The 259,603-nt window shown below is 40.1% G+C and overlaps 2 protein-coding genes across 2 annotated transcripts; one reads left to right on the forward strand and one right to left on the reverse strand.

The window, feature by feature from the left end:
- The first annotated feature begins 262 nt into the window (after positions 1-262).
- Positions 263-52,410, forward strand: LOC126466552 (uncharacterized). The gene is made up of 5 exons (XM_050096397.1): positions 263-355; positions 437-551; positions 14,196-14,379; positions 19,455-19,638; positions 52,248-52,410. Exons 1-5 carry the CDS (start codon positions 270-272, stop codon positions 52,408-52,410), a joined length of 732 nt encoding a protein of 243 aa, XP_049952354.1. The 5' UTR covers positions 263-269.
- A 1,909-nt stretch (positions 52,411-54,319) lies between these two features.
- On the reverse strand, positions 54,320-210,925 carry LOC126468348 (kinesin-like protein KIF23). Its single transcript, XM_050096543.1, has 15 exons — positions 210,824-210,925; positions 210,005-210,562; positions 182,670-182,834; positions 179,488-179,686; positions 175,273-175,411; positions 155,513-155,712; positions 151,742-151,846; positions 151,419-151,504; positions 142,737-142,867; positions 141,213-141,316; positions 128,128-128,232; positions 99,961-100,107; positions 92,064-92,246; positions 90,320-90,583; positions 54,320-54,866 (listed from the first exon to the last, which is right to left on the reverse strand). The coding sequence occupies exons 1-15, from the start codon at positions 210,832-210,834 to the stop codon at positions 54,678-54,680; spliced, it is 2,586 nt and encodes an 861-aa protein (XP_049952500.1). The 5' UTR covers positions 210,835-210,925; the 3' UTR covers positions 54,320-54,677.
- Between the last annotated feature and the right edge of the window lie 48,678 nt (positions 210,926-259,603).

Consider the following 259,603-nt stretch of genomic DNA (forward strand, 5'->3'; position numbering starts at 1 on the left):
GTGTCAAAAACTAAAACATAGTACTGAAAATCATCGCTGTTCGTTGCTTAAAAAGCAGACCAAATTTTTGTTACACAATCCATGATGACCATACAAAGGAAATGGGAGTGTGGAAATACAGTACTATTGTGGTTACATTTTGATATGTCTTGTACAATAATAATTTTGTACACTTTATTTTTCATTGATGTTCGAGCAAAACATTTTATTTTCTTTCTTAGTTTTATAATTTTGTTTTTTTTCTTATTTTTTTTTAGCTGAAAGACACTATGCATGTTTACTTAATAAAAATTGGAGCCCTTTTGACTACAGTGCTTGTCTCATCCGCAGCATATGAATCCCATCAAACACCAAGGTAATAAAAGGTAGCTACCATTATCTTTTAACAGTATCCCATGACTGAAATATGTGAATAAAAATATATATTGTTTTACAGTATACAAGATTCTAACCACGATAACTTCCAATGGTCTGAACTTGGGGCATTTGAAGCAAACAGAAGTCGACATGGTCGAATATTTCACTTCACAAAAGAACCAATAAATATCAGGGTATGTGTAAAAATTCAGTTATTGGTAGTTCATAGATGAAGAATAGTTACAGAGATAGTACACTTAAACCAGTATTTCTGGAATATTTATAGAATGTGAGTGGAACTGGAGAAACTCATATTTTGTGATTTCCTTCTCTTATATAAAAATTCATTTGATTGGTAGCAGATGTGTTCTCTCATTGTTTCTCAGCAGAAGTTTTACTCTATCAGATACAGTCATGTAATGTTCTGAAAATTCAAGTCAATTTTACTACTTCATGCCACTTCTTTCATATGTCATTAATTATTAGCCTTGTTGTTGTTGTTGTTGTTGTCCTCAGTCCAAAGTGTGGTGTGATGCATTTCTCCATGCTACTCTACGCTGTGCAAGCCTCTTCATCTCCAAATAACTAGTGCAACCAACATACTTTTGAACCTGCTTACTGTATTCATCTCTTGGTCTCCCTCTACAGTCATTGTCCCCGCCCGCCCTACACGCACACGCACTTTCCTCTGTTACTAAATTGATGACTCCATGATATCTCCGAATGTGACCTATCAACTGATCCCTCCTTCTAGTCAAGTTATGCCACAAATTTCTTTTCTCTCCAATTCTATTCAGTGCCTAATCATGGGTTACATGATATACCATCTAATCTTCAGTATTCTTCTGATGCACCACATTTCAAAGGGTTCTATTCTCTTCTTGCCTGGACTGTTTATCATCCACTTATCACTTCCATACAAGGCTACACTCCACAAAAATACCTCCACAAAAGGCTTTGTAGCGCTTAACCTACATTTTATGTCAATAAAGTTCTCTTTTTCAGAAAAGCTTTTCTTGCCACTGCCAGTCAACATTTTACATTCTGTAGGTTTTGGCTGTCATTTGCTTTATTTTACTGCCCAAATAGCAAAGCTAACCAGCTACTTTTATTATCTCATTTTCTATTTTAATTTTCTCGGCATCACCTGATTTAATTGACCTATATTTCATTTCCTTTGATTTGGCTTTATAGATGTTCATCTTATATTCTTCTTTCAAGGCTATGTCCCTTCCATTCAACTACTTTTCCAAGTCCTTTGCTGTCTCTGACAGAATTACAGTGTCTTTGGCAAACCTCAAAGTTCTTTATTCCTCTTTCAAATTTTTGTTTGGCTTCCTATACTAATTGCTCAACATACAAACAGAGTAACATTAGAGATAAGCTACAATACTGTCTCACTTGATTCTCAACCACTGCTTCCTTTTGTGCCTCTCGATTCTTACAACTTAAACTAAGTTTGACATGGACTAGGAAGGGGAAAGTACTTTACGATACTTAGGATAGGACCACACTAACATGGAGTCTATCTACAGTGCAATTTAAGAGCATGCACAACGAATATTTAAAATAAAACAAGTCTTTGATTTAATAATATAGGGTGAACCTTTTTATAATTATAACAGACATATATGTATCTATTTTGCATGTACTTTTCAGCTGTTTCAGTAGACAGCTGATGCCAATTAAGTCAACATTCACCTCTCAGACCGTATGGCATTCAATTGGCAAAACCACTAGGAAATTTAAAAGAATGGTTAGTGTAATTCTGGCAGTTTGAAGCGAATTCAGTTTTGCAGAAAGCATATTTGTTCCATGGTTCATTTCATCCAAACCAGGATCCATGTATTTTTTCAACTTCCTGTTCAATTCTTGAACTCCTGAAACTGGTAAAAATCATTTTCAGATAACTTTATTCATCAACAAGTTATTCTGGAAAATGTACAAGGTGTCTTAAAGATGTGTAAGACCCGACAAACAGCTCATTGGCTCATCATACCAAGATCACACAGCCACTGTGAGTGTTTTAGTGGGCAATCAAAGATCACACAAACAAATGTATTTTTTAAATAAAGATTAATTTTTATAAAAATATTTTTGGGTCTGTTAGTAGTGCTACCATTAGTTGGAGACAATTCAAAAAATTTGTCAACATCCCTATTACAACATTATGCTGCCTGTAGCCATCACTGAGTGATAATCTAGAAACAAAGCAGAATTATTACTGTAAAACAGTTTTAAAACAGGTTAGTCATTTCAGTTATCTGAGATGTGATCTGAGATGTGATACAAGTATGACAAAAATATAGACAGAAAAGTAGCAAAATTTGGAAATAAATGTGGAACAATAAACAGGAACTTCCAAAAAAAGACACAATAAATAACACAAATGAATTTTTATGAAGTAGTAGCCATAACCACACTAGTCTATGGAAGTGAATCATAGATCATTAACAATCCACAAGAAAGTAACATCCAAGCAGCTGAAATGAGATGTCTTAGGGCTGTCAAAATGCTGTACTAGAGCTCACACATTAAGGAACAGAGACGTTTGCAAGGAACTAAACATAATTATTTCAGAAAAGAAAACTGAAGACAACAGAAGACAAAAGGAGTTAAAATCTTGACAGAATGAACTGTGGAAGGGTAGTCTGAAATTATAATCCAGTAAGTCAAAGAAATCTGGAAGTGCCGAAGAAGAGATGAGTGCCATAACAGGCAGAGGCCTAATACTTGAAGTGCAGACAGAGAAGAAATAGAATTTTATGGAAATAATGAGAAATATGTAAATTCTCACTTAGGCAGACACAGCAGAACAAATAAATTTCCTCAAGCTCATACATTCAAATCACATCTGTCATAATGCGACTAAAAGGTAATCTTGGTTGGTGTGGCATGTCTGCTAAATAACTGAAAATTAGAATATGGAATAAAGAAGTTGGGATAAAGATTTTGCCTCATATTATCAATAGAATTTGACCTAATTTGTTTATTCATAGACAAGACCAATTTTAGGAAGTCAATAGTTTTTATTTATAAAAAATTTATAAATGTAAAATATTAATATGAGTTGTTTCCTTTCCTTCACATCACATTTTTCACACACACACACACACACACACACACACACACACACACACACATGTGCACATCACATGTTCATCCATGTTCCATAGACTCCCAATAAAAGAAAAGAGGACCATCACTGATGTGAACCTACTCAAAGAATACCATACTGCAGTTGATTAAAACAGGCACTACAAACTCATTTTATATTATACCAACTATTGAAGAGTGTTGAGGTGGATCTGCTTATGATATATCAGAGAACTGAAATCAATCTACCTTTTTTACAGTTAAAAGAGCTAGAAGTGAATATCTTATTCTAAACATAGTAAATATTCTAACCACAAGTACGCATGGACTATGACAGATGCAACACTTTATTTCATCTAGAAACTACTTGGTACAAGAAGAAACTTTCCACAGGGTGGCTACACTACTAGTCTAATAACACTAGTCAGAAAGTCAACAAATAACTGAGAGCAAGGCTGTCTGAGCCTGACTCCATTGCTGTTGGCTGACCAGTAGAGTGCATTGTGGACAGGCTGTGCATGCACCCATGAGTGGTGGCCTCTGACAGTTCTAGCATCCACCAACTTCTGTGTTGTACCTTACAACTGCATGCCCATATCTCACGTGTGGAAGCTATGTGGGTCACTACACCCCTCCCTGCTCGAGGGTGGGGCTTTCCTGATACTCTGGGCAAGGCATGTGCAGATGCAATGTGGAGACCGTGTCCACATCCGTGGAAATCTTGGAGGTTAGAGAGGAGAGAAATTCCCAGTCACTAGACACCTTAGCATACAAGTGAAAGGCCCCCAACAACCTTCCATCAGAGCATGAGACAACAGGACCAGTGAGGGGCAGCCAAAACAGGGGTCGCTGGCGACAGTTGGTGGCAGTGTGGAAGGCAGAGGTTACTCCACTGCAGATTGAGGTCATGCAGGAGATACTGAAATAGTGAGATTTATGTGTAGTGGCTGGAGGGCCACCAAAACTGCTACCAGAGGTTGTGAAGTCGTAGCATTATTGGGCGGAGGCGCTGATGTGGATAGGCAGCACCCTGTGACCGCAGCACCAGAAAAGTGGTGGTGTGGTTGGGACAGGGAGGGAGCATCTACCCAGACACACACCTGATGTCAGTGGTGCCAGGCCTCCCAGTCTCCAGTCTGGAAGATGTAAACATGGCTGCCATTCTCATGCACAATGACTGCCAGTAGCCAGCAGGGGTGCCAACCAAAACCACACACCCAGACTGCTGTTCCTGGTGGAAAACTCAGTACAGTAGAACGTAGAACATAACAGTGGGCAAGATTGCGGATGGATGAAGTGGAGCAGCATCCGTGACTGACACCCGTGGGGAATCTCGGCAGTTCTACGGTAACCAATATGAGTCATCCAATAGGCTGTCAGAAAGAATTGTAATGCCTTCTTGATGGGGAAGTCCTGCACATAGTTTTTCATCTGAGGCTTAAGGGTGTGAACCATGAGCTCGGCTTCCCCATTAGACTGGGAGTGAAAGGGAGAGGAGCAAACATGGGGAATTTCTAACTGCACACAGAAGTTACAAAATGCCTTAGGCAGAAACTGGAAGAGTTTCCACAAAAAAAAATTTTGGGAGAGCCTGAATAGTGACTCTGGGAATGCTAGAGGAGCACCGGACCGCATATGAAAAACACTCAATGACAATCAGCCAAAAAATGTTCAGAAATAGACCTACAAGATCCACATGGATGCATTAGCAGAGCTGGGTTGCTGGAGGCCACAAGGAGAATGAAGCCTTGTTGACTAGCACACTGGAGACACACAGCAACCAAATGCTCCAGCATCCAGTCAATGTTGGGCCAGTACACATGTCTGCGAACCAAGGCTTTCCTGCAGGTAACACCCTCAAGACCCTCATGTAATAGCTGTAAAACCTCCTGCTAAAAACTTCCAGGAATAACTACCCTGGGAGCTGTGTCATCCATGGAGAGGAGGAGGACCCCATCTAAGACTGAGAGATGATGGCACATTACATAGCAGTTATGAAGCAGATCAGAAGTGCAGCCCAAAAGACAATGGGACCAACAATACTACAGACAAGGTTAAGTACCTGATTGAGGATAGGGCTGGGCACTGTTGCCTCGACAATTTGGGCACTAGTGATCAGAAACCCATTTACCACTCAGCAGGAGGTGATTGCCAAATGAAAACCCATGAGCTCCTCTCAATCAGACTTGGCGTCTGGGCCAGAGGGTAGCCGGGGTAAGGCATCTGCATTAGCATGGCACCTAGTGGGGTGAAAATAAAATGAATGTCATAGTAGTACTTGGAGAGGAAAAGGGTCCATCACTGCAACATGTGGGTCACATTAATGGGGACCCAGGCTGATGAACTAAATAATGAAATCAATGACTTGTGGTCAGTAATAAGTTGGAATTTGGTGCCATGCACAAACTTGTGAAATTAGGTGACTGCATACACAATGGCAAGAGTCTTCTTTTCAATCTGAGGGTAGTGGACCTGTGCTGAACTGAGAGTTTTGATGCAAATGCCAGTGGCTGCTCCAAGCTGTAATAGCCAAATCCAATGGTTTGTCAGGATCAACAGTAGCTAGACATGACACCAACCTCAGGCATCCCTTCAGCATGCTGAAGGCCTGGCTGCTTGACAGAGACCAAATAAAGGAAGCAATCTTGTAGAGATGGAGGTGGAGAGGATATGCAATGGTGGATGCCCTGGGAATGAACTAGTGGTAATAGGCGATTTTACCCAGAAAGGTCTGCAGTTCCTGCAGTGACGAAGAATGCAGCAGATCTGTAATGGCCTGATGAGACTCTCCATGGACCTGATACTCTGCTGTGAGATGATGTGGCTCAGATACAGAAGAAATAGTTTGAAAAATCTGGACTTCAACAGATCATGATGCAGATCCACATCCTGGATTTTTTGAAAAGGGTCCCTGAGACTGTACAAGTGGTCACTTGCAGTATACACAGTAATGAAAATGTCATCTAGGTAGTTGAAACAGTGCACAATAATGGACATGACATGTTCCAGATATGGGAGGAAGAGGAGGGAGCACATGCCACACAAAAAATCAACCATTGTTACTGATATAGGCCAAAGGGCTTATGGAGCTCATGATACACCTGGACTCCTAATACAGAGATAGCTGGTGATACACTTTAGAAAGATCAAGTCAGGAGGAGAATTAACCCCCTGCAGTGCAAAGTTGCAATTTACCACAGGGGCTCTTCACAATGACAAGGGGTGTGACCCATTCTCTAGAGGAAAAGGGAACCACAATCCTGAGAGAGATGACCCAGTCCAGCTCTACCTTGACTTGAGAGAGTAGGGCTATCGAAATCTGCCTAGCATGAAAAAATCTAGGATGAGTTGACTGATTCAAGGGTGTGTGGTCTTGAAAATCTGTGGTGCACCCTAGGCCTTCCGCAAAGATATCCTGAAATTCTGAACACAGAGAGTCCAATGATTGATAGGGGACTTTGGCAGACACCAAGTGAATGGAGTCCATGACTGAAAAGCCAAATGCCTGAAAGGTATTGAATCAGAAAAGGTTTGCTGAATAGCAGTAAAGGTGATAGGCTGAATCACTGATCTATAGGTAATTTTAGCCATGAATTGGACAAGCAAGGGGATTTGCTGTTTACCACATTCCCAGAGGCACCTGTTTACTGATGACAGCAGTGGAGAGCTGAGGCCTGAATATGTTTGGGCATTAAACAGGGAAACTGGCATGCTGGTATCTACTTCCAGGTGCAGCTGTTGCAAGAGTGCCGAAACCTTGACAAAAAGCTTGTTGGAATCCTAATAGGGAAATGGCCTTGACGATTCTTCCTGGATATGCATATCCATGTTCTCTGAGGCTGCATTCTGTGCAGTTGAGTGGCAGACTACTGCAGTGTGGCCTTTTTATCAACTCCTATGACAGATGGCCCAATGTTGTGGACACTTTGATCTTTTATGTTGGGAATAAAAAGATGAGGCAGCTGGCACACATTTGATGCGCTGTGTGGAAGCCATTGCATTGGCCATCTTGCACCACCATGGTGTTGTCCTCCCCAGATGTAGTGGATGCAGCCAGGCCATCCTGTATGACCATTTCAACTGCTGACCAACAGTGTGTGAGACCTCATACAACTGGGCAATTGACAAAACCTCTTTGAGTGAGGGTTTCTATAATTGGAGGGCCATTGACAGACTTCCTTATCGTGAACAGGCCAGGCACAAAAATACTGATGGGGCTGCTTCTTGCTTTAGTAGAATTCAACCCTAGCTGCCACAAGAGCATGTGGCAGTGATAACAGAAAAACTACAATGAACATAAATTGTCAAATGACAACGATGAAGGTTCCTGAAATGGGGCCAACTGCTACAATGCCTGATAAAAGGCATGAGAAATCCATGACAAAAACAGTGCATGACATACCTCTGCATCTGTAACATGGGAGGTGTGTTACCGTAGGTGGTGTTCATATGCTTCCCAATCTTCCACTGCCTTGTCAAAAGGCGGGAACATAGGAGGAAACAGAGTCAGAGCCAAATGTCTAGAGAGCAACTCCAGCTAAGCCTGTTGCATGACTGTGATGAGATTCTTCTGTTTTGGAACAAATATTCATAGCAGAGACTCCATGTCACAACAAGATGTGAAAAGCAACTACACAATGGAAAACACATGAAAATATGATCATATTCATTGCCAGTGTATTCTAACCACAATAACATGCAGAAAATTATGGACCCAATGCTTTATTTTGTCTAGAAACAATCTGAACAGAGTGGAGGCACTTTGCCACAGAGTGTCTACACTACTAGTGTGATAATACTAATCAGAACGTAAACGTGTAGCCGAGAGCAAGACTGGCTGGGCACAACTCTATAAGCTGTAGGCTGGCCAGTTGAGTAGCGTAAGACGTAACATCCCCTTTATTCCGGGGGTGATTGCATGTATCGGCATGCGGTTTTCAACTTAAAAGAGGGCGGATGAGGATTTACCTACATAGCGTAGGCCGTGCAAGCTGCTTAGAGCTTGGCAACTCAGCCCACGGGACGTGCGAGGCGTGTTTAAAGTCTGCAGCCACTTCCGACCGCCTCGACCTTCAATCGTACAATACTTCCCAGTGTCTTTTAAGCAAAGTTTGAATCACAATGGCAACATGCATTACATCACTATACCCATCTTTTCCAGAGCGTTCGAATGATGGTAAAAAAAGTATAGCGTCCCGTTTAAAAAACATGTACTTGCCTCATTATCTCGGTCAATATAAATGTTGTGATTATTGTGCATGTTCCAAAGTATGTGCCCCATAGTCGGCTATGATTCTCTGAACACCACTTGTCAATACATGTAATCGCCCCTCTCACCCTGTATATAAATGATCTAGTAGAAAGTGTCGGACACTCTTTAAGGCTATTTGTAGATGATGCAATTGTCTATACCAAAGTAGCAATGCCAGAAGATAGTAAGAATTTGCAGAATGACCTGCAGAGAATTGATGAATGGCAGTTGACCAAGAACATAAATAAATGTAACATATTGACATAAGTAGGAAAAGAAATCCACTACTGTACAGCTACACTATTGATGACAAACAGCTGGAGACAGCATCTACTGTAAAATATCCAGGTGTAACTATCCAGAGTGACCTTAAGTGGAATGACCACATAAAACAGATAGTGGGAAGAGCAGACACCAGACTCAGATTCATTGGAAGAATCTTAAGGAAATGTAACTCATCCATGAAAGAAGTGGCTTATAATGCACTTGTTCGCCCAATTCTTGATTATTGTTCATCTATCTGGGATCCCTATCAGGCAGGACCGCTAGAGGAGATAGAGAAGATCCAACAAAGAACAGCATATAGAGAAGATCCAACAAAGAGCAGCACCTTTTGTCACGGGATTTTTTAGCTGGTGAGAGAGCATTATGGAGGTGCCAAACGAGCTCCATTGGCAGATGTTGCAAGAAAGGTGTTGTGCATCGTGGAGAGATGTACTATCAAAATTTTGGGACAGCACTTTTCAGGAGGAGTCAGACAACATATTTCTTCCCCCCACATACATCTCGCATATTGACCACGAGGAGAAAATTTGAGAAATTAAAGCCAATACAGAGGCTTACCGACAATCATTCCTACCACACACTATTTGTGAGTGTAACAAGGTTGGAGGGATCAGATAGAGGTACCGAAAGTACGCCACACACCATTATGTGGCTTGCAGAGTATGATTTAGATGTAGATAGACTGAGAGAAAAATGACTGTCTATATGCCCCTGTACAAGTCCCAGTTTCTCATATCTTATTTTGTGGTCCTTCCTGTTTGAGTTTCCAAAGTATTTTCATAATACTTGTCTGTTGTTTGAACCTACCAGTAACAAATAATCTAGCAGCCTATTCCTATATGACTATCTGCAGATACCTGTACATCTACATATATACTTCACAAGTCATCATATGGCGTATGGTGGAGGATACCCTGTACTACTACTAGTTGTTTCCTTTCTTGTTCCACTTGGAGATATAACAAGGGGAAAACGACTGTCTATATACTTCTATACTGTCTATATACTTTACATAACCCCTACTTTCTCATATCTCATCTCCGGCATTCTTACGCAAAATGTATGTTGGCAGCAGTAGAAGCATTTTGCAGACAGCTTCAAATGCCAGTTCCCTAAATTTTCTCAGTAGTGTTCTGTTCAGTAATATCCATTTGAGGTCCTGAGGCATCTCCGTGCTACTTGTGTGTTGTTCAGACCTACTAGTAACAAATCTAGCAGTCTGCCTCTGAGTTACTTCAAAGTCTTCCTTTAACCTGACCTGATGTACATCCTACACCCTCGAGCAGTACTCAAGAATATGTCACAGACTACGTCACCCTAGCAAGCTATATACGATTTCCTTTACAGATGAACTACACTTTTCTGAAATTCTCCCAATAAACTGAAGTTGATCACTCACCTTCCCTACCACAATCCTCACATGCTCATTCCATTTCATTTCACTTTACTGTGTTATGACCAGATATTTAAATGAAATGACTGTGTCAAGCAGGACAGTACAATGCTATACCTGAACATTAATGATTTGTTTTTCCTACTCATCTGCATTAATTTACAATTTTTTTATATTTAGAGGCAGCTGTCATTCATCATAACAATTAGAAATTTTATCTAAGTCATCTTGTGTCATCCTACACTCACTGACCTTTGACACCTTCCCATGCACCACAGCTTCATAAGCAAATAACTGCAGATTGCTGCCCACCCTATCGGCCATTTATGTACATAGAAAACAATAGTGGTCCTATCACATTGCCCTGCGACACTCCTGTCGATACCCTTGTCTCTGATGAACACTCGCCATTGAGGACAATATACTGGGTCCTATTTTAGTTAAGAAGTCTTTGAGCCATTCACATATCTGGGAACCTATCCAAATGTTCATACCTTTACTAACACAGTGGGGCACAATGTCAAATACTTTTCAGAAACTCAGGAATATAGAACCTACATTTTGCCCTTTATCCATAATTCACAAGTTATCAAGTGAGAGAAGGGCAAGCTAAGTTTTGCACAAGCAATGGTCTCTAAAACCATGATAGGCAGCACATTTGTGTAACTGTCTTCATTTGTTTGTTGTTTAATAGCATGTCAAACAATGTTTTGATAACCTACCAGCTTATGGCACTATTAATAATTATGGTTAATGTATTCACACATTATTTTCCATAAACCCCATTAAGAAGAAGAGCATTCAGGGGCAATGTATCATTCAAATTGCACATTAACAGGCAGAATCAGTCATGCACACAACTCCTATGAAGTATACTAACAACAAATTGTGACACAAGGTCCAAAAGTTCTGATAAATTATAGGGGGATTGGCTTTGTTTACCAGGATTTGGCAATCTCCAGTTTCCTGGCTGATATCATCTACTGTTATAGATTACACTAAAAAAATAAAACTCTACACTGAATTCGCAGCAGGGATGCATAGACTATATGGAAACTATTTTTACTTCTAGTATTGTGGTTTTAAATTCCATAGTTCATCTTATATTCACTCTTGTTATTGACTATAATTTCCATCAGGCAGAAAATGTGTTGACACTCAAGTGCAAGAATGTCAAGCTCTCTGAGGAGACTTCTGAGAGATATTTGATTATCAATTACATAGAATATTTTTACTACATGTTTCTGCAGAATAAATCCTTTTTTTGCTTTAAGTACATGGCCCCAGAAGATTGTGGTATATGACAGTAATGAGTAAAAGTGTGCAAAAGAAAAATCTTTTCAATTATTTTGTCAGTAAGTTTAATTAACATAAATCAGTCCACGGTCTGTTACACTCTAACTCTTCATTCTGCAGCACAGTTTTGATTAAAACTGGACTGTTCATTGAGAACACAATAAAAATTTAGACAGTAAAATGTCTCTAACCCAAAAAAGCATCTTGTTGTGTCAGTCATGACATTCTACTGAAGACATTATGCTTTTGTGAAATACATGGTTCAGTCCGTTCTAGGGTCACCGCCTACTTAAGAAAGAGGTTCGAGAAAGTTAAGCTGTTCAAATATTCCACATACTGATGTAGTATGTTTTACATTCAGAGATTACAGTGGGCACTTTGTAAGGTTAATGTTTTTGCTCTATGTTAAATTTAGTAGTAGCAGCAACAGTAGTAGTAGTAGTAGTAGTAGTAGTAGTAGCAGCAGCAGCAGAAGCAGCAGCAGCAGCAGCTCATCCATGGAACATTTTTGCAAGAATATTGGACATGTCCTTGCACTTCTGGTTATGAAGGGAAAAAACAGAACTGATTTACATAATACACCATGGAAAAATTATCTGCACAGTAGAGACAAACAAATGATTACAATTTCAAAAAAATGTTTAACTTATTCTAGAGGAAGAGCTACACAAACTGTGATCTGGCAACCTTTCTGGCCAAAGTATGGTTTGGCAAGCATGAACACAAGCAGTAGAAACTCTCACCATGTGTGGGTGGGCATTATCTTGCTGAAATGTAAGCCCAGGATGGCTTGCCATTAAGGGCAACAAAATGGGGCACAGAATGTCATTGACATATTGCTGTGCTATAAGGATGCTGTGGATGACAACCAAAGGGGTGCTGCTGTGAAAAGAAATGGCGAAAAGGCACCTAAGACCATCATTCTTGGTTGTCTGGCCATATGGTGGATGACAGTTTGGTATTACACCATGTTTCCAGACACTTCTTTGATCATGAGGGCTCAGTTTGAAGCGGGACTCATCACTAAAGACAATTCTACTGGATTAGGTGAACCTCCAGGCTGAAGATAAAAAAAAATGGCTCTGAGCACTATGGGACTTAACTGCTGTGGTCATCAGTCCCCTAGAACTTAGAACTACTTAAACCTAACTAACCTAAGGACATCACACACATCCATGCCCGAGGCAGGATTTGAACCTGCGACTGTAGCAGTCGCGTGGTTCCAGACTGTAGTGCCTAGAACTGCTCGGCCACCCCGGCCGGCACTGAAGATAAGTCAGGAGATGCCCCAGACATTAGTGTGATACCAACCTGACTCACCCACTGTACGGGTGGACAACAAGGAGTGATGGGCTAGCCAGAAGGTCACAAGATGTCTCCACAGTTGAGAACATTTGGAGCATTATAGGCAGGGCCCTCCAACCAGCTTGGTATCTTGATGATGTAACACACCAATTAGACAGAATCTGGCAAGATATCCCCAAGGAAGACACCCAACAACTCTGTCAACCAATGTCAAACCGAACAACTGCTTGCATGAGGGCCTGAGGTGGACCAATGCAGTATTGACTTGCTTAATTTGTGAAGCTCTTTCTCTTGAATAATTCATCCAGTTTTAGTGAAACTGTAATCATTTATTTGTCTGCACATGTACATCGCATCTATCAATTTCTGTTCCATTCGAACAATTCATTCACGGTGCATCTTTTCTTTTTTCTTTTTTATTCTTAGGGTGTATTTACAGATCTAATTTGACAAGAACAGGACAAGTAGTTGACTGGGAACTTAGGGTAGAAACCATCTTGGCATATTTTAGGGAAACTATAATAACGTAAAGCAGGATGGCCAGTTGGGATTAAATCCCTCCAAATATAGGACCTATGTATCAAAAACAGTGCAATCTTGTCTGTTTTACCCCTAGTGTACAACACAGTTTTGTTCATACATTTTTAGAAGAAGTTGTTTCATAATGTAGAAAGCTAGTGTTACTCTGTTCATTTATTTCCCAACATCAGTCTGCACTGTTTCCACAAATTACTTCGTAATGCGAAAGAGTACTGCTGTGCTATTTACTTCTTTCCACACATAACTACACACATTACACACTATTTCATTAAGTACAAGGCTAGTGCTAACTCGTTCATTCATTTCTCAGCACACCAGTCACAGCGCACACTATCAGCTGACACCATGAGGCATACTCAACAGTTGTTACCAGATGGTACAAGCAAAGTCGCTAGGCCAAGCACAAAGGCATCAACAAAGGAAAAAAATTAAAGTGTGTTGTTACAAGTGTTATTAAACACTTTTGCACAAGGAAGCTAAGTTTAAAAGTCTTAAAACTATAGCTAAATATAAAGTCTTTAAACTATAGCTCAGTAATATTTTGTAACATGTAAAACACTCCATCTTTTATTAATGTAGTAGACCAAAAAATATGTATTTTACCTTAAAAGTATGATGTAATACCTTACAAAATTTACTGGTGTGGTGATTTAATAACTGTTTGCCTCACAGGTGGAACTTGGGTTTGCTATACCATTTCTCTCAATACCTGTGGGAGGTCACCAACAACCAGGTTTGGGCCAAGTTGATGTCAATCTAGGAGCATTGACAGCAGGTGGCATACTTACAGCAGCATCACTTATCTTCATTCCCAAACTGTTCAAAGGACTTTCACCTGAAATCACATTTGGTCGCAGTAAGTGATATGGAAGATTTTATTCAAAATTAAAACAGTGAAAAATCTAGCATTACATAGCTTACATTAATTTAAACCAACAAAAATAATCAATTTTTGTTCTTTGCAAATGACCCATGACACATTTCTGTAGATAAATAGAACAAAAATCTGCTTCAGTTGCCAATAATTTCTTATATATTACATTCCCTTGTCAGCTGTTGAGACAGGTGCCCTGATTGCCGGCCTATGAATCCAAGTGTGCGTTTGGCATGAGTGTGATCGCTCATGGCTGACTGGCACAACTGACACTCATTTATGTTTACATAATTATTTAGTGGCACCTGAAGATGATGCTTTAAGTTTGAAACTGGTTGTGTAAAAAATAAGGAATTACTGGCGACTGAAGTAGATTTTTATTCTATTATTATCTTCCTCAGCTGCAGGAGTTCAGCTGATGAAACATTTGCACTTCTGTAGAGTAATGTAGGAACAGTTGTTACTTTATATACTTCAAATAATTTATTTACAAAAAGTTACAGGTAATTTTATTTTTGGTTCCCCAAATCAAAAATTTCCTTCTTAACTGAATAACTGTCTCTCATTTGCTGCAGATGTACTTCCCTAAGCCATATGGTCCCCTCACTCCCTCCAAGTACTAAGGCCAAGTGGCAGAGGAGTGAAGACCTGTTCTCACCTGCCTGGATACCCAAGCACATTAAACATTAAAGCACCCTCTTCCAGGACACAAGAATGCGTACCAGCTCCAAATTGAATCCACATAATGGCTTAACACTGGAGACCAGTGTGCCAGCCAGCCTGAATGTGGTTTTCCACATTCCTGTACCTAAAAAGGAGAACATTCAAATTTCTCTCTAACATCAGAGAGAGACTAAAAATGAGCTTTCTTCAGCTGTCAAGTGAACTGATACACTACCTGACCGATAAAGGCCTGTATGCTGTTTCTGTGCAAAATCAAAAGACAGATCAATGACATTTGTGCTTGCAACAGTGTGGGCACTCCAGAACACAAATTGTGGGACTGTGCACTCTACAAAGACACAGCAGGTAATGCCAAGGAAAATTTCACAGAACATTCAATCCACTTGATGGTATGCTGCCATCCTGGCTAGATAAGATATTTTACAGATGGCAACCTCTGAATGAAATGATTTTTCTAAAATTTATGTTGGGTTGGTGCAACTGATCATGGATGTGTGGATTGTAAGATGTTACAGGGATTCATGGCATTGCTAGTCACAATGGAAACACTGATAACATATGCCCAAGCAATGCCACAGATAATGGCTGTTGACTGGGATAGCATGAGGGCAAATCCAGCAATGGGAACAAACATCAACAACATAGATGCACTGTAATAAATGAACATAAACAAAACAAAAGGTTATTCAAATGAGTAATTAATTCATACATATATTACTATCCACAAAAATGTAAATGTACGGCCTATGTTAGCTTCCTAAATAATAGGCTGTAATTGTGAAGAAAAAATAAATAAATAAATAAACTTTACGAGAAGATGATGACTGTGACACTCTTCAAAATATCATGATATCTCAACATTTCCATCTGACTGGAAACCCAAGAACTTTTCATTAGTAGCATCTGCTGCAAAAGCCAACATTTGATGTTCCTCTTCACTCAATTACTTCTCTCCGATCATTTAGACTTCCATACACCCTCTGTCGTTCTCTATGGTAGTGCTACTTTATTATGCTGTTCTTTCTATTTTCTGCCTCTCCTCAAAATTTCTTTTTCTGTAATTTATCATGTGTGGACTTTACGTTACACTTCACACGAGCCCATCTTTATAAAACTGAGCAAGCTTTGTATGTAATAACAAATTACTGAAATGCCAATAATTATGCTAGGGTCTAAAAATGATAAAAAAAAAGACACAGTGACATGGTTTGTAACATCATGTAATGAACCCAGGTATTAAGAGCTTCACCATTTCAAATGAAGCTGAACATCCAATAAGTTACTGAGGTAATATAGCTAGAATGTTCCTGATGGTACAGCTATTGGCCTAACTAGCAAACTGTGCTGAATAATACTTGAAAAGCAAACATATTCCATTAAAACACAGCAGAACATGATCCACAAGCTCTGCAGGAATGTCACAACTTGCAGAAACTCCAACTCTGTGTCTTGAGATGAGTTTGCTTTGTTTAAAGATGTGAATTCCTGAGATACTTAATACACACTGTGGATGTTCCATTAAGCTGACAAGGGAAACTCCCCATCACTTTCCCCTCAGCTTTAGTGGTAAGAAGGCCCAGTGGATAGCCCATCAAAAACTGAACTCATGTCAAACACAGAAACAGGAAGAAGGTGTACTGAACGGTGAAAAAAGAAGCAAAATAGTAACAGTGAACAGCCCAAGCTCAAGCTGTGCAACATAAAGCAAATTGCAAGAACCATGGTACTGCAGTTTTGTGGCCACAATGTTGGACTGCAAAGAGGAAGATCTGTATTCAAATATCCCTTGTGCCTCTTTTTTTTTTAGAATTATGAAATGTCCATCTGGTCATTCACATGTCCATTAACTATATTCAAATTTGTATCTGTGTTATGGTGTAAAGTCTGTTTGCAACAGCAAGGCATAAGGAAGAGACCTCAAGACGTAAGTACCTCCTGTTTGTTCTACACAAGTACCACATGTTATGACTCTTGTATTCTGTTTAGGATGTTTTGACTCTTGGATTCCTTTCTTGAGATGCAGTTTGCACCTGTTTATTTGTTGTTTTCATTTCTTTGAGAGGTGTATGTGGCATCTCACCTGCTCTCATTATTCATCACATTCTCTTGCGATGGTAATACATTCTTACCACATGATTCATATTTTACAACCAGTATACAGTATGACAATTACCAAGACTACTGAAGAAGAACAGACATGCCAATGAGCAGACAGACAGTTCAAAATTTTGTGAAAAAAAATTACGGGGCACAATGGAGATCTGAATACGGATCTCTTGCTTTACAGTTCAATACCATGACCACACAACCACAATTCCATAGTTCTCACAGTTCACTTGATGTTGCACATCTTGAGCTTGGATTATTCACTGTTTCTGTTTTGCATTTTTTTTTTCACAGTTCAGTGCACCTTCTTCCTGTTTTCATGCTTTGTCTGTGTTCTGTTTTTGATGAACTATTCACCGGGCCATTTCATCACTAAATCTCAGGGGGTTGTGATAGGGAGTTTCCCTTGTCAATAGCCATCAGGAACAGATATTCACTTCTTGGTTTCCTTTACGGAGCCTCATACTAAGCCAACGTTGGGTTGGAACTGGTATGGCATATTCTAGTGTTCATGGTGAACCAACCATACCTTTATATAGGCTATTATTACGAAGAGGTCACTACTTCCAAAGGCATTTTGACACTACATCTACATATACATCATACTGTGCAAGCCATCTAATGGTGTATAGCAGAGGGTACATTTTGTACCAATAACTGAGCCCTCCAACCCTGTTCCATTCGTGAATAGTGCCTGGGAAGAATGATTGTTGGTAAGCCCCTGTATTGGCTCAAATTTTCTCCTCATGGTCATGATGCGAGACATATATAGGGGGAAGTAACATGTGGGCCTACTCTTCCCAGAAAGTGCTCTTTCGAAATTTTGATAGTAAATCTCTCTGTCATGCACAACACATCTCTTTTAATGTCTGCCAATGGACTTTGTTGAGCATTTCCGTAATGCTCCTGTGCCAACTAAATGATCCTGTGATGAAACATGCCACTCTTCACTGGATCTTCTCTCTCTCTTCTATCAGTCCTATCTGGCAGGGATCCCAGATAGATGAACTTTACTCAAGAATGGGTTGAACAAGCGCCCTGTAAGCTACTTTCTTCATGGATGAATTACATTTCCTTAAGATTCTTCCTATGAATCTGAGTCTGGCGTCTGCTTTTGTACCTAAAAAGTCCAACACAATTTTCCACAGCTGTAACATGTGATCTTGTATTAACTTTCTCGTGTTGGCCTCAGTTCCAAGTATCTTCCAGACTTCCATTTAACTGCCTTTCTTTAACCAATAAAGTTCTCTCCTATTCCTGATTTCTAAGCCCAGTGGGCATATTTCTAGAATTACTAACAATGCATCATTTAGGGTAGTGTATAGGCATCCTTAATCTCTGCCAGTGCTGATTTCTCTGTGTTCCAGATGTAGACACACAATTTATTTCTCACAGGGTTTCCCTGGCCCTTGAAGCTTTAGCGGGTCCTTTGCAGAGCCAATACTGTCTTGTGTCTTTGGCGACAGCTCGAAGATGGTTCTGATATCACATTTTCTATGTGGCCTCAATATTTTTCATGAGAGTGATCCCCTAGAGGGTAGAAAAGTGATTCTCTTGTCTCCTTCCTGGATTGATGCATTGGTTCTTTCCTTGGAGGCTAAACAGGACCCTAGTGCCCACACCAAGTGGAGGGGACAATCACCCTTCAAATATAAATATAGGGACACCTGCAGTATCTCGACACATTGCCAGAATATTATGAATACGACATTCTTTGAAATGTCACAGTACATCATCACTGCCACCTGACTGGAAACAGCTTTTCATCAACGATGGAAAATTTTCCATAGAGCCGTGTCTATAGTTATTACTCTTCTATTACTATTAATTTTGCCACTATCAACCATTTTCTGATAAGCATATTACCTTTTTGTAAGTAAATTTGAAGTAACAAAAAATAACAAAGGAGCTTTCAGAACATATTTTATGCCTGAATTCGTGATCACAAAGAAAGTACATAGTTTTATAATTGGAAACAAAATTGTGAATATGAAATTATAAGAGAATTTTTATATTAATTGTATCATAGACAACAAATTTTTTCGTGCATAGTTGAAGAAGGGTACAAACATCTGAAAAATATTTCATTCAAAATTTCTGCCATTCTTGGCACTGTTACATTTTTATACTGGAAACTGTTATAATTGAATATGTTATAATTATCTACTAAATATTTTTCTGTCACATATTTTTTGCACTTTTTTAAAGCTAGTATTTTGTTGAAGCAAGAATAATTATGATGCGTATCCCTTCTACACAAATTGCAGGTGAAGAAGAAGCTGCTTACGAGACCAACGCATTTTCTCGTATAGACGATGTACTGCAACAGCACAATATAAGTTCAGCTGTCTGCACACAGAGAGTGACATGTTGGATCATTGATAATGCACTATCTAAAATCAAGGAAGGAAATGCTGGTAGCTTTGAAAAAATTATTGATGGAATTGTGAGGTACGATAGTAAAGCTAAGTTTGCTTAGTCATAAACATCAGTGTACATCCATTTACTGAAATATCTCATTCTACAAAGTTCATAATTTTTAACCATCTTCATTCAAAAGCAGTGACATATTTTCCATGTGAGTTTAAAGTTAAATTGCACACTTCAACATGCTTTCTGTGCACTTTATCTGTCATATCTCTATTTGCATTACTTTCATTATTCAGTGTTATGCTTGTGTGTATTGTCCCTTCCAGTCATTAAAAAGGGTTCATCTGATACTTATAATAAACAAGAGATGGAATTTCTGGTCAGTACTTATCTTCTAGCGGCCATAAACAATAATCATATCATATCACATCGGTATTTACCTTCAGATTGCAGAATACTTAGTATTGACAACAGACACATACAAAAGTAAAAGTGATGAGATTGTCCTTTCTTTTGGAGCAGAGAGGTGGTAGAGTGGGGAAGGTTAAATAATGAAAGGCAGGTCACTCAGACCCCATGGTAAGAGGAATCCACCTCCAGTAAGGATAAGGGCTGGCAAAGACGAAGGGGAAGGAATCAGAGACAGTGGAGGGTGAGAGGTGGTAAATTGGTAAGACTGCCTCATCCTCACTGCAGATGGGTTCCTCTCAACCTAGAGTCTGCATGACCTGCCACTTTCATTCCAGGGCACAGTCATTGGTAAAGACAGACTACGGGGAAGAAAAATGAATAGTGGAATTAACAAGTACGTGCATGACCCACCACCTTCATTCCATAAATGATAAGGGCACAGTCATTGGTAAAGACAGATTAGGGAGAAGAAAAATGAATAGTGAAATTAACAAGTACAGGGTAGCACAGCATAAAAAAAAAAAAAAAAAACAGGAAGTGGGAAGGGAGAGGAATGAAGATGGAAAGGGGAGGGGAGGGGGGAGGGTTGTGTAGTGAGAAAGAGAGAGGGGGTATGTGTTAATGAAGACTAAGTCCAGGAGGATGTTGGGATGAGAGGATTTTTTGGAGGGCAAGTTAAAGTCTCTGGAATTCAGGGAATCTAGCCTTGAGTGGGAGGATCCAAATGGCCCATGTCTCTTTGGTCAGGCTGTAGAGCATGTTTGACAATGGGGCCACTTCTTCTATACTCATTCATACTTTGCATGTCACTGGTTATACAGGGTGTGTGGTTGTTATAGGTACATATGTGAGGGATGAGTAGCTGACAATGAAACAAGCAAAAAACCATAATAAACATAGGTTCATATCCTAATGGTTTCCTTGATGAAATGAAATGATTGTATGGCATTATTAGACAGGAGACCCCATCTGGAGTTGTTTGGCCGCCCAGTACGAGGCTTTTTATTTGACTTGTGTGTCGATGATGATGAAATGATAATGAGGACAATTCAACCTCTAGTCCTTGAGTGGATAAAATCTCTGACCCAACTGGGAATTGAACCTGGACTTTTTGTGTGGCGGTCTGCTGCACTGACCACTCAGCTACAGAGGTGGCCGGTTTCCCGATAATAGAGTATTATGACTGAGTACATCAGTACCTTATAACAGAGTCCCCAAACACATTATACACTCCTGGAAATTGAAATAAGAACACCGTGAATTCATTGTCCCAGGAAGGGGAAACTTTATTGACACATTCCTGGGGTCAGATACATTACATGATCACACTGACAGAACCACAGGCACATAGACACAGGCAACAGAGCATGCACAATGTCGGCACTAGTACAGTGTATATCCACCTTTCGCAGCAATGCAGGCTGCTATTCTCCCATGGAGACAATCGTAGAGATGCTGGATGTAGTCCTGTGGAACGGCTTGCCATGCCATTTCCACCTGGCGCCTCAGTTGGACCAGCGTTCGTGCTGGACGTGCAGACCGCGTGAGACGACGCTTCATCCAGTCCCAAACATGCTCAATGGGGGACAGATCCGGAGATCTTGCTGGCCAGGGTAGTTGACTTACACCTTCTAGAGCACGTTGGGTGGCACGGGATACATGCGGACATGCATTGTCCTGTTGGAACAGCAAGTTCCCTTGCCGGTCTAGGAATGGTAGAACGATGGGTTCGACGACGGTTTGGATGTACCGTGCACTATTCAGTGTCCCCTCGACGATCACCAGTGGTGTACGGCCAGTGTAGGAGATCGCTCCCCACACCATGATGCGGGTGTTGGCCCTGTGTGCCTCGGTCGTATGCAGTCCTGATTGTGGCGCTCACCTGCACGGCGCCAAACACGCATACGACCATCATTGGCACCAAGGCAGAAGCGACTCTCATCGCTGAAGACGACACGTCTCCATTCGTCCCTCCATTCACGCCTGTTGCGACACCACTGGAGGCGGGCTGCACGATGTTGGGGCGTGAGCGGAAGACGGCCTAACGGTGTGTGGGACCGTAGCCCAGCTTCATGGAGACGGTTGCGAATGGTCCTCGCCGATACCCCAGCAGCAACAGTGTCCCTAATTTGCTGGGAAGTGGCGGTGTGGTCCCCTACGGCACTGCGTAGGATCCTACGGTCTTGGCGTGCATCCGTGCGTCGCTGCGGTCCGGTCCCAGGTCGACGGGCACATGCACCTTCCGCCGACCACTGGCGACAACATCGATGTACTGTGGAGACCTCACGCCCCACGTGTTGAGCAATTCAGCGGTACGTCCACCCGGCCTCCCGCATGCCCACTATACGCCCTCGCCCAAAGTCCGTCAACTGCACATACGGTTCATGTCCACGCTGTCGTGGCATGCTACCAGTGTTAAAGAGTGCGATGGAGCTCCGTATGCCACAGCAAACTGGCTGACACTGACGGCGGCGGTGCACAAATGCTGCGCAGCTAGCGCCATTCGACGGCCAACACCGCGGTTCCTGGTGTGTCCGCTGTGCCGTGCGTGTGATCATTGCTTGTACAGCCCTCTCGCAGTGTCCGGAGCAAGTATGGTGGGTCTGACACACCGGTGTCAATGTGTTCTTTTTTCCATTTCCAGGAGTGTAATAAGTATTCCACACGGCCAGAGTTCATGTGATAGCAGGCTCCAGTACGTCCCCTTGTTGATGCTCGTAATTGTTCAAAAGTCCCAGGCTGGTTCTAAATGCACTGACAACAATGCATGATGTGATTCCAGAGTTCATTGACACTAGCAGCATAGCTGGAATACACAAAAGCTTTTAAATATCCCCATATAAAAAACAGGTTCAACTTGGCAGGCAATAGTAGAGCTGGACCATGGCCGATATACTTATTGACAAAGATTTGTGCCATGCATTCTCAAACAGTCACATGAAAGTGTGCTGGTTCACCATCATGCATATTTCATGTGTGCAGACTTTCACCATAAGGAACATCATCCAAATTGTGATTAGCTTGTGTGGCAGGAAATTAAAGGTACGCATGACCAGTAAGTTGGCCAGGTAGAAAATGTTACCCTGTTAACAGAACACTAATGACACCTGCTCAAACATTAATTGAAAATATCCACTAATGAGCATTGCCTACGATAGTAGATGGATTCTCATTAGACCAAATGCGTACATTCTGAATGTTCATAATATTGTTTCAGGTAAAACATGCTCCATCTGTAAATACACATGGGTGAGGAACGTTGAGTGAATCCTTCTCACATGGTGTAAGGATCCATTGGCAGAAGACAACCTGGGCTCAAAAATCAGGGGTGGCCAGGGCTTGCACACTTCATACGTGATATGGTACAACTGTCCCTCATATAATACTCATCATAACGTGGACAACAAACAACATTCTGCTCCGCAATCCTGCTGGTACTTGTATCCAGCACTGCACCCACTTGTAATACAAACTCCTCCATTCACGGTGCCAGTACTGCATGTTGGGTTTAAATGAACTAGTCTTGCACAAGTTCTGAGGGTCCTAGTGAACACTGTTTTCTGGCTGCCTTATATGAGGATATGCTTCGTGACACATTTGTAATGTCTCCCACGCATTGCTATTGGTAGACCTGTACAACAAGATGGATGTCCACCATTTCTTCATTTCAAAAAGTGTGTGTAGCCATGAAAACTGCCTCAAATGCTACATGTGAATATCGCGTTTGCTGTTCATGTGGGAACTGGCATGTGGAACATAAGATTGTGTTTATGCTACAACCTGCATGGCCCAAAACTTAAACTGTAATTGATTGCTTTGAGGTCACTCTTTGCTTCATACCAATAAAAGTAACATACTCAACTACCAACAGTAATGTGCAAGGAGCGAAGGTGCAACAAAGACATACCAGGTGTAGAAGTATGAAACCGAAATTTGGTTGCAGTAACTAAATGTCTGTTGTTTGAAACTAATAAACAATATTTCATTAAAAATAATCTCCATTGCTATTCATACACTTCTCCCACCTCCCCAGCAGGCTATAAATGCCACATCAAAAAAAGAAAAAACCGTTCTTCCTTTGCAGTGAAGCAGTCAGCGAGTCATTTTCATACAAATTTAAGCATTGTTCAGTGAGAGCATGTCCCAGTGATGCAAATAGATGGTAATTGGACAGAGCCAAGTCTGGAGAATAAGCCGCATGTCCTAGTATTTCCCAAATGAATGCCTCGATTGTTTCCCTGACCTGTTTTGCTGTGTGTGATGAGGCATTATCATGGAGCAAAATGACTTTGTGTTGCCTTTTACCATATTCCAATCATTTTTCACATAAAGCTCGATTTAATTAGATCATTTGTTGTTGGTAGTGATCAGTATTAATGGTTTCACTACGTTTTAGCAGCTCATAATAGATGTCACCCTTCTGATACCACCAAACACAGAGCATTGTCTTCTTTCCAAAGTGATTTGGTCTTGCAGTGGATATCGATGTTTTGCCTGGATTCACCCATGATTTATGACACTTCAGATTCTGAAAATATATCCATTTTTCATCACCTGTCACTATTCAATGGAGAAACGACTTTCTTTTGTATCTGGTGAGCAACATTTCACAAGTGGTCTTTCGATTTGCTTGCTGTCTTTCATTGAGTTCATGCGAAACCTATTCTCCCATTTTGTGCAGCTTTCCCACAGCTTTCAACTGAAGACAGCTTTCTGCATCAAATTCAGTTGTTCTGTGAGTTCTTGTTGAGTTTGAGTATCATATTCATCCAATAAGGCCTGCAATTCATTGTCTTTGAACTTTTTTGGTGGTTTCCTGTGCTCATCATTTCTCATGTCAAAATCACCACTTTTGAATTTTTTGAGCCATTTGAAACACTGTGTTTTCCCAAGAGCATGTTTGCCAAAAGCTTCAACAAACATTCTTCGTGATTCTGCAGCAGTTTTCTTCAAATGATAACAGAAAACCAATACTGTCTACAAATCGTAGTTCATAGGCAGAAAACTTGGATACCGATGTAAGGAACTTGTGCTATTGCATGTTGACATTTCTCGTCAGCAGTTACAGGAAGAAGATGATGCTGCAGGCATGGTCTCACAGACCCTACACTGATGGCTAGTGCCATCTATAGGGAAATCCTGGTTTCTTACTTCTACACCAGGTAGCATTAGACATTAACAGTGTTGTAACGCTGTGTGTATGTCATATCAGGAAAACCATTTGTTTCTGGACCTATCTTTATTAGAATTATTTGCTTATTTCATTATACTCTATTTACCTCTTTTGTTTGAACCCATAATAGGCAAACATCCTGTATAAATCTTAAGAATGTGGACTTTGCTAGAAGGTGAGGGAATAGGATTTGCTCCCAGACCATAGAAAAATGTGTTCAGTATCACATATATTCAAGTTAAAAACTCATGTAAACTTATTTCAGTTTACAATGACTGAATGTGATGTAAACTGAAAAGAAATGTAAACTGAAAAGAAATGGAGCTTGAGGCCATGGAGGGAGGTGCTAGGATATGTTCTCATTTGTGCTATTAAAAAAACCGGTGTTGGGGAGAGGAAGGGGTGTTCAGATAAGCTTTTCCGTTTTCACAGATGGTATTTCTCCCTGCAGCATATCCTTTGTACCTGTGATCACCCTGGTTTCAATCTTTGCTAGTCCCCGTACTCTGCCAATCTATTCTATCCTCCTGCCCAACTTCAGATGTTTTGTATACTACTTCAAACACAACAGAAAGGAGAGATGGGCCACAGAGTAGAGCAGCAGCTGTTATTGTAAGGAAGCTGGGCAGCAGTAGAAATGATTAGCGAATGCGTAAATACAGTAAAGAGAAGTTTTACTTGATTTATAGCTTTCTCCAACTGTTGTAAAGAAACTTTATGAAAGAACAAACAGGAATAAAGTCCAGCTATTAATGAGCATTGTGCAGTGTGAAACTGCCGCTACTAATGCACAAGTGAACTGTTGAAGATTGCGACTGAGACTGCACCGTGTAGCTACCACCGGCCATCCTGTATTACAGAGCCAGATGGTGTATGTAATTGGAGCCACTGAAGGTGTGGCTCAACAGGCATGCACCATTGGATCCACTAGAATACGTGTGATCACTGTCAGTATCTGTCAGAAATGTGCATTTCCATTGCCAACAGTGAGATGCCAGTGAGGGTGGTATTGATCTATGATACCACAAGATTCACATTTTGTCAGTTACTTTTCTACTCCAAAGTAGCTTTTGCATTGTAATCCTTCATTATCTCTTTCTTCTATTCCACCCACCACATCCTCAACTTTGTCTGGTACTTCGTCCCCAAATTTCTCCTGCCCCCCCCCCCCCCCCCCCCCCGTCCTCCACCCCTCCTTCCGCTTGCTTTCCAATGTAAGCACCTGAAATTCCTCATGCATACATCTGCACTGCTCACCAATAAAACTGCAACACCAGTAATATCAGCAAATAACAAAATTTTTGGTTATTGTGCATACACTGACAAGCCAAAGAAACTGGTACACCAGCCTGTGTAGGGCCCCCGCTAGCAAGCAGAAGTGTCGTACCATGACATAGCATGGACTCGACTAATATCTGAAGTAGTGCTGGAAAGAACTGACATCATGAATGTGCAGGGCTGTCCATAAATCTGTAAGAGTACAAGGGGGTGCGGGGTGGCGATCTCTTCTGAACAACACATTGCAAGGCATCTCAAATATCTCAATAATGTTCACATCTGTGGAGTTTGGTGGCCAGCGAAAGTGTCTAAACTCAGAAGAGTGTTCCTAGAGCCACTCTGTAACAATTCTGGACATGTGGGGTGTCACATTGTCCTGTTGGAATTGCCCAAGTCTGTCATAATGCACAATGCACATGAATGGATAAAGGTGATCAGACAGGATGCTTATATACGTGTCACCTGTCAGAGTCATGTCTAGATGTACCAGGGGTCCCATATCACTCCAACTGCACATGCTCCACACCATCACAGAGTGTCCATCAGGTAGAACAGTCCCCTGCTGACATGCAGGGTCCATGGATTCATGAGGTTGTCTCCATACCCATACACGTCCATCTGATCGATACAATTTGAAACGAGATTCATCCACCAGGCAATATGTTTCCAGTCAGTATTAGTCCAATGTCAGTGTTAAGGGGCCAAGGCAAGGTGTAAAGCTTTGTGTCATGCAGTCATCAAGTCATGAGTGGGCCTTCGGCTCCGAAAGCCCATATCAATTATGTTTTTTTAATGGCTTGCATGCTGACATTTGTTGATGGCCCAGCTCTGAAATCTTCAGCAGTTTGCAGAAAGATTGCACTTCTGTCACATTGAATGATTCTCTTCATTCGTTGTTGATCCCATTCTTGCAGGGTCTTTTTCCAGCCACAGCGATGTTTTACCGGATTCCTGATATTCACGGTACACTCGTGAAATGTTCATATGGGAAAATCCCTATTCACTGCTACCTCAAAGATGCTGTGTCCCATTGCTCGTGCGCCAACTATAACATCATGTTGAAACTCACTTAAATCTTGATAACCTGCCATTTTAGCAGCAGTAACCAGACTAACATCTGTGACAGACACTTGTTGTCTGATATAAGTGTTGCTGACCACAGTGCCGTCTTCTGCCTGTGTACATAAGTTTTATTTGAATATGCATGCCTCAATGTATACACTATAGCAGGAAGAATATATAACTAAATTTGCAGATACAGAATGTAGAATTTAGTACACAGATCTTGCACCTCTGGCAGCAGCAATTGCTCAAGGCTAGCCCAGCACAGAGTTATACTGAGCTTGAATAACAGATATGAGTATGTTATTCCATGCTGCTTCAACTTTACATAAGATTTCATCAATCGTAGTGGCTGGCAAATACTGGCATGCCGTTTTTTCAGCAACCTCTGACCACTTGTTTCTGGGGAGTAAGAGATCTGGAGGATGCACTGGTCAGAGCAACAGTTGACCACCCTCTGATTTGAAGTAGGTCAGGACAATAAAAAAAATATGTAGTTGTGCATTATCTTGTTGAAAGATAGTGTCATAGAATCCTTGAAGATAAGGCACACTCATTGGTATTACCAGGTCAATAATATAATGGTTGCAGACCACTTTAGTCATTATGGAAACCACAGGTGATGGTGTTGTGTACCTGATGGCATGTTATACAATCATGCCCTGTGTTAGGTCCATATGACCATGAAAGCAATCTATCAACATCTGTTCTCCTTGGAGCCACCACACATGGATTCATCCATGGTGATACTGTGGAACTGGTACCTAGCTGAAAAAATGAAGAAGGTGTCACTCCTGTGCCAGTGCTGTGATTGCACACATCACTGTTGGTGCGTCTCTCTGTGCTACAACATTGGTCTCTGTGCTGACAGTCCGTGGTGCTCCAGACATCATCACATTGTCTATATGGGTACTTGTCTTACTGAAGATAAGCCTGTTTACTGGTTCAAAGTGACGTGGCTGTTAGTTCGTGCATGGTTGAGCAACAATATTTCTGTCGTCTCAGGTGCTAGTCGTGTGAGAGTGTTAAGATCATGCTTGGTGTTGAGTATGGCCTTCTTGAACCTATCAGTTCCATATCTGCCTGGCAGGTGTGGGATCCCAACCAACATGAGCAGAAATATCATGGGATGATAAACTACAGTCTCACTTGGCGAGAACCCATCACTGTTGAATCTTGACATGAGATGGTAGCTGTTTTTTCATTGTGCACGAAGCATAAAACAATCTTCCAACTGACAAACAACATTGCTGAATGAGAAACATGCTGCATAATATTTTGTTATGCATGCAATATAAATAGTCTTACTCCTATCTGCTCTCTGCTGTTGCTCTCAACTGCTAATGATTTGCATAACAAAGCTGCTGTACACTGCATGCCAATTTGACATTCAATTCAAAATTTATTCACTGACTGCAACTTCTTTGAGCTCAGCTGTATTAGGTATACATGTAATACCTATTAGTGACATATAAAGATCGGTGCATGACTAGAACACTGACATTTGTTGCAATTTCAATAGCCAGATGTGAATGTGTTCCACAGTAGGAACAACATTTCCTGACTTCCTCCTATCATTTTTCCCCTGCATCCAATTCCATACATCTCCACTTTCTACAGCATCCCACCCTTGCCATGACTGTTAACTGTCCTTGTCTGGTTGGACAGAGAGAGAGAGAGAGAGAGAGAGAGAGAGAGAGAGAGAGAGAGAGAGAGAGAGAGGTTGGGGTGGGCTATAGAAGGGGTCACTTTTGATCCTCTTAACAGCACTATGTGAATCATACATCTTACTGTGACTTGCTGGTGTAAAGCAGATTTCCACAACATCAGACACTAGATTTACACCCACACATCACATGTCCAGAAGTCTGACACAACCAGTATCAGTACACAGATGCAGGATTCTGTTCTCAATTAAGAATGAGACTTGCTGCACTGGAGATGGAGGCAACATGTTTGTGACATCTAATACTACTATGGTTATTGTCAGCGGAATGCTATGCTGTCAGGTACAAAGAGTGTATAGGTAAGATCCAACAATATAAAGTATGGATAAAACATTCAAGAAAACTAAGAAAAAATATGTAAAAATCTTTTATTTGATTGTGGTATCAAATATGACTTTACATATAATTACACTGAAGTAGCTGGTAGTTATAACTGGATTATTGTAGATGTTATTCAATGTAATGTAGCTCTGTTGAATACTATAAGGACTTTGGGAAGGATATTTCCTCAAGACATTAAGGCAAACAAAACTATTTTCAGAATGCCATGATGTTGGAACTTCAATAGTGGCAACTGTTTATTCACAACTGATACAAAAGAGTTACATGTTTGCACCTGTTACTTTCCTTCAAAGTAGTCACCAGTGTTGTTTAGAATCCGCTGCCAGCAATGTGGAAGGCGTAGTATATCGTTATCAGAGCCTGTTCTGTTGATGGTGCAAATGGAGCGATCTTCTGCCTGTCAAATCTCTGGAACAGTTCTGAAGCGAATGCCACAAAGTGGTTCCTTCATCTTCGGAATCAAATCAAAGCCACAAGAACTTAAGTCCGGGGAGTATGGTGGATGGTACACTACTTCCCAGTCCCATCAACCAAACAGAGCAGCCACAGCTTGCACTGTATGTGCCCATGCATTGCCATGCAAAATGATGGGTGGATTGTGCAGAAAGTGTCACTGCTTCTTTCGCAAAGCTGGTTGCAAGTGATGCTCCAAAAATGAACAGCAATACTGTTTGGTCTGTTGATGGTCTGTTGGTCTGCCATGGAGGAACATAATGCATTGGGATAATACCGTCACAGTCGTACATGAGAATCACCATAGCTTTCACCATACTGGGGCTCTGACGCAATTTCAACTTTCGCAGCGACCCATAATAATACCATTCATTGGATTGGCGTTTCAGTTTTGGCTCATATGATGTGGCCGACGTCTCATCCAGTGTTATGATACGGCATAAGAAAGCCTCTCCTTCGAACTCATAGTGCTCCAAGTACATCTGAGCAGTGTTGTAACGCATCCATTTCAGCATTTCCGTCAAGTCATGCAGAACCCATTGTGATTCAGTTTTTTGCACGTCCAGGCATTCCTTCAGGATGCAACACACAGTTGTATGCACTAATCCAGTTTCATGGGCGAGCTCACGAATCATATGGGATCGATCATTCTCCACTAATACGACAGCAGCATGCACTTCTTCTTCAGAGTCGCTAGGACAACCTGCCCGATGCATGTCTACCACAGTTTGCTGACCTTCATTGAAGGCTTTTACCCAGTGTGCCACTGTATGGAAATGCCGATTCCCCACACGTCTCTTGAAGACCTTGATGACACTCTTGTGCTGTATGACCTCTGGCACATTCAATCTTGATCCAACTCCATTGTTGCTGTTTCGAAAACATAGTGACACCGTTACGTTAGACCGCTTGCTCACAATTGTGCACACACCGGTGACGGGGGATGGGCGAGTCCATTTGTTCGGAAGTAAGTTAGGTGTGTCAACAACGTGTGCTATCAGCAACAATAGTAGATTCCATTATTTTTCCCTGTAGGCTTTGCTTTCCATCTATTTCCATAAATGAAAGTCAAATGGAGGTCCAACGATTTTGAAGCCAAACAATATGAGGAGTGCAATGAGAGTATGAGGCTGATACTGAAGGTTGTGAGCAATCCTTTGTAACAACTGCAGTTCCACAATGTAATAAAAATAATTGCATTTTTGTAATCTAGAGACCTTACATTATGTGTTTTCATATTGTGAAGTCATTTTCTGTCAATATGACCACAAAGACTGACTATGATGTTTCATTTCAACAGTGTGCTGGTGTTGAACTCCTTGTTAAAGAGGAAAATCTGCTGCTGAGATTCATATGTGCATGGGTGCCAGCAATATTAGGAGATGGGAGAAACTCTTCAAAAATGAGATCATGAGTGTCCAAGATGAGCCTCACAGCAATTCCCCTTGATTGCCTCCACAGTTTGTGAAAACGAAAACAGCTGATGAGTTTATTAAAAAAGACAGACATATCACTATAAAAGGAATTGCAACAAAACTCGAAACACTCAACACTGTGTTGCCAATGAAATTACTGAAAGCCTCAGTTATCAAAACTTTTGTGCCTGTTAATGAATATTAGACCAAAGACAATAATACAATAATGTTCAAAGATACAGAGCCCGGCAATAAAATCTCCCTCATTTTAATAGATTGTCACAGAAAAACTAAATATGATAGAGAAAAATTACTTTTATTTATGAAAAATACATACTTTGGCATATTCGATTATTTGGTTTTAAAAATTATATTTGCTAAAGACATCCTCCATTGTTGACACATTGACAAAGTCTATCCCGAAAGTTCTCCATACATGTTCATCTCATTTCTCTTGGAATGGCTGCCACTTCTTGAGTAATGGCCTCTTTAAGTGCTTGCATTGTTGTGGAATGATGTTTGTACACCAGAGCCTTTAAGTCTCCCCAAAGAAGAAAATCACAAGGTGATAAATCAGGCAACTTTGAGGGCCACGTGATGTCTCCTTGCAAAGAGACAAGATGACCAGGAACCAGCTCACACAACATTTCCATAGAATGCTGAGAGGTGTGGGATGTTGCTCCATATTGCAGGAATCACATTTCTTGATCTTCATGATCTGCAATAAACTGATTTAGCATAGGCTGGAGGAAGATCTCTAGCATGTGACAGTAACAGTTTGAATTAACTGTTACCACGTGGCCACCTTCTTTGAAAAAATACTGTTCCCACACAAAAAATTCACCAACAGAGCACCAAACTGTCACATGAGGGCTGTGTAGTGGTTTCAGATGAATTTCATGAGGGTTTTTCTGTGGCCCCGAAACAGAGATTCTGTTGTTTACAGTTCCTGATAAGAGGAAATGGGCCTCACTCGAAGAAATAAACAAAGTGCCATGTGGAATGTTTTGAAGAATTTCCTCATACACAACTCTGAGAGTTTCAAAATCTCTTTCACTTAATTCCTGGTTACCATCATTTTGTAGGGGTGCATATGAAGTTCTCAGTGAAGAATTCTTCTTACACTCCTATCAGATAATCCCAGGGCAGCTGCATGTTTAAGTGCTGAATGTATTGGTGATTGTTGCATAGACATTATTACATGCGCCAAATTTTCTGATGTTGTTGCAGTATGAGGATGGCCAGTAGGTTTTCTTCTCAGTTCTGAACCTGTCTTTCTAAAGTTTGACAACCACAGTTGGATAGTTTTCTATCCGGGACATGATCATGTCGGCCAAGTTTGAATCGTCTCCGAAACACTTGCTAAGAACCAGCGTTACGCATAAATTCCTCCAAAAAGAAATGCATGATGCTCACCAAGCCAAGCCATGGAGCACACTGGAAATGGCATGTACACTGCTTTCAAACAAAACACACTCCATCTCAGTATCCTCACTACAACTCACACACTGGCTATGTCAAATGCGGGAGGTTTTATTGCCGGACCCTGAATCTTCAGATATTTTGAAATTGAGACAATATTTTGTTCAGTAATCTGACAGGCCCCTCCCCCCATGAAACATGGACCTTGCCATTGGTGGGGAGGATTGCATGCCTCAGCGAAACAGACAGCCGTACCGTAGGTGCAATCTCAACGGAGGGGTATCTGTTGAGAGGCCAGACAAATGTATGGTTCCTGAAGAGGAGCAGCAGTCTTTTCAGTAGTTGCAGGGGCAACAGTCTGGTTGATTGACTGATCTGGCCTTGTAACATTAACCAAAATAGGCTTGCTGTGCTGGTACTGAGAATGGCTGAAAGCAAGGGGAAACTACAGCTGTAACTTCTCCCGATGGCATGCAGCTTTACTGTATGGTTAAATGATGATGGTGTCCTGTTGGGTAAAATATTCTGAAGGTAAAATAGTCCCCCATTCAGATCTCTGGGCAGGGACTACTCAGGAGGATGTCATTATCAGGAGAAAGAAAACTGGCATTCTATGGATCGGAGCATGGAATGTCAGATCTCTTAATCGGGCAGGTAGATTAGAAAATTTATAAAGGGAAAGGGATAGGCTGCAGTTAGATATATTGGGAATTAGTGAAGTTTGGTCGCAGGAGGAACAAGACTTCTAATCAGGTGAATACAGGGTTATAAATACAAAATCAAATGTGGGTAATGCAGCAGTTGGTTTAATAATGAATAAAAAAATAGGAAAGCGGATAAGCTACTATGAACAGCATAGTGAATGCATAATTGTAGCCAAAATACACATGAAGCCCATGCCTACCACAGTAGTACAAGTTTATATGCCAACTAGCTCCGCAGATGACCAGAGATTGAAGAAATGTATGATGTGATAAAAGAAATTATTCAGATAGTGAAGGGAGACGAAAATTTAAGTCATGGGGGACTAGAATTCGATAGTAGGAAAAGGAAGAGCAGGGAAAGTAGTATGTGAATATGGACTGGGGGTAAGGAATGAAAGAGGAAGCTGCCTGCTAGAATTTTGCACAGAGCGTAACCTAATCATAGCTAACACTTGGTTTAAGAATCATGAAAGGAGGTTGTATACATGGAAGAGGCCTGGTGACACTGGGAGATTTCAGATAGATTATATAATGGTAAGACAGAGCTTTAGGAACCAGATTTTAAATTGTAAGACATTTTGAGGGGCAGTTGTCAACTCTGACCTTAATTTATTGGTAAGGATCTGTAGACTTAAACTGAAGAAACTGCAAAAAGGTAGGAATTCAAGGAGATAAGACCTGGATAAACTGTAAGGAACAGAGGCTATAAAGAGTTTCAGTGAGAGCACTAGGGAATGACTGACAATAACAGGTGAAAGAAATACAGTAGAAGAATAATGGGTAGCTTTGAGAGATGAAATAGTGAAAGCAGCAGAGGATCAAGTATGTAAAAAGATGAGGGCTAGTAGAAATCCTTGGGTAACAGAAGAGATTTTGAATTTAATTGATGAAAAGAGAAAATATAAAAATGCAGTAAATGAAACAGGCAAAAAGGAGTACTAACATCCCAAAAATTAGATCGACAGAAAGTGCAAAATGGCTGAGCAAGGATGACTAGAGGACAAATGTAAGTGTGTAGAAACATGTATCCCCAGGGGTAAGATAGATACTGTCTGGAGGAAAATTAAAGAGACCTTTAGAGAAAAGAGAATCACTTGTACGAATATCAAGAGCTCAGATGGAAAACCACTTCTAAGCAAAGAAGGGAAAGCAGAAAGGTGGAAGGAGTGTATTTAGGGTTTATACAAGGGCTTGTACTTGAGGGCAATATTATGGGAATGGAAGAGGATGTAGATGAAGATGAAATGGGAGATATGATATTGTGTGAAGAATTTGACAGAGCACTGAAAGACCTAAGTCGAAACAAGGCTCTGGGAATAGACAACATTCCATTAGAGCTACTGATAGCCTTGGGAGAGCCAGCCATGACAAAACTCTTCCATCTGGTGAGCAAGATGTATGAGGCAGGCAAAATACCTTCAGACTTCAAGAAGAATATATCAGTACCAAGCCCAAAGAAAGCAGGTGCTGACAGGTGTGAAAATGAACAAACTATCAGTTTTAATAAGTCATGGCTACAAAATGCTAATGCGAATTCTTTATAGATGAATAGAAAAACTGGTACAAGCCGACCTTGGGGGAGATCAGTTTGGATTTAGTAGAAATGTTGGAACACATGAGGCAGTAATGACCATACGACTTACCTTAGAAGTTAGATTAAGGAAAGACAAACCTACGTTTCTAGCATTTGTATACTTAGATAAAGCTTTTGACAATGCTGACTGGAATACTCTCTTTCAAATTCTGAAGGTGGCAGAAGTGAAATACAGGGAGCAAAAGGCTATTTACAATTTGTACAGAAACCAGATGGCAGTTATAAGAGTCGAGGGGCATGAAAGGGAAGCAGTGGTTGGGAAGGGAGTGAAACAGGGCTGTAGCCTATCCCCAATGTGATTCAGTCTGTATATTGAGCAAGCAGTAAAGGAAACAAAAGAAAGATTTGGACTAGGAATTAAAATCCATAGAGAAGAAATAAAAACTGTGAGGTTTGCTGATGACATTGTAATTCTGTCGGAGACAGCAAAGGATCTGGAAGAGCAGCTGAACAGAATGGACAGTGTCTTAAAAGGTGGATATAAGATGAACATCAACAAAAGCAAAACAAGGATAATGGAATGAAGTCGGGTGATGCTGAGGGAATTAGATTAGGAAATGAGACACTTAAAGTAGTAAATGAGTTTTGCTATTTGGGGAGCAAAATAACTGATGATGATCGAAGTAGAGAGGATATAAAATGTAGACTGGCAATGGCAAGGAAAGCGTTCCTGAAGAAGAGAAATTTGTTAACATCGAGTATAGATTTAAGTGCTTGGAAGTCTTTTGTGAAAGTACTTGTACGGAGTGTGGCCATGTATGGCAGTGAAACATGGACGATAAATAGCTTAGACAAGAAGACAATAGAAGCTTTCAAAATATGGTGCTACAGTAGAATGCTGAAGATTAGATGGGTAGATTTCATAACTAATGAGGAGGTGGGTGAATAGAATTGGGGAGAAGAGGAATTTGTGGCACAACTTGACTAAAAGAAGGGTTTGGTTGGTAGGACATGTTATGAGGCATCAAGGGATCACCAATTTAGCATTGGAGGGAAGTGTGGAGGGTAAAAATCATAGAGGGAGACCAAGAGATGAATACACTTAGTAGATTCAGAAGGATGTAGGTTGCAGTAGTTACTCAGAGATGAAGAAGCTTGCATAGGATAGAGTAGCAAGGAGAGCTGCATCAAACCAGTCTCTGGACTGAAGACCACTACAACAACTATGAAGTTTTGCATCCAGTAATGTAAAGCATAAAAACTGTGCTGACGTAATGTTTGCCACATCTTTTAATGAGGAACAGTGGTGACTGTTGACATTCTTTGCCTGTTTATCATGTTATTATGTACTAACAGAGAAAGGCTTCTACTTCATTCATACACTGATGAGCCAAAACATCACGGCCACTGCCTACTGCAAGGTGGAATGCCTCCTGGTAGTGTTGTGGGCGTGTGACACAGTAAGGAAAGAATGTAAGCAGAAGAGAGACGAATGGGCAGACATTACAGCAAAGATACAAGCTGCAAATGCATAAATCCTCTGATATAAGGGATATTGACGAAGTGCACGTTGTTGTGGTGCTGTGGATGGAAATGAGAATTTCTGAAATAGCAAAGCTCTTCACCTGTTGGTGTAATACTGTCATGAACACCTATTGAAAGTGGTTGAGGAATGTTGAAATAACGAGTAGGCCATGTGGTACTGGTTGATCATGTCTCATCACAAAATGCAGAGGTCAGAGGATCACTCACTGTGTAATCCCCAATAGGCAATGATCTGTGGCTGATCTGACAGAGTACAGTGCCAATGCAGGCACAAGTGTTTCAGAGCACAGTGTTCAAATGTCACTGTTGAGCATGGAGCTCCATATCACATGACCCCTATGTGTTATTCTGTTGACCCAATGACTTCATCAGTTATGATTGGATTGGGCACAGTATTACTGAGTTCTCACCATGGATCAATAGAAATGTGTTGCCTGTCAAATGAATCACATTTCTTGTTACCCCAGGTCAATGGTTGGGCCCTTAAATGTTGTCATCCAGGCAAATGGCTGCAAGAAACATGCATCACGCCACAGATGCAGGCAAGTGAGGGCAGAATTATACTATGAGGTATACTGAGTGTAGCTTCCATGGGATCTACATGATAGTTAAAGCATCATGGCAGCAGTGAACTATGTGAACATTATTGCAGACCACCTGCATTGCTTCATAATTGAAGTCTCCCTATGGCGATTACAACTTCCAGCAGGATAACTGTCATTTTACATCGTCAGAATCATGCTACAGCGGTTTGAGGGGCATTAACTGATATTGATGTCTTGGCCAGCAAATGTTCCTGACCCGTATCCATTGGAAGACATATTGGGGGGTGCCACCTTCATGCCTGTAAACAATCACCCTGTAATTTGTGGGAATTGCTTGACCTGTGCATAGACATCTGGTGCTACATACTTCTGGAATCCTGTAAAGGACTTGTAGAATCCATGCAAAGCAGAATCCCCATTGTACTGTGTGTGAAAATTGGAATAACACACTATTAAAAAGGTGGTCATAATGTTTTGCTCATTGGTGTATTTTGTTCAGCTTCACGTTCGTAAGAAATTTTTGTACAGGAAACTATGTCTCATGATGTTCACTGTTAAAAAATGAAAAAACACTCTGGAGTCTGTACATACAATTGTCACTCCGTAATAGGCAACGACAGACTAGAAGAGATCAAGAAAGAGCTTACAAAAATCAGTTGGAGTATTGTTGGTTTAAGCGAAGTACGCTAAAAAGGGGAAGACTGTCTCCATTTGGACTCTGGCAACTTGTTCTACTTTTGTGGCGACCCAGAACGAAAACTCAATGGAGTTGGTTTCTTAATTAACAAGAATATCACTGAGAGAGTGTATGTCTTAGAAAGAAATTCCAGCAGGATAGCTCGAATGGTCCTTAAGATATCAAATAGGTGTAAAATACAGATTGTTCAGGTGTACGCTCCCACCTCAAGCCACCGTGGCTAAGAAATGGAATCTTTTTATGAAAGCCTGGATAGCATCTGTAAAAAAGGTAGCGATTGTCACTTCCAGTTGGTTATTGGCGATTTTAATGCAAAAGTTGGCACCAAGAAACAATGTGACACAGAGATGGGCAACTGTGGGATTGATGATGGAGAGATTAGTCCAGTTCGCTGAGTACACCAATATGTCCATCAAGAACATGTTCTTTAAGAAGCACCCTGATCGAAAATGGACTTGGAGGAGCCCAAATTTTAGTGTTAAAATGAGACAGACTTTATTCTGTCAAACATTCCACAGATTGTAAAAGGCGTATTGGTGCTAAATCAGTTCAGCATTGGCAGTGATCACCATCTGGTGAGAGCAAGGGTCGAATTCAGTGTAAGAGATGAGAAGAATAAACTTATGAAAGGGGAGAGAAGTGTAATCAACCTCAAAAACCTAGAAGAACATTTGTCAAAATTCCAAGAAGTTCTCCAAAGTAAAGATGAAGATTTGGCGAAAATGATTGTTTCAAGTGCACAAGAAGTTGGTGGCCTATGCCAAAAGAATAAATAACCAAAGAAATTCGGTGCCAAAACTGAAAAACTTTTAAAACAGAGGAGAGAAATGAAAATCCAAACCGATCGTGATGTGGTAGCGTGTTCCGAACTATGTAAGGTAGTGCAAAGAGAATTGAAAACGGACATACAGAAATTCAGTGAAGTCACCTTACGAGCAGGCTTAGTCAACAAGACAAGTTTAAAGTCAGTCAAATGCAAACTCACAATCGGTAAAAATCAGATTATCGCACTTGATGGAAATGACAGACGAATCACTGAAAATGAGGAGGTTTTGTAGTTCACCAGAGACTTTTATAGCAATTTGTATAGCAAACCAAGGGAAAATTTGAGTGTATCTAAATTAAATGATGTACCTAGTGTTCCAGATATACTCCCATCGGAAGTTAAGTGTGCTCTAGATAGCGTGAAAGAGGAACAGTGCCGGGTGACGATGAGCTCAGTGTTGACATCCTGAAACTGGCAGGAGAGGTAACAATAAATCACTTGGCAAAAGAATTTACTTCCTGCCTGCACTATGCTCAATCCCACTATCGTGGAACAAGGCAAAGATTATATTGATACACAAGAAAGGAGGTATCCACAACATCAAAAACTATCATCGTATCAGCTTGCTTTCAATTTTGTACAAAATTTTCACAAAGATCCTGTTAAATCGAATTAGTTCCACCCTACACTCAGCCCACCCTATAGAACAAGCAGGATTCTAAAGCAATTTTAGCACCACTGAACACATTCTGACCATTAGTGAAGCGATAAGCAGAGCAAATGAATACCAACTGCCTCTCTGCATTGCCTTTGTTGATATTGAAAAGTCGTTTGACTCCATTAGCCATATAGCTGTCCTCCAAGCTTTGAGTGAGCAAGGAGTGGGAGCAGCATACATTGAAGTGCTCAGCAATATCTACAAAACTTCTTCGGCTTATGTTAATATTGGTGAATCAATTCAAGAATTCCGTATCATGAGAGGTGTCAAGCAAGGCGACTCCATCTCCCCAAAACTGTTCTTGGCTGTACTGGAAATAGCAATGTCAAAGCTGAGCTGGGAAGGTAAGGGAATTAGAATTAATGGAAGAAGACCTATCAATCTGAGATTTGCTGATGATATTGCCTTACTGACCAACAACTTCGCAGAGCTCCAAAATTTAGTTACAGATCTTGCATCGGAATGTCAGTTGGTTGGCCTGAACATGAACCTTTCCAAAACAAAAGTAATGTCCAACAAATGGGTCCCAGCTGGAGATGTGAAAGTCAAATACAGTCTATTAGGAGAGGTCAGTGAATATGTCTACCTTGGCCAGATTATAAATATGAAGGGAGACATAAGGCCAGAAATCTATCGAAGCATCAAGCTTGGCTGGCAAGCATCTGGGAAGAATTCAAAAGTATTCAGATCAAAAATGCCAGTAAATTTGAAGAAAGCAGTATTTGATCAATGCATTCTTCCTGTGATGACGTATGGCTGCGAGACATGGACACTGAACTCATTTACAAAAGGACAGCACAGAGAGCCATGGAGAGATCAATGCTGGGCTATACAAGAAAGGAAAGGAAAAGGGCAGATGACATCCGGTCTTTGATGAAGGTTAATGACATCTTAGAGAGAGTAGGTTCCTTGAAATGGCAGTGGGCTGGCCACGTCGCAAGAAGAAAAGACAACAGATGGACGAAGCTAGTACTGGAGTGGAGTCCGAGAGAGCACCGGAGGCCTAGAGGAAGACCACCAGACAGATGGGACAAAGACATCAAGAAGATCGCTGGTAACAGCTGGCAGAGAACCGCCCAAGACCGTTCCACTTGGAGAGGACTGCTGAAAGCCTACTTGACTCCACGACTTGAAGAGGCCACATCATTTAATGATTGAATTGGATGATGATGATAATTACCAGGATAAGAAAACACTTGGAACAAAGATTTAAATACTTTTATCATCACTCATGATCATCAATAAAATATAGTTTGTTTGATTCAGATAGAAGAGTAGCAAATGTTAGACATCTGTTAGTTGCTCTTATTTATATGCATTTTTAACTTAAAATTGTTCATAACATTATCTCTTGATATGTTTATTATTCTTCATTAAATGCACTGTATTTGCTAATGAGAAACTGACTTATGTGTCTCCTAGTAGTTTGTAGCAACTTCACTTGTCCAACTGGGTATGTCATCTTGATATTGACTTGACAAGGCCCTGAAAGCATTAGTTATGCCAGATCACAACAGTTTCCAACTCCTCACAGTTGTTTCTTAAAATGGGGTCCAAGGCACACACCTCTGTACAATACATAACTTAAAATAGTGCATCTGTATTACAGTCCTCACACCAATGCAGAACTGCTGCAATGAGTTTTTCCACACTGTTACGACACATAGACAAATGGATTCTTGTAGTTGTGTTCCAACATTCAAGAAAACATGGTCCTTAAGGAAATGCAGCAAATGTATCTGCTGCCTTTTGCTGATCCTGTGGCCCAATGTCATTTTATGACAAAAACAGATGATTTCCATCAACGTCTTATGCACACACTGTTTTATCAGTGCTATATTCACTGTGAGCTGAAATTTCATTTTTATGATACACGAAACCACATTCACAAAAACCAGTAGTTCCTTTCATTCTAAATTTGTATCTTAGTCACCCTCTTTTGCTGACTATACAGTCATCTCCCATGGAATGTTTATCACTAGCATACAATCTTCACTGTTCCTGGTAGCCCCTTTACACATACACATCTGACACAGCCCTTCAGATGGTGTTCAGCCCATGCATACATGCTATCGTGTAATTCTGATCCTTTAATACCATACCCAACTGTCTGTTTCAAATTATTTCTTAGAAACAGTGGTTATCAGTATATATATATATTTAATTGAGTCAGAAGCAAATACAATAAATAGTAATTACTGTTAAAAACAAAAGAGAAAAAGAATTATGAAACTACACTACTGTTGCCCAAAATCTCGCGTCAACTGCACTTGGAGCTGTGAGCAGATCTTCTTCTGTGACAGATTCAGGGCATAGTTGTTCCATGGTGTGTTCTTCTCTGCAATCAGGATTGGTGGTATCCATTGGAAAAGTGTCATTTCTGGAAGTTATTCCTGGATCTTTTAACTCCAGACTGAAGGCACTCGAGTGACCTTCACATGATACAGTTCTGTTCGTGGCGAGGTGAGAGGGTTTCCAAAAGTGGTGGGTAGGACAAATTATTCTCAAGTTGTGAAATTCACAGTTGTTTCCTTGCTGTGTGTAGTTTTGTTCACAACACTCAAGAGGTTTTGGTGAAACTTCCTTCTGAGCCTCAACCTTGGGGCTATTGGAATGTGCCCATGGGATGTATGGTTTTCCTGATAAGCCTGTAATGTAACTTCAAGTTATAACATTTACTTCTAACTGTTAATACACCAGTACTTCTCACTTTATTCCATGTACCTGCAGGTTCACTTTCATGCTGAGGCTATGACACTTGATAAATGAGCAACTGAATTAACTGAAATAATGCTTCCTTGCATTTCTCATAATGCTGCAAAATTTTACCTTTTGCACTTTTCTGTCTCTCAAACAAAAGTGCATCAAGAGGTTTCTTGTCAGCCACAGTAATTTTTCATTCTACTTTGTACACAGTAAGAAGGGAGGAGACACAAAGAAATAACTAAAAACTCAAAGACTGAAGGAAAGGGGATAGAGAGAAATTAAAATTGAAACTTGCTTGAGCAGCGAAACCTCAACAATTACCTGCTAACAGCCCCAAAAACTTGCATCTCAATTGTAATTTACATATTGTTTCTTCCTCTTCCATTTTGTTTCAATAAATGATGATAAAAATGGGAGAAAAGTAAATAGCCTAAAGTACTGCTTTATCCCAACAAGTACAGTACATCTGTCTATACTATTTACTGCTGCTTACTTTTAATTTAAATAAAACAGTGGAAAAACCATGCTGGAATAACAATAATCTGGAAAAGATAGATGGCTACTTATCTTACAGAGGTGGCACTGAGTCACCTTTCTGTTGTTATCTTTAGTGTATGTATTTTCTGGTAGTATATCATTATGCATCCAACGTCCACTATTAGATAAAGGCCTTTTCGGCACATCTAGGTGTTAGCTGTCTGAACAACTATAACTGCTCGTTTGAGATAATCAGCCAATTGTATGAAATATGAACTCCAGCATGTCAAGAATGAATAACAGTTTCCACCAATAAACACAGTAGAAGATATCTGATAATACTTTAGAGTAGTTAGTGCTGGAGAAGAGTCTGCCAAGACACTATTGCCCTGTGTAACATTCATGGAATGTGACACTGCACACAGAAAACAAACCAAACCCCAGCCTTTCTAGCAGTTGGTGCGCAATCTCTTTGAAGAAAGGAAGATTGGGTTTAACATCCTGTCAACATTGAGGTCATTACAGACAGAGCACAAGCTCAGATTGTGTCAATGGTGGGCAAGGAAATTGACCATGCCATTTCAAAGGAACCATCCCAGCATTTGCCTGGAGCGATTTAGGGAAATCACGTAAAACCTAAATCTGGATGGCTGGATGCAGGTTTGAAACATCGTCCTCCCAAAGTCCAGTGTGCTAACCACTGTGTCACCTTGTCTGGTCTGGTCTTTGAAGGCTTACCATAACTGACAATCTTGTTTGCTCCCTCGAGGTAAGTGGAGCGTCATCCAAAAATCCTACGTTCAGGTAAAGGGTCTGCTTTGGATGGGTGCGGTTGTGCTTGAGGATGAGGTTGGGGCTGTTTCTGTGTGATGCATGTGTTGACAGTACTTCTTGGGACATGTGAACTGGTTTCACTCATCAGTTGAGACTGTGGTTGTTTTTCCATTCATTAGAATGTCCAGTTTGCTCTCCTGTTTTGCCTACACAATGCGAGTCTTGACAGGTGGTTGTAGTGCTGGTTTGACAGCAACTGTGCGTAGCATGATGTATGCAATGTTTTTAAATCACAATGCACATAGTTTGGTCTTGTGCTGTGTCTGGATTGTCACTGAGGACTAATTTGAGCAATATTTTTCTTCAGGTGACAAATTAAGTCTGTTTGGTCGTGGTCTGCAAGCTGCACAGAACTTGGGTTGATGTATTTGCCAGGGAGTCAGTGTTTCACCATAAATGAACTCCACTGACAAAGAATCCAAGTCCGGTTTATAAGTGTTTCGAGACCAAGCAGGACCAGGGGTAAGGCTGTTGTCCAACTAGTGTCATGACACATCACTGCAGCTTTCAAACAAAGGTGCAACCATTCGCACTGTTGCTTGTTGTCCTATGATGAATAGTGTTGCAGATAATGCTAAGATGAGTAAATAGTTCTCATTCAAACTGTCAGCAGCAGCTGGTGGTGATGTGCAGTAGATAACCGAAGTGTGAAATCCCGTTGGACACAAAAGCGAAGGCTAGAACTTCTGCTGAAATGTTGTCAGCAGGTTTTGTGTTTGGCTAATGAGTGGAATGATCGATTGCAGTTAACAAATAGCACTAACCATTTGGTGGCAGTGGCTGACCTATGATTTTGATGTGCACATACACAAATTGTGTTGTAGTATCTGGAAAAACTTCCACTTGTTTATGCACGTGGCGGGGTATCTTGCTGCGCTGACACTGGATGTACGTGAGTGTACTCGTGACCATCCCTTTGCATGCCAGGCCATATAAGATGTTTTGAAACACGGTGAGCTCAAGGTCTAACACCAGGATGGCACAGATTGTGCAGTCTTTCAAAAGTACATCTGCGAAATATGAGTGGCAGAAAAGGATGAAGCCTACCACTAGATATATCACTGTACTGCACGAGGGAAGTCGACCACTTATAGCTGTAGGGTGGACAATGCACCTTTCAATGGATTCTAGAGTTCCTGGCCAGGTTCCTGTGCCTTTGCAAGTTATGCAAAATCAAAAGAATTTGTTATGCAGATAACTTGAGACAGTCAGCTATCACATTGTAAATGTCTGAAATATGAATGATGTCAGTGCTGAATAGGACAATGAGCTCTAAATGATTGTACTGATATGGTGAGCATTTGTTGTTCTGTCGAAAAGTGTAGACAAGCAGCTTGTGCTCGGTAAAAATTGTGAACTCTCTGGCTTCCGACTGGGAGGTGAAAGTACGTGATTGATTCATAAACAGCAACAAGTTTGTGATCGTAAGTGCTCCATTTTTGCTGGAAAGGTGAGAACTTGTGTGAAAAGGAGGCGAGTAGTTGCAAGAACCATCGATTAGTTGTTGATTCTGCACCAATAGCATTCTGGCTAGCATCTACCACCAATGCAAGCAGTGTGTCCAATGTGGTGTATGCCTGAGGTGCAGCATTTGCCGTGCTTTGCACTGCTTCTTCAAAGGCATGGCTTATTGTGTCTGTCCTTTGGATAGGAAAATTCCCCGTAATTTTAGGTCTGGAAAATGCTGCAGTCAGTGGTTCTTGGAATTCAACAGTGGAGCAGATGACACCGATATAACTACAGCATTCCTAGAAAACAAGTAATTCCCCTTTAGTTTTCAGGCCGTGAAATCTTCATTATGGCTTCTGCTTTCTCAGGAAATGGTAATGACCCTGCTGACGAAATCAGATGGCCCCAAGAGATAATCTGTGGTTGGCCAAATACGTAATTGGCAGCATTCAGTACCACAACATGCTGCTCTGTGTGTTTAAAGACTTCCACAAAATGTTGCTGGTGCTGTTCTACAGTGACAGAAAAGACAAGGTTGTCATCTAGATAGGCAAAACATAATGGCAATTCTTGCAGCATATAGTCAATAAAACTCTGTCGAGACTGTGCAGCACTGCATAGTCCAAATGGCATGCTTCTTGTATACCGACTGGGTAGAGAGGTGATGACCGTGGACTGCTAGAAGGATGAATGATACCTTCCTTCAGCATAGAATTGAATTCTGCCTTTGTGATAACCAGATGGTGAGGAGTTAATTGTCTAGACCTCCACGAAACTGGTGGGCCATTACTCATTTTAAGGTAATGAATGGTATTGCGATGTACTTCTCTTGGAACACTTGGAGGTCATGTTATAGCTGGAAACTGCTGAGGTAACTTGGCATATTTATAGCCTGCCATCTGGATGAGTTTGGCATTATGTGTCCGCCCCCGTTAGCTGAGTGGTCAGTGCGGCGGAATGCCATGTCAAGGGGCCTGGGTTCAATTCCCGGCTGGGGTTGGAGATTTTCTCCACTCAGGGACTGGATGTTGTGTTGTCCTCATCATCATTTCATCCCCATCTATGATGCACAAATCGCCCAATGTGGTTGAATACAATAAGTACTTGTCCTCAGCGGCCAAACTTCCCCGAATGGGGGACTCCCAGCCCACAATGCTGTATGATAATTTCCATTTTGGCACTAAGTATCACTGCACTGCATTGGATTCTGGCAGTTGTGATGCTGCCGATGAATCCTGCATTTGCCACATCCAGTGGGAATGATAATGGAGCAAGAAGTCTGGTCTAATTGTGGGTTCTGTGATGTCAGCGATGGTAAAATTTCAGGGGAACGCATGGCGCAGTCCCAAGTCCAGCTCAATACAGTGAGTGCCATAAGTTGGTATGGAAGAATTGTTTGCTGCAGAGATGCAGGAGGAAGTTAAGGAACATGGATAAATACACAGTGTGTCCCAGTTCTGTTAGGATTGTAACTATCAAAAATAAAAGTAATGAATTATATTCACAGAATCGCTGCATTTATTCAAAATAGTTTCCCCCTGAATAAATACACAGCTGAAGTCATTTTAAAAGTGTTTTCAAACTGTCACTACTTTTTTTTGGAATTACATTGAGTACTGCACTACAATTTTTTTGGATGCCTTTGTGTTGTAACAGTGTCCTTCCATTGCCAACTTCAATTTGGGGGACAAACAGAAGTCAGGTGGGGACAAATCCGCCAAGTGATCCAGGACTGTGATATTTTTGCTGCCAAAACGATCTTGGCTTTGTGGCTGGGGCATTGTCAAGGAGCAATCAGGAACCTGCCTCTTGATGTTCAGATCGACTTCGACAAATTCTTGCCCAAAAATGATGGAGGACTTGTAAAACCTGTTGTTGCCTCACTGCTCCACCATCATTTTCCAGTGAGTGTCATACACGTACTGTTACATTAATGACGAGGACACCTGGTGCAGCGATGCTAGCACTTTGACCCTCTACATGGCTGTTGTTGAAGCTTCAAGGGTCGTAATGCCACAGTTCGCCACGAGAGACCACTGCAGTTTGGAATTTCACACAACCCATCCTAACAGAACAGGGACACATGGTGTACACAAATCTGAACCAGCGTCCAAAAGAAACTTTTGTCCCATCCTCTAATCCCTGATGAGGAGATGCTGAGGTTGTTATCAGCAAACGGATGCTCCTACGTCCAACAGCCAGTTGGGTGAGCACAAAGTGAGGTGCACGTGCGTGTACGATCTCCCAACTTCCTTCAATACTAGCAAAGAGAAGGTGGCTGCTCTGCACCACTCAGGGCCAAGTTCATAGAGGAATGACTACACAATCTCTAACAACAGTATCCGCTGTTGTTGCTAGAGCTCAGCGATGTAACGACTCACTAATCTGTTTAGTCACAGCGTTAACCTTAACTGTGAGGCCATTGTAATTTGCCCAGGTTACCACTGATGACAAAGCAATGTTATGCAGTACTGCAACTGCATTCATTGAAGTTGGCATTGTTGCAATAGCTTCTAAAGTCATTTCTGTCTGACACACTATTACAGCTTTCACCTGGGTGGGAAGACGGCTACTCCACAGTGTAGTTAGTAAGGTATCAGGCAAAGTATCTGGATTAACTTCCCTGCATAAGTGCCTAAGTTACTGTGACATTTTTCTGTCACTGATAAATGCTTGCTATAGTGCTTCGGTGCACACTTTTCGCGTGAGGTGGAAACCCTGCGAATTAATTTGGTCTTGAATTTGTCGTATACCTCTCTTTCAGAGGCACAGTTATTTCATCTTTGACTTCAGCCATGTAAAAACAATCCAGCTGGCTAAGCACCAAGGCAAATTTAGTCGATTCAGTTGTAATGAAAGCTTGCTTCTACTTATGCAAAGCATAATGCAGGATGATGAGGTTGGAATGAAGGCAATCTCTCAGTGAGCCGCAATACTGAGGGCACTTCAGCGGCCAGTGTGTCTTGCATTTCGTGAAGATTCTTCCATTGCACCTGAAAGTTAGTCTGTTTCTTCTCCTAATATAGACTAAACACACAGACTGAGAACATGTCACGGTCACTCCAATATAGATGCAGCTAGGAGTTAGCCATCTGAACAACTGTAACTGCACATTCGAGATACTCTACCAACTGTATGGAATATGAATTTCAGTGTATCAAGGAAGAATGGAAATTATTCACCAATAAATACAGAAGACTATATAAGATAAGAACTATTAGGTTAGCATCAACGTGTTTGTTGGGTTTCCTTCCATGCAAATCATCATCATGATATTACTGTGCCCAATTCCGTCATCCATGATGACAGTAGGCATGTTCACAGGGCTGCATGCACTTGTTCCTTTTCGTAGTGGGGCACCGCATGAGGTAGCTTTAGTGTGAATTTGTGGCAGTGGATTGCAGCCGTACCTGTAAGTCAGGTGTGAGCTTATTGATAAGAACTTTGTGCAACATAAAGTACCAAGTATGTTGGACTGACATGGGCACAGGACTTACTGAAACGGTGTCCTCAGTGGGACTGAGAGTAACTCTTCATGAAAACTGCCACCGAAACTAACACTCTGGCACTAACCTAATGTTGGTAAGAACTATCTATCATTGCCAAGAAAGTAATGTTCTCTGTAACATTCATTCATGGAACATCGTACTGCACATAACCCCACATCTCTGACAGCTGTGGTGCTAACTCTTTGATGGCTAATGTAAACAAAGCAACTGACAATCATGCCTGCTATAGCTTCTTCCGTGTGTCACAGTATTTAGCTACACTTATACAAGTTGCTCCTGCAAACTTGTTCTTATCCTTTAAAAAACTAGCAAAGGAATTCCTTGGTACATTTATCTGGCTTCATGCTCTGCCCACCCATATTTCATTTTCAGTTAGGTTGCACGTCAGTTGTCTGATCAATTTGTGGTTTTCCCCCCTCTCTTCCTGAAATTTTCAATAGCACCTCTCCATTTCTCATTGAAAAACCCTCAGTTCTCAAACAGTTTTCAGGCTAAAAATTCATGTTTTATTGCTGTGTCAAAACTGGTAATTCTACACACTGATTGTAATTTTCCATTTGTTTGAAAACACTAATTTTCCCAAGAGTGCTATGTATGCTTTCTCTCTTTATTTCTACTGATTTCCTATGTGAGGATTACATGTTACTTTAATGGTTATTCAGAGTTACTTTCAAACTGCTGTGTTCAGTTCTTCCCTCCACCATAAAAGTTTATTTGCACTAGAGGCAAGGCTATACATCATCATCAGTAAAACAAAGGTGATTCAGGTGTATTCCATTTACAACTTATTCCTTCTTCTTTTTACGAGTTTAGGAATCTAAAGACTTTCTCCAGGAATGCTGAGAATCATTTTGTTGATATTGAATTACTCACTATCCTTATGAAGTCTAACTGAAGCTGAAATTATATATCCTTCAGTACACTAACATTGGTTGAATTATTGTCTTGTTTCTCATTTTGTTGAAATTGAGTCAACAGTTTTTTCAAATTACATGAATACTAGGTAAAGTCGTAATTCATACTCATTTTAGTGAATATCTTGTGCATTGTGGAAATGGCTGAAATGTCTGTAGAGTATTTATTGTCTGTCCACTTTCTTGTGAAGCGAAATAATTACAGCACCATTTGTCTTTGAGAATTGCTTTCCTCTGCAGTTTTTCTATACGCAATGAAGTTAGTTTCTCTTGTATTGCTACACTGTCAGCTTCACTATTTTCTTTCTGTTATTGCTTCTGAAGCCATCTTGTTTAACAAAATAGATATCTACCTAACACAATTTCCATTATGTTTTCTTTTATCACTTTCATTACTTCGGCTATTAAACTTTTAATTATAACTTCTCACACGCTCTTGAAGATTTTGTGAATAGTTCTGTTTATCATATTATCTTATGTTCCAGTTGCTGTGTTCTTCCTACTATTTGCCTATTTCCATTGCAGATTTCTTTCCTTTTGTCATATTCATAGCTGCAGCTTCTTTGACGGCCAAACAACTTTTTTTTTAATTCCCCTTTTCACTATGTCCATGTTATCTACCTTTTCCTAGATGCTCTACTTGTTGCTTGCTTTAAACTGATACACCCACCAACCAATTATTAAATTATTTATTATAATCTACATTTATGCCAAATGAATTGTTTCATTCCCACATAGTATCTAATTTCTCACAATATCTTATGCTTTAAGAGATCACTTTCAATTTGAAAATTGGTACAACTGTCACAACCTGTGCAGTCTTCTGTTGTTTGACAGAATAATCAGTTTCAAAAAATCAATTTTCTATTTGTTTTCCACTGGAAGAATGTGGTAAGGACAAACCATTTTTCTTGACAAATTCTACTACAATTCATTAAAATTTTCCATTGAATATGTTTTGTTTATTTTTAAAACAAACCTTTCTATTCTGTTTGAAATCCCTTAACAAACTAACATTATTTCATTTTTGCAATAAAAGTCTGCACTTGAATTTCCTCTCTGATCTGCTCCTCTGTGACAAAACATATGTCCTGATTTTAATTATAATTGTTCCAACTTTTCTGTTGCAATTTTGATAGCCCTAATGTAATCAATTTGATGTTATTTAACTCCTATTTAAAGTCCCTACCATATCCACATGCAGCGATGCTCTGGTTTATTGTTCTTGAATATAAAGGGAGTTGTGTTTCTAATTTTTTTGGTGGTGTAGTTTTCCAAAATCTTTATATATAAAAATTCAGCCCGTGTATATATGCACTATGTAAAGGGAAAATGTTGTTACCAAAAATCTCAAAACGTTCTTGACCAATTTTTTCAAATATTAAATGATTCACAAGGACACAGACAATATATTTTTATAAATAACAGTGTATAGGTTTTCTGTTAAAACCAACTGGGGGAAAGAAAATGTTCTACTGTAAGAACATGTTATTTTGATTCCTTTGTCACAGGCAGTTTTAACTAGGATAGCCAGACACTTACACCGTTAAATGAATTGTTTTGCTCATATATATTCACTCTCATTATATTAAACAATGGACAATTCAGGATGGAATGTCACAGTATTGTGAAAAGAATAGAAAAGGAGAGAAGTAAAAAGACTGAGGATGCATTGGTGGAACAGAGGGCTGTGTAGTGCTGGAATGGGAACATGGAAGAGGCTGCATGGGTGAGTAAAATGACTAAAGGCTGAGGCCAGGAGGGTTACGGGAGTGTAAGATATATTGCTGGGAGAGTTCTCACCTGCACAGTTCATAAAAGCCGGAGTTGGTGGGAAGAATCCAGATGGTACAGGCTATGAAGCATCTGTATCCTTCCCACCAACACCACTTTTCTGAACTGTGCAGGTGAGAACTCAGCCTGGAATATATTCTATGTTCCCACAACCCTCCTGGCCTCAACAATCATTAGTCATTGTCATTAACCTTCTAGCCCCTTTCCTGTTCCCATTCCAGCACTACACAGCCCCCTATTCTACTAACACACCCCCAATCCCCCCCCCCCCCCCCCCATTTCCATCTAATCTCCTGACTTCACCTAGATGTCCTACCCTCTCTCCACCTCATTCCTGTATGCTCCCAAATCACCATCCGCCACTCCTACCCTGCTATCCCTCTCCCTTCCCGCCTCATTACCCCGGGTTTAACAAAAACAGGAAAGAAGTTGTATTTCTGACTTACAATTAGAATGCTACTACAGAATCTGAATTTGCAATAACAATAACCGTGGCTCAAGGTGAAAGAGATAGGCATAGGGGATAGAGAAGACGTACAAGAGAGGATGGAAGAGGTGATAGGCACAGAAAGGGAGAAAGAGGAGGGGATGGACAAAGAGATTGTGAGGAACAGATAGACAGAGACAGGAGGAAGTTAGAGATTAGGACGTATGCCTAATTCTCATACATCAAACAATGGAAAATCCCGGATGGAATGTGTGTGAGAGTTGCATCTGTGTGAGTGTGTATGTTGCCTAATTTTGGCGAAGGTCTTACTCACCAAAAGCTATATTTGTGACAGTCTTTTTACTGTGTCTATCTGCGACTCAGCATCTCCACTACATGGTGAGTGGCAACATTCCTTTTCATAATACTGTTAATTCCCATACATATTATAAATGTGTGCTTTCTCTTTTCATTTAACCTGACTGAGCCACAGCAATGCGTGACAGCGCACAGCTGACGTCTACTTCTCTCATCTGTGACAATTGAGTCAGTAGACTTCAGCTGTATTTGTGTTTTAAGAACACTGGACATTGTTCAATTTTTCAGTAATATAACCAGTAACTACTGTCCAACAATAAAGTATATGTTCTTTGTGTACTACATGGTTCAATCTTTAATAATAATCATATTTTTTTCTACCCTACTTGAATTTATTCTCCCTATGCAACCTATGAACTATTGAAAGGGAAAACTATATTAATAATGTCTTATTTAAAATTTATTTTCAGTAACAAGTGGCTGGAAGGCTTTGTGGAAGGCACTCCATTTCAAGAAGCAATAAATAATGCTAAGACTGGAAAAGATTGTATAAATATGTATTCAAAGTGCCCTTTAACAAAGGAAAAGCTGAAGTCTATGGCAAAATCTTTTGTTGCAACTTTAAATCTGTAAAGTTTGTAGGGAGAATGCTTTGTTTTGCGTGTTTTCATTGTTATTTTTTGTACCTGATGTTATGATAAAAAGATCACGAATAAAGCTAACTGTATAAAAATGTTTTATTTCATTTGTATTTCTTAGGACTGCCTGAAATATAAGGTCATGCAAGGACTCTTGAAATGTTCAAATACAAATTACCAACATTACTAAGTATGGAAATTAACTCATTCCCCATCAGCAATGATTCACCCTCACAATCTTACTTACGGAAAACAATGTTTGAATGTGTAAGGAACGAACTGTCAGTCTATTTATTGCCCTGCCCTGCTCTGCTCTGTAGTTCTTATACCTCTCGCCACTCCAGTTCACACTGCTGCTTTAAAAAAAGAGCAGAATAACATTTCTTATTCTCCTTCAAATATCGAAACTACACGATAACATCTGACTTCTTGTAACTTCTGGCATCACATGAAAGCTACTACAATTGTGCCCACAAAAATGTAACAAAGGTAATTGAAATGGAAGCAAGTTTTAAATTATGCTTTCTATGTGAAGTTGATATCTAGCATGACAGTCACAAACTATTATTACCACCACATGTAAATGCAATGTCTTATGTTAAAAGACAAAAAGAAACTATTATGTCGAAACTGAGTTTCATTATCTTATAATTACAGTGATAGCAATCCTGAAAAACTACACATATACATTAGTAATTTGTGTTAATGTATTAAAAACTGAACATCTGATTCTTAATTCTGGCAAATGTTAGTTTATTCGCAATACTGTGTTTACTAGCCTGAAACTACATGTTCTTCACAAACACAGAGTGGAGCAGAAATTATGACCATACATGATTCTTCACTTTTGGAAAGAGAAATAAAATTACTTGGATTAGAACTGGGCAATGGTTATGGAAATATCTTGATTCAGGGATTCCTAAGATATGTTGCATTTGGACGTCTAGTGAGCAGGCACAATCTGTGGTGCACATTGTAACATTCTAAAGTTTTCCCCCGTCAATTGCACGAGCTTTCACTACTGTCTACTAAAATAATTTTCAGTCAGCCAAAGCTATACTATACCTGCAGTAACATCATGTGACTCAATGAATTACTGAACATAGTAAGACAATACTGTATACAGATCTCTCCTGTTAAGTAATGCCTCTTTTCCAAAATACGTTGTTCAGTACTTCAAACATGGTTGCTGCTGTGTTTGTTGAATGGAGTGTTTACACAGTGTGTGTTATCAACATGCATCTCTGTTCACACAATGTTACTCTCTCAATAAAAAATGGAACAAGACTGACAGAGGTACTAAACAACTCTTTGCTGTGCATATCAGTCCATACTGTTTTTAAACCTTCAACTGTCTCATTATCCAACAAGTTCATCAAAACTGATCAATAACTACAGTAGATGAGCAGCTTATGACAAACTGGATCACTTTTGTGCAATGCTTTATTATCTTCACCAACTGCTTTGACATATCAATCCCATTACTTGCAGTCTGCTTCTTTTGCGTGGCTTATCTAACAATTAACTCTTCTGTCAGCTTTGCATACTTTTTCCTTTGTCCTATGGAGAATAAACACTTCTCACTCTCTCTCTAACCTTAAAAGATTTATCGTTAATTCTTTTCACAATAATCATGTATATTTTTTCCAGTATTCTGTAACTTTTAACAGTCAAGCTGCAGACAATTTGTAAGGATTGGCCCTCTTCTGACATAGCAGCCAAACCACTTTACAGAAAGTGGACACAGATAAAAAAATTTTGGCATGTACAATATCACTATGGATATAGGTATTGCATAAAATGTATGTATTACAACTTCTGAATGTCAGTTGGAACATCATCATTTAATTACAAAAAAATAATTAAGTTAATAATATAAAAAATCATATAAGCACCCACAGAAAAATAACAACCATTACAAAAATTAGTAAAGTACAAAATTGTCATGTAGCAGATGTCACGTGTCAAATTTACGAAAGTTAGTAAGGTACAAAATTGTCATGTATCACATATCATATATAAAATTTACAAAAGTATCATGTTTCACATCTGATAATTAAAAATATATTTATATAATACTATATGGTACAATACTGGAATGTATATTCAAATCAGCATGATTTCAGCTCAGGTAAAACAGGTATTAGAAAGAGAGATCAAGATTCTCCAAACGCCTTACTAAGGCACATCCAGGTGTTATTAGCATTTGAAATTTGTCAATATAAAGTTAAAAGTTTACATTCCCAACTTGTATCCATACTTTCAGAGTCTTGGTTTCTTTGCATGTCCTTCAACTGACATAGCACAAACAGTTGCCAGATCTTGAGGGTGTGCTTCTGCTTCAAGATTCCTTTTTCTGACTGGAGATGACGACGGTGACTCCTGGCGAAGAGTTTCAACATCATTGAAGATAACCTGAGCACCACCACTGACAGTTGGAACAACATCTCCCTGGAAAATCACAAGGTTCAAAACTCATTCCAATTTTAGTATACAAACTGAGCGAACAACAGAAAATAACCTTACATTTTTGACTTCTAAAGTGCTAAAAATGACTAGATAAGTTAGAAACAGCTGTAGAATGCCCAGGGTGAGGGGATTTAATGCTGTTATACTTTCCTCACCAGCAACCAGTCTTCGATAAGGAATAACCTAAATACAGGGTTATTACAAATGATTGAAGCGATTTCACAGCTCTACAATAACTTTATTATTTGAGATATTTTCACAATGCTTTGCACACACATACAAAAACTCAAAAAGTTTTTTTAGGCAGTCACAAATGTTCGATATGTGCCCCTTTAGTGATTCGGCAGACATCAAGCTGATAATCAAGTTCCTCCCACACTCGGCGCAGCATGTCCCCATCAATGAGTTCGAAAGCATCGTTGATGCGAGCTCGCAGTTCTGGCACGTTTCTTGGTACAGGAGGTTTAAACACTGAATCTTTCACATAACCCCACAGAAAGAAATCGCATGGGGTTAAGTCGGGAGAGTGTGGAGGCCATGACATGAATTGCTGATCATGATCTCCACCACGACCAATCCATCGGTTTTCCAATCTCCTGATTAAGAAATGCCGAACATCATGATGGAAGTGCGGTGGAGCACCATCCTGTTTAAAGATGAAGTCGGTGCTGTCGGTCTCCAGTTGTGACATGAGCCAATTTTCCAGCATGTCCAGATACACGTGTCCTGTAATGTTTTTTTCGCAGAAGAAAAAGGGGTCGTGAACTTTAAACCGTGAGATTGCACAAAACACGTTAACTTTTGGTGAATTGCGAATTTGCTGCACGAATGCGTGAGGATTCTCTACCGCCCAGATTCGCACATTGTGTCTGTTCACTTCACCACTAAGAAAAAATGTTGCTTCATCACTGAAAACAAGTTTTTCACTGAACGCATCCTCTTCCATGAGTTGTTGCAACCGCGGCGAAAATTCAAAGAGTTTGACTTTGTCATCGGGTGTCAGGGCTTGTAGCAATTGTAAATGATAAGGCTTCTGCTTTAGCCTTTTCCGCAAGATTTTCCAAACCGTCGGCTGTGGTACGTTTAGCTCCCTGCTTGCTTTATTCGTCGACTTCTGCGGGCTACGCGTGAAACTTGCCCGCACACGTTCAACTGTTTCTTCGCTCACTGCAGGCCCACCCGTTGATTTCCCCTTACAGAGGCATCCAGAAGCTTTAAACGGCGCATACCGTCACCGAATGGAGTTAGCAGTTGGTGGATCTTTGTTGAACTTCGTCCTGAAGTGTCGTTGCACTGTTATGACTGACTGATGTGAGTGCATTTCAAACACGACATACGCTTTCTCGGCTCCTGTCGCCATTTTGTCTCACTGCGCTCTTGAGCGCTCTGGCGGCAGAAACCTGAAGTGCAGCTTCAGCCGAACAAAACTTTATGAGTTTTCCTACGTATCTGTAGTGTGTAGTGACCATATGTCAACGAAAGGAGCTACAGTAAATTTATGAAATCGCTTCAATCATTTGTAATAGCCCTGTACTTGTCCTGTTAGTAGCAGAACACATTACTTCCTACCAACTCGTTTTACATATAAAATGCTACAAATAGTCTCAGTTGATATTGTGTGGCCACTGCACGGGAAAACATTTAGTAACAGATGGTGGTTAAAATTATTAAATGATATAAACCCATTTTTCCTCAGCTCTTCAGTGTGTGATGGAACATACTTCTGATCTCTCTCTCTCTCCTTTCCTTTCTTGTAACAATCAACCAATCAACAATAATGTGTGACAAGAATGTAGGTCAGCACGCCTCTGACTGAGCTTGAAATTCTCCAATTTTCTGACAGTCATTTTGTGAGACGTACTTCGGAGGAAGTAATATGTTGCCTGATAAACACAAAATGCAAGCTCTTAGAATTATACTGGTAGCAGAAAACCTCTCCATAATGTCCAACACCTCTCTAGTAGTGTCTGTTACTGGAACTGGATAATTATCTGAGGCACTAGTACTTGCATAATAAAATACCAACAAAATGTGTGGCTCTTCTTTGGACCTTCTCTGTCAGACCTACTTGGAAAGTGTCCCCAACTGAGAAGTAGTACTAAATAAACTGCTTGATGGGGGTTTTGCAAGCTGGCTCTTTCATGGATACTTTACATTTCCTTAGGATGAGTCGTAATCTGAGCTTGCTTTTCCAAATAAGGAATTTCATGTAATGAAAGAGACTCTGAATAGTTCCAATTATTTTGTAGTCGTTATTGTGCCCATAGGTATAATGTTGACATGGAGATGAAGCACTAATGGGTCTTTTCAGTTAAATATGCACAACAAGTTTTACTTTAACCATGGTGAAGACAACTGCAAGTCAGTGCACCAAGCACTGATTTTCCATTCCATTATTACTTACCTCAATATCTGTCAGTTTGGTTAATGAATAATGATTGGAACGAAGGACTATATGCAGAGGTAGGAAAAACCACGGGATAGCGATACGCATATATACAGATGGCGGTAGTATTGCGTACACAAGGTATGAATGGCAATGCATTGGCAGAGCTGTCATTTGTACTCAGGTGATTTGCATAAATAGGTTCCTGATGTGATTATGATCACATGATGCGAATTAGCAGACTTTGAAAGCGGAACGGTAGTTGGAGCTGGCTGATGGGACATTCCACTTCAGGAATTGTTAGAGCATTTAGTATTCAGAGATCTACAGTGTCAAAGAGTGTGCCAAGAATACCTAATTTCAGGCATTATCTCTCACCATGGACAACACACTGGCTGACGGCCTTCACTTCACAACTGAGAGCAGTGGCATTTGCATAGTTGTCAGTGCTAAAAGACAAGCAACACTGTGTGAAATAACTGCAGGAATCAATGCAGGATGTATAACGAACATATCAGTTAACACATTACAACGAAATCTGGCGTTAATGGGCCTGCAGTGCCTCTCTTGAGCTTGTGACCATATTGGCTGAAGCCCAGACAACTGGAAAACCATGGTCTGGTCAGATGATTCCCACTTTCAGTTGGTAAGAACTACTGAAGATTCGATTGTGGCGGAGACCCCATGAAGCTATGGACCCATGTTGGGAACAAGGCACTGTGCAGCCTGGTAATGACCCATAATGATGTGGACTGTGTTTAGATGGAATGGAGGAGGCCTCTGGTCCAACTGAACCAATCATTGACTGGAAATTGTTATGTTCAGCTACCTGGATATGACTGGTGCCCATTCATGGACTTAATATTCCCAGATAACGATGGAATTTTTATGGATGACAAAGCACTATGTCACTGGTCCACAATTGTTCATGACTGGTTTGAAGAACATTCTGGACAATTTAAGCTAATGATATGGCCACCCAGAATGCCTGTCATGAATCCAATCAAACATTTATGGGACATAATCAAGATATCAGTTATGTGTACAAAATCCTATACTGGCAAAACTTTCGCAATTATGGACAGCTATAGCAGCAGGATGGTTCAGCATTTCCGCAGGGGACTTCCCACAACTAGCCGAGTTCATGCTATGTCTAGTAGCTACACTATGCTGGGAAAAAGGAGGTCTGACACGATATCAGAAGGTAACCCATGACTTTTGTCACTTTAGTGTACATTCCATAGTGAAACAATTTTGGGAAGCAATTCAGCATTTCAACCTTACCTGTTATTTCCCGTTTTGGTCCAGAATGTTCAATTAGTGGCTACATAGGTGATTTTTATCCACATACTGACTTTATGTATAACCACAAGTTCTTAAGAATTATTGACAGATTAGTTGCAAAATTATACTTTTGAACTTGCTAAACACTTTCATTGCTTTCCTTATGCTTAGCTTTTGTTTGTCAATAAGTTCTCTTTGCTTTCAATTATTGAAGCATGTCAAATCTCTCCTATCGATAACAGCATAACTTGGATGTACATATCTAAACAACAGTGTGTAATACCTTTCAATTTTACCTATGTATGCCCTCCATTGTTCTTTGGACTGTATGTTTGACTTTGGCTGCTCAGAGTTCCTTATCGTACTTGCTAAGCAAAAACATTTTTTCTAACTCCCTTAATACTCCTTTTAGCACAGGTAGTAATTGATGATGCAACAGCATTGGGGTCATTGATTTGCTCATCTGTAGTAACTGAATTGCAAAGTACATGTGTTAGTTACTAGGAGATCTAGGATATTGCCGTCATGAGTCAGTTCTCTAACTTTACAAGTCCACAGTGATATAGGGATGTTTCAGTTCTGGACTACAAATATTTTACATCAGGCAATTAATTTTGATTTATTTATTTTATGTATCAAATGGCTTTGCAAGTGCAAGTACGAACATTGAGATGCTTAAAATAGATAACATATATTTTATATATGTACAATATGTTCGATTATGATACAGATACAGAACAAATACCAATACATAAACAACAAACGCCAGTACATTTAACATTCACATGAGAGAATAGTTGTGGTGGAAGGGTAACAATAACCCACAACAAAGTTAAATCCAAATGAGGCAGCCACTCAATAGCAGCCGGGCTGGCCTCGATTTTCCAGAGAACCTACGTTACGGGCAACGTTGTACTAATGTAGCAAAGTTTGATCACCATTTTCACAGTCCCACATTGGGTTATCAGTAAATAAATGTCGTGTGACTAGGGCCTCCCATTTGGTAGACTGGTCGCCTGGTGCAAGTCTTTTGAGTTGACGCTACTTCGGCAACTTTCACATCAATGATGATGATGATGATGACAACACAACACCCAGTCCCTGAGCGGAGAAAATCTCTGACCCAGCCGGGAATCAAACCTGGGCCCCTTTGCATGGCAGTCTGTCACGTTGACCTCTCAGCTGTCGGCGCAGATGGGTTACCAGTGGTACCCTACTTATAAATTATGGATTTAGATTTTGCACATTCAGTTCTTACACAATTTAACTGACAGCATATTTTGTGGGGAAGTTGCATTCCTGGAATTGTTGCTTGGCGGTCTTCTATATTATTGCAGTTTACATCAGCGTTATTCCACTCAGCTTTCCAGAATTTACAGTTGTCATAGGCAAGTATTCAGTCTTTCCATATCAGTGTTCTTGATTTCAGTATTCATCTAGTACTTGGTGTGTAGGTAGCAGTCTTTGTATGCCTGGGTGATTTATTTTTTGCCATTCCTGGACTAATGCCTTCCATCTTCAGATTTCTGGTGGAGCAATATTTGACAGGACATAAAGCCATGCTAGCAGAGTCAACATTAATGTTCCTGTTATTATGCTCATAGTTTTACTGAACTGGACATCAATTTTCTTTACCTAGGTACTCCAACTCCACACAGGGGCGCACTACTCACCCACAGAGTAGACCAGTGCTTGTGTTGCAGTGCATAGTGTAATTGCATCTGCTCCTCGTGTTGTACCCACTAATTTCTAAATGATGTTATTTTCGGTTTTCAATTCCTGGCAAGTTAATGACGGGCATACTGCCTCCAGGATGGTGTCTCCCAGGCTGCGTCAGCAGCATGGCAGAAGTTTTACACAAATGGTGGCCAAACTGGACATAGAGCCTCTCATGGTCAACAGCAGCATGTGCAACCTCAACAAAGAAAGCTCGCTTCAGAACTCTGAGACAATTTCAGTCTTTTATGACATTTTTGGGACTCTAGCACAAATAATTTTATGTGTTCGAAAAACTGTTTGCACTCAGATTTGAAGATGGTCATCACAGGCTGAAATTAAAAGTTCTTTATATGCTCTAAGTAATTTCCAGATAAGATGTTGATGTAAATATACCATAACCCCAGTATCGTTAGAATGTGTGCGACTCCATTTTGCAGGTGGCAAGGTGAAGTCTTTCCTATTACAATAGTGTGTCAGATAAAACTTGGAGAATACCGAAGATAAGTTTGCTGATGTGTTCTGTTAATGCACTAGTGCAGGAGGTTTTACAACTACCATGTTTGACTAAAATTTAATGTGCGCCTTCAATTAGATTGTTTCACATACAGAACTGATAATAACCACACTCAATAATGAGTTCTTACTACAACAGTTGTCACCACAACTGATATTCAACCAAAATTAAAGCTTCTGATGCTATTCACTTCTTGTTTCAACCAGCTTTCTGTTCCCGCTACTATGTGGACATTATTATTGAAAGTGATGCTAATTCTAGAGCCTCACCATTCACCCTGCTGATGTTATCTAGTACCACATAAATAAAATTTTCTCTTACTGAACTGCATGGATGAATATTCTTTGTGATACATGAAGCAAACTGATTTGCTCTTACCCGATTGCAGTATGCAATACATCATTGAGTTGGTGGAGGGTTTCCTCCACTTTCTCTTATGTATTTGGCTATCCCAGTAGTTTCTTCCTGTATATAGCGCCTGCCTGAATTATTGAAGGGGTCTAAATCTCTCCACTCGACACCGGAGGTGAAGAAATATCACACCGATATTGTTGCAAAATCATCTGACCTCTATTTCAAGCCCTCCACTGGACACAAACCAAAAGGACTGCAATCACTTCTGGATAGCTGGAAATTACTTTGTCAGCTGTGCTTCAACAGTCCGTATAGGCTACCTATGTTCATCGATTTGGCATGTTGTGTAGAAAAACTGAGAACAGTGTTTGAGCCATATCGATATGAGCTACGATCTGCGGCAGGAAAACCGGCTTAGTAAAGTGCCCCCTACTAGCTCTGATTCACTCTCAACAGTGGGCAGCACTCAAAGTGAGTTAATAATTCGTAAGGTGATAGCCATGCACCCACCATCTACATTTACCTTCCACTCAGAGATTTTCGAATCCACCGCTGTCTGTCATTTGCCCTTGGGTGAATGTCATTTGCCCTTGGGTGAAGACAAACCAGCCACTCTGTGTGCATTAGCAGGTGCAGCCACTTTTGTGTGCACAGCAGGTGCAGTTTCATCAGGGTTTCCAGGGGATTCCAGAGGCGACTCAGATGCCCAACTGTGCCGCAGCCAGCAGCAGACGGAAACCAGTTGATCAAGACCAATTCCCTCTCATGCCAGCACACAACAAGCAAAGCCCATAATTCTACAGAACTATATAATGAGCACAAAGGAATGTACCAACACAAGCAACCAGACTTACTAAAAGAAAAACAGGAAGACTGCAACAATAAGAGATCCAATTAAGTGACTGCTGTGCTGGAGGTAGAACAAAGTTACCACTATTAAAATGGCAATAGAATAAACTACTTCACAAAAATAAAAGCTATCATATTTATCCCACTAAACAATGGAAAGTGCATGATGGACTAACAAGAAAGCCATAAGTGTTTGAGTTGTGCTTATGTGAATGTATTTTCTGTTTTGAAAGGAGGACTTTTTTTCTCCAAAAGGTCAAATGTTTAGCAGGCTTTTTCATTCAGCCCATCTCCAACTCAGCACTCCCTCTATGGTGTTACTGGTACTTTACCCTTTTCATTTTGTATTCATCCCATTATAAGATTATCCTGAATATAAGACAATCCCCTTCTTTTTTAAGAGGTTATTTGATTTTTTTTAATATATATTCTGGCTAACCAAAAATACAAACTATTTTATTGATATAAAGTGTCTTCTTAAAAAGGTTAACATCGTACCTATTCTAACCTTATACTATTTAATGACTGTCTATAGCTTGATAATACAAAGACAAATAAAACGAAACTATTTATATTCATTTATTACTATCATTATTATTAATTTTTTACTACTTAAGTCAGTTGTTTACCTATGGTATCACTATTTTTAATAATAATAATTTTAATTTGAAAGCATACTGGCATTCTTCCTTCCTGACACTTCTCACATAGACATCATCTTCTGAGCCATCCACAGAACCGGCAATGCAACACTTTTTGAATCATTTCGTAATAGATTCACTTGAGATTCTGCCATTGGCAGTAAAGATGTACTGGCCAAGCAATGATACTGAGGGTTTAAATTCTTCCCAGGAGCAAGGACATGGTTGCCTAGAAGCCACTCACTCTAAAGCTGCCACAGCTGAGCCTTAAAAGGTCTACTCATAAAAGCATCTGTCACCTGAAGTTCTGAGGTCATGCTACCAAGAATTATTATCAGGTCTGTGTTGTTCTTTGTTTCATGGGTTAGGTGTCTCATGAAAGAATCCAGCACTAACTTTTTTCTTCTGTTAAGAAAAGCACAAGGTATTCTCTTCCAAATGAGCTTTAGCCAATCTAGCATCTTAGCAAGTAATATAAACTCTGCATATCAAAATGGAAAAGTGTCCAATTGGGTTACCGTATGTCCTAGCAATACGTTGTGCTGTTTCGTTGGATTGATTATCTGTATTACTAAATGGCTGTGATCATCCGCACCCAGTCACAGGTCGCCTATATAATGGCTTCCAGGGGCAACAAAAATTTGATTTGATATGACTTAATGTAACACTGATTAAGTTTAAAATGCTGTCAATCTACTCCTTAAAATGTATAATCCTAGTGACTTCCATCAAACTTTATATGCAATTTCAAACCTTTTCAAAACTTGTTCTAAACAACATATCCAAGGCGTTTGATACACATTTACACAGTTGGTAGCAGGGCTAAACTTGCTACCCGCTCACTATTCCCCTCCCTGCGTTCATACTAGTGCTTGGCCAAGCTGGAGTCACTGTTGCTCCTCCAACCATTACAAATTCTTCAAATTAAATCTGCATGTGACCTCAATTGCCAAAGCTTCATCTGTAAATGTAAGATGACCCCATTATTAAGCTATCACATTATATAAAAATGAACTCATTGGCAGCAGTTAATCTGCAAATGTAAGATGACTGTGTATTTTTCAAATGATGAATTTGGAAAAAGTCTCATTATTTTATTCACGGCTGTAATTTTCAGCAACTGTAGTTCATAGCTTTCAAAATAAAATTGTGAAGGAAAAAAACAAACCCTCATCTGAAAGGTGGGTAAATACATTATGCAGACACTGGCAGTTACACGTCTACAAGCAAGCATACATTCAAGTGGACAATGATTAGCATTTCAAATGCTTTGTTATTCTGCACTTCTGTTGACATTCAAGACAGTAACTGGTATACTGAAGCTAGTTAGTTTGAATTCAAGGCTTAATACACAATGAAGAATAAATGCTCAGAGATGATACTAGCCATCCTACAGATTTTGCTTCTGTTCAATTATACTTAGAGAATAGAGTATATTGTATCAATATTTAGGAATATAGGATACCACTCACCAAATATCAAACATGTTGAATCATCAAAGACACACACACACACACACACACACACACACACACACACACAAAGAGACTGAAAACTCTGTTAGCTTTTGGAATAAATATAAATCCTTTGCCATGTGTGTGTGTGTGTGTGTGTGTGTGTGTGTGTGTGTGTGTGTGTGTAACTCTTTGCTCCAGTGGAGCTGCCCCTAAAGCATTATGCAGTGTGTTAAGTGGCTACAAGAAAATGCATAATAGGAGCTGACCATCAACTTTCACTCACACATGCTCACAGTTTATGTAACAGATATGAGGTTTGTTCCATAAGTTAGGCAACTTTGTCCACAAAATTTTTCTCCGCTTACTTTTTACTTATGGTGCAGGATCTCTTTTGAAATGCTTTCCTCCACAATTGATACACCACTTCCTACACTGTTTACACTAGCAGAAGCAGTCTTGGTACACCTCTTGTTGGATTTGCGAAGTGTTGTCTGCGGATCTTCTTTCATCTCATCTATCGTTGCAAATCTGCGTTCTTTCAGTGGGGTTTTCAACTGTGGGAATAAGAACATGTCCACAGGGGCCATGTCTGGAGAGTACAGAGGATGAGGCAGCACAGTGAGTTCGTTTTTAGTGCAATAGTCACCCACCAACAGGGATGAACGTGCGGATGCATTATCGTGATGCAAGAGCATGAATTGTCTCGCCACATTTCAGGCAGTTTCCTTCACACATTTTCTCACAGGCATCGCAATACGTCCTGATAGTACCATCGATTAACAATTTGTCCATGTGGCTTTGAATTCATGATCAACTAATCCTTCACAGTCAAAGAAAACTATCAACATAGCATTGACATCTGGTCCGACCTTGTGAATTTTCCTGGCCCATTGTGAAGATTGAAACTTCACGTCAACATCGTAGCCGTAGACTCGTGTCTCATCACCAGTTATGACTCTATTAAGGAGCATCTCGTTCTCATTTGCGTGATCCAAAAGCTCTTCACAGGTTGCGAGGCAAAGGTCTTTCTGGTCTTGACTCATGAGCTGTGGGCCAAAGTTGGTGGCAACACTATGCATTCCAAGATGCTGTGTCAGGAGTTTGTGACACAATCCAACTGAAATGTTACATTCTTCTGCAGTCTCTTGGACAGCCAGTCTTTGATTGGCAAGCACAATTTCACTGACGTTCCTGACGTGAGTGTCATCAGCAGATGTCGACAAGGGTCATCTTTAACTTCCACCTGGACATTGTTAAACCGCATGAACCATTCATAACACAGTGTGGCTTAAGAAATCATCATCGTAGGCTTCCAGCATCATTTGGTGCATCTGTGTAAAGGTTTTCTTCAGTTTCACACAAAATTTAATGCGGACACATTCCTCCTCTAACTCTGCCATCTCAAATACAGCACTGAACAATAACTAACAGACATACAACAATGTGATTTCCAAAAGTTACACATTAAACACAAGTGCGTGCAGGAACGCCAACCACATTTAGCTTCAACACACCATTGGCATGACAATATGAATGCTTCGGAATTTTTAGAACAAAGCTCACAGACGACTTTTGATAATTTGGTGCATATTGAATCTGTGTGGAGGTTCCAAGTTAGTTTGAAATCCAAGTTTACACTCAGAAGTTTAACCAACATACAATCGTTGTTTATTACATTTTCAGTTTTATTTTGGTTTACAGTTAATCATTGTCTTTAAACCAGATAGTAGAAATTCTTAGGTTGGCCTTGCTTTGTTCTTTTAGGTACTCTATGTCATTTCCAAATGCAATGAAAGTGGTATAATTAGCAGATAGAACAGATTTACATGGCTTGATACTAGGTAGGCATGATAATATTAGAATCCAATGATTCACAGTCTACTGTCTTGCTCAGGTCAATTGGTAGGGCATCAACAGATTATTTTGCTTCAAAAGTAATGAATTTCAATGTGGATGAATTTTCCCTGAAGCCATACAGAGTGTTTGTCTCTGTTACATTGCAAGTGAAATGTTTGTAAATTTGTTGATGCATGCAATGTTCTACTATTAGCAAAACAACTTGTCTCATTTTTTATGTAGTGGGACAACTCTTTAAGCGTGCTGACAAAGGATAAATCATAGAAATCCCATTTTTTAGTACACAAAAGTGGTTGTAGCACAATATCCGGAATCTTTTTAACAACTAATTTTAACAGACCATACAAGTCTTCTGATTTTGAGTTGCTGAATTTTGATATAGCTACTGCACCACCAATGACAACAATTTGTGTACACTTGAATGTACATGTTGCACGTCTGTTAAGCAATATGAGTAACTTTGTACCCTTTCCCCCCCAGATGTTTATTAATGCCTTATTTATAGTTGTCATTTTGTTGAGTTGAGTGTCCCTTACCACCAGAAAAAAAATGAAGTTATTCATTTCATCAAATGTGATACAGGTAGTATTACAAGTGGTTCTATTAGTATTACCCACACTGATTTGGTAAATCTCCAAGAAGCCTTGCATTTATTTTGTGGTTTCTCAATAAAGTTACTATTTGCCATTCGTTTCTATTTTATAATTAATTTATAATACCTGAACTGGACCTCTTCTTTTCTTGAAGGTACTAAAGTCTACTTCACCGTGCTTTGGTCTGATATGGATATTGATGACCTGTGTTCTTAATTTTTTGAGGTCAGGTGTGAACCATTGATGTAAACTCCTATGATTACTTTTGCTTGGTTTCCCCTCGAGTCTTTTTAATACTTAGGGCAGCACTTATTAAACATATTAGAAACAAGACTGACAAGGCCGTCAAAAATTTCATCGACAATGAGATGGAAGTTGGAGCATTCTATCATAAACAGTTGTGAGCTGAAAGTGTTGATTTGGGTATCATTAACAATTCTAACTCATTTGGGTTGTTCACATTGCTCTGTGGATTTTTTATCAGAAATTTTACCATATCCTTCATACAGAAACTAGCAATTTTTACCATGGGTTTTTGTGTTGCATTAATATAAATCTTGTTTTTGCGCATCAGCTTCAGCTCTTATAGGGAAGTAGCCAATTTTTTGTTTTGTACATGATATTTCTATTTTTCCATATTGGATACAATTGTATGAAGGCAGCATTTGTCTTTTTAATGCGGTTTTTCACGTCATCTCCAGCTCCACCATCTTCCGCCACTAGACTACCCAGATACAGGAATGAGTTAACAGTCTCCACCCGCTGCTCACCTATTAACAGTGGCACCTCCATGTTCCCTGAATTCACTCTCATTTCCTTTGTTTTGCCTATATTTATCTTGAGGCCAGCAGTCTCTGCTTCTTCTTTCAGCAAGTTTAATTTAGCTTGCATATCTGCAGCATTGGAGCTAATAAAACTATGTTGTCTGCAAAATCCAAATCCTTCAGACGTTCGTGGATCCCCCACTGGATTCCTCGTCTCCTGCCTGCTGTGACTCTTCTCATAACAGAGTCTAGAACGAGTAGAAAAAGTGTTGGTGACAAAATGCAACCCTGCCGGACTCCAGTTGTTACTTTTATGGGCTCTGTCATATTTCCCTTGTGGAGTACACAGCATTTGTAGCCATCATATAGATCTTTTATGATGTTTAAGATCTTCTTTGGTATGCCACAAATGTGAAGGCTGTCCTTCTGTACGCCAGTGAAAGCTGGGAATGGATAAAAAGATAACATCCCAGTTACAAAGCTTCATAAACAGATGTCTTCGACGCATCATGAATATCTGGTGGCCAGAAAAAATATGTAATGAGGAGCTCTGGCAAATAACAAACCAGATACCTATAGAAGACCAGATACGAGAGAGAAAGTGGGGCTGGTTGGGGCACACCTTGAGAAAAACAGATGGAGCCATCGAGAAAAATGCATTGGAATGGAATCCCCAGGGAACAAGGAAGAGAGGAAGACCAAGGGGCACATGGAAGAGGACAGTGGAAGAGGAAGCAAAGAGAGTTGGCAAGACCTGGGCAGAATTGAGGCAAATGGCCAAAGACAGGGACGGATGGCGAGTTCTCCTGGACGCCCTACGCCCCCATAGGGGCCAAAGGAATTAAGTCAAGTAAGTCAAGTTCAGTGTGCTGGCCAGTCTGTGGACGATTTTTAAGGTGATTTTCCATCTGCCTCGGCGAATGCGGGCTGGTTCCCCTTATTCCGCCTGTTACACTATGTCGCTGATTGCTGCGCAAACACTTTCTCTATGTACACCTACACCAAAATTACTCTACCTCGCAAAAATTGGGGTTACATTCGTCTGGTGTGAGACATTCCTTTGAGGGGGGGGGGTCATCTACTGGGGGCCAAACCGCACAATAACCCTGGATTCGGTGTGGGGCAGCGCTGGGGTGAGTGGACTGCTGTAGCCTGAGGGCTACGGTGGGGACGGAGCCTCTGCGTCGTTTCTAGGGCCCCAGTTCCATACAATAGAATCTCCTACGTATTGCTCACATAGGGAGCGTGAGGATAACATTATTAATAATTACTACATGCACAAAGGCATTCAAACAATCATTCTTTCCACACGGTACAATGGGAAATATACTCTTTCATTTACTTTATGATGGTTTGCAGAGTGTAGATGTAGATGCATAAATTTCTTTCTTGATTTGTTATAACATTTTCCTGAGATAACAGCTGTCTTGTCGACATGTTATTTGCACAAAGGACATTGTGTGTCAGCTAAATACACTGAGCAAGTGAAAGTGGTTTGTTATCGTAATCCTAATGTTAAAGTTAGATGGTTCTATCTAATACCTGGAAATGCAAAACTTGTCAACCCTTTGAATGGTTAACGTTTTATAAGGGGGAGGGGAAAAAAAGGTGAGAGAAGTTTTGGAAAGACCTTTGATGTGCAGCAACATTATGCTGTATATTTTCGTATTACAAAAGTATAAATTCAAATTGCACCAAACACGGCATGTTAGTTTCTGGAGCGTTGAAACTGAGATTGCGATGCCCTTTTTGAAGCCAATCATATCTCATGCCACATGATCTCACCAGCCGATGACAGCAGATATTCAGAGCATAGGACACATGTTATAGTCTGACAACAGCAAGATCACTGCTAAGCAGCGTGAACAAACAAAGAGGAAGTCTTTTCTTTCCTTTTTCTTAAGTATGGTTTTAGGGCACAAAACTGCTATGGTCATAAATACCCAATCTGTGACTGAAATTTAAATCAGCAGCAATAGGAGCGAAAGAAGCAGGGAAACTAAAAACTGAAGGAAATCTTTAGAAAACTTTTATTGAGGCGGAGGGTTCCCCGAAAAGAGCTTCAAATGATCGATGTCATCTCGCTGACACTGATAAACTCAAGAATGAGATCGGCTGAGTGCGTGTCATCTAGTAAAAGGGGAGATATATCAGGCAACAGCCGTAAATGAGCACGGATTAAAATAGGGGCACTGAAGTAAAAGGTGTCTCACCGTCCACTGTTGAGAGCAGTGGGGACAAAGCGGGAGAGGATTGCCACTTAAAACATGTCAATGGCTAAAAAGACAGTGCACAATCCGGAGTCTAACTAAAATTCTCTCCTCCCGACGACGAGACCGGGAGGAAGAGGTCGAAGCACAGGGAAGAAGTTTTATGTCCTGTAATTTATTATTGGGAAGTGCAGACCAATGTGTATGCCATAAAAGAGCAACGCAACAACATAAAACGCTCTGGAGCCTGGCAAAGGAAACCATGCGAACAGCGGGTCGGGGAAGAGAGACTGCAACCTTTGCCGCTATATCGGCTGCGTCGTTTCCGCGAGTACAACCATGCCCTGGGATCCAGAGGAAAGCCACAGAGACACCACCCAAGTAGAGCATGTGGAGACAGTTCTGAATCCGGTGGACCAGAGGGTTGACGGGATAAAGAGCTTGGAGGTTGAGAAGAGAGCCGAGCAAATTCGAGCATATAATATACTGTATTCACTGATGGCGACATATGTATTGGACAACCTGGAGAACAACGTAAAGCTCCGCAGTAAAAACCAAACACTGGTCGGGTAGCCGAAATCTAATTGAGGTGTTGCCAACAATATAGGCACTCCCAACACCACAGGTGGTCTTTGCGCCCTCACTATAAACGAAAGTGCACATAGAGCAGCAAATGCCCAACGATAAACTATAGCAGGGGTTCTGTCCTTGGCAAGCTGGCGCAGGTCACAGAGAAGGCAGGTACGGGGGGCGAAGTCAAGGTGGTGCCATACCCCCTTTCATCAAGAAAGTTTTAGGAAATTGGAAGGAAAGGGAATGTAGCAGCTGACGGAAGCAGACTCCCAGTGGTGGTAGAGAGGAAGGGCGGCCTGCGTACCCTAAATCCAAGGAGGTGTCGAACAAGAGGGCATGGGATGGATGAGTAAGCATGGAAGACAGATGCCAAGCATAACGACTCAGGACAGCTCGCCGATTGGACAGTGGAGGTCCAGCAGTCTCAGCATAAAGGCTCTCCAAGGGGCTGGTGTAAAAAGCTTCAGACGCTAAATGCAATCCACGGTGATGGACAGAGCCTAGACACCGAAGAATAGATGGCCATGCACAGGAATAAACTATGCTTCCATAGTCCAATTTTGAGTGCACTAAGGCACAATATAGGTGGAGGATGATCACTTGGTCCGCTCCCCAGGAGGTACCACACAGAACATGGAGGGTGCTGAGGGATCGCAGACGAGCCAGAAGATAGTAAACGTGGAAAGACCAGCACAGTTTTCTGGCAAATATAAATCCCAAGAATTTGGTGACGTCCGCAAACGGAAGATCGACAGGGCTTAGATGTCGGGAAGGCAGATAAAACTCGGTACGACGCCAAAAATTTACACACATGATCTTATTGGGAGAATATCAGAAGACGGTTTCGATGCTCCATGAGTGGAGGCAATGGAGACATCCTTGAAGACGTCTCTCAATGATGCTGGTCTGTTGAGAGCTGTAGTGGATTGTAAAATCGTCGACAAAGAGGGAGCCTGAGACATCGGGAAGGAGAAAATCCATAATTGGATTTATGACGATGGCAAACAGTGCAACACTTAGCATGGAGCCCTCGGGCACCCCGTTTCATTTGGTGAAAGTATGGGAGAGAGTAGTGTTCACCAGCACCTTAAATGTGCGCTCTATCATAAATTCACGGATGAAAAGGGGTAGCCGACCTCGAAAGCCACAAGAGAAAAGCGTGTGGAGAATGCCTGTCCTGCAACAGGTATCGTATGCCCTCTTCAGATCAAAAAATGTAGTTACCGTTTGGAGTTTCCTGAGAAAATTGTTCATGATATAAGTGGAGAGGGCAACAAGATGGTCAACTGCGGAATGATGCTTTCGGAAACTGCATTGGGAAGGTGTCAAAAGGCTTTGAGACTCCAGCCACCAGCCTAAACGGCAAATTAGCATACACTCCCTAACCTTACATACCTTACTCATGAGAGAGATGGGGCGATAGCTAGAGGGGACACGTTTGTCCTTTCCAGGTTTCGGAACAGGAAAGACAATAGCTTCCTGCCATCTTCTGGAAAAGGTACTGTTGGTCCAAATTAGATTATAAAGGCAAAGGAGGTAATGCAGATACGTTATGATAAATGCAGCAACATTTGGACACGGATGCCATCTGGTTCTGGGGCAAAAGAGCGAGAGGAGGAGAGTTTGCATTGGAGTTCCCGCATAGAAAAAATGGTATTATAGCTTTCGTGATTTTGAGATGAGAAAGCAAAAGGTTTCATTTCTGCTGCTCGTTTCTTTGGGAGAAAGGCTGGTGTGTAATTTGAAGAGCTCGAAATCTCAGCAAAGTGTTGACCTAAAGAATTAGAAATTGCGACTGGGTCCACTAAGGCATCTAGCGCGACAGTTAACGCAGAGATCGGGGAAAAACTAGATGTGCCGGATAACTGTCAAATTCGACTCCAAACTTCAGATGAAGGAGTGAAGGTGTTAAAGGAGCTGGTAAAGAAGTCCCAGCTTGCCTTCTTGCTATCACAGATGATGCGACAGCATCGCGTATGTAACTGCTTATAGCGGATACAGTTGGCCAACGTAGGATGATGGCGGAAAATGTGAAGAGCACGTCTCTGCTGATGTATTGAGTCACAGCACGCCTCATTCCACCAAGGAACTGGGAGGTGCTGGGGCAAAGGAGAGGTACGAGGCATTGAATGTTCCACCAGCATCTTGAGCTCATAGGTGGCAGATGTGGCTATAATTGAGGGACCTATGGAAAATGGTCAGCAAGAGTAAACCATTCAAAGTGCCGAGCTAGCTGAAAGTACCAACCAAAAGGTCCAAATCAGAGTAGGTTGACGTGGAGGCAGACAAAAAAGTAGGTTCCCCAGTGTTGAGGCAAACAAGATCCACTTGGTGGAAGAGATCAATTAATGGGGAACCTCTCGGACAAGGACGCGGAGATCTCAAAGCGGGTGGTGTGCGTTGAAGTCACTAACCAGCAAATAGGGAGGTGGAAGCTGACCAAGGAGATGAAGGAAATCGGCTCTTGCCACTGGTGAGGACGATGGAATGAATATGGTACAGAGAGAGAAAGAGTCAAGAAGGCAAGACGTACAGCGACAGCTTGGAAGGAACTGTTTAAAGGGATTGGATGATAATGTATAGTATCATGGAAGAGAATCATTAAGTCTCCCACGTGCCGGAGCTCCATCAACAGAGAAGAGATCAAACTGGAACTGATTGGAAAGGAGGGAAGACAAAGCAAACTTGGGGAAGTAGCTTTGTACGTAAGAAGCCTTCATGAGTCTGGGCTTCCGATTTTGGGGCCTGTGATTTAGCAGGAGCTGATGAAGGTTGAGTCTTAGAGTGAGCGGGTGATAGTAGGGAGGTTGAATGCGCTATCTTTGGGTTGGCCGATCTGACGACCGTGGCGCCAAAGGTGAAATCGCAAGTCTGTGCGACTACCTCCTTAGTAGGTCGAGGAGAGGCGAGGACAGTGCTATATTTACCCACTGGGAGCACAGTGGGCTTTCTACTGGTGAATAACGTATGAGCAGCAAAGGTAGACACCTTTTCCTTCATTTGGATTTACTGAATACTGCGTTCATCTTTAAAAATAGGGCAATCTCTAGAGAAAGCAGTGTGGTCGCCCATACAGTTGATGCAATGAGGGGATGGAGGTGGACAATCACCCTCATGGGCATCCCTGTCACAGGTAATGCATTTGGCGATATTTGAACGCGACTGGCTGGTATGATTAGACTGCTGACATCGATAGCAACGTGTAGGGTTGGGGATGTAAGGGTGAACTGAAATTATCTCATATCCTGCTATAATGTTCGAGGGAAGCTGAACTCTGTCAAACGCCAAGAAGTGAGTGCAGGTCGGTACCAATTCCATTTCAACCCTTTTCATGACTCGATGTACGGCCTGATCAGACAGGTAATTTTGAATGTCCTCATTGGATAATCTGTTGAGTGATCTTGTACAAACCACCCTGCGCGATGAATTTAAGGTATGGTGTGCTTCCACCCAGACAGGGAGGGTGTGTAGCAGTATAGTTCAAAGCAATTTATGTGCCTGGAGGGCACTGTCTGTTACTAACAACAAGGTGCCATTTCGTGACCGGGAACAAGACTGTACAGGACTTGCAATTGCGTCGACACCTTTCTGAATAATGAAAGGGTTGACTGTGGAGAAGTCTTGACCTTCGTCAGACTGAGAAGCCACTAGGAACTTTGGCATTGATGGAAGAATTGGCCGGGCTGAGACTCGTCTAGCTTTATCTTGTGGGCAGAAGTTGTAGAATTAGAAGAAACCATGACTACCGGTGTCTCCGATGGCGCGCTCCTTCCTAATGGGGGCCCTCCCTGAGGGAAATACCATATAGTTATCACAAGATAGCTGGAGGTCTGTTCTGTATGAATCTATTTCACTCTAAACTTTGTCAGCACAGTCTCTACAGTTAAAAAGAGTATTTAGTGTTCAAACAAATTTCGGGCTTGCAGCCGGTCGTCGTTCAATACTTCGCACGATATTTCAACTGGGCACCTGCCAGTCATCTTCAGGTGAGCCGTTGCAGACTGGCGAAAACGTTCTCCGTTCCGCAATATATAGCGTACTGTAACTATTCTGCGCATGCGTCGAAAACTTGATAAATGAACCACACTGCCCGCTGGCAGTGCCCTCACTGGTGGAATACCGGAACTCATTCGCCCTCTATGCTGCCATTTGCCGCGACCGTCGACGCACTCTGTCATCTTCGATTAGAGCAAATCGTGGAGATGATGGAATTCCTGGCACTGTCCAGCTGGTAGCCACTGTCACAGTTTAACAGATTTTCCGCCAGTCGTATTTCTACGGATTCTTTAATAATGGAGTCCCAGAATGACGTTGCTGTGGATAAAATCATTGTTTTCTGATACTCCATTAAATGTCCAGTACAAATACAATGTTCAGCAATAGCGGACTTGCTTGGCTGCAAAAGGCGGTGTAACGTTGATATTCAGTGCAGCGTTCTTTCACGGTGCGTGTGGTTTGACCTATGTACGCCATAGCACATTGGCTAGGTATCTTGTAAATTCCAGCCTTTCATAGTAACAGATTGTCCTTAACTGATCCCACAAGGTCTGCAAGGCAGAGAACCACTTTAACCTGAAATTTTCGGAGGATTCTTGCTATTTTAAACAAAGTGTTGCCAACGAAAGGAAGAAAAGCTAAAGACTGTTCCGGCATGTTCTCCTCTGTATTCAATTCCTGCTTCTTAATTTTAACTGTTACTGCCCTGTTAATCTGCCGGATGGAATACCCACTTTCGCTGAATACTGTCTTTAGATGGGCGAGTTCTTGAGGTAAGCTATCTGGATCTGAGACAGTATGAGCTTGATGAACAAGTGTTTTAAGCAAACTAATGGTTTGCGATGGGTGATGGCAACTCGGTGCTTGCAGGTACAAATCAGTATGAGTGGGTTTCCGGTAAACTGAATGCCCTAGAGAACCATCATTCTTCCTTCGAACCAGGACATCCAATAAAGGCAAACAACCATCTTTCTCTATTTCCATGGTGAGCCGGATGTTGCTATGAATGGAGTTGAGCTTACCTCAAGAACTCGCCCATCTAAAGACAGTAATCAGCGAAAATGGGTATTCCATCCGGCAGATTAACAAGATCGTTATAGTAAAGAGGTAAGCTATTCTTTTCCCAAAAATTTTCTATGGCACTTGTCCTTTGTAAAAGAATAGAAAAGTATTTTAAATAATTAATTATAATGTAATGCCAGTTTTTTAATAATCATATCCATATAGCCCAAGGAGGTTTCATCCTTTCATATAAAATGTACTAAAAAATATCAAGTTGAACAGCATGTCTAATATGTCAGATATTACAAGAATGTGAAAAACAAAAGAATCTGCAACACACGAAATGTAGTCATTTATTACTGCTCCTGCACACACAGTACTGTGATATAGCACTTCAGAAATACAGAAACCCAACTCTTTAGGTTTTGTGCCTGCTCCTGCCCCCCCCCCCTCCCCTCCAACTCTTCTCTCTCCCCTGAGAAATGCATCAAAAGATGTCCCTGATCAAGAAGTAGTTATGTTTCAAAATCTTATGATCACGTTGGCCTACACAATGTATTTGTCAAAATAAATTTAATTTTGTGTAAAAATAAATAATAACTATTTTCACATTGTAAAAATACTTATTTTTTGTTCACCCGGTATTGGATCAGCTTTGTGAAGAGTTGAGAACTTCAAATAAATAGACATCTGTAGATGAAACAACTGATTCTATGGGGCACTAAGTTCCTAACCTGACGGTAGGAAAATTAACTGAGGATGCGCCTGGTCAGTCCTATCCTGTGCGCTATGAAGTCCTGCATGAAGCAAATAACTCCACATGTGCTACTTTCTTTGGTGATAGATTGCAGAAGTTTTGACCAGATAATGTAATTAAATATCATTTTAAGTAAATACTTTTATAAATAATTTTCTGAGAAAATGTATCTTATATTTTCAGTAGTCTGTGGCCAAATAATCTAATAGAAGCACACGTCTTTTGCTGTTATGTAATGCTGCTCCAGAGATGCTAAAGGCTGAGAAAGTAATTAAAATATTCTACCCAAATGTAAAACACAAGTCTTGCTCATGGGCTCCATCGTGTTGCAGAATCAATAGGCTCTAATCATGGTAACATCAATAATTTGATACACTCAACTAAAAAGACACGCGTAACATTTAGCAATTTTAATGGTCCCAAAGATATAAAAATAAAATAATCTTTATAAAAATCATATTTTGTCCTATACAGGTGTTTTCAGAAGCCTCTGCACGTGTAGCTGCTTATAAAGAGGGTGCACTTGAGTTACTGTTATCCCCTCATCCCATTCTTACCAGATGGGGTATTTGGTTGAAAGCTGCGATGTTTTACTCTGATAATTTTGATGGCATCCGTATGAAATAAAATTGATTCATAGTTAATTGCAATAAAATTATTACTTTATTATTTAATTCTAAAATAATTACTTCTTTCATTTTAAATAGTAAACAGTTTCTTGCCAGATGATGCCTGTGTATCAGAGATGCACAAGAAGCATTTGAATGCAAAAGAATACTTTCTTTGAACTGCCCCCTACAATAATGAAATTATAAGCCATGTGTCTGCCACTGGTAGACTCAATGTCAGTTGTTGAGGAACTCCAGAGATTCCCCAATCATACCTGAGGGAAAATAGGAATAAATGCAAAGAACAAACTGGAAGGTGTCAAACAGGAATGCAGACTACAGATTCTTTTGTTCAGTGAAAAAAGTATTTTGTGGTTAAGGCATCAATGAAGTACTTGACCTGACACTGTCACAAATATGTTAGTTCAAATTTGCACCTGTAACTTCTTGTTATGTGAAGAGATCATTTTCTGTCTACAAAAATATTTTCACTGATAACTGCAAGAACCTCTCAGAAAAAGTTATGAACTTTCTTAGTTGTTAACTGTGCAAAACGGGAAGTGAATTAATAAATTGGGAACAAAAATGTTAGTTCATATTTTAATGTATTTTTCACTTCATCGTGCAAGAATTATAGTTTGATAGTGTATGAAAGCATGCGTATTTTGGGATTTTATAGAGCATGGAAGTCTCATCTTTATTTATAGGCCAATTATTTATTTGTTCATTAACTGAGTACACAGCTTTCTGTACTGTAGCTGTGTTGCCCCTTTGAAATTTTTGGCTGTGTCTGCAAATATCATGATTCAGTGAGCGTCTGCTTTCAGGCTCAAGTCACTGATAAACAGGAGGAACGCAGAGGTCCAAGTACTGAGTCTCGAGGCACATAATGCTTGACTATTTTACTACCAGGTGAAATTTCAGTTACTGAATTGAGATGCTTGTCAGTTTGCATCATACCGAGTTTCTGTAAGTACTGCTTAGAAATGATGCAATAATTTTTGTTTGGCAGTCCTCCTACAACCACACTGTTCAAATTTTTATCAGCAATGTTTGATGATCTACTGGGTGAAAAACCTTTGACAGATCAAGAAATGTGACAGATTGAGACTAGCATTCAGAAATAGGATTCAAATCGACAATCATCTATCCTGATTTAAGTTTTCTGTGATTTTGCAAGACCGCTTGAGGTGCATGTCAGCATGTTTCTGTAAAAAAGGTCTTTTCTAAACTTGTCCCAGATGAGCTTATCTGTCTCTAACAATCTTAAGAATGTGTTCAATTCCCCCCCATGAAGCCTCCAATTTAGACTACTTACCTCCTACTTCGTAGTACAGGATGTATAAACTGACAAAAATAAAATTCCCAGCTTTTCCTCACATTTATCAGTCAAAAACAAACATTTTGGAAAGCTCTCTGATGTGCGGCAATATGCCACAGCTTATTTTTGTATTGCAGAAATATATATACAAATTCCACCAATTATAGCACTGTAGCCTTCGGAGCTCTGAAATAGAGATTGCGTTGCATGTGGGGAAGCACAAGTCATGTCACGTGTTCTCACCAGAAAGAAAGAAAAGACGAGCAGAAAAGGCTTAGGAGAGACTTTTAATTTAAAAAAAGGAGAGAAGTTTTCGAAAGACCTTTGATTTGCAGTAACATATACGTTGCATATTTTCATATTACGAAAGTATAAATTCGAATTGCACCAAACACAGTGCGTTAGTTTCCGGTGCGTTGAAACCGAGGTTGCGATGTCCTTTTGTAAGCAAGTCATGTCTCAAGCCACGCGATCTCGCCAGCCGATGACAGCAGCTATTCAGAGCTTAGGACACGTGTTATAGTCAGCCAATAGCAAGATCACTGGTTACACAGCGCGAACACACAAGAGGAAAAGTTAACGGTTTACATTAATGTAAACAGTACTGTATATCTACAAGAAAAGCTAAGCTTTCACATATAATATTGGCCTCTAAGATTAACATGCTACAACAGAAGCTAAGCTTTCACATGTAATATTGATCTTTTTTTGCGTGTGTTATGCTTTAAGATACGTCACACAAATGTGCCAGTAAATTTAAAATTATGACGTAAATGTCTCGGCTCGAAATTCTTGTAAGTGGCTGGTTCTCAAACTGTTCAGTGTCGAACGCTCTGTGATTTAGATATCCATCCCACTTTCTCACATGTAACATATTTCACCTTGCGTAAAAAGAAATTTACTTTAAATGTAACGCTTTTCTAACCACCGTTCGCAGTGCTATCCGGAGGCTGTTAAAAATAGGTTCGATTTACCAGTTGTCGGAGAGCGCCAGAAAACAGGCATTATTGTGCGTGTGCAACTGCAGTGTGGTGTAGGAAGCCCGCATGTTCGTGTGCATAAAGCACTAAGAGAGCTTACATTACACCATAAAAGAAACAGGGCGTCAGAGGACACTCCAAAGAGCATTAGAATTTCGTACACCATACTAAAATGCATAATTTGGCTTGGAAGTGCAAATTGGCTTTTTCCAGATTCACAATGAAGTAGGTCCCATCTGACATTAAGCTTTTCTGTGTGGTTTTTTGGGATGTAAATTTTCTTGGAGTACCAGTACTCTACGCTCTCATTTTCGGTTCTTTATTATGGCATAATGCCATACATGGCAGAAGATGATAACGTGCACTTGAAATTCAGCGAACAGTTGGAACTAGCCAATACTGTAGAATGAAACACTTCGTTTCAAATAAAATGATTGCCTCAGCGGAAAGATTAATAAAGCCAAATTTCTTTAGCAAACTTGCAAAAATAACTTCATCGTTTTGCAAGGCGATTAATGCTTGATTGCTACTAACTTGGAAATAAGATCAAATCAGAAAACTGAAATTAATAATATATTTTTGCGTCCATAATTATGTGAATGTATTTTAATTCACTTGATAGCTTCCGGCCACAGAAATCAGTTTTGTTTTCATTTGACGTGGGAGCTGTACACGAAGAGAAGCAGCGAAATCACTTAACGTAAACACGGGTCACATGGAGACTAACCCCCTCCCCACTGCAACTCAGACAACTCTGTGCAAGCGCGAATCTGGCAGCTAGGGCGCGCGAGTAAAATTTTTCTCGTTTGCATCTGGCTGCTTGCCACTACCGATACAGCTAACAGCCAAACTTCAAGTAGCGGGAAGCGGGAGAAGGTACTGCTTATACGCGAGTCAAATGCGCATGCGCAACAGACCGCTGGCAACTGGTCAAACGAACCTAATGTGAACAGTTGTGACGTCATGTTCATAACAAGCAGTTTATTGTTACGAAGAATTACAGTCTGCGCCCTACGACCTTTGACATATTTTTGCTATTTGCAGACGCTTGTGTGTGCACAGTGTTTTGTTGTTGTAAATTGCACGTTTCCCTTGCTACTAGAGTTTTATTTTTTTCCCTCTCGTTTATATTTTATTGCTGCAGTATCATTCTCCAGTAGCAGGATACAATAACATTCTTTGCTAGAGTCAATTCAGGAGTCAAAATTACAAAAATTTAACTGAAAGCTAAAACAATAAAAAATTCCCGGAATTCCGAAAAATTCCCAGGTTTTTCCCCGTTTTCTCCCGGATGAAAAAATTCCCGAGTTTTTCCCGGATTTCCCAGGTCGTATACACCCTGGAATTATCGTCCAGAGCGTTTCCTTTACTGTGGACTTGACTAGGTAGAAAAATACAGAGAGGGGGCATGCAAGTACATCAAAGAACAGCAAGCAAACATAATGTGAACACAATAATACCTGAAGAACATTTGTTATGTTTTTAGGTGCATACGGATACATTAAAAGTGACATGATCAATATACCGGGTGTGAAGTTATGCCATATTTTAGACTGTGGGTAAATCATTTCTCTACAGGTGAATCAACATGTACGCCGGTATACAATCTAGGCATTAAACTGAAATCGGTATATGTACAACAAAAGGTCTAACAAGTCCTAACACACTTTGGAAATTTTACATATAGTACAGCGCCTCAGATGTGAAATAATTGGGAGACAATGGCATTTGTAACCACCAGACTTCATAACTTAAAAATGGTGGAGGGGAGAAGAGAGCAACTGACAAGTAGCAACTGAGACAGGAGAAAGAGAGAGAGAGAGAGAGAGAGAGAGAGAGAGGAGGAGGAGGAGGAAGAGAAGCCTCATGGCGAGGAGCAAGCTAGAACGAAAGGGTGGCGAAGGGATGTGCCGCCCAGCCTGCAGAACTTTGGTAACTTTGGTCAGAGAGAGCGGTGGCCTTAATAACTTTTGTCTTTATAACTGAGGTGCTCTACAGTACATCTAAAATTAGCTAGAAACCCGCAATAGATTACTGGAGTAAAACTGGTTGGTAAGTTTTATCACTGATAAGTTTCTTAAAGGGCCAAATAACACAGTGCTACTAATAATTTCATAACTTATGCTGATTGTTGCTTGGCTGAGAGAGGATTGTTAAACCTGCCTCACTCGCTTTTCAAATCATCCAGTTTGTCAGTTGTCAATCAATGTGCTGAGCTCACCTGATGAGTTCAATTCTGCTCACATGTGGAGCAAAGTTTTATTAATTGACAAGGTAGGTATCACTCATTTGTGTCATATTTCATCATGCGTAACAACGAGGCACAACCTTATTTATATCTATGGTTTATCTCTCTCCAATGAAGGCTGCTCACCAATAATCTCTGCGACAGCACCATGTCGATTTGCTTTCAAGACAACTGGCTTTCTGATCCAGCACTCAAGGACTGGTTGATGAAAGTACCCACAGACCTTCATAGTGCTAAATGTGGATATGTCCAGAGACCCTCGTTGACATCCATACTATGGGAAGATTGGCTCTTACAAGTTACATGGCAAAATCCAAGAAACACGTCATGAAAGCAGCTGCGATGAGAAGCACAGCAAGTTTGTATGTCCACACAGGATAGACAATGACAACTTCAACCCAGCAGGTAAGATTTACTTCCACTACCACGTCTGTGGACTCAGCTGGACCACTAACAGCAACGTGGGTTGCTCGAATTGCTGCGCCCCGCGGAAGGACCTCACTGCAGCATAAAAACCTAGAGGTGTTTAACTGAGAGGACTTGGTCGGATGACAATAAAGGATCAAACAACAAAGGCGGAAATACTGTGGTGTCTGGAGTGCATTGTTTCACACAAGTCACTGCATAACTCTGTGAATTATGCGTTAATTTTCCCTACTATGTTCCCCAATAGTGAATTGGCCAAAAGCATGCATTTACAAAACGACAAAATCGGTTCTACCGTGCAATACGGACTAGCTCCCTTTTTTTGAATCTGAAGTTAAAAGCTGACCTCGTAAATGGATTAAGGATTGTTGTTTGTTTTGATGAATCCTTGAACGAGGTGTGGAAAAGAATACAGATGGACATTTTAGTGCAGTATTGGGACAACCTTAATGTCAACCTTGCTTTTGTAAGATAAGAAATTGATGAGGTAGATACCATTTTATGGGAAACTGGAACACGTGAGCTTCACGTTGTTCATGGCACCTTCACGTCCACAATACAGGAGAGACAATGGATGATAATTAGGTTTTCACTTGCTCTGCACAAACTTTGTAAGGATTTCCCTGCCAGAAGAGTTCTGCACATTTCGACAATGGAAACGGAACTGTTTCCCTTAAAGATTTGTGCGATCTGTTGGTTGAAGAATGTGAAGTTGCTCAGCGAGCTCTAGTAACACTTCCATTTCTACAAATATTTGTTTGTTGGTAAGACAAAAACAAACCAAAATGTGTTAGTTACAAGATAGTGGAAGATCACCTCAAGAACAAGCTACTCGGTCTGGAAGTTGCCTTTTTCTAGGCTCTTGCTGGAGACTTAACACCCTTTATACAGGATTTCCAATCTGATTGGCAGCTAGCACCATTACTCCATTCTTCTCTGACAGAGATAATGGCGTCAACAATGACGTGATTTGTCCAGCCGATGTAGATCTCACCGTCATTTAATTTGGACAAAGAATCTAATCTTATGGGTGTGAACCATGTTAAGATCGGGTTTAGCGTCAAAAATGAGTTTAGGAAGTGGAAGTCTCTCACAGCTCTTGAAATCACTACATTCCTGAATGAATGCAGAAAAGGAATGATCAAGTTCATGTCAAAGTTGATGGAGAAATCTTCCCTAGATTTCAGGTTGACAAAAGCTGTTACCTGCTTTGATCCCACCACAACGTGCAGGGAGGCTGGTTCCAAATGATTTAAATCCTTTCTACATGTTTTGGTGGAAAGCATCTCGATGGAAAGTGGATGTGGATGTGCTGATGAAGCAGAAACACAGTATGCTTCTGTTGTAAAGAGGAACTACAAGACAAAATTCGAAACATTCAACAAAAGGGAGGAACGGTTGGATGAAATGTCTCAAGAATCAGAATGCAATGTGCCATGAGCTGCAGAAGGCAATAGAAACATGCTCACTTTGTCGCACAGGCAAGCAACTGTGGAGCGAGGATTTTCGGTCAACAAAGAGTGCCTCTTTGAGAATATGAGGAAAGAGTCTGTAGTGAGCAGTCAAGACCCAGGGCAGAGTCCAAGGAGTGGCTATAACAAAGTCCATTGTACACTCCAAGAGAAACGCACGAGATCCATATGTTGAAGACTTCAAAAAGCAAAAAGGTGAGGAGTCCATGAAAAAGGATGATCTGACTAAAAGGAATATTGTTGAAACAGCAATCAGAGAGCTTAAAGAGAAGAAGGCAAAACTTCAGGGGACCATTCAGAACACTCATACACGGCACGAATCTATTATAGAAAGAAACAATGCTCTCGCAAAAAGCTCTAAGTGAGTTATCCTCTGAAGTCCTATAGTACTCACTCCCAAATTATTTTTTGTGTTGTCTAATAATAATTAAAACATTTCTTTAATAAAATGCTTTTATAACAAATGAAAATAAAAGAGTTATTTATTTTAACCTGCTAACTCCCAAAGACATTTAAATATAAATTTTGAACAGTAACTTTTGTGATTCAACATTGACTGGTAAGTAAACCTAATTTAAGAAATTAATCAAGTATTAAAATAAAGCCCAGAGTCAAAATTTAGAAACATTAAAATCCGAAAAGATTTTAAAAATGGACAAAATATTCTATGGAAAAAAAATATCTTTATTATTCTAAAACGAAAGAAGGTACCTGAGGGTCTTTTAAAAACGACTAAACGACAAGTTTTTGTACTTAAATAGTAATAATAAACTCAGAAAAATTGAGGAATGCAAGAGCTAAAAAAAGACATACTTGTCCTGATTGAAAGCAGATTTTAGAGCAGTGAATATAGTAGCTGCACCTAACACACATTTTCCCTTTTGTAAGCCACCTATCGCTTAAAACTGGACTAATTTCATACAAGAGCAAGGTACGGACGTCTCGCTACCTGTAACTTGACTGGGGCTGCTTTCTGTTGTCTATTTATAGGATCACTTAGAAAGAAGCTGTAGCAAAAGTTAGAGCTGTTTGAAAAAGTCTAGACAATTCATTGGCAAAACAAGTAGAAAAGAAGCGAACTGGTATTGCTCTTATTGTAACATATCTCTGTATGCCAAAACACTTTGACTTTTCCATAGAGAAGCCAATTACATATGACATTGCTTAATAACTCATTATGTACCGTCGTCATTGTATAATTCTTAATCTATGAAAGAACAAAAATAAATATGAAAACTAACCTTGAAGCTTGGTCATTTTTAGCCTTTAAGACACACAAATGTGCCAGTAAAATTTTAAATAACGGCTCAAATAGCTAGTCTTCTGGGCCTGAAATTTTTTAAATATCTAAAATTTATTATTTTAGTTAATTATTCTAGCATGTTTCAAAGATAATGAACTGACGATCTTTCATATCCCGTGCTTCAATTAATCTGTGACTCGACAATCAAATTTCAACAATAGCTTGCTAGTTGTGCCATTATTTGAAGTGGTGCGCAGTGTTAGATTTTTTTCTAACAAGGGAGTCTTTACGTAACAATTACTTCTCCTTTTGTGGGATATTGCCTTGCTTCTTGCTTCACTTTTAGCCTGTTTCTTGTAACACGTGGCTGTGTTCATTGTTTTCTCCTGAAAGTGTTCAGCGTATGTTACATCTTTTCTAAAAATGTAAGTATTCTTAGGATGAAGCAATTGTTTATACAGAGTACATGACATTCTCTGTAGGATATGAAAATATATAAAACTTTTCAGGGAAGAAGTCATGTCAGAGGAACAGATATTGATGTGGCTAGATGAACCACTAGACGAGGATATTTACATAGAGGGTCTGTCATCAGATACTGACGCACCCTCTGAGCATGAAGAGATCAATACTGCAACAGATCAGTCACACAGCGAATCTGATACTTCTGCTACAGCTGTTTCTCAATATACAGATCATGACACCTTTCTTGGTAAGGATGGAATAACAGAATGGTTGACGCAACACACTCCTCCAGCAAAAACTGCCCATCCAAATACTGTAACACAGCTTCAAGGTGTGAAGTACGTTGCAAAAAATACGAAAACAGTTTTGGAATGCTGGAAATTATTTTTTCCAGATAGTGTAATTGGTCGCATTGTGGAATACACAAACCAAGAAGTTGACAGAATGGCAGCATCTTATTAACGGAGTGCTTGAGACTGCCCACAGACAGATTTTGAAGAGATATCTGCTTTCTTTGGTATATTATTTCTCACAGGAGAGAAAAAGGCACAGCATCTCAATACTGATGGGACTGCACTAGGTTTCTTTATTGCATCGATGAGCAAATGAAGGTTCCACACTCTTCTCCAAGCTATATGTTCGGATGACAAATCTACAAGAGCTCAGAGAAAGGAAACAGATAATCTGGCAACTATTAGAGAAATATCTGACGAACTTGTGGATGTTTGCAAGAAGAGCTATAGTGCCAGTGCATTAACAACGATAGATGAGATGTTAGAACTATTCCGTGGACATATATGCGCTCTGTGATGCCAGAACGTTTTATATGCTAAATATGTAAGTACATGCAGGCAAACAGCCTACTGGGTCATATCAAGAACCCAATAATGCAGAGAATGTGGTGTTACAATTGACAAAACAGGCAGAAACGTGACGATGGACAATTATTTTACATCTATACCATTGGCTAACAAAATGTACGCCAATCATCAACTCTCAGTAGTAGGTAGTCTACAGAAGAATAAGAGAGAAATTCCACCGAAACTTCTGGATGTAAAGTGTAGGCAACTAAACAGCAGCATATTCGCACATGGAGAAGAACCAAGTAACAACTGCTTGATTTGCTCATACGCCCCAAAAAAGAAACAGAAAAAGAATGTTCTAATGTTATCCACCATGCACAGTAGCGATGCTATAGACAGTGACAGTGATGAAGCGAACAAACTTGAAGTCATTACATTCTACAATCTCACAAAAGAATGTGTAGATGTTGTCGAACGTTTGAAATCAGAATATTCTGTTTCAAGAATAAGTAACCGCTTGCCTCTTACAGTTTTTTTAGCTTGTTGAACATCAGAGTAATAAATGCTCAAATAATGTATAAGGTAAACACAAATGACTTAATTCCACGGAGAAGATTCATCACAGAAATGATTATGATGCTTAAAAAAGCCCACATGATCAAATGCTTGTCGATACCGAGGATATCACTTTGATTGAAGGAGAAAATAAAAGGTTTTGTACACATTTTCAAACTACCGACAGTTAAAGAAGAAAACAAATCAAGAGAAAAAACAAGATGTCACTATTGCTGTAAAAGGAAAAACAGATTCATACAGCACCGCTGCCATCATTGTTCCAGCTCTATCTGTAAAGAACATACAGCATTGAGTGTTCTTATTTGGCAGGTGAGTATGTCACAAGAAGCCATATCTGAATCTGACGAGTAACAAGGAGATTCATCACTTGCTATAAATATTATGAACTGCTCTTCACACAGGTGTTGTAATTGTAATCAAAAAACAATTTTGTTTCTTTTTAACCCAAACATGTTTCACTGCAGTTGCAGCATCTTCAGTGGGCTTTTATTTTTCATCTGTTAGACATAAAGAATGTTCTTTACTGTTTGTATATTTGTAACTATTAGTTTTTAAATCGTAACTACAGGTATTTGAAAAAAACACATAAATTATGAATTAATACCTTTTTACAACATGGTGTGGTTTTTCTAATGTGTTGTGTTATGTGTTTTTTCAATATATCTGTAATTACGATTTAAAAACTAACAGTTACATGTACACAAACAGTAAAGAACATTTTTTATCTTTAACAGATGAAAAATAAAAGCCCACTAAAGATGCTGTAACTGCAGTGAAACAGGTTTGGGTTCAAAAACAAAATTGTGTTTTGCTACAGGCAGACCCTATCCAAAAACATAAGTATTGTTAAAGCAAACATGGAAAAAAAGAAATTCCAACACCAAGATGATTATGTAAGCAAAAAAGTTTGCGAAATCTTTGCCTGTTGAAATATTTTTAAGTTTGGTGAATTACTTGTTCCACATTATGTTAATACTATAAGCTTTGGTCATAATAAAGAAATGATTTATTGTATAAATGTGCCTTTGTCTGACATTAAGAGATAAAAAAGGTGCAAGATCTCATTGTTAGAAAAAATCTAACACGGGAATTAACGCGTGACAACAATATACATGAGCGACCGGGGGTTGAATTTTGAATGAGAGTCAAACACTCCGTGAGTTAAGAAATTCATCGCACATTCTGAAATGTAAAATAATTCATCTTGTGTAGAAATTTACTTTGAAAGTAATGCTTCTCAGACCACCATTTGCAATATTTCCCGCGACCTGCTATAAATGTAAACAATTGTGACGTCACACTCATGTCTATTGTTACGAAGTACTGCATAATCTTTGTCCTAATGCCTCTGAACATTTTTGTGTTGGCAGACTTGTGTGTGCACTGTGTTTTGTTGTTGTAAACGACCCATCTTCCTTGTAATTGAAGTTTCATTTTGGTATTATTCTCTTGTTTATGTTTCATTGCTGCAGTATTATTCAACATTAGTGGGCTGAAGTAATGTTCTTTGTTAGAGTATTAGTTCTTATAAGTCAAACTTACAAAAATTTAACTGAAAACTAAAACAATAAAAAATTCCCGGATGCAAAAATTCCCGGGTTCCCAGGGCATATACACCCGGTAGTATACCACCAGTCAAATTACGGTGTAATGTGAACCAATGACTAATATGAAGGTATGGATCAAATCTCAATTTGTGTAGATGAGAGTAACAGCTGCAACTACCATAATTACTTGAATCTAAAAGCCGCACTTTTTTTCCGGTTTTTGTAATCCAGAATCGAGTGCAAAGTAAACGGAAGTTCTGAAAAATGTTGGTAGGTGCCGCCACAACTAACTTCTGCTGTCGAATACATGTAGCGCTACACAGGCATGCTTTGCTGGCACAAAGATAAATACCGGCGCCAAAACCTCTGCCCGCGGAAGTCGACGAATAAAGCAAGCAGGGAGCTAAACGTACCACAGCCAACGGTTTGGAAAATCTTACGGAAAAGGCTAAAGCAGAAGCCTTACCGTTTACAATTGCTACAAGCCCTGACACCCGATGACAAAGTCAAACTCTTTGAATTTTCGGCGCGGTTGCAACAGCTCATGGAAGAGGATGCGATCAGTGAAAAACTTGTTTTCAGTGATGAAGCAACATTTTCCTTAATGGTGAAGTGAACAGACACAATGTGCAAATCTGGGCGGTAGAGAATCCTCACGCATTCGTGCAGCAAATTCGCAATTCACCAAAAGTTAACGTGTTTTGTGCAATCTCACGGTTTAAAGTTTACGGCCCCTTTTTCTTCTGTGAAAAAAACGTTACAGGACACGTGTATCTGGACTTGCTGGAAAATTGGCTCATGCCACAACTGGAGACCGACAGCACCGACTTCATCTTTAAACAGGATGGTGCTCCACCGCACTTCCATCATGATGTTCGGCATTTCTTAAACAGGAGATTGGAAAACCGATGGATCGGTCGTGGTGGAGATCATGATCAGCAATTCATGTCATGGCCTCCACACTCTCCCGACTTAACCCCATGCGATTTCTTTCTGTGGGGTTATGTGAAAGATTCAGTGTTTAAACCTCCTCTACCAGGAAACGTGCCAGAACTGCGAGCTCGCATCAACGATGCTTTCGAACTCATTGATGGGGACATGCTGCGCTGAGTGTGGGAGGAACTTGATTATCAGCTTGATGTCTGCCGAATCACTAAAGGGGCACATATCGAACATTTGTGAATGCCTAAAAAAACTTTTTGAGTTTTTGTATGTGTGTGCAAAGCAATGTGAAAATATCTCAAATAATAAAGTTATTGTAGAGCTGTGAAATCGCTTCAATCATTTGTAATAACCCTGTACATATCATGTCATGTTTATATTCGTATTATTCTTATGCCTAATAGTGATACATTCAGAAATGAAGCACGGCAATTGACTATATTTTAAAATCTAAGATGACTAATTTCTGTGCAGAATATAATGTACAAAAGAGGCATCTGCAAAGATTTTTAAACGGAGAAAAATTTTAGCTAAACTCTCGTTCAGAACATCTATCATACACAGCCTATTATTTGGTTCTTGTTGATCATTATCAAAGAAAGCAGCAGTGTAAGTAACAACAAATAGCAGTCTCTTGCCATTGTTTTGCTAATGAGACAAGTCTTCTTCTTCTCTCCTTCTTCTTCTTCTTCTTCTTCTTTTTTTTTTTTTTTTAAATTGTAAGCGGCGGTAACGCGCACAAAAGCAAGCCATGCCACGAGCGGCGACAGGTCATAAACACTTAGTATCAGAATGCGACAAACAATGCATGACAATAATGCATTTTCAGCCTAGAGTGACGTTAACACCTATAACAAAGAGAACGGCACTTATCAGATCAAAGAAAAATAAGCAATCGATTCAAACCAGATGAAGCACACTTGACGCATAGCAATGGCTACCTGGTAAAGCTTAATTGCTAAGCTTACGACTCGAACCAAACTACTGTAGCTGTATCGTCATTTATCCTACCTAAATTGTGTCTCATATTACAATAGACCAACTTTGTTTCGATTTGGAGGTGCAGCCTAAAACTTTTCTCTCCACTTGAATTTCGAGTCTCAAATTTCAGGTGCGGCTTGGATTCGGGAAAATTTTTTTCCCTTGATTTCAAGTCTCATTTTTCAGGTGCATTCTGTGATATAATCCACTTAAATTTGGCTGTATGCTAATAAAATTTCTGGAACTGAAAATTCTTCACACTTTAAAACACAGGAAAGAAATAAAATGATGAATGTTGGTGTTACACAATGATTAACTAGAAACCTTTTCCAAGTTTTCAGTCACACAACATTACTCGCCCCTTCAAAATAAGTCAGCATTTCTTCCTATACACCTCGGAAAAGCGTGTTAGTACAATGGCGAGCACAGCAGAAGGCAGCTGTATAAGGCATTCTATGCAAAGAGAGACAGAGAGTAATTTGTGATGGCATCGGTGAACTTTGTCTCTATCCCACACTTCACGCTCCAGGTGTTCCCTAGCCTGGGATGAGAGTTGCATCAGGTCATTGGTTCTGCTTCCAACTCTCTCTAGAAAAATTTATATGCTAAGAAAACTATCACAATCATTTCTTAATGTAATGCTTTTTGCATTTGCTTTATGCCACCCATGATAAACACAATAGTGGATGAGTACCCCCCACAATATTTCAACTAACCTGGAAACCAACACTAAATGTTTTATGTGCACCCCAAAAAGCACACAACAGGCAGACATGGCAGATTGGCTGGAGCACCGCACTGCTCCTTACTACTGTTTCACCCCACCACCTGCCTTCTGATGTACACACCATTAAAAACTGTACATACCTTGTACAATCTTGTTTCCACATCTCCACCAGAATCTTGCTCTTGAGTCATGAGACAATATTTATTAGTCATTGGATCAGTGATATCCTTAATATCAGTTAGCCTGGTTACAGATTTCCTCTTTTTCATATGGGGTTGAAGCACAGTTCCCAGAGGGGCTGGTATAGCAGGCCGATGGTCAAGCCACACTTCACCACAAAGTCCACCAACAGATCGGGAACGGCGCCGTACTGGCGTCAGCCCACTACAGGTTGTACCAGTGCTCTGAAGAACAGATTATTCTTTGGTTTATGTGTAGTCATCAGAGAGTCAAAATAATGAGCAACTTACAGAATTTCATGTTTAAATATAACAATATGTACAAAAATCAAACCATTGTTCACTATATAAATAAAAATGGGAAGTGTCCACCACACCTTGACTGAATGCTACCAAGCTGATACTCTAGTATTTCCATGCCCATGTGATATGCTGATTAGTATTTCATCCTTATGCGAACTATTTTTCAATACAGAAAAAAGTCATTCCTACATATGAAGAACTGTGCAAGTTAACGAAGGCTATTGAGTGTGTCGAACATTACTGGAATGTGGAGACTGCAACACAGCATTCCCAGGTGATGTCAACATGAAGCTTATCGCTACCTTTTGGACTTTGAGAAAGTAAAATCGCTGGTGTGAGGGGCCAGGGGAGCATCATGCAGACAGCCATCACAGGCAGTTGACCATAGTGCAAAGACTGGTGAGGAGCTGGACTGAGGACAACAGCTTGGCAAGAAAAGTAGGCACGGATCTTCCCAGAAGGACCATACCACAAGAAGATTGTAGGATTCTTGATCTGGCTCAGTTTACTAAATGGACGAAAACAGCAGAAATCCAAAGAGGTTACAGGAAGAGTGCCACCATGAACCATCGGGAACAGGTTATTGGAACCTAGGTTGTGATCTTGAGTTGTCCCAAGTTGTTTACAACTGACGCCAACCATAAGTAACAGAATTGCAGTGCAGAGCCACAGTAGCCAGAATACTGACTGTGGTTTTGACAATGAGTCATTTCCGACTGCAGTCATGGATAGATGTAAGGGTGTCTGTAGACTATCTGGTGAAAGGTCACACAGAGTATTTATTCTCAAAACTCTAACTACTGGAACCATGGTACAGCGAGCACCAGGACTAATTTCGTAATTGCTGCAGTGGGTGAAAAGTCATCAGTATGTGCCAAGAATGATAAACCCTATGGACATACCCCTTATTAACAGGGTACTGAACGACATATCCTGGTAGGTTAAAGCAAGATCCCCCACACAGTAGTGCACACCACAGATCCATTGAGAACTGTATGGATTCCTAACTGGACTGGGCAGACCGGTCCCAATTTCTTTCCCATAGAACATGTCTTGGATGTGATAAGAAGTCGTATACTTTCTTATCATCCTCCAGCCACAAAATGAAATAAGACAGTACGTGTTTCATCCTCCAGATGACATTTGGAAGATGTTTGCTCCCATGCCATAATGAACAGTAGAGTGTATTCACAACCGTAGGTGCCACAATACGGACATCACTTCTGATAGGGAAAGTTTTATGATTTAATATTTGTTATGTATGAACAGCTCCAAGAAGTATGACAAAATCAAACTATTGCTTCTTAGCGTGAAATGTTTCATTTCTGTTCATTTATGTTCACAAAGTTTTTAGTGTAGTGTGATATAAATAATATCTCCATTTAAGAATATTTTGATTTACCTTTAATTTGGAAGAATAAGGAGTCATGCTTGTTGTAGCAGATACAACATTATGGTCAGATTTAAAATTATTCAGGGATATATGACTATCCGAATTGGCTGAAAGTAGCTGAGGTGAAGGACGATCTTCAATAAGAATCTGCTTAACTTTTCTCAATTTTTCTTCTTTCTCCCTCATTTGATTCTGAAAGAGAACATTTTTCAGTAACATATTAAAAACTTAACTACAGTGGACTGGTTTTGCACAAAATGAAAATTTTTCATCAATTCATGACAACGCAACTATTGTTAATATTAGTTCAAGAGCAGAATACAGAAATTTTACGAGTATTAGAAATAATGATAAACCTGAATACTAGACAAAACATTAATCTAATTCAGCAGTTTTTTATAAGACAACATGAAAGTATGTCAGCATGATCTGCTTTCATCTCTGCAGTTTGATATCCTACTGCTTTTCTTTCTTAATATTTCCCTACAAAGAAATGTCAAACACTGAGTGTGTCAAAGATTAATAAGCAGTACACTTTGGGCTTGAATGATCAGTGGCCAGTGCTGCTCAGGTTTCACAATAAATTTGATTAAAGTTAATGAAATAATTATGATGATTGTTGATGGAATTAGTACAGACACTTGTTACTCACTGATTTCACAAGGACGGGGGAGGGCAGGGATGGAAACCAAATCTAAGACTAAAATTACTGACGTGCTGACCACTTCAATTAAAAACACTGACTTTACTGATATGGGGAAAAAAAGGAGGGACTACATGCTGACTTGAATTTATCACTGGGGGTGGTGGGAGAAAAAACTGGCCACCATTCCTGTAACCAGCACGCCACACCTAATTTTTTAAATTGTAATCAGCATATAAAACTGTAACAAAATTACATATAGTAGTAGTAGTAGTAGTAGTAGTAGTAGAAGTAATAATAATAACTATTATTATTATTATTATTATTATTATAAGAGAATCAGGAAAGTCATTGCACTTTATTAAAATAACACTGACATGCTTCTATTCAGCACAAATATATATGACACCAGAAAAAGCTTCAAAGTGCGGCTGTACAGTACTATTTTCTGAGTAATACAAACAAAATGTTTACAACTTTAAATATTTAAATGTAATGTGGAAGATTATCTAGCGTTCTTTACAAAATTAAATCATCATGTCTCCCCTTGTTGTTGATTCTTTGAAGAAAATGTTGTTATAACACTGCTTACAACTTATCACCTGTTTTCTATTCCTTTTGTATGTCTAGTTTTCTTCACCTCTTCTTCCCTAACTTTCTTAGTACTCTCCAACATTGCCCAGGCCACAATAGTTCCCACCAAGTCGTTTTTTCATTGCTTCTTTTAAAACACTAGATTGCAACATCCAGTAATCTGATAGTTAAAAACTGTCTTGATCACAAATTTCTTTTAATCGGAGTGACCGGTTTCAATCCTTAAGGACCATCTTCAGACTCCAAAACGGCAGGTGGACTTCCATGGAGCAAGCTGCGCCGGTCCACGATGCTGAACTGACTGCAGTCAGTTCAGCGTCATGGGTCGGCACAGCTTGCTCCATGAAAGTCCACATGCCATTCTGGAGTCTGAAGATGACCCTCAAGGATTGAAACTGGTCACTATGATTAAAAGAAATTTGTGATGAAGACTGTTTTTTAATTATCATATTAATGTAAGATCACTGATAATGTTTTCAAAAATTTTATCCAGCAATCTGTCAACAGTCAATCTTTTCTCCCTTTCTTCCTCTTATTTTCATTTTCTGTGGTGCTTGTTCACAGCAATCAACATTTACTTTTTCGTTTTCAAACTTACTCTTCATACTTGCTTGCAAACATTTTTTCTTCGTTTCACTGTTCCTTCGCTTTTACTCGGACACTCTTTTATCTTTACAGTACTGCTGATACACTACATCAGCTGTGCATGCTTATTGAAGAAGTTCTCGAGTGATATTTACAAAGTGAGCCTTCTCCTTAAACACATTCACCACAGCATATCTTATAGTCAAATGAGAATCTAATATTCTTTCATACACATTTGTGGTGTCGTCATTCAATATGTTCGCTGACGATGAAAATCCCCTTTCTACGCCCACACTGCTATGCAAAAGTACAAGTGCAGCCTTCACAATTTTCGCAAGAGCAAGGTACTCCTTTTCTCAAAAAACTGACTCCAGTAAACGTTCACTGGGTTCTTGCCACTATCTGATTTTTCTTCTTCTAATACCAACAGTATCCATTTATCAACTAGTGCATATTCGAACTGGAAGAACTGCAACTAATTTTGCTGTATTTTTGTATGATCCTTCTTGCAGTCTCTATGCAGGATGCAAACATCGGAGATACCACAACACAAGATTATCCAACGCAGCCTTTTCCAGAATACATGTACAAGCAGATACATAGTGCTTTCTAGCTTACAAGGAAATGTAGCATCATTTTTGTGTTCTTAGCTTCTTGAGATATTCATTTTCCTCTAGTGCCTAACACTGTTTTTCAAGCGCAAGTAATATTTCCCACAAAATCTTTCCTGCATAATGGAACAGCACTAATACAAAATCAGTTCACAAGTGTTCTGATGAGGTTTGTGAGCTCATTGTAGATTAGATGCATTAAAAAATCTCTTTTCTGAAAGAAACCGTGAATCTTGAATATGTATGAGCTCTTGCACAAGCAAATATAATTTCTGCTTTGGTAGTTTTGTCTTTAAATAATTCAATGGTATTCTTGTATTTCAAAGAACTGATCAACTTGCTTTGTGCCAGGATATGAACTGAAGAATGTATTTCTCAACAACAGACCACTGTTCTAAAAGTCACTCTGCACCTGATTCTAATGTCAGCCACCTGGATGACAGATGTTTCATAAAACAAGCTCTGAAGTTGGAAGGAACACGTGAAATACACCCAAGTAAGAAGGGAAACAAATTGTAAATCAGATTTTTAGCTTTTTCAGATGGCATTGCCCTTTTAGCTAGTAGATGGAAGAACACTGGGACAAAGCAAGCTGGGATATTGTAACTTCCTCCATTTGTTTTGCAATCTGCCTCCTTAAATTCATTTTTTTTCCATTTTAACTAATTACCATTAACATCAGTGAGTATATGTGTTTTCATAAAAGAGAAAGGTTGGACCATAGTCTTAAAGAATATACCACCAGATCTAATTTTGTGCTTAGTTTTATGTATGTAATTGATTTTCTAATTTATATTGACTATTCGCAGTTAGTATATTTTGTCATAGGGTGAAATCAGTAATTGTTTCGTAGCTTAAATTCTATTGTTGACTTATAAACAAATATAAATTCTGTGCTAATTATAAACATTTGGAGGAACAGCTAATAGTATTCTTAAAGGATCTATTTGGCTTTATTTGAAAACATGTTAGCAAAGCCAGCTCTTAATTCCAAGGTAACTACCAGTTTTGTCAAAAGTATTGTTTGCGTATGTTAATTTCATCATTTAAACAAATAATATGGTTTAACCTTTGTAGTAGAAAAAACTGTTAAAAAGATGGAATTTTTCAATGTTTTCTGTTAATTTAATGAGTTAGGTTTTAATTGTAATTTCTGTAAATTAAACATCAAACAATGTGTAGTTTCAGTACCTATTATTGTGAGGATATATAAGGGCCCGAAATTTGGTCCCGAGACAGTCAGTCCATGGCAAAGTTTCAGACAAGAAACCTGTGTTGCTTAGAACAACAGCAATGCACCAACTTAACTGTGAAATAAGTGTAACACAATTAGGCCGTGTGTTAAAACAATGACAGTGTCTGTCAAATACATACTGTATTATGCAGCAAGAATTGTGTGGTTAGGTTTTTACTTCTCGTAGATGTTCAACAGTACACTAGCAGTATGTTGATGTTTGCTTGCAACCTTTAATGAGACTCATTAAAAGATAAACAATAGTGCACTGGCCATATAACTGTGTAAGTAAAGAACCGTGAAACGCAAATGTGCACCTGTTGGCTACATCATTTAAAGTAGTCAGTGTTGAACTTCCACCTCTCATTTTTCAGCCAGTGCAGCAATGCTGTACGTCGACATCGAGGACAATCAACGAAGAAATAAAGCAGGCGAACGTCACAACACATCAAGAATGGCAGAGATCTAGCACGAAACCACAGGAAAAATGAGTCTCAAAATCTTGTATCAGAGAGAATATATGGAGAAGGGGAGAAATACTTAGAAGCAAAATATTGGAAAATTAAAAGGACATTTAAATCCAAGTGTTTAGGAGAATGGATTCAGTCCAATGGACTGGATAAAGATGCTGTCAAAGGAAAAACCAGAAAATTAGACCTTGCTTACAGACTAGCACAGAGCAGATACAGCAAACACGCTATATTCTACAAGGCCAAAAATCAGGAACTATAATTCAGTAGCACGGAAACACAGACCGTGCAATATTAGTTGGAGGCGACTGCCGAGTATAGACTGGTATGTCCACAGATTCATTGCAGTTGCTACAGACAGACAGTCTTATGAAGTAGTTATTGCAGTTGCTACAGACAGACAGTCTTATGAAGTAGTTCCAAACACTTTACTGAAAACATGCCTTGAGCAGCTAGTTCTCCCACCCACACACAGTGGAAATATTTTTAAATCTTGAGCTACAAATACACCTGACCTTACTGACAGTGTCAGTACAGAGTGAGTTATTAGTGATCATGTGATCATATCATCATAGTAATGATGGGTACTGAAGTTAATAAATCCTTCAAGAAGGTTAGGAGACTATTTATATTAGAAAGAGAAGATAAGCAGTTAGCATCCCACTTAGACACTTAATGGAGATAATTTTATTCAAATATGATGGACATGGGGGAATTATGGGCAACATTTAAACTGATTGTAAATCTCACTCTGGAGAAGTATATGGATTGAGGATGAAAAACCCCACCCTGGTTTAATTAACAAATATTGGAAGAAGCCAAGGAAGCAGAGATTGTTGTACTCTCAGGTCAAAACAGAATATGGAAATGTTGACAGGCAAAGTTTGAGAGGGCACGAGATTTTCCACGGTTTTATCAGTAATAATTCTGGTTAAAGTTAACTGGCCTATCGGAAACTCCTATACTGTAGTAGTCTATAATGAGCAAATGTTATTTCATTTTGTGGTTAAGTTAGTTGGAAGTTACATATGCTGCCCCATGCAATATCGACCAGAAGGTCCAATGGACAATAATGTCAAACTAATCATCATTTTTTCCATTTTCCGTTGTTCCTTAGTTGCTTTGAAATCCATGGACGTATATTCTGTTTTCACAGCTAAATGAAAGGCAGTTTGTTACTTGCCACATGTGCTATGGTTCTTTTATTTGTTAAGCATCTTCAAAGGCCTGTAATACATGTTTGTTTTATAGATACAATAAATACGTTATATAGTAATTACAAGTCTGGTTAGAAACAATTTTTGCAGCATAAGTTTCGTGAAGTTAAGTTATTGTCTGAAGTTACTTACAATTTCTGATGTTAATCCATGTATATAATACTGTGGATGTATTTATCCAGTCTACATGCTCCAGATGGCTAGTTTCTGGCGTACTTTCAACCACAATTATCTCAACACTTCACTTCCATTTTTCAGTGTGTACTGAACATGTTTGTTTACAATGTGTAGTGTCGTCAACTATTATGCGGACAGTATCTCACGGCAGTTTGCTGCAGCTGTAAACAAGCGAAAACTTGGGACTGTCCGAGGGAAGACAAGCGGTGTGGGGGGATAAGTCCCACTTCCTTCTCGAGAGGCTGCACCCTGCATCCACGTTCTGTGCTCCCACAAAAGCAGAACTGACATAACAATCATAGGGACTGTTGATTCCTTTTCTTGTGAGAGTCTTATTAAAATTCCATTATACTCCAGGATTAGTCTCTCCACTCATTTCAAAATAAGAAAAGAAAAGAAGCAATCCACTACATGAAGTAAATTGAAGCACACACAGCATCTGATAGCAGCTACAGCACAGTTGTTTTCTGCGGTTGGCAGTGGTGGTTCAGGCCTGACCTCTACCAGTATCTGACGCAACCATAGTTCAAAAACACTCCTCACCTATAACAGCCACAATTTAGAGTTCGCATAATATGAGTGTTCTTATCCTTTGTCTTTTGTATGTTTTGTAGTGTGTGTAAGTTTTTGATATTGGTTCATTTGTTACGTTAATGATAATTTAACTTCTCGCATGGTATCCTGTGAACCATGGATGAAAGCCAACAGAGATTCCATATTCATAGATTCCCAAAAAGTGACACACAGTGCCCCACTGCAGACTGTTAAAACAAGTCCGAGCATACAGAACAGGTTCCCAGATATGTGAATGGTTTGGCCTTCTTGAGTAACAGAGTCCAAAACATTGTTCTTCATGGTGAGAGTTGATTAGAGATAAAGGTATTATCACAAGTGACATAGGGAAGTGCATCAGGACTGCTCTTATTCCCTATATACATAAATGATTTGATGGATAGGAATAATAGCAGTCCGTAACAGTTTGCTAATGACATTATAGTAAACAGGAAAGTATCACTGTTGATTGACTGCAGAGGATACACAATAACTCAGACAGAATTTCTATTTTGTGTCATGAATAACAGCTTGTTCTAAATGCAGAAAATTGTTAAGTTAACGCAGATGAGTATGAGAGACCAGTTCAGAAACAGTATTAGCGGTGTGCTCCTTGACGCAGTCACGTCAATTAAATAGCTAGGTACAATGTTGCAAAGTGAAATAGAATGAGTATGGAAAGTCAGTAGTATGGAAGGTGAATGGTTAACTTCAGTTTATTGGGAATGTTTTGGAAAATTATTGATCGTCTACAAAGGAGAATGTGTATAGAACACTCATGTGATCCAATCTTGAATACTGTTCGAGTATTTGGGACCCCACCAGGTCAGATTAAAGGAAGATATCGAAGCAATTCTAAAGCATGCTGCTAGATTCGTTGCTGGTAGGTATGATCAAGACTCAAATGTTATGGAGATGCCTTGTGAACTCAAGTGGGAATCCCTAGAGGTAAGAAGATGCTCTTTTTGCAAAACACTTTTGAAAAAATTTAAGGAACTGACATTTGTAACTGACAGCAGAACAAATCTGCTGCTGCAACATACGTTTTGCATAATGACCGTGAAGATAATTAGGGCTTTAAATAGGCATATAAACAGTCGATTTTTCCTTGCTCCATATGCAAGTGGAACAGGAAAGAAAATGACCAGCAGTGGTACATGGTGCTCTCCAACATACACCATATTGTGGCTTGTGGAGTATGTATGTGGATGTGGAACAGGACAAGAGCTGTCAGTGATGGAAAACAGGTTGTCTGCACACGTCACGGCAAAAGAGGGGAGAACCTTGCCTCATGTCTTTGGACAGTCACAGTAGCGTATATGGCAGATCTATACACTTCCCAGCGCTGAATGGTTTCCACGCTAATCAGTCCATCTGAACACATGGAAATGTTCTGCTCATGAACAAAGAGTTTAGTTCTATGCTATCTCCAAATCTAAAATTGTTAAATGGCAGGCTGCATGCTAACTTACTACTCATGAGAAAACATAACTACTTTTAGTATGTACCCATCAACAGTGTTCCTCTACCTATTGCATTCGAACAGAACCTTACTGAAAAGCTTAAACATTCTAAAACCAAAACTTAAAAGAAAAAAATGACACCACATGCAAGTTTTATACATATAGTAAGAGGCTGGACAATCCAAGTAACTGACTCATGGTAAAACCAGGAAATAAACGCTTCCACATGAAAGTGTGTTTTTAGCTTAGAGTATTTAGCCCTTTTCCTTTTTTACTTCATTTAATATCATTATTAAAGATCGCATAAAACATGCAAACAAAAAGTAGATATAAATGCTGCTGGTAGTTTACGTTATCTACCTTGAGTTCAGCCTTCTGAAGTTTCAATTGCTGCTGCATCTCCTTTGACATCTTCTCAGTTTCGGCCATTATTTTACTGCTGTATTTCTGCTTCACTTTCTCTTTCTCAATGGTGCGTTTGTTCAGCATGACTTCTTTATTGTCCAGCTGTACAATAAAATGAAATTGTTATGCAGATTTATTACAAAAATCATTCACATATCATTAATGTCAAACACTATTTATGTTTTTAGGATGCTGTGTGTGTGGAAGCTATACTACCTGGTGGGAAATCTCAAATGTACACCACAAATCTACCTGTTATCACAGCAAGTGAATAAAAACCAATTCAGAAATTTTATTGTACTTAAACAACCATTTTTACAAAAACTGATGTAAAAACTGCATAATAAGAACAATATAACGCATATATTATTGAAATTCAATTACATTAGTTTTGGCAGATTCAAACACAATAAAGTGACACAGCAAAGGGAAATTTTTAGTTTTCAATAAATTGATGATGGAAAGCATCAATTTTTGAGAGCATGACCACTTAATTACTACAGTTAACTTTATGGCGCACACTGCAATGTCAGTGTGTAGGGCTTCAGTTTTATTTCCAGTCTTTAAAGATTTAATGCCCTTCTGACAAATATTTTGTTGAGGTCTAAAAATATCAAGGAAAGGATCACAGGCAGTGCCTTTTCTAAAGGAATTTTAATATTTAGTGAAAACATAAATGTCCACAATTTCTTTGTCACAATTTCAGTCCTTTTCACAATGTATATGTATATTCTTAGACTGCAGTATTGATGTAATTTTATTTGTAGTTTTCTTTAAACTCAACATTTTTATAAGCAAATGGATGGGCTCTTGAAGGCACTTTATGCCGAATAAAATGCCAGAATATCATACATATAATCTTTTATTTTTGGCAAATTTTGTTTGCAATTTCATATTCATATCGCTGTTTGCATTGTCTTCTACCTCATCCATCACGCTAGTGGTAGAAATGTAGCTCAAAATAATGTTATATTAGCGAATTCTTAGTGTAAGTTCAATGCAAAGTTCTGAAATATCAGACAACTCTAGAATGTACATAAATTAATATTCTTGAAAACTACAGAAGCTGCTGCACTGGTGCCCAGTACACTAATTTTTTTCCCCTTTACAGTAAAATATTGTCTCATGCCATTTCATAATGCCTGACACCGTGTACCTACCAGCTGCCACAAGCTCCACCCTGTTAAGTACAGTTTATCTTCAGATGGCATGGTTGGTTGGTTGGTTGGTTTGGGGAAGACCAGACAGCTTGGTCATCGGTCTCATCGGATTAGGGAAGGATGGGTAAGGAAGTCGGCCGTGCCCTTTCAGAGGAACCATCCCGGCATTTGCCTGGAGTGATTTAGGGAAATCACGGAAAACCTAAATCAGGATGGCCGGACGCGGGATTGAACCGTCGTCCTTCCGAATGCGAGTCCAGTGTCTAACCACTGCGCCACCTCGCTCGGTAGATGGCATGTTCATAACACAGTCGGAGTGACATAAGCCTTGTGAATTAAACATATATTGTGAATGATTGGTTGGCTGATTTGGGGGAGGGGACCAAATAGCAATGTCATTGGTCCCATCGGACTAGGTAAGAATGGGGGAAGGAAGTCGGCCATGCCCTTTCACAGGAACAATCCCGGCATTTACCTGAAGCGATTTAGGGAAATCACACAAAACCTAAATCAGGATCGCCGGATGCGGGGTTCAACCGTCATCCTCCCGAAATCGAGTCCAGTGTCCTAACAACTGGCCACCTCACTTGGTATATCGTGAATGAACATTGGGGTTGAAGAGGTGGTATCAGTTTAGGCCTCGTCACAGTTGTGGCTCCAAAAAGTTCTAATTGCTGTAGATTTCTTGTACTCTCTTGCCATTACCTTTATTAACACAATCGTTCGCATTGTCACTATCATTCCTAGCTGGTCGGTCAGACGGACGGTCAGTCTCTCTCTCTCTCTCTCTCTCTCTCTCTCTCTCTCTCTCTCTCTCTCTCTCCTCCCACCCTCCCCCTTCTCCACGAATTTGCATCATACCAGTGAGACTTTCATAAGGGTATGGTTAACTGTTTCGAGTGACAGTGGCAGTAGGTGCAGATTCTATACAAAGCTACCAACGCTTCTGACATGTGCTGCCATGTTCTGAGTGTTTCAGGTACTTTATGGCGACTTTTTTTTTTTTACTTTCTCCTTCCATGAAGAAATTTATTCAGGTATTAAGGGGTTAGTGAAGAAATAAAAGTTAATACACAGTACTGCACTATACACTGCACGAAACAGAATGGAGTGTGTGGCTGCCAGCTGTCCAGTGTGAAGCCTTGACGTGTGCACTGGCACATTTGTGGCAGTCAGTGTATTTGCACTGGCACATTTGTGGCAGTCAGTGTATTAAGTCTGTTAGTTGGTTGCATGTTCCATTGATCAATTGCACGGTACAATAGCCATTATGATGTGGAACGTGCCAAATGCACAGGAAATGCTCGTATGAAACAATTTTTTTTAGAAACAAACATTCCACATAGGAAAACACACACACACACACACACACACACACAAAATCACTGTGTGTGTGTGTGTGTGTGTGTGTGTGTGTGTGTGTGTGTGTGTGTGTGTGTGTGTGTGTGTGTGTGCGCGCGTGTATACCTGTCCTTTTTCCCCCTATGGTAAGTCTTTCCGCTCCCGGGATTGGAATGACTCCTTACCCTCTCCCTTAAAACCCACATCCTTTTGTCTTTCCCTCTTTCCTGATGAAGCAACTAATTTTACAATACAGAGTTACAGATTAATATTTCTATTATTTACCCCATTCCCTTAAATGGCACAAAATGCATATACTCTATTTATAGATTTATTTATTACTATTCAAGAATTCATCTATGGTATAGAAGGAGTTGTCAAGAAGATATTATTTCAATTTATTTTTGAAGCTATTACTGCTGTCTGTCAGACACCTTATTTCATCTGGTAATTTGTCGAAAGTTTTTAAAGGAGCATATTTTACCCCTTTTTGTGCCAAAGATAGGTCGAGCAAAGGATAGTGTAAGTCTTTCTTTTTTCTGGTATTATAATCATGAATGTCACTGTAGTTTTTAAACTGGTCAATGTTGTTGAGAACAAATTTCATTAGTGAGTAGATGTTTGTGAGGCTGTTGTAAGAATTCCCAATCTTTTAAATAGATGCCTACAAGATGTGAGACTATGAACCCCACACATTATTCCAACCACTTTCTTTTGAGCAGTGAATACTTTTTGTCTAAATGTTGAGTTACGCCAAAATATTATTCCGTATGACATCAGAGAGTTAAAGTATGCAAAGTATGTTAGCTTACTAATTTCTACATTCTCAAAATCGGTAATTATTCTGATTGCAAAAGTTGCTGAACGTAGTCGCTTTAGGAGATCCAAAATACGAATTTTCCAATTAAGATTCTCACCTATACGCACACCCAAAAACTTAGTATGCTCTACCCTGTCTACTGACATCTGATGATGTGTTATATTTATTGAAGGAACTGTACTGTTTGCAGCAGAAAATTGGATGTACTGTGTTTTTTTCAAAGTTTAGAGCGAGCCCATTTTCAGAAAACCAATTAATGACTATTCCAAACACCCTATTTTTATCATTTTCAACTGGACCTTCTTTTACTGGATTAATAATGGTGATTTTATCATCAGCAACCAGTGTCAGTTCAGCTTCCTGTTTCAGATAGGAAGGGATGTTGTTCTCATATATCAAGAATGAAAGTGGACCCATGATTGAACCCTGTGGAACACCTAATGCAATTTCACCCCAGTTAGATGAAGTGGCAAACTTATTTAAATCACTTGACTCATATAAGGAAACGTTTTGCTTCCTTTTCTGTAGGTATGACTTAAACCATTCATATGCTATTCCATTTATACCATAGAATTGTAATTTCTGTAACAATGTCGTGGTTCACACAATCAAATGCTTTGGACAAGTCACAGAAAATTCCTATTGGTAACACTTTACTATTTAAAGACTCTATTATGTGGACAGTGAAATTTTATATTGCTGTCCCAGTGGAACAGCATTTTTGAAATCAGAACTGTGATTTACCAAGTATCCCATTACTGTTGAGATGGCTAACCAGTCTTGAGTACATTAGTTTCTCAAAGATTTTTGAGAATGCTGTAAGCAAGGATACTGGCCGATAATTATTGACATCTGTGGTGTCCCCCTTTTTGTAAAGAAGCCTGACAATGGCATATTTTAACCTGTCTGGGAGAATACCTTGAGTTAGTGATGCATTGCATATGTGACTCAGAACATCAGCTGTAATTGCTCCACATTGATTTACTGTCTTATTAGAGATGTCATCTACTCCAACAGAACAATTATTTTTCAGAGATTTAATAATTTTTAATTTCGCAAGAGGTTGTCAGGTGAAACTAAATCTGATTAATCTCCCCCCCCCCCCCCCCCAAGGGGTGGGGGGAGGGGGGGGGGTGGGGAACAACAACAGACTCTTCCATGTACTGCCTAGATTTTTCTTTTGAATACATTAGCTACTTGTGTACTTTTGGTTAGGATGGTCTTATTCTCTTTAACAGTAATACTACCTAACCCAGTGGTTACTTTTCATGTCTCCCTTCTAACAACATTCCATATTTTGATTTGATTTTATTGCCTGAGTTGTTACTTTCTTCCCTAACATACATATTTCTTGATTTCTTTACAACTTTTCTCAGTATGTTACAATAATTTTTACAGTGTAAAACAACTTCTGGATCTTTACTAGTTCATGCTGTCTCGTATAGTTTTCTTTTCTTTTCTTTCTGAAGACACTTTAATACCTGTAGTAATACAAGGTTTCTTTGAAAAGTGTGTGGTGTTACACTTAGGAAATGCCTAGTAGAGGTACAACGTAATCTCTACCATGCTCCATACAGTGGCTTGTGGAGCACATATGTAGCTGTAAATGAAACAGTCACCTCTTACTGCCTGTAATTAGTTGGGAAGGTACATACTGGAATGCACATAGACTAATTCTTTTGCAGATACAAATTACATTGGAGCAATACACATGCTCAGGAGAATGCATAAATTAAAGGCACCCTATCTTGTTTCTTGTACTATGCACTTTGTTTCCAGGGAGATGGAACTTGTTGGTATATTTTACAGACACGAGTTCTCTCTCAGCTCATTTCAACATGGGCCCAGTAAGTACCAGAGAATGAGAGCCCACACTGACAAGAATAATATGAAATGCCAGCAAGTTCATTCCAGACGCTAAGAATGAGGTAGAAACAGCATGCAACAGAGCCTTGAGTGCCCACTGAGATACCACCAGTATTGACCACCACAAAACCACAATATTTGCTCCGATTTGTTGCATTGTTCTACATTTAAAAGCTCACAAGGTTTTACAAATTGCACTGAACAGACCAGAGTGCAATTAACTCTATGGGCACAAATAATTAACTATTTTTCCACTGTAGCTCCAACTCCAGTAATGGGCCTAAGACTATCTTGTTCATCAAATCTATAGAAAATATTATAATGGAAAACTCTTGATGGAATTTTGTGCTTACACATTTGTACTCGACAACACTGCAGGATTCATCTGGAAGTAAGTAAACTTCTCATTCTTGTGTGCATACCTACGAATGATTCTGCACCTCAAATATTAAGCGAGTTTTTACCTTTATTGCTTCCGTGGCAAAATATTGTAAATGAAAGATGTTCAAAACCCAAATATTTGTTATAACAGCACAGTGCTCTATCTGTAGCTACCAAATTAATTACAGGAAACCTACATTTCAATATGCTAAAAACCACACCACAGTTTGTCATTTTTTCCATAAACAAATCATTGACAGAAGTGTTACAGCTCATTAAATAGAGATCTGTTATATTTATGTTATTTATTGTTGAACTTCCTAGTCATTTCACTAAAGAAGTAACCATCTTTTCTTAATAGTTAGCAAATATTTTTACGTTCATCAGGAAGGAAAGAAGGAGCTTTACATCTTTCTATTTTGGTTTCTGTAAATTGCTCTCATAATAAGAATTTCTTTGTTAGAGTTTCACACTCCATCAACAGCATGGTCAATAGAAACAGAGCACAAAATCTGATTATGGAAGGATGGGGGCAGGAAATTTGCTGTGCCTTTTACAGAGGAACCATCATAGCATTTGCCTGGAGTGATTGAGAGCAATTGCAGAAAATCTAAAGCTGGATGGCTGGAAAAGATTTGAATTGTTGTCCTTCTGAATGCAAGTTCAGTGTACTAACCTTTGTGCCACCTAGCTCAGTTTATTTTTAAAAAAGAGCACGCACGCACACTCTTTAGAGCTTTCTCAGCCAATGAGAGAAACAGCTTTCCTAGGTAAGTCATCAGTACTCAGTATTCATAGGTAACACTGTTACACTATTTTAACAAACTTACTCATTAAACTAACCAACAAAATGTGAAAAAGGCTCTTAAGTATTTTCACTTGCCAGGAGATGCTAATAGTACGTGGGTAAAATCTCATTTTAATGACTGGAAAGCAAAGAGTGATGAAAGCTTGTATGTGTAAGGTCTACATCATTTATTTTTATCGTATATTACAAGTTAACACATTAAGGAGAATATTACAGGAACTCCCATCAAAATTTTTGAAGGAGATCGAGGGTCTTGGCTGCACGTGGCCTAGCATTGTCCTGGAGAAGCACCAACCCGTTCGAAAGCTTGCCACCTGCACTTTTTCTTGATGGCCTGTTTGAGCCTCAGCAACTTGTTGCAATACTGTTCAGCATTTACTGTTGAATCCCGCGTCAGCCAAACAATAAGTAGAGGTCTTTCTTAATCGAAAATTAAAGTAAGCAATACTTTTCTGGTGTTTGGAACAGAGTGGGCTGTTTTTGGACTAGAGCTGCAGGGATGCAGCCAGTCCACATCCTTGGAGGTAAAGTCAAAGTGGTGACACCATATTCATCACATCCTCCAATTGGAGGAATAAATAAGTTCCTTGCTCCAAATATCTCAACAGATAGGTCAGGCAAACACCCATTCTTGCCGTCTTCTGAATTCCGAAAGATGCCCTATGTGCAGAAACTTTGCACATGGATTATATGCACAGTTCCCTTCCTTATTGACAATTCAACAGCAAAGCTGCATGTGGTGTCTAACAGTTCATTCATATGAGCTCCTCCACAGCCAAAATCGGGGCACTGGTGGAGATAATGGGCACCTGACATGTCCTTTATGCTTAGACATCCCACCTCATAATATTGACACCACTGGAACATTGCACCCTGTGTGAGACAACTGTTCTCCAAACACCTTTTACGTCTTGCAATAAATTTGTGAAACATGCTCCTCTTCTGTGTGTTGGAAGAAATTGAATAACTGCTCTCTGTGATGGGGAGGAATCCACCATGCAGCAGACTGTGGAAACAACTCTCCAGAAATGATTAAATTGCTGCAAGGCCATTAGCTCCACTTGTACAACTGCAAACACTACAATCTCATCTCTTGGCAAACAGATTCAATGTCTGGTATTACACAACACCACTGCAGTGAAGGCCTCCTTTTCAACTCAGCATACCTTCTAATAATTTATTCTGCTCTAACTATGCAATGGGCACTCATGGGTTAAAGCACTGCACCTTTATCAGTACAGACATATGTATGAAACATGAATAGGGGATATTAATGCTGCAAGAACGAGGTATGCCCAATAGTGAGATAAAATCACATTTATGCCCTCACCCTTGGACCCAGAATCTTTTTCAGTAGCTTACAGAACTGACCGAATACACAATCTGTTCTAGTAGATCATAAAGCTGTACTTCCTTTGCTACTATAGCTTAATTTGAGATTGTGAGAAAGAAATGTTGATGAAAGGTACAAAGATGAAAGTCATTTTTGTTTATTGTATTAGTTTTCACTTGGTTTCACATATGTTCAGTTGTAATGCAAATCATGAAAGACGAAGTGTGATTATACTCCGCCTTCCCACTTAACTCCGTCAGACTTAAAATGCAGGTTTTTGGATTTTACTGTTTAATCTCAGGTTCAATTTTCTCCAATGCAACATTTATCCCTGCAGAATTCAAGATGCCTTTCTTCCATAGTAGTGAGAGCATTATTTAACACACTAGTGTGGTGTAGCACATTAACCATTAATAGGGACAGGTAAATTTCGTTTAAAACAATTACCAACACCAGAATCGCAGTTATTAAAGAATGGATTTTGTCTCTGTTGCTAAGTAATAAACGTCTTGATGTCGGTGTAACTGATACAAGATGCCAAAATTAGCCAAGCGGCATGTCTCTGGACTGGCCGTGACATATCCTTCACCAGGTGTATGGCAGTCTATGGGTTAAAGTAATGGTTCATTTCCTGTGTTAAATGAGTCCAGGTGTTTCATTTTCGCTCGCTTTGGCAATGAAATAGTATTGTGCACAATAGCACTTTAATTCTGTGCTTCATTATTATTAATGTGTATTTGGTTAACAAACATACCATTATTTAACACACAAATATGCATTACAATTTAAATCTACAGTAAACAAAACATCTCAGCGCTCGTTGTATGGGTAAAAGCACGACAAAGTGTGTATCGGTAAGTATAAGATCAGCTTGCGCTGCTTACTACCTTGAAAATATTTAATACTACCGTAGCTGTTTGGATATTTTCTCCAAAGTTGTTGTAGAGGTTTCTGCATCCAGAGAAAAATCTATGGAACTATGTATTCCTTTCCGTCGCAATTCATACCAATAAACTTTTTTGGTGATGTAGCTGTTACACACAGACATTCATATTTTCTCCAAAATTCTTGTGCAATTGAGACTGAGGACAAATTCTGTCTATTCATAGTATCAAAAACTTGATTGCAAACACATGTGCTAATGTAATTCATTACTGAAAACATCGAAGCCTGTGATGACTGGTAAGGGGGTACGGAATTTTGAAAACTAAAAGGTTATATGCTCCTGATAATAATCCCCCCCCCCCTCCCCCACGCACACACATACTGCAACATCATACATCATAATTTTATGGGAGCATACAGACACTATTCTGAAACACCTGTGGAGTGAAAAGCACAACAGGAACAAAATGAAGCAGTTCACTTTGCTAATGAAGTGGCAGTCTTCAATTAAGAACAGCACTGAGACTGCAAAAAAGAAAAAGTAACTTGATACCTGCTCCCAAGGACTGTGGCACCACTTTCGAAGGCCAACATTCCACTGCATAAGAAAACTAAAATTTTCAACAGAGGACGAACAAATTCACTGACTGTGAGCAGAAAACTGTTAACGGGAAAATTAACATAGTTTGACCTTCATGCTGCCAAAAGTTAAAACTTAAAATCTAATAAAGTAATATATTTTGCTCTAGTACAGTATAAACTTATTTTAAGAATTGGGCAACTAATAATTGCTTCTTTTTATATATTGGTAATGTTTCACATGTAAAACCAATGAAGGAGAGAATTGTGCCTTCAATAGGGCAAAGAAATGATTTAATAGAGCAGTAAGCAGGAAAAGGTATTACCCGACAAGACCACTGACACAAGAGACCATTGCGCTGATAACTTGTGGGGAAAAAGACGAAACTTTTTGTTGCAATTAGGCCTACACAAATTCTTGACATAGCAAACTTGATGCAATGTGCTTGTGCAATTTTGGGGACTCTAGAAATACAATACAGGTGTTATTGGATACAAATATCTATTTGATTAAACCCTATTAGGTGGTCTTTTCCGGATCTAAGACATATTTGAATTAGAAGCTATTTAACCTGAAGAATTCACAGAACTTTGTTGGCTTTCAATAAATGATTATAAGTGTCGTAAAGCCCTGTCTTAAGGATGGAATGTGTTTCAGCTTTTGAGTGCAATGTCTCCTTAGCTTTCTGCTTGCAGTAAATGCACACTAAAATAAGATGAAACATTTTGAGAAATTCCACTAACTACTCATAACTGAAGCAGCTAACATTGTTCAGCTGCAGGCTACTTGTGCATTGCACAAACAGGCAGCACATATGCACTAAGTACTTCAATTACCTACATACTACCGAAATATGGTTTCCATTTCAGGTTTAAAAACAAATTCAATATGTTGGCCACATTTTGTACACAGTAATGAATGATAAGAGTGAAGATTGCAACCACACCTTTCACTGCAAACCCTTCGAATTTTATGAAAAGGGTTACTAAATATCCAAGTACCACAGTAACTAGGACAAATATCAATAAAATGGTCATTTCATCATCAAGCTTGATGAATGAAAGGTATTATACAATGAAAAAATACTAATCAAAACTTTTATTGAAAAATAACACTGAGTACATGTAGGCTTGCTTTATTTACATTCTGTATTCTTTTTATACAGGGTGATTCACGAAGATATACAAATATTTTACTATGCTATTCTACAAGTAAAAGTAAAGAATAAAAAGTTCAGATGAACAAAGGTCCGCAAGTGTTTCATAACAGAGTTACGGCTAACAAAAGATTTTGCCCTAAATTCAGCAACTTCACTAATATGAAGCCACAGCAAAACTATACGAGGTTAAAGTAAAGCACGATTTCCATTTATTTTATTATTATTCGTCAAGAAGCAAAGACTATTATACAAGTAAATTTGTTTACTTTCCATTAAGAACTTAGAAACTTTTATATCATTGCTGGCAACTGTTAGCGAGTTGCTTCAGTCATTTCCGAACCTAGAAACGAGTCAGTTTTCTGTATTGTTCATTGAAAGAACATAATAACAACAATGTATTTAAGTGAAACCACATGTTAACTGTTTTAGTTTGTGAATTATTTATGAAACACGGATGCCTTTCAAATTTACGACAGAGGAATACGCTGGAATGGAGTTTTATTTATGGCAAATGTCATGGTAATGCTACGGCTGCAGTTAACGAATATTGCGTACGTTATCCAGCTCTGACAATTCCAAATGCATGAACCATTAGTGGAGTATTTCAATTGTTACGGAAGACAGGTTCTCTACCTAGCATTCATAATCAGTATGAGCACTCAATACGTTAAGAAGATGATGATATTATGGATGCTGTTCAATGTAGCCCTGACACCAGTACACGAAGTACCTGTCAATGACGAGGCATTTTACAATCTAAAGTATGGCGTACACTGAAAAATAATCCGCACCCTTATCATAAACAAAAACTGCATCATTTACATCCGGGAGATCCTGTCCTTCGCTCGGAGTTGTGCAACTGGTTAAATACTAATCAGCAGTAACAGAATACATTTTATTTACTGATGAGGCACATTTTACTCGAGACAGTATAAAAGATTTACATAACGAGCACGTATGGTCTGAAGCAAACCCACATGCAACAGTGCAACTCCAATTTAACACCAATGGGTTTTTGTGTATGAGGGTGGATGAAAGGCAGTCTATGACGTCGAAGTCAATACGCATGAGGCATTACTTGCTGGCATTATGAATGCAATAGACAAAATTAAGAACAACCCTGTGAAACAAACAAGCAACAAAGTCTGTTCAAACAAGTGCAGCTAAATGCATGAAACTCAGTGAGGACATGTTTGAACATTTATTGTGAATCTATTGTGAAATTGTATGTACACTGTACAACTTCCTTTACACTGTTTGGGATGTAGTTATATTTCAACATAGACAGTGAATGGCTATTCTCTAACTATAGTGAAGTGTTGAGAGATCAATGGAACAATCTCTCTGAAGATAACCTAAAAATCATGTCACTACTGTCCTCTAGAAAAAAATTTGCAGTGTTTGGCTGAAAATCTACTTACTTACCTTAAAGTTATTTTTTCTTTAATCAAGTATAATTTAAATGTTAATCTCTTTTTTCTCCTCAAGTTAGGGTAAAGTAAATAAATGGGATGTGTACAGAGTAATAGATATAATTTAAATGAGGTATACAGTGGAACTTCAACTTTACATTCTCCAATTGTACGTTTTTCACAATTCTACAGCGTAAATTTGTAGCCCCTATGAATCACCATAATACCATTGATAAAAATTCCCTGTTTTTACGCTCCTTTCCAGTAAAGTTTACTTGATTCTATGTTCTTACTCGACATCTCGCTTGACTCCATCCGATTTTCTTCCTATAGACATTTGATGTGAATCAACGAGTTGCAAGTGGTACAAGAGACAAACAGTTTGCACCGTGGGTGATGGAGTTAAAGGATTATTTTAGGCCATTGCAGAGAAGGGAGAGAGGAAATGCTGACAAATCCACAATCGGTGTTGCCAACACAACTTGTAACGTTTAGGTTCACCGCACAATGATGGGTCGAGTATGTTTCACACTACTTTTTCTAAGAACTGACGTACTTGTGACGTGGTGGCACTGTGAAGGCGACCAGGAATGAGGCTATCAATTTGTTGATCGCTGTAGTGTCAATTTGATGTTTATGGATGTGTTGGTGACAGGAGAATCTCAGTTGTAGCAAGAACTCTTTGGGGAATGTTTGTGGTTCCGCAACGTACGAAATATTTGTGACAAGGAAGAATATGAATGTTATTGATTACCATCTTACATGCAGCAATTTAAGCTGTCCTCTTAGGTTCCAGCCTAACCACACACACTGAAATCATCGCATATTTTGAAATAAAGAGCGAAGTATTTGTGATGAGGAACAACATGAATTTTACTGCTGCTCATTTGACTCGCATGAATGTAAGCTGTCATCTTGAGTTTTTGTGTAACCACACCCTCAGAAATCACCACACGGTTGGAAATAAACAGGCGAATATTTATTTCATACTTCATTCTCCAATCACACAGAAATGATAAACAGCATCAAATATTACATAACAGATTGTATCATGGTCATAACAAACGCGACAACAACGCTAAGTTGAAAAAAGTATTGGCAAGTAGTGAGATGCAAAGCTATAATATCTAACTCAGCTAACCACAACATTAACCATTACACTGTAGCTTACTATCTGAATTTTGTACTATGCATTAGTTATCATAAAATCTCTTTTAGACCTACATTGTTGATGCTTTATTAACTGTCATTTAATAACACGTGTGTGATGTATTTGTGATATGGTACTTTCAATGCACTGTTGCTTTGAAATAGCATACTGCACTCATGCATCACACACGCTACAGAGGAAATGAATAACTGAAGTTCATACAGGGGTCGTTTGCAAGTGCTCACAAAAGTTGATAGTCGAAAGCTCATTAGTGACATCACACAGCAAAAAGCAGTGTAAAGTGGTGTCCACACTGCCACTAGAAATATGTTTCTGTTGGAAACATTACTTCCTATAGTGTTTTGCATGTTTCCAACTTTCTTCCTTGTCTCTATTTCTGTCTGACAGCAAATGTTTCCCTGTGTATTCACATCGTCTGCAATGCTATTTGTTGTATTGTTTTCGCATTGTGTGCCATGACATGCCTAGAGATGAGGAAACTGTAATATGTGCTGCTGCAATATTAATACTCAAAGCTTCACACAAACAAAATGAATGACATTGTTCATTCTTTTTTATTTATTATGAATTGCGACCTGAAGGTCATAAGCATCTCTCAAGCGCATTTCATAGTTTTATAGAATCAGGTTGCATTTATCAAAGAATTTCTTAACTGGTTTTAAAAGAACAATATTATTTTGATGGAGAGTTTGTATAGTAGTTAGTTGGTAATGGGTAATAAAATAGGATTAGTATTTGTACGAAATCTATTTGTTGGTTTGCATACAGTTGTCTGTGGTGAGGAAAAACATACCACAGAAAATCTAGTGGGTAACACTTGCTACAAATGGGAACTGAATGTGGAAGACCGTTTTAGTTTCCACAATTTCACTTGGATATCCCCCCCACCCCATGAACCATGGACCTTGCTGTTGGTGAGGAGGCTTGTGAGCCTCATCGATACAGATAGCTGTACCATAGGTGCAACCACTACAGAGGGGTATCTTTTGAAAGGCCAGACAAATGTGCGGTTCCTGAAGAGGGACAGCAGCCTTTTCAGTAGCTGCATGGGCAACAGTCTGGTTGATTGACTGATCTGGCCTTCTAACATTAACCAAAACAGCCTTGCTGTGCTGGAACTGCAAATGGCTGAAACCAAGGGGAAATTACAGCTGTAATTTTTCCCCCAGGGCATGCAGCTTTACTGTATGGTTAAAAGATTATGGCAACCTGTTGGGTAAAATATTCAAGAGGTAAAACAGTCTCCTTCTCAGGTCTCCAGTAAGGGACTACTCAGGAGGACATAGTTATCAGGAGGACATAGTTATCAGGAGGACATAGTTATCAGGAGGACATAGTTATCAGGAGAAAGAAAAATGACGTTCTACGGACTGGAGCATGGAATGTCAGATCCCTTAATCGGGCAGGTAGGTTAGAAAATTTAAAAAGGGAAATGAATAGGTTAAAGTTAGATACAGTGGGAATTTGTGAAGTTTGGTCGCAGGAGGAACAAGACTTCTGGTCAGGTGAATACAGGGTTATAAATACAAAATCAAATAAGGGTAATGCAGGAGTAGGTTTAATAATGAATAAAAAAGATAGGAGTGTGGGTAAGCTACTAAGAACAGCATAGTGAACGCATTATTGTAGCAAAGATAGACACAAATACCACACCTACCACAGTAGTACAAGTTTGTATGCCAACCAGTTCCACAGATGACGAAGAGATTGATGAAATGTATGATGAGATAAAATTATTCAAATAGTAAAGGGAGACGAAAGATTAATAGTCCTGAGTGACTGGAATTCAATACTAGGGACAGAAAGATAAGGCCAAGTAGTAGGTGAATATGGAATGAGGGCAAGGAATGAAAGAGGAAACCACCTGGTAGAATTTTGCACACAGCATAACTTAATCATAGCTGATACTTAGTTCAAGAATCATGAAAGAAGGTTATATACGTGGAAGAGGCCTGGGGATACTGGAAGATTTCAGATAGATTATATAATGGTAAGACACAGATTTAGGAACCAGGTTTTAAATTGTAAGACATTTCCAGGGGCAGATGTGCACTTTGACCACAATCTGTTGGTTATGAACTGTAGATTGAAACCAAAGAAACTGCAAAAAGGTGGGAATTTAAGGTGATGGGAGCTGGGTAAACTGAAAGAACCAGAGGTTGTAGGGAGTGTCAGCGAGAGCATTAGGAATGATTTCCAAGAACAGGGGAAAGAAACACAGTAGAAGAAGAATGGGTAGTTTTGAGAGATGAAATAGTGAAAGCAGCAGAGGATCAAGTATGTAAGAAGACGAGGGCTCGTAGAAATCCATGAGTAACTGAAGAAATATTGAATTTAATTGATGAAAGGAGAAAATGTAAAAATGCAGTTAATGAAGCATGCGAAAATGATATCGACAGGAAGTGCAAAATGGCTAAGCAAGGATGGCTAGAGGATAAATGTAAGGATGTAGAGGCATATATCACTAGGAAGTAGATAGACACTGCCTACAGGTAAATCAAAGAGACCTGTTGAGAAAAGAGAACCACTTTTATGAATATCAAGAGCTTGGATGGAAACCCAGTAATAAGCAAAGAAGGGAAAGCAGAAAGGTGGAAGGAGTATATAGAGGGTCTATACAAGGCCAATTACTTGAGGACACTATTATGGAAATGAAAGACGATGTAGATGAAGATCAAATGGGAGATATGATACTGCGTGAAGCGTGTAATAGAGCACTGAAAGATCTAAGTCGAAACACAGCCCCGAGAGTAGACAACATTCCATTAGAGCTACTGATAGCCTTGGGAGAGCCAGCCATGACAAAACTCTTCCATCTGTTGAGCAAGATGTACGAGATAGGCGAAATACGTTCAGACTTCAAGAAGAATATACCGTATTTACTCAAATCTAAGCCGCACTTTTTTTCCGGTTTTTGTAATCAAAAAAACCGCCTGCGGTTTAGAATCGAGTGCAAAGTAAGTGGAAGTTCTGAAAAATGTTGGTAGGTGCCGCCACAACTAACTTCTGCCGTCGAATATATGTAGCGCTACACAGGCATGCTTTGCAGGCACAAAGATAAATACTGGTGTCGTATTGCCGAAACCTCTGCGTCAGTATATATATATTAAAAAAAAAGGTGGAAGATGAGCTTTTTTTTCTCCGCCCCGAGTTTCGACCACTGCATTTTCATACATTATCCAACGAAGTAAATACAAATTCCGTATTGTTCATCTTCGAATGTAGCAGCGTTTCAATGTACTGAGAAAATCCGACTGGCAAAACGGTCTGGGACGTTTGCCAATATGGCCAACTACGTTCTGAACTTTTTCCTACCTGTGAGAAGAGATGGTTGGTAATAGGAACTTTTATGAATTGTGAATCACATGCAGTATTCTCTTCACCATAAGAATAATACATTTTGCCATGTATTCTTTCGTGTGTGCTGTTATCTCATTTAAATCCTGTACGCCTAATAAACTACGAAACTAGAGTGAGACAACAGCAAACGCGGAAGAATATATATATCATGTCATGTTTATATTCGTATTATTCTTATGCCTAATAGTGATACAGTCAGAAATGAAGCACGGAAATTGACTAGATTTTTAAATCTAAGATGACTAATTTCTGTGCAGAATGTAATGTACTAAAGAGGCGCCTGCAAAGATTTTCAAACGTAGAAAAATTTTCGCTAGACTCTCGTTCAGAACATCATCTATCATATGCAGTCTATTATTTGGTTCTTGTTGATCATTATCAAAGAAAGCAGCAGTGTAAGTAACAACAAATAGCAGTCTCTTGCCATTGTTTTGCTAATGAGACGGCTCCTGTTTCTTCCTTTTCTTTTTTCCTTTCTTAAGCGGCGGTAACGTGCACAAAAGCAAACCATGCCGGCAGCGGCGACAGGTCGCAAACGCTCATTATCAGAATGCTACAAACAATGCACGACACAGTGCGGTAATGCATTTTCAGCTTAGAGTGACGTTAGCACCTATAACAAAGAAAACGGCACTTATCAGATTAAAGAAAAATAAGCTATCAATTCAAACAAGACGAAGCACGTGAAAAAGGAAGGGTACCTGTATAAATACAGTCAGAGCGCCTGACGCATAGCAATGGCTATCTGGTAAAGCTTAACTGCTAAGCTTACGACTCGAACCAAACTACTATAACTGTATCGTCATTCATTCGACCTAAATTGTGTCTAATATTACAATGGACCAACTTTGTTTTGATTTGGAGGTGCAGCCTAAAACATTTCTCTCCCCTTGAATTTAGAGTCTCAAATTTCAGGTGCAGCGTAGATAAGGGAAAATTTTTTTCCTTGATTTCGAGTCTCATTTTTCTGGTGCGGCTTAGATTCGAGTAAATATGGTAATAATTCCAATCCCAAAGAAAGCTGGTGTTGACAGATGTTAAAATTACCAAACTGTCAGTTTAATAAGTCACAGCTGCAAAATACTAACAAATTCTTTAGAGACTACTGGATAAACTGGTAGAGCTGACCTCGGGGAAGATCAGTTTGGACTCTGTCGAAATGTTGGAACACGTAAGGCACTACTGATCCTATGACTGATCTTAGAAGATAGATTAAGGAAAGACAAACCTATGTTTCTAGTATTTGTAGACTTAGAGAAAAGCTTTTGACAATGTCTGCTGGAATACTCTCTTTCAAATTCTGGTTGTCGCAGGAGTGAAATACAGGGAGCAAAAGGCTATTTACAATTTTTATAGAAACCAGATGGCAGTTGTAAGAGTCGAGGGGCATGAAAGGGAAGCGATGGTTGGGAAGGGAGTGAGACAGGGCTGTAGCCTATTCCCAATGTTATTCAATCTGTATATTGGGCAAGCAGTAAAGGAGACAAAAGAAAAGTTTGGAGTAGGAATTAAAATCCATAGAGAAGAAATAAAAACTGTGAGGTTTGCTGATGACATTGTAATTCTGCCAGAGACAGCAAAGGATCTGGAAGATCAGTTGAACAGAATCGACATTGTCTTGAAAGGTGGATATAAGATGAACATCAACAAAATGAGGATAATGGAATGTAGTAGAATTAAATCAGGTGATGTTGAGGGAATTAGTTTAGGAAATGAGATACTTATGGTAGTAGACGAGTTTTGCTATCTGGGGAGCAAAATAACTGATGATGATCGAAGTAGAGAGGATATAAAATGTAGACTGGTTCTGGCAAGGAAAGCGTTTCTGAGGGAGAGAAATTTGTTAACATGGAGTATAGATTTAAGTGTTAGGAAGTCTTTTGTGAAAGTACTTGTATGGAGTGTGGCCACATGTGGAAGTGAAACATGGCCGATAAAAAGTTTAGACAAGAAAAGATTAGAAGCTTTCAAAATGCGGTACTATAAAAGAACGCTGAAGATTAGGAGAGTAGATCACATAACTAATGGGGAAGTACTCAACAGAATTGGGGAGAAGGGAAATTTGTAACACAACTTGAATAGAAGAACGGATCGGTTGGTAGGACATGTTCTGACGCAACAAGGGATCACCAATTTAGTATCAGAGGGCAGTGTGGAGGGTAAAAATCTTAGAGGGAGACCAAGAGATGAATACACTAACCAGATTCAGAAGGATGTAGATTGCAGTAGGTACCGGGAGATGATGAAGCTTGCACAGGATAGAGTAGCCTGGAGAGCTGCATCAAACCAGTCTCTGGACTGAAGACAGCAGCAGCAAGAGAGAGAGAGAGAGAGAGAGAGAGAGAGAGAGAGAGAGAGAGAGAGAGAGAGAGAGAGAGATTTCAGGAAAGCAATTAAACCAGGCATACTGTTGATCATAGTATTTTTGTCAATGGAAGACTCATTCCAGAGCCTTGAGTATGTGTTTCACATTTCAAAGTAAGCTATGATATTTTCTTTTCTATGCAGTCTTTGTCAGTATTTTACCAAATGTAGCAGTAGTTCTCCGTAGAGCACCTTGTTTTTTATTGCTGTTCTTGTACTGCTTGCTTCATATATTCCACAAGCAGTCATTAGCCTGATACAATAATAACAACTCAACGGTCTGCTGTTTCGTCCACTAGATTCACTACGAAGTGTGCCAGTAATTATCAAACATCTCGTCAGATCACTAAGTCTAACAAAATGCTATCTATAACACGAAGACACCAGCAGATACAGCAACAAAGTCAATTCTTAATGACAAACAAAAACAAGAAATCAAGCTCATGGACAGCTCTAAACAAAACTTACTTCCATTAAATAGCTCCAGTTATTTATATAGAAGGTATTATTTGTTTTGACAATAATTGTCTGACTGCAGTCTACTGTGACGGGTATATGCATCGCCTGGGGACCAAAACTCTCCAGCCTGAATCATCCCCCGAAGATACTGACAAATTTCTTCAACAGCCATTTTAGTTGTTTCTTAGCACTACAGACTTAATTTTGAGTGCCTTACTTGCTCTGTCCACTGCTTTTGCAACATTCAAAATTTAACTCTACTACAACTTTAGACAGAGCACACCAAGGGATGTGACAGTTTTATCAAGAGATTCCCCGAGATTCCTAGGTTAAAATTTCAAATTTCTCTAAATAAATTTTTACCTGCATGTGACAGTAATTTTATTTTACTAGTTTTCATCACCAAAAATTAATTTTTCTGAGTTGCCATTGGATCTGTTAGAGTAGTAGCTTCAATGACAGTATTTCGCACAGTTTTAATTTGTGAATGGCAGGAAAACAAAGCTAGCCATAAATAAAACTGTTTTCTGTTAAAACAGCCTGCAAGATAGAAAATGAAACCACACATTTTTGAAGCACAGCAGAGCATTTTCTTTCTTGCACTGTTTTAAGACGATTCTGTACACTATTAAAAAAATGTAGCTTACAGTTGTCTGAATGATTACTGAAGTATCATGTAAAAATTTGAAGTACATTGGTCAAGAACTGATATTTTTGGTAACGGACCCTCTCTCTCTTCCCATGTTTAATCTTAACACTTGGTAACAGATTAACACTTTCATATATTGGTAAATGAGTGACCATTCTTTAATGCTCTGTTAGCAGAAAATTAAAAACAAAAGCACTACAAAGAAGACACAGACACGATTATAATACACAAAAATTTCTACTGTGTCAAATCTCCAGACACGAAGCACATAGCATTATTTCTTCCTTTGTAACTGATTTTTCAAAGCATGTATCATAAATGGCTATTTATAAAATAATTATAATTAGCCAATTTTGTATATGGAGTTCTCTTTTCTGAGATTGCTAATGTGCAGATGTAATGTTTCAATTTTTTTCATTTGGATTACTTCTGATCCTTGAGTATCCGTTAAAACTATGATAAATTTTGCCTCCACTTCTTTCACTTTGAATAATTCTTTTAAATTAAATTAGCTCTCCAAGATGCATTTGAAAGACTGATAGCCTCTTAGACTTGATGATAGGCAACCATCTTCCCCCTTCTTGGTTTTCATCTTCTACAGTTCATCCAAAACAACCTTGATACCACATCAAAATCTCTCATTACAACAAAACATTAATACTTGTAAAGTTGTGGTGACAGGCATTTAACTACAATAATAGCTACCTGCAAAGCAATTTCTCAGGAACACATTCAAAACTGTAACAAGCAAGAACTCAAAAATCAAACGGTGTTCTTCTGCCACATGTTGTGTTAGAGGTCCTGCATAATATGCTTTTGAATCAAAGTGTGGGCTTCACCAAATACTGGTTTTCAGCATGTGGCATTGCTTTGCTGCCACGTAAATTTATTTTTGTCAGTGATTTCATTTAAACTGACCTTTCGCTTGCTCCTGTAAGTTAAGTATCTAAGTTTACAGAATCATACATCAAGGTTGCTATTGTGTACTGTTCTGAACATTTTCAAGTATTTTCTTTCCTACGTAGGCAGTAAACTGAAGGCTATACAAAGAAAATATCTGTATATGCAATATTTAAGTTACACACACACACACACACACACACACACACACACACACACACACACACACACACTGAATGTGATGCATAATCTATTATTATATAAAAACGTTTATATTTCTTCACACTTCAAAATGTAAACATGTAAGCAAGTTTGAAAGTGCAAGAGAGAAAAACTGTGCCATTCCACTTTGCAGTTCACAAACACAAAGATTCCAATTGTTTTGGTAAAACTAAGCATTTAAAGTTCAGGAATGAGAACATTATCCTAAGAGTAAATCAAGTATGACAACAAGATCTGAGTAGCCATTGAAATCATGAAATTGCTCCATAAATCTTACCAAACAACCATGTGCACTTGCAGGTGGTCAATGATTTGTACATTTTGCAGTTTATCTGTCAGAACAGTGTCTTTTTCATATTCGTACAACACACTTCAAAAATTAGAGTATTTAAGAATGTGACAATCTTAACAGAAAAATACATATCAAAAGCATGCCTTAAGACATCACCATCACAATTTTGAAGTGAAGCATTTGAAGACAAAACACCTTAAAGCAAATTACAATCAAAAGGGATAATGTAAGCATTTTTTATTCAAGATGGTAATACAAATAAAAATGTTAATCCAAAATTAATATTTTGGTGTTGCAGTTACATAGTCCTGTACTAAAAACACAGTACCACAAAATATTCAATACTGATGTTTTCCTTCCAGGATATAATTTACAGGTTTTGCATAAAATTATAATTTAAAACACTGAACAGTATCACTACACAATTATACCATGTAACCATATCAAATGAAAAAATAAGAAAGTACTTCTATGATTTTTGTACCTGTATATTTCCCTTTGTACATATAAAAATGGAGATTTACCATTTTTACCTGATAATAAGACGATGCTTTTTCCCGATACAGGGTTAGCTTACATTTGCAGATAAAGCTTTGATTGATGAGGTCAACAAGTAGTAGTAGTAGTAGTAGTAGAGGAGGAGAAGTAGTAGCAGTATATTAGCATATGAAGCTTTGGTGGTTGAGGTCACATGCAAAATTAATTCGATAATTTCTGAAGGTTAGGTGGCGTGCAGTTGCACATGGCTGAATGTGGGGAGGGTAGTGCAAGCAGGCAGCAAATTTCTCTCATGCATCCCCTGTACCTTGTTTACTGAATGTGTACCACGTTTAAGTTTAATCTGGAGTTCACCTGATTGTGAATGTTGTTGAAACGGGAAATGACTGACAATGAGAAAGTTCAATGTATTTCAATAGGAGACTAATTCTAAGATATGTTCACTGCGAAGACTCAGAACATGGCAAAATAAATGAAACACTTAAGATCAACAATGGTATGAAGCAGTTATTTCACAGTCGGACTGATGAGTTTAAAGGTTGGCAACAAATGATCCAACACTGACAGCCTGAAGTGATCAGATTTCTGCTAATTCAGAAAGGAGGGGCATAGAGAAGAACATAAACTTGTTATTCAGTTTGCTTACCATATTTATCCACATGTAAGTTGGTCCAAGAATGTGTCTGTGGCTTAGATTCAGGAGCAAAACCTAAGGAAGTTCTGAATAATGCCATTAGAAGCCACCTTAAGTACTTATTTTTTATCACGGGGAAATACAAATTTATTTTTGTTCATCTTTGAATTTAGCAGTTTTTCAAATATTCATAGTACTAAACATAAATCTCTATTCTCATCAAAATGGACTTTATGGAACTTGCAGAAGTTGGCAAGCATGATAAATACAATTTTACATTTTGACAGCTCCCGCTCCGTTCAAAAGCTCTCAGCACAAATCAATGTACATCGAGCCATTTCTCAATGCTGCCAGTATTCATGATTTAACAAAAAGGGTTTCACTCCTTAATTTCATATTCATGAATTCAAATAAGATCCACATTTGAACATCAGTATTTTTATATACAAACTTTTATGAACCCCTGTTATTTCCACGAGAGTTTTCTACATCTATGATTGACATGAATCATATGCTATCCACTCTGCATGCAATGGCTGAAACTTTCCTGCTGCACTGAAACCCCCTCCTATAACTTCATATTTGTTTCTTCCACTGGCCCCTACGCAAATGAGAGCAGTGCTCATTACGTTTACAGACAGCATTCGGATTTCACCCTTTGTTTCAGTCCACTTTTGTGAAATAATACGTTTTAGTCTACCATATGAAGTATGTTCACTACACCACGAAGTTGGAAACAGAAGTGATTTCTCTTGTCACGAAATCATCAAATCATGCTTCAGGTCAGCGACACAGGATCAACAATTTCAGCATTTTATAATAAGGTGGCGCACAGAAAATGATGATCATCTTGGTCAGTTACATAATCCCAATGAAACTCCTGTGTATTTTGATATGCCAACAAATAATGTTGTAAAGCAAAGGGGAACAAAGACGTCAAGAAACTGTCCAGAGATGGTGGAAAGCAGTGCATGTCTGTCATGCTTGCTTGTGCCACCAATGGCAATGAACTGCCACCTTTCATTGTTTTTAAATGAAAGATGTTACCCAAGCCCAAGGTATTTTCAAAAAGTGTTATTGTACATGCTAACAAAAGTGGCTGGTTCAGAGGACATGGTATTGTGCTTGTACTAGATTCATACATACTTCTATGGCCATAAACAGAAAGTTAGTAGAGGGTAGAACGGACTGCTGTAATTCCAGGATGGATGACATCAATTCTACAGCCATTAGATGTTTGTTTAAACAAACCACCTTAAGAACAAACTTAAAAATGTGTACACACAATGGCTAATGAAGCATGATAGGCAATTAATGCCTACAGAACCTGTAGAGCATGCAAGTTTGTCTCAACTCTGTGGAAATATATCCAGAATGAAACTGTCTATCACACATTTAAAAAATGCTGTTTCTAACACACTTTATGGCACAGAGGATGATGCTCTCTACAAGATAGTAGTGACAAGGGATCTAGAGACGATTACTCAGAATTATAAGATAAAACTATTATGAAGAATATACGAGGGCTATCCACAAAGTACATTACGTTTTGGAATTAAAAACAAATAAAGTATAGGAAATTTTTTTTATTATGTACAGATGAAAGCCACACTTAAATACTACTTTTCTACATAGTTGCCATTTAAATTAAGGCACTTATCGTAGCGAATGGCGAGCTTCGAAATTCCTTCGTCGTAAAATTCGCCGCCTGCGCCTTCAACCACGTAATGACTCTTTTGGGGCAGAAAAGGTTTGATTTTTGTGGATTTCCTGGAAAGAGGCACTACAACAAACTCTCAAAGGTATTGCCAAACCCTGCACAACCTCATAAGAGCAATACAAAACAAGCGCAGGGGAAAGTTGGGCTCAAAGATCTTGCTGATTCATGACAACGCCTGGGCCCACACGGCAAATGCCACTCGTGAAGTTCTCGAATCTTTTAAGTGGGAGTTGTTTCCTCATCCGCCGTACACTCCCCACCTGGCACCGAGCGACTTCCACTTATTCCCAGCAAAAAAGAAGTGTTTGGCTATGCAGTGTTTTGATGACTACACACAGCTTCAAGAAAAGGTAACCACGTGGCTGAAGGCGCAGGCGGCCGAATTTTACGAGGAAGGAATTTCCAAGCTCGTCCATCGCTACGATAAGTGCCTTAATTTAAATGGCAACTATGTAGAAAAGTAGTATTTAAGTGTGGCTTTCATCTGTATATAATAATAAAAATTTCCAATACTTTATTTATTTTTAGTTCCAAAATGTAATGTACTTTGTGGATAGCCCTCGTACTTATGATAGTAAAATAAAATTTCCATTTTGTACTTCCAGTTTTTACCTCTAAGTCAGTTTTCATTTAGATATGTGACTGTATTCAGCCAGTCAGTGAGCCTATGATATAACAAATGAAAAAGACAGGGTGTGTGTTCATTATGTGCGTACGTATGTAATAGTTATTTATGTCTTTTTGTTCTAAATGTGTATTCTTGTTTTCCACATTATAAGGGCTTCTCTGTAGCGAGACTCCTCTGACGTCATCATTCACAGCCCACCTGTGTCTAGTTCCTATTACGGCTATCTCTATTCTAGACAGCCATGCCCTAATGTGTTTGTCGAACAACAGTGACAGATGTAGGAGATGCTGCAGGAGAAGATTTTCCGCAGTGGTCAATACTTACAGTTCACACTTTGTATGTATCACTTGTGGTGGAAATGATTCTGTTTAGAATGTCTACTTAAGTACACTGATTACCCTTTACCAGATATGCTCCAAATCAGTGGATTGACTATGCAGATGGGTCTTTGCTAAATTTAAATCATTTAAATCACATTCGATACTCTGTAGTTTCATTGAATGGGAAAAATACATATAAAAGAAAAACTATAGATGAAATTCATGTGATATGGAAAGCCTGCTGTACAACTAACAGGAATTGCAGTACAGCCTGTAAAAGTGTTAGTGGCCCCAGCTGCCCTGTTCAACTCTGAATATTTGTGAATTCTCACTGCTGTCAGCATGTGCAGGGTAACAGTAATTTTAAGTAACCAACAGACTAAATTTAATTCCACACAAATTACTACAAATAAGTACTATTCTCCGTAAATCCATGGGAAGTGGGTCAACTTTGTCCTTCACCGACCACATGATGAGCCACATCCGTTATGATTTTTAAGTGCAGCTCGAAATGAGGGTATTTTCTGCTGCACTGATGATGATAAGGGTGGCGTTTACGTCACTATGCAGTGCACCACTAGCTCTGAAACTTCCTGTGGTGTTTCACAAAAACTACTTGCATACCAGTGTCATTTAATTTGAGAAAACACTGCATCTGTTTACAATACAAAGTACTATTTATTTAATTATATTTTTTTAAAAGCAGATCTGAAGGCTTTTTATACCATTTGGGCCTTAGCACCTGGAAGCAATGGCTGTGTGAACAAGTTGTGTTTGCTTGAATGTGTGCATTTTCTACCTGTGAACAAGAACTTCATCCAAAAGCTTAAACTAAAAATCCTCCCCCTCCCCCACCCAAAACACACACACACACACACACACACACACACACACACACACACACACACACACACACACACGTACGTATGTATGTTCACAAAAACCAATATTCTCAAGGCACACACTAACAAGGTAAATAAAATTCTGTTACGATTAACAACAGCTGCTACAACAGCAGCAACCTGTTCCTCTTTGTAAGAATTATCCTTGAAAAAAAATTTCATTAGCTTCTTAACACAACAAGTAGAGGAGAAATCAACAGTAGTAACATCAAGCGTGACACTGACTTGACTTGATCACGAGAGAGTATCTAACATTTGATCTCAATATCATTATCCTCATCACAGTAGCATAACTAAAACCAAAGGTCGACGCGGGATTCCAACTTATTTGATACCTTTTTAATAATTTCTCAGATAAGAAGAGAGATTCACTATAAAACTTTTATTTCTGGCATACAGAAAAATCAGTATAATATGAAGTTTCCGCAAAAGAGAAAGGTTATCTCTAAAGTAATTAAGAAATTCTTGAAGGGTTAGTTCATCCGAAACTTCAAACCAATCTCACAGGCTCCAATATCACAATATTTTATTTTTTGCACTGCAATTTGATCTGAAAATGCAAAGAGAGGTGAAGGCAAATTAAAAACTCCATTCTTGAATAGTACGAGACAAATTAAACCAGCAACAACTGAAGTAGTTGAGCTAGTAGGGAGAATTTTCTTGCCCACTATGAACTTGCTTTAACAGCAATTACATAACATTTTGAAGGTTCGAAATTGCCACAATGAAGTCCACATGGAAATTAGTGTAATATTTTTCAAATTACAGTGATTTTATATTAAGTTCTTTGAGGTTCTCCTAAACTGGCAATGTCTTCATTGGGCAGCTAACTTTATCATGATCTACAGCCGATTACCGCAATTCTCTGCTGATAGAACTGAGAATCAGACAGGAACAAATTTGAGGATCTCTGTCTCCACACACTGTTTTGAGATATACCATATAGTTCAACTTTCATTTCAGCAGCAACAACATAACCCAAATTCAATGTATCAACAGAAAATTCTAACAGTTGTAGAAGACGTCCAGGCCAGAATGACTGTCCTCTGGAAATAAACTAATGAAGTGTAAATCGGCTAGTAGCTGACATATATGAATATTGTATTGCTTCTGCCCTAACAGCATCTGGCACATCTTCAAAACTAAAAGTGTACAGATCAACATCTTATTTTACATACTACAATACCTCTAATGGCTGAACATCTAGTAATTGCAGTGTCTTTTCAGCAAATGATGGATCCTCCAACTATTTTGCAGCATAAGGCATAAATAATTCATCAGCCCATTGTAATATGCTCAACTGCATTTGAAAAATTCTATAGAGTACATACTGGGATGCTCTATTCTGGAGGATTTTGACAGATTCTGTTGGAAATAGCACAAACAATACTTTTTGTGCCACATTCAAGAAAAGCTTTCAGTAGGTGCCCTTCATAAATTTGACATCGGTGGTATACAGAGCATTTGCAATACTGTCTAATTCTCCAAAACAATTTTCCAATTTTTTTTCACTCCAGGGCCAGCCCTTGTGTCATAAGTAATTATACTTTGAAGACATAGTCATGGACTTTATACCATTTGCAGCTACTGTCCATAGGGGTTTTTACACATCTGTAGACCGGAACAATATCTATTAAGATGGACTTCATTGACTAAACCATCTGAAGTGTCAACACCTAACATTGCAAAGTTTTAAGGAGCTCTAAACATTCTGGGAAATCTTTCCCGAACCTTGTTATCTGTTAATTGGGTCAACTGCCCAATGGAGCATAGTGTTCTTCAGTCATCTAAAACAAATGAATAGGTAAACACAGAACTTTAAAATATAGCCACTGGAAAAATGAATTAAATTTTTCAAGACTTTTCATAACTTACTGTGCATCAATGCTTCCTACAGCTGCATCAACTAGAGGCAAATCTGGCTTGTAAATTTTTTGAAAATAGGAAAAGAATGTCAACTTGTAGCTCGATGTCAATTGCATCACCTTTCCTTATTCTATCTGCCAGTTTCAAAACTCATCAAAATCGCAAGTCCCAAGCAAAGGGGAACATTTTGCATTGTTTAACAAACTTGTGGGAGGCCAAGAATGCCATATGTATCTGCACTGTAGGCCATAAATGGACTAAGATTCATTCACGATGATACAGTTTTCACAAACCATTTGTTTTTACCTAATTTTAGTCTCTGGAAAATTTCCAGCAAGAATAATACAAAAACAGAGGAAACAGGCTTCAAAGTAATTAGAATAAATGCTTACCTCTTGTTTTAACATGTTAATTGTCAGTTCCTTTTCATCCAGATTTTTCTGCATGGTTGCCATGTGAGACTCCATAGTCGTTAATTTTGTTTCTAACACAGACATCTGAAAAATATTTCCGCAAATGAACAATATGAAAGAACAATAATTTAAATCCACTGCTATTTCTATACTTGGAAAAGTAAAGCATAAATACTTTCGGCAGAGTGGAGGGATGGGCTGAGCATGCTCATTTTGTACTATGAAGTACTTAATTTAGAGAACTGCACAACAATTAACATCTCATTTATATGCCAATCTACTATTCAGTGCCTGCACTTTACATCGGCAGCTTGAATAGACACCTGAAGTGCACAGTTATTGGTCACACTGGTCGTTTATGACAGCATGGAGCAAGTCTATGGGCTAGTCAAAATACATAAACCTATCTGGAGTGGTGCAAATTTTTAGACATTATTGTTCCTTCTGTAACAAATTCAACCACAAAAACTAGTGTACTACTAATGGATAGAAGGTGATGTAAACCACCATTTTCTGGCACTAAGACTGTAGGAGGTTTTGGTCTTAGAGTGGTAAAAGGTGTAGCCTTGTTACTTTTAGGGACATGCAATGTTTTGTAAACAATGTAAAAAACAAGACACCATTGATTTTCGTAACGACGGTTTTTATGAAATCTCATGAAATTTGATATTTCTCTAATTCTCATGGAAAATGTTTAACATATGAAAGCCGTAGTTTACTCACATTGGTAACAAACTTATTCAATGTTGAAAATGTGTCTATTTTTCTCACGGCAAAGTTACTGTGTAACTTTGAACGGATTGTTTCTATGCTTAATATAAAATTAATGCCTTAGAAGTGCCATCAGATGAAAACATCCTCTTTCCAACAAATTAATCCGGTAAAATGGCACCTGCTTGGTTTGCATCCATCAACCAATTATAGTACAGGATGGGTGAAATATCAGTAACATCACTGAGTTCACATTTGATGGAGGGAAGAATTTACATTATACTGCACATGAAACGTATCTTTTATGGAATCATGTTCATTGGCTTCATCAACTGAACCAAATTCCGACCTTACTTAGACAACGGGCTGTGTCATGAATCACATTATGCCACATGTCTGAAGTTGCAAAAAATGGCTCTGAGCACTATGGGACTTAACATCTGTGGTCATCAGTCCCCTAGAACTTAGAACTACATAAACCTAACTAACCTAAGGACATCACACACATCCATGCCCGAGGCAGGATTCGAACCTGCGACCGTAGCGGTCACGCGGTTCCAGACTGAAGCGCCTACAACCGCACGGCCACACCGGCCGGCTCAGAAGTTGCAACTGGTAGCTGAAAGCAAACAGCAAACACAGCAGACTGTAAGTTGTTTTCCACATTTTTGAAGCTTAAACTCTTTCACTAGCATTGGGATGTATGTTTTCTATGATAGATTATCAGGCTACCAGTGGGAATTTGTTGCATGTTATTGCTATGTATCTATGCCCCGTTAGCAAGAAGCAGCCTGCTAAAGATTAGCAGAATTCTTGTAATATCAACTTGCACTTATAGATTGTGCTATATTGATATTTCATTGTTAACACACTGCTCCACTCCTCTCTGTACTGTCAGATGGAGTTAGTTCGTCCCTGCAGATAGGCGAACCCAATGAACAGATTTGGAATATAAGCTACTGTCATCCCTTCCTGGACAATAGAAGGATTTGTGCACACATGTTCATGTTTGCCATATTTACTGCCTGTAACATGGGTTAACTTTGAGAATGCTCTATTCACAGGTGTGTGTTTTTACTGTATGGTTGTTTTTGTGCAATACTCTGAAACCTGGTGATACTTATAAATAACCCTGTGTGTCCAACCCCCTCCTGTGTTCGAAAGGTGGGAAATATTTTTCCTACTGTTATCTGTCATTACAAAATTAATTATACCACACATTCGCAATGCCTTCCACTAAAAAAGATTGAGGAAAGGATTAAGTGCTATAGTTGATGGTTTTTGTATTGATACTTGTGCAATACAAAAATATACAATGTAACTGATGCACTACATTAAAATTCTACCCCGAATGTCTTTCACACAATTTGATATGATAAAGTATTGGCAAACTTGACGCGTGAAAATGAAGAGTTTGAAGATGGCTTCATTATCATGGCAAAATTAAGTTGTTACGAAACACCAAGCTTCTGAAAAAATGTTAAGAGAAAACACTCAATAGAGATGAAGGAAATGCTGAAACAGGCATCTCTTATAGCCACTGAGCTGTGCAATGTCTGTTCGCAGCCAAAGATTTTGTTTCAGTCTTAGAACCATTACTTCCACTACTGCTGACATGGCAAAGAGTCCTATGTTGAAGGCAGTGCGTTTCATGTTCAAATACAGACTCCAAGCAGCTGATTTCCCACTATGGTAGGGAGCAGAAAAACTGGCAGCTGGAAGGGTAAGTGTAGAAGGCACCCCCTCTACCTTTTCTGTGCACTTAACCCCACTCATATCCTCACCACAAAGTCGTCACAAGTCAGAACTCTTAAGCCTTCAGTCCTTGCGTGTTGAGCCAAATAGAGTAAACTACACCATCAGACAAAGTTCTCTGTGAAACGGTGTCCAAAAATGGCACCTAGCATATTCCAATAACTATTTCAGAATCAGAAGGAGACCATGACTTATTTTAAACAATTTATTAGGACTGAAAACATGTGTAAAAAGAGCTTGGAAAATATTTTGGTGAAACAGCAGCCTCTCCACTGCATTATCACATGTTTGGAAAACATGTTACAGCCAGACACTCAGACACTACTACTGCTCACCTGTTAAATAATAAAGCAATTTTGGTTTTTACTACCAGAACGTGTAAGTATTCCTTTACAGTGCACATTAATTTAGACATCTGTACAAAGCAGAAAACTGGTTTCTGCTTCCCATAAGTACCACCAACAAATATACCAGCACAGGCAGTGTATGCATCGTAGCTCTTCTGCCATTTATTGATAATCTTTTGGGAGACAGAGAGGATAGGTTGAACAACAGCAAAAGGGAGCAGAGAGAGGGAAAAATGCTCAAAGCTTTGGGGGACAGAAGGAACAACATACATTTAATGAAACAGATTGCTGTTTCATTGTCCCATTCAGAAGACACAATCTGAGGAGTCATTTGAAGCAATGATAAGGTTTTAACAAACTTTTCTCAGATTCCTTCCTTCAGAAAGTAATTTTCTTGCTGATTTTCAGTGTGGCAGTGTATGGAAGTGAAACATGGACGATAAATAGTTTCGACTAGAAGAGAATAGAAGCTCTTGAAATGTGGTGCTACAGAAGAATGCTGAAGATTAGATGGGTAGATCACGTAACTAATGAGGAGGTATTGAATAGAATTGGGGAGAAGAGGAGTTTGTGGTACAACTTGACAAGAAGGAGGGATCGGTTGGTAGGACATGTTCTGAGGCATCAAGGGATCACCAATTTAGTACTGGAGGGCAGCATGGAGGGTAAAAATCGTAGAGGGAAAACAAGAGATGAATACACTAAGCAGATTCAGAAGGATGTAGGCTGCAGTAGGTACTGGGAGATGAAGAAGCTTGCACAGGATAGAGTAGCATGGAGAGCTGCATCAAACCAGTCTCAGGACTGAAGACAACAACAACAACAACAACAACATATGCACTTTATGTAGTCTTCTACAATGACAATTGCTTCCTCAAGTAAATGTGTACTTTCATTCTGAATATGCAGTTTCTGAATGCGACCCTTCCTTTCACTAGGGCCTACACATCTTCTAGGGGCTTCTGTTGGCAGTAGTGAGCTGGCACTCTACATTGTGGCCAATTTCTGCTGCTAAGCTGGCAATTTCATATTGATTATAAAGGTGCTTGCAGTATCTGAATTCCTCCAACATCTTTGCTTTTGTATAGTGGTCCTAGCCATTAACTCGTCTTATTCAAGACAATCACAAAATCCCTTTCCAAATCATGTAGTAGGTCTAAAACCCACTGTTTAAAAACATCACTATTTCTTGATTAGCGTTGAATTTGCAAGATGTAAATATTAGCTTTGCACTTTTGATAAAGCCATATTCAGATTCCACATAACAGACAACAGGTCTCTTTTCTTTCCTAGGTCTCACAGAGGTAAAAAGGGTGACAGTTTACTTTCCTGATATTGTACCTTTTTCACATAAAAGTAGCTCCAGCTGCTGCATGATCTCTTCATAAGAATGCATCTTCCACTGATGCATTTTCTGTACCTAAATCCTGAAGATTTCAGAATTCTTCCACTGCTAGCTTTTGTCTTATAGGATACTAGCCACCGTCATAAAATTCTAATACAGTGCAATGAAAAATGAATTTCTAGAAATTGTCCAAATCAGTGGCAGTTCTTCCACTCGTCTCTTTTCTTGGAGACAAACATATCCTGACCACAGGTTTCCATTTCCTGTGCTTCTGCAGATATTCTGTGTACAATTTGTAGGGGAAAACCACATGGCTTTGCGGTTGCAATCTGTGGTGCTCATAAGATTTCATTTCTTCTGGCACTGTCTTTAATGTTGCAAAGAAATTGCTCAGACATCTTAACCAGCAAACAAAAATTTCAGTACAGGCCAAAGAAAATCACTGTCCTCTTCACAAACACACTTCCATGCACTGCAGACATAAGCAAATGCTGGACAAGCTGCAGCACCATGAACCAAGTGCAATATCGTCACAAGCCCAGTCAACTACGTGTGTTCATTTGGTAGCTGTTGCTTCCTACAATGCTATGTGGATGACAGAAATGACATTGACAGAAATGACATTGTGGCAATAATAAATTGTGGACCAAGCCAGACTAGACCAAAGGCTTCTCACTAACACTTTGAAATGGAGAGCTGACCTAGCCCTCTCAAACACCATTTTCACTGCTCTCTGGTATAGTGGTGTGTTGACTTTCAGGGGAATAATGTCATTGAAGAGAATCCTTTCTTTTAAAAACTTTAAAGCATATGGTTGCAAAGTATTTTTTCTGTAAATGGTATTTAAAAGATTTAATAAGTTTGTTTTCTGTAACAAAAATGTGTGTGCTGTCAATAAATATAAGGTGACTGAAACATAAAAGCACATTTTCAATGTTGACGAACATATCCAGACCACAGGTTTCCATTGCACACACACACACACACACACACACACACACACACACACACACACACACAGACACACACACACAGACACACACACACAGACAGACAGACAGAGAGAGAGAGAATGAATTGTCTGGCAACCCTACCCTGTCACCAAGTGGCACAATATGCAATAGTCAATTTTTTTTAATGTGACTGCCTGCTTACAATTTGAATAAAATCCCAGATAAATTTCAAATTTATTACATATGATGTATTCCAGAGGGTCTATGATCAGGTGGCAGTTTCCATCTATAGCTCAGGTACATTGCTCCTGGGAAACCTATGGAGCTACTTGGTGTACTTTAACAATGTATCTAGAAAAGCTTGTAAACAGAGTATGTGTTGTCTTCAAATGCAATATATACAATGTAGATGCACATGACTGCAGATATTTAGACAGGTGTTTCCCACCTGAGATACAGATAAAAACTGCAAATTGATTGAGCAAAGCCTCTTAAATGCATTGTGAATAAGAAATTTGGAATTTAGTGACTGGTTACTTTCAGTTCTTGTTTATAGCCCAGCAATATTTTAATAACACCTGTCATGGAAGTACACATTTTTCAGAATGTATAAGGACAGACAGTGCCTCCATGTGTGTTGTATGTCAACTAGTCACAAACCCAAAGAGCAAATTTTAACATATTCTATGATCTCTCTCGTCTAATCTCAGTTTACAGCAAATTATCACTTTCAATCATTATGACAAATGGAAATGTGCACATGAAGTATGTCATTACATTTGGGCAAGATGCAGCGAGTTTTTTTGTGGTAGGGGGTAAAACAGTAATGGGCAAATTGCTCTGAGCAATATGTAATATTGGGTCAAGAACCTTAAGGACAATGAAATCCAAATACTCTAAATGAGAAACTCTGGGATGAACAATACAACGAAAAGATAAGATTGCTACGTGCCTAAAAGATGACACACTGAGTTGCATAAGGCGCAATGAAAAGGCACATTTACAGTTATACAGGGTGGCGCAGGGAAACGGGAAATTTCGAAATAACGTCATTTCCATGAATAAATTCATAAAACAAGTAATTTATTAACGAAAGTGAATGTATTCAGTATGCCATTATTCAGTATGTCTTTACAATCAAAATGTCCAAAAGTGTCTCTCTACTTTTCAAAGATGACATCGGAAAGATTTGCTCCCATTCGGCGTTCACACTCTAACAGCCTGTTATGAAAACTCTGGAATGCGCGGTGTAGCAAATCTTGGGGAATGGCAGTGATTTTGTTTTCAATGTTCTCCTTCAGTTCATGGATTGTTGCAGGACGTGTACGGTACACCTTGCCTTTAAGATATCCCCACAGGAAGAAGTCGCACACACTAAGATCAGGGGATCTCGCAGGCCATGCAATGTCACCGTTACGTGAAATAATGCGTCTTCCACACAATTGACAAACTGCTGCCATCGACTGTCGAGCAGTGTGTGTCCGTCCTGCTGAAACCACATGTTTTCGATGTTAAGATTAAGCTCGTACAGTCTCGGTGTAAAGAAAGTCTAAGCATTTCAACATATCGAGCGGATGTTACTGTCACTGCACTACCATACTCACGTTCAAAAAAATAAGGGCCGATAACACCACGACATGATACAGCACACCATACTGTGACCTTGGCGCTATGTAGTGGTCGCTGGTGAAACTCACAAGGATTGTCCTGTGCCCAATAACGAAAATTCTGTTTGTTCACGAATCCGTTCAGGTGGAAATGGGCTTCGTCTGATATCCATAAATTACCAAGGAAATTCGCGTCCTAGTTTATTTTAGCCAATATCTGGCTACTAAACTCCATACATGATGCTGGGTCTTGTTCATGTAAGTGTTGCACAATCTGCAGCTTATAGGGATGGAAGTCTAATTCGTGCAGTATTCTTTGTAAGCTTCGTCACTTAATACCTAGCGAAGATGCATGCTGTCGAACGGAGCGGTGAGGACTTCTCTTGATTGCAGCTCTAGCAGCTGCAATGTTCTCTGGGTTACGTACCGTTGGAATGCCACCTGGAGGTTTCTTTTTCAAGGCAGATCCTGTTTCTTCAAAATTACGCACCCATGTTGTAATCGCATGCGCAGATGGGACATATCCATGATGTCCAAGCTGGTAATGCTGTCGAAATGTTCTCTGCGTGGCAGTCGCACTATCACCATTTTTGTAAAACGCTCTCACAGCTACTGCACATTCCGCACCAGTCCAATTCTCCACGATTACTAAATGGCAATGCATTCACATCAATTGTGCAAAGTTTCGATCATCTGCCGGGGCTACAGTGCTGCCAACTGTAACGTTCAAAATTTCCCGCTCCCTGCACCACCTAGTATTTTGGCCAAAGCCTTCCTCAGAAAAAATAATACATGCACACTCATTCACACAAGCAAGCAAATCTCACACACACGACTGCCATCTCTGGCTGCTTGGTACACCCTACTAGATATAAGTCAATCTGACAAGCAAGTAGGCATTTGCAGTTACCTTTTTCGAAAGTACACATTGTGTCCATAAAAGGTTGCATGTATTTGTGTATAAACTGCCATTTCATTACAAAATCCAGCCTGAGGACAAGTCACGATAGAAGGCATCCGCAGAGAGAATTCTGGTGAAAATTGATGGAAACGAGGCATTCCCAGATTTCAACTGTTTCTCAGACGAGGCTACATTCCACATTTGCGGCACACTAAATAAGCACAATTGCCGCTTATGGAGAACTGAACCCCCACCCCCACATTGTGATAGAATGCAAATGTGACTCTCCAAAAATGAATGTGTGATGTGGACTGTTAATGGACAGGGTTATAGGCTGATTCTTCTTCACGGAGCCTACAGTTAAGCCAATACTGTACTCAGACGTGTTGAAGCTGTATCCCGTGCCCAAACTTCCTTGTGACGTGATCTGCCAGACCTGAACTGTCGTATTCGTGAGGCATCACAAATGTTACAGCTTCAATGCTGCAAAACACTTGGGAAGAAATGGAATACATATAATGGTGTCCATCACACCACTAAGGGTGTGCATATAAAGGTGTATTATGCTGGGTCAATAAAAATCTTGGGTTACCATACTTTTAGAAACATACTGGCAATAAGTACCTCAATTACTTGTCATGTTAATAGATTTTTATTATTATCTATTCTACATATATACCCCAGAAGCCACCATATGGTGTATGGTGGAAGGAATCCTGTACCACTAATAGGCACTCCATTTACTCTTCCACTCGCAAACAGAGTGAGGAAAGACAACTGTCTATATGCCTCGCTATAAGCCTTAATTTCTCGTATATTTTCTTAATGGCCCTTACAAGAAATGTATGCTGGCTGCAGTAGAATCTTTCTGCAGTCAGCTTCAAATGTCTGTTCTCTAAATTTTCTCAACAGTGCTCCTCAAAAGGATCACCACCTTCACTTCACCGATTCCCATTAGAGTTCCCAAGCACCTCTGTAATACTCGCTTGCTGCTTCAACCTATCAGTAAGAAATCTAGCAGCCTGCCTCAGAACTGCTTTGCTATTTTCCTTTAACCAGGCTTGGTGCAGATCCCAACACACCAGCAGTGCTCAAGAACAGGTCACACTAGCATGCTATACTTTGTCTCCTTTCCAGGTGAACCACATCTTCCTACATTCTCCCAATAAACTGAAGTCAATGATCTGTCTTCGCTATCACAATCCTCACATGCTTGTTCCATTTCATATCACTTAGTAACGCTATGCCCAGACACCTGAACGATGTGACTGTCAAGCAAGACACTAATAACACTATTTTAACATAAAGAGCCCTTTTCCCCTACTCATCTGCATTAACTTACGTTTTTCTACTTATAGATAGTTGGTTGATTGGGGTTTAAGGGATCAAACAGCAAGGTCAGCAGTTCCTTGTTTCAAAGGCGGTCCATTCGGACGGATTTACATCTCAGAAGAGTCATAACGATAAAAAGTAAAAGGCTAAAAAATGTAAAAGTGCAGTCGTGTTGTCAATGGTGGAAACAAAAGGAGGGAAGGCAGCAAGTGGGCAACCCAAGGCTATGCTAGAGGCAAAAAATATCCCACCTCTGATGCAGTACAGGCAAGACCACCTGTTATTCAAAAGCATTCCACCGCTACAATGTAAAAGTGCGTATTGTAAAAGGAGACTAACCAAATCCAAAAAGCAATAAAAACAGAGTAAAAGGGAGAGGAAAGAGGATCTTGTCCAGGGAGGGGAGTCAGGAATCTCCTAACACAGCTTACAGTGGGAGAAACCCCAACCCTCACTGCCCTGCCCCTACTCCAGAGGGAGATTAAAAACCTTAGAACTGAAAATAAAAACCACTTTCACACAGGAAGCTGAGAATCAGTTCAATCATCCGGGAATCATCTGTCAATATTAAAGGTGCGTGGATAGTCTGTACTTAGTACGCAAAGCCAAAAGAAGGGGACATTCCACCAAAATGTGGGCTACTGACTGGAAAGCTCCACAACCACAAAGTGGGGGTGGCTCATTACGCAAAAGAAAACCATGCGTCAGTATGGTATGGCTGATGCAAAGACGACACAGGGTGGTCGAGTCCTTTTGGGAGAGGCAGAAGGAAGAATGCCACGGGAAAGGTGTCACCTTAATTGCACGAAGTTTATTAGAAAGGGAGGTAGCCGCCCAAGAGTTGACCCATGATTGTGCAAAGTGGGATTTGATGTGAAGCCATAAATCTGCCGCAGATGGGGTTACAGGGGGGGGGGGGGGGGGGGGGGGGGGGGGATAAAAGTGACTGCTCCTCCAGCCAAACGATCAGCAAATTGATTACCTGGGATACCCACATGGCCAGGGACCCATAGGAAGTCAACGGAACAAGCAGCATGGTGAAGATCAGCGAGACGGTCATGGATGGCCGAGATCGAGGGGTGGTGGGAAAAACACCAGTCAAGGAGCAAGGACAGGAAAGGAGGGGGAGGGGGAGGGGAAGGGAAAGGAAATGCTGCCCGGGAAAAAAGGAAGGCTACAATAGCTCGCGGCCCCGTGCTCGCCACACATGTACTCACGAAAAAACTGAGCACCTTGGGGGGGTCTACATGTAGATCTAGCAGCCTGTCATTAAACCAGCGGTAAATTTTGTCTAAGCAATACTGTATCCTTCTACAGTCAATCAATGTACATCATAGCATCATCTACATCTACATCCATACTCCGCAAGCCACCTGACTGTGTGTGGCGGAGGGTACCCTGAGTACCTCTATCGGTTCTCCCTTCTATTCCAGTCTCATATTGTCCGTGGAAAGAAGAATTGTCGGTATGCTTCTGTGTGGGCTCTAATCTCCCAGGTTTTATCCTACTACTTGACTCCTCGGTGAAGGTATGTTCTCGAAACTTCAACAAAAGCCCGTACTGAGCTACTGAGCGTCTCTCCTGCAGAGTCTTCCACTGGAGTTTATCTATCATCTCTGTAACGCTTTCGCGATTGCTAAATGATCCTGTAACGAAGCGCGCTGCTCTCCATTGGATCTTCTCTATCTCTTCTATCAACCCTATCTGGTACGGATCCCACACTGCTGAGTAGTATTCAAGCAGTGGGCGAACAAGCGTACTGTAACCTACTTCCTTTGTTTTCGGATTGCATTTCCTTAGGAGTCTTCCAATGAATCTCAGTCTGGAATCTGCTTTACCGACAATCAACTTTATATGATCATTCCATTTTAAATCACTCTTAATGCGTACTCCCAGATAATTTATTGAATTAACTGCTTCCAGTTGCTGACCTCTTGTTTTGTAGCTAAATGATAAGGGATCTATCTATCTATGTAATCGCAGCACATTACACTTGTCTACATTGAGATTCAATTGCCAATCCCTGCACCATGTGTCAATTCGCTGCAGATCCTCTTGCATTTCAGTACAATTTTCCATTGTTACAACCTCTTGATACACCACAGCATCATCTGCAAAAAGCCTCAGTGAACTTCCAATGTCATCCACCAGGTCATTTATGTATGTTGTGAATAGGAACGGTCCTATGACACTCCCCTGCGGCACACCTGAAATCACTCTCACTTCGGAAGACTTCTCTCCATTGAGAATGACATGCTGCGTTCTGTTATCTAGGAACTCCTCAATCCAATAACACAATTGGTCTGATAGTCCATATGCTCTCACTTTTTTCATTAAACGACTGTGGGGAACTGTATCGAACGCCTTGCGGAAGTCAAGAAACACGGCATCTATCTGTGAACCCGTGTCTATGGCCCTCCGAGTCTCGTGGACGAATAGCGCGAGCTGGGTTTCACACGACCGTCTTTTTCGAATCCCATGCTGATTCCTGCAGAATAGATTTCTAGTCTCCAGAAAAGTCATTATACTCTAACATAATATGTGTTCCAAAATTCTACAACTGATCGACGTTAGAGATATAGGTCTATAGTTTTGCACATCTGTTCGACGTCCCTTCTTGAAAACGGGGATCATCAGTGAATAACCGCAGATTGCCACCCATCCTGTCTGCCACATCATTTATGTATGCAGAAAATAATAGTGCTCCCATCATACTCCGCTAGGACACTCCTGACAATGCCGTTTCTCTGACGAACATTTGCCGTCAAGGACGACATACTGGGTTCTATTACATAAGAAGTCTTTGAGCCTCTCACTTATCCGGATATCTATTCCGCATGCTCCAACCTTCATTTATAATCTGCAGTGGGGCACCCCGTCAAATGCTTTCTGGAAATATAAAAATAAGGAATCACATTACGCTCGATACTTAGTTCGCAGTATATCATGTGCAAAAAGGGCAAGCTGAGTTTTCCATGTGAGTGATGCTTTCTAGTGGACAAACTTTTCGGTCTCAGGGAAATTTATTATATTTGAACTTAGAATATGTTCAAGAATGTATAGCAAACCCATGTCATGGATATTGTTCCATAATTTTGAAGGTCTGTTCTTTTATCCTTATGTATAGGAACCCCTTGCACTTTTTTCTAGTTTCTTGGGACTTCACGCTGGGTGAGAGTGACGGTAAATCGAAGGTAGGTAAGGCGCCAATGCCACACAGTACTCTTTGTAAAGCCAAATAGGGATCCCATCTGGACCTGGAGACTCTTGTTTTCATCTCTTAGTTGTTTCTCTACGCCTTGGATGCATATTACTATTTCATTCACAGGAGAGCCCACAATCGTCAAACAACATTATGCTTGGATGATTCTCTGGTGTGAACAATTTCTTAAACATGAGATTTGAAACTCTGGCTTTCTTTTTCCTATCTTCTACTGCCACACCAGAAGGGTCAACAAGTGACTGGATGGAAGCCTTAGACACGTTTAGCGATTTTACATAGGACCAGAGTTTTCTCGGGTTCTCAGTGAGATCTTTTACTAACATACGATGGTGGTAATTTTATGCTTCGCATATATATCCTTTAACAGATGCATGAATCTCTACTAATCTTCACCTGTCACCGTCTGTGCGTTCTTTCGAACCAAGAGTGCAACAGCCTTTGCTTTAGTATTTTCCAAATTTCTTTGTTGAACACAGTTGGTGTTCCTGTCCTTTATTCACTTACTAAGCCCACACTTCTCTAGAACACAATTTACAGTCTATTTAAACTTAGCTCATAATTTCACTGGAACTAAATGATGTCAATTCATTGCTGAAGTGAGATGCTAACAACTGCCTATTTGCTTTTTCTAGCGAAAGAACTCCTAGCCTTATTGACTGGTTTATCAACGACAGTAGCTATGATGACATCATACATCACTAATACAGTATATTTTAACTCAGACACCCTGTATTTCACAAATATTTGTTGGAAATAGCAGTACTAGAAAAGGTCCGAGGAGGAAAACAAAGTGTGAAGAAACACTAACTCCCAGTTCTTAAATTTCTATAACAATACTTTACTGGCAAATATAAGAACCAATTATTTTAAGAACTATTGAAATGTAATACCTTCTTCCTCTCCTGGTCAAGTGTAGCCTTGTAAGTGGACACTTCTTGCTTAAGAGAGCAGTTTTCTTTCTCCATTTCCAGAAGATTACACCGAAACCTTCCTTCTGCAAAATTAAACAATGTGACGACATGTTGAACAGAGAGAAAGAATTAATGTTTAATTTGTTACAATAGCCCATTACAATCTTCACTCAAAATTGAATTTAATCAGTTATTCCAGTGTAATTCACTACAGTACAAGATGCATTCAAGTTGTAACGCCTCTAATTTTCCCCCCCTCACAAAGTAATCACATGAAACTGTGAAAATTGTCACTTCCTGCAGCTGTGCAGATTTTTCACAGATCTGACACCACAATTCAGTGGCAGCTGCAAACATTTCTGAGTCCAGTTTCACCATGGGAAATCTAATACAATAGCGACACAGCTAGTGAATATGTGACCACAGAGTGGGTATCATCACTGGAAACAGCCAAAAGTTGCTAGCAGCATGTCACCCGAGTAGGGAGTATAGGAAATCACTACAAAGTAGTAGTCGCAAACTCACTGTGGCGTCATGTTTGCCTGAATTGCTGGTGCATTGTCTTTTTGAAGGATAAAGTATGCATCCTTTTCTGGCTGTTTTTCACTCAATGCTGGAAGAAGCCTGTTCTCTGAAATGTTTTCATAGGGTGAACCTGTCACTGAAGTGCCCTATGGAATGCAGCAAATAGGAATTACATGGCTCCACTGAGCTTATTGGCACTTTGCTTCACGATTGAAAAATGGCACCCATGTATAACTCATCCACTGTCATAATCAATGAAAATAAATTCCTACTCATGCTACTATCATGCGTCAGGAGTGCCTAGCAAAATGCAACAATCATATCCTTGCAGTTACCCATCAGCATTCACTTTGAGGATGCTTTTCACATTTATAAGTATTCATGCAGCACTGTTTTCACACATACTGTGGAAATGCCAATTTTGGAGACGATGTGTTCCGCACTCATTCACCTACCCTCTAAAACAACTTTCTCAGCTCACTCAAACATGTCAGCCCGTCTCATGCGAGGCTGAGATTGTTGTCTGTTATTGTCAGAAGACGTTCTGCCTTCTTTCAACTGTCACACCCATGAGTGCGCACCGCGCACATCCTCGACACCATCACCACATGTCTTACTCAACTTGCAATGAATTTCAATCTGTACCACCAAACAGATGGAGAAAACTGCTCTTGTAATGAAAAAAATTGCTATTTTAAGTACCAAAAACAGCTTTTACTCCCACTGCTGCCACTAGAGTTGTATGTCATACAATGCTGCCATATCTGTCGCATTCACTAGTGCACGCATATTTTAAAGCAAAGAGTGCACGCGTATTCTAAAACAAACAGCATATTTGTATGCTTCCAGTAGTGAGAAGAAATGTAGCTGTTGTAACTTCAATGCACCTCATATTTCAGGTCATACTATTCATATAAGCAAAACAAGACTAAAGCAATAATAACAACAATGACTGTGATAGAAAATGAAGCAACTCACGTCTCTTAGGAAGGTCAGCAAGGAGTTCACATCTTTTCTTCATACGAAGCTCTAGATGTAAAATTAATTCTCTAAGAATGTTTTCAGCATCAGCACTATTCATTTCCATTGATGGGAATGGTGGACCCAAACTGAAAATGTTTTAGACACAAATATGTTATACAATTTGACACTTAACACATGTAAATAATTTTAATGCACTTCTAAATGGAACAAGTTACCAAAAACAAAATAATAGCATAACTTGTTATTAGTGCCTTTAAACTAAAATGCAAGTTATTTTAAAACATTGAATGCCGAGGTACTCTAACCACGGCACATATAATATTATTTACTGTTTTTAGCGAGGAGGAGGAGGAGGAGGAGGAGGAGGAGGACATAGTCTGAAATGCCATTTGGCAATGAAGATTAAGGTTTTCCATGATTTCTTTACATCACCCACAGCAAATGAACGAATGGTTCTTTTGGAAAGGACACAGCCTTTTACACCCTCCATTCAAGTTTGACCTTTGTCTCGAAGAACGTCGTTATCAACATGACAATTATTTTCACTTTCTTTGTTTGGATCAGTGTCTTATGTGTAAACTACTTTCAAGCATATAAATCACTAGCCTATCGTCAAAAGACCAAAAATCACAAGAAATCTTTCCCAAAAAGAACACTCATTTATTCTGGCAAGTTTTGTATGTAATTTAGAGACTTTTTACATGATTTTCAAGGTATTGATTTTAGCATATTCGCATCTCGCCAATATTACAGTTAAATTTTTTCTGTGTACTATGTTTTCAAGAAGTACCGAGTTTCACAGCAATATAAATACAAATATTTCTTTCTAGTTTTGCGAGTTGACTATCAAACTCCTGCACACCAGTAATCCTTTTCTTCCTGTTCAGAAAGGCTTAACATTGCCTTACACAAATTTCTACATTTGTCATGATTTACACTAGAGTAGAAACCTCAATGTTGTTGGTATCTTATCAAAACACACTTTAAAAAAGTGGCACCATGAAGAATTAATGCAAATACGTCACAAACTTATATTCGTACAAGTATCGACAGATAATGCAAAATAGTAAACTGTGGCGGCTGATGGGTGGATACGTGATGATGCAGCACAATTTCACTGCATAGCTGGGAAGGATAGTAAACAGGTGACATGTCAGTTATAGAGCTCTAAGTCTTCGCTAATTTCATTCCTCGTACTCAGCTGGACAGTAAGTATGCCCCGCACGCAGGTGCAATACTCACAGATGTCAGTACCAGAGAGAGAGAGAGAGAGAGAGAGAGAGAGAGAGAGAGAGAGAGAGAGAGCGCATGTAGTTGGGCTCAAAGAAGTTGGTTGGAGTGATCGGTGAATCACTCATCAATTGAATGATGCCACTATTTGTGCCAGTATCATTGAATACATGAACCATGGCCGAACACAGTGTCAAGAAGAAAGCTTTCAACCTACAGAGACGACAGAACATGAAGCCTGAGCAATCATCAGAGAGGCACTCAGAGCTCCAGGTTCGTCGTCATCACTGATCCAATTTTCAACTGGTGCTTCACTGATCCTAAGGACCATTAATAGGTGGCTCATAGAAAGTGGGCTGAACTCACGGCACCAACTGTGCTGTCTACTTATGACTTCCGTACAACAAGCTTGATTGCAGTGGTGTCAGGCACATTTGGCCTGGAATCTCATTGGCTGGAGTAGAATTGTCTTCAGTGATAACATCCGCTTCAAACTGAGCCCAGATGACCAGTGAAGATGTGGCTTGGGGTGACCAGCATAGTGCAGGGAAACTAACCGGACTGTTGCCTACCATACACCCACACAAAGAGGAGTGATGGTCTCAGTTGTCATTTCAGTGCACAGCAGGACCCCTTTAGTTGTCTTCTGCAGCATCCTTATAGCAGAGCAGTATAATGATATTCGAAGTCCTGCTTTGTTGCCCTTCATGGAAAACTATCCAGGACTCACATTTCGGCAAGATAACGCCTGCTCACACTCAGGTAGAGTTTCTATTGCTTGTTTTTGTGCCTGCCAAACCCCACCTTGGCCAACAATCTCTCCTCAACCAAGGGCATTCTGAGTATTATGGGCAGGGGCATCCAACCAACTTGGGATTTTGAAGATCTAACATGCCAGTTGGACAAAATCTGGCAAAAATATCATTGAAGAGGAAACCCAGCAGCTATCAATCAATACCAAGCTGAGTAACTGCTTGCATAGTAGCTAGAGGTGACCAGTGCCTTACCGACTTCTCAAATTGTGAAGTGCACTCTTCAACAAATCAAATTTTTTCTGATACTGGAATCATTTATTTGTTTGCACAAGGACATTGTTTATTGAATTCCCTCCCATTTAAGTAATTCCTTCATGGCACATCTTTTTGTCTTGGTGTGTATAAGTCACCACCACCACTATCGGGAGCTTTCTGGAGGCACTTGTCACAAACTGCATGAATAGTTACAATCTTGGAGAACTGACGAAAAACCAAAATCATTCAGAGATCATTGCAGCTTCGTATGACATATTCCCAACAAACAAGTTAAATATGGCATCAAAATATTTGCTCTGTGCAATGCTAGGTCATTCTACTACACTGATTTGTTGGAAGTGTATTGTTGCAAACAGCCAGGACTGTTTAGTGTTCCTAATATGCCATTTGATATGGCATGTAGGCTAACTGAACTGATAAAAGGCACAAATAGAAATGTGACTACAGATAACAGGTCATTTGTATAGAATCTAAGAAGAGAAAAAAATACCATCTGAGTGAGTGTTTGCTCAACAAGGATAGAGAGAGTGGTTCGGCAGTTTTTGGGCACCAGAAGGACATTACTGTGTTACAGTATGTACCTAAATGTAACAAATCTGTTTTAGTGACTCCCACAGTGTACAAGGAAGGAACTGTAGAAGAGGCTACTAAGATACCAGACATTACACTAGATTATAATGACTGAAGGGGGGTTGATACTGTTGACCAAATGTGCAATACATATCCAGTAACACAAATGACAAGAAGATGGACAATGGCTATATGGTATGCATTGTAGAACATGGGCGTATCGAACAGATCTATAACAAAAAGTTTTAGCTCTTGTAATGACTGGGTCTGCAAAGGACGTTCTCAGGCAAGAGTCTTCTGTGAAAAATGCAGTTTGTACATACAAGGTTGAAGACAATTAATTTTGCAAATAAATTATTCCAATTTAACAAGTTAGCATCTATAACACATATGGCACTATTCTTAAGCATAATATTAAATGTTACCTATAGTCATCAAATGACAAATGATAAGCAAACGCTCTCTCTCTCTCTCTCTCTCTCTCTCTCTCTCTCTCTCTCTCTCTCTCTCTGTACGAATCCGAAAGGTCAAAAATCACACATCAGATTGGGTGAATGTGGAGGCCACGCGAAACAAGCTGTCTTCCGACCACTTGTAGCCAATTTCATACTGATTTACACCAGTGGGGTGATGCACCACCTTGCTGCCAAATAAAGTTCTGTGGTTTAGCTTCTTCCAGTTAAGGGAAGAGGTGTAGTTCTAGTGCATCAATATAAGGAGTTACAGCTGCTTCACTGAGAAAGTAAAACCCATAAACTTTCCATCGGGGTATGGGACAAAAATGATCAATTTAAGAGTGTCTTGTTGTAACTGTGTCATACCCCGGGGATTTGCTGACCCCCACATGTGCACATTATGTGTGTTCACATTTCCACTTAAACAAAATGTCTATTAATCACTGAAGACGGCACCTTTCGGAAAATCTTAGTCATGCAGCAACATTTCATTTGCAAAGCTGGCATATAAACTGTAGTCTGTAAGCTTTAGAGCCTACAACAAGTGTAACCAATAAGGACATAGTGGTAAGCATTTCCTTAATCCTCCACACAGAAGTAATTGGAACTGCTAATTCATAACTAGCCTTTCGAACGGATTTCTTTGTGTTGTGTGTGAAAGACTCGTGCTCCTTCAACACGTTCTACAGACACTCTTGGTTGTCCCATACTCTTTCCTTTGCAAAGACACATGTAATCTTCAAACTGATGGTAACATCTATGGATTTTATCATCATTTGGAGGATTACAACAGAACTTTATGAAATCCACATTTAACTGTAACAGCGAATTCACACCTTGCAAACTATAAAGCACAAAGCTTTCAGTTCACTAGTCACCATCTTTGCTATTAATACTTTCTAATGAAAGGCATAGGAAACAGTGCTTGTATACAAGTGTACAAACAAAACTGTTTGGACAGTTTGTACAGAGTTAGTGTGAAAAAATCCAAGGAGTCTAGTACACATATGAAAAAAATGTTGTTACTTCTAAATTTGTTATTTTATAACAGTCAGTAGTAATCACTTTAACCATTTACAATTGTCATTTTTATTTCACTTCCTATATGAAGGTGAATCCTGTTCATTTTATACATGCTTAAGAAAATTAGAAAGACAACCTTACTTCCATTCATGTAAGATATGATTCCACATTTTCCAAATAGGATATTTCAATTAAATCTTATATGTACATTAAATATAAATTAAATATCAGCAATAACATAGCAAAAGTTGTCTTTATGTTCCATACTTTTAAAAATTAGAATAAATGATGACCAGAAGGATATGACAGATGAAAGTAACATTTAAACAAAAAGAAAAATATTACAAAACTTCTTTGTGGGCAGAAGTATGTACATGAAACACTGTATTAAAGCTAATTTGTTTCTTCTAATTTCTGCAGGTCAGTTCTTTTCTCTTTTGCATCTTTCATCATACTATTTGTTTATTTATTAACAAAGTCATATGATGTTTCTTTGCCTGGTCAGCAAGTTCTGCTGCAGACTGATTTTGTACGGCCATTTACGCAGCATTGCAGATATTTTCTTTTCTTTCTAATTTAATTTTCATCAAGGTCATCAATTTTAGTCTCCCTTTGATTAGCATTTTCTATATTGATTATTACAGCGTCTTGCCACTGAAATGCTTGCACAAATCTTCATCAATAACTTTTGTTATATATCCACCTAAGCTATTTATATAATCACAAACGCTAAAACCTCTTTCCAGTTGCTTCGCCATTGCTTCATAGAAGCTTCTGGATACGTGGTCAAACCTTCACATGTTTCACTTTTAAATGAAAGGGAAAGAAATCATTTACTCTCCTAGTTTCCTTATAAAAATTAACAAATTCTTCACTGTTTCTACAAACAGTTTCATGGACAAAATCTGTGTGAACGTTGTCATAGTCTACAATTTTCACAATATTTAAATCTGCTGAGCTACTTTGAAGGCATTTCATCTTCCTTATACAATTTTTCTTTTCTTCCACTAAATTTGTTGGCATTAAACATGACTTCTTACAATGCTGAAACCTGCTGGTGATTTTCAAATTATAACAGATACCATTTTAATTAGCACAGACTTTACATCCCTAAATGAAGTCACTCTATTTAATCTGCTTTTCACCACAAAACCAAGGTCAACTTTTTCTTCTAGAAGTTGGTTCTTGGGATTAGAAGTCAGCTATAGTTAAATTATTCAACGATTCTGGTTTTAAAAACCTTTGCCTTAATGTAAGAATTACTTTAATAACACAACTTGTGTACCACAACATATGCAGGAAAAATTTCTAGTACACGGTTACATAAAGACATTTTCTTATCCATCAGTGGTAAAAAAAAGTTCAAAAGAAATCATGTCCCATTAACAGTACTAAAATCCTCTTTCCTAGCAGGAGAACATCTGAGTAATCTATACAAAAAACCATTCCAATGCCCCAATCTAATGTTTCAAATCCTTGCCTGAAAGCATTATGTATAATGTGTAATGTACATTTATTAGTTAACTGTTATTATCATTAAGGTTGTGTTCCTCCATCAATTTGTGCAATTTTAAATTGACATTTGGGCTGTCCATAGACAGTTTTAACACTTTTTACATGATAAGGGGAAAAATTTAACATAGCCGATTTTGAAACATGCCACTCGCAATTGCATGGCTGAAGAAAACGTATGTTAAAAAGCATTTTTTAATATAGTTGTTTAACCAAAACCTAACATGAATTTCCATCTGCTTCATTAAAGTTTTTGATTTCAATGCTCCCTTTAAATCTTCTAGCACAATATTTTTGTAAGAATGGCACAAGTGCAGACCTTCATATGTTAGTGGTTTTCTTTTTGTCACATGGCAAGTTAGCAGCAACATTAGGAAAATTTTTAATGACTTTATGAATGTATGTTTGATCTGTATGAATAGTGGCATTTGATAGATCTCAACACCCTGTGTATTTCTGCATACAACATCTCAAGAGGCCTCCAGCTAATTCAGCATTTTCTTTTCCAGATGAACTTCATTCTTTGCTGCAGTCGACTGCTTGGAAGAAGTTGCTGGCTTTGAAAGAGATTTAAATGCTTTTTTCCCCCTTGCAGACAGCATTGCTTTTAATGTGTGTTTATGTCTTTTATAACTCATGTGATTTTAGGTCAGAGTCAGTCTCATTGGCAATCAGAAAATCTTTGTTGTATGCAATGCATTTTGCTTTATGTTTACCCTCGCCAGAAGGTGAAAGCCAATCCTTGTACAATATATTTTCTAGCCAGTTTACACACACTTTTCCACCCACTGTCATGTCATCTACACTGAGACAATATTCCTAGAGGAAAGAAGAAAAATTTATCTAGAAACATCAGATAGCCTGTCAAATATGTCTCATTCCATATGAATACACTGATTTTTTTAAAAAAGTCAGTTTCACCATGGTAATTTTTTTACCACAGACTGATGTAACTACTCTAGTCTTTCCCAGGTTATCAGAAATATGTATAAATATATACATGACGAGCTGAAGTACAAAAATAAATAAGATTCCAGGATTAATGTGAGCCAACATATAAAATTAATATTACAAGAGTAGTGGTCTGATATACTAAGTTTAAGATAATGTATCTCAGATGAAGCATTAAATAAAGCTTAGCAACTTAACGGGATTTTACAGTCTTCACTAAAACAAGGAAAAATGTACTTACCAGTATGGAAAAAAAAAAAAGATTCTTTTATCAGCAAAACATGATGAGAGTAATCTTATCAGCAGAATATCTGCAAGTTTAGAATTATGTAGCAGAATCTAGTAATGTCATATGTAACTTAAGTAATGCCACCAAGCTCTCCAAATATCTGAATTCTGGGTAATTCCCTGCAATAAGGTAACACTGCTGCTAACCTCTATTCGGAGCTTCATAAGAGGGGGAGGAGGGAAGGGAGTCTCTTAAAGAACTGTTTTCTCTTCGGGCTGTAAAAGAGTAGGTGTGGTTATTAGTGTGATCCAAGTCGATCACCACAGTTTGAACTGAATGACATGCTAAGAGAACTGACATTTGTTTTGTGATCACAATACATTTAAAAAATTCCGTAGTGATAATATGCATGTTTGAAGCTGCACAGATTTTGCATTGGTTGATACAGAAAGAGCATAATTTGGAAACATGAACCAATCAGCCAAGGCAATGATTCACTCCAAAACCCATTTTGAAATTAGAAATGCCATTTGCACCAAAGTGTACCCAACTTCACCTTTTGTCAGCAGTTCCTGGAAACTATGTAGTCATTTTAGGACTGACTAACAGAGTAGGTGGGCTGCTGCCAACACTCATTTTTCTTCGAATTGTGATAGTGGATGAGAACCTAGTCATTCTTAAAACTTATCAGGTTAATCACAATACTTTACCCCACCACATTTTTCCCTTTACAACTTTACTGAAATCTAAGCTGAGAAATCATCGCCTACATGCTGCAGTACCATAATACATTTTTTCACAGTTCACAAAAATCAGTATTTTGCAGCGTTTCCTCCTTATCTCAGATTCATTCACTAACAATTCAGTGTAACAATAATGGAAATTCCTGAATGGAAAGATACATACAATAAGGAAAAGGCAACCACTTACCCATAGAGGATTGATGCAAGGCGCACAGACACACAATGAGAAACAGTCAAATGTTAAGTTCTATTTTCTATTATGTTTCTTTGCAACACACACCAAATCTCTGTGAATAAATTTTGCCTTTCCCTTATTTAATAATTTAGTGTGATGTCACTCCATTTCTCTTCCTGGCTGGATAAATGAAAATGATCATTTAAAGAAAAATTAACAAAAACAACTCTTTTATCCCTGAGGTATCAATAAGACAGTGTCCATTTGAACTGGAAAACAACTGGCAACACCATGCCTGCAAGACATCGCCAGTTCAGCTGAATCTGTATAACTACTTGTATTTGCCAGAACATTATCTGTTTGCACAATAGAAGCTAGTACACATTAGACACAAAAGAATTTGAAAAGATTGTACCCAGGAAACTGGTTTGAAAAATTTCTGTAAATTTAACAAAGGTTTAGGAAGTGTAGACACAAAAAAAATTCAATTAATATGCGGGACTGCAAAAAGCAGCATCAGAGGAACAATGGGTCTGGGTGTTCAACACAGCAAGAGTTAATTACCAGAGAATGCAACATGGAGAAATAATAAAATCTGAAGAACAGGGAAAGTAAATTAAAAGCAGTGTATCAAAAAATCAAGTGAAAAGATTCTAAACGTAAATTACGTAAGTACATAGAATAAATTACATTCAAACTCAGATTCCACTGGCACATATGCACTACCAAATTATTAGACAAGAATTTTAAGACTTACCTATACACAAGACCTATATCAAAATCATTTTGTACATCTTCCTTCTTTTCATTCTGCTCAAGGTGCTGTACAGCCTGTTTGAAAATCTATAAAACAGGAAATATGTTTATCCCCATTCTTGAAACATCTGAAATAGTCATTTACATGTACAGTTTTAACAGAAAAAAAACAACAAAAACAAATTACATGCCTTTTCTGTTACCATCAAACAGATGTTGCAAACATCACACCTCTGACACTTGCCACATATGCCTCAATAACCAATCTATGCCCCGTTTCCACAATTAATACCAGTGCTTCAAACAACTGAATAAGCTCATTACCTGATTTGCTTTTCGCCGTCCTGGCAGTAAACCAATCTCGATCTTGGGTGCCTCTGGTCTCGTTACCTGGACTTCTTGTGTCATCTCAGCAAATTTCATAACTTGCTAAACAAAGCAAAAATCTTATCATAAAAGCAATCAATTTAAGAAAAGTGTCAACAAGCTAAGAAACAAATTTTTATCCTACCTCATTAAATAAATTCTTTGCCCAATTATGCTTACTTCAAAGAGAAGGTAAAGAGATTCTACCATAGAACTATGGAGCTCCTCCACTGTGGACAACAGAACGAGTGTGATTTTGGCACCACGGATGTATTGCTTTACACTGTTTCGCAGCTTTCTGTATTCACTGCATTCAGACCACAAATTTGAGAATGTCTGAGCAGCATCCCTCTTGTTCATCATTTAAGAAGTAAGTTGTGACCAAGGAGCAGAGGTTTGTTTTACTTAGTTGTCTGTATACGAATGTGTGTGTCACGGAGTTTTGCATTTATTGGTAAGGTCATTAGTTTTGCCATCCATTGTGGGTTCTCTGCTTATTAAGTCCAAGGGGTTTCTGACCTGTTTGGGTGACTATGGAGTAGATCACAAGTATTATGTAATGCGCTGAGGGGCTGAAGCCGAAATCAGGTCGATACATCTTACTTTGTGGGCTTATTGACAACCCAACAGTCATATGTGAAATTGCTATATTTATCTTTATTATAAATAATATTTGAGCTCAGTACTACACACATCATTCTCATAATCACTCTTAATGATAAAAAGACAATAGAAGGGAAATAAAGGGGAGGGGAGATATATCTCTTATGTGCAGTAATCCAATGACAGCTTTCTGAAGTACTAATACAGAACGGGGGCAAATAAAAGTGGCCCAGTCAAGTGGATATGGTTGGATGCAAATGTATGCATAGAACCACATCCCAACAGGATGCAATAACTGCCCCTACAGATGGCCAAACCTTAGAGCACCTTTACACAGTTGTTACCAAATGTCAGCCTGGTCGTGACCCTAGCTGGCCACCCAGGTCACCTGATTTGTCAGTGTGCCGATTACGGGGAGTCCCCAAATCTAAGGTATATTGCAAAAACCATCATAGTGTTAAAGAACTGCAGCAGAACATTTCAGATGAAATTGCAGCAATTCCAGCTCCAATCCACTTTCAGTAACTTGCTGGCAAGGGCCCAGAAGTGTCAAGAGATTGGTGGTCACTTGCAACATCTGTTATAGTCAAGTTAGTACTGTATTTCCTTTCTACTGCTGTGTTTCTTTGTACCCTAGAACTGTATTCTCCAGGTCACTTTCATTTGGCCCACCCTGTAGTTTTACAGGCAGTAGATAACTCATAAGCCTGAACTGGAAAATAGCTTGAAACACTGCATTGAAGACAATGGCACAGATACTGTTTTTTTTTTTTTTTTTTTAATAAACTAGTGTCTTAATTTTCCACCGAAACAATATCAAAACCTGTTGAAGCAGTGACTCCTTTCTTCAAAGGGAAATAGGGCTTTAAGATGATTAGGTCTGAGGATTAATGCAGCAGTTTATGTACTGACATGATTTAGGATAGAATGAAGCCTTAACTGGTCTGGAGAGATTGCTGAAAATCTACGATACACTGTGAGGGAGGCTTGAAACTGTAATATGGCTAGATTATAATAAAGTAAAGACGAGAGAAGCAGGAAAGGGACATAGTCGGACTGCTTGTCTATATCTTTGCTCATTGCATTTGAGTTATTTTGTAATGAGTATGCAGTAGGCCTCAGGAAATGTGACGTCTATGGCTGCACAGAAAGCGAAACACTTATTCCTAGTTATCATTTACTTGGAAGGTCCAACGGTACTGATCAGAAGCCGTGTCATCCTCAGCCCACAAGCGTCACTGGATGTGGATATGGAGGGGCATGTGGTCAGCATACCACTCTCCTGGCCATATGTCAGTTTACGAGACTGGTGCTGCTACTTCTCAATCAAGTAGCTCCTCAGTTAACCTCACAAGGGCTGAGTGCATCCCGCTTGCCAACAGCGCTCGGCAGACTGGATGGTCACCCATCCAGACAGCGCTTAATTTCGATGATGACAGGAACAGACAAATGCTCTAATAGCATGTTAATTTACATTTGATAATCTATATCCACATCCAGTGACAAAATAGTAAACTACATAACTAGAAACCACATAAATTGACCTGACCCTTTTTACTTCAAATGTAACAAAGCATGAGAGGATTAACAGTTTAACAAGAAACCATTTGACTTTTTAGGTTCCTGTTTACCACACAAGAAAGTGTGTACACATTTGATCTTTGAATCATACCAAATTACACGAGTTAATCCCCTTAAAAAAGAAAATCTAGCAATTTCCTTAGATCAAATTCCAAAATTTTGATGGTTTAAATGATTTGTAACTTTCACGGTAATGCGTACATTTCCTCCAAACATAAGGACACTAAGGTGCATTTAGATGGGCCATTTCACAGTAATGTGGCCACAATAGTGTCACCATAAATACATGGCAATACTGCAGTATGACCAAAAAGTTGGTGTACATACGTACAGGCACTATTTGTTGCCTACAGGAATGTGAAAGTGGGCAAAAGAGAGCACCATGAATTTTGTAAATGTGATACGTATATGTAGTGTGGAACAGAAAAAACAATTATAAACATCAAAAAGTGAAAAATGATGTTCTTGCTATCAACTTACAATGTCTGCAGGAGTGAGAATTTTAGTGTACATTTGTTCAATACATCATTTTTTTAAAGCTTTATCATGTGTTTCATGGGCAGCAACTTGCCAACTTTTTTTAATGGTGTTTGCGTTACATTTTATATCCAATAACTCTTGTACCTTTATAACATTGTTGAAATTAATAGCTGTCACTGCACTGGTGCACATAAAAATTATAACAAACATCCGACTGTTACTTCAGACTAACGAATTCAAGTCCTTCCACCAAAGTGTTGCAAATGCCTTGTGCCAAGAGGCATATCAAAGAGAAATGAATGTTTAACTTCATGACTCACCACTGCCAAAAACTGAAAAGAGGCAGGCAATCTGGTTTGAACTTTTATATCCTCTCACATTGCTATCGGTCTTACCACTACAGTAACCAATTATTTTTAAAGGATATTAAATATTGTTTTCAGCATCCTGGAAATACAGCCAATATTAGGCTACAAGTTTTGGAAACAGTTTGCTTAAGTAAGAACATGCACATAGCCCAGTTGGTAACTCCTTTCCTTGTGGAATGCAAATGCAAGAGAGCCACACTCACTTCCACTATTTCACTTCTGTCCCACTTCGCAACATGGAAACAGTGCTGGCTGAGAAATATTTTGCTAATAACATTGCCATGCAATAGTGACTGGCAATACTACCGAACAACACTGTCAGCGATACACAATTTTTATGACCTGTGTAAACGTACCTTGCAAACGTGTATAAAATTCACTTATAAACTCATCACCAAGCTGTGACTATGTGCCTTTCCACAATTAAAATATACTACTATATTTTCTTGAAAAGATCTTCGCTTTCACCCAAACTAAATCAAATGAGTCACAAGGTATTACCAAAAACTTAATTTTTAAAAGCTAATGAATACTGACAGTGAATTACACTATCCCACAGTAAATGGTACTACCATGAATGACCTTATTGACAAGCTGAATTTTATTTCCTTAAAAATTCTCTATCATACCTCTAGCTCACTTCCCTAGTCATAACTCTAAAACAAAAGCTTTAGCAAATCCCAACTTTGTCACTCACCACAGTCTCATCATAGTCATCTGCACGTGGATTAACACACACTATTACAGCAACTTGTCCTTCACCATCAAAATAATTCTTAAAGAGGTGGGTTATCCGTGAGTCACGATATGGAACCATTTTATTGGTGCCTTGCATTTGATTTTCTCTCAGAATTTCAAGACATGATCGCAGTGTCATCAAGGAGTTGTTGATGTTACCTGTGAACAATTTTTTGCCTCTCTCAACAAAATTTTACTTCTGATTTTCAAATCTTATACTCATAATTAAACATCTAACACAAACAAAATATCAAATATTGAGAAATTAATTTGTACAGAAAATTAGTAACTGACTTTTTGAATTCTCTTTCTTTGCTACACTAGGAACTAGCAAACTTTCACACAGAAGACCAAGACACCAATTTACACCCATACAGAAAACTTTCAATTGACACTTTAAATGGAAAGAAAGGAAGTTTACAAACAATCTGGAAACTGTTACATTGTGAACTCTCCTCTACTACATGGTAAAGGACTTCCGTCTCCATGGACAGGTGATGTTTGGCCTTCATCACTTTCTGGAACAAGTATTCACACTGTAAAATACTGTGCATCAGAAAGTATGAAAGCTAACAATTCAGTAAATTTCCCATAAACCAATACAATTATCTTAGGTGCTGATTTTATATTAAACAACATTGACAACAAACATTTTTACACTTATGGATTCAAAGTGTCCTTCACTATTTTTTTTTTTTTACACATACATAAGTAGATTCTGTGTGACAGGAATTCCACAACCTCAAGAAGCAAAATATTTATTCAAATTAATTTTGTGCAAGAAGTAAAAATTACTTTTCATTTCTGAAAGGCACAGTAGGTACACACCAGATATTCAGCTCACTACTCATCTGCAAATCTGCTGGGAGTGTTGCAGGTATTGTTTGCCACATTGTGAATGTTACAACTGTATTTTCCACACAGACAGTCAAATTATTTGTGATACTGTAGTAACGCAATATGGTTTTGAAAAGTAAAATTTAGTGTGATGTACACAGTATTTTCACCACAATTTTCTGCATCATTAAATTGGATGGAATCCACAGCACTGCTCTTTTACTGTCCAAAAGAGAAGGAAGCTGACAGTGGGAAAAAAACACTTCCCAAAAACCAATACAGTATGTTAGTAAATTTACAACAAATACATAACAGCTGGTACTGATACCCAAGTCCGACATTTCCTCAATGGTTTTCTCAGCCATTCACAGTACACAATTTCGTACAAGACACAGCTGCATCTTGAAATAGCTATTATAACTGAATTGCACGGCAGCAAGTCAGTCAACACAGTGATACACTTGTTCCACGAATGTTCACTGTTGGCTGAAATAAATAAGTAGCATATACAGCAGAACATCAAGACGGTAAAATACTCAAGCAAAGCTTCGGACTGGTTTCAAAAGCATACTGCTCTGCAGCTGCAGCTACCTGTTATACTGGCTGTACGTTCGAATACTAATAAGAGATTGGTGTATCTACACTCACAGCAGGCTGCGTGAAAGGAAGAATGTTTTTCAATGCTCACTCTTTCTGTTTGAAGTTGGTCTACGAAACGTGTAAGATTTATAGGGTTTTGCTTTAATGCAACTTTCTCAAGATATTATTAGAGTCAGTTTTATGTAAAGGCTTTGAAACATCCATCCACTATCCAGCTCAAGAAAAAATTTTAGCTGTCTTCAATAACAATGTCAATGGTGCATTTCATGCTTTCTTAGCTCATTTCTAAATCAGTGTGCATACCTGAAAAAATCCAAACAAATTAATTTGGGAACTACTAAACAAATTTTAACAAAGCAATGTGAAGGTGTCCCTTGTTTTTACACTGCCCCTGATGAACATTAATTTTTCTGATATTGCAGTGCCTGTGTTGCTCAGTGGTACCATACAATGTTCCTTCAGACATGCACAAAAGTCTGAAGGAATATTGCATCGTACTTCTAAGCAACACAGGCACAGCAGTATATTGCTTATCCATGAACACTGGGCAAGTAAATTACAATTACAATGTCTCTTCTGCACAGGACTGTACACAATGGACGTACGAGTACAGGTTAATGACACTTACAAGTTTGGGTGTGGCTGCAAAGCGTACACATACAGCCTAATGGTAATGCAACCATGTACAATAAGCAGTCCAGCACAAATTTTAATTTTCGTTGGTTGATTGGTTTAAAAAGGGGGGTAAGGGACCAAACTACGAGGCCATCAGTCCCTTGTTCCAATTTAAAAAATTATACTTGCTGTCAACCGGGCACCACACCAACACAGAGATGGATCTTCATGATGCAGGAGGTAGCCATGGGTCGCCCAAGCGTGGCCAATGCTGAGCCGGTAGAGAATCACAGAGTTCCTGCGAGAGACCCTCATCGAGGACTTCCACTCACTCTTAGTCCCCTTAATTGCACGCAGTTTGTTGTGCGTACTGATATTAATTAAAAAAAAACCTTGTCGCACAAAAACAAATGATGGTCAGTTACGGGAATGCCAATCTGCAGAAGCAGTTTCCATGTAGCCTGTCGACAAGTTCATTTCCTGGAATTCCCATGTCACCTGGGGTCCAGATAAACACCACTGAACGACTGGACCATTCCAGAGCATAGATGGATTCCGGGACGGTCGCAAACAAAGGATGGCGAGGGTAGCACTGGGGGATAGCTCGTAGACGAAGGACTCATTACAGAAAAGAAACGACTTGCCAGGGCATGAGCGGATACGCTCAAGAGCATGAGAAATGGCCACCAGTCTGCAGTGAAAACACTGCAGCCATCTGCCAAGGAGTGCTGTTCTGTATGTCCTCCATAAACATATGCAAAGCAATGTGACCATTAGCTAGCGAGCCGTCAGTGTAAACCACTTCACGGCCCCAATACATCCGGTACATATCAAGAATCGAGAGAAAGTGACAGCGGAGAGCTGTGGGGTTAACTAAGTACTCAGGGCAATGTGAAAGGTCTAGGCACAGCCTCAGCCTAGGTGTACAGGAATGGACGTCAAGTATAGGTGGTAAAGGCAAGGACTCCAGTTTCGTCAGAAGGGATCGGACATGAACCATAATCTTAAGCCTGACCTGGGCCGCCGATGAGGGAGATGAATCACTGTGGTTGGGAAAAGGAGACAGCAATTCGGATGCTCAGGAGAACTATGAACGTGAGCAACATAACTGGCAAGCAGTTGCGCACACCTAACCTTCAATGGAGGGAGTCCGGCCTCCACCAGGACACTGGTCACTGGACTCGTTCTAAAAGCTCCCATCGCTAGTCTAACACCACAGTGGTGCAATGGGTCGAGTAAACGCAATGCTGAGGGCACCGCCAAACCATAAACCAGACTCCCATAGTCAATGCAGGATTGAACAAGGGCTCTGTAGAGCTGCAGCAGCGTAGAGCGATCTGCAACCCAGTTGGTGTTGCTCAGGCAGCAGACGGTATTGAGGTGCTGCCAGCACTTCCACTTAAGCTGACAAAAGTGAGAAAGCCAAGTCAATCTCCACTACAGTCAGTGGATCATTATTAAGGTAGAGTTATGGTACGGGATGAATGGTATGACACCGACAGAAGTGCATGACACGTTTTCACGGGTGAAAACTGGAAGCTGTGGGCTAGAGCCCATGACTGCACCTTGTAGATGGCTCCCTGTAGGCGCCATTCAGCAACACCAGTACTGGAAGAGCAGTATGAAATGCACGAAGTCATCTGCATACAGATAAGGTGCAACTGACAGCCCTACAGCTGCAGCTAGACTGTTAATGGCTACTAAAAATAGAGAGAGACTTAATATGGAGCCCTGCAGGACCCCATTCTCCTGGATACAGGTTGATCTATGGGAGGCACCAACTTGGACATGAGAGGACAGAGCAACAGGACACTGCGGATAAAAATTTGGAGTGGGTCCCCAGAGACCCCACTCATGTTAAGTGGCATGGATATATCTTAAGATGGTGTCATATGCTTTCCGTAAATCAAAAAAGATGGCAACCAGGTGTTGGCACCTGGAGAAGGCTGTTTGGATGGCAGACTCAAGGGGCACAAGATTATCAGTGGTAGAGCGACCCTGCAGAAACTGCCCTGGCATGGAGCCAGTAGTCCCCGTGACTCCAGGAGCCAACACAACTGCCCCCCTCGGGGTCACCTGCTGCCACCGATGAAGTACTCATACCCATTCCCGCTGCGGATGAGGCATCAGTGAGATCTAGGTCCTCAGGGGACACCAAGGTCACCATCTCATCCTCAGATGCAGTATTGGTAGGGAGTGGTGATATTACGGTCACCGGAGGGTCCTGTTTCTTAGCACTCTTCTTCTTGGATTGCTTGCCCTCTTGTTTCTCTTTAGGAGCTTGCTGAGAGGACATCTCTGAAGTAGCTTCAGGCATGGAGGAAGACCAGGAAGCTCTTTGTCCAGCAGTGTTTGGCTCCTTTTGCCACTGGCAAATGTCCACTGTGGCATCAGTAGAGACCTTGAAAGAAGGGTCAAAAGGAATCTCTTCCACAGGAGAGGAGCCGGAGGAGGCTGTTGTTTCTCCAGCTGGGGGTAGGGGACCATTGTCCCCTGCATTTCAGGGGGGGGGGGGGGGGTGTCTTGCTCCTGAAGTAGTTACTTTGGGAGCAACAGATGGAGATTTTCCCCTACCACCATGGGGCGGATGTATTCTGGCAGCCCAGAGGGCCCACTGTTCATGGCACAGAGTGTGACGGCGACATTAAAGTAGCTGTAGCATATGTGGACGTCAACCAAACAAGGTGTAATCGCTCAAATTTACGTTTAGACTCCAGGATGCCTTTAGGAGTACTGTGCAGTATGCCAAGCAGGGGGAGTGGTGCTCTCCACAGCTGATAGAAGTGGGAGAAGGTGCACATGGAGTATCTAGATGTAGTGGACGTCCGCAGTCACAACATGTGGCACTGGAAGTGTGGCGGGAAGACATGTGCCCGAATTTCCAGCACCAAAGTAAGACGTAGGGGGAGGGACGTATAGCTTAACGTCACAGCGGTGAACCTTCACCTTGACCTTTTCAGGCAATGAATCACCCTCAAAGGCCAAAATGAAGGCACCATTAGCAAGCCTATTGTCTTTGGGTCCCCTGTAAACACGCCAGATGAAATGAACACCCCGCTGTTCTAGATTGGCATGAAGCTCGTCGGACTGCAAGGAGGTGGTCTCAATGGAAAATAATCTCCTGTATCATGTTGGGTCTTTTATGGGGAGTGACAGAAACAGGAATATCACCCAGCCAGTCACAGGCGAGTAACACCCGGGATTGGGCTGGGAATGCTGTCTGAATCAAGTCTGCACCGTTTCTGATCTTGGGCAGCGCTATCACTTCTCCAAACTTATCCTCAAGATGTTCAACAAAAAATTGAGGCTTTGTAGGTAGAAAGGAGTCCCCATCCATTCTGCTACAGACTAAATACCACCGGGGCGAATATGGCTCTCTTCTTTCTGTAGACTTATGTTCCTCCCATGGTGTAGCAAGGGAGGGAAATGATTCAGGGTCATACTTGTCAGCATTGTACTCTATCTTGCCCTTCTTAAGACTGCTGGCGCCGTATGGTCACCAGCAAGAGATGACCTAGTCCGCTTCATTGCAGGTCATCTGCCCTGATGCCTCCCACTCCACTCAGGGGCTCTCCCCATGAGCACCACCCAGCCACAGCAAAGGCCACCTGGCATGATGGTCGTTGCTGGGAGTCCTGATGCCCCAGGAGGACAGACCTCTACTCCTTGGCGTAAGTAGGGAGTTTACAGCTCAAGCATCAGCAGTGCAATCCCTGTGGTGTCAGGAGACTACCACCAAATGGGTACATGACAGGCCCACAACGGACTGGCTATAATGCTGAATACTGGATGCAGAGAAATCCAATATTGTCATGGAAGCAAAAGAGGACAGGAGACAACAGAAGAAGATGACACACCCCGAAAAATTGTCCTCGCCTAAATAGTTGAATTGCAGTTGGAGATACAAAGCCATGACAAGAGGTTCAGGAGATCGAATCTGAGGGCACTATGGATAACTCACACACCACGTAAGGTGCCCTTACCCATATGGCCCCCACTTCTGTAGAATTTGGAAAGTGGCAGGTCAAACCATCAAAATGGGACCTGAACTCATAGGGCCGAAAAGTGAGAGACTCCTTTTTAGTCACCTCTTACGACAGGCAGGAATACCTGGGCCTATTCTAACCCCCAGACTCTGAGGGATTTTTCATTGTCGTCATTCCACTACAATGTCCATATCCCATATTCGCAGGTGCGAATACATTTCATGAATTTATTTTTCTTTTCTGGTCTCTCTACACATGTTACGAATACACTGTGCATATCTGAAATCTTCACATTCTTACCTGTGAAGTTTCTTTAAATCTATTGTTCACTAAGTGTTTAACATGCTATTGACATCAACAGGATAATTAGTTTAAGGAGATGTATTTGGAAATATTTTTAACATTTACAGTATTCACAAACCACATGCACTTAAAAATTCAAAATTAATTTTTTCTTTAAACACTGACCTACCTTGTTTGAAAGCCCTTATTTGCCTCATTATTAAAATATTTTCTTTTCTAAAAACATTATTTTATACGCTATTTTTATGTGATTGATTGAGAGGGGTTATGGGACCAAACGGTGAGGTCATCAGTCCCGCAATTCAGAAGTGAGTTACAGACGAAAGAGGGTCTGCTAAAACTGGACGGATGCAGTCAGGGGAGTCAAATTATACAATAATGAACACTGAACACACACAGTAAAAGCATAAAAGGCAAGACCAAATCTAGAAACTGGAAAAAAGGGGGGAGGGGGGGGGGTCATAGGGGTCACAAACCAAGAAGACTGTAAAAAAAGTCCCAACCATAACCAACATGCCCCTACTCCAAGACTAAAGGAGAACCTTATATCTGGAAATAAAAACCACTTTCACAGAGGAAACCAAGGACGTTTTTTACTGTTTCCTCAGTTACAGACCGGGTGCTAATGACCATAGCAGTTTTGCGCCCCCCCCCCCCCCCCCCCCAAAAGAAAAAACCACAATGTGGTTGTGGATCATTAGCTAAAATTAAATTTAAGGAATTGGGAAGGCTATACTCAACACAAAGGGCCGAAAGAAGGGGACATTCCACCAATATATCGTCAAGTCTGGCTCCACAACCACATTGTGGTCTTTTTTTTTTTTTTTTTTTTTTTTTTTTTTTTTTTTTTTTTTTTTGGGGGGGGGGGGGGGGGGGGGGGGCGCAAAACTGCTATGGTCATTAGCACCCGGTCTGTAACTTAGGAAACAGTAAAAATCGAAAATAGAAACCAGCAGCAATAGGAACGAAACTCAAAAAACTGGAGAAACTAAAAACAGAAGGAAAGCTTAAAAATCCACTACAGAAAGGGGTTGGTTGTTCCCAAAAAGAGCTTCAAATGACTGACGTCATCTCACTGGCACTAATAAACTCGAGAACGCGATCAGCTGAGCGCGTGTCATCTGCTAAAATGGACGATATATCAGGCGACAGCTGTAAACGGGCGCATAACGGAGTAAAATAGGAGCACTCAATTAAAAGGTGTTTTACCATCCACAGCTGAGAGCAGGGGGGACAGAGTGGGGGAGGATCGCTGCTTAAAAGATGTCAATGGCTAAAAACACAGTGCCCTATCCGGAGCCTAATTAAATTTACCGACGACGCATTCGGGAGGAAGAGGTCCAAGCACATGGAAGAGCTTTCACGTCTCGCAATTTATTATGGGGAAGTGTCGACCAATGTGCGTGCCACAAAATAACAACACGACGAAATAAAACACTCCGTAGTTCGGCAAAGGGAATCGATCGAATAGCTGGCCGAAGAAGACTGCAGCCTTGGCCGCTATATCGGACGCCTCATTTCCACAGATACCAACGTGTCCTGGGAGCCAGAGGAACACCACCGAGACGCCCCCCAAGTGGAGCAAGCGCAGGCAGTCCTGAATCCGGTGGACCAGAGGGTGGACAGGGTAGAGAGCTTGGAGACTGAGGAGAGAGCTGAGAGAATCTGAACAGATAACATACTGTATCCACTGATGGCGGCAGATGTATTGGACAGCCTGGAGAACAGCGTAAAGCTCCGCAGTATAAATCGAACACTGGTCGGGAAGCCGAAATCGATTTGGGGTGTCGCCAACAATATAGGCACTCCCTACACCTAACGATGTTTTCGAGCCATCAGTGTAAATAAATGTGGCGTCCGGCATTTGTGCACATAGAGCAGCAAATGCCCAACTATAAACAAGTGAAGCGGTACCATCCTTGCAAAATTGACAAAGGCCACGGAGCAGGCAGGTCCGGGGACGGAGCCAAGGCGGTGCTGTACCCCAAGTTGTCAAGAAGGTTTCAGGAAAGCGGAAGGAAAGAGAATGGAGCAGTTGACGGAAGCGGACTCCTGGTGGTAGTAGGGAGGAAGGGTGGCCTGCATACCCTACATCCAAGGAGGCGTCGAAAAAAATGTCATGGGCCGGATTAGCAGGCATGGAAGACAGATGGCTAGCATAACGACTCAGAAGGACTGCTCGCCGATTGGACAGCGGAGGTTCAGCAGTCTCAGCATAAAGGCTTTCCACAGGGCTGGTGTAAAAAGCTCCAGACACTAAACGTAATCCACGGTGGTGGATAGAGTCGAGACGCCGAAAATTAGACGGCCGAGCAGAGGAGTAAACTATGCTTCCATAGTCCAATTTCGAGTGCACTAAGGCGCAATAGATGCGGAGAAGGACCACTCGGTCCGCTCCCCAGGAGGTACCATTCAGCACACGGAGGGTGTTGAGGGATTGCAGACAGCGAGCCGAAAGAAAGGAAACGTGGGAGGACCAGCACAGTTTTCTGTCAAACATAAGACCCAAGAATTTAGCGACGTCCGAAAACGGAAGTTTGACAGGTCCTAAACGTAAGGAGGGTGGAAGAAACTCCGTACGACGCCAAAAATTAACACAAACGGTCTTACTGGCGGAAAAGCGGAAGACTGTTTCGATGCTCCAAGAGTGGAGGCGATCGAGACAGCCTTGAAGACGTCGTTCAAGAAGGCTGGTCCGTTGAGAGCTGTAGTAGATCGCAAAATCGTCCACAAAGAGGGAGCCTGAGACATCAGGAAGGAGACAGTCCTTAATTGGATTTACGGCAATGGCAAACAGTACAACACTTAGCATGGAGCCCTGAGGTACCCCGTTTTCTTGGGAGACAGTATGGGAGAGAGAAGTGTTCACCCGCACTCTAAATGTGCGCTCTGCCATAAATTCGCGAAGAAATAGTGGCAGCTGACCTCGAAAGCCCCAAGAGAACAATATGCGGAGGATGCCTGTCCTCCAACAGGTATCGTATGCTCTCTCCAGATCAAAAAATATTGCTACTGTTTGGCGTTTCCGGAGAAAATTATTCATGATGTAAGTGGAGAGAGCAACAAGATGGTCAACTACAGAACGATGCTTTCGGAAACCGCATTGGGCAGGTGTTAGAAGACTGCGGGACTCCAGCCACCAAGTTAAACGGCAATTCACCATACGCTCCAAAACCTTACATACACTACTCGTGAGAGAAATGGGGCGATAGCTAGAGGGGAGATGTTTGTCCATTCCAGGTTTTGGAACAGGAATGACGATAGCTTCCCGCCATCATCTGGGAAAAGTACTGTCGGTCCAAATTCGATTATAAAGGTGAAGGAGGTAACGCAGACTATGGGGTGATAAATGCAGCAACATTTGGATGTGGATACCACCCGGTCCTGGGGCAGAGGAGCGAGAAGAAGAGAGTGCACGTTGGAGTTCCCGCATGGAGAAAACAGTATTATAGCTTTCGCGATTTTGAGAGGAGAAAGCAAGAGGTTGCACTTCCGCTGCACGTTTCTTCGGGAGAAACGCTGGCGGGTAATTTGAAGAGCTCGAAATCTCAGCAAAGTGTTGACCCAATGAGTCAGAAATTGTGACGGGGTCCACTAACGTATCATGCGCGACAGTGAGCCCAGAGACCGGGGAGAAACTAGGCACGCCAGATAACCGTCGAATCCGACTCCAAACTTCCGAGGAGGGAGTGAATGTGTTAAATGAGCTAGTAAAGAATTTCCGGCTTGCCTTCTTGCTATCGCGGATGACGTGACGGCATCGCGCACGGGACTGCTTATAGTTGGCCAAAGTACGATGGTGGCGGAAAACGCGAAGAGCACGTCGCCGCTCACGTATTGCGTCATGGCATGCCTCGTTCCACCAAGGAACTGGGGAGCGCCGGGGCAATTCGGAGGTGCGTGGTATTGAACGTTCCGCAGCTGTAAGAATAACGTCTGTAGTATGAGTGACCTCATCGTCGACGCTAGGAAAGTGACTGTCATCGAATGTCACTAGAGACGAAAAAAGTGTCCAATTGGCTTGTGCAAACTTCCAGCATCTCAGGCGCATATATGGCAGTTGTGGCTGCAATCGAAAGACAGATGGAAAGTGGTCACTCGAGTGTGTATCAGCAAGGGCGAACCATTCGAAGTGGCGAGCTAGCAGAACAGTACCGACCGAAAGGTCTAAATGAGAGAAATTTGTCATGGAAGCAGAGAAAAATGTAGGGTCCCCAGTGTTGAGGCAAACAAGATCCACTTGGTGGAAGACGTCTAGCAATAGTGAGCCACGCGGACATGGATGTGGAGATCCCCAAAGCGGGTGGTGGGCATTTAAGTCCCCAACCAGCAAGTAGGGGGTGGGGGTGGGGGGTGGAAGCTGACCAAGAAGATGAAGGAGATCAGCTCGTGCCATTGATGTGGACGATGGAATGTATACAGTACAGAGAGAGAAGGTGTATCCAGAAAGGGAAAGACAGACAGCGACTGCTTGGAAGGAAGTGTTTAAGGGGATTGGGTGATAATGGAGGGTATTATGGAGAAGAACCACGAGTCCTCCATGTGCTGGAGTGCCTTCAACAGAAGGGAGATCAAAATGGGGGAAGACAAAAGTGGTCGTAGGGACGCAGCTTTGTTTCCCGAAGACAGATGACCAGCGAGTAGGTTCGTAGGAGGATCGTAAATTCATCCCGATTGACCCGAATGCCGCAGATATTCAATGGATAATGGACATAAGGTGGACAGAAAATGAAAGAATGTGACCAAGGTTGCCGTCAACTCAACGACTGCTCAGAGCTTGCGACCGACAGCGTGGAACGGCACTCAGCCGAAGGCAAAAGATCCTGATCCATAGGTTGTTCAGGAGCAGCTCCTGCCACCAGCGATCGGCCGCCAGCAGTGCGCCTCGGCGACACAGAAGACAGCCGAGGGCGGTGGTGCTGTAGATGAGACACGCCGTGGCGGAGAAGGAGAGGAACTGGGTTTCTTATTAGCTTTCTTGGAAACATGATGTTTAGATGAAGGAGGAACCGATGGTTGTGAAGTTGGGGTACGTAAAAAATCTTCATGAGTATGCTCTTTTTTGGAAGTCCAGGTGTCTCACTTTTGGGATCGAGATTTAGCAGAACCCGATGACGGGTGAACCATAGATTGAGCAGGCGAAAGTAGGGAGGTTGAACGGGCGATCTTTGCGCTGGCCGATCTGACAACCGTGTCACTAAAGGTGAGATCACAAGTCTGCGTGGCCGCCTCCTTTGTTGGCCAAGGAGAGGCAAGGACAGTGCTGTATTTTCCTGTCTGAGGCACAGTGGGCTTTCGACTTGCGAATAATTTTCGAGCAGCAAAGGTCGACACCTCTTCCTTCACTCTGATTTCCTGAATGAGCTTTTCATCTTTAAAAATGGGGCAATCTCAAGAGGAAGCATCGTGGTCACCCATACAGTTGATGCAACGAGGGGATGGAGGTGGACAAGCACCCTCATGGGCATCCTTGCCACATGTAACACATTTGGCCGGGTTGGAACAGGACTCGCTGGTGTGATTGAACCGCTGGCACCGATAGCAACGCGTAGGGTCTGGGACGTGGGGGCGAACGGAAATTATTTCATAGCCCGCTTTTATGTTCGATGGGAGTCGAACTCTGGCAAATGTCAAGAAGACAGTACCGGTTGGAACAATGTTCGTGTCAACCCTTTTCATAACTCTATGAACAGCCCTTACGCCCTGGTCAGACAGGTAGTGTTGAATTTCCTCGTCAGACAATCCGTCAAGGGAGCGTGTATAAATGACTCCACGTGAGGAATTTAAAGTGCGGTGCGGTTCAACCCGGACAGGGAAGGTGTGGAGCAGTGAAGTACGCAGCAATTTTTGTGTCTGGAGGGCACTGACTGTTTGTAACAACAAGGTGCCATTCCGTAATCTGGAACAAGACTTTACAGGACCTGAAATTGCATCGACACCTTTCTGAATAATGAAAGGGTTGACCGTGGAGAAGTCGTGACCTTCGTCAGACCGAGAAACAACAAGGAACTGTGGCAACGATGGAAGAACTGTCTGTGGCTGAGACTCTGTGAACTTACGCTTGTGAGCAGACATAGTAGAAGATGAGGAAACCATTGCGGAAGAATCCCCCATGATTACCGGCGTCTCCGATGGCGCGCTCCTCCCTTGTGGGGGCCCTCTCTGAGGGCACTCCCGCCTTAGGTGATTGTTCACACCTCCTGACAAACGGACGAGGGACCAATCGGCACTTTCGGAAGGTATCAGCTTGGGTAATCACCCCTCCCTGGGCCTGGCCATTACCAGGGGATACGTACGTGTCCTACCTGTCTACCTGGGGCGGGGAATTACGCGTTACCCCGTCACCGGCTACACACGAAAATGCGTGGGTCGGCCTTCAGACATGCACAGGGAGGAAGAAAGAGAAAGGGAAAAACAAAGAAAGGGAAAGGAAAGAAGAGGTCTCAAACACCGCAGCGGAGAAAGGGTAAAGAGAAGAGGTAAGAAAAAGGGAAGGATAAAGACATACAAGCAGAGAACGCGAAGAATGCGTTACATTTACGAGCGTCCGTATCCGGACGTAGGCACAAACCATACTCCCAGAAGGGGAGAAGGGGAGGGAAAGAGCCAGAAGTGAGGGGAGGGGGGGCGAAGATGGGGGATAGGGAAGGATGCGGAAAAGGAAGGTATGCAGCCCGGAAAGGAAGGAGGGCCACATTAGCTCGGGGTCCCGTGCTCGCTACGCATGTATCCACAAAAGAGTTGTGGACCCGCTGGGGGGTGGGGGTGGGTTGTTACATAGGAGGAAACAATGTGTGAGCTGGGAATGAGCAATGCATAAATGTAAAATTGACTCCTTCCAAGTGAAGCAGAAAGAAGACCGCCAAACTGCAGTAGACTCCTTGATTGTATGAAGTTTATTACTATGAGCACTAGCACTCCAGATGGCATTCCATCTGTTGCACAAAGAAAGATTTGACATAGATCCACATATCCGCATCTGGAATCACGAAAGGAAATGGGGGGTGTGGGAGGTGGTGGTGGTGGTGGTGGTGGTGGTATCTGCTTCTCTAGCCAAATGATCCACCAATTCGTTCCTTGGGATGCCCACATAACTTGGGACCCAGAGAAAGACAACTAAAGAGGCGGCCCGCTCAAGGGCAGAGAGGTCATGGATAGCAGAGATCAAAGGGTGACTAAGAAGCATTGGTCAATAGCCTGCAGGCTGCTCATGGAGTCTGAACAAATTACAACACTGTGGATGGAGGCCTGAGAAACAAAGAGGAGAGCCCTGTGAATGGCTAGAAGCTCTTCTGTGACCCCAGCAGTAAATAGTGCTCGAAGCCAGTAGGAGATGTGAATGGGTATCCCACCTCATCAATAGTCTTGGAATCATCAGTGTAAAAGATGGTGGCACCCCGGAACTCTGCAAAGATGGCACACACAAGGTGCCAGAAAACCATAGGAGTGACAGAGACCTTAGGACCCTGGAATAGATCAGTCCGAAACTGTGGTCTAGGCACCATCCAAAGGGGACGGGGGGTGTGGGGTGGTTATGGGAGGAAAGACACTGGGTGCAGTCGAGTGAGTGGAGATCCCAACAGAGGAAAGTGACACACATGCTAACCAGCAATACCAACCATCAGCAGGTGTTAAGAAGGAGACGTACTTCACTGGCGAAGAGCACAGGGTACACAGGAGAGTCAGGGAATTGGCGAATGGCGATTGCATTAGAAACAAGGAGTTGGCTCTGTCGGGTATGTAGAGGGGAAATCTCCGTTTCCGTGAAGAGACTACCAACAGGACTCCTGTGAAAGGCACTAATAGTGAGATGCACTTCACAATGATGCACGGGGTTAAGGAGTTTCAAAGTGGAAGGAGCTGCTGAGCCATAAACCTGACTACCATAATCTAGTCTGGACAAGAACAGATCATGGTAAAGATGGAGAAGAGAAGAACAGTCTGCACCCCGAGATGTGTGGGCCCGGAGGCTGAGAGCATTAAGCTTCCACAGACAGGTAGTCTTTAGGTGGCGAATGTGGGGTAGCCACGTCAGCTTATCAAAAATAAGGGCCAAGAAGCGGGACTGTGCTACAACATCGAGGAGCTGATTGTCTAAATAAAGTTCTAGGTCAGGGTGTACTGTGGGTTGATGACAGAAATGCATAATCCACATTTGGAGGGAGGAAACTGTAAACCATGGGCGGTGGCCCACACAGAGGTACGAGCTCCAAAAATCGTCAACATACAGCACCGAGGTAACAAGAGGCCCAACAGAGGTCACAAGCCCATTGATGGCAATGAGGAAGAGTATGACACTTAGCACAGAACCCTGTGGGATACCATTCTTCTGACTCCGAGGGACACTGAGTGAAGTGCCAATTCAGACCTGGAAGAGCCGGTAAGATAAAAACTCGCAGACAAAAATCTGAAAGGGACCACGGAAGCCCCAGTCACGGAGGCTAACTAAAATGTGATGACGCCAAGCCATGTCATATGCCTTACGTAGGTCGAAGAAGACCGCAACAAGGTGCTGCAGGTGAGTAAAAGCCTGATTCCAATCTGAGTAAATGGTCAGGAGATCTCCCTGCCCGGAAGCCACACTGATACAAAGGCAAAAGTCCCTGAGATTCGTGTAATCAATATAATCTGAAGTTGACCATCCTTTCGAGCAGTTTAAAAAGTACACTCTTAAGGCTAATTTGGTGGTAGCTATTGAGACACATTGGGTTTTTCCCAGGCTTAAGGATGGGGATAACTATACTGTCTCACCATAGTGACGGAAAAGCACCCATGAGCCAAATGTGGTTGAAGACTCTGAGGAGCTGTTGTCCAAGTGTTGGATCATCTGGTTGTCGACGGAATCTGGCTCTCGGGCTGTGTCTCGTGAAGAGCTAAGAGCCTGCACCAATTCCCATTCAGCAAAGGGTGCATTATAGGGATCAGCATGATGTGGGAGGAAACAGACAAGGGTCTGTTAACTCTGCAATTCTGCCAGAGAAAGGTAGTAGGGTAGGAAGAGGATGACGATGCCATCGCAAAGTGTGTCGCGAGGTGTTCTGCGAGGATCAATGGATCAGTGCACATAGCATCTCTGAGGTTCAGACCCCGGACAGTTGACTGCCACTGGCGGTCCCGAAGGCTACAGAGCTTTGACCAAACCTGCAATGAAGAGGCATATATCCCCAGGGAAGAAACATAGCACTCCCAGCATTCCTTTTTACTCTGCTTAATAAGGCAAACGAGCCTTAGCACAGAGAGACTTAAAAAGTGAGGAGGCTGGTCTGTGAAGGATGTAGCTGAAATTGTTGCAGCGCCTGTCGGCGGCCCTGGACAGCAACTACGACAGCCTTGGTCCACGATGGTGCCAGCTGACGACGAGTGGGACCTGTGGATAGTGGGACAGCAGTGCCAGCAGCATGAACAACAGTGGCGGAGATGCCTTGCACGAATACATCAATGGAATTCGGGAGGGGGTGTCAAAGTGGACAGCAGACGTATATAAAGGCCAATTGGCCCTGCAGAATACCCAACACGGTGGGGTCCTGTCTGCGTGGCAGCAGCAAGGAACGACAGAATCACCAGAAAATGGTCACTGTCACAAAGGTCATTATGGGATGACTAATGTAGGGAAGCCGTAAGGGCAGGGGAGGAGATCGTGAGATCAATAGCATGAGAAGGTGCCATGAGATGCACTGAAGTGGGTAGGGGAACCATCATTGAGGAGACACGAATCAAGATCCATGATAAGCTGGTCAATTATGATACCCCTACCCGTTGAAGTGACACTCCCCCACACTGAATGGTGGGCACTGAAGTCCAGAGGAGGACAAACAGGGGTTTGCTGAATTAATGTAGACAGTGCAACATACACAAGTGGGCTATATGGATGGAGGTAGGCATTGCACATGGTGATTGCCAGAGTCGTTTGCACTCTAACCACTATTGCTTCCACGGCAGTACGTAGGAGGATCCAGTCACTAACGACATTGGAGCGAACCAAAGTGCAGACCCACCAGATGCTACCCCAGGGCCAGCACAGTTCTGACAGAACACCTGATAACCACGGAAAGTTGGAGAGTGATGATCACAGAAATGTGTTTCTTGAAGAATGAGACAGAACGCAGAATAAGAGGAGACAAGACGTTTGATTTCCGATAGGTGACGATAGTATCCGTTGCAATTCTGCTGGATGATCACGTGGTGCTAGTCCAAGAAAGACATGAAGAAGCCGAGAAGGAGGTCCGGTCACCCGGTCAATAGCTGTCACTGACAATGATGGGTGACATCCATAAATAAGGTGTCAGACTCAGGTTGCGAGGGGAGAGTTGGCACCTCTGGAGGCAACAGGGTGCCTTGTCTTGGGATTCATGTTTTTTCTTCTTGTCCTCCTCCTCCTCTTTCTGACATGGAGGATGGCAGGGCACAAGGGGAGTACTGGCTTCTGCAAGATCTGGAACCGAAATAGAGCGGGTGACCTTGGGGTGCACAGATAGTGCACCTTGTGGCTGGGTGGTGGTGCCATTCTTCTGGCTTGAGAGATGCCAAGGAGAGGGGTCCCAGGAGGGAGCCTGATCACCGGCAGATGTCAAAGAAGGGGGAACTTGTTCGGCCGGGAAGGGTGAGCGGCTCCCCGACGATAGGTTGTGGCAACTGCAGAAGAGGGGGTGGGAGAGTGGAACAGGGCTGGGGTAAGTACGAGGGAGGAGGAACAGAAGTAACAGAGGCAAAAGTTAACAGTGACACAGGATGGAGTCTCTCATACTATTGGTGAGCCTCAGCTTAAGACAGGCTGATCCAGGAATTGTATTCTTGGATCTTCTTTTCTCCCTTTTAAGCCAGGCATTCCAGCGAGTGAAGGTCAGCACAATTGACACACATAGGCGGAACACAGGGGCTTCGCTCACGGAGCGGGTGGCCACATCACCACACAGAGGGTCTGCTATACAGTGGGAAGACATACGCCCGAAATGCAAGCACCGAAAGTACCACATAGGTGGAGGTCTGTATGGCTTCACATCACATCTGTAGCACACAACCTTGACTTTCCCTGGGAGGGTATCCTCCTCAAAAGCCAGAATGAAGGCACCAGTATCGGTGCAATGGTCTTTGCGACCCTTCTACACACGTCGAACAAAATGATCATCATGCCACTCCACATTAGCCCGAGTTCCTCGTCAGTTTACAGGATGAGGTCCCTATGAAAAATTACTCCCTGGACCATATTCAGAGATTAGTGAGGAGTGATAGACACCGGAATATTGTGAAGATGATTACAGGCACGAAGAGCTGTGGATTGGGTGGCAGAAGAAGCTTTCAACAGGGAGCCCGACTGCATCTTACTAAGAGACTCCACTTCACCAAACTTGTCCTCGATATTTTCCACGAAAAACTATGGCTTTGTGGCGATGAATGTGCCCCCAACTGTCCTAGAACAGACGTGGTAACGGGGAAAGGGTTTCATCCCAAGACGGCAAGCCTGGCCCTCCTCCCATGGTGTAGTCAGGGTAGGGGAGGTTGCCGGGTCATACAAGGCAGCATTCAAGGATCCTTCACCATTCAAAGAGATGGCCTTTTGAGAACTGCCAGATTTTTGCAGTTTGATACGTTTCATGTGCCAATCACCCATCCTGATACCACCCACTCTGAACAGGGGCTCTCTGCATGGGCACCACAGCAAGGGACATCTGCCAAGGCAGTCATTGCCGGGAGTTCCAATGCTCCAGGTAGATAAGCAACCATTCCTTGCCATACATGGGGAGGGAACAGCTCAGGTATCAGTAGTGTGATATCCGTGTTGTCAGCCATATGGGTATATAACAGCCCCACCACACAAACTGGTTACCTGTGCTGGTGACCTAGCAGGGTGAAAGGGGGCTACAGTGGGGAAGGGAGGGAGGGAGGGAGGGAGGGAGGGAGGGAGGGAAGGAAGGAAGGAAGGAAGAGGAAGAGGAATCCACACCATAGATGCTGAGTTCTTCCCCATATGGCTCTCACTAAAAACAGGAAATTTTGAAGTGGAGGTCAAACCTAAAGTGGGGACCTAAAAACCAGAAAGAATGAAAGAACAGGCAAAAGGAACAAAATTGCAACCAATAAAGGAGACCAAGTGGATAGCCAGGTCGGCATAAATCAGAGCACCGAGAGTGGGAAGGAGGTGGCAACAGGGAAAGAGCGAGGATAAAAAGGGAGGTGGGAGGGTGAAGGAAATGCAGACAGGGAATGAAGAATGGGCTTGGGGCCCCGTGTACGCCAGGGACAAACTCACGAAAGAACCATGAGGCCCCTGGGTGGTACTTTTATCTGAAGCTATTGTGTTTCACCATGTTTGGATGTATAAATGTTGCTCTTTCCAAAGTTCAGTGCCGAAGTTTAGTAGCCCCTATTTTTCCGACTCCAAACATGTGCAACTTCACTAATATAAAGTTATTTTATGAAATATTGAAATTATAAATTTCATTTTGAGGAAATTTTTGGTGGGCTCTGATGATCAAATTTGAACTTTTTCATAAAATAGTATTAATAAGTAATACTTTTTCAGATTATACAGCTTTCAGCTAATTAGAATAACTACCTTCTCTAATGTGCACACGTGTTATCCATTTTCCTTACCTTTTAGATTATTCTCGGATCTATGATTATTCTGAAATTTAATTTTCCCACTTCTGTACTTCTACACATAGCAAAAGGCAGCAGTTATGAAGGTCTAGCAATCTAGTACAGTTACTGTGCGGGTTCGAGATTTGCAAACAATGAGGACCTATATTACTAACACACCATACCACAACCCTGTACAAGATGCAACACAGGGGCAACAAAAATTGTTTTTATAAAGTTTTGCATAATTATTGACTGAATTTAAAATGCTTCCATGATCTAATCATTAACAAGTATAAGAATATATGTTGAAAGTTTAACACAATAAGACAAATATTACAATTAGACACTGTGTATCCTGAGGCAGCATAACTGATAGGATGCAAATACAGGTATATGAAGTCAGTCAGTCAGTCAGTCAGTCAGGCACTTAGTGTCTTACAAGGAAGTTTACATGTAATTTCAAACCTTTCTTGAACTACCTCTCACTTACACGTTTAAAGTCAAATATTTAACGCATTAATTCGTCTGTAAAGTAATGGGACATTTGATGCCATTTTAAACATGGGAGTTCAATTCTTTAAAGACTCATGGGTTTAGTGACAGGCACTATTATGATTATGAACTGCCACTTTTAGCTTTACATTGGGCTAAATGGGATCTACACAAGGCACTGAACTAATGCAAGGACACTTTTTAAATTAACAAACAACCTGTTCACCATAGATGTGACACATGTCCTCCAACTATCCTGATCTGCAGTAAATATTTCAATTATAAACAGCTCATTAACAATCCTCACCTGCCTCACGAAGCCTCTGGCCACTGTTCTTTGTACGATTTGTACGTTCGCTACCTGCCAAATCAACTAGTGACAGCTGGCTGATACAAACTGCTCTCTTATCTTGAAGCACCGTTTCTCCTTGGCCATCAAGAGGAGCCTGGTGGCAAAATGAATAATGTTGAACATTGCATTGCAAAATTGGACTACAATACATGTTTGGAAATAGCCTAGTCTCATTTCTAAAAAACTTATCTTGCTGTTTCAAGAAGACGTTTAGCGCAAATTGTGTGAGGGTTATTCACAAATTAAGCTCAGACTGACAATTAAAAAAAGGATTTTTAAATATATACAACCTGTACTTGCTGTTGACATTGTTTCTCCAAAAGTAACTGTGCAACCCAACACCAGCTTCTTTACTTCATCATCAGAGAGTTGTACCACCTGACACTCCAACCAGTTGGTGACACCATCCTTGAGCTCAACATCAGTCACGAAGTGCTGAGCAGCCAGCCAGGCTTGCACAAAACATGGAAACTTCTTGGTGCCAACTTCAGACTTTAGGGAGGATACTGGAAACACTCCCAGCCAGAAAGTGAGTTTTTCCTTCCTTCAGAGTGTGGTTGTGCATTGTTGTGAAATAGAGAGATGATCTCAGACCACTTATTTTCTAGTAATATTTGAGCTAAATTGTCTAATTACCACATCGATAAAACTACTTTCCAATTAATTATCTTTTTCGTGTAAAATTCGTGACTTTTGAGAATTTAATTTTGATTTGTGGTAACAACTGCAAAGGAAACAAGTATCGACGAAACAGATAAAAGTAATGGTGAACAAAAACCTGAAATTTTTGAGCCATATGTTCAAAGCTGTCAACAAAAGCATCCTTTAAGCTGAATTAACCTCCAAATCGAATTAGCAGTTGAGATTATGTGCACAGCTTTGAATCAGGGAGGATGAAATGCAGAGCCTGTTGCTCCAAATTGGCATGTAACTCGTCATCAGTCTATACGAGGAGGCCGTGTTGAAAGTTGATACCTAGTACCATATTCGGGCATATGGCAAGTGGGGAGGGGGTCGAGTTATTGGAATGTCACCCAGCTTTTAACAGGTGAGCACTGCCCATGACTGAGTGGACAACACCGTTTCAATCAGAAATGAACCACTTTTCATTTTCAAAATCCCTGCTGCATCCCCAAACTTGTGCTCAAGATGTTCAACAAAGAAAAATGTGGTCAAAAAGTAATCACAATAAGTATTGTGGGGAGTTTTCTTTTAGCCCTACCTCACTCCCATATAGCAGCCAGGGAAAGAAACTTAAGGTCTCCGCATTTAAGTGATTCTGAAGTAAGTTTGATCTGCTACATTTACGAGTCACCTGTGTTGGTGCTACCCACTCCAAATGGGGGCTCTCCCCCCACTCAGCTGCACCATAGGCAACCTGGCAAGTTAACTACTGCTTTAGTGCCCATGCCCCGACTAACACATGCACCTTGGCTTACGTGGGGAGTTTCCAGTTCAGACACTAGTGTTATTCCTGCTTTGTGTGTGTGTGTGTGGGGGGGGGGGGGGGGTATCACCATGCAAGTATTTGCATCCCCCCCCCCCAAAAAAAAGAAGAAGAAGAAGAAGAAGAAGAAGAAGAAGAAGAAATCTACTGTGTCGGGTTTTACCTTTACTAGGAAGTTAGAGAGCAGAGATTAAAAGGTGCAAAATGTAGGCTGTACACTGCGTTGGGCAACCTTCCCTGAACAATCTAACGATCTCCACCTCTGAGCATGCTGGAAGAGATGAAAGTGTGTCAAATCAAACCAATTCCAACCATTACTGGTGCCAAGAAGACCATCCAATGGGAAGGTAGAAGGGAAAAGAAGAGTAGTTGAAGGATAGATTTTTCAGGAGGGCGAGGGAAGCAGCACTGCGATACTGGGGCTCTAGGTGGCCAAACATGTATTCACAAGAGTTGATGAGCACCTTGGGGATGGCTGTGGGATCTTTGAAAAACAAGATCAAATATCAAACAACACCGAGTTCAAACTAACACATGTAGGGTTACATGAAAATGACAAATTAATTGGCAAAGTAATAGGAATAAAGCAGACTGAGATGATCACCTGAAACTGCTTCTCAATTGTCTGAATATGTTAACATATCTACTGAACAGGACAGAAAATACATAAACAACTCTAATTGCAAAGGCAGTAATATGAACACAATTCTACAACCTAGACGTCCATAAAGGATGAACAGATTGCGAAACACATAGTATATTTCAAGCTATTTTTGAGCATATGTTGAACAAATGCACAAGTTCGACAAAAGTAGTAAAAGGTGAGCTGCCTGAGATAAAGGAACAGATAGGACAAGATTTCTCATTACAGCACGATACCATTAGGCAGTGAATCGGTTCGGTAAAAAAGAATTTGTGCAGTTAAAGAAGTCTTGCATATGAATCTTGAAGATAGCAAAATTGTGAATCATCGTTAAATCTGTCACAGTGAGAATGTGAGCTGCAAACTCATACTGCAAGAAACAACACACAAGGGGGGCTGTACTGAAGTATACATATGCGCTCATGGAAGAAAAATTCAAAATTTGTGCACCTGACAGTAAAAGCTTTCAGCGACTATTTATTATTTCATTTCAAGATGTGCTGCAACTTGTGAAATAATGTTCAAGAACTGCATTTGTAAGCAGATATGTACACAGAGGCACTACACTCTGGGTTACTGAGGCAAGAATACTGCCATACACATGAGAAATATGAGAGTAGTTTGGCAAAGTATTGGTCAAAGGGAATACAAGGACGACACATGAAAGAGACATTCAATCCTGAACCTTTCAATTTCCGCACAGCCAGCCATAGATGGCGACTTGAGAAGTACATCAAAAAGATGTGGCACTGAGATAAGCAAATATTTTAGGACTGTTGCGAATACCAGGCAAAATTGTCCATTGATATAAGGGAGAAATTAGTACACATACCAGAGTCAATCCTGAAGAACTTATAACAGTCCTCAATTCTAAATTAATAAACAAGGATGCTAATACTAAGTCAAGTCAAGCAGCAAACCAACTGAATGTTGCTGGTCATAGCTGCCACACATCAGTCGACTATCCGCAGGCTGCTCCGTGCATTAAACAAATGTTCAGGGTGAGCAACGCAGCAATGGTGACCAAAACCATAACACCATAATAATCCCAACAAACAAAAGTGCCAAGAACAGCTATAGAGTCATGGTTTTATGCAAACAACATCTACTGGCACAATAGCTAGCAGGCTAGACAAATTACTCAAAACTGTAGGAATCTTATCACCAGCAACAACAGAAATTGATAAATTATAGGCAGGTTAAATGGACATGACTACATTTAGTCCCAAAATGGTGGTTGTGGAATGGAGTAGGGACCATGTCAGAGCAAGCCTTGTGTTACAAGGCAGTACGAACTTTGGGCTGGAGTTTTACTATGACACATCAATGACTGAGTGCTACAACTGTAAGATCATGAGAGCTGTTGGCACCAGATTTACCCTAGGGAATGTAGTGATAGGATGTGCATTGCTAATGATCTTGTGGTGGGTTGTGTTTTGGGCGTAGATGTGTTTACACACACACACACACACACACACACACACACACACACACACACACACACACACACATTCTTCAGGAAAATGCTATTTTGTGAATGACAATGTTCAGATTTCAGTGGAATTACTGAAAACTTACAATGTCCATGGAAAGTATTGGCTGAGCATTAAGGTAAAGGCGATTACAATTGACAGCCACTGAAAAAGACATCAGCCTGAAATTACAGCCATTTCTTACCTGAAGAAGCACAGAGCATATAAAGCTATACAGTACCTTGCAAATGGAAAGATACACATATCATTCCAGTTTTCAAGAAGGGTCAAATCATCTCTTCATTTTTTAATTTTAAGATTAATATAACATGACACAATAGACAATGAATCTCTACAGTGTTGACTACTCCTGCTTGCAGAAAGCAGGTGAGTGAACTTATCTTGTTGCTGGCAGGAGGGACAATAACTTCATCCACTTTTTCTACTTGTTGCAGGCAGACTGACAACATGATTACCATGGTCTCCTTTTCCAACCATTCGAGTGCCATGAAGCATTTGTTTATTTCTAATAGCCAATCTTAAGTTACTAATAGCCCTCATACAAAGTGCCATTTTCAAATGTAGGTGTATTCCATCATAAGATTTACCTGCACCAGTCTAATTGTGAACACCGAGTGACTACGACTTGATTCAGCATTCAGCGAAGTGTGAGCCATCCTTTTACGTTTCTGTCCTTTGTAAAATAAATCAAATGCTTCTTCTGTTGATTTAACTTCCACTTCTGTCACCCCATGTACATACATATTGTGATTAGCATCTTCTCTGATGATTCGACTTTGTAGAGATCTAAAATTAACAAAGAAATAATTTTAGAAGAAATAGTGAAACAGCTCACTGTATCAGCTACGGCTACGAAGATTTTTACATGTTTTGTGTTATTTGTTTGAAATTGATGTAAATACCACCAGTTTATGTACTTTGTGCCCTTATACAAAGAACTAATGTATTTTTATTTCAGATGAACACATATGGCTGTATCATGTCAATGGAACATTTAGAGGAGCATAACTTCCTATTTATTACAGAAAAAACTGAAGTTCTTAAAATACAACAAAAATCTGAAATATAACAAAAAATCTAAAATACAAAATCTTATTTGTAATAGCAATGCTGTAGACAATTTATCTGTATTGCTTTATGAAGGTAAGTAATGAAATTTACATCACTGGTAAAAAACCACTTGGTAAGTAATGAAATTTACATCACTGGTAAAAAACCACTTTATGAACAGACACGTGTGCAGGATGTTTCAATACATATTTTACAACCTCATTTTTGTTGTTTGGTTCAGATGCTGTGACAGTTTTTGCCTTGTATAAATCAAAATATATGCAACTGTCCTCGTGGTATTTAGAGTGTAGCGCAATACTCTATGCGTATCACTAAAGTAAAGACACCTGCCACATTTTTCTGTCAGTATGTGAAGGCTAAATCACACACACTACTGTGGAGATTGTGATATGGTATTTACTGACAGGTAGCCTGATTGATGAAGGAGATTTTTGTATACAATTTGTTACTGCTATACCAGACAAGTCCTCTAGCAATAGATACACAAAGCTAACTAAGCAAAGCCAAGGCAGGTAGCCAGTTATTGCTGAGGAAAAGGCACAACATCTTGAATGAGTTATTCAGCCCAAATCTGTCCCTAAGTGTGAAAGAACTCCAAATGTGTTACATGAAAACTATCATCCACAACCAGCAGTACAGAAATATCATGCGGCCAGATAGTATGTATGTGAAGCATCATACCAGCCAACCTACGGCAAGTGAAGATGACACAGAGAACATACCTGTGACTTTCCACCATTCACCACCAAAGACTCTTTGGAGGACCTCTTCACCACAATTAGTTTACTGTTAAACTATTTTGCAACAAGCACCACAACACCAGGCCAAGGCTGTTTAAGATGTCCTGAACAAGCAGCTCCAGAAAATCACAAAAGAAGCACATGGACTCCTTAGCATCCTTGGTAACCTGACATTACACCTTTTGACTTATTCCATTAGAGGTTTTTCAAAGATACACTTTAATAAAATAAAAGGAGCAATATCACAAAAGGGAAGACAAAGATCACTAACACAAATGCCATAGTTTTACACACAATATGCAGTGTGTGGCTGGAGCTCGAATACAAGTTAGATCTACCATTTTCAAAACATTGGATCTTTGAATACCATATGCCAGATCAGTTCATCTCAAACAAGAGTGGGAAATACTAACTGACTACTCTTGAAATCTCAGCTATGAAACAGTTCTGAGCTGAAGAATTTTAACCAGATTCCATAACTTTGAAAAACAAGGTAATGTACAATGTGCAACACCTTCCTAGCTTTAGGCAAGTAAGCATATACAGTTATATCAAAGTTGAAAAGGACACATGGGCACTCAAAACATTTAGTCCAACCATTTAACATGCTACAGCCATCTCTCATCATATAACTAGATAATCATAACTGCACCTGAAGTTTTCACGTATTTGTCAACTTTTCCATTTGGTAAAGAATGTAGCCATTATTATTAGATATTATTTCTCCAACTGAACACTGCGAGGCAATTGTTTCATTACCCCAATTTTGGATTTTAAGAGAGATACTCACAATTTAAAATTTTTAGAATTACAAATGGAAAGTAGTGTCGTGTGTTTTTGTAAAATAAAAAAAAAAAACCCTTTGCTACATGAAATAATTAGTCCTAAAAATTCAGTCTCATTTACTTTATAAGTTTCCCTCTCTAATACTATTAATAAACTTATTTTCTTTTATTTGACAATAAAATGGAAATTCTGAGTTGCCACCAAATGGTGAGGCTATACATAGTTGGGATCAAGAGCAGACGAGATAGTCCATAGTTATTCATAAGAGACTATATCAATCATAAGGATAAAATCCAATTTGTATGTGACCCGCCAGTGTCTTTTATTATGTTTGTTTCAAAAGAGAATATTTGTTAATATTATCTGGCATCATCAATGTATGTTGTGTGGATAGCGAAGAATATACAAGGATGACTCAAAACTTCTATTATATAAGGAACTCATGTGCAGAAATGTACAGTTTGGGAGCAAAAATCAGTTGAGCATCACTTTCAAATCTCCAGCTCCACAGCCTGCACACAGCAGAGACAATGAAATCTGACCTGTGTGCTGTAGCAGTACATGGCACAGGCAGTTTTTTGAGTACTCCCAGTCAGGTCCTCTCTTATGTAACTACATGAAACTAAGAATGTCCTCATCAATGCCTTGAGTGCAGTATGTCCTTTGAGCACCACAACCAACCTTATTAGTTTCAAATACACCAATTTCCCATAGCTGTTTTAGATGGACAAAGGTGTTATGTGATGATGTAATTACAAAAGGGACAGACAACAGCATCCTCTTCATCCTCTTCTGAGCTTGTGTGTGTACCATGAAGCAGCACAGATGAAAGTGAGCCAATCTTCAAACTTACTTTACATCCGAACAGTACACATCCAGACATGGGTTCCTTATCAAAAATTCATCTGTTAAGTCCCCTATACGAACCCTAGAATCCCGTAAAGAAGATATTTTGAATCAACCTGTATAGTAATGCCATGTTACTTTTCGACTATACCATATGCCAATGCACCACCAATGTTGAGATTTTAGTTATTGAGTTTGCAGTCATAGATGAAGGAGTTTAATACTATAAGGAACCAAACATTTCAAGTCAACTATTTTGATTTGGACCAACAATTACAAATTTCAGCTCTTAAACATGATGCTTGATATTAGGAAATAATCTTTACCTTTGCCTCAAGCAATCTTCTGGTATTTCTTCCAACAGGTCATATGTATTGTTATTGTAAATTTCAATGTATGTGACAAATACTGCATATGTATTGTCTTCTTCAGCACAAGTCAATTTTGTTGAATCACTCACTCTTTGCTCCTCAATATAATTTGGTTCTTTCCTGGAAACAAAAAAGATGCAGATTAAACAAAGTCCATTCTAAAAAATACAGGGTGTCCCAAAAAGAATGACCCGATTTTAACTTGTAATAATATTGAGACAAATGTCACTAGGTAACTGAAACAGCACTAGATGTAATTGGCATGGTCTAGAGTTTCAGAAAAAATCCGCTAGATGTCGCTACAAGCGCTGACCTTGAGCGTGCAGCCAGTCTCGCGCAATATGGTGTCCGCGCAACAGAAGGCATATTGCGTTATTGAATTTAGTCGTACTCAATCAGTGATCGTATTTCAGTGGGTGTTTCGTACTCTATTTCGCACTAAACATTTCTTCCTTACCTCGTGACATTATTAAACTAAAAACAATAATATCAGCTGCTGTAGCTTCAGACACCTTACGCTCTGTTTGGGATGAATTCGGCTATCGGCTAGATGTCTGTGCAGCCAATGGAGGACATATTGAACATTTATGGCAGATTTTTATAAACTTCTGTCTTTTCTCAGTGATTCAGCATGCAATTTGTTGGTGTTAAGCCCTTCTTCCTTATAAAGAATTCTAATTAGAATAAGGTCATTTTTTTTGGAACACCCTGTAAAAAAAATGAGGGGTCATTTAATGCAGTCTCACAGGGGAAAAAGGTAACAATTTCAGAATTTAGGCATGAATACTTACATGTCTTAATAATAAAACTGCCAAGTAGCACAGTCCTAACAGCAACAATATTTGATAAATTCATGTTTGAAGTGTCAACTGTGTGCACATTATCATCAGTCCAGCACCATGTCCCCATTTTCACAGATCTATTTCCTTGTAGTGAGTTGACATACTGTCCAATTTTTTATGCATCTTGTACATAGGCGACCAAGATGATACAATGCGCGATGAGTAGGACATCATATGTATTTTTATGACAAATGTTGAAGAATATACTTTCATGCTACGCTTAATTTTTTTTTTTAAGTGTAACTATGTAAGGGAAAACAGTACAGAGCTCCGATTTTGTACTGTACCCCTCAGACCTAATATGAAGTATAAATAAAAGCATCTGGCATTGTAATTAATAGTCCTTATCTTCATTTAAAAATGACTCCAACATAAAATAACGACAGATTTGATGAACGTCAAAGTACTGGGACAGGGAGAGGGGAAGTGCAATGTAAACTTTATTCTTTGCTGAAATGTTTCCATATCTGGTAGCACTCTAAGGCACAAAGAAAATCACCGTAGTAAAATATTCTTGGGCTCCAAATGGCATCCAGGGTTAACTGTCCACAAGCTTTCGGCACATATCTCCTCTGTCACAGTCAAGTGGCTGACTGTCATGTGAATGCCACTGTTGTGCTGAACTAGCAGCGCCGTCGCCAGCGACATCACTAGTGCCCCATCCCAAACCATATATGGCAATGTTTCAGTTGCACAAATGCTGCGCTTAGTTAAACTCCCCAATCACAGGATCCAAGGCCGTACTCCGGTGCAATTCAATTCACTGTTTTTATTGAGGATGTTGTCCGATAATTTGATTCTATTGCTTCATTTATTACACTACCTCAAAAGCCGTTGGTCCGTTTAATAATAGAAGTATCGTTGAATGCATGAAAAATGGACAGCAATTTGCATTACACAATACTTCTGTTATTAAATGGACCAACAGCTTCTAGGATAGCATAATACATGAAGCAACAAATCAAAATATCAGACAGTACCCTCAACGAAGATGGTGGATTGCAGCTGAGTACGGCCTTATATCCTGCGAGTGAAGAGTTGAAGCGGGCACGGTGCCTGCACAGCCACAGCACTGCCAGATATGGTACGGGACTGAGCACCACTGAAGTCACTGGCAGCAGCGCAACTATATATACCTGGAAGCAGCATTCACGCGACAGTCAAACCATCTGACAATGCCAGAGCAGATCTCTGCCAAAAGCTTGTGGGCAGTCAACCAATTGTACAACTTAAATTTAAAAATATTTTATTAATGGATATGGCTGTGAGTGCATGCACTCTTACATAAAGATTATCTTGACTCACTTTGTTCACTGGCAAAAAATAAAATGAAAATGCTGCACACACACACACACACACACACACACACACACACACACACACACACACACACAAACAAACAAACAAATCAACATTACAGGGATTAGTAAATGAAACCATGTATATTCCTTGAAAAATTATTACTAAAATATTCGTGGTTGACCTGCAGATCAGAACTGTAAACAAGTGAGAGCTGGAAACAGTCATCAATCATTTTACTTGGCGTATATGCTGTATTTCACTGTCAAATGACTTCGGTGTAAAGAATTACAAGACACCTTGGGTGTGATGTATCAGTACGCATGTGACACCATCCTTACCAATATGTTCCAAAACTCCGCATATAAAAACAGGATTTTCTGGTGCTCATACCTCAGGTTCTACCAGTGATAAAATGGCAGAGTCAATTGTTGTGGATAGCCCTTGGGCTACAGACCATTTGTATAACCAACAGAAGGATTATCTTGCTGTCACTGTCCTATAGTATGGCAAAGTATGAATATTACACCGTAAGCAAATTGTTTGCTGCTCCTTTTTTTTGCATTTGATGTAGTCTACGGTGGGCACTATTAGTTCAAGGGCTGCTCCTCGCAAAGCACCAAAATAAGTTTACATTTTTTCATACCAAAACTTAGCTGTTGATTTCAAGACTGCTATGCGCAGCAAATGACAAACTTATACAATATATTCCTACAATCCTCATCTCTAACAATCTCAAAAATTTTCTTGTTAACTTTAGCCATTTCCAAAATACAGAAGTTCAAAGTTGCCCCTCTTGTGCACACAAAATATGCTTCTAAAATCTGGAGCGATGCGAAAACTTAGCTAATGAAGTGACTTAGCATGGAGATATGCACTGTAAATTGTCTCCATTTTCATCAGAAGGGTTCTGGGTATCACATGTTTTAGTACTGAAGTACATGCAAAACTTTGTGTACATCATCAAATCCAGCCTGAGATGTAAAATTAATTTTGCATTAGTTCAGTTCCATGTAATTAAACTACAAAAATTTTACTGATGCACAAGTTTATTTTGATCTGAGTGACACGCCCTGCTGTGGCAAGGAAATGAAGGGAACCAGTGGAAAAAAGGCTAATATGCCCCTGTTTAAGTAACTGACAAATGTGGAGTACTTTTTATAAAATTTCCAAAAAATTTTTGCATGCAAATGTATTCGCACTAATTTTTCTTAGAGAAGGACACAGTGACAATGGGAAATAGATAGGAAAATTCAAAATACTGGAAGACAGCAGGCAGTGGTTGTAGTATAGAAAGAGTGAAGGGAGATTCCAGGCTGATTCGTGTTACATTTTGAAAGCAATGGTTAATTATGCTGATATTTTTATCAATCTATAAACTTATATTTTCTTTTGTAAATCACTCATCATACATTGTGTTATTCAGGCAAAGATGTTGAATTAATATTTAAGCAGTGAATAGCTTTAAAATTAAAGAACTAGAAAGTAATTCATATTGTGACTGATGTTACAAATGTACATTTAGGTCGAAGTGTCCTCAGACTATTAGGAGTATGAATATGGTTTTTATCACAGAAAATGCAAATTAGGTTGGCATTCAAATGACACAGTTACACATTTCTAAAAATATTTATACAAAGTAAAATATTGTAATATATTTAAAAGGCATGTGACTCAGTGTTACATGACTCATGTTACTTGCTACTTATTGTTGGAAAAAGTTTTTCCTGTGAGCGGAGAAATAAAAATATGTATAACATTATTTACCAAATAAGATAAGTTTATCATTTTTTAACACTATGAAAAATTATAAGAGTGTGACGTCTGGGAAAACAACCTGTACATTCAATTAAAATTCAGAGAATTGAAAATATCCTCTTACACTGACATCAGATGGATTAATTTTCTTTATAATTTTTTCCTGTGTGCACAGTATTTCATCACATTTTGCAGGCCATTCCCAGCAATGACCAGCACACTCCATTGCAATGATTAGATAAGAGTTACCAAAAATTGCACGTATCTCTCCAATACAGAATTTATGATCATATTCTAGTTTGTACCAGTCTCCAATTTTTACACCTTCTACGGTATCTTCAGTATGATGATTTGCAGCAGGAAAAGTCTTTGGAGACAACAGATATGTTTGTAGTAGTACTTTCTCATAGTGAAGGCAGTGAGTGCTTTTTATGTTTAATACAGACAGTGCTAAAGAAAATATTTGAACCAGATTAAGTTCCACATTGATTACTTCAATTTCATCATTAGACATAAGAAAAACCTGCATAGCTGTAGTACTTGGAGCTGCCTGAGCGAAAGTTGATGCATCACCAGCTCCGAATTTTAACCTTATTACAGCATTCCACACTTGCTATTTCGCAACTGCGCAAATTCCATTTACAACTAATTTACCACGTAGCAAAAAAGTTCCAATACTGAAGCTGAGGTACAGCAGCAGTAATATATTTGTTTTTAAATTGTGAGGCAGGTCCATTTGGTCAGATTGAAACTACCTTCGCTTTTTCAGGTATAGTTGACAGTACCTCGCTAATGTATGCAATCACTTGTTAAAAAGAGTACAAATATGTTTGCCTGTCAAAATTTTTGGGACAATTTTTAAAGGTGCTGAGGAATGTAAAATGAGAAACCCTGCACAACCCTTTCCATTCAGTGTTTTAAGCAGGAGCATATTTGCTTTCTTTCTCTCTGGTCCTTATTCTGTTATTGCAAATTAAAAAGAAAACTAAGTGAAATAAAATTTGCAAGCATTAATGAGAGACAATTTCTTGCATACAATATAAAGACACAAAGATTTTTGCATGCAGCAGTTTAATGAATTCAAACATAAAGAAGCAAACTGTATTTTTAAAATTCTTCAACCATGTCAGAGTTGTTGACTTGATCAAAAACGAAATAACTTCACTTACAGCAGAGAGCCAAAATATTTTCATAGCAATTACTGTAAAGTTTATACAACTATTTTAATTGCATTGTTAGCTGCAACATACAGAAGAAGTGCTTTATTGGTGCTGCACATTTTAGCGATTTTGATCAAGATAAACTTACACTGTAGGGTGGTTGTTCAGCACACCAGTATAGAAGTTGGGCACAGAATCAGCTAAGCAAAAAATCTGTGCAATACACATGTTTATTTACATATGAAAGCCAACTTATGAATTTCCCTTGTGTGAGACAGCTTGTCCAAGATCGTGTATTGATTTGAAGTTCTACATATGCATATTTTACTGTTCACGGTTCACGTCGCTTCTGCGTAATCTTTGATTGTATCCATACCTGCTTGTATTGTGAAATTTCAAACATTCGCAAGTGCCACAATAAACTAGTATTGTTATCGTTAATTGCAGGTTTGAACTAAGTTGAGTTCTTTTAAAATCGCTTAGTTTCTGAATCTTCAGATGCTTACAAAACTATATTTCTTTAAATTAGTGGTACCAGTGTTTTGGATACATAATTTAATTCCTAGCAAATCAGCAATTTTAGTTGCAGTTCAGCTGAAGTAGACATCACCCTCTGAATTTCATTGTATTTCAACACAAACATTCGTTTTTGACAATTTACAGAATCTACCACTGCCATTTACAAAACCTACGAGTAATCAAGTTTTGTGATTTAGTTACTGTAGCACATTTTCTAACTAACATTTTATATCCCTATATACTATCTGCATCTAGCGTAAATTAACTTTGTTTTCAAGTTTGCTAACAACTATAACATCAAAATGTTTTAAGAAACCAATAATTCCACTACAGATTTTTGTAGTTGCCGTAACAGAAATCTCATTTTGTGTACTTGCTGAAATTCTTATAGGGAATTAGCCTCTTTTTAGCTCAACAGATTAAACGATAATCAGCAGGTTTAATTTCAAGTCTTTGAGACAATGGGCAAGCTGGGTAGTGCAGAAGGATAGGCCTAAACGGGAATAGGTATGCATGGAGCCTGAAAGGAACATGGGTGCATTCATGCTAAGGCAGATGAGGGTAAGTTGATTGAGAAGGTCAGGCAAGAGAACATCTCTCGGACCGGTACTGGGAGAACTCCAAAGGGGATGGTGCACATTAAAGTCACCGAGCAGCAAAAACAGGTGAGGTCCCCATAACCTCGAGGAAGTCTGCCCTGGTGACTTCAAATGACTAAGAGATGTGAACAGTACAAAGGGAAAAGGTCAACTGAGGAAGGAAAATGCGGACTTCAACAGCTTGAAGCTTGGTAGTCAGGAGATGGGTTGAGTGAAATCGTCATTCTGGATGAGCAGCATGACTCCCCACGAAATGGAATGCCCTCCTTGAGGGGAAGGTCAAAGCAGACCGGGAAGAAACGCAAGAGCTCAATGCAGTCATGAGGACACAATTTCATTTCCTGGAGGCAGAGTACAAGCAGAGGCTGCATTTCTAAGAGCAGCCGTAAGTCCTCTGATCGAGGAACATGAACTTTCCATTCAAGGAGGGTCGTGACAAAGAAAAATTGAAAGGGTGCACCCTTAGTAGCTGCTGAGTGCCAGTTTTCGAAGACTCGCTGCTACAGTGCACAGAGACAAGAGGATCCTGCTCCATCAGGTCTAAACAGGCATCTACATTCTCCTATTGGTCCAGGGTAGATAAACGGTTGGTGGTGGACATGGGTGAAACAGAGGTCAGCCAGACGAGGGTGTCATGTGGTGATACCATCAAAAAGGACCTCTAACTTGATGAGGGAAGACTGTTCCCCTTTGTTTGACATCTTGGAGCCTTTTCAGTTGGCAGAGGAAGACTCAGATGTTTGTCGGCTGGAGGAAAATAGAAAGTCTTCGCGGGAAAATTCCTTCCATCTTTTCCGACCTGCTAGTTGTATAGCAAGTGACATAGCCCTACGAGGCAAAAGTTTGGTGGCTTGTTGTACACCTGGAGGAGAAGGAATGCTACCATGACACTGGGCAATTTCACAACCTCTGTACTAAATTTGAGGTCACATGTCTGCATGGCCATGTCCTTAATGGAGCGAGATGTAGGAAGCACAGTACTGTACGTGCCACATGGTCGAACACAGGGTTTTAAACTACCCACCAACTTATGAGCAACCGGGTAAGGCACTTTTTCCTTCACCCAAATCACCTGAACAACCTGCTCGTCAAGATACACAGGACAATCTCGGCAGCAGATGGCAGACAGTTGTCCTGTCCTCTTGAGCATCCCTTCCACAGGTTTGGCCAGGTGTCGACAGGACTCTGGAGTTTGGTTGTAACGATGACACTGGTAGCAGCGCATCGAGTTTGGAATGATATCTTCATAACCTGTTTTGATCTTGGACGGAAGCACCAAAAGTGAGAAAGAGACTGCATGTGGGCACTAAGGATGCATCTACGTTTTTCATCATCCAAAGGACTACAATTACACCCTGATCAGAGAGGTAAATCTGGATTTCTGCCTCTGTCAGACCATCTAGCAGCCTTGTGTAAATAAAACCACATGAAGAATTCAGAGTTCTATGGGCCTTGACATGAACAGGATAGCCGTGGTGGGGAGAAGTTGCAAGCAGTTGTGCTTGAGAATCAGAAGTAGTCTCCAAAATCTAAGTGCCATTTCATAAACAAGAGCAGGATTTCACAGGGCCAGCAACTGCATCAATATCTTTCTGAACAATAAACAGATTTACCATAGCAAAGAACAGACCGTCTTCAGTATGTGACACCACAAGGAACTGTGGTGTAGCTGGGAAGGTCTTTGAATCATTAGCCACATCCGTTTACGTTTGGTAGATGTTGACGGTGAAAAAGATGATTGGTTCATAGTGAGAAAATCCCCACGATTCCAGCATCTGATGGTGTGCTCCTTGCCACAGGGGACCCCACAGAAGCAGGTGCACCTGCCTTAGGTGATTGTTCACACCTCCTGAACACCTGACAGACGGACCAATTGGGAATTTAGGAAATTAGCAGTTCAGGCAACCACCCGTCCCTGGGCCTTAGCTTTACCAGGCTGGGAATCACACGTTACCACGGTCACCTGTTGCCCGTCAGATGTGTGGGCTGGCCAAGGAGCACAGAGGGAGGAAGAAGAAAAGGAGAAACCCCAAACGCTGAAGTGGAGGAAGGATAGGAGAAGAAAAAGCAAAGAAGGAACAAAAGACAGTGGAGACACTGTTCTAATATCTGCAACTGACAATGCAGAACACATTTCCAACAACATCTGAGACATGTTTCCCAAGGGAGGGGAAAAGAATAGCAGGAGGATAGACATGCAGCACAAAAGGGGAAAGATGCTGCGAAGGCTGGGACCCCATGGCAGCCAAGCACGAACCCACCAAAGAGCGGCGAGCCTCGTGAGGGAGAGAGTGGGGCCCATGCCAGATAGGACTAACAGGGGATAATGAACATATACAGGAAAGAACAGCACAAATTGTCACAGGTTTGTTCAGTCCATGGGAGTGTGTTACAGAGATACTGAAGGGACTGAAGGGGAAGACTCATGAAGATATACAAACTATACCGAGAAAGTCTACTGAAGTTTCAAGAACCAGCTTTAAGCTCACACAGGGGTTGTGAGAATAAAATTAGAATAATTACTGCATGCACAGAGGCATTCAAACAATCATTCTTCCTGCACTCCAGATGTGAATGGAACAAGAGGAAACTGTAGTAACAGGTACAATGGAATTACCATCTGCCACGCACCTCTTGGTGGTTTGCAGAGTATAGATGTATATGCAGACAGACTTTGGAATGATGGGACATCCACTTCGCAACATCTTTAAATTCATGTGATAGGCTACCTGGGAAATATGTCCTATGTACAAGTTTTGTGCCCCTCTTGCTGCTGTTGTGTTTTCAAGAGCTGCCATAGCAACAGTGGTTCCATTTGTGTCTGCTGAAAGGCTCCTCATTAGAATGGTGTCTGTTGCAATGATCAGCAATGTGTGGTGCTGTTGTGTTCCTACAATTGTCCTCACTGTACTATACCCATGTTCCAAGCAACCTTTGTACGATTTGTTCTGTAAAGAAACTAACATATTAAAACCTTGTATTCCATGTGCAATTTCTTCAGATTTACTAAGTTAAGTTTGTTCTGGGTGTGAACTATCTTGTTAAAGACCACAATGGAAACCAACTTTCCTTCCTGCACTGTCTTAAAACATTGGCATTTTTGTAAAATTTTACTATGTCTTGTTTCACAGTTTCAGCCACAACTACCATAAGTTTTCTTATCACACACGCCATGTGCCCTGTGACACCAAAAGTAACTGCTACTCTAGCAGCCCTCCATGAATGTGGAGGAAGTTTTAAAACTTTAATCTGTTCACTGTGAATTGAATTCTACATTTCTGAGCAAGGATCTACATTAAATCAGAAAAGTGGTTGCACTGTTCACCTGAGCACTTCACTAAATACAGGTGTTTGTTTCTTTGTAGGATATCAAACCGTGTGAAACTTTCTTGGAACACAGGTACAGTACAGTTCAGTATTTGAGTTTGTTTGTGAAACTGTTCTTTGCAGAATATGTGTTTATGTAAGTAAAAATTTTTTTTAATTTATCATTATTGCTTGTATATATTATTTCACTGATCGTGACTAATTTGCAAAAAGATAATGATACATCACCACATTTGTGCACTCAAGCTGTATCAATTCTTTATAATGAAATGACTCAACACTGAAACAACATAAGTCTATACATAAGGAAAAATTTTAACTCTTTTCAGCTCTCACCCATTTATAATTTTGATCTACAGGTCAACCACAAATATTTTAGGAAGACTAAGTTTTCAAGGAATACCCATTGTTTTTACTTACTATGGGGCTTAACATCTGAGGTCATCAGTCCCCTAGAACTTAGAACTACTTAAACCTAACGAACCTAAGGACATCACATACATCAACGCCCAAGGCAGGATTTGAACCTGCGACTGCAGCAGTCTCGCGGTTCCGGACTGAAGCGCCTAGAACCACTCAGCCACCATGGCCGGCCCTTGTGGTGCTGAATGTGGATAGTTATGTGTAAGTCGCATTTTCATCTCTTTCTTTGCCAATGAATAAAATGAGTCAGGATCTTACTCTTTGCACCCAAGATTGCTACCAGATATGGAAATACTTCTGCAAAAACTCAACTTGAGATTCAATCCTCCACATACGTACGTGTGCCCAGTATATGTGAATGACCTGCTGTGCAACATAAATTTTAGCAAGAGTGTCAATCACCGTACTAGAAGAAAAAGTTAACTGAAGACCAGCCGTAGGTAGGAAAAGTATCATATGAGTCAAAAATATGTCAGCAGTTTGCTAACATGATTGGCTTCACAGCTAAATAAAATAAAGCATCGCAGTTATTATATGCCCTAGGTTGTCCAAGCAGAGAGAAAATTGTAATTGATTTTGATAATTTGTGTGTGTGTGTGTGTGTGTGTGTGTGTGTGTGTGTGTGTGTGTGTGCGTAATTATCAAAATCAATTACAATTTTCTCTCTGCTTGGACAACCTAGGGCATATAATAACTGTGATGCTTTATTTTATTTAGCTGTGAAGCCAATCATGTTAGCAAACTGCTGACATATTTTTGACACATATGATACTTTTCCTACCTACGGCTGGTCTTCAGTTAACTTTTTCTTCTAGTACGGTGATTGACACTCTTGCTAAAATTTATGTTGCACAGCAGGTCATTCACATATACTGGGCACACAAAAAATCTACACCTATGTATTTATGTAAGGTTTCACTCAACCCTTATCCTTTTTTGGGGATGGGGAGGGGGGGGGGGGATATGGTATAATAGTCCAATTTTTGTCAGTTTATGAAGTTTTAAGTTGTTTAGTATACATATTAAGGAATGGAAACTAGAAAAGTAATATAGTCCAAATACTAAAACTGAGTTATTCCACACTCACCATAAGAAAATTGTAAACTTTGTGAACAAAGCAATCTAAGATTAAACATATTTTCATTCATTCAGTGATGTTCTACAGGGTAATAGCCAGGTAAAATTTAATCATTGCTCAAAAATAATGGTTAAAACTGTGTGAGGTTCATGCACATATTGGTATATCTTTTAGCCATATGTTTTAAATATTATCCACAGTCTCACATACTTAATCACTGCTGAAGTTTAACAATTTATTGCAAGTAGAGAGGAATAAAATAAAAAGTAAAAATAATAAACTCTGAAATTTTGTTTGTGGTTTAAGATTGATTTGCTGTATTGCCCTAGGTACAGGCAAGGGCGACAAATATGAATGCAAAATAAAGATTGCAGTAACACCTTAACCTTGTTTTCTCAAAAGAAAATAATAATAATAATAATAATAATAATAATAATAATAATAATTCTGCTCTGAGATACAGCCCTCCAAAGATGAGAGCTCACATACCATTCTGAAATTGTGAATTTTAGAAAAAAGTTTAACTGGAACAGTTCTAGATATTTTGTCATTTTTTTTATTTTATTTGAAAGATAATTGCTTTATGATTACAAAGAAATCCTCCACTTGGACTTATCTGTCAAAGTTCTTTTACTATAGCATTCTGAACTTTTTAATATTTATGGATTTTTTTTTTTTTCCAAAAATGCCAAGCCATAAAATTTTAATTTTTTTTTCCTGTTGATTAGCACCACATAGTTCTACATTTCCTGAAAAGAAGCTTCCACTTTTATGTTAAATAGGTTTTACAAACAATTGAAATTTTTGGCATACATAAAACCTGTTTTATTACCACATTATCACTGTTTTGTACTGAAATTAGCCATTCAATGAACTAAAAATGTATTCCACTGCTTCAGTATCTTCCTTTGATACAGAGTGATGCCTTCCTGTTGAACCAATAGGAACTGGAGCACTTACAATCTTCAAAACATTGTGAACAGGAAATGAGCACTGATGATGGTGTTGCTGTCCTTTAACTGGAAACTTATATCCAGCAGCTGATCCATGTGGTAGCATGAAGTTCACTACAATTTCGTTTAACTCCTAACTGGTGTCTATAACCTCTGCAATCCACCAGAGTCATACACACACACACACACACACACACACACACACACACACACACACACACACACACACACACACACACACACCACAAACAAACCCCCTTCTCAGGTTGTGAATCTGAATACTATCCTGCTGTTTCCGAGGTGTTGGCCAAATGAGCAAAATTTCTTCTTTCTTGCCCTTTAAAGTGCGTGCAATATGAATTCTCTCATCACTGAGTCAAAAAATGTGTCTTCTGAATTCCTTTCACAGGAGTAGTTTGTTTGGACCATTCTTTTTTCTGCTCATGGAATTCTTCAATTTCCTCTTTGGACAAAAGAACGAGGGCTGTGGATGTGCAAGATTTCACGACTTATAAAATCCTCAGCATTCTGAACTGCAGCTGTATTTGGTCTGGAAGGATTATGTTTTGCAGCATGGTGCTTCAGCAGGCCTCTTTCACCATCACAGGACCCCTTCCTGTCATCACTAGCCCTGTATACCCAGTCAGTTGGCACAAGTGACTAAATTCAAACAGCTGGTAACTATTTTTAAAATAACTAGTAGCACCATCAGAAATAATGATGATCACCTTTGCCCTTGTTAGCAGCTGAAGAATTTTGTGCATTGCTAGCAAAGCATGTGCTGAGTCATGTCCTGTGTCATTACTTATAACTGCAACACTTATAATCTTCTTTTGAAAACATGTCACTTCTGTAAAAATTGAAACCTGGTCATTACTCCAGTAATACCCTTATACTTCTTGTGGGAGAATTACAGACCAGTTCTCAGCAAAATCACAGTGAAGCACTGACATAGTTCAGCCTGTACACACCATTTTACTTCTGCAATGTGTTGTTGCAATTTCTTCAGCTGCTGGTGTGTTACTGCTTAAACTGACCATTTCCCAAGTTCATCAATGAAACTGTCAAAGGCAACAGTTTTCTTAATTTATTTTCCTCCCACATGGCATATGTAATTACTGCAGAGTTATCTGCTACGTCTTCCAGGCCAAGTATCTGTAAAAATAGTCCTCCCTTTCCAAGGTAGTCACCACATTCTTGAAACAAATAAGTCTCTCGCTTTATGTCACAGACTACTAATGACTGCACACGCCCAACCAAGGCGTCATGTCACGTGCTCCAATAAGTTCTTCAAAGTTAACACACGAAGCTCAAAATTCGCGCAGAATACATAAATAGACATCTCTAGGTGGGTGTGGAACTACCCACTTAGGTAGTAGTGCACAAAATTTTGATCTTCCAATATCTGAAGTTGTATAGTTGCTCTTATAAATTGCAAAAGTTTCGTTAATACTGTATGTCGTGTAACTCTTCACTTTCGCAACTTTTTAACCTTCAACAGTTACAGTGTCTTTTTAGTTGGCACGCTGGCGAGAAGAGTTCCATTTATCTTCCACATAAAATGATTGCAACATTTGAACTTCACATAAAAGGATTGCACTATTTGAACTTTAGTAGCTCCTACAGGATGATTATAATAGGGTCTATGTCTTCCAAAGTCTCCTTTTACAGACATCACGTTACTTGATTTCTCTACCATGTACTTTGATACTGATAGAATGTGGTTCAAAATTGTTTTCTTTGAAAATGTCTCTGGAATAATAGTTATAACCTGCACCTTTTCACTGTAGGATGCACAATATTCAACAGCTGAATTGATATTTGTGAAAAATTCCTGGCAAGAGGTGCAAAGTCCTTTGGTTTATTTTCTGCTGAAGATGGAATTTCTACTTTGAAGAGTATGGTCAGATTTGATTAGTGTATTCATCCATAGCTTTAGTAATTTCTCTGCACTTTCTTGATGCATAGAGCTTATGACTCAGCTTCAGTGGCCACGGTTTCTTAACAGGACTAACACCTACCTCTGTAGTTGACTGATTCAGGGTATTTAATTTTTCCTCTATTGACATGAAATCCGCACCAAGGGAGGCTTCACGTTGTTCAGATACTATCATTATTATTCTGTCAACACATTTAAAACACACAGAAGTTGTCACTGGAAACATCTACACCTTGAAACAGAGTCTTCAGATGAGAACACTTATTCCCAACCTGAACAAAGTCTGTTTTTTGTCTTGTATATCACTCTCATGGATTTGCTAACAGTCAGCATACTTCACTCTCCTGTGGCCCCAGACATAAGACATTTCAAGCAGTCCTTTTCACAATACACATTGCAACTGTGTCAACTGGCAAATTTCTCATGAAGACACAGAACTCCCTGGATGGTCTCAGATTTCTTAGAAGCCTCTTTAGTAAGCAAATAAGCACTGAACAACTACAATACAGAAAAAAATGAAATGATCGTACGGCATTGTTGGCCGGGAGGACCCATGCGGGGAAGTTGGGCCGCCGTATTCCAAGTCCACTTTAGTTGATGCCACTTCGGCGACTTGTAAGTCAATGATGATGGACAAACACCCAGTCACCTCGAGGCAGGGAAATTCACAAGTTAAAAATGGTGTTCGCACTGTTATCTTTGGAGACCTGCATCTCGGGGCAGAAATTTTTTTGGAGAAGCACAAAAAAGTACATGTTTCTTACTTACTCCTGAATTTTAACATACGATAAATTCAATAACATCCGAGACTATGAAGGTAAGCCCCCCTGCCTCAAGTGGTATGGATTATGCCTTTAACACTTTTTCGTATTAAGAGCTAAAACTGCAAGGCAAATTAAACATAAAACATATAGCATGTAACAAATAACCCTTTTACGGGGCTACAGTATGGTGGAACAAAGTAGCTCAGCATGGCACTAAGACAGTCCAGATTTCTCAACAGAAAATTATGCTCGTTGTATTGGTAGTGTAAGTAATGAATCCTGGTCAGAATTTCACAATCAAGTACTAGCAATGCTTTAAGATGTTCTCTTTTCAATATCACTATCAGTTTTGAAACATGGTTTTGTAAAAACTTGACTAGAGCCCTTTAATGCCTGCTCGCTACATATAGTTCCTATATTACATCAGGAATTACAATTTCCTGTGGGACTTTAAAAACGCTCAGTTCTCAAAATAAAGAATGCACAGAATCCCGGTCTATTCAACATGTAAAGCTTTATAGAAAAGTATATCAACAGATAACCACAAAGACTAAGCTTCTTAGAAATGACAACATAATAAGAAGGTAGGGCAACAAATCAAAATCTGTGTGGGATATTGCAAAAGATGAAACAGGGAAGATGCAATGAAGAGCAGGAAATTACTCTTACAAATGCTCAAGATGGCAGAAATGACTAGCAAAAATACATAAATGATTATAAATGCATCCACAACACTTCTCTTACAATGGGGATAAAAGGAATAGAAAACATTTGGGTTCAATCACATTTTCAAAATAGATTACAGGTCGTGGAGCTCTCATTAGCTAATGTTAGCCATAAAATCAGATCAGTCTCTGATTCAAGCAAGGTCAAAATGAGCGTACCTCAGGTAGTGTGTTTAGACCCCTCCCCACTCTGATTCCTTATTTACATAAATGATATATACACATCAGACACTCCTGCCAAGATCATGTTGTCTGCAGATGACACCAGCGTAAAGTGACTGACGTTAAGGGATCTCTGCCAACAGCAACTGATAAAGCCCTCAAGTCCTTGCATTCATGGTTCAACGCAAACAGAATGATCCTAAAAGTGAAGAAAACAAGCTATGTACAGTTTGGGAAGATTTGTCAAAACGCAGATCTCCATCTATTAGTGGACGAAACGAGTCTGAAAGGGTACAATGGACAAAACTTTTATCTATGTTGACCAAGACGAACTAGACATATCATGTAATTATTCTCTCATAGAAACTGAGTTGTGCATGGTTTGATCTGAGAATTATTTCTAAAATTTGCTCCCCATCATATCCGTGCAATGTAAATTAAAAGGTTAACTTCATTAATTGTTAATCAGTTATTAAAAAGTTGACTTCATTAAATGTTAATGTGTTATCTTATAGGACAATTATCAGAAGTTAAAGTCAATCACTAACATGTAATAGTGAAGATAATGTTGTCAGTGTAGTGTTATTATTGTTGCTTGAATAAAAATTTTCTGGCTGACATGGAAGAGAGATAAAAAATGTTTTATCATTTACTGTCAAACAGGGTGATTCTGACCAACTGGGAGTATCATTGAGCCCAGGACCATTTTCACCCTTTACTTTCCTTTTCTGCATAAACTAAAAATTATAGTTTAATGCAATGGAAACTGTTAGTTCGCATTCACACACTTTGAAATAAAATTTAAAAAATAGTACAGCTCAAAAAGTTTTTGATGCAAGCCCTACATATCTGCTCATAAATTTTATTGGGAGAACTTTCCTGGCCCAGAAGAAATAGCTAATTTTATCATCAGGTTCTTATATGTTCAAATTCACACAGTTTAATGAAGTTGTCTGACCTTTTTAGGAGTACAAACAATTTTAACAATTAAAAATTCACATTTCTGTAATAAATAATACTGACCGCATAACTTCTTTCCCTCAGGGGTGACACTGACCCCCAAGTATTATAACCGAATTTCCATTAATCCATATGGTATTTGCCTAAATACTGCGTAAAAAGAAAGTGTAATTTATAAACATTGTTTGCAAATTAAGACTCGGGTATCAATGAATTTAAATTCATATTCAGTCTCCGACAGTCTGTTGTTACAAGTATTCTCTTTATTGCATAAGCTTTATATTGAGATTTGTGTTTTAACTGTAAAGAATGGGTAAAATAGGCTATAACTTTACTAGACTGTGACGTTAAAGAATAAAGCACCAGTTTATATAAATAAAGCAAAGCAATAACGAAATAAAAAATTGAACTGCAATGCCAAGAACTTGCAAAACATCTAGGTGCAAGACAGTACCTAGATGTGGGTAAGGAAATACTGGAAGAAGTGATCTTTTCAATTTTAATAAGAATCTGTACTCTCTAAACTCCCAGGTGAACATCCAAATACAAAAACAAAGAAAATTTATGTGATCTCTGGTAAAACGGTTTGTTCGTGGATTGAACACTGGCCCAAAATCACTCAGAAGGTCATCAAATGAAAATATGTCTACACTACGTAGTAAGATCAAATTGTCTGCCGATACAAATGTTACAAACTATCCTCAGCCAAGTTGTTCCAAGTCATCCACAGCTAATAAACTCTCAAAGACCAAGAAAAATATTTCCAAATCTTGTGGCAAATCTTCATCAGCAGATAAGCTTCGTGTAATGAAATTGCCAGTCACTCTGGAAACTGATGAAAGTGACTTTAATCCTGCTGCTCACTAAGAGCAAGTGTCAAGATCTTTTCCCAAATGACTTATGATGATAGTATTTGGGGGGTGGTGGTAAAGGGGTAAGAAGAAACTATTTAGTGTGTTTGTATTACTCAAAAATTTGCAACGAAGGAATAAATAGTTTAAGTAACTGGGCTTCACTCCACTGACTCAATGAAAACTGCATTTGCTCCAAACAAAGATGAAATATTCACTGCCCCATTCTGTTGTATAAGTGGCATGCTGCCTCCCCGAGAGCTACTCTGATGAGCACAGAATTCTGTATAAAATTCCAGACAGGATATTAGTAGAAGGATTTAATGTTTTTTATCAGTAAAAGTTTTTTGTGGTGTGTTTTAGGTTGGTTGATTTGGGGCGGGAGACCAAACAGCAAGGTCACTGGTCCCATCGGATTAGGGAAGGATGGGGAAGGAAGTCAGCCATGCCCTTTGAAACTAACCATCCCGGCATTTGCCCGAAGCAGTTTAGGGAAACCACGAAAAACCTAAATCAGAGGAGCCAGACACAAGTTTAAACCCCCCGTCGTCCTGAATATAAGTCCAGTACTAACCACTGCACCACCTCGCTCGGTGGTGTGGTTGTGCATGTTTATAATAAAACAAACATCCAAGTTAGGAAAGGGGTCAATACAGATTCTGACCATTATTTAATGCAAACAAAAGTAATACTTCAACATCGAAAACTCTTCAAAACATAAAATGTGGTCCCAAAATTTGACACTGCTAAAATAACCTCAACTCTAACAAGCAAACTTGACAAAAAACAATCCAACAATTGGCAAAGCCTAAAAGAAAAGTAGGTCACAAGAGCACAAAATTTAATTCTGCTTCAAAATAAATAAGAACAATCTTGGAAGAAAGTGAATTGTAAAACAGCAGTTAAGTCTAAGCATGAGGCATTCAAAAATTAGAATAGTAACAAAACAAAATATGTATCACATCTTTCTAGTTGTAAGAAAAGAAACATCTAAATTAAGCCAACAGACTAAAAGAAACTACGAAAATGCAAACTTCTAGAAATTTAAAAAGACTTCCAAAAGAGCAATATAAGAAACTGTTATAAAACATTCGAAATAAAACTTATTACCAACCTTGCTTCAAAAATTAAAATAAATGACTGTTTGGCTCTTAACAAACAGGAAAATTGTAAGGTACTTGCTGATTTTTTGAAGAACTATTACACCATCCAGAACCAGTGAATAAATTCCAACCACAGCAAACTAAAAACAGCAACCACAACACTTAAGAACCTGATGAAACTGAAATGATTAAACAAATTAAGACACTTAAAAGCAATAAAGCATCCAGAGAAGACTGTATAACCGCAGAACTACTAACATCAGCTGGCCCTAACACTATAAAAGAGATCGCTCAACTAACAGCATATACCTGGCAAACTCAGAAACTACCCGAGGACTGGAAAACTGCTCTAATTCAACCATTTAATAAAAAAGGGGATATAACTGATGTTAATAATTACCAAGGAATTTCTCTTGTCCCCGTTGCAAACAAAATTCTCTCAAATTATTTACTTGGTCAAGCCCAAGAACAGTTAGAACCTGAAATCATTGAATATCAAGAAGGCTTTAGATCAGACAGTTCCTGTTCGGAACAAATTCTTAATTTGAAACCAATTTCTTGTAACAATAGGGTATGTACATTTGCAGATTTTATAAAGCCTTACGGCTTCAGTTGACTGTGAAAACTTTTGTCCAAATTTTTAAAGGAGCAAGAGATAGATAATAAAACTAACACTGATTAAGGAAACATTAACGGACACTAGCTCTAAAGTTAAATTCATGGGAGAAATTTCTGAATCATTTTATATAAGGACTGGTGTTAGACAGGAAGATAGACTCTCCCCATTACTGTTTAACTGAGTTTTGGAAAAGATGATTACCGAATAGCAAGAGCAAAAGTCTAGTCAAAATATAGAACAATCAAGTCAGGCAGAAGTAATATGAGAGTTGATTGCCTCGCCTTTGGAAATGATCTGGCAATTTTAACTAGGGATATTATCACAGCTCAAATAAAAATTTAAGTTCTTTAAGAAGTTGCAGAAAAAGTAGGACTACAAATGTGACTCAAAAACCGGATGACGACATGCAACAAACAAACCCCAAAGTTTTCAACACAAAATATGGAAAAACAAAAAGGCTTTCTCAGTTGAAATACTTGTGGAAAACCATACAAGAAAATGGTCTGGAAAAAGCTACAGACTAAGATCGCTGTCAAAAAATTATAACTGCATCTAGATTAACACAATATTTATAATAAAAAATCACCTTCTAAATTCAGTATACTCAGGCGTCACAGCACTGTAATCAAACCTGAATGTCTTTAAGGAGCAAAAACTTTAATTTAAATAGAAAAAGGGATACTGAAGAAATCCAAAAGAAAGAAAGATTACCAGGAAAATATTAGATCCCAAAATTTCTGGTTGGAGAAACTTGTAGGCTGAGAACACAAGAAAACGAAGACTTCAATTTTATGGGCACATTAAAAGAATGACACCCACTAGGTTGCCAAAATAAATCTTAGAATTCTACAAAAACAGAAGTAAGGTCAAAATTGAGCCAATTAAACAGATCGCTATGATTAAGGAGGATCTTAAAGTAGCTGGTATAGCTCAGGCAGATGTTACAGCTAGAAAATCGTTCAGGCAAAAGACATTTACTTAGAAAGTTGGTCAGAGGTAAATTAGAAAACGGACTAGAATACCATAGTCTGATGAAAGAGACTTCATTCTGAAAGGATGGAACAAATTTGGACACAAAGGAAGGCCAACCATCAAAAGTGACGGATTGTACCTCATGCGGATCTAATAATAATAAAATCTGAGAAATGTTAATGTAACCCCACATCATGAGGTAACATCACCCCTTTTAACTCTTTTCCTACTAATATATGAAAAATATAACACACACAGTACATATGGGCATTTCTATAGAAATAATGAACAAAAATAAAAATCACTGTGAATATTAAACGATATATACAAGAAACATTCAACAAGAATGTTAAAAAAAAGGTGCTTATCTTGTCCCAGATGATGGTAGTTTTATAATTATTCAGTTATTAGTGCCAAATCATGGGAGAATCAAAACAGAGGAGAATCATATAGTACCTGATGTAAGATGCATATTTCCCTTCATGAAAATCAACATGTTATAGAACTTTTAATCTGACAGCGAGGCTCATTTAGCAGCCAAAACTTTTTGCCAACAAAGATGTCATTTGATTGCTGCACTCTAGCATATAAGGGTATTATATTTAATAAATGAACTTACTGAAACACTTTCCCCAAGAAATACCACAGCCTTTAATGAGAATCTGGCTTCATTGTTGCTGCTTCCACCAATGCCGCTTCGAGTATATCTACTTGTTGAGAACTTTTGGCAGCTTCATACCTCAAAGCATGTTCTACAACTTTTCCCATTTGTTTTCTTACTACTTCTAATCAACAGCTCTGATACATTCTCAACAGCCAACACCTAGACATTATCACTTGCACTCTACTGTTCCGTGAATTGCGTGCACCCTGGCCTGTAGCCACACACCTACACGACCTGAACTTATCAGAACACGATTTCCACGTGCAGCACAGTGTCATTTTTGTTACAAATACTATCTAACGAATAATGGATTCGAAGTTAATGGAAGTTGGAGTGCATTTATGTTTTTTTTAATTGACTTGAAATTAATACACTACTCAAATAGTTAACTTTTTTCATTAGCAATTAACAGTCTTGGGTCCAGCTATGCTTCCCAGATTGTCCAGACTGGGTTATTTTGGTTAATTACAGTCCATTTTAGTTTATGGAATAATTTTCTTTGGTAAAAATTAATAGTCATTTAAATGAAATTTAAAAAGTTGTATCCACTTACTGTTCCTCCTCGTATGTATGCAAACATGAATTAACAACAAGAGCTAGACTTGGTGACCCGTTAGCCAATTCCAATTACCACAGTTATACTTGCAACAGTGGATCCCTACATGCAGGACAACTCTCACTCTAAGACATGTGAGCCAGGTTGGTGCTATTCTTCATAATGCACTGTCAAGACACAGGTTGGAGATGGCAATGGCTTTTAGATCCGAGTTAAAATCATTTCCTGCCGAAAAGTCTTTCTACAATAAAAATCATTAGTTAGCTTATAGGATTGTTAGGCCCTCCATGTTTCTGTAATTGGTTTTCTTTTCCCTCTGTTTCAAATGAGGTGCAACACATCTGGTGCTAACCTAACTGTGACAGTTATAGTGTCAGCAGGTTTTCGTGCACTCTTGCTTTATACCTTTCAGCACTGCTATATAATGTATTCTCATGTTAATTTTTGAGGCGTGTTTTAAATCAAAGCAACATCACTGACTTGACTTACTGTGTATTTTGTACTTTTCTGAGTGTTATGTAATTTGTTAAAGTTTTTTCACTTTAGCACTGTTTTTATTTTCAGAATTTCTTTCTCGTTTATTTAGTTTTTGTGCAGGTTCTCACAATGTAGATTATTATTTATTCCCCTCCCAATCATGTACCAAGCGAGGGGCTGCTCCAGTCTTAATGCACCGGACTAGCGTTCAGGAGGACTGGGGATTATTCACCATCCAACCATTCCGACTTGGGCTTTCCATAATTTATCCCTGTTGTCAAGATGAATGCTGGAATGGTTGCTTTGATTTGGCTGTGGCCAATTTCCCACCCTATCCCCACCTAATCTAATCCTATTTTGCAAATATTTTTATGTACATGGGTCAATCCATAAAAAGTGGTCCAATGATGGTGGCTTGAACATTTTTAAATATTTTAATTTTTTATATGTGATTGCCCTATATTTGATAAGTTCAAAACAGTTTTTTTTTAAAAAATAATTTACCTTGCACCTTTACTGGATGGCGGCCATTTTTATTTGTAGGTGCAGGACAATTTTTCAGTCTGGAGACATCAGTGAAAATTTAAATATCTCTGCACTGGGTTATGTTACAACATTGCAATTGACATGATTGTTTTTAGAAAAGTGCACTCTACAACACTGTATTACACAAAATACCATAAATTCAAAAATAACCAGTAAAAATGACCTCCAAAGTTTGGAACCCAAATTTTCAAAAAAACCACTTTTTAGGCCCAAAAATAACAAACAAGGAGTAATTTGAGAGTATTTTTTTCCTATAGTTAGGTATCATACACTACTGTCCTCATATAGAGGAAGAACACTTACAACTGTTTCCTTAATTTTTAAGAATTTTTTGAAATTTGAAAATTTTCATTTTTTGTAAAGTTTGGGGTTAGTTATCTCAGGTGGGACTGAATATAAAAATATGATTTTGCACAGTTTGTACACCTGTATGATATCAACCACAGGCCTACTGAAAAAATTTCAGCATCAATATCTGACTGAACAAAGATATGAATTCTTGAAAAGGAGGAAATAATTCACATTACTCTGCAATTAATCTTATGGCTGTTACCTATTCATGTGTAATATTGGCGGGATATAAACAAATATGATTGAGGTAAGATACTGAATTATGTACAAAAAGTGGAAACATCACTAAGATTAACGTTTATATTATTTTGACATACTTAAAATAAATATCTTCAATTAACATCCTTTTAGATGCGAGTTCCTAAACCTGGTGGTGAATGATAAGAACACTTACTTCTTCAGTCAGCTTGTGTGATATAGAATAAGACCTCCCAGTTGCTGTGTTAAGTATAACCACTGAAAGTTTCCTTAAAATATTTTTCATTGGCATCCAAACTTTGTCACTAGTAGATTTCTTGAATGATGTTCCTGAGCCAGAAGGGTGGTAAAAATACACAAAAACATAATTGTTTTCCAAACTTATTCTTTTAATCTCTGCAAGCCACCACTGTCCATCATACACACATACCACTATGCCATTCAACTTTAAAGACAGACATGTAATTTTACTGGCACAATGATCCTCATAAATTTCGGTTTCTGATGTTACGTAGCATCGAACTAAGTTTTCTGCAATGCCAAGGAATTTGTGGAAATGCCTTGTTCCCATTACTGCCATACGGTTTTCACTTCATTTGGATTGACCCATATATTACTTCTGCATGTTTCCGACATGTCTAATACTACTGTACAAAATAGCCTGTGAATGAATACATAAATAATACGCAGAATTAGCAGCACATCCACAGCTGGGATGGAGACCATGCTGGATATGACCCCATTACACCAGTGGGTTAAAATTGAGGTGGTGGCAGTGACAAAGCTAGGCTAAAAACTAGAAATAACAGGTCATCTGTAGGATATCTGTAAACTCACAGCAATATACTGAATGTGTTGAAAAATGCCAACTGATTATGACTTCCAGCCACTTCAATAAACCTTTCAATTTAATGAGTGGAAGTAGGGAGCAGCGTAAGAATGAACAACGACACCATGCAGCCATTCAGGAGAAATAGTCTGGTTTACTGACTGGTCAAAAAATAAGGTACTGGGGCCACGGCACAAGGATGTGCATCTTTCTAAGGAGGATGGTCACAGTATTCCAGGCAGAAATATCCATTATCGGAGTGTGCACGAATAAGAATTTCTATAGGACTTCAATATTTGTTCACAACCAAGCAATTCTGAAATCTCTGTCAGCCCCTGCAACAATATTAAAGATCACTAAGGAATCAGTGGCAACATACAAACTGGTAAGTTAAGAACATGAGTGACAGTTCCATTTATTTGACTGGAACCTGTCCTAACCACTGTCAAATCGAAACAACAAATCAATCACAAGGCATCATGTAGAATGTTTGACTAGGATCCAAAAACAAAATAATGGTAAGTCAATGACACCAAAGCCACATGCGAGAAGTTTTATAATCCTGGACTTTAACAGGAGACAGACCAAACTCGCTGTAGCACTAATGAGAGGCCATGGGAACTTTAGGAAACACCTACACACAATGGGTATCTAAAGAGTCCCTTCATATAGGCTGTGTGGTGTAGGTGACAAAACTGCACCACACCGTACCTTCCAATGCACAGCATCTGAGATCGGAAGGCAGAATATTCAGTTCATCAAGTCCTGAAGTAATTGTGCTAATAAAGACTAGTACAGGGACTCCTACCATTTGAAGGCAGTAGGGCTAGTTGGCTTTAAACCATTAGGAACACAAGGAGTGAAACCACATAACAACCACATTTCGGGCAAGCAATAGCGGCCAGGTCCACTGTTTTCATCTTCCAGTTCAAATGAAATCTATGAAGAAACACTCCATGAATATTTTGTTGCATATTATATATAGCGTACACAAAATAAAAAGAAAATGCAATGGGCCCACTCTAACTTTCGCAAATAAAAAGTCTGTGCTCCACTTTTCTGAAGTGCGCATAGGTACAGAAGGGAATAAAGGACTCAGGCAATCTGCTCATGAAAAAATAGACATTTTCAAAAATAGTTTTAGAAACTACGGAATGTAAGAAACAGTTACAGACTCAAATTGCTAGCATTAAGAGGAACAACTAATTTTCATTCCTGTCTTATGTTTATCTCAATAAAAATCAATTTTCATGAATAACACATATGGACACCAATGTTTATCAATAGTAAACACTAGCCTACTTGTATGAACAGCGTAAGAGAAATACATATCAATAAATATTTGCAAAATCTTGTGCAGATGCCAATAATGTGCTTACACAATCCCAAAAACACCAAAAAACCGATATACATACTTCCTTTGGATTAAGTAAACCACTCTGCCAACTCTACCAAACTGTGGCCTTTTAACCTTATATAGGCCTTTGACTACATTAGAGATCACCGTGACCATAATTCAAATTTTAAAAAACTACCCATATACAAGAGAATAATTGTCGGTGTTATGTTATCGTCCTATTTGCACATACGTGACATCATGCTATTTCTGGGACAAAGCTGAAAAATGGTATTGATAAATTCACAGTGGTGGTGGTTTGTGTGTGTGTGTGTGTGTGTGTGTGTGTGTGTGTGTGTGTGTCATCACATGTATACAAACAAACAACAACAATGTCAACATTTGTCTATCTGGATAATTTTTTTCGTATGTTAAGTTGCACTGACAAGTTGATTTCTAACATAATACAAGATCCACAGAAACGGCAGTCTTCCAATCCATGAAAATGGTCCTAAATGCCTTGGGCAAGAAATAATTAAGCTGCACAGTATTCTTAGATTTATATAAAGCATTTGATCTAATCAGCCATGACTTATTGCTTATGAAACTAGAATCTTATGGGGTCCGGGGACTCGCCTTCAAAGGTTTATCTCTCTGATAGACAACGAAGTACAAATATGTCATGAAGGCAAAGAGTATCTCTCAAAATCTGACAGTGGCAGAAATGATGATGTTCACTGATGACAGTAGTATTTTCATAAAAGGATACACTGAGAATAACCTATAGCAGTGTCTCTAGGACAATGACACAGCAAAATGGTTTAGCAACAATGCTTTGATCATAAATGAAGATAAAATGGTATTGATGAATTTCAGTAATACTAAAAGTAAAGCTAGAGGAAGAGTAAAAGCTGAGTTAGAGAACTATGTTATTGCACAAGCTCCATACACAAAATTCCTACGCATGTGGGTGGATGAGCACTTGAGATGGGAAAAGCAGCTACCAGTTTTGAGTAAAAAACCAAGTAAATGCTGCTATGTGCTAAGAATGCTTTAGGACTGTTGCAACACTTAATCATTGCTATGTGCCTATTATGCTTATATAAACAGTTTGCTTAGACATGGTGTGATCTGGTGAAATACAGGTATTGTAAAAAAATGCTTTCAAACTTCAAAAAAGGGCTATTAGAAGGGGATTCCCTGCAGAGTGTCATGCAGGGAAATATTTGAAGAATTTAAAATAATGACTCCTCCTAGATTACACATCTATGAATGTGTCTGCTTTCTAAAAACTCACCAGGAATTTCCAACATGAACTAATCAGGCTCATAACCAAGAGACAGGGAACAGAGATGATTTTCCTAAGACGCCCACAAAGGAGCACTCCACCAAAAAAGTGTTAACTACCATTCCAAAATACTTTAGTGCCTTGCCTGCTACAATAAAGAAAATTTAAGAATTTCACAAATTCAGGGTAGATCTTAAACCATTTTCTCTAACACACGGTTTTTATAACATTGAAAAATATCTGAATATGGAAAAGTAATACTATTTATTTATGCTAATGTAAAATATTTGTATTTATTATCAAAGTTTTGAAACAAATGAAATATCAGAAAATATATTGTAATTGATGACATCCATACAATGTTTATTGTTAATGGATGAATAAAGAGACAACTGAAGATATATGTTAGACTGAAACATGGCAGTTTGGCTGTTAATTGGTTAACTATGGAACCGTTCACGTAATCCCCACAATTATGACAACCTGTCTACACTACATACTGGAATTTTAATCCACCATAACTCAGGTCAGGGTATAACACACCTATACCAAAGATTCTGGGGCTTAATGCATATGCAACAAGATACCAGCAGCACTACTGTCTAAAGAATTTTAACGAGGTAGCACTCACCTTGTACTATCTGAAATCATATCACAAACGAAGCTTCCATTAAGAAAGTGCTATGTTTATCAATGATGTTCATCAAAACTCCAAATGAATAAGAAAACCAAGGTTTCATCCTTATATACCGACGCCACATGGCATTAAAGACTGCAGATCTATCCAAAATGCCGAACTTTTAATATAGTTTGTCGTGCTAGTGTTGGGATTTGTGACTACGCAATCAACCAGTACAAAAACCAATTAGGGGATTTTTGTAACTAAATTCTATTATAGAGAACGAAAATCTGAGGATACCTGTTTAAGCTCATGATTACACGCAGTGGAAACGCTTTAAACAGGATACAATCACAGCACAAGGCCCGCTTACCTTCTAGGAGTCTTCGGTGTTTTCGACTGTAGCATTTGTAGCATCTCACTTTGCCTGTCAAGTAATGCGTCAGCATCAGTCTGGACATCAAAACCATTCATCTTATCTGGTTTAAAACAATATTTCTTGGCCTGAAATTCTGAAATGCTGTTGAATAGCACATCCAAGCACCGCGGCATAATACCACCATTAGTCATATCACCGGTCATAGTAAAAGTTTTCCCACTTCCAGTCACACCGTAAGTAAAGAGGAGCCCGTTTTTCCCCTGGATGAGATTCTCAACCAAGGGTAGAGCAACAGTATCAAATACAAATTTCTGTGTACTTGTTTCGTCAAAAACGAACTTGAATGTATACTGCAGTTCTTTGTATGTGCCACTTCGATAGTTAACTGAAGACTCAGGAGGAACTAGACGAACAGTACTAGGCGAAATAACAGCCATGCAAGACACATCGTTATCATTTTGCATCGGCCGTATACGACAGTACACTTTCACAGGATCCCGCCCTGAACTCCGTTGTTTCGAAGGCGTTTTCTTGAACGGAGTTCTGCTTCTCCTATAATTTAAGAAAGAAAAGAAATGATTAATTTGTGAGCCCTGTAAAATTCGGTACTCAGTCTTTAGGATGCAACTAGTTACTTCATTATATTGCTACACTCAAGAGTACATGACAAAATCAAGCCGTACTAGTACAGCTGGCAAGCGCCAACACTGTCACTTAATGTCAATATAAAACAAAGAATAATGGATAATTGCAGAATTCGTAAATCGCTTTATTATTAGCTGAAACGCAAACTATTGAAATTTTTGTACTTACACTGGTTTCATGTTTCACATTGAGCAGTACAACACACAATACTGAAATGTCGGATTGTTTCACGCAAACCAACTCAAACAAACCCGCTCTAGCCGTTTCAGACGGTTACAAAGATAATCCTACCAAAGATGCTCCAAACAAATCGCGTCTTTGTACGGTTGCCATGATCGATTCAACTTCCACCATTCACTACGTTTACATGCGACTCATATTCCGAAAGATGAAAAACAAATTTACAAAACCGTTTCTCGCTGACGTATTTACAAGTTACGGTCTGCAGCAGATTACTAGCCCAGTTAAATGTGGCGCCTGGAAAACAGCTATTACAGTTTCTAATTTAGTCAGCACAATCACTATTTCTCTTCAGTTAGACGAGGTACAAACAGCTCCAGTCTAATGTCGTACTTATACTCATCCTTTACTATTCAAAAAGCCACGCCGTCCATATTAGCCGAAAATTTTTAAAAACAAGACGAGACCTGACAGCCCAAGCACATTTCAAAAACGGTTGAGTTTACATGGATAAGAAAATCGATTGCAGAAATGGAAAACCATCAACTAGAAGCAGATTACCAGAATTTTGAAGTGTGTACGTAACCACCCAGAAGCGGTACTGGGAAATCGTTTTACGAGATCTGGTTTTCGGAGCCCCATGTAAACGGGGTGATTGTAGTCATGTTGTAGTAAGAAAAAAAAAATTTAGCAAAAGTAAATACACTAGGCAGGAAATGGAAATATTAACGATGACAATATCAAAAAACTAAAAAGTTTCTTTTAGGGTAGAAGCAGTAATGTACGCAGTCTACTTAATCACCCAATCTCCAATAAATTTACACAAAAAATCAGAAGAATTATGAATTAACAAGAAGATGAATCTTTTCGACATGTCAAAAACATTTGCCAGTAAGGGAGTCAGCAGGAAAGACACGGTCAGATTACTGAATGTATCTGTAGGATATTGTGAAGCATACAGGTTTTTGGAATCAATTCTTCAGAAAGTAAGTGATGTTATTTTTAGGGAATGTACTTTTAAACAGTATAACGAAGACACCGAATCAGATGTATCAAGTCCATTGTTCATATCATTCCTGGAAGACAAACAGAATAGAATAACGAAGACTGAACTAGAAGCCATTGATCTTGGGACCATCACATCCAGATTGTGAGAAAATAAAACACCTACAGATGTCCTTCTGATTTTCTTCATTTTGCAGTTTCGGCATTTCAGTACGTCATATACAGGCTGTAATAGATGCCAAAAGAATGGACATACAAAAAATCACATCAAGAAGTTGTTCAATGAGCAATAGCTGCGATGAGACTCCAAGTACAGGCAATACAAAACATAACAATGAGTGACTGCATCAAAGTTGGCCAATACAGTAGTCACCATGAATTCCAAAGCCAAAGAAGATTGATTAAATGTCATTTATCAATCTAACTAGTGATTTCTAGCTAAATAAACAGCCTATTGAATTGGTTCTTTCTCATTATAAGAGTCAATGATGACAGAATGTTCCCAAACGTGGCTGCAGTTGATATAATAAGTGTCACCATCTTAGGAAAAGAGCATAGTAGATACTTCCACTGGGATTCTCAGTTTACGATCAGGACAGCAACCAATAACTGCGAAACGGGTCTTTTAAACTAAGAAGGATTTGAAAGTCTGCATTGTAAATTACAATCCATGCCTAACAATAAAAGACTGGGCTGAGAAACGCTTAGATTATAACTAATCATAATCACCAGTAATACAACTAGATCTGCCCCAAAAGTTACAATCATTAGGCCTATCACAAATAATAAAATTGTCAGATGTGTTCAGTGTTACAGTGACATCAGCTGAGATTCAATTTCTCAGGGCAGCTGAAGGCTGCATCCTGATGGAGAAAACACAGAATTAAGACAAGAGCTATAGATTTTCGTTTTGGATAGCAAAATTAAAAGATAAAAATCCAGCTGCTGTGACCATTTAGAAGTAATGTAGTAAGGTTGTCTGCCTTGAATAGCTGTGAACTACAAGTCCAGTGGACAGAGAAGTGTTGGATTCTGAGCACAAAATAATTCCCAGAACAGGGTGTGCAGCTTACTCCATGAAGTGAAGAGCATTCTTATGACTCTCCTCCACGTTTTAGGCCAGTTTCCATTCTACATTGTTTTCTTAAGTTTTGGAATGTATAATTTACTAACAGTTATCTCTTTCTAAATCTAGGCATAATAATTAGTGAATCACAATACAGTTTTAGAAAGAACATGTCAATTATTGTTGACATCGACTCTGTTGTCAAATATTTTCATCAAGTGTTTGAGGATGATGGAATTCTACATGTCACTTTCTGTGATCTAAGCAAAGTCCATTGATTGCCTGAAGCAACATCACTTATAAAAAAATTAACTCCTATGGCATTAGAGATAATAGTCAAACCCCTTCTACAGAACTGTAAGCAGTTTATGTGTGTTGACAAAGAAATGTCTGGTACAGAACAAGTTACAGTAGATCTTCCTCACACATTTGTGCTGGGGCATTTCTTTTTCCTAATAATGATTAACGATATGCCATGATTTACTAAATCCAGTATATTTCTATATGCAGACAATACAACTTTTCTTCACTGTGGTCATGATTTCAGTAGCTTTAAAACTTGTACTGAAAAGACAATCTTTCAGTCATCCTACTGGTTTGAAACAAACAGATTCTTGCTGAATGAAAACAAAACTCAGCAGGTAATTTTCACTCTAAAAGAAAAACTTCCACTAGATTTTTCATGTGATGTTCTTTGACAGGGCAGCATGTTTAGATGATAAATTATGTTAAAGTGAAAATGTAGAGGTAAGTTGTCTAGAGTAATATATTTCTCAAGGTGACTTATGGATGCCATAGTTGAAATACATGTTAGACTGTCCTATGTTTCATTTTTCCAAAGCATAATATCATTTGATTTTATGTTGTGAGGAAACTCTAATTGCATACATGACAGTTTAATATTGAAGAAAAAACACTATCAGGCTAATTACTTGTTCTTCACACACTGATCATCCAGAGCATTGTGATCACCGACCTGCCATCGATACAAACACATCCAGGTGATAGCAGTGTTACCCAGAGAGGAATGTCTGTTAGTCAGATACACGCACGTTGCATGTAGTATCAGTGAGCATTCTGTCCATGTGTAATATGGGGATGGCGGATGATCTATCTGAGTTTGACCAAAGGCAAATTGTGTTGGCCTGGATGTTCGGCTCGAGCATTTGGAAATTGCACGGCTTGTCAGGTATTTGAGGAATGCTGTGGTGAGTGTCTTCAACAAATTGCAAAAGCAAGGTGCAAAACATCTGGACATTATGGCTGTGCATCTGCTTCCAGGAAACCCTACGTCTCGTACACCTCATGGCCAAACACTAGCAGGCAGCATGCTCACATGGCGAGGTTCTGACAAAGAGCCTCTTGAACGCGAGGTTGCAAGTTCATATCATCCTTCTATGAGATGTACATATTACACTTCACAAATTGAGCGTCGTCCACATTCAAGATATGTTCAAAACAAACCATTAACTTGCACTATGAACACAGAATGGCGTCTCGAACGCTCACAAAGGTTCGCACCATCTAGATCAAATACCAACTCTTTGGGAGTTACAAACTATGCTGGACTTTCACTTAGGTACCCATTCTTAAACAATGCATATAGAATCATCTGGTGTAAGGGATGATGAGAACTGATGGAATGTGATGGCATGCAAAACAGTCAGTTATGGAGCTTATCATGAAACTTGCTCTCCTTTGGGGCATAGCTGCAGACAGTGCAATAATGTTTCAAAGCCACAAAAAAATCCAGAGTCTGAATTATTCCAACAGTTTAATGTGGTATGAATTGCAATGCCACACACTTTTCAGGATGGATAGTTTGCTCTAAAGTAGTACGATTTTTACATGCACACTAGAAATTAAGCAAAAGCAAGTTATTTTGATCAGCTATTAACCAAAAGCAGTGCTCATACAATGGCTGAAGTTCTCTTGCGTCCATTTTCCCACTCTTGTTCGTTGTGACGTAAATATTTCCAACTGCCCTTGTGAGATCACGTACACGAAATAGAATCTTAGGGGGCAGAACACCTCCAACTTCTCACAGAGCAATAAATAACTTTACTGCCGACTACCTTTTACAGCCAATTACCAACCACATTAACATTCGGCATAATTGTATGTGAATGTGTTGAGGCATGGATTTTAGTTGATCTCGGACCAACTCTCTTGGAACCTCTAATAATCGTGATCCTTTCATATGCATTTTTTTTTTCAAATACTGATTGATCAGACTTGAAAACGAATTCGATTCTGAACTGTGGATATGTTTGTTTATCTCATCTACAAATTTTTGTCCAGATTTCCCACTCTGCTGCGAATCATCAAGTTGATGCTTTGTTTGAATTTTCGTTATCTTACGTTTTCCAGTTTTGTAGCTCTGTTTGAAGTAATGCAACCATCTACTGACTGCCTTGGAATCACTGTAATCTATGCCATGCACTATTTGATGAACATAATGTAATAGGTCACTATCATGCACATGTGTAAATAGTATTAAGCATCTTTGAAACACACAAACACCAGTTTTCGAAAAAAATGGGCATTGTCCTCTCTTGAATATCCAGAGTTTTTCTTGTGCACTATATGGTCATATTGCTGTGGACGTATTCCAAATCTATTCATAATTCTGTTTCTACTATGCTGTGGGGGTCTTTTATGTATGTAATTGCATTTAGTACCTGCTTCTTGGACCACTGTACTTTACTAAATGTCACTGAATATAGGACTTGTGGCTCTCTGTCCGACAAGAATGATGAACTAAATGGCTTGACACATGTTTCAGTACCACTTCCACTTCATCCTCACACTGTGGAATTCTTTAGGTTCCTTTTTGACGAAATGTCAACTTCAACAACTGTTGTAGACATTATGCAATGTTTGGTATGTTTATCGTTACCATTGTTCTGCTTTGTGTCAAGGCCACTAGCACTGTAGCACTGTTGTGAGTTACTTGTCGATTAAAGCAGTCCAACTATGCTCCGTAGCCTCATGCTGCACCCACCATTGGATACCTCCATTCTCGCCCCTATTGCCATTAGCAGCCAATAATGTGGTTGCATGGTAGACAATATGCGAGATGTCGAATCGCATAAATATTATTGGCCTTTTGTGATGTCGCACTCATTGGGGTTCCCTGTGAATATATCTAACACTAAATCATATAACACAAAAATAAACGCAAAAAGTGGCAATAGAATGATGAACCCTATAAAGTTATCACTACCAATATATTACGAAGACTTTAGAATGCTATTTAAGTTCATATATGAATTTTACGATAAGAAATATTCATGACAACAACCTTCTGACAAGTAAATGACGTTCCATATAAGGGAGAATGAAGAGAGCTATAGTAAGAGCATACATGAGATGCTGCTGCACCAAGAGAGGAATTAGTTATAAATAAAACCGTTGCACTGCAATGATTGAGTGCCAAAACAGAACGACCACCACAGTTACACAACGAAATAGGTTCTGCATAAATTGTTTACATTACTGTTGTTTTTATGATTAGTACATAACTCTAGTACTGCTGTGAGTGTGTCATTTGAGTAAAGCAGTAATGAAATGCATGTAAATCAAGCTGTGAACTTGGCTAGGCTTCAGCAATTCCAATTCATAATGTAAAAGAGTTACCCGAAAGACATAATTTCAGATATATAGAAAATCTGTATAATACTGGAATTCACACGTAATGTAAAAATACATCATATTTATTTAATAAGAAGTATGTTCAAAAATTACGCAGTGGTACACAACCAGGCCCTAATCCAAAACTCGAACGATTAAATATATTAAACGATTGTGTTCCCGCTTTCTGCTTGATGTACCAGAGAAATCGCTATGGGCTAGTTTCATCAGAGAGTAATCAGCAGTAACGGATCATGGTGTAATTGTTCCTCCACCTTCATCTTTTCTGGAGAAATGCCATAGTATTCCTAATGCAGAACGTAAATCAAATTTAACAAAGGTATGAGTGGTGTTCAATAAGTAATGCAACACATTTTTTTCTGAAATGTGTCGGTTTTATTCATGTTTTCAATACACCATATTATTCCCCACCCTTCTGACTGCAAAATCCTATTTTTCAACAGAATCTCAGTTCATTGCAATGGTCTTATGGCACCTTACTGGGAGTGCCTGTATGCCCACTTGGTGGCACACTACTGATCGACGTCAGAGGCAACATCTTGCTGCATCAATAACGTCCGCATCATTCTTGTACTACTCCCCACAGAGTGCATCCTTCATTGGACCAAATACCTGGAAATCGGAAGGTGCGAGAATCGGACTGCAGGGTAGATGAGAGAGAACAATCCATTGAAGTTTTGTTGAGTTCCTCTCGGGTGGGCAGATTTGTGTGAGGACAGTATTGTCTTGGAGAAGGAGAAGTTAGTTTGCATTTTTCTGGCGACAAACACGCTGAAGCCGTTTCTTCGGTTTCCTGAGGATAGCAGAGCTGTGTGCAGCCAGCCGGCATATGGGAAGTTGGACAGGTTTGTGCGAATTTGTTGCGTTTATGACAGACGCCTTGCCCAACGACTCGCCATGCTTTTGTTTACTGTTAGGTCTTTTCCCCCAGAAAGAAATTCAATGACAGCTCGCTGCCTGGTACGCCCCTCTGTTATAGACACCTTTTGAGGCCAGAAATCGGAATTTCATGAATCTAAAGAGCCTGAAGTTGGAATATTCCCACAACAAGTTTCGCGTTTTTTCAATCGAAACTGGCCGAGAAGAAAAAACGTTGCTTTACTTACTGGACGCCGCTCATAGTATTTTCGAAAAACTCCTTGGCGTCTGACAAAGTTACTACTTTGCGCTGGCGGCGTCCGGCTGCAGCCTTGCTTCCTCTCCCCCTCCTTGCCTCTCACCACCACTCATCACTGCGCTCGGAGCAGTAGGCATGAGTGCGGTCTGAATGCTCGAGCTCAAGGAGTGCTGTTTGGCCAGGCCTGGTCTACTCCAGACAGCATCCCCGAAGCAACTGTGTGTTCACCAAGTTCTTCCTGCCGACTAATTGTGCCAGAAAACATCTGACGTCAGTTATTACCGCCAGCAAGCCATAGAGTTCTACCCCACATGCTGTTCAGATGCGAAGTTCGTTGATTGAGTTAGAAAGTTATCTTGGATGGAGAGCTGTCGACCGATGCAGAAGCAATTTTGGTGTGCCCCAGGCAAGTACATTTGGACAATTGATGTGTTCATAGTGTATGTTACAACACTATGGAGAATATTAATAGTAGCCTCGAACTTGCGAATTTGAGGAAGATACAGTAATCTACACTACTGGCCATTCAAATTGCTACCAAGAAGAAATGCAGATTTAAACAGGTATTCATTGGACAAATATATTATACTAAAACTGACATGTGATTACATTTTCACGCAATTTGGGTGCATAGATCCTGAGAAATCAGTACCCAGAACAACCACCTCTGGCCGTAATAACGGCCTATATGCGACTGGGCATTGAGTCAAACAGAGCTTAGATGGCGTGTACAGGTACAGCTGCCCATGCAGCTTCAACACGATACCACAGTTCATCAAAAGTAGTGACTGGCGCATTGTGACGAGCCAGTTGCTCGGCCACCATTGACCAGACGTTTTCAATTGGTGAGAGATATGGAGAATGTAGTCGCATTAAGTCGGGTGATGCTGAGGGAATTAGATTAGGAAATGAGACACTTAATGTAGTAAAGGAGTTTTGCTATTTGGGGAGCAAAATAACTGATGATGGTCGAAGTAGAGAAGATATAAAATGTAGACTGGCAATGGCAAGGAAAGCGTTTCTGAAGAAGAGAAATTTGTTAACATCGAGTATAAATTTAAGTGTCAGGAAGTCGTTTCTGAAAGTATTTATACAGAGTGTAGCCATGTATGGAAGTGAAACATGGGTTGGGTTGGGTTGGGTTGGGTTGTTTTGGGGAAGGAGACCAGACAGCCAGGTCATCGGTCACATCGGATTAGGGAAGGACGGGGAAGGAAGTCAGCCGTGCCCTTTGAAAGTAACCATCCCGGGATTTGCCTGGAGCGATTTAGGGAAATCACGGAAAACCTAAATCAGGATTGCCGGACGCGGGATTGAACCGTCGTCCTCCCGAATACGAGTCCAGTGTTTAACCACTGCGGCACCTCGCGCGGTGTAAAACATGGACGATAAATAGTTTGGACAGGAGGAGAATAGAAGCTTTGGAAATGTGGTGTTACAGAAGAATGCTGAGGATTAGATGGGTAGATCACATAACTAATGAGGAGGTATTGAATAGAGTTAGGCAGAAGAGGAGTTTGTGGCACAACTTGACGAGAAGAAGGGACCGGTTGGTAGGACATATTCTGAGGCATCAAGGGATCACAAATTTAGCATTGGAGGGCAGCGTGGAGGGTAAAAATCGTAGAGGGAGACCAAGAGATGAATACACTAAGCAGAGTCAGAAGGATGTAGGTTGCAGTAGGTACTGGGAGATGAAGAAACTTGCACAGGATAGGGTAGCATGGAGAGCTGCATCAAACCAGTCTCAGGACTGAAGACCACAACAACAACAACATGGAGAATGTGCTGGCAAGGGCAGCAGTCGAACATTTTCTGTATCCAGAAAGCCCGTACAGGACCTGCAACATGTGGTCGTGCATTATCCTGCTGAAATGTACGGTTTCGCGGGAATCGAATGAAGGATAGAGCCACGGGTCGTAACACATCTTAAATGTCCACTGTTCAAAGTGCCGTCAATGCGAACAAGAGGTGACCGAGACGTGTAACCAATGGCACCCCATACCATCACGCCAGGTGATACGCCAGTATGGCGATGACGAATACACGCTTCCAATGTGCGTTCACCTCGATATCGCCAAACACGGATGCGACCATCATGATGCTGTAAACAGAACCTGGATTCATCCGAAAAAATGACGTTTTGCCATTCGTGCACCCAGGTTCGTCGCTGAGTACACCATCGCAGCCGCTCCTGTCTGTGATGCAGCGTCAAGGGTAACTGCAGCCATGGTCTCCGAGCTGATAGTCCATGCTGCTGCAAACGTCGTCGAACTGTTCGTGCAGATGGTTGTTGTCTTGCAAACGTCCCCATCTGTTGACTCAGGGATCGAGACGTGGCTGCACCATCCGTTACAGCCACGCGGATAAGATGACTGTCATCTGAACTGCTACTGATACGAGGCTGTTGTGATCCAGCACGGCGTTCCGTATTACCGTCCTGAACCCACCGATTCCATATTCTGCTAACAGTCATTGGATCTCGACCAACGCGAGCTATAAACCGACCTTTATCAAAGGCGGAACGTGATGGTACGCATTTCTCTTCTTCACACGAGGCATCACAACAACATTTCACCAGGCAACGCCGGTCAACTGCTGTCTGTGTATGAGAAATTGGTTGAAAAATTTCTTCATGTCAGCACGTTGTAGGTGTCGCCACCGGCGCCAACCTTATTTGAATGCTCTGAAAAGCCAATCATTTGCATATCACAGCATCTTCTTCCTGTCGATTAATTTCGCGTCTGTAGTACGTCATGTTTGTGGTGTAGCAATTTTACTGGCCAGTAGTGTATAATGAAGTACTGTCTCAAAGAAACTGCACAAATATTCTGTAAGATCTTGGTAAGATTTTATAAGGGGGTGAAAAGACTGGCAACTTGCTTTAAATGTTCAGATATCTAAAATTGTGCACTTCACAAAACATAGTCTCAAATGACTAGAATGCCAGTGAGTCACAGTAGGAATCCTGGGTGTAACATTTTGTAAGGGTATAAGATGGAATGAACATCCTGCTATCAAGGCTTAACGCGTACAGTGTCAACAACCAACATCACATCCAAGCTTCAAAGATGCCTAACACACAGGGGACAATGTTCCAGAAGACAGACGGCCATGCTCCAACTGTCGACCAGTAGGTGAGTCAAGAACTGCCAGAGGCCACAGACTGCTCGGATCTATTCTCTTCCACGAGGCACATGACTGAAAATAGGCTCATCTGTATCTTAGCGCCAAGTTGTATTTAGGACAGTGTTCAAGCCAGATCAGATCAGTTCGTTCAGAGTGAGTTTCTTGGGCTAGGTGCCGATTCCGCAAGGATTTCTTTAATCAGGATTCTCACTCGAGAGCAGGCTCCTCGACATCGTTGCTGTCTACGTCTGACTTCATAACCCCACGAACTGCCAGATGTGGACTTACAGTGTTCCAGACCTACTTTCCCAAGAAGATGGGGACTCTGTCGTCGTGGTAGACTTGTGGACTCATGAATTAATTTCTGTTTATCTTTCGAAGAGCTACACACTAGACTTAGATAATTTTACACCATATGGAAATTTAATAAACCGTGTGTTTAACGAAATTAGACTCAGTGACAATCCAGCCAACCTTCAGCCACCAGAATTATTAGTCTTCTATTTTAAGAGATGACTTATTTTCTCGTTTGTTGTAATCCACGTCAGAGAAGATTATATTAATCTTTGATAAATAAATTTGTCCAATCATTGCTACCTGAATATTTTTTGTGACATCTTCAGTGGACATATCAGTTGTCGATGACGTTTTGTGGTCATCTCAGGCTCAAGCATATGCTCCAATCTACATAGTCAGTGGTTCCATGTGTTTTCCACTTGACAGTACACTCATTACAGTGCTGCTTACCATGGATCCCTGTGTTCATGTGTTGATACTACTCCAGATGATGCAATGGACGCACGAACTCCTGATTGAGCAACTAACAGCCATCTTCAGTCCACTTCTGGAAATCTCCTCCCATGTCTCTGAGATCGGCTCCATGGTCAAGGATTTCTGGTTGGTGCCACAAGCTGTCCACCCATTCAACAGAAAGGTTAGACCACTGGCAAATTACGTCAAAAGCATGGAGCAGCATTTCCTGATTCACAGCATCTCAGGTGACAACTAGAGGCATGCTTTCTTTTTGGCATATGTAGGCCCAGACATTAATCACCTATTACAACATTTAAATCCGGAAGCAGAGCCAAACCCCCCCCCCCCCCCCCCATATGAGAAACTGTAGACCAGATTACTTGAATACTTTGACTCTCATGTTAATGTGGTGCCAGATCGTCACATATTTTTCAATTGTCGTTAACTCCAAGAACAGTCATACAGATAATGGATTGCCTGCCTATGGAGTTTATCTTGTGACTGCTGTTTTCAGTGTAGTCACCCTGAGTGCAAGGAATCATATACTGTTCGCTTGGTTAGTGCACACCCTGGATAACAGTTTTAGAACTGGTCTCTTGACACTCAAGAACACATCTCCAGAAGCGTGTTTTCCATCATCAGGGCCTTTGAACAATATCTGCAGTCCTTGGCTAACTTACATGACCTTTAGCAAATGTTTGCCTCTCCAGGCAACATGTGTCCTCATACCCAGTTATGGAAACTCACCTCATTAGATTTACAAATTTCAGGCACAGACATGGCAACCAGGTGGAATCTCCAACAGCTTCCTTCCTGCAGTCACTGCTTTGTCTGTCATCAGCGACACCAATGCCATTACCAGCGAACAAGATGCACCTGTTATGGGAAATCCAGCCGTAGAGTCGAAGTGTGTCAGTCAGCTTTGAAGATATAAATGGCCTGCACACGCCCACATAGGCCCCTCAGATGAGTCAGCAGACAAAATGGATGAACTGTATCCTCATACTGCTTACATTCAGTCAGTGTTCCCCCACTGTACAGAAAGTCTCTCTTAACTGTCAAAATGAATAATGTGCCCATCTCGTTGCAGATAGATATGAAGTCCTCCCCTCCAATCCAAATACCCCATAGTGAATTTATAGCTATGACCTTCTAAAAATGAATGGACAATTCACAGCGCAAGTACAACATCAATCACACAACACCACAATCAGGATTTTGGTGGTTGATGCCTGGAGGGCTGTCAGTCTCTTAGGCATGGGCCTTTTTAATGCACTTGGATTAGAAATTCACTAACCTCCCCCACAGTCAGGTCCCTGGGAACAAACCTGTACTTTAAAGATGTTTTCAAAATTCACCTCTGTATTTTTACAAACCTCTTTGGGTATTAGAACTATGAAACCCACATAACCCTTCTTCCATCGACAATGCCGAAATATTTTGAGGCTAGAAATGTCCCTTTTGTGTTGAAGTGGTAATTACAGCGTCTACAAGATGAGGGCATTCTCACTGCAAGCTCCAACAGCCAACGGGACAACCATGGTCATTATTGAAAAGCCAAATCATGACTTAGACATTTGTGAACAGGATGACCATCAATGCCCAATCAGTCAGTGGTAGAGCAAATCATGTCCCAGCTAGTGGGAAGAAAAGTGTCTGCAAAAATTGACCTCAGGGATGCATACCTCCAGCCACCATTGGATGAAGAATACTGACTATCCCAGTCATCAACATTCCCTTCATGTTGTTCCAGTAGGTATAGCCACGGCCACAGTGATATTTCAGCAATATCTGGAGCATATCACTCGTAATGCACCAGAGGTAGCAAATTATTCAGGCGGAATTCTCAACACAGACAAAGGTGTCCGGAATTGGCCAACAACTTGGACGCTCTGTTTACAGTCCTCCAACAGGCCAGTCTAAATTGCAACAAGGACAAGTGTTGTTTTTTTGTTTTTCAAGATCAATATTTTGGACACATTTTCAGTGCTCCCATTATCCACCTCAAGCCTCAGTATATTGAGGCATTACAAAAACTTCTGGCTCCTAACAATAGTAGCCAGTTGAAATCAGTGTTGAGACAATTAAATTAGTGCCAAAATTTTATTCCCCATGCAACCACCTGCTGCAGGAAAATGTATGTGGCAACAGACCTCAGCATGTGACAAAGCTTTCAGAAACTTAAAACAAGCCGTTCTCCACCCCTCATGCATCACAGCATATAACCCCACCGAACCTCTTGTCGTGGCAGCAGATGTGTCAGATTATGGTGTGGGAGCAGGCCTGTCCCAGGTGATTGATGAGTTGAACGTCCGATTTTGTGCCCAAAACACTCATCGCTGCTCAGCGAAATTATAGCCAGATTGCAAAAGAAGAATTAGCCATCATTTTTGGAATTAAAATTTTTTATATGGATGGTAGTCTTTTCACATTATTCACCGACAATACATCATTGTTACCTGCCTTCAAGGCTTGAGCCAACATTCCCACCGAAACTACAGCCTCCTAAGGTAGTGGGTCATGTTCCTGTAGTATTATAATTATAGTATTCAGTATCACTCTAGCACACAACATACAAATGTTGACCTCCTTTTCTGCTCATACCTGGGTCAGGCTCCAGTGTTCTACAAGGACGCTGAAGTGTGTTTTCGCCTGGACATTGCTGTAGAATAAGCTATGGTAAACCTCTCTCTAGCTGATGAGCACATCGTGCACCACATCATGGAGGACAGAGCACTCAATGAGATCTTCTGCGTGGTATGTGTGATTGGCTGCCAGATTACAAACAGGTCTGGCAGCTGTAGCTCAAGGACTACTGGCACAGTTAGAATAAGCTCTCAACACTGAACAACGTGCTGCTGCTCCAAGGAGAAAATGGACCCTACATCTCTCCAGCAGTGCGTTTTGTCACTTCTCCACACTGATCACTGGGATGTGGTGGTCAGTAAATGTTTGGCCTACCACCATGTCTATTGGCATGGCCTGGACACTGCTGCCACTCAAACAGCATCCTCCTGCACCACCTGCAAGAGCGAGCAGGCTGTCCATCCATATCATTTCTTCGCTTGCCGAGACTCTCCCAGTCCTTGGCTTCATCTGGATTTTGTGGGGTCTTTCTTAGGTCACACTTGGCTCATTGCCACATCAACTAGTCAAACTATTGAAACCTTATCTCATTTTTTATACTGAAGGACTAGTTGACACTGTTGTCACAGACAATGGTCCCAAGTTTGTATCTGTGGAATTCTCTGCTTTTTGTTACAATAATGGCATTGTCCTATTTCACACAGCACCGTTCCATCATGCCTCACACTGGCCTAGCGGAATGTTTCGTCCACCGGAATGTCTAAACTTCACTGTCACCATTCTCTGGACGAGGCCATCACTACTTTCCTGATAGCCAGCTGGTGTGACCGAGAGGTTCTACGGGATTCAGTCTGGAACCGCGCGACCGCTACGGTCGCAGGTTTCAATCCTGCCTCGGGCATGGATATGTGTGATGTCCTTAGGTTGGTTAGGTTTAAGTAGTTCTAAGTTCTAGGGGACTGATGACCTCAGATGTTAAGTCCCATAGTGCCAAGAGACATCTGAACCATATTTCCTGGTGTCCGAAATGTCAAATCTGCAGGATGGTTCGTGTCCTGCCGAAAAACTCCACAGCTGCTATCATCAGTACAAACTTTCTATTTTTCACCCAACAGTTCACAGGCCACCTACTCGGCAGTCTAGCCAATGCCATTTTTCCCTTAAAGACCTAGTGTGGGCCCTTCTTTTTATTAAGGAACGCCAACATTGGTTTCTGGAACTAATTTCCAAATTACTAGACAGGTCATGGCCACGGTGACACTTAAGGACAACACACTGTGACACCGTGTCAGACGATTATGAACTTGGCACGGTCTTTCTCCTGAGGAACTACCATTTTTTTTTTTTGCCCCAGAGTTGGATCCACCTGCCATCTCCACCCTGGCCACTGCCAGGCCATTTCAACCTCTGCCAGCGGTCAGCCCACTGAATAAGCCTTCAGCAGCTCCACACACCATGTCAAGACTGACACCAATGGATGTGGCCATCATACCTCAACCATCCCAGCCACCAGTGTGGAACCTGCGTACTCCATGGACACAGAGATCAGATTTGACATCTTCTCCCTTCCATGTGGGGATTCTGTACCAAGGTTGAATGCCTGTGGTGTCAGTAACCAACATCACACCAGTGCTTCGATGATGCTTAACACACAGGGGCCAGTGTCCCGAAAGACAGAGAGCCGACCATCCCACAGGAAGAGATCCAATCTCCACTTGAGGCTTCATTCAGGCTGCTTGCATCAATTTCTTCCACAAGACATGAGATGAAAGCAGGCCCAGCTGTATCCTAGAGCTGCCGAGTGGTATTTAGGGCAGCACTCACAGTTCCATAAAGATTCCATCAATCAGGATTCTCACTGAATGAGATTTTCATTCTGCTGCGGAGTGTGAGCTGATATGAAACTTCCTGGCACATTAAAACTGTGTGCCGGACGGAGACTCGAACTCAGGACCTTTGCCTTTCGCTGGCAAGTGCTCTACCAACTGAGCTACCCAAGCACGACTCAGGCCCTGTCCTCGTAGCTTTACTTCTGCCAGCGGAGACATGGCTTAGCCACAGCCTAGGGGATGTTTCCAGAATGAGATTTTCACTCTGCAGCGGAGTGTGCGCTGATATGAAACTTCCTGGCAGATTAAAACTGTGTGCCGGAACGAGACTCGAACTCGGGACCTTTGCCTTTCGCGTCGTGCTTGGGTAGCTCAGTTGGTAGGGCAGTTGCCCGCAAAAGGCAAAGGTCCCGAGTTCGAGTCTCGGTCCGGCACACAGTTTTAATCTGCCAGGAAGTTTCAGGATTCTCACTGTCGCCTGCACAACGTTGCTGGCGTTCAAGCATGACTTAGCGACTTTGGAAGCTTCCTGGTGTGGACTTACGAGTGTTTGTGGTCTTCTCTCTGAAGAAGACTGGCACTCTGTCGTTATGCGAGATTTGTGGACTTATATATTTATTCCTTTTTATCTTTCGAACTGCTACATGATGGACTAAAACAAATTATGATTTATTGTTATTGAATCATTCGCCGTAACAGAGTCCTCCACAAGTTCGCAAATTATCAGCAGCAGCACTTTCCACTCACAATAAGCTCCACGTAGTAATTATTAATGCAAAAACATTTTATTATAATTATTAATGTTAACAGTGTTTGGGTTGACCAGTATGCTGCTGCCACAGCATGCAGAAGTCAGTCATGCATTTGTCTTGAGTTGGGCCATCCGTTAGTAACCTGCTCACAAGACTTCCTGAAAACGTGACGTCATTTTGATGTCACACGCAGTTATCGAAGACCGCAGGAACTGCTATCAAATTTCGGTAGCGATCGATGTGCGGTGCTTGGCATATCTGATTCGTTCAAGGCATCTGCACACAGAAGATTTATAAAAACACCTCGTTCTTGGTATTATTCGCTATAACTGGACGTCACATAATGGCGTATCGACGGTTAAAGCTTTCATGGTCTTAAGAAATACAGCAATGGACGTTATTTTGCAACTTCATTGTGGTGTAGTGGTTGTAAGTGTCGAGTTTGGGAAATATGAAAATAGTCAAGTAGCTGGTTCACTCCTGGCATATACGATTGTTTGTTTTTCTTAGTCTTCGCGTTTCTGAAAGATTCTGGGATTTTTTAAAATTTAATACGGTATGTTCTGTAATATTCGATATTATGTACATATAAGAGCTCTCTCTCTCTCTCTCTCTCACACACACACACACACAAACACACACGCGCGCGCGCGCACACACATACACATACAGCAGTGAGTTGTCATTACGAACAATTTACAGATTAAGCGCGGAAAAAGCATATACGAATAAATTTTAAAACACATTCATCATCTGGTAAAACAAATAGCCAGTCAGAATAAAAATCACGAAAAATACTGCAATAGGATTCAATTGAAACTTAGTCTCAGCCATCTATAAAGCACAAAAGACAATTTACGAGCTGGTTCTTTTAGGAAATTTCGTTTCCAGACAAGAACGTCTTCAATTAAAGTGCACGTTAACCACTAATATTACCGTTTTCGTCATTTTATTACAGCAAATTTTACCAGTACCTGTGCGTTTTCGACAGATCTTCAATGTCTCGTCGTTTTGAAACAGCATTTATTCGTAGGACATCAGATAAAGGGGATGCTGCTTTAAATCGTCAGATAGAATGGCTATCCACCAACCAACTCTTGAAACTAGTTTTCAGAATTTTTGAAAATAAGCTAATGTTGTTGAGACACCTTAATGAACAGTGCCGAATATACACCTTACGTTAAATGGATTCAGTGTTGGGTGACTTTGGCTTGCGTTTTGCTTGTCAATCAGCAAGTCGTCTCCCTTTGGTTTACTGACGGCGTATTAAGAAAAATAGCTGGTACAACTTTTTTCAGTAAGTTTCGAAGTTAGATCCTGCAGACACTTTAATCTCTCCCTTATCCACAGTCCAGTCCACATGAACGCAGAACTTGCGCATTTACGAACAGCATAATTTCGAAGTTTACGTATCCTGCAGCAAATAAAGACTGTAACCTACAGTTAACACTGTTGTTGTAGTTGTTGTTGTTGTGGTCTTCAGTCATGAGACTGGTTTGATGCAGCTCTCCATGCTACCCAATCCTGTGCAAGCTTCTTCATCTCCCAGTACTTACTGCAACCTACATCCTCCTGAATCTGCTTAGTGTATTCATCTATTGGTCTCCCTTTACGATTTTTACCCTCCACGCTGTCCTCCAATGCTAAATTTGTGATCCCTTGATGCCTCAGAACATGTCCTACCAACCGATCCCTTCTTCTTGTCAAGTTGCGCCACAAACTCCTCTTCTCCCCAATTCTATTCAATACCTCCTCATTAGTTATGTGATCTACCCATCTAATCTTCAGCGTTCTTCTGTAGCATCACATTTCGAAAGCTTCTATTCTCTTCTTGTCTAAACTATTTATCGTCCATGTTTCACTTCCATACATGGCTACACTCCATACAAATACTTTCAGAAACGACTTCCTGACACTTAAATCTATATTCGAAGTTAACAAATTTCTCTTCTTCAGAAACGCTTTCCTTGCTATTGCCAGTCTACATTTTATATCTTCTCTACTTCGACCATCATCAGTTATTTTGCTCCCCAAATAGCAAAACTCCTTTACTACTTTAAGTGTCTCATCTCCTACTCTAATTCCCTCAGCATCACCCGCCTTAATTCGACTACATTCCATTATCTTCGTTTTGCTTTTCTTGATGTTCGTCTTATATCCTCCTTTCAAGACACTGTCCATTCCGTTCAACTGCTCTTCCAAGTCCTTTGCTGTCTCTGACAGAATCACAATGTCATCGGCGAACTTCAAAGTTTTTATTTCTTCTCCATGGATTTTAATACCTACTCCGAATTGTTCTTTTGTTTCCTTTACTGCTTGCTCAATACACTGATTGAATAACATCGGGGAGAGGCTACAACCCTGTCTCACTCCCTTCCCAACCACTGCTTCCCTTTCATGCCCCTTGACTCTTATAACTGCCATCTGGTTTCTGTACAAATTGTAAATAGCCTTTCGCTCCCTGCATTTTACCCCTGCCACCTTTAGAATTTGAAAGAGAGTATTCCAGTCGACATTGTCAAAAGCTTTCTCTAAGTCTACAAATGCTAGAAACGTAGGTTTGCCTTTCCTTAATCTTTCTTCTAAGATAGGGCGTAAGATCAGCATTGCCACACGTGTTCCAATATTTCTACGGAATCCAAACTGATCTTCCCCGAGGCTTCTACCAGTTTTTCCATTCGTCTGTAAAGAATTCATGTTAGTATTTTGCAGCTGTGACTTATTAAACTGATCGTTCGGTAATTTTCACATCTGTCAACACCTGCTTTCTTTGGGATTGGAATTACAGTACTTGAAGTGAATGATATTGTTTCGAACAGCATGTTCGCCTCAAGAGCTCTTTCGTCTTCGATACAGCGTGTGACGTCATTTCGCACAATGTCTTCTGAACAGACGGTTACCTGCCATCCGCTCACTACAAGTGTAACTCATCTACTTTGTCTCGAAAACTTACAACTATTTGTATGCTAAATATGAAGTAGATACCTAAGAAATTGTGAATATGCTTATTATCTATGATGCAATTGTAAATATTACGTTTCTGCGGCATAGGGAAGCTTATGTCTTGTATACATCAATGCGTCACATTTCCGAAGCTAAAGCACATAGGCAGAGAGAGTATCGGGGTCTTTTGAAAATTGGATGGTGTCTTCTCGCTGAGGCCGGGAGAACCTTCAATAGTGACAGACTTTGATAATATTATATTTATGAGTGTGGATAAAACTTTTATACGTCCTGGTGATTACCTTACTGACTTGTTTGCGGTACGAACTTTAACGGTAGATAGCGTCCGGAACACCGCTTACTACTGTGCTTGCTGCTCACTGTTCGTTTTATTTATTTTATGTAAGTAATGCAGTATTACTTAACCGTAAGAGAATTGTATGACTACAGTACTTATATGATTTCTTTGATTACTTAACATGTGATAGAACGTTGAAAGTTAATATTTAATTCAGAGCATTCGCCCACATTATTTATGCTTTGGCATACTTTTCCTTTACCATTATTTTTAAATTCTCTATAAGTGTAATTTGCGTAATCTCTTGGTCATCAAGTTTTATAATGTGACTAAGTACTCTGCATGCTACGTTAGTTTTAAGTTATTCGGGCCAAATGGCCCCTTACTGATTAGCGAGTCACGTAAATATCATGCTTGCCCGGTTAAAGGGCGACTGTTAGCTTCGCTCTCACTTATAGCACACTACATACGATGGTACTCGTAGTCTGAAAAATTCTCAGAATGAAATAGAAAGAAACAATGTACCTCGGTGAAAGATTTTCATTTTTCAGTGTAATCTCCTTGTACACTAATGCACTTGGTGCAGCGATCTCCACTGCCTTGATCCCATCTCGAAAATTGGACTCATGCAAAATACCCACCAACGTCGGATGTCAGTTCTTCGTTTGAAGAGTATCTCCGTCTATAGAGGAAAATTTTTAGCTCGGGAAAGAGATGGAAGCCTGACGGGGCCAAATCAGGTGAATAAGGCGGGTGTGACAACAATTCGTGTCTTATTTCATTTTTTTTTAACCATGGCAATGACGTCGGTGTGCGGGCGCACTTTTTCTTGATGAAAGATGACCTGCTTCCTTGCAAAACGTGGCCGTTTTTGCGTATATTTTGCTGTAGTTGATCCAGGAGGTTGTCGGAGTATTGTCCAGTATCGTTTGACCAACAGGGAAATTAGCTATCAGGAGAAGCCCTTTTCAATGCTGGAAAACTGACGCCATGACCTTCCCGGCCGACTGTATTGGCTTCGATTTCTTTGGCGGGGGTGAATTACCAAAAATGGTTCAAATGTCTCTGAGCACTGTGGGACTTAACTTCTAAGGTCATCAGTCCCCTAGACTTAGAACTATTTAAACCTAACTAACCTAAGGATATCACACACATCCATGTCCGAGGCAGGATTCGAACCTGTGAATTAACATTTTCCCACAGCTTTGACTCTTGTTTCGTCTCTCGGTTGTAGTAGTGGACCGAAGTTTCATCTGCGATCACAAACGGCACAAAAAAACCTTGTTGGTTGCTCTGAAAACGGGAAAAAAGTCCTTCAAACATTCCCGTCCTTATGCGTTTTTGATTCTACGTTAAGACTGTAGCATCCATCTAGCACATAATTTTCTCATACCAAATTCCAATGTTTATATTCGCCCATTCATATAACATCTCTGCAGTACCCTTTCTTGCACTTTCAGTCGAGGATCCTCCATGACCGTTTTATGCACTTTCGCAATAATTTCTGGGGTAGCTGCACATCTTGGTCGACTATTAAGCAGCTAAGCTGCCTGGACCAAATTGAAACTCGTTTGTCGACTTGGCAACAGTTGAATATGAAGGAGCAGAGTTTTCCCGTATCTTCTAAAAGACGGCATGAATTTCCTTTTCTTTCATGCCTTTCTTTACGAAGTATTTAATCGCTGCTCGAATCTCAATTTTTTCTGTCTTCACAAGTCACTACGCTAGAACAATGACAACAAACAGACGTCAGCACCAAAGGATTCCTCTACCCAGAGCACTGATGCGTCACGTATCTATATATATTGTCAAAATACATGTACGTACGTATGTATGCATGTTCCACATCCCCTCCTAAACCACTGGACTCATTTCAGTCAAACGTGGTCCACACATCATTTACTGTCTGGAAAAATCGCTGTGGGGGTAAGAACCACCCTCTAGCTATCGAAGGAGCGGGGGTGGGGGTGAAAAAAGAATGTACCACACGATGCGCAAATTCGCAGAATTTATCCATCCAGTATTTGAGAATGGGAACAATCAGTGACTTGCAACGAACTTCACATAATTTCAAACCTTTACGAAACTTTTTCTCACTGACAAGTCGCACAAATTGAAAGGAAAAAAGTTTTGCAGTTACTACATTTTCGCTTTTTGTGTACTAAACTTTCGCATCATGCACTACGTTTTAATTTATTGCCTCCTTACAACTAACTGTATTCTCTTCACATTTTGCGCACAGTATTAACCTACACTACTGAAAGTCCTGGAAAATTATACTATTGTACGATACATTGTCTGGGAGATTTGACGTCATAGAGATTGAGCTGCGTGAAAACGAAATAGTAGGGCTACAGGTACAGATGAAATATGTGTACAAATATATGTGAAACATACACGAAATACATGTGGCGCATGCATATTCTGGCAAAGGCATGGGTAGAAAGCTCCTTCTGACTCCCTGTATCGATTTCAGCCAAACTTGGGAAACATATTGCTTACTATAGCAAGGAATACTGTGGGGGTAAGAACAAGGAACCTCCTATTGGGGAGGAGGAGATGAAAAGTATAAGGGAGAGGGGGAAATGGACAGAGAAAGGGAAGAAGAGGAGATTGACAGAGAAGGGGAAGAGGAGATGGACAGAATAAGGAAAGAGGAGGATATGGACAAAGAGAGGGGGAGTATGGGGGGAGGAGGAGATGGACAGTGGAAAGGAGAGGGGGAAATGGACAGAGAAAGGAAAGAGAAGGAGATGGACAGAGAAGGGGAAGAGGAGATGGACAGATTAAGGAAAGAGGAGGATATGGACAAAGAGAGGGGGGGAGTGTGGGGGGAGGAGGAGATGGACAGTGGAAAGGAGAGGGGGAAATGGACAGAGAAAGGAAAGAGAAGGAGATGGACAGAGAAGGGGAAGAGGAGATGGACAGATTAAGGAAAGAGGAGGATATGGACAAAGAGAGGGGGGGAGTGTGGGGGAGGAGGAGATAGACAGTGGAAAGGAGAGGGGGAAATGGACAGAGAAAGGAAAGAGAAAGAGATGGACAGAGAAGGGGAAGAGGAGATGGACAGAATAAGGAAAGAGGAGGATATGGACAAAGAGAGGGGGGGAGTTGGTTCAAATGGCTCTGAGCACTATGGGACTCAACTGCTGAGGTCATTAGTCCCCAAGAACTTAGAACTAGTTAAACCTAACTAACCTAAGGACATCACAAACATCCATGCCTGAGGCAGGACTCGAACCTGCGACCGTAGCGGTCTTGCGGTTCCAGACTGCAGCGCCTTTAACCGCACGGCCACTTCGGCCGGCAGAGGGGGGGGGAGTGAGAGATGAACTGAGACAGGGTGGAGGAGGAGGTGGACAGAGAGATGGAAAGGAGTAAATAAAGGGCAGAGAGAGAAGGGGAAAATGGCGATGAACAGGGAGGAGAGGATGGACATATAGGGAGGGAGGAGGGGATGGAAATATAGAAGGGGAAGAAGATGGTAAGGCAGAGGGAGGAGAAGGAGATAAGGCGAGTGAGGAGGAGATGGACTCAGAGGGGAGATGAGGAGATGGACAGAAGGAAAAGTAGCAGATGGATAGAATGTGTGTGTGGGGGGGGGGGGGGGAGGGTGTAGGGGGCCAGAGGGTGTTGCAGATGTACAGAGAGAGGTGCAGGAAGAGATTAAGAGTGGGGGTGGAGGAGGCTGACAGAGGGGGAGAAGGAAATGGACAGAGAGGAGAGAGAGGATGGAGGAGACAGACAACGAGTGGGGGAAGGAGAAAATGGGCTAATACAAATGGAATAAATACATACACGAACAATGCTGGGATCTCAGGTAGTTCACTAATAAAGGATGAGCTATTATTACGCGATTACCCCGTTGCGCTAGCGCTGGCATCTGGTGGTAATTCTGCTTTCAACCTACCCCCAAGTCCTACCCCCATGTCCCACACGCGACAGGTCCCATCCTATCTTGTGCAGCTCACTCGCCCGTTCCTAGCCCAATGCACGCCTAGTAGGGATGTCGATGGTACAGTAACAAAAGGCGTTTTGCGTATCGTACAACTCAAAGCATTGGACAGTGGCACGAGCAGTACGACTGTACTGGTTTTGTATGTAAAAGGAGATCGACAGCCCCCCCCCCCCTTCTTCCCACCGCGAGCTCTGTCATGACGTAGATTACATTCAACACAGTTTTGCGTGTGGTCCACAGAAGTCTGCTCGTAGTGGTAGGACAGAGTTAACATTCCTTATGTGTCTGGCGTGTTTTGCGGCGACGCGTGCATTTCAAAATATACAGGATAGATTTTCAACATGATCTTTATGATGGTGACAAATGATTTTAGGTAGTGTTTTGTGATTCATTCTGGACACGAAGATGGAAGATAACAATGTCTCGTTTTCAGTTATGAGACTAAGTCCCACTCGACCAGAAAAGTGAACCGCCAAAACTTAAGATATGGATAACACAGCAGCCACTTACAGTACTGCTCATTAAAACTGCTACGCCACGAAGATGACGTGCTACAGACGCAAAATTTAACCGACAGGAAGAAGATGCTGTGATATGCAAATGATTAGCCTTTCAGGCCATTCAGACAAGGTTGTCGCCGGTGGCGACACCTACAACGTGCTGACATGAGGAAAGTTTCCAACCGATTTCTCATACACAAACAGAAGTTCACCGGCGTTGCCTGGTGAAATGTTGTTGTGATGCCTCGTGTAAGGAGGAGAAATGCGTACCATCACGTTTCCCACTTCGATGAAGGTCGGATTGTAGCCTATCACGATTGGGGTTTATCGTATCGCGACATTGCTGCTCGCGTTGGTCGATATCCAATGACTGTTAGCAGAATATGGAATCGGTGGGTTCAGGAGGGTAAAACGGAACGCCGTGCTGGATCCCAACGGCCTCGTATCACTAGCAGTCGAGATGACAGGCATCTTATCCGCATGGCTGTAACGGATCGTGCAGCCACGTCTCGATCCCTGAGTCAACAGATGGGGACGTTTGCAAGACAACAACCATCTGCACGAATAGTTCGACGACGTTTGCAGCAGCGCGGACTATCAGTTCGGAGACCATGGCTGTGGTTATCCTTGACGCTGCATCACAGACAGGAGGGCCTGCGATGGTGGACTCAACGACGAACCTGGGTGCACGAATGGCAAAACGTCGTTTTTTCGGATGAATCCAGGTTCTGTTTACAGCATCATGACGTTCGCATCCGTGTTTGGCGACATCGCAGTGAACGCACATTGGAAGCGTGTATTCGTCATCGCAATACTGGCGTATGACTCAGCGTGATGGTATGGGGTGCCATTGGTTACACGTCTCGGTCACCTCTTGTTCGCATTGACGGCACTTTGAACAGTGGACGTTACATTTCAAATGTGTTACGACCCGTGGCTCTACCCTTCATTCGATTCCTGCGAAACCCTGCATTTCAGCGGTATAATGCACGACCGCATGTTGCAGGTCCTGTACGGGCCTTTCTGGATACAGAAAATGTTCGACTGCTGCCCTGGCCAGCACATTCTCCAGATCTCTCACCAATGTTAAACGTTTGGTCAATGGTGGCCGAGTAATTGGCTCGTCACAATACGCCAATCACTACTCCTGATGGACCGTGGTACCGAGTTGAAGCTGCATGGGCAGCTGTACCTGTGCACGCCATCCAAGCTCTGTTTGAGTCAATGCCCAGGCGTATCAAGGCCGTTATTACTGCCAGAGGTGGTTATTCTGGGTACTGATTTCTCAAGATCTATGCACCCAAATTGCGTGAAAATGTAATCACACGTCAGTTCTAGTATAATATATTTGTCCAATGAATACCCGTTTATCATCTGCATTTCTTCTTGGTGTAGCAATTTTAAGGGACAGTAGTGTATTACTATCGATCGTTATAGAGACTTTCCAAAACTTCATGTGTTTTGCGCAGTGTCCTGAGAACATATTAACGGTCCGTCTTTTTTGCGAAAAATGCGGTTATGGGAGTCACATACCTGGATATGTTGGAAATGCTTTTTCCACCATAATGGTGGCAGTGTCAACTGTCACCAACTCCTCGCCCGTCATGAGAGGAAAATTTAAAAAATTAATTAAAAGAGAAGTATTAGCAAGCAAAATGTGCTCGTGAACTAAAAAAGGCACCTGCTCACAGTTGTCGTTGACATGGCAACTGTACACATAACTCGCTTCGTAGTAGTTCCCCAGACTTGGACCCTTTACCTTTATGCGGGTCACAACATCAACAAATGACCTAAGTAGTCGTCGAATGAGGAGGCTGTCTCTGCTATTAAGGATCGTTAAGCACAAGCGAAAACGTCTCTCTTTTCTGAAGGAATAAAACGTTGACATCTCGTTGAACCCAACACAATGGACTCAGTCGATAGTGTGTTGAGAAATAAATGATGATTTTGTTAAAAATGATTAACACTTTTTTTATTAGACTTGTCAATATATTCTCCTGCACATTGAGGCTGTTCCTTCACCTACTACGTAATCCGAGACCTATATTAAACACGCCACCCATCGTCCCATTACAACTTGCTGATTCATGACAGTCGTGTGTCGGAACTGACATTTGTCACATCGCGATCTAATCCAACAGACAGAGTCCTCTTAAATAAAGACCTCTGTGGCAGATTGCGGTTACCTTATCTAAGAAACGTCACCGAGAACATTTTCCGTAGATCTTGATGCAATAATTTACCAACGGCCGTATGTATTGTAGAAATTTATTTTATGAACTTCTGATGTGCTACCACGGTCCATAATGGATCAACGAAGACTTTCCGTAGATGTCTGCACGGAAAAATAGTTTGAACTGTTTCGTCACGAGTGTATATCTTCTCCAGTATCATGTCGACCTAAGGCGATGTGCCATTAATTTATCAGTTGCGCAATAGAAGTATTTAAGCGCCCATCCTAAATTTATTTATGGAAATCAGCTGATAAATTTTCGCCAAATTGTCCTTGATGAAGTTCCTATGCAAGAACCTCTGCCACTGCCTTTCTACAGTCATTTTTGTTTAATGTCATCTGGGTACTTTCTTCTGTAATGTGTGCCAAATGCTTAGGGTCATAATTATGGGGATTGTAAATGATTCTAAACTTTTCACTCTAAGAAACGAAAGTTGTCATTATTCTCGGTTTTACAATGCATTTACGTTTTCCAGTATCGCAAGATGATGTAACAGATTTAATTTTCGTTCTGAATTTGTCCCTATCCGTCGACAAATTTTCTTCGATATTTTTGTTCTGATTAATAGCTGCATTTCGTGTATCTACGTGGCCAGGGTCTTCCTCATTTCTTCCTTCCTAGTGGTTCCCACTCCATCGTGGCTGTCTCTTCTCAAGACATCCCTTTCGTGTGTCCATACCATATGAGTTGTATCAATAATCGAACTTATCACATCCGTTCTCTTGCTGATGACGTTATTTATGGTCCTTTCCTGCCTTTATATCCCAGCAGCCGCTCTCCAAAAGCCTATTTCAAGTGCCATCAATTATTCCATTAATTGGTATTTAACTACATTTTTGAAGACAGCTAAAAGCCGCATTTTGTATTTTTATTGAGCGGTTTCGCTCTTCAAATGAACAAGAAAATCATCAGAACATATGCTGTATAAGGTAGAAATCGAGATAATACGGAAAACTTACACTCACATTACGTAAAGTACATATTCTACTTACAGTATCGTGACTTATGTTTAAAGTTGACTGATAGCCTTAAAAATTGTCTTGAAAGCTGGCTGACAGTTCTAAAGATTAAACTGGCTGTACTATAATAGTACGTTACGTTTGATGGTTCAAATGGCTCTGAGAACTATGGGACTTAACAGCTATGGTCATCAGTCCCCTAGAACTTAGAACTACTTAAACCTAACTAACCTAAGGACAGCACACAACACCCAGCCATCACGAGGCAGAGAAAATCCCTGACCCCGCCGGGAATCGAATCCGGGAACCCGGGCGCGGGAAGCGAGAACGCTACCGCACGACCACGAGATGCGGGCGTTATGTTTGAAGTACAGTAGTGAATCATAACACTGACAGCGGCAAAGATGAAATTGACTGTACAACAGCACTTCTAACGTCCATGGTATAGTCTATCCAAAGATAATTTACAACTACAGAAAACTAAATTTATATTTTAATCGCCTCTTTTACGGGCATGTGTGCAAACATCTCATATCTGTACGTATCTTGTTACCTTTCAAAAAATACGAGTACAGCTGTAAAAATTAAAATATCCTTCAAAATACATTACCAAAAACACATATTTAAAAATAATAATAAGTAGTCGTTGTAAACAGAGTACGAAGATCCTTCTACCTACTCGCCATAAACGTCAGTTTCTTCTGCGACACATTAATCCGTTACATAAGAGGCGTGTTTTTTTTTAAAGTAAGTACCGTTTTGAAATAAGAAAAAAGTGCTAAGATATCTCAATAATTTTATTTTTAGATGAAAGCCTGTACCTTCATCTACTTTTCTACATAATTTCCGTCAATATTGAGGCACTTATCATAACGTTGTACCAGTTTTTGAATACCCTCCTCAGAAGTCTGCCGCCTGACTTGTTAACCACTGCATCACCACTGTTTTGACTTCGTCATCGTCTTGAAGACGCTGACCGCCCAGGCGTTTCTTCAAGTGCAGGGACAGATGGTAGTCACTTGGCGCAAGATCGGGGCTGTACGGAAGATGATCTAGAGTTTGCATGGGGGCTTAATTATTATTAAATTTGAAAATCATTTTTTATTTTTCGTAGCTGTATGTCCGATTACGCTGTGTCTCGTAAACGGTTGGCCCTGACTAGTATTTAGTACGCAATCTGACTGCATAGAACAACAACAAAGAATGAAATGAAAATTTCCTGTTAACACAATTAATTAATTAAGTCCCCAGCAACTATAAAACCTACGAAACCAAAGCACAAGTGTAATTGTTCTGTGTGTGGGAGTGTGACTCAACGTACACATCTGGCACGGTTCTTCTTCAACAAGACAAGAAATTTTAAATATCATTTATACTGAAGTAATTAAAAAAAATAGAAATACTATAATTGCGTAAGAAAACCAGAATTACACTCTAATACAAGAACACACGCCAGATGCTTTGTTGACTGAACCTGTAATGCTGCATTATTTAAGACATTGTGATAATAAAAAGAAAAGGAAAAATTTTTTTTCTTTTACCTTCATATATTGACGAAAAGCACTCTAATCATTACAATATTTCCACACCGATTCGTTACTATCACATCTCAACAAGAACTTTTCAGTATCACATCTCAGCAAGCACTGCCTACTACGAGTTCTCGACCAGCACTTTTCACTAGCACATCTCAACAAACACTCACTACTACGAGTTCTCAACAAGCACTGCCAGTGGAGGCGGCTGAATAATACTCTTTGGCGCAATCTCTGGCGCTGTGGCTCAGTGTAGCCACCTTTCATATGCCCCTCCTCCACGGGCCAGAATTTGATGGTATTTTTGCCAGCATTGGTGGTGAAAATACCACCAAATTCGTCCACAAAAATACAGACAAAAATAAAAGATAATATTAACACGTAAATATCACATAATTAGGTAAAATTTTGGCTTTGCACTGACCTTTCAATAACCTAATATATAAAATACAGTAGGCAATACAACTTCTTTCATACATATGACTTTACATAATAGTTTACACAATACACAAAAAATCAGTTTATACAAATGTTCACATAAAATGCTTTCAATGATTAGTTCCAGCAGTAGCACCCAGCAATGGTCAACAGGTGCAGACACCAACAAGTGACATCATTTTAGTAGAAACAGTTCCATTAGTGGCACCTAGCAATGTTGAACAGGTGCAGACACCAACAAGTGACATTATGTCAGTAGAAGCAGTTCCATCAGTGGCACCCAGCAATGTTGAACAGGTGCAGACACCAACAAGTGACATCATTGCAGTAGAAGCAGTTCCATTAGTGGCACCCAGCAATGTTGAACAGGTACACACAGCAACAAGTGACATTATGTCAGTAGAAGCAGTTCATCAGTGGCACCCAGTAATGTTGAACAGGTGCAGAGAGCAGTCCATAATATTCACTATCACTGATCACACTGTTCATCAGAGTTTATAAGCAGAAATTAAACATGTCCTAATGGCACCAATCATGTAGAAAAAGTACAAGTAACAGTCCATAATATTCACTATCCTAATCACACAGTTCATCAGAAGAAATTAAACATTTCTAAGTGTCACACATAAATGTTGAACAAGTGCAGGTAACAGTCCATAATATTCACTATCACTAATCAGACAGTTCAGGCATGAACAATACTTTGAATGCACATACAATGCTTTTACACTAAACACACAAATTCTAATGAACACACAAATGATATCAGATAATTGTCATATTAACTATTACAAATACACAAATATCAGTAAACCTATAATATTTATGGGTGTCAGTGCAAGCCACTACAAACAAATAAAATAATATTTAGGAGATAGGTGGGTAGGATTAGGAAAGGAAAACACACAAAACACACTCACTCATCTTTCATCCACATTAAGTACTACTGTGTAATTGAATAGTGTTAACTGTGTAAATGCAATTCTGTCAACAATTTCATGTTCATCATGTGTATCAAGTAGTAGTGGCAGCAATGTATAACAGTCAATAATAGTTAAGTCAACGTCATAGTCATCATGTCAAGACCAATGTTTGCCAAGCCAGATCAAAATGTACAGTTGCTGAACAACTGTCAGTGAGTCAAGATATGCAATTACTTTCTCTCTCCAAAAAAAAAAATATATATATATATACTGCTTAGTGATTTAACAAAGTGTGTGTAGACAATCTTCCTTCCACTTTAGTGTTCTAGTCTGCTATCTTCATCCTCCTTGTTCCATATAGACCAACAAAAAAAATATGCTCCTCACTTACTTTACCTCTTATACACCAAAACTCCAATAATCATCAGCATCACATAATCTCAATACTTCAATAATACCTCTTATGTCGATACATATAAATCTTATCATCAATATCATTTACCTTACCTCTTGTCCACAAAAACTCCAATAATCATCAACTTCACATAATCTCAATAATACCTCAATAGTACCTCTTCAATACGTCGATACATATAAACCTTATTACCAATATCATTTCACTTCCATAACAACTCTTTCCTCTAGTCAGTCTCCTCGAACAAGTACAGATAAAATCCTAATGCAAACCTCATCATCCTATACAATCCGAAGACACATTGTCAACACACAACCTCTGTGTAATCCATCTGACCCTAATCTTCTACTCATTATGAATTATAAACAAAGAAATGCATACATGACCTCTAACAGACTTAGTTCGAATAACTCTCAGTAATTAAGTACGATTACGGAGTGTGAATGATCATAATATTTCACAGTGTGTACACCACTTCAAGAATTATGGCAGAAGCAAACATGTGGAGTATTTTTGTGTCAAGTGTCACTTCCTATTTCAATTGCTCACGAAAAATGCAGTGTAATAACTGTCAATGGTCTAAACCTAGTGTTGGTGTGTCACGTCATTAGCTTCCTTCCTATTAGCATAAATTTATACAGCTTTCATAAAACCTCCAGCTCATGTGACTTCTATGAAGTTTCTTGTACTAATGTCGTTCGTCGGATTATAGCAGTTCATTTTCCTATCTTAAAAATATAAGGCACTGAGTGTAAGCAAAACAAGCAATAGCGAGTAAATATACCAGTAGAGGACACAATGTCAACAAGTGGATGCAGCACAATTCTTACAACGAGGCTCTGCCAAGCGAACAATCTATAATTAATACAATAACGTGACCTAAACTCTATGTTCATACATAGTATATCAGCATTTCTATATACCAAATTAAAGAGTAGTTATGACAACAAAACAGAAATGTGTAAATATGCAATCCATAAGCAAGGCAGCAAATATGTTATCTAACATAATAAACAGGTCATTAGCATCATATCAGCATAAGCAAATAAATGTTCATATGTAATCTTAATAAGTAAACATGAAGGCGCAAGCAGATAAATCACAAAGTATAACTTACATACATAATCACAGTCAGCACAACTAATCCGGTTACAATTATAATTTAAATAAATAAGCACAGCAGGCACATAATAGAAAAATATGACATCAGTGAAAAAGCAGTGCAGCCAAGCGATGCATAATATACACAAGTTACAACCCAGTTCATTAATAATCATTGTCAAAATCAGTTAACGTACGCAAGCACGTCGCTTCACAAGTAATTTCATAGAACATGAAATTTAGCACAAAGTATGAATCACGTAATCCCGAGCAGCAAATTACGTCTAAAGTACGTACCTAAGTGGAAATATGTTACCTGAAAAATGAACTCAATTAATAGTTACCTTTTTTAGTTTATTAGTTTCTTCTTCGAAATTACATTCTTCCTGAAAATTTCTCGATAGCAAGTCGTCTTAACGTCGGACACGCACAGAATTTACCTGAAGTTCTTAAATATTTTATAGAACCGTATCCTGAAAAATACTGAATGTTAATAACATAATTCATCAAGTCACTATAGCTTTATACTGAATTTAGTCGGAGAAATTAGACTGTGTATTTGTTTACGGCTGTCAGTGCATTCGCACTGAGCGCTCGATCAGCTGTAGGCGCGTGACGTAGGAAGCAATTGTTTGCGGTCAACGACTGCCTTGTGCGGCGCGCAGACTTGACTGTTGCTTTGAGTATATGCCGCCGCCAAAACACAGCGCGGTATCCTTGTATTCTCTGCATGTTTACGTAAACTGTTGTTTTCTGAGTCCGTCGCCAAACAAAAATCTTTAGATAAATCCGGATGTGAAAGAAGTGGAGCAGCAACTAAAGCATCACGAACTTGTTCAAATTCTGACTGAGCTTCCTCATCCCAACACCAATTAGAATTCTTTCCGGATAGTTCACATAAACGAGGTGTGGCCAAATCGTCCAATTTAACAAAGCGTCTAAGAAAATTACAGACACCAAGGAAACTACGAACCTCACGTTTTGTGGTAGGAACAGCATAATTACGAATAGCGTCTAGTTTCTCTGGATCAGGAAGAATACCTTCTGTAGAAATAATGTGACCGAGAAATTTCACCTGTGAACGTCCAAATTCAGATTTTTCTAAGTTCACTGTAATGCCAACTCTTGCAAAAATACGTAATAATGAATCCAAAATTTTGTTATGCTCACTCCAAGAACGTTTAGCAATAAGAATATCGTCAACATATGAAGTAATATTGTCACGAAGATAAACAGGTAAAATTTCGTTTAAACTAGGAATGAATGCTGATGAAGATACAGTAAGTCCAAACGGTCATTTTCGAAATCTCTTTTGGGTAAAATCGTCATATCCGGTTATTGTTTACTTACACTCTAGATAGATTGATAGTCGAAGAGTTGTTTTGACAGATGCAAAGAATAGTAAAAGAGTAGGGAGCGGTACAGAAAACTAAAAGGGAAATAGCACCACTACAGCTCGGGGCCCTATGCTCGCTACGGCACATATTCACTTAGAGTAGTGAATCCCCTGAGGACATTAATAGCTGCACATAATTTCCAGTTTGCGTCTTAGTGGCCAATTTAGTGGAAGTGCGTACATAAATTGATCTAACCATGAACATGGATGTATGTCATTCTTAGAATTACGAAAGATCTTAAATTTCTGAACAGTCAAAAAATGTTTATAGTCAAAGTTTTCGCCTCGTGGCGACAAAGACCTACCGCGTCTGTCCCAGTCACAATGACGATTATTGTTAAATTCACGCGCCTGGCGCTCTCTTGTTGCATCCCGTAAATGAAACAAATTATTTTCTTCAAACCCTTCTGCTAAACTAACACTTGTCAATTTATCTGAGATCTCCTCAACTCTTTCTGATGAGTCACTTAATTGTTCTTTCTGTTTATTTACATCTTCTGTAAGTGTCGCGACTCGGGTTTCAGTGTTGACACATTTAGTAGTTAACTGTTCATATTGTTGCGTTAAGTTAATTGTCCTGTCATTTGGTACGGATTCCTCGATTCTTTCAAGTATTTCTTCCTTATCGTGTGCACGTTGTAAATTTAACTCTGAATATTTTTGTACTATCACGCGATCTTTTTCTTCCCGTTCTCTGTCCTGTTCCTCTTGTCTGATTTCTGTTGAAATTAAACTATTATTGTGAGCATTCAAAATCGGTTGTACTTCTTCTCTAAATTCTTTCTTTGATTCATCTTTCATGTTTTTGAAACATCGTGAGCCTAACTGTGTTTCCATTGTTTCCATCTCGGTTTTACTTGTTCCTATTTGTGAGCCTAACCCTCTTATCACTGCTTTCATCTCAGTTTTAATTGTTCCTAACTCTGTTTTTAATTCAGATCGTAACTGTGATCCCAGTGAGTCTAACCGTGATCCCAAATTTAATATTGCACCCATCAACTGCTCCGTTTCTTCTGTCGTTAACCACGCAATCTGAGAATTTTTCGATTGTGAAAAATTTTGAACTGTTTCCGGACTATTTTCCCTACTTATTAAATTGTTTTCCACTACATTATTCATGACACTGTTTTCCTCTGTTGGCGAGTTCGCCATGTTAACAATTTCGTTATTCTTACTATTCATCATTTTTGCCTGTTTCATTGACCGCATAATCATTTACAAAACATAAAAAAATTCGTCACTGTACGAAAATTACACACAATGACTCCTCATCTTCAACAATACCATTCACACGAAATATTTCCCTCAAACACGATTAATCGAACAATTGAAATAATTGCCCTAAATTGTCAAACCCATAGACAAGACAATAAAAATTAACTTTTGAAAAATACCATTAAAAGAATGCCAATTACCAAATCTACACATGCAAAATAGACTACAATTACTAAACTACAAATTACCACAACAATACTACTGTCTACTATTTTTACAATCAGAAGAATTCCAAGGGACGATCCGAAGCAGCGGTCGCCACGTGCATGGGGGCTTAATTATTATTAAATTTGAAAATCATTTTTTATTTTTCGTAGCTGTATGTCCGATTACGCTGTGTCTCGTAAACGGTTGGCCCTGACTAGTATTTAGTACGCAATCTGACTGCATAGAACAACAACAAAGAATGAAATGAAAATTTCCTGTTAACACAATTAATTAATTAAGTCCCCAGCAACTATAAAACCTACGAAACCAAAGCACAAGTGTAATTGTTCTGTGTGTGGGAGTGTGACTCAACGTACACATCTGGCACGGTTCTTCTTCAACAAGACAAGAAATTTTAAATATCATTTATACTGAAGCAATTAAAAAAATAGAAATACTATAATTGCGTAAGAAAACCAGAATTACACTCTAATACAAGAACACACGCCAGATGCTTTGTTGACTGAACCTGTAATGCTGCATTATTTAAGACATTGTGATAATAAAAAGAAAAGGAAAAATTTTTTTTCTTTTACCTTCATATATTGACGAAAAGCACTCTAATCATTACAATATTTCCACACCGACTCGTTACTATCACATCTCAACAAGAACTTTTCAGTATCACATCTCAGCAAGCACTGCCTACTACGAGTTCTCGACCAGCACTTTTCACTAGCACATCTCAACAAACACTCACTACTACGAGTTCTCAACAAGCACTGCCAGTGGAGGCGGCTGAATAATACTCTTTGGCGCAATCTCTGGCGCTGTGGCTCAGTGTAGCCACCTTTCAAGTTTCCCATCGAAAAGATGTGATGAGATCTTTGGTCTGATTCGCCACATGCGGACGGGCATTGTCTTGCAGCAAAACGATGCCCTTGCTCAATTTTCATGGACTGTTGCTTTGATTCTGGTGTGGCGTAGGCCACCCATGTTTCATCACCAGTAACAATTTGGCTTAAGAAATCATCACCGTCGTTGTGGTACCGCTGAAGGAAAGTCAATGCACTGTCTAAACGTTTGGTTTTGTGCAGATCCGTCAACATTTTCGGTACGCAACGTGGGCATAATTTTTGGTAATTCAAGTGCTGGGTTACAATGCCATACAAAACATTACGAGAAACATTAGGAAAATCATCCCGCAAGGAGGAAATCGTAAAGCGTCTGTTTTCTCTTACCTTAATGTCCACTTCCTGCACCAAACTTTCATTAACGACCGAAGGACGCCCATTCCGTTGTTCACCATGCACATTTGTGCGGCCATCTTTAAATGCTCTCACCCACTTTCTTACCATTCCATCACTCATAATGATTTCTCCTTAAACTGCACAGATCTCACGATGAATATCGATCGCTCTTAGGTCTTTAGCACTAAGAAAACTTATAACAGCCCCTACTTCACAGTCGGCGGGTCTCACGATTATCGGAGGCATCTTAAACGCTCAGTACACAACGTAAACAAGGAAGAATCAGACTGTAATGGCTTCAGTGCGTAGATTAAGATACAGGCTTTCATATAAAAATAAAATTGTTGAAATATCTTAGCAAGTCTTTTTTTCATTTCAAAACGATACTTACTTAAAAAACACGCCTCGTATATGTTTCTTTCTTATGCTATGAGGTGGTTACTCTGGTAAAATGAGGTGGGTCTTGTCTCAGCAGCCAATGCGCTACGAGCCGATCGCAAGCTTCCCATTCCAGCATCCTCCGCACAGGCGCCAAGTAGAAGTGTGTGATCAGTACTCACATTAATACTGACCTACTTCAGTTAACAGTAAACGTTAATTTTATACCATTAAAATGCTGTTTTTCATAATCTGCAATTTTTCCGTCCCCTCCATTCAGGAAACTATTAGTCTTAGAGATAAAATGAAGAGAACACTTTTTTTAAAAAATAATTTAGTTTAATCTTGCTCTGGGGAACATTTTCGCTAGAAGGCGCAGGTTAGGAGATATTTAAGGAAAAAATATTAGAACAGTGACTTTTAAACGCTCCCCCCCCCCTCCCCAAACCCCAAATCTCACACACATTGTTCATGACACATCCCTCTACTACTGTACAAAAATTTGGGACTATACGAATTTCTTCCCAAGTCGACCTTATTTTGGCCTTCGATGACTAGGCTACAAGTGAGGAACAAAGGCACAGATCGTAACGTCGTTGCTACAGTAAATGATACATTTTGTTATTTCCGTTACGTAAAGGTGTCAGGATGCAATTTCGTTTTTTATTCCTCACACTTTGGATAACACTACACTCTGTTCCATTTATTCTTTTCCAACACCAATCGTCTTGTGCATACCTGCTATACCCATTTCCATTATGCCGGCCGCTGGTGGCCAAGCGGTTCTAGGCGCTTCAGTCTGGAACCGCGCGACCGCTACGGTCGCAGGTTCGAATCCTGCCTCGGGCATGGATGTGTGTGATGTCCTTAGGTTAGTTAGGTTTAAGTAATTCTAAGTTCTAGGTGACTGATGACGTTTAGAAGTTAAGTCGCATAGTGCTCAGAGCCAACCCATTTCCATTATACACGCACGGTCTGATTTTGTTCGTATATGTTACAGGAAGAATTAATTTCCTTCTTAATGTGCGACGGCACTTAGATCGTGTATACAATGACAAGTAAAGAGGTTACCCACTGGAATTGTTCTTCTTTGAGAGACAGTGATATGTGAGATTTATGCTACGGCACTGTATAGTGCGAGTGACTCACGAGACCGAATGACTTGTAAGTTTGACTGGATTCGTGATGCACAGGGAATGTTAGTAAGAGTAAATCAGGCAATGCAGCAAAGTAGCGAAGCGTAGACAGAACTGCTTAAAGTACACTCCTGGAAATTGAAATAAGAACACCGTGAATTCATTGTCCCAGGAAGGGGAAACTTTATTGACACATTCCTGGGGTCCGATACATCACATGATCACACTGACAGAACCACAGGCACATAGACACAGGCAACAGAGCATGCACAATGTCGGCACTAGTACAGTGTATATCCACCTTTCGCAGCAATGCAGGCTGCTATTCTCCCATGGAGACGATCGTAGAGATGCTGGATGAAGTCCTGTGGAACGGCTTGCCATGCCATTTCCACCTGGCACCTCAGTTGGACCAGCGTTCGTGCTGGACGTGCAGACCGCGTGAGACGACGCTTCATCCAGTCCCAAACATGCTCAATGGGGGACAGATCCGGAGATCTTGCTGGCCAAGGTAGCTGACTTACACCTTCTAGAGCACGTTGGGTGGCACGGGATACATGCGGACGTGCATTGTCCTGTTGGAACAGCAAGTTCCCTTGCCGATCTAGGAATGGTAGAACGATGGGTTCAATGACGGTTTGGATGTACCGTGCACTATTCAGTGTTCCCTCGACGATCACCAGTGGTGTACGGCCAGTGTAGGAGATCGCTCCCCACACCATGATGCAGGGTGTTGGCCCTGTGTGCCTCGGTCGTATGCAGTCCTGATTGTGGCGCTCACCTGCACGGCGCCAAACACGCATACGACCATCATTGGCACCAAGGCAGAAGCGACTCTCATCGCTGAAGACGACACGTCTCCATTCGTCCCTCCATTCACGCCTGTCGCGACACCACTGGAGGCGGGCTGCACGATGTTGGGGCGTGAGCGGAAGACGGCCTAACGGTGTGCGGGACCGTAGCCCAGCTTCATGGAGACGGTTGCGAATGGTCCTCGCCGATACCCCAGGAGCAACAGTGTCCCTAATTTGCTGGGAAGTGGCGGTGCGGTCCCCTACGGCACTGCGTAGGATCCTACGGTCTTGGCGTGCATCCGTGCGTCGCTGCGGTCCGGTCCCAGGTCGACGGGCACGTGCACCTTCCGCCGACCACTGGCGACAACATCGATGTACTGTGGAGACCTCACGCCCCACGTGTTGAGCAATTCGGCGGTACGTCCACCCGGCCTCCCGCATGCCCACTATACGCCCTCGCTCAAAGTCCGTCAATTGCACATACGGTTCACGTCCACGCTGTCGCGGCATGCTACCAGTGTTAAGGACTGCGATGGAGCTCCGTATGCCACGGCAAATTGGCTGACACTGACGGCGGCGGTGCACAAATGCTGCGCAGCTAGCGCCATTCGACGGCCAACACCGCGGTTCCTGGTGTGTCCGCTGTGCCGTGCGTGTGATCATTGCTTGTACAGCCCTCTCGCAGTGTCCGGAGCAAGTATGGTGGGTCTGACACACCGGTGTCAATGTATTCTTTTTTCAATTTCCAGGAGTGTACATTTCAGATGGATAATTTTCGATGATTTGTAGGTCAATAATATGGAAACAATGTTTCTAACATTTGAAGGGTGGTGTTCCAGAAATATAAGGCTGTAGACTTACCTTCTCCCATAGTATCTTCCAGCTTTTGATTGTAAAGGTTCGTTTGGCTTCGCAGCACTCCAAATAGTCTCGTGAATACATTTTTAATTTTTATAGATTATTGCCGACTGTTCATATAAGAAAATTAGTGCAATGTACACATGTTCCAAGAGTGGAAACTGCGCATGATCGTTGTGCCGGATGCAGATAAGTCGTCTGCTAATTCATATGCTGCTCGTTGGTCCTTGAGAATATGACAAACACAGAGACATGAGCTCAGCAGTACAGTAGGTATCTAGCTGTGACGTACAATGCTAAACATAAAAACGTAATGTCAATTAGAAGAGTAATAATGAATTGACCCTCACGATTTGACGGCCAACCATAAAGCATATCGTTGCGTTATAATTGTGTGACTGGAAAATCGCTATTCACTGCCTTTTAATGGTGAGGGAAGCAGCTGATGCAACTATAAAGGGCTGAAGTAATACCTTCAGTGTACTAATGCATTATACCTTTTAACTATGGCTTCTGTTCATTTAAGTGTGATCGGTTGTTGTGTATAGTTTTTTTCTGGGAGAGCACACGTTAGACAGTAACTTATGAACGTACGGGAAACAGAATTTCTGACAAAATTTGGGGGGAGGATACGGTTTGGTGAGTAGATTTAATTTTTCATTCTTTTTAAACAGGCAAAGGCTAGTGCAAGTGTTAACTGGGAATTCAGTGGCTTCTGAAAAGTTCAAATGTGTGTGTATTCCTAAGGGACCAAACTGTTGAGGTCACCGGTCCCTACACTCACACACCACTTAAAGTAACTTATGCTAAGAACAACACACGCATACTCATGACCGAGGGAGGACTCGAACCTCTGGCGGGAAGGGGCCGCGCAATGATTAAAGTGGCAAAAGCCAGTGCAGATGTTAACTGGGAATTCAGTGGCTTCTGAAAACGTTCAAATGTGTGAGAATTCCTAAGGCACCAAACTGCTGAGGTCACCGGTTCCTACACTTACACACCACTTAAACTAACTTATGCTAAGAACAACACACACGCCCATGCCCGAGGGAGGACTCGAACCTCTGGCGGGTGGGGCCGCGCAATTCGTGACATGGCGCCGTAATTGCGAGGCCACTCCGCGCGCCTGTGGCTTCTGACTTAGCAAGCCACGTCACTTTGTAAAACTTTGGGTATTAAACGCCCCTTGGGCCTCGGAGTTTCTACAAAAGATGCTTTTTAACGTCTGTTGTAAAATGTGATACCTCTAGCCTAATTTTCGTTGCCTTTATAATGGCAAGATTTAAGTGGAACAATATTTTCCACCTAGCTAGATACAAACGAGTCATAAAACCAAAGATTATTTTTTGAATTCTTAAGGTGTCTGGTGCGGAACCTGGAGAAAATTTTTGGATAAAGTTAACGAACCAGCTGCGGACAGCGTAACATCCCTCTTCGACTCTATCTGTTGTCTCCGCCGCCTCCTATTGTCCAAAACAAATAGTAGTGAGTCAGTATTTCCAGAACGCCATTAAATTGTTCAGTGATATAGCTATGGGGCATAAATTCGCTGGGGTGGCCGAAGGGTTCTAGGCACTACACTCTGGAACCGCGTGACCGCTACGGTCGCAGGTTCGAATCCTGCCTCGGGCATGGATGTGTGTGATGTCCTTATGTACTTAGGTTTAAGTAGTTCTAAGTTCTAGGGGGCTGATGACCTCAGAGTCCCATAGTGCTCAGAGCCATTTGAACCATAAATTCGCTGACATCTCCTGTTCTAAGTATTGCTTAATCGCATTCGAATCCGTAGTGAAATGCGTGTACACAATAAATAATAGAATAATTCTAATAAGAAGTACTACGACAGGATGCTAATGTACTTGTTTATGTGGCGAAGTTTTTTATGTCAATCATTATGTCATGAAGATCGCGTTAATGACTACAGTTTGAACGTAATTAGTTTATCACACGACAACCCGAAGATAAACGAACTTGTCGGAGGAAAGTGGCGTAGTTGTCCCACCTGATACAATTTACTGGCTCTATGGGAACGCATACATTTACTTCTCCGACATAAGCTATCAACACGGGCCTTCACGTTTTTCTAGTAGGTCATTAATTTTCTGAGTGACTGGATGACGCCCGTAAGTACACTCACGCTCATAAATTAAGGATAATGCTGATACATGGTGAAACAACGCCCTGGTGGGCGGTTTGCGGGTTTAAATCACCTCGGGGCACGACCATGCGATGCATTTGACCTGCGATCGTCACACGGTGGCGCTGGCAGCAGTCCACATACGCAGAGGTGTGTTGGTGCATGTCAGAGTACGGTGCAGCGAGTAAGTGTGCAGACGCTTTCAGACGTGCTAATGCTGACTGTGTGTTGAAAATGGCTCAAAGAACACATATTGATGACGTTATGAGCGGTAGAATACTAGGGCGACTGAAGGCTGGTCAAACACAGCAGGTCGTAGCACGGGCCCTCTGAGTGCCACAAAGAGTGATATCAAGATTATGGCAACGATTGAAGCAGACAGGAAACGTTTCCAGGCGTGACGGGGCTTCCGCGGTGCACAACACCACAAGAAGACTGATATCTCACCATCAGTGCCCGCAGACTGCCACGGAGTACTGCAGGTAGCCTTGCTTGGGACCTTACTGCAGCCACTGGAACAGTTGTCTCTAGACACTGTGATATTCGCTATTTTTGACTTCATTAAAACAGCAAATACGAGTAGTTAATACTTTCAGCCAGAAGGCAAATACTTGTTTGTAAATAATGATTAATGTATAATGAGGCGTCGCATGGCGACGGTGGAATTTTCTAAATAATGTAATTCGTCGTCTTTGGGCGGCAATATAAACAGAAAAATACGGATAGATATACGATCCCTCACTATTTTGTTCGCTGGAGAACAAATGAAGCCTTGAGCGCTAAAAAGACTTGTACTGTTTTTCTCAAATAAGACGGACACAGATTTGTGGCAGTCTGATCTAATTTTTACTAAATGTATAAAAACGTGTTATGTCTAAGTTTGAGTGAAGTGTAAAGAACTGTTATAACTTACCGTGACGACGCGCGAGCGACTCAAAGAAGACAATGGCTATATAAAAGAGCGCTCAATGGACATGATACGGACATAAAAATCTACCGTCATTGTAGTACTAAGCTTAAGGTACGATATATGTTTTAGTTATAATAAATATTTGTTCTGCGAATACTGAATCATTTAGCAGTGCTCATTCCTATTATCTCCTCAGTATTATTTTCAGTTTAATTATGCATTTTGCTAAGATTACAGACACCAAGATCAGCAGTCCAATGTGCGTGTTACATTGATAAAAAGAAAACTGTTTTATCGTCTTCTTGCATCAGCTTTAATATTGAATTTCCCTTTTGTGTGATGTTACAGTTGTTTTTGCGCCCTTAAGAACTTTCTGGTCCCTTAGGAAATTGTTTTGTCATAACAATAACTTCACAACCGGGTATGATGGTATCTACGATCATGAAGTAATTAGAAAGACGATAATGCGATTTCTTAATCCATGGCACGCTAGTTGTGACTGCCTCAAGCCACGCGAAACTGCAAGTAAAGACTAATCACATCTCATAATGCAATATTTTATGACAACGGTCAATCCATGATTCTTACGCCAATTGTGATTGATAAAACAGTAAGCTAAATCTTAATTTCCAACTTTCCATTGAATAACAACATCACTTTTATTTTGTAACATCACACTTGGCGCCCGAACAGGGACTTGACCAAAAATTAGTTCAAATTCTTGGAAAATTTTCTATGTGCTTGTGTTAATAAATGTTCTGTCGTTTCATGTACACATCATCTCTCTGTGAGTAAGACAGAAAATACGCTGGTCGATAATGCAGTTTAATTATCGAGAGAAAGGAAAAGAAAAGAGACGCGAATTTGCTGAGACAACCTAGTGCAAACCAAGCCATCAAAAAGTAAGTCAGAATTTTGCATACGCAGTGTAGTGCTTCAGTAGCAACGTTGCTTTTCCAGGTCGATCCACATCCTTTCTATTTCCTTTCCGCTATAGAAAATCTGCTTTATTTTATCTTTCAAAGTAAAACTCTTCGTAGTCTGATGATAGAAATTATTTCTCCCCCATTGTTAGTATAGCTGTATTACATTTTCAACATGGTGGATAGTGTGTGCAATTTGCAGTGAAGAGCATCTTCCTTCATTTGTCTGAAACGTTTAGGTTCCATCTTGTCTTCTCGCCGGATAGAATTTCATTTGTTGCTCACGCGAGAGCGGAGCTCTTAGCGGACACACCACGTCACTGACAAACGACGAAAGCCTTGCGTAGCACGTGGTTTACTGACGAAAATGGCAGATAGTAAACAGAGACAGGTGACAACAGGAGACGGGAGTGAAGACGTTAATAGTATTCCATACCTTTTACGATCGCGAACGGTAGGTTCCCGTGTGGAAACTGAACTAACCATGTCTGTAACAGGGGAAAGTGACCCTAAAGTCCAAATTCTTCCCGCTGCAGCTACAAATGACCTCGGTGCGTTAATGGAAATGCTGAAACAACAGTTTGACGCAGTAAATGAGACTATAAAAACACAAAATGAGACTGTTAACGCCCGATTAGATGCTCTAAGCGAATCAGTAAAAACACAAAATGAGACTGTTAACGCCCGATTAGATGCTGTAAGCGAATCAGTAAAAACACAAAATGAGACTATAAAAACACAAAATGAGACTGTTAACGCCCGATTAGATGCTGTAAGCGAATCATTAAAAACACAGTTAGGCACAATCAAAACGGATCTGCATAAAGAAATAACGGCTGAATTAAATACCCATTTGGGTGAGGTGCAAACTACGATCAGTGATCAAATTCAGAAAATGCAGAAACAGGTGAAAAGTGAAATAGCTGAAGTATCTGGAACATTAAACACAAAAATTCAGGCAGCTACCAAAGAAATAAACTCAGTTAGAAATGCAGTATCTGACATTGAAGGTGTAGTGGAGGATCTGTCGAGGCAGATAGACTCAATCAATATTGAAGACAGGTTAAGAGCACCGTGAAAGCACACGCGGAGGCATTGTCGGAACACTACGGTGAATGGATAAAGGGTAAAGATATTTTTATCGAAAAGAAGGTCAGGGAGGAGCTTAGGGAGACTGTCAAGGATGTAACTTATGAAATCTTAGCTGCTCCTGGTAAGTCGGGAGACACAGTGGTTTCTGAATTGGGACAGATTCGGAGGACACTTACACGGGATCTTCCCGAGTGGAAGCAGCAAGTAGTGGACGAAGTCAGAATGCTGAGAAACTGGGTAGAAAATCCGCACACGCATACGCAAACTATAGGGAACAACTCTTTAGACGGTGACGAATGTCAGTCAACTCCTTATCGTTCACCGCCTGATTACATGCGAAACAACAGTCCTGTTGAGTCCCGAGTAGGGAAAATAAATGATTCGCCCACAATCGTGAGTTTAATGCAAGAGGAAAGTGTGATTAAGCATCGCACTTTTCCTGTTTTTCATCCGCAGAAGCGAGAAATACACCCCATCGTGTTCCTAAAGAATTTTTCCGGCATATTTCCCAGGAGCTGGACAGACAGACAGCGTATTCAGTTCGTCACTGGCTTTATTTCTGGTGATGCAGCATTATGGGGAACGGAAATGGTAGACACGTGTAGGAATTATGAAGAGTTTGAGAAAATGTTCTTGGCAAAATTTTGGAGTAATGGGGTACAGCAAAGATTAAGGAAGGAGGTGTATGGTGCGGAAATTTTCAATGAGAAGCATGGAAGTCTCCGACGATACTTCGAGAAGTATCTAGCAAAAATTAAATTCTGGGATTCTCCAATTTCTTCCAAGGACGTAATTATGATTCTCAAAAGCAAACTCCCTGTGTCTATTAGAGAGAAACTAGTAAATGTGTCCGAAGAAGACACGGTTGCATTCCTTTCTGTGCTGGATTCCTTAGATTTAATTAGCGAGGATGTGCGCTCCAAGGTTGGCAGCGGCAAATTCTTCCCTGGCAGCCAGCAGAATGCATCGCACGCGGACAACAATGCGCCGAAGGAGAGAGCGAGCTACTTCGACCGCTGTTGCCAACCTGCCAGCCGTTATGAAAACGCAAACGGCAATAACTTTAAACGGAAACAGAAAACCAATTACAGCAATCAGCAGAGATACCACCCAATTTACAACCACCAGGTACAACATCAGTACGGAAACCCACCCTTTAATTCTGCGCCTGAGCAGTATGGAAATTCTCCACAAACTAGTGGTAATTTTTCAAATGGGCCAGTGTACAATCAAAGTTATAGGTCGAAAAATAGCAAGTGGCATGGGCAAGGCGGAGGCCACCCAGCACATCAGAACAACTTTTCACAGAATAGAGGACCGCGGAACAATTTTCAAACGGTACCAAATGCGAACTTTCCTTCACAAGGAAATGGTTCTGCCGGCAACCAAAAGATCGGGCGACAGCAGCCGTCTCAAGTATTTTATTCACAAGTGAATGCACCCAGTGGATTTTACCCCTCTACACCGGCATTTGTACCACATAACCAGCACCAATATGAAACGGAACAAACACTTAAGGCCATGAATGACAAACAGGTTAAACATCCTGCGGAAAATTAGAGGCAGCGCCTTTCAGCCTCCTAGAGGTCGCTGCCGGTTCCAGTGGGGGTACTAACGAATACTCTGATTCTGAGTATGTTAATGCGATACGGTACGACCATGAGACCGACTTACGAGATGACCTTGCACCTGACCTAGAAGCTCAAGACATTAATGACATTTATGATGAACAGGTCCAGGCTTCGATTAAGATTTCTATTGCCAACATTCCTGTCACAGCCATTGTTGATACAGGAGCAAACATCAATGTGATGTCATCATGTCTCTTCAGACAGGTGTCTTCTGTTTCAAAAGTTTTATCATTGCCGATTCAAGGTTGCTCCATATCGGGAGCGATTGGTCTATTGAAACAGAGAGTTAGTTTACAGACGCAGCTTCAACTGCAGATAGAATCTGTTTTGGTTTTTTGCCACTTTCTAATAGTAAAGAACTTGTCAGTTCCATGTCTCTTGGGGATGGAGTTTCTTCGACAAACAAAAGCAGTGATAGATATTGAATCTGGAATGTGTACCTTTATCGTAAATCAACAACAAGTTGTTGTTAACTTGTTAAGGAGTAAAGTGAAGGCAGTGTTGACATTGCATCAGGTTTGGAGGCGACAGAGGACCGGCAAACCGTGCTTTGATCAGACAAATGACCTGAGTAAATGGGATGACATAAATGACAATGAGTATGAAGACTTACTTCCTGACACAGACGAGATCGATGCTAAAGCCAAGGAATCGACTGAACTCAGGGGGGAGCAGAAATATGAGTTGTTCCATTTATTAGTAAGTTACAAGAAAATCTTTTCAAAGAAACCAGGAGTAATAAAAGGGTTCGAGTATAAAATGGAAGTGCTTCCCCACTCAACGTTCTGCAAAGCAAGGTATTCAGTACCCTACGCCCGACGAGAAGCTGTAAAGCATGAGATTAGGAAAATGCTGTGTTGGGATGTTATCGAGTTATCGAATTCGCCGTACTCAAGTCCCTTGTTGTCCGTACTTAAACAGGACGGTAGTGTCAGACTAGTACTGGACGCCAGATCAATAAACAAAATAATTGTACCGATAAGGACTCGACCTGAAGCACTTGAGGAGCACTTGCAAAAATTTCATGGCATTAGATTTTTGAGTACACTCGATTTAAGAAGTAGCTATTGGCAGGTGAAATTGGCCAAGGAATCCAGAAAATATACTGCTTTTATATTTGCCGGCCGCTCATATCAGTTTAAGGTCATGCCTTTTGGTTTAAATGTAAGCTCGGGAATATTTATTTCTGCTCTCGATTTTGTGTTAGGACCTGAACTTCTGGATGAGGTAACTGTTTATGTACATGACGTGTTGATAGCCACTAAGAACTGGGAAGATCATTTAGCTATTCTACGAAAGGTGTTTCAGAGATTTCAAGAACATGGTGTTACAGCAAATCTGAAAAAGTCAAAATTTGGAAAACGTGAGGTAAAGTTTTTAGGTCATGTGATTACACCTGAAGGGATTAAACCCGACCCGGAAAAGTTGTCTGCGATTAAGAATTTCCCTACGCCGGTAACTAAGAGGCAACTAAGAGGATTTCTCGGTCTTTCGTCTTTCTTTCGACGATTTCTGTCTGGTCAAGTAATGAACAATCCCGCTTTGCACAATCTTCTGAAGAAAAGTACGCATTGGATTTGGACACCAGAGCGTCAGAAAGCTTTTCAGGCAATTAAAGATGGTCTTTTAAACAATAACATTCTCTGTCATCCACAAATGGACAAAGAATTTTGTATCACCTCAGACGCTTCGTTTGTTGGAATTGGATCTTGTTTGTTTCAGATTGAATTAGTAGACGAAACAGAGCAGATCAGAGTGATTAGTTTTGCGAGTAGGGTCTTCGTGAGACAAGTGAGTTGGTAGAACAGATGTCGAATTACAAAGTTCTTCTTATGCAGGATCCCATTCATAGAAAATATTTCTTGGAACTGTGCAAGCAAATCCAGACACTACAGAGCACAGATCCTAAGTGGGGAAAAGTAATCAGACTTCTTCAAGAAAATCCAAACCATAAGTTGTCCAAATTCTTCAAGATTCATAATCAGGTATTATTTCATCGTACCTCTGTGTCATCAGACAACTGGCTTGTTTGTATACCTAGCAGTTTTGTCGAACATCTTTTGTGGTATACCCACATTTCTTGGGGCCACTATGGTCCAGAGAAGTGTAAAAAGAAGATTGCTACTTACTGTTATGTGCCCAACCTACATCGTCGGATACACAAGTTGCTAAAATTCTGTGTCCTCTGCCAAAAGGCGAAAGCTCTGAATATTCCTACTTTAATTCCATTGAATCCGATCATCGCAGAAAGACCTAATCAGCTCATTAGCATTGACCTGGCTGGCCCTCTACCGATGGGTAGGGGAGGTGTCAAATACCTCGTTGCTGTTCTCGACAACTTCACTAAATACGTTCGAATGTATGTTATGAAGACATCTTGTGCTCCGCTTATTATACGCTGTCTTGAAAATGACTATTTCCCTCGATTCGGAGTCCCCGAATCTATACTTTCAGATAATGCATCCAACTTTACTTGCCGCAAATGGCGTGAGTTTTTGGCCCATCACAATGTCAAGCAGATCTTAATATCACGTTTTAGGCCTCAGTCGAATTTGACTGAGCGGATCTTTAAGGAGTTTAACAGATTTATTCGGACGTACATTCCAGACAAGCAAACTCGTTGGGTTGATTTTGTGACACCTTTTGAGGAGATAGTTAATAATTTGCCACACACGTCCACAGGTTTTACTCCACACGAGTTGATATCTCGAAAGAAGGAACAGAATGAGTGGGTTGATCCTCTTCCCAAGATACCTAGCCCTGAGGCAGATCTAGATGTCAAAATTCGAGAAGCTTTAAGTTCCATTACCACCAATGCTCAATTAAGGAAGAAAGGCTATGATAAAAAAGTAAACAAAGTTGTAAGTTACCATGTAGGTGAAAAGGTATTACTTAAGACTCATTTCAAGCCATCCTTAATATGTAAGAAAAATCGCAAGTGGCAACATATGTACCAAGGTCCTTACCTTATTTTAAGGAAACCGCACATAGGGAGTTATTTATTAACTGACCCGGCTACGGGGAGAGTAAAAGGCTTATTTCACCACCAAGACTTAAAGAAATTTTATAATGGTAGTGGTTAAATACTGTCGTGGAAATGAATTCTTGCTTACTGGAAATTTCCTTGTGTGAACTGTTAATGATAAGTATTGTGTTGAACAGCGCACTGACTACATGGTAACGGCTACTACATGTAAACTTTAAGTATTAAATGCTATGTATGGAAAAATTGTTTATAGTGATGGACATTGAACTGATATTTCTTCAACAAGCTGAAGCAGGAAATAGGGGTTGCACCAAGAATTTCAATTTAATTTTAAGTTAGTATTAAGAAAAAAAAAGTGCTTGCGAGGCGATTGCCCGGAGCTATATAAATATGTAAAGGTGAGAAATGGAGAAGGATGCGTAAATAAGCACTTCTCTCAAGGTACAAGAAGATTTATAGATTTATTTTTAGTAATGTAAGTACTTGAAGTTCTGTTGTAAAAGCCCAAATTACCTGCTTAAAAAAAGGTACATGTTCAAACAGTCCAGACAGTGGACAGGAGTAGAAGAAATAGCTTTAAGTTCAGTTAAAGCGTGCTGTTAAATGGAAAAACAAGTGGTAACCCACATGTGTTCACGCAAGGAGACAATAAGCTGCAGT

This window comes from Schistocerca serialis, chromosome 1 (genome assembly GCF_023864345.2).
Source record: "Schistocerca serialis cubense isolate TAMUIC-IGC-003099 chromosome 1, iqSchSeri2.2, whole genome shotgun sequence".
Lineage (NCBI taxonomy): Eukaryota > Metazoa > Arthropoda > Insecta > Orthoptera > Acrididae > Schistocerca > Schistocerca serialis.

Bases quoted from the DNA above. Each gene is read 5' to 3' on its own strand.
- LOC126466552 (XM_050096397.1), top strand. From the start codon at position 270: ATGCATGTTTACTTAATAAAAATTGGAGCCCTTTTGACTACAGTGCTT. The intron at 14,380-19,454 runs GTAAGTGATATG...CACAAATTGCAG, and splicing joins TGAAATCACATTTGGTCGCA to GTGAAGAAGAAGCTGCTTAC. The intron at 19,639-52,247 runs GTACGATAGTAA...ATTTATTTTCAG, and splicing joins ATTATTGATGGAATTGTGAG to TAACAAGTGGCTGGAAGGCT.
- LOC126468348 (XM_050096543.1), bottom strand. The intron at 90,584-92,063 runs GTAAATCAAAAT...TCTGTTCTTCAG, and splicing joins CTTATTCTTCCAAATTAAAG to AGCACTGGTACAACCTGTAG. The intron at 54,867-90,319 runs GTATGTACAGTT...GTGATTTTCCAG, and splicing joins TGGAAACAAGATTGTACAAG to GGAGATGTTGTTCCAACTGT.